At 48.3% G+C, this 255,000-nt stretch overlaps 7 protein-coding genes and 8 long non-coding RNA genes across 28 annotated transcripts; 5 read left to right on the forward strand and 10 right to left on the reverse strand.

Moving 5' to 3' along the window:
• Positions 1 to 3,319: 3,319 nt before the first annotated feature.
• Positions 3,320 to 3,752, forward strand: LOC135243862 (uncharacterized). The gene is made up of 3 exons (XR_010326819.1): positions 3,320 to 3,399; positions 3,430 to 3,600; positions 3,631 to 3,752. It is a non-coding gene; the product is annotated as an uncharacterized LOC135243862 (long non-coding RNA).
• A 21,663-nt stretch (positions 3,753 to 25,415) lies between these two features.
• Positions 25,416 to 30,529, forward strand: LOC135243674 (neuronal pentraxin-1-like). The gene is made up of 5 exons (XM_064315657.1): positions 25,416 to 25,956; positions 26,318 to 26,525; positions 27,472 to 27,716; positions 28,820 to 28,999; positions 29,156 to 30,529. Exons 1-5 carry the CDS (start codon positions 25,522 to 25,524, stop codon positions 29,375 to 29,377), a joined length of 1,290 nt encoding a protein of 429 aa, XP_064171727.1. The 5' UTR covers positions 25,416 to 25,521; the 3' UTR covers positions 29,378 to 30,529.
• A 3,175-nt stretch (positions 30,530 to 33,704) lies between these two features.
• On the reverse strand, positions 33,705 to 41,287 carry si:dkey-283b1.7 (von Willebrand factor C domain-containing protein 2-like). The gene is made up of 3 exons (XM_064315548.1): positions 40,064 to 41,287; positions 36,473 to 36,602; positions 33,705 to 34,496 (listed from the first exon to the last, which is right to left on the reverse strand). The coding sequence occupies exons 1-3, from the start codon at positions 40,622 to 40,624 to the stop codon at positions 34,282 to 34,284; spliced, it is 906 nt and encodes a 301-aa protein (XP_064171618.1). The 5' UTR covers positions 40,625 to 41,287; the 3' UTR covers positions 33,705 to 34,281.
• A 1,412-nt stretch (positions 41,288 to 42,699) lies between these two features.
• Positions 42,700 to 51,240, reverse strand: smarce1 (SWI/SNF related, matrix associated, actin dependent regulator of chromatin, subfamily e, member 1). Of its 3 annotated transcripts, none has more exons than XM_064315281.1 (11): positions 51,038 to 51,240; positions 50,024 to 50,075; positions 49,619 to 49,662; positions 49,059 to 49,157; positions 47,671 to 47,751; positions 47,298 to 47,429; positions 45,360 to 45,531; positions 44,767 to 44,939; positions 44,528 to 44,629; positions 43,685 to 43,943; positions 42,700 to 42,974 (listed from the first exon to the last, which is right to left on the reverse strand). In XM_064315281.1, exons 2-11 carry the CDS (start codon positions 50,028 to 50,030, stop codon positions 42,766 to 42,768), a joined length of 1,278 nt encoding a protein of 425 aa, XP_064171351.1. In that variant the 5' UTR covers positions 50,031 to 50,075; positions 51,038 to 51,240; the 3' UTR covers positions 42,700 to 42,765. The 3 variants fall into 3 exon arrangements, with proteins under 3 accessions (XP_064171351.1, XP_064171348.1, XP_064171350.1); XM_064315278.1 differs by having other exon boundaries at positions 42,701 to 42,974; positions 49,053 to 49,157; positions 51,038 to 51,236; XM_064315280.1 differs by lacking the exon at positions 51,038 to 51,240 and adding an exon at positions 50,915 to 50,933 and having other exon boundaries at positions 42,701 to 42,974; positions 49,053 to 49,157.
• A 1,928-nt stretch (positions 51,241 to 53,168) lies between these two features.
• LOC135243413 (oxysterol-binding protein-related protein 7-like) lies at positions 53,169 to 72,186 on the reverse strand. 2 transcript variants are annotated; one of them, XM_064315216.1, is made up of 23 exons: positions 72,028 to 72,186; positions 67,226 to 67,362; positions 66,683 to 66,897; positions 66,032 to 66,175; positions 65,732 to 65,785; positions 65,503 to 65,616; positions 63,673 to 63,849; positions 63,020 to 63,167; positions 62,403 to 62,521; positions 62,072 to 62,152; positions 61,392 to 61,542; positions 60,768 to 60,901; positions 59,456 to 59,548; positions 58,788 to 58,965; positions 58,245 to 58,534; positions 57,587 to 57,724; positions 57,223 to 57,286; positions 56,936 to 57,014; positions 56,681 to 56,825; positions 56,239 to 56,389; positions 55,199 to 55,325; positions 54,495 to 54,617; positions 53,169 to 54,290 (listed from the first exon to the last, which is right to left on the reverse strand). In XM_064315216.1, the coding sequence occupies exons 3-23, from the start codon at positions 66,794 to 66,796 to the stop codon at positions 54,179 to 54,181; spliced, it is 2,736 nt and encodes a 911-aa protein (XP_064171286.1). In that variant the 5' UTR covers positions 66,797 to 66,897; positions 67,226 to 67,362; positions 72,028 to 72,186; the 3' UTR covers positions 53,169 to 54,178. The 2 variants fall into 2 exon arrangements, with proteins under 2 accessions (XP_064171286.1, XP_064171285.1); XM_064315215.1 differs by having other exon boundaries at positions 56,239 to 56,392.
• Positions 72,187 to 77,510: 5,324 nt separating this feature from the next.
• LOC135243467 (uncharacterized) lies at positions 77,511 to 95,940 on the reverse strand. Its single transcript, XR_010326640.1, has 2 exons — positions 95,673 to 95,940; positions 77,511 to 77,974 (listed from the first exon to the last, which is right to left on the reverse strand). It is a non-coding gene; the product is annotated as an uncharacterized LOC135243467 (long non-coding RNA).
• On the reverse strand, positions 91,896 to 92,725 carry LOC135244087 (uncharacterized). The gene is made up of 2 exons (XR_010326887.1): positions 92,624 to 92,725; positions 91,896 to 92,330 (listed from the first exon to the last, which is right to left on the reverse strand). It is a non-coding gene; the product is annotated as an uncharacterized LOC135244087 (long non-coding RNA).
• On the reverse strand, positions 93,704 to 95,087 carry LOC135243466 (uncharacterized). The gene is made up of 2 exons (XR_010326639.1): positions 95,009 to 95,087; positions 93,704 to 94,359 (listed from the first exon to the last, which is right to left on the reverse strand). It is a non-coding gene; the product is annotated as an uncharacterized LOC135243466 (long non-coding RNA).
• Positions 95,941 to 96,416: 476 nt separating the features above from the next.
• Positions 96,417 to 99,034, reverse strand: LOC135244126 (uncharacterized). Of its 2 annotated transcripts, none has more exons than XR_010326893.1 (3): positions 98,756 to 99,034; positions 97,521 to 97,619; positions 96,417 to 96,452 (listed from the first exon to the last, which is right to left on the reverse strand). It is a non-coding gene; the product is annotated as an uncharacterized LOC135244126 (long non-coding RNA). The 2 variants fall into 2 exon arrangements; XR_010326894.1 differs by lacking the exon at positions 98,756 to 99,034 and adding an exon at positions 97,755 to 98,479.
• Positions 98,312 to 119,464, forward strand: LOC135244127 (uncharacterized). Its single transcript, XR_010326895.1, has 3 exons — positions 98,312 to 98,427; positions 104,343 to 104,454; positions 119,161 to 119,464. It is a non-coding gene; the product is annotated as an uncharacterized LOC135244127 (long non-coding RNA).
• On the reverse strand, positions 108,962 to 122,143 carry LOC135244125 (coatomer subunit zeta-1-like). 2 transcript variants are annotated; one of them, XR_010326892.1, is made up of 10 exons: positions 121,987 to 122,143; positions 119,783 to 119,851; positions 119,458 to 119,542; positions 118,379 to 118,470; positions 118,192 to 118,247; positions 115,640 to 115,717; positions 114,864 to 114,915; positions 112,948 to 113,093; positions 111,667 to 111,705; positions 108,962 to 110,561 (listed from the first exon to the last, which is right to left on the reverse strand). XR_010326892.1 is itself a non-coding variant. In XM_064316335.1 (9 exons), exons 1-9 carry the CDS (start codon positions 122,002 to 122,004, stop codon positions 110,514 to 110,516), a joined length of 537 nt encoding a protein of 178 aa, XP_064172405.1. In that variant the 5' UTR covers positions 122,005 to 122,143; the 3' UTR covers positions 108,962 to 110,513. The 2 variants fall into 2 exon arrangements, 1 of the variants encoding a protein (XP_064172405.1); XM_064316335.1 differs by lacking the exon at positions 112,948 to 113,093.
• A 1,453-nt stretch (positions 122,144 to 123,596) lies between these two features.
• On the forward strand, positions 123,597 to 136,992 carry LOC135244123 (endoplasmic reticulum membrane sensor NFE2L1-like). 5 transcript variants are annotated; one of them, XR_010326890.1, is made up of 7 exons: positions 123,873 to 124,141; positions 125,399 to 126,265; positions 130,038 to 130,280; positions 132,884 to 132,973; positions 133,310 to 133,465; positions 133,573 to 135,909; positions 135,945 to 136,992. XR_010326890.1 is itself a non-coding variant. In XM_064316333.1 (6 exons), the coding sequence occupies exons 2-6, from the start codon at positions 125,696 to 125,698 to the stop codon at positions 134,953 to 134,955; spliced, it is 2,442 nt and encodes an 813-aa protein (XP_064172403.1). In that variant the 5' UTR covers positions 123,597 to 123,866; positions 125,399 to 125,695; the 3' UTR covers positions 134,956 to 136,992. The 5 variants fall into 5 exon arrangements, 3 of the variants coding, with proteins under 3 accessions (XP_064172403.1, XP_064172402.1, XP_064172404.1); XR_010326891.1 differs by having other exon boundaries at positions 135,980 to 136,992; XM_064316333.1 differs by lacking the exon at positions 123,873 to 124,141 and adding an exon at positions 123,597 to 123,866 and having other exon boundaries at positions 133,573 to 136,992.
• A 5,180-nt stretch (positions 136,993 to 142,172) lies between these two features.
• LOC135243023 (chromobox protein homolog 1) lies at positions 142,173 to 152,952 on the reverse strand. 2 transcript variants are annotated; one of them, XR_010326533.1, is made up of 7 exons: positions 152,760 to 152,952; positions 149,170 to 149,271; positions 147,260 to 147,434; positions 146,091 to 146,274; positions 145,731 to 145,825; positions 143,299 to 145,051; positions 142,173 to 143,181 (listed from the first exon to the last, which is right to left on the reverse strand). XR_010326533.1 is itself a non-coding variant. In XM_064314447.1 (6 exons), exons 2-6 carry the CDS (start codon positions 149,210 to 149,212, stop codon positions 144,907 to 144,909), a joined length of 642 nt encoding a protein of 213 aa, XP_064170517.1. In that variant the 5' UTR covers positions 149,213 to 149,271; positions 152,760 to 152,952; the 3' UTR covers positions 142,173 to 144,906. The 2 variants fall into 2 exon arrangements, 1 of the variants encoding a protein (XP_064170517.1); XM_064314447.1 differs by having other exon boundaries at positions 142,173 to 145,051.
• Positions 152,953 to 156,274: 3,322 nt separating this feature from the next.
• On the reverse strand, positions 156,275 to 194,993 carry LOC135243811 (uncharacterized). The gene is made up of 2 exons (XR_010326801.1): positions 194,929 to 194,993; positions 156,275 to 156,485 (listed from the first exon to the last, which is right to left on the reverse strand). It is a non-coding gene; the product is annotated as an uncharacterized LOC135243811 (long non-coding RNA).
• Positions 156,338 to 208,193, forward strand: LOC135243810 (uncharacterized). Of its 4 annotated transcripts, none has more exons than XR_010326798.1 (4): positions 156,338 to 156,478; positions 194,919 to 194,993; positions 206,580 to 207,489; positions 207,987 to 208,193. It is a non-coding gene; the product is annotated as an uncharacterized LOC135243810 (long non-coding RNA). The 4 variants fall into 4 exon arrangements; XR_010326799.1 differs by lacking the exon at positions 207,987 to 208,193 and having other exon boundaries at positions 206,580 to 207,229; positions 207,265 to 207,581; XR_010326800.1 differs by lacking the exon at positions 207,987 to 208,193 and having other exon boundaries at positions 206,580 to 207,193; positions 207,265 to 207,581.
• The last annotated feature ends 46,807 nt before the right edge of the window (positions 208,194 to 255,000 follow it).

Raw genomic sequence — 255,000 nt, forward strand, 5'->3', positions numbered from 1 at the left:
GTATGTAGGGTACAGTGTGAGTGCAGGAATGCACACTATGTCTGTAGGGTACAGTATGAGTGCAGTAGTGCACACTATGCCTGTAGGGTACAGTGTGTGTGCAGAAGTGTCCATTCTGTCTTTAGAAGTGCATACTCTGGTGTACACAGTGAGGAATTGGTTAAATGTTGTGTCCGGGCTTTTCATTATGATTTAAGACCCAGAGCAGAAGCCACTGTGTGAAGTAGGCTAAGACACAGAATTCCATCACTTCGGAATTCACGATGTTAGATTGAGGACCCGTTGCATCCAGGCGCTGAAATGATAAACACATACGAACACGCCTACAATGCTACCCAATCACAGCCCAGTAAGACCACCCCTGACTGCGTGCTCTACACATCCCTGAACAGTTGGCCATGCGTCTGCAGTATTCGCCCCCGGCGTTACCTCAGTAACATCCCGCTCTGAAGGAGGGTGTTATCTGACCATTCTGCGATACTTGTAAACATTTGATGTCACTGAAAATAGGCTGTGTGACGCGCTGACGTGACGGGGCGAGCGGGCGAATGGGGCGAGCGTCGGTCACGCGCCCCGTGCGAGGAGAATCCACAGCGGTTGCGTAGCGCAGAAGCAACGAGAACACCTGACCGCACCGAGCCAGCTGGGTCCCCTGGCCGGGACAGTGTCGCGGGACGAGCGGCACGAAAGGCCCCCCTTCATACGCACTCACTGAGTGACGAGTCAGCAGCTCCTGCTGCTCCATACACGCCCCCTGCTGCTCCATACACACCCCCTGCTGCTCCTGCTGCTCTATACACACCCCCTGCTGCTCCATACACACCTCCTGCTGCTCCTGCTGCTTCATACACACCCCCTGCTGCTCCATACACACCCCCTGCTGCTCCTGCTGCTCTATACACACCCCCTGCTGCTCCATACACACCTCCTGCTGCTCCTGCTGCTCCATACACACCCCCTGCTGCTCCTGCTGCTCCATACACACCCCCTGCTGCTCCTGCTGCTCCATACACACCCCTGCTGCTCCTGCTGCTCCATACACAACCCTGCTGTCCAGACACCCCTGCTGCTCCTGCTGCTCCATACACACCCCTGCTCCATACACACGGGGTGTATGGAGCAGCAGGAGCAGCAGGGGGTGTCTATGGAGCAGCAGGGGTTGTGTATGGAGCAGCAGGAGCAGCAGGGGGTGTGTTTGGAGCAGCAGGGGCTGTGTATGGAACAGCAGGAGCAGCAGGGGGTGTGTATGGAGCAGCAGGAGCAGCAGGGGGTGTGTATAGAGCAGCAGGAGCAGCAGGGGGTGTGTATGGAGCAGCAGGGGGTGTCTATGGAGCAGCAGGGGTGTGTATGGAGCAGCAGGAGCAGCAGGGGGTGTGTATGGAGCAGCAGGGGCTGTGTATGGAACAGCAGGACAGCAGGGGGTGTGTATGGAGCAGCAGGAGCAGCAGGGGTGTGTAGGAGCAGCAGGAGCAGCAGGGGGTGTATGGAGCAGCAGGAGCAGCAGGGGTGTGTATGGAGCGCAGGCAGCAGGGGTTCAGGAGCAGCAGGGGTTGTGTATGGAGAATCAGGAGCAGCAGGGGTGTGTTTGGAGCAGCAGGGGTGTGTATGGAACAGCAGGAGCAGCAGGGGTGTGTTGGAGCAGCAGGAGCAGCAGGGTGTGTATGAGCAGCAGGAGCAGCAGGGGGTGTGTATGGAGCAGGGGGTGTGTATGGAGCAGCAGGAGCAGCAGGGGGTGTCTATGGAGCAGCAGGGGCTGTGTATGGAACAGCAGGAGCAGCAGGGGGTGTGTATGGAGCAGCAGGAGCAGCAGGGGGTGTGTATGGAGCAGCAGGAGCAGCAGGGGGTGTGTATGAAGCAGCAGGAGGTGTGTATGGAGCAGCAGGGGGTGTGTATAGAGAAGCAGGAGCAGCAGGGGGTGTGTATGGAGCAGCAGGAGCAGCAGGGGGCGTGTATGGAGCAGCAGGAGCTGCTGACTCGTCACTCAGTGAGTGCGTATGAAGGGGGGCCTTTCGTGCCGCTCGTCCCGCGACACTGTCCCGGCCAGGGGACCCAGCTGGCTCGGCGCGCAGTCAGGTGTTCTCGTTGCTTCTGCGCTACGCAACCGCTGTGGATTCTCCTCGCACGGGGCGCGTGACCGACGCTCGCCCCATTCGCCCGCTCGCCCCGTCACGTCAGCGCGTCACACAGCCTATTTTCAGTGACATCAAATGTTTACAAGTATCACAGGACGGTCAGATAACACCCTCCTTCAGAGCGGGATGTTACTGAGGTAACGCCGGGGGCGAATACTTAGATTCTATACACAGCCCCTGCTGCTCCTGCTGCTCTATACACACCCCCATACACAAATTAGCAGTTTTTTCCCTTCTGACAATTTAAAAAAATCTAAGCTGAAAAGACCGAATACACCTTCTCAGCAATGTATTGCAAGGGCTCTTAAGGGTTTTAAATGATTATCTCAAGTGCAATCTTATCTGGAAAACATGACCCCACACTTCTATATCTAAATCCACAATTATTATAATTACAGTCCACGTTATAGTTAAAATTATTTGTCACTATTATCTGTAATTGTACACCAATGGGACATGTGGACTCCCACAAATACTAGTCTGTGGATAATTACTCATGAGCGTGCAGTGGGTTGGCACATTCAGAAAAAAATGAAAAATAAGATTTGGGAACGGGACGCTCTGAACTTGTTTGCTCCGGTGAAGCAAGAAATTAAGGAAATCGGGACCGGCAGCGTAGCCTAGCGTAGCGAAAGGTCCAGGAAAAATGACCCCACCTTCATGACCTCACCACACATCACCACAGACCACACGGTACTGACCCCATAAGGCAGTGAGTCCGGGAATATTCCCAGAATGCATTTCACAGGGGTCAACATGCCAATTTTAGCAGCGCAGCCAATGGCAGAGCTGGAGCCCTGCTCCAGATTTAGGACCGGCTGATCAGGTTACAGAGCTGAAGGACGGGGGCAGCTCCTGCACACGAGAGAGGACAACCTGTTCCGTCTCAGTGGAATTCATGCAAAGCAGGAAACGCTCACCTCGTTCATCATGTGAGTGTTTCATCAGAGGTGGAAACGCAGGGTTCAGAAAGGTAAAAGTCCTGCTGTGTGTTTCTTCCACCCATGAACTCCGCCAGCTGAGTACCTGCTGGCTGATTAGCAAATCCAGGTGACTGGAACAAAATACAAAATACTGGGAAGGACTTTGTACTTTCTGAACCTGGATTTTCTATCTCTGCAATCTATGACCCAACCCAAGACACTTTACCTCAGTTTGAACTGGAGTTAAAAGCGATCACAAAAATGGCCTCACTCCTTCACTAGATGTTTACGTGCGTCACCCCTTATCCCTGCAAGTGTGACAGCTACAGGTATGACAGTTACAGGTAAAATAGCTGCAGGTGTGACAGCTACAGGTAAAACAGCTGCAGGTGTGACAGCTACAGGTAAAACAGTGCTGCAGGTGTGACAGTTACAGGTAAAACAGCTGCAGGTGTGAGAGCTACAGACAAAACAGTGCTGCAGGTGTGACAGTTACAGACAAAACAGCTGCAGGTGTGACAGCTACAGGTAAAACAGTGCTGCAGGTGTGACAGTTACAGGCAAATCAGCTGCAGGTGTGACAGCTACAGGTAAAACAGCTGCAGGTGTGACAGTTACAGGTAAAACAGTGCTGCAGGTGTGACAGTTACAGGCAAATCAGCTGCAGGTGTGACAGCTACAGGTAAAACAGCTGCAGGTGTGACACACACAGAGCTGCAGGTAAGAGTCCAGAGAGACTCACAGCCCTGGCAGGCCTTGACTGACCGGCCTCAACACATTCCAGACCCACTCACTGGAGGACTGACCCCCGCTGCCCGAACATGACCGTGACAATGAGAGAGCCGTGGTCCGACGACAGGCGGGATGTCAAACAAAGCATTCCCCCCCCCCCGCCCCCCGCCCCGTGAGAGCGTTTGTGGGGGGTTCTCACATAGCCTCTGAGAGTTCTGGGGGTCTCGCGCTCCTCTCTGGATCTGTAGAGGAATATGCAGCATGTGTGCTACAGAGCTGCTGGGGCCTACAGGCGCACCCCCTACTGCGTGAGCGCAAGCCTGCTTCAAACTGCACTCCGTTTCCTGTGCGATCCTGCGCGAGACAGAGCACCCAACGGTTTACTGCAGTACGTGGTTCCGAACAGTGATGCCATCATAAGCGCGTGTTTCCTTAAACTCGGAAATTTGTCAACGCTTATGTGTTGCTTGTAGAAATCTAGCACATCCGTTGCTGTGTCTGGCCTTTAGCTGATAGTTGTTCTACAGTTCAATAAAAGACTCATCAATATCTCGTGCCATGCCGCCGATACGATCAGACACAGTCCGGCGAGACAAGCTAAGGTTCTGAAACAATTTCAGTTTTTTCTGGAGCAAGTATCAGCGCAGTAGCAACCTTGCACTCCTTTACAAATACGGCCTCAGTCTTTTAGCGATCACTTCACTCACCGCGCAACTTGCCTGTGGCGCTTTCCGGCTCCTGTTTAGGCCGCGGGGAAGACGCTGGTGCAGCGAGATTATTACCCAACGCCTCCACTCGCACCGTTCCTTCAAGAGTAGCATAGCTTGCATGTCTGCCGCCGTAATGTCTCTCGAGATTACTGTTTCTGAGAACGACAAGAGCTTCTCCACAAATTATGTAAACGCGCTTGCCTTTCACTTCCACGGAAAAGTAATCCTCCGTCCATTAAAAACGCTACCTTCAGCATCAACTTTTCTTCGCTTCGCAATTTTCCCAATTAAACCCGTACAACGTGACATATGATTATTTAATGGCTTGCACGAGTGACGTTGCTAGATTTTAATTGGTTGATGAAACTGTTGCCGTTTTTTTTACTCATTCGTGTTAATCTTCAAATGCAAAGTTTCATTTTGCAAATTGCTGTTATGTTATAACCGACTTTTGTTTTCAAAACTACCTTTCTAAATAAATAGAACACACGTTGACTGCAGTACTGTGATCTGACCACAAGGCGGAACCCTGGGCACACAGGTGAGGGGAGCAAGTAAGTCGCCATGGCAACAGTGCCCTTGCTGAAATGTGGTTCAGATGAGCTGCGAGAACTTCTGCCTGTGGCCACACCCACTATCAGGACATCCAGGGAAACTCCAGCCAATCAGAGCACCAGGGAGAAAACGAACGTTCTGCAGTGCAAGGTATGGAGAGAGAGTTTTCCTCTTTGATATGTGACTATGCGACTGTGTTGGTACTGAAAGATATCTGCTTTAAATATGAATATTAAACTGATAAAAAGCAGTCCTTGGATCCTGCTGCTGGAAGTTTGCTTGGAGGGGTCCGCGAACAACACTCATGAATCAGCCTGCCTAAAGCCTTAGATCAACACTCATTACAGATTTATGTCTCTCCTGAACGCCCAGCTGCACCCTTTTCACTGGAGAAAGCTGGAAAATAAATGGTGTAGTGGAGAATGTTTGATAACCAAAGGCCCTGCATGTGCAGGATTTGTAAATATGCATGCATGTATAAACACAGACACACACACACACACACACACACAGTGCACGCACACAGTGCATGCACACATACACTCACACACACTCCCTCAAACACAATCACACACACACACACACACACACAAACACAACATTTTGAAGGAGAATAACTTCAAAAGGACTCACAAAATCAGATAAAACATAAAAACAGCTTTGCTGGAAGTAACCCTAAAACTCCATGATGTTTGTTTTTCTCTGTTTACTCTGACGGGGCATGAAAGAGATAAAGATGTTGTGTTGGCTGAGTTCATGCTGAATAGATTTTCTGTATGATTCAGTGTAGATATCGAGCGCAGTGAATCATCAGGACACAGCAATGAATGCTGAGAGGACAACACATAGCATGGAACAACACTTTGATGTCATCTGAGGTGGGTACAGAACGAGTGTGTGTGCGTGTGTGTGTGTGCGTTCGTGTGTGTGTGTGTGTGTGTACGTGTGTGCGTGTTGGTGTGTGTGTGTATGCATGTGTGTGTGTGTGCATGCGTTTGTGTTCCAGTGCTTTCCACCCTCACCGTGTGTTCCTCAGGAAACCGCATGCCGCTGGCTGTGGACCCCCCAGGTAACGGGGGGTGGGGGGGGTCTGCCATTGTGCGTGGGCCCTGATGGGGGCGCATAGCGTCCCTACCGTCGGCCTAAATTAGGCCTCAGCTCAACGTTCCTGTTGTAATGGGCGGGGCCTGACAGTCGCTAGGCCCCTCCTCTTGGCGTACCGGCGTTTGCCAGGGTCTTATACCGCAGGGAGAAATGACTGCCACAGTAGATTAATCCTCTTCATCCCACCCCTCCATTAAAAGCTGACTGTCTCAGGCAGCCGGCCTGGAGAGGACAGGATGAACAATGACTGTGACTGATCAAGGAGCAGCCGAATTAATGACTGTGACTGATCCGTGAGTTGCCACATTAATGACTGTGACTGATCCGAGAGCAGCCACATTAATGACTGTGACTGATCCGAGGACTGTTACACTGAGGAGTATGACTGATCTGAGAACAGCTGAACCGAAGACCGTGACTGATCTGAGAACAGCTGAACCGAAGACCGTGACTGATCTGAAAATGGTTACAGTAATGAGCGTGACTGATCTGAGGGGAGAGTCATGTTGGTGCGGGTGCCATGATGTCACACTGTGGATTATGATGTCACAGGCCGTGACTGGGCTCAGTCATTTCCGCAGCAGGCAGTCTGTGAGGTGCCTAACATCCTGTTCCTGTTCTTTATTATTTATTCATCAGATAAAATAAACCATTATAAATGCACTCAAACGGTTTTTTAAAGATGCGCTCCACAGGAGCAACAGACCTGCAAGTGTGTTTCTAAGAAAACAAAAAGCTCTAAAGCTCTAATACATTATTAAAAACAGTCCCTGAACAACGCCCCCATCCAGGTGCAAGCCAGTCCAACAAACCACACTCTGACTGGAGCAAAGGTCTGCCAAGACAAATCTGGGCTTTCTGATTGGAGGAGCACAGAGGCCGAGGGAGAAGCCAAAACTGCCCTCTTGACCGCCTTAAAACTCCCTTCGAATACTGGAGCACTTTAAACTCTTCCGTTCTTGTTCTTCGACAGACTGAAAGGTTTCACTGGGCAGAGTGAGCCAACAGTATTATGATCTTTATTTTATTAGGATGTCACATTAATATTTAAAGCCTATTTTGCAAGTGAGACATTGTAAAGGGAGGTAGGGCATTACAGGAAAGAGGAGGACTAAAAAAGAAAGAAAAAATATGAAGCAATATCAGAGGACATAATTCCATAAAAACAAACGCAATGCAGCAAAATGAAGCTTCCGTGGTATTTAGCTGCATACGCACAGCGATGAAATCCGTGTCTTTACCGTGTTTCGGGATTTGTGGAGTGAAGCATGACGGTGGTGTGGAAAACCGTTTCTCACTCTGGTGGGGTTCTGGAACGCCAGGCCGGTAGCTGCCTGACGAGATTTAGCGCGTGCTGCAGCCACGCCCGTCCTGCTGGAGGAACAGACCCGTCCTGCTGGAGGGACAGGCACGTCCTGCTGGAGGGACAGGCACGTCCTGCTGGAGGGACAGGCACGTCCTGCTGCAGGGACAGGCACGTCCTGCTGGAGGGACAGACACGTCCTGCTGGAGGGACACACACGTCCTGCTAGAGGGACAGGCACGTCCTGCTAGAGGGACAGGCACGTCCTGCTAGAGGGACATGTTCAGGGCCCCCCCCCCACTCCCCCCACTCCCCCCACTCCCCACCCCATGAAGGTTTCAGTCCGGGTTCAAGACATCAGTTTCAAGCTTGTTTACCTGTGGAGAGGAGTCACGGAGAGGGGAGGGGGGTTCTATGGGTTCTGTTGTGGAGGGGGGGCAGGCTGCTGACTCTGTGATGAAAGCCTTAGAGCAGCCCGGGTGTTTGGTGCCAGAGTGAAACCCTTACCTTCTTCAGAGGAAACTCATTCCACAGTGAATTCTTCCCTAATGAATAAAACATCACACACAGAGGGCTGCGCTCCCTTCCCTCTCATGAATACATTTACATCTCCGCTTTAAACAGGCGCTCTTATCCAGAGAGACTTTCATGTTTTTTTTGGTTTTTTGCATTTATACAGCCAGATATTTTCAGAAGAAGATATTTTCAAGCTGCAGACCTTGCTCAAGAGTTCAACTGCTGTGCCCCAGCAGGGATTCAATCCCGCAACCTCTGACTGACAAGCCCAGCTCCCCCAACCATTGCACTATTCTGCCACTCATACAGCACATAGACACCGTAACACAGAAGTGTACACAGGCTGCTCCAGGAGGATGAATACCTGTTGGAAGGGATACTGGGCATGAGAATCACTGAGTAACCTTAACCCTTTAAGGTGTGAGATCACAAATACAAGAACATTCTGATGAATGTTCTTAACTGAACATTCTGATGCTGATGCAGCGATCACTACTGGTGACTCTGAAAGCAACAGTGTTCTGGAACACTGACTTAGAATTTTGGAAAAACATTCCAAAAAAGGCCTGCTCTTCAAAGGGTTAAAGGTCCTTGAATGTTGGGTTGGCATGGAGACCGTGGAAGGTGGTGTGGCACAAACTCTGATTTATATCTATGAAGGGCATTCAGGTTACAGATTCCCAGTTTGTCTGCATGTTACCATGATGGAGATCCCTGTGCCTTTATTGGGAGGGTTATTTGGTTACCGTGGGGGGGGGGGGGGGTGCGCATCATGGCTGCTCCTGTAAAGTATTAAGACCCACAGCTTGTAACACATCTTTGGATTTGCTGAGCCTTGTTTTGACTGGTGTGCTTGCGCATTGTGATCATAATTTACTCTCTTCTATAAATCACACCTTCAGTAAATCACGCTGTAGGAAGATATACACCCGACTGCCCTGGTCCACCCACAAAACACAACACTGTCAGCAACACAGGATTGTGTTAGTCATCATTCAGTGGGACATAAACATGTGAGAGATTCAGATCATTATTTTTTTACATTGTAATAAATAGAATTGAATTACACTGGGAAATATCCATCTGAGCCAGGATCATCTTAATTGCCATGTGAGTCTCATTCCACGTTGCTTTCAGTTCAGCTTCATTAACCATTTCTAATTAAACATTGGAATTCACTGCCATGAACAGAATAACTCACCTGTTTTGCACCGTGTTGAAAAATAGCTCATAGATTTCCCAAGATACAGCGCTTGGGAGCCATCTTTTTTTCTCAAACTATATAAATCGTTTCGGTAAACCTGCGGGCTGCGTTCCCAGGTGAGCAAACATTTTCACCTTTGAGTGTCTCCCCTTCCACACCCCGCAGCAGAGCGCTCCACATCTGGGCCTGCTCCTGGGCCTGCTCCTGGGCCTGCTCCTGGGCCTGCTCCTGGGCCCAAAACAGGCTCAGGTCCAGGTGTTCTGCTGTCCTCCTGCTGGGGGACTCTCAAAATTATTCACGCCGTGGAGTGTATTCTCAGGTTAGAGATGTGAGCTGTGGATGTGAGCTGTGGATGTGAGCTGTGCGGTGTGAGCTGTGGATGTGAGCTGTGGATGTGAGCTGTGCGGTGTGTAGGAGGTTACATAAGCACCTCCTGGGAGGCACTGGGAGCAGAGAGGAGGAGCAGGAGGAAGAGAAAGTTAAAAAGGGAATAAAGGAGCAATGATGGCTGCATTATATATTTCTCTACTCCTCTTATACACTCTGTCTCTCTCCTATTTCACACACCACTGTCCTTTACTCACTCACTCTCTGCCTCTCCTGGCAGAAGAGTGAGACTGGGTTCAGTGTGTGCGTGCGTTTGTGCGTCTGTGTATGCATGTGTGTGTTGGTCTGTATGTGTGTGTGTGTGTGTGTGTGTGGGCAGGGGTGTGCAGGAATAGACAGATTGCCAGACCCAGAAGAGTGGAATTAAATGTGCTCTTTCACCAAAAATACAACACAGAAAACAGGTTAATCCTCATGCAGCTGTGTATAAAGAGACACTTCGAGACAGAGTGAGGCAGAGAAGCACAGAGACTCAGTCAGATAGAGAAGCACAGAGACTCAGTCAGATAGAGAAGCACAGAGACTCAGTCAGATAGAGAAGCACAGAGACTCAGTCAGATAGAGAAGCACAGAGACTCAGTCAGATAGAGAAGCACAGAGACCCAGTCAGATAGAGAAGCACAGAGACTCAGTCAGATAGAGAAGCACAGAGACCCAGTCAGATAGAGAAGCACAGACACATTGTGAGATTGTGCACTATTCATCGTGAGAGTGCACTCTTCATCATGAGACTATGCACTCTTCATTGTGAGAGTGCACTCTTCATCGTGAGAGTGCACTCTTCATTGTGAGACTGTGCACTCTTCATCGTGAGAGTGTGTACTCTTCAAAGAGTACTTTGCATATTGCAGTTTATTACAACAGGGCAACCCAGAACAACATGCAGATGGCGATTTATGCCTCTCTCCCAGCTACACGCCAGAAAGATTTATACTCAAAATCCATTGAATTCCAGTAAAATCTGCATTTAAAATGCACCTTGGGGTGTTCATGTTGCCGTCCCTTCACTGCCTTTTTGCTGAATATGTGTTTACATGCGTTTGGCTTGAACCCAGGCTGAGGGGGAGATAAGCCTCCACTTTTAATGCATCCCTCTTTAAGGTGTGAGATCCCAAATGTGTGAGTAGAATGTTCTTAACTGAACATTCTGATGCTGATGTCACAACCACTGCTGGTGATTGAAAGCAATGGAGTTCTAGAACACTGATGTAGAATTTTCAAAAAGCATTCTAAAAAAAACCTACTCTTCCAAAGGGTTAATTTACAACAAAATAACCTGATGTCAGTCTTTACATGCATTTTAAACCAAATCATCCTGCTTTGTATCATCTCTTTACACCCAAATGTGACCACAGTATAGAATTATAAAACAGTTTTGGTAGGGGTGAAAATAACAATAAAGACTGAGAACAATAGATCGGGCGATCCTCTGACAGTGGCTCTAATAAGACTCTCGGGTGCTCTCTGATTTATTTGCCCGTGGAGCCGAATGCGACGGCGTGGGCGTCTCCGCGGAGCGTGATCGAGAGAGCTGAACGCTGCCCTCCTCACGCTCCTCCAGGTCCTGCTCCTCCTGCCGGGGACACGCGCTCAAAGGATTTAGTGATGATGTCAGCACAGGAGCGATGGGGCCCTGGCGTGGGGAACCCCCAGGAGCGTGGGTGGAATGTGCCAGATGGAGCAGGTTCACAATAAAGAGCCATATTTTTAAGAAAAAGCTTCCCCCCCCCAAGCTGGTATGCCCAATTGTGTATACACTGTGTATCTCAAAAGCAGAGTGTACCCATTTCCATCCTTCCTGGTCTCCCCCCCAAAGAGATTGGTCGCTGGAACGGAGAGTACAATGGACAGAGTCCATGTTAGCCAGTCAGATGTGTGTCAAAAATGCTGGAGAAATCCTGCTGGCCAATGAGGTTTGTGTAAAAGGTGCTGGAGAAATCCTGCTGGCCAATGAGGTTTGTGTAAAAGGTGCTGGAGAGCCTGTGGCCAGGTGTGTAAGATGGCAGTCCCCCATGTTGGTCTGCTCAGAGGTGGCAATGAGTGTTGTAAACTGTGCAGAACGGATGAGGGAAAGGCACTGTCAGGACTGAGACTGTTGGGCAGGTAAAGAATTCAGCCTGTCAGACACCAAAACACAGTGAGCCTGTGGGCTTAAGCCCATCAGGCATGTACCAACACCACTGAGGGACCCTGTCCACCAATCAGGCATGTACCAACACCACCGAGGGACCCTGTCCACCAATCAGGCATGTACCAACACCACTGAGGGGCCCTGTCCACCGATCAGGCATGTACCAACACCACTGAGGGGCCCTGTCCACCGGTCTGGCATGTACCAACACCACTGAGGGGCCCTGTCCACCGGTCTGGCATGTACCAAAACCACTGAGGGGCCCTGTCCACCGATCAGGCATGTACCAACACCACTGAGGGACCCTGTCCACCGGTCAGGCATGTAAGGGCCCTCTGGCTTGTCTGAGACACAGAGAGTCTGAGTCCCAGCTCGTCTGCTGGACACGCACCAGAGACAGAGTTCCTCTGGGCCACGGCCGGGTTATGTAACTCCCCTTCCTCTGCAGGCAGCCCCAGCCCTGCCAGGAGAATGGGGGGGGGGGGGGGACGGGGGCGGGAACGCTTCCTCTGTAATCCACAGGCTTAATCCCACCCCTCCCTGCCTCCCCACGCCTGATTTAAGAACAGGCAGCGGGACGGGCGTGTGCCTGACAGAGCTGGGACAGTGGCACCTGTCTGACCTCTCCCGCTTGTTTACTTCCACCTTAAGACGTCTGCCTCAGTTTCAAAAGGCTTCCTCTTTCATTCCAGACTAATGAGCTGAGCTTATTTCCCCTGGCGCAGTGCACCTTCAGTTTCAGAGAGCTTCCCTCCTTCTTTCCTCAGGAAAAGAAGCAGTTATTCTCACGGAGCAGTATATCTTCAAGAGCAATGCAGCTGCAATAAAAAAACATAAGGGGGATATAACAGAAACATAAAAAGTTTTCACTGTTCTTTAATTGCTACCTGCAGTTCTGTTGGATGACTCTGAAAGATGCCGCTCATGCAAGTGTGTAATGTAAGATTCCAAAAATCCCCAAAAACAGAAAAAGGGATTGAGGCAAAAATAATCAATGTTCTTTATTCTACTGAAGGGGGTTCAGATCTCACAATAAAGACACGTGTCCTAGCCACACAGTCCCTCTAAGCACTGAACATTCATGTCATATCAGCACTCAGCACAAGCAAATCATCACTTGTGACATTCTACTGATGACCAAATAAGGTCAGCAAGTTCAAACTCATTTAAGATCTGGGACAGAACTCCTTCATCTCACTCAGGCAGTATTTAGTGACTGTTAGTGAAAAATATACATGCATCAAAAAATTATTTTAGTGACTCATCTTAGTGACATTTTAACTCCAACATTAGTCATCTTTCTCAACAGGCCTGGCTCCAGAGTGGTCCTTGAGAGGGAGTACCCCCCCCCCACGCTGTACCCCTCAAACGGGCTCACCGCTAAGCACACAGCCAGACCGGTTTTTCAAAGCCGCTCTGAAGAAGGCTGACTGCCAAAAACATGCTGGCTTTGTCACATTCTTTCTTTTCACAACGAAAACACATTTTACCTCAATTTCTCTCCAAAGGCGGCTGAAAATCTTACACCCAGAGCGTTGGCGTTTGAGTACCTTGGTAGAACTGCTGAGTAGCAGCAGAATATTATGGGATGCAGAGAGCAGCCTGTGACATATGGTGCTGAATGAGTAAGATGTGTAAACCTGCTCCTCCCGCGATGGGCTGCCAGCACGCAGGCTCCCCGTCTCCCTAAGAGCTGTCAGCACAGATACACCACAGGGATACAGCACAGAGATACAGCACAGCACAGATACAGCACACAGATATAGCACAGGGATACAGCACAGCACAGATACAGCACAGAGATACAGCACAGGGATACAGCACGGCACAGATACAGCACAGAGATACAGCACGGCACAGATACAGCACAGAGAGACAGCACGGCACAGATACAGCACAGAGATACAGCACGGCACAGATACAGCACACAGATATAGCACGGCACAGAGATACAGCACGGCACAGATACAGCACAGAGATACACCACAGGGATACAGCACGGCACAGATACAGCACAGAGATACCGCACGGCACAGATACAGCACGGCACAGATACAGCACACAGATATAGCACGGCACAGAGATACAGCACGGCACAGATACAGCACAGATACAGCACGGCACAGATACAGCACACAGATATAGCACGGCACACAGATACAGCACGGCACAGATACAGCACACAGATATAGCACGGCACAGAGATACAGCACGGCACAGATACAGCACAGAGATACACCACAGGGATACAGCACGGCACAGATACAGCACAGAGATACACCACAGGGATACAGCACGGCACAGATACAGCACAGAGATACAGCACGGCACAGATACAGCACAGAGATATAGCACAGCACAGATACAGCACAGAGATACAGCACGGCACAGATACAGTATAGAGATACAGCACCGCACAGATACAGCACAGATACAGATACTGCACAAAGATACAGCACAGCACAGATACAGCATGGCACAAAGACATCACAACACACAGTCAGCATAGGTGTTGAGCTTGGCACAAGGACAGAGACCCAGTATGGAACAGACATGCACACGCGCTACACACACACACACATTCACACACACACACACACTCACACACTCACACACTCACACACACACACTCACACTCTCACACGCTACACACTCACACATTCACACACACAAACATTCACTCACACACACACACACACTCACGCACACACACACACATCACCAGACCCGAGGCCGTAACGCAATGATGGGGTCAGCGCGGGTGAACGAGGCCAGGCTACCCAGGTGACACTGCAGTGCACGCAGAACTGCGCCACAGAAACGTCACAGCATGGATCCTCTGATCCTACCGAACCTGATCCTTTTATTTACAGATTTCATTTCTTTCAGCTTCAATGTTCAAAATGAAATCTGGATTACACGCGGTGACTGAGAGGTTTGAACTTTGCTCAACATGAAAATTAATCTGTAAAAATCTGCAGCTGGGAATTGATGGATAGTGTTTTTTTTATGATCCATATGTAAACGTGCTCCTGTGAGCTGCAGACGCACTCCGAACGCACCTGTCAGAGCCAAGCAGAGCGGCGGGATTATAACCTGAATTATATCAACAGCGACTGAAACGCAGATTTACCGGAGCACAGCAGCCCTGCAACTGGAGGACAGGGAGCAAAGCAGAAGAGAGAGGGACAGGAGATAAGAAAAAAAAGAAGAGAGGCAGAAAGAGCTAGACAGAAGAGACTAGGGAGAAAAAGAAAGGGGGTAGGGACAGAAGAGAAAGAGCAGAGAAAGGGTGAAAAAGAGATAAAGGGAAGAGAGTAGAAGTGTGTCTGTGTATCTGTTTGTGTGTCTGTGTGTGTGTGTCTGTGCGTGCATGTACGAGTGTGTATGTATGTGAATTTCCGTGTGTGAATGTGTGTGTGTGTGTGTTAACCATCCTCGTGTGGCCAGTTCCCTAGAGACTCTCTTTCTCTCACCCTCTCCCTCTCCCTCTCTTTCTCTCTCTCTCTCTCTCTCTCGCACTCTCTCACCCTCTCTCTCTCTCTCCCTCCCTCTCTCTCTTTCTCTCTCTCTCTCGCACTCTCTCACCCTCTCTCTCTCTCTCCCTCCCTCTCTCTCTTTCTCTCTCTCTCTCTCTCGCACTCTCTCTCTCTCTCTCTCTCTCTGGCGTCAGCAGGTGAGTGACAGGTGACCTGTGGTTGTCATGGCGTACAGGAAGAGCAGCGGCGGGCTCTGATGCTCTAAGCAGCTTTGAGAAGCAGCTGAGCTCTCTAAACCTCCTGAGCACACAGTTACTCTCCTGGACAACGCTCCTTAAGACTTTATATGAAAGCAAACAACATAAGCTGACTGAGTAGTCGATTAATAGAGAAAAATAAAAAAGAGGGTTTAGCAACCCATAACAGCTCTAAAAAATTAGCCAACGCTCTCCTGGGGACCAAAACAACTCACTCAACAGCCATAACAGTCTCATTAGATAGGGTAAATATCCCCAAGCCAAGGGAAATGCCTTGGGCTCCTCGTCTTTGGGGACCAAAAAAAGCCATTCTCCAGGGAATGGTCTTCCTCATGTCACAGAGTAAATTTGCCCTCCTGGGGCATTATGACTCACAGAGGGTAAATATGGTGCTCTCCTGGGGCATTATGACTCACAGAGGGTAAATATGGCCCTCTCCTGGGGCATTATGTCTCACAGAGGGTAAATATGGTGCTCTCCTGGGGCATTCTGTCTCACAGAGGGTAAATATGGTGCTCTCCTGGGGCATTATGTCTCACAGAGGGTAGATTCAGGGCTCCATGAGTGCTAAAGCCCCCAGCCTCACTTCCTGTCTTCACCAGAGCAGCAGGGGACAATAGGACAGATTGCCCACAGATTCCCATACATGTTTAAGCATATCAGACTAGCATTAGCCAGCTAATGTTGACAAGATTATGTTTTGATAACTTACTGAATAATATTACAATTACAGCATGGCGTGTGGTGAATCATGTCTCCATTTCACAGAATCCAGTATGTGTTCATTGATAAATCATGCATTTTCAACGTATATCTAAAAGTTCCTTAAAATGGATTATAATATTTGGCTAACGGGACTGTACTTTTTCCCTGATCAGTGCAGCCCTTTCATGTGCACGGAAACGGCATCGCACTACGGTAGAATATTGCCTTGTGTCCAGCTTTCCTTCCAGTAAGAATTCATCTAGTTTTAAATTCATCTGACTTTAACAAAGCGCGCCTTTTCAAATTCAGAAGCTATTAGACACACCAAATAGAAAACCAGTCCCATGATGAACTGCATTTAGTCCCAACCCGTCAGAGTGCGGTGGGTGATTGTGATGTCAGAGCCATCTTAACTCACTAATTGGAGAGCGGTGATCAATAAAGATCTGCAGTTCAAAAGGAATCTGAGGCCCGGGGGGCCGGAAGCACGGGGATGAAACAGCCGTCTCTCTCAGTGAAAGGCTTCACCTAACCAGGCCCAACCAGGCCCAACCAGGCCTAACCAGGCCTAACCAGGCTTAACCAGGCCTAACCAGGCCCAACCAGGCCCAACCAGGCCTAACCAGGCCTAACAGCTGATTGGACTTTCCCCAGTGATCTTTACACCTCATCACCATCAGCAGAGCCTCATTAGTCATTCTGTCAGAGCCTAGACTGAATCACACACACACACACACACACACACACACGCTCACATACGTACACACACACTCACACACACACACACACACACGCTCACATACGCATACACACACACACTCACATACACACACACACACACACACACGCTCACATACGCACACACACACTCACACACACACGCTCATATTACGCACACACACACATACACACACATGCAGCAACACATATTCAAACACGCAGACACATGCTCTCTCTCTCACACACACATTCACACGCTCACATACACACACATGTACGCACACATGCATGAACACTTATTTAAACACTCAAACACATGCTCTCTCTCACACACACAGTCACACATGCACACACAACGCTGTGAATACCATTCTATTTGTAACAAGCAGGTGACCAGCCCCACCCCCAGATTACAAAAATACCTCCCAGAGACCATCTTGGACTCGCCCCTCTCCTTGTGTTCCCCGCCCACGTTCTGGCCCTCTTTCCGGAATCTTCTTCGCCCACGGGACTAATCTCCCCGTCCCTGCCTTCCCCTCCTCCCTCCCTGCCCCCTCCCTTGCCCCTCCTGCCCCTCTGCCCTCTCCCCCTCCTGCCTCCTCCCTCCCTCTCCCTCTGCCTCTGCCCCCTCCTCTGTCCCCTCCTGCTCCTCTGTCCCCTCCTGCCCTCCTCTCCCCTGCCTTCGTCCCTCCGCCCCTGTCCCTGGCCTCCTTCCCTCCCTCTCCCCCCCCTCCCCTCTGCCCCTGCGCCTCGCTCTCCCCTCCTGCTCCTCTCCCCCTCCTGCCTCCCGCTCCTCCTGTCCCCCTGCTTCCTGCCTCCTCTCCCCTCCTGCTTCTACTGTCCCCTCCTGCCCCCTCCTGCCCCTCCTGCCCCTCCTGTCCATGTCTCCACCCTTAACTCCATCAGAGGCTGAAACTCCGTCTGAACGAGGCCACAAAGATGATAAAGCTGCTGAACACAGAGCAGCGTTTCCACACATACCCCCCACCCACCTACCCCCCCCCCAAGCAGGGCCCTAAATGAGGGCCGCATCCATAGTGGACAGGAAGTGAAATGAACGCTAACGCACGGACAGCCGAGTAAGCCTCACAGAAACATGCTCTGAACGTTCACATTCTCTCGCACTTAACTCTCTTCCCAGAACTGCTCGGCGTCAGGAGACTGCCAGGTACAATAAAACTCTGTTTTTGCCTCAAAGAACCTTTGAAGGAGCTCCTGTGGCGTGACTCATTCTGAAAGAACCAGGATTGATAAAAAATGTGAAAAAGAGAAGAAAATGAGCTCAATCTGTATAATGACCTTCCAGCTATGAAATTAATCTTATAAAAAAAAACACTCACAAACCCTTTGGGATCAGGTCCAATCAAAACGTGAGCACAGCTCAGAGGCACTTTCCAGCTTCCTTCTCCACAGCTGGACATGTGCTGGCAGAAGTGTCAATCAAAACCAGCCCAGAGTCTGTTCATACCATTGAGATACACAAGGACGAGGCTCATACAGAGCATTCTGCCACAGTGCACCATGGGTGAATTTCTATTCAGTAAAATACCGGAATAGCTTCATTGCTTTGAGAGTTCTATCTGACCACCAGTTCTTTACCTTACTTATCAAGAAAGGGCTTAGAAATAGCTGCTTTGTAATCCAGACTATTGTGTCTAGAATTTTTGTGACATTTTCGAAACTGCGGCACAAGAATGCTTTCTGTCTCTAAATAATAAATGAAGGATGACCAAGTGAAGACTGAAGATGCAATACTGAATACATTTCTGAACTGTGATTTTATATCTTGGATCGCAGCCTTAATACCTTTCTCAAGCACACTGCAGATCATTTCCTCCTTTGTTAAGCCAAATGAGAGCGGGAACATCCCACGTAGCCTCACTGACCCTCAAAGCAGGGATGGGGTCCCCCTTGCAGTCATGACCCCAGATTTATGCACCTGTGATCACCAAAAGAGCTTTTTAAACCACATGAACAGGCAGGTGCCGGTAACTAAGGAAGGGTGAATAGAAAGACCTTTTTTGTGAGCTCAGTGGTTGGCAAAGCCGACGGGTAATAATCCTGTGAGGCTCTGGTGGACTCGCGCCTGTGATTCTGCAGGTCCGTCTGCAATGCTCCCCGGCTGCTGGTGATCGGCCTCAGGAAAGGAGGATGTAAGCGGCGGCGTCTGTGCCGAGGTGAGGGGAGTCACAGGGGGACGAGCAAATCAGCTGCATTTCCAGCGAGCACACAGTGTTTTTCAAACAACTTGCCAGCAAGACTCTGGCGAAAAAGAACTCTGCGTCACATTTTTTACATTTACATTTTCTTCTGTTCCACTTCAAAATGACAACTTTCCAGCTACACTGTAAATAGGCACAGTTCAAATGTTCAAAAGATGTCTTTGCAACCTGACGAAATCAAAAAATCAGAAACCAAAGCTTGTATAACTCTCCACAACCCAAAAGTGAAGTTTTTTTCACAGAGTAAACAGACTGGAGATGAACAGAGGCCAGTGGTAGTCTCTGGGAAAGCTGTTCAGCTCTGCTGTGGGGGTGGGGTTGGTCAGCATCCTTACCCCTTTGAAGAGAAGGTTTTTTGGAATGTTTTTTATTTTTTATAAATTTTAAGTCAGTGTTCTAGAACTCCACTATTTACAATTACCAGTAGTGATTGTGACATCAGCATTAGAATGTTCTGTTAAGAACATTCTAATCACACATTTGTGATCTTACACCTTGAAGGATTCAAGGAATGTAAACACTTTAATCCCCGTGTTAAGAGGGTCACGTGGCGTAGGTAGAACCGAGGGAACAGACGGATCTTTTGCACAGAGTTACATCACAAGGGCGCTGCGTGCACAGCCTCGCTGAATCTCTGTGCGTAACAGGCGGAGTGCTTTACATACAATTTCATCACAGCCTCCAAAAGTCACCAAGGGGCTATTTTTAACAGGCCCTTTCCTCACAAACTGAAGTTAAAGAGCAATGCAAAAACAGACACAAATTAAAGTGGGTGTGTATTCATTGCTTAAAAATTTAGTTGGGAATAAAGTCCTTTACAAACAAGCAACAGAAAAATGATACTATGATACATAATATCAAGGCAGACAGATAGACAGCCTGGCAGCCAGACAGACAGACAGACAGAGAGACGGGTGCATTGAATCCATCCTTTCACTCTTACTGGCTGCGTGGGAAATGTAGTTTAAATAAAGAGGTGGCACGCCAGGACTTGTGTTAATTACAGAGAGTTAATCGGCTTGTGAGCAGTGGACAGGGCTTAGTGTGTGGGAAGACACACTTACAACTGCTCTCCCTGTCATACAGGCAGAGGTCAGAGAGCTCATAACAACAACAACCGCACTAACCCTAACCCAACACACACTAACCCTAACCCTAACCCAACAACCACAATAACCCTAACCCAACACACACTAACCTAACCTAACCAACACCTAACCCTAACCTAACCCAACAACCACAATAACCCTAACCCAACACACACTAACCCTAACCCTAACCCAACAACCACAATAACCCTAACCCAACAACCACACTCACCCTAACCCAACAACCGCACTCACCCTAACCCTAACCCAACAATCACACTCACCCTAACCCTAACCCAACAACCACACTCACCCTAACCCAACACACACTAACCCTAACCCTAACCCAACAACCACACTCACCCTAACTCTAACCCAACAAGCACACTAACTCTAACCCTAACCCAACAAGCACACTCACCCTAACCCTAACCCAACAACTGCACTCACCCTAACCCAACACACACTAACCCTAACCCTAGCCTTACAACCACACTAATCCTAACCCTAACCCAACAACGCACTCACCCTAACCCAACAACCACACTCACCCTAACCCTACAACCACACCAACTCTAACCCTAACCCAACAACCACACTAACTCTAACCCTAACCCAACAACCACACTCACTCTAACCCTAACCCAACAACCATGCTGAACACATTAGAGCCACAGCACTTAGACTGAACTCAAAATACAGTATTTACACTCACACACAAACTCACACACATTCATAGCACCTACACCTTAAAAATCCTTACACTATTTAGACACTTCAGTTACACTGAAAACGTCAAACTGCCAGGACAGTGAGTACATCACACACACAACACATACATTATGAACATCAGAATACAGTATGGGGCGTGGGGGAGGGGGGGGGGGGCATGGAGCAGAACTCCCCCCCGCTCTCTGTCTGTTTCCCCCAAATAAAAACCCTGTGCAGAAACCCACACGGCCGGCACTGTTTATGTAGCGTTCATTCTTACCCAGGCTAATGAGGGCTACGCAGTGCATTCCTCCAGAAGCAAGCAGAGTCAAAAACTGCAGGCTCAGCAATAAACGCCGAGGTCATATTATTGTTCTCTGATTTGATGCTAAATCAGAAAAAAAAACGGAGTTGATTTCAGCGCCCGAGCAGAAATGTGGAGCGTTATGGCAGCGAGTCGCCCTGTTTTTTATGGCAGGCATATCTCCTGCCCGACAGGGCTGGGGAAATTATCACATCACTCTGACAAGAGTGCTGACATTTTTAATAAAGGCGGAAGCGCTCCTTGTCAGCTTAAGAGAAAGCTCAGCAATCGATCCCACGGGCGCCAGGGAGCCAGGCTGCTGAACGCTGCTGAACGCTGCTCTGCTGCTGAATGCCACTCTGCTGAACACCGTACTGCTGAACGCTGCTGAACACTGGACTGCTGAACGCTGCTGAACACTGGACTGCTGAACACCGTACTGCTGAACACTGCACTGCTGAATGCTGCTGAACATCGTACTGCTGAACACCGCAGTGCTGAACACCGTACTGCTGAACGTTGCTGAACATCGTACTGCTGAACACCTCGCTGCTGAACGCTGCCGAACACCGTACTGCTGAACGCTGCTGAACACCGTACTGCTGAACGCTGCTGAACACCGTACTGCTGAACGCTGCTGAACACTGTACTGCTGAACGCAGCGCTGCTGAATGCTGCTGAACGCTGTGCTGCTGAACACTGCTGAACACCACACTGCTGAACACCGCTGAACGCTGCTGAACACCACGCTGCTGAACACCACACTGCTGAACACCGCGCTGCTGAACACCGCGCTGCTGAACACCGCGCTGCTGAACACCGCGCTGCTGAACACCGCAGTGCTGAACACCGCGCTGCTGAACACTGCGCTGCTGAACACCGCAGTGCTGAACACCGCGCTGCTGAGGCGACAGGAACGCTTCACAGTTTCCATTCCACCGGAAAGAATCAGAGAGGCGACGCGACACACAACATCCACACGAGACGACCGCCCCGGCGTGAAAACAAGGATAACATCTGCCCTGGACCGGGGTTCCCCCACTCGAGCCTGAGGCCCCCTGGGTGTGTGGGTTATTGTTCCAACCACAATCACAATCCCAGAATTTTTCTGTAGATTTTTCTTAATTAGGTGCTTTTCATGATTAGAAGGATTATTTACCCCCTTGAGCCACATTATGTGAGAAACAGCTATGTGTGCCATGAAGAATAAAATTCCCAAATTCATATTGTGCTTATTGCGCTATACTGCTAACTACCCTAGACCTTGCAGAGGGACTCCATGCAAAATATCTCAGTGAATTCACAGCTTGAAACAACTGAAAACATGCATGACAGAAAAAGAGCAAATTACAAAAAATTATTTTAAAATAGATTCTTAAAAACGTCATTGCTACTGCAGACACTGTGGCAATTCAGCCTTGTTCTCAACAAACACAGTTCGCAGAAAAACACTGCAGATGTCTTCCAAGCACACACTGATGCAGTGCAGCTGTCCAGTGGCTTGTGAAGCACATGCTACTGACACAGATACAGCACTGACTCCATCAATATTTTATACATAAACATAGAAAATGCACACCATATAAAGGTTCTGCAAAACGAAAGAAACAGAGGATGTTTAATATTTTAAAGAGGCTTTATATTAGTGACATTTAAGAGAATCCCCAGCTTCTGTAAATATGAAGGTGGACAGACGAGGAGGCGAATGAAATATTCAACAAGTAAACCCATCTATTTTCAGAGGGAAAGCTTTGTGTTGTATTATTTATGTTAGTGTGCAGTAAAGGCTGCGTTTTTGGTGGAAATGAGGTGTGCCGTTAGCCAGCTTGTGGTGGCTGGCGGGGGGGGGGGGGGGGGGCTGGGGGCTGGTGAGCGTCCAGCTGCGTGCTCAGCAAAGGCAAGCAGCAAAGCCACCACCCCCCACCCTCCTCTGTTACACCCCCCCATCCCCCCCACATCTCACACAGGCATAGAAAGACACAGGTTCATTGGGGTGTTAATAGTTAGGTACTAGTTAAAGTTATGTACCTTTTTCTGTCTTGTTTTACAAATTCCCAAAATAAACATCAGCCTGTCTCCCTGTCTTTCTGTTCTAAATACATAGCTTATTTATGATTTATTGTGTCATTGTGATATTAATAATAGTTGCTGTATGTTGGCTTTGCGCAGCATGTGTGTGATCATATTCAGGACCAGGCTATTCCAGCAAGCTCACAGGGGGATTCAGAGCGGAGTCTGCTGCGGTTATGACCCTCACCAGCCCCGATCAAACGAGCAGGAAACGCTCACCAGCCCCGATCAAACAAACAGGAAGTGCTCATCAGCCCCGATCAAACGAGCAGGAAGCGCTCACCAGCCCCGATCAAACAAACAGGAAACGCTCACCAGCCCCGATCAAACGAACAGGAAACGCTCACCTGCCCCGATCAAACAAACAGGAAGTGCTCATCAGCCCTGATCAAACGAGCAGGAAGCGCTCACCAGCCCCGATCAAACGAGCAGGAAACGCTCACCAGTCCTAATCAAATGACTCTGAGCCAAAGAGAACAGCTCACACACGAGTGCAGGCACGGACACACACACACACCTACAGCCATGTGCACACACACACACACACACACTCATACACACACACACAGGCACCCCTACACATACACACACACACTCAAACACACTCACAGGCATCCCTACACATACACACACACACTCATACACACCCACAGGCATTCCTACACACACACACACACACACTCACAAACACGGTGGGTTGGATTGATTTTGATTGATTATCTTAGTCAGTAGAAGTACTATTCCTGATAAAATGAGTATGATTTGCATGGACAATGAGCAGATGAAAAAGAAGGACGTTCATGTTTGAAGAATCCGGCAGTGCAGAATTTCATCCAGAGCACTTTGACTGTGGAGCACAGTGAAAAGATGCAGCAGGCACAGCTCATTAAGGAGCCAGAGGAGCTATTTGAGCAAAGAACACATGAATCCTCTCGAGGTCGAACCGAAGACGTGCTTCTCTGTCTTTGATGTGCTTGCTATTTCTCTGAATCCTTGCATTTTTAATACCCAACTTAGCATGCTTCTCTGCTGATCGATCCAGGCTGCTTAATCAACACTGAAGGCACTCTGGATAACCTCGTGGGTGCTGGTCCTGATCAACCCGTCAAGAGCACGCTGACTCCTCACTCACACTGGCGAAACGAGAACCCAAGGAAGACAGCAATGAAACCTTTTTTGTTTTTACAGAATTAGAGAGAGTGAAAAGTTCAAACTTCCTTAATGCGGAAGATACATCAGACAGTCTGTCTCCTGGTAGATATTGACGTCCCATGTGCAGGAACAAGGGTTTGAAAGCCAAATCAGAGCGATATGGACACTCTGAATAGTACCTGTTTGGCCCAATCCTATGATGCAATGGAAATATGAAATAGCCTATTTGGCAGACGTCCCACATATGCTTGGGACAGTGTCTCTGTGCTGTAAGGACGGGAGAATGAGGGGATGAGGTGCCACAAACCCAAAAAGAGCAGAGCAGCATGTGCTGGTCACTCACCAATTTCAACGAATCACTGCATTTGGGTGGGGAGAGAAAGAGGTTTTTAATTGGTTAAATAAATGACTGACATCGCACTGCAATTACACACATTTTATGGTTCTTGAAACTCTCATCTACCATACTGTACAGTATACTGCATGCATACTGACATCGACCCAAATGTAAAACTGCTCACATGATACGTGATTCACAATTTTCTCTAAAATTCATACAAAGAATTTAATATTTTCTTATAGACAGTTTCGGATAGATATATTGGCCAAAAATCTATCAAACTTATGTATGTAATCAAAATTCAGAATATTATTATTTAATCTGTTTGGACATTTAAATTATCGAACTAAGAATAAGAGCAAGTGAGGCCTCTTAGTGTTTATGTTTATATGTTGTTAACATACTCCTTATCTGTTTCCAATAAATTGTACCAGCCAAAATAAGATTTCTGCCGAGTGAACTAATGAAATCTATTGAGCGATAAACGACAAACCACATGGAATCAATCGATAATTTACTATCCTGTGGGCATGGCCAAAACTACCGCATCTTCCACTGTGACGTCTCCCCCCCCCCCCCCCCGAACGGAGGGAAGGCAGCGATCAGGTCGGAACCTGAGTCGCCCTTGCCCGCGTGATGCTGGCGCTCTATAAAAGGCGGGCGCGCTCTGCAAACCGCTCACAACATTAAGGGACAGCTCCGGCGTGCTGAAATCACACGCACATACCGCTCAGGAGACTACGCGGCATTGAAACAACTTGGCACACTTAAAAAAAATGCAAACTACCATGAAGGGAATATCATCGAAACTTTTCCTGCTCTCTTTTCTGTTTCTGAACGGGACGACCCAAGACGTGGAAAAGACGCAGTTCATTTGCACCTCCGTGCCGAAGGATGTAGACTTGTGTTCGGCCGTTGTGCAGAACAGTGGCCCGGTGGAGGATTTAAAGACTACCGTTATGCAGCTAAGGGAGACTGTCCTGCAGCAAAAGGAAACGATTATGAACCAAAAAGACACGATCAGGGAGCTGACCTCTAAATTAGGTCGCTGTGAGAGTCAGTCGGAGCCCGGAGACGGCAGAGCCGGGAGCAGGAGGAAAGAAACGGGGTCCAAAAACACCATGGGGGACGTGTCCAGAGGTCCGTCCAACACGCTCGCGCAGCTCGAGCAGACCCTACAGTCGCTCAGACAGAGGCTCGAGAATCTTGAGGTATGTGCTCGCGGTGATATGATGATGGGACGACATTGGACGTAAACAAACAAAGATGTTTCATTCAGTTCCGCAAATGTGTACCGAGAACTTTCCAGGAATGTTATTTATCTCAGCATTTGGCTAAGCTAGTATTGTCTGTATGATAAACAATAAACTTGTATTTTGCAATAAATTAAGCGGACGATCTATATAAATTATATTTAATACAATTATTATTATATTATGTATAATCAGATGCTTGTAACATTTATTAGCTGGAGTGTAGATGCAGCGTCCCGGATGAAATGTTTTAAGTGTATGACTGGCTCAAACCCCTTGAAACAGGTAGCGCTAACTCACTTTTATTTATGCCCCTTAGCAATTCAGCAGGACCAATAATTCAGCTCAAGCAAACAGTCTGAAGGACTTGCTTCAGAAAAAAATCGACGACCTCGAGAAGCAGGTCCTGTCCCGCGTGAACAGTTTGGAGGAAACCGAAGCAGGTCTGCGGAACGAGACGGAGCAGCGCGGCAAAGTAGAAACGACGCTCACCTCCCTACACCAGAGAATCACCGACCTGGAAAAAGGTGAGATTTGCGAGCCGAGAAAGTCAGGACAGCCCGCGGTGGACATACGTTCACAGAGCGCAAAAAATGCAAACGCGGTTCCTGTTTTTATTCCGCACAATGCGCCAGTTTAAACCGATTTAAAAGAGATCAAGACTCAACCCGCAGAGAGCAATATTATTTATAGCCTGCAGATAATCTGCAATTCACAGATGAACGCACGTTTTTTTAGTAATCCTGTGAAGGCATAATATTGGAATGGAATAATATTGTCATAGCGACGTGGTGTGTCGGGACGGGGGGGAGAGCCGCATTGCTTTGCATATCCCATTCCACATTAATGGCATAACGGACCGCTTCATTGGCAACCCTCCCTTAGTGATTTCGCTTTGGTAGCCTGTTACAAATCCGCAAGGAAAGGTAAATCTGTCGCCTTTGATATTTGGTGTGCCTATTACCGTTCCCCTGGTGCGCTTTGAGTCGCTAAACTTCATCCGGACCCCCTAACGACGCTCACTGATGTTCACGCGCACATCTTCACGCGCATCTGGGGTATTGATCATGGCTGACAGCTGCATCGCTGTACAGAAGGCATTAGACGGTGTGCTACGATAATCTGCGCGAGAGTTGTGGGCGGAGACAGAAGGAGAGAGAGAGAGAAGGGGGGGGGAGCAGGAGAAAAAGGAGTACTATTCCCTGCGCTCCCGCTCACGTGACCGCGATCATACCGCAGAAACTGGATTAGTTGTGTAACCATCAGCAGTCAGGACGGATGTCCTGTACCGCAGTGTCAGAAAAAGCAGTTTGTCAAAGCCTCACGCGAAGACAACCCCCCAAACGAGGTGCATTGTAAAACAAATGGTCCACTTGGTATAGATTATTTGCGGTAGGCAAGATGTAAAGAACAAATGATTTGTCTTGAAGTTATTTAATTGCATTTAATTTAGATTTTTTTCCTTTATTTTAGGTCAGAAAGACAACAGGCCGCTTGATAAATTCCAGCTGACATTTCCTATGCGAACGAACTACATGTATGCGAAAGTGAAGAAGAGCGTGCCGGAGATGTACGCGTTCACCGTGGCGATGTGGCTCAAGTCCAACGCCTCGCCCGGCGTGGGCACCGCCTTCTCCTACGCCGTGCCCGGCCAGGCCAACGAGCTGGTGCTCATCGAGTGGGGCAACAACCCCATGGAGATCCTCATAAACGACAAGGTAGATACGCACACGCAGGCCTGCCCACACGCACACACATGCACACACACACATGCGCACACACACACACACACACACGCAGGCCTGCCCACACACACACACACACATGCACACACACACACACACACACACGTGCACACACACACACATGCACACACGCACGCACACACACGCACACACAGACACACACACACACACATATGCACAAGCACACACACACACACAAACACACACATGCACACACGCACGCACACACACGCATTCACACGCACACGCACACACCTAAACACACACCCACACACACACACACACACACACACACACACTCACAGACACAAACACGCACACGCATATACAGCCACAAACAAACGCACAAACATTTGCACACAGACATTCACAGTTCACACAAAATTTAATTGGAACAACGGCCAATAAGTAAACATCCAAAGCAGTGCAGGAATTTAGCAAAATGCTTTGAAAGTATTGAAAAAAATGCAGCCATAGCTCAAAGCTAAAGATAAAGGGCATTGCAGTTAACTGCTCATTTTTTATTTAAAAGTGCATATATTACTGACTTTAGCATCGCTGTACAGTAAGGAAATCAAGAACACATGGCCATTACAGGGAATATCATTACTGTGATGTAACACTGCCTATAGACATTTCTGCTGCAAAGCTACCTGTGTAACAGGTGACTGCAGCAAAGCTACCTGTGTAACAGGTGACTGCAGCAATGCTACCTGTGTAACAGGTGACTGCAGCAATGCTACCTGTGTAACAGGTGACTATAGCAATGCTACCTGTGTAACAGGTGACTGCAGCAATGCTACCTGTGTAACAGGTGACTGTAGCAATGCTACCTGTGTAACAGGTGACTGCAGCAATGCTACCTGTGTAACAGGTGACTGTAGCAATGCTACCTGTGTAACAGGTGACTGCAGCAATGCTACCTGTGTAACAGGTGACTGCAGCAATGCTACCTGTGTAACAGGTGACTGTAGCAATGCTACCTGTGTAACAGGTGACTGCAGCAATGCTACCTGTGTAACAGGTGACTGCAGCAATGCTACCTGTGTAACAGGTGACTGTATCCCACGCTACAGGTGGCCAAGCTACCGTTCCTTATTAACGACGGGAAGTGGCACCACATCTGTGTCACCTGGACCACGCGGGACGGGGTGTGGGAGGCCTTCCAGGACGGGGTTCTGAGGGGCAACGGAGAAAATCTGGCTCCCTACCACCCAATCAAGCCCCAGGGGGTCCTGGTGCTGGGACAAGAGCAGGTAAGCTCCCCTAAGAGGGGTCTCTAAACCAGGAACACGGGATAGCTTCATGCTCTTATTCAGTTAATTGCTCAGAAGATTAGCATGACTGTGGCCATGTTGATTTCCAGAAACATCTGCATACAAGTTTCATTTTAACGACGTGTTTTTCTACAGGACACCCTCGGGGGGGGGTTTGACGCCACGCAGGCCTTTGTCGGCGAGATGGCGAACTTCAACATCTGGGACAAGAAGCTCTCGGCCGGGGAGGTGTACAGCCTGGCCACGTGCAGCAGCAAGGCGCAGACGGGAAACGTGCTCTCCTGGGCGGAGACCGCCATCGAGGTCTACGGCGGGGCCTCCAAGTGGACGTTTGAGCCGTGCCTTCAGCTCAACTGAGACGCCCTGCGCTGCGAAGACCAGCGCCCAGAAACGCACCGTCCGGAACTCTGCGTCAAAGGACGCGTGCAAATATGGACACGTTTGTGTGGGGAAAAGGGACTGCTCAATTTTAACTAGATATGAATAAAATCCATTTTTGTGGAGAGAAGATTTTCTTGGAATATAATAGGACAGTATTAACCTTTGGAAGAGTAGGTTTTTTGGAATGTTTTTTTTTTCAAAATCCTAAGTCAGTGTTCTAGAACGCTGTTGCTTTCAGTCACCAGTAGTGATTGTTACAGCATTAGAATGTTCAGTTAAGAACATTCTAATCGTATATTTGTGATCTTACTTGAAAGGGTTAAGAGCCAGGGTGTCTTACAGGAGACATGTTTTGAGAGCTCAATGCCTGACAGGCAGGCATTATTTTCTCTCGGCCTGTCTATTTTTTTTTTTACGGCAAAGGGAATTTTAACGAAGCACATAACACTGTCTGTCTCACTGATAAAGAGGACCGGACTAGTGGCCAATGGTGACGTTGTGGTAGTTGACAGGAAATAAATATTTCCCTCAGTGTCATCACTTCCTGTTCTTCTCCCTTCCTGGGACGTTTGCTACGGACAGCGCATAACCTGGGCAAGGAACCGTGCTTAAAATAACAAATGCAGAGACTTATTTTCTTCCTGTTCTTGCCGTATGTTATTTGCTTAATGTGTTGCTGTGTTGACATTTTAACATCTCATACATAAGATTGCCACTTTAAGAAAGCCTTTATCTTTGATTAAAAGGATGTGTTATGGAGTCACAAGTTAGGAAGGATATGTTTGGAATTCAACAAGTTTCTGTGATAAGAATGACATTTTAGTGTATCTATGTTCAGAAAGATATTGAAGTGCATCTCTACTTATGAGAAACATTTCAGTGAGTCTGTTTTGAGAAAGATTATTATAATCGCCAACTTATTACAGATTTGGGTGCCTTGGGCCAGTGCAAACATTCAGAACATTATCCATATTAGCTGGTTTTATTTTAAAGAGAAATTAATCATTAGTGTTAATAGCATAATGTAAATATACAAAAAGCAATTAAAAGCAAATAGTTAAGACCTGACGTTTGGTTAGGCTTTTTTGCACTCTATCAGGAATGCTATCTGTACATTAACAGCATGATTCTAGTATTGATCAAATCTCCTACAGTCATCCCTTTGGGTGGAGATTTTTTGTAACTTTTATTGTAATATGCTGCAAGCATGGCAATACTGAAGAAGATTTAGTTTTTGCAATAAAATTGTGACACAAAATCCTGTTGTTTGTATATTCACATAGCGAGGAGGAACTTTGTGTGTTTGTGTTTGTGTGTGTGTGTGTGTATGTGCGTGTGCACGTGTGTGTGCGCATGTGTGTGTGTGTATGTGCGTGTGCACGTGTGTGTGTATGTGCGTGTGCATGCGTGTGTGTGTATGTGCGTGTGCACGTGTGTGTGTGCGCATGTGTGTGTGTATGTGCGTGTGCACGTGTGTGTGTGTGTGTGTGCACGTGTGTGTGTGTGTGTGTGCCAGCATAAAGCCCTAACACGAAGCACTAACCACTGCACCAGTTTCCCCCCCCCCCACCCGACAATGAATAAACGGCACTGATTCCGTAATGCTCACCTGCTTTGTTAAGGGCCATGGGGCCTCCAGGCTGAGCCTCCCTTTCCCCGCCCTTCTCTCGCAGTGAGAGACAGATCTACACCTTACTGCTCTGTACCTGCACACATAAGGGCAACCACACACTAAAATCCCTCATTACTGGGGAGGGAATAGTGGCATGGGCGACTGATTGTCCCAATTTCGAGTTCACGGCGTGGGAAAGTGGTTTTAAGAGGAGGCTTTGGCCACAGGCATCATCTGCACCCCGATATAATCTGTGTGATATGCAACGGGCCCTCACAGCAGGTATTGGGGTGCCCCAGTATTCAGACAAACGGGGGGTGGGGGGAGTGTGATCTGTGCCTTTTCTCAGTGGCGCAAGATATTCCTAAACAACACACAATGTTTTAATGAAGCGACCGAATATGAACTGGAACAGGTGTGCCTGCTGCAGTTTTAAGCACTTCACACTCAACAGAAACTGAGAGGACACTCTTGCATTACTCGGTCCCCCAGAGATTTGGTTTGGGGAGAGCACTTTATCTACCTGCCACTTCAGCTGCAGTTAATTTACCCACCAGCTAGGACTGGCCTCAGTCCTGGGTTTGTGTTGGGGCACAATGTCGCCACCTGCTGGTGGGATTGATTATGGGACTTCAGAAGGGAGAGAAGTGGCCTATTTAGGCCCCACAGCGCAGGTCCTACAGACGACCCTACAGGCCCACAGGCAGGTACCACAGAGACCCTACAGGCCCCACAGTGCAGGCCCCACAGCGCAGGTCCTACAGACAGACCCTACAGAGCCCCACAGCGCAGGTCCTACAGACAGACCCTACAGAGCCCCACAGTGCAGGCCCCACAGCGCAGGTCCTACAGACAGACCCTACAGAGCCCCACTGCGCAGGTCCTACAGACAGACCCTACAGAGCCCCACTGCGCAGGTCCTACCTACAGACCCACACAGTTCCACTTCCAACTACAGCACAAAAAAGCTTTCACATTTTTAATGTTTCTTTTATGACAACAAAATACCACTCAGAGGTTCCTACGGCTGTCAGATTTGCCCTTGTCCTGTGTCTTTTCTCGGTTTTATCAGAAATGTATTCACTTTTTTCCCCTCTCTCCCTTCCATTGTGCCAGGCCTGTCAGGCAGATTTCAGAATGCCCAGCCAACCTCAGGCAAAATCGACAAAAAAACCCCAAAAAAACCCATGATGCAGCACAAAAAGGTCAAAACTTGTGCTGGGGGAAAGTGAAAAAAAAAAACAAAAAAAACCCCATTTAGAGTCCCAAAGCGAGCAAAACCTGCTCTCCTCTTTGCACTGTCGAAATGAGGCCATGGACTGCAGCATGTGTGGGGGGTGGGGGCTTCTGCAGAAGCCTACTGATATTTACCAGTATGAAAGGGCACAACACTAATCATTTCAGATCACGTGTTTTTGGAATATAAATCCTAATTATTATGTGCAAGTCAGGCTTTAAGGTGAATTGCTGTAGTTGAGATCAAGAAAAATGTAATTTGTCCATTACAATTATCTAAACGTTTATTCTATATATAATTATACTGTTATATTATTTAATACACGGTCATCTAAACATTTTTTTTTCATCCTTAGTGGTGCCAAATTCAGCAACAAAAAAGTACTTCATTTTGGTTGCCTATGGCGCCATCTAGTGGTCAAAAGAAAAATCCGCAACAAAATATTCCGATCACGTGGCTAGAAATGCTTAAGACAAAACGAACTGCAGACAACAAATATGTGCATATTAGCAGCTTTAAAAAGGCAGTGTGGATGCAGACAAAATGTCTATGTAACTATGCGGTAAGTTACCTCCAAAGGGGGCTGCGTCACCGTGGTAACCCAGTCCAGCCAATCACGTGATGTTTCGAGAGCTTCTGAACAGTGACAGTCAGTAGACTGGGTTCCAGACTGGGTTCTAAGGAGTCCAAATTCTACTTCGTCCTTCACAGCAGGACCTGTTTTGGGGAATTTTACTTAAGTCAGCCATCATGCTGAATTTCAGCATCTACACAAAATCTCTTCTTTCCAAAACCGCCAGTCAACTCACGCTTCTTCTGTTCAATCATCTGTTTGGCTAGAGGCATGACCACTGTGGGAGGCTGGAGCAGAATACACCCACAACATTTTCATTATTTTGGCAAAACTGGTCGGAAGGCAATTCTGTCAAAAACAAACACAAACTAATTTCTCTACAGATTTTTAATGAATAAAAGCAGCATTATGAGGTTCTTATCATCCAACCTTCTAAGGGATTCGTTTACATCCGACTCTTCATCACAGCCAACTCTTCATCACAGCTTATACTGGTGCTTTTTATTTAAATAATGAGCTACAGAACCAGATCAGAATTCTCCAGAACATCCGGTCCATATTACCTATACACGTTTGCTTCATCACAGCCCTCATGAATATTCAAAGAGCCAACAATATGGTTTTCATCCGCAAGGGGAGGGGGCATCATTTCCTATGAGCACAAAGAGCTGAGGATGCAGTCAGTCTGCAGAATAACCTGCGGCAGCTTCTTACGCCTTTCAGTCTCTTTAAATCATCTACACATTTGAGAAAAGAAGTTCAAGGATTAAATCAACCAGGAAGACAATTTCTGGTACAACTGCAAACCTTCATGGCTTCAACTTACAAGTGTTTTCAATGAGTATGTTATTGGCATTAAATAACTGCACTTATCTTGGAATAAAGTTAAATGTACGTTTATTAAAAGCAAAGCTACAGGCTTTGTACTTCAACAAAAAAAAAAAAAAAAATCACAGACAGGACTTGCAAGGAGAGACATTATACACGGTAAATGCAATAAGTTTCAACTGATCATGCCAACGTACTCTTGTCATTTCAGTTTTACTTTTCCTGCTTATATTCAGTGTTTGTATTCAGAAGACTCAGGATACCAAGAGAATCTGTGAATATCACAGGAGTTATGATTTTCATTAAAAAGGAATCACTAATGTTACTGTATAACACTACAGGTCAACATTAAACACTACTGTCCTGCAAATTACAAATAAATATATGACCAGTTTGCTCACCATTTTCTGAAAAAAAAAAAAAAATTTACAGGGGCACATTTTAATATTTAAAGTCCATATCATACAAGGAGAGTGCATGTGAACAGAGCGCCCCTATACTACAGGGGCAGTCTCTGCTAACTCTCTAAACACACAACGGGACAGGTATGTACAGGGAGGGGGATAGCAGACCCCCGTCCCATCAGCAGGGGGTACCGTGGGGAGCTGTGCCAGGCCCGTGCCCCTCCCTCACGGGATGAGGTCCGGCGGGGGTGTGAGCCGCTCCTCCACCATCTGCTCGGACGTCCCGCCGGAGGCATCGGGCGGCCTGTGCTCCTCGCAGGTGGCCTGGGGGTGCGTCTCCCATGTCCCGTCCTTGTAGGAGCAGAAGCAGACCGTGTGCTCGTCCACCTCCACCCGCACCCCTGCCGGGATCACCGTGTTCCCCGCGAAGCAGTTGGGCCCTGCGCCAGGGAGACGGAGTCAGAGACGCCGATGGAAAGACCCGGAACGACAGCACGCTCGCACCAGCGGTGACATCACTCACAGCGTGACATCACTCACAGCGTGACATCACTCAGCATGACAATCACAGCAGTGACATCACTCACAGTGTAACATCACTCACAGCATGACATCACTCAGTGTAACATCACTCACAGCATGACATCACTCACAGTGTACATCATCAGCTACAATCGCATGACATCACTCAGTGTAACATCACTCACAGCAGTGACATCACTCAGTGTGACATCACTCTCAGCGGAGCAGGCGTGTGCGCGGTGGCTGATTAAACTTACCCTGCGAGCGCTGCGTGTTCAGCGCCGAGAGGAAGAGCGGTACGCTCCTCTTCTTCTTCTGATCTTTTCTCACATCAGTGGGATTACTCACTAATATTCCCAGCAGTCCATTCAGTGCACTTATTGGAAATGATCACCTGTCAATTCACACTACGAACATTCCGTCTATTTTGGGGGATTTGGGGAGATTCTCCTTCCCAAAAGCAGGCAGTGTCCCATGCCTCCGTCAGCATGTTCCCGCCCACACCCAACGATGGCGCCCACACCCGTGCCACGCCCACACCCCGCAGCGACGCCCACGCCAGCTCTGCTGTCACACAGCGCCACATACAATATGTCCCAGCGGCCGTGGGATCAAACCGTTATTTTTGGGCTGCAGGGTCAGGGGTAGGCATCGAGCCCAGTGATCAGCACGCTATTCCTCTCCCAGGAGGAGATCTGTGCAGCATAAACATCTACACCTACACACCTTACATTTAAATGAGTGCCAGCACTTCCTGCTCACGCCTCCGGTCAGCTCCAGCCCCGGGGGGGGGGGGGAGAACTTCCGATTGCAGATAGGACACCTCCCCACCCACCCCCTCACACTGCACCACATATAATATCACACGCATGCAAATTTAAACACACACGCATGGAGGAAAATAAATGAGCATGAAATTGCAGGAACTGCCCGTTCTAAATTCTACCAAGGATCATTTGTATTCAATTATTCTTGCAGCATGTGTGCATGTATGTGACTACCAATATATTAATTACGTCTGATGAAGAGGGCAACTGTGTAAAATTCTGCATGTGTATGTGTGTGTGTGTGTGTGTGTGTGTGTGTGTGTGCGTGCGTGCACCTGTGTGTGTGTGTGTGCGTGCGTGCACCTGTGTGTGTGTGTGTGTGTGTGTAGTGTGTGTCGTGTGTGTGTGTCTATGACTTGTGGTGCATTTTCCAAGTCATTACTGAGGTCTTTCAGCTCATGCTGTACTGTGTGTGTGAGTGGTGGTGCTCCGCCTGGTGTCCCGCTCCTGCCCCGCAGCCCCCGTGCCCTATAAGAACGATTGTGGGCATGATCAAGTCATGACCCCAGCCATTGCCAGCTGTAGCTGAGTGGAATTACGCTGAGCCCACGTCGTGTGGCTCTATCAATCCATCATAAGCACGTGTGCCAATGTGGGGATAATGCGAGTGCAGTGTGTGGTGTTGAGTTACATTGGGTGTGGGGTGTGGTACTTCATTAGTGTGTACGCAGGTGGAGGGTGGTATTGCGGTGTGTGTGGGGGGTGTAGTATTGGGGTGTGGTGGGGGTATTTGGGGTGTGTTATGGTGGGGGTGGTATTTGGGCTGTGTGTATGGTGGGGGTGTATTTGGGTGTGTGTATGGTGGGGTGGTATTTGGGGTGTGTGTATGGTGGGGGTGGTATTTGGGGTGTGCGTATGGTGGGGGTGGTATTTGGGTGTGCGTATGGTGGGGGTGGTATTTGGGCTGTGTGTATGGTGGGGGTGGTATTTGGGGTGTGCGTATGGTGGGGGTGGTATTTGGGCTGTGTGTATGGTGGGGGTGGTATTTGGGGTGTGTGTATGGTGGAGGTGGTATTTGGGGTGTGTGTATGGTGGGGGTGGTATTTGGGGTGTGTGTGCGTACTCACCACTCTTGCAGACGGGGCAGCAGTGGTGGGGCTCGTATGTGGGGTTGACGCAGTGGAGGGCGGGGCACTCAGACACCGTGCAGTACACCTGCCTGTTGGCCGCACACCGGCACTTCTCACACCGAGACAGCTGGGCGGGACAGAGGATACTTAGTACATAGTACACCCAGACACTCAGTACATATATACACCCAGCCACTTAGTACATACTACACCCAGACGCTCAGTACATACTACACCCAGCCACTTAGTACATATATACACCCAGCCACTTAGTACATATATACACCCAGACGCTCAGTACATACTACACCAGCAGTACATAATACACCAGCCACTTAGTACATACTACACCAGACCTCATACATTACACCAGCCACTTAGTACATATATACACCCAGCCACTTAGTACATATATACACCCAGCCACTCAGTACATACATACACCCAGTCACTCAGTACATACTACACCCAGACACTCAGTACATACTACACCCAGCCACTCAGTACATACATACACCCAGCCACTCAGTACATACATACACCCAGACACTCAGTACATACTACACCCAGCCACTTAGTACATATATACACCCAGCCACTTAGTACATATATACACCCAGACACTCAGTACATACATACACCCAGACACTCAGTACATACATACACCCAGCCACTTAGTACATAGTACACACAGACACAGATCACTGCAATGTGGAGAGTACACATTGCAAGTTGCCTTTTATATGGTTTTACTAGCTTTCAAATTTCAACGCAGAGAAACAGATGTCTTCACTCAAAAATAAGATCACGCACAGGAAAGGACTGACTGTTTATATAGCAATGCCATATACTGAATTTCTTCCGTTTGAAGTAGAACTTCAGCATCTAGAAAAATATCCAGCTTTTCCCAAGGATACTTGTACACTGCACACCAAATGGCTGTTACCTCACAAGGAGGACCAATCAAGAGAGACTTGTGAGAGAGAGTGTGCATATGTGTAAAAAACAGAACCTGTTTCCCAGGATTGCAAGGCTATACATAAGTGGCACAGTAATGACATCATATTTTCCATCACCACGGACGATTCTGCCAGGATTCATACGGATGATTTTACCGTTTCAGTGTGTTTGGGAAGGGGGGGCTGGAGAGGGGGTGGGGGGGTTGAGTGAGCGCAGGGCCTGTTTATCTAGCGACTCACCGCGGGTCCGGCACTATTTTAACTCCGTGGGCACGCAGGGGAACCTGAGCTGCCTGGCACCACCAATGGAAAGCTGGCGCGGGCAGGTGCCAGGGCAGGCGGCCCAGCAGAGCGGCGGTACGCCCGCGAGTGACATCATCGCGTCCCGCCGCTGCACATCCTGACACCGCCGCGGGGCGTTGGAGATGACCCCCCCCCCCCAGGTTCCGGGGGATGACATCATGCCTTTCCCAGCCAGAGCACCCCCCCCCCCCTCCCCCCACCCAACTGACTGGCTGTTATTTCTGTTTACATGGCTGTAGACTCTACTGGTAGCTGTTAAGACCTGCTTCTACTGGGAGCAATAACCATGACTATATAAACTATAAATCCTTCAGCAGCACCCAGAGCAGAGAAGGCTTCACAGTTGAACATGGATGCCAGTCACCACACACTCGGAATGGGCGGTAATTACTGCTACACCTCATTTTCACACTTACTATGGCATAGAAGAGAGGAAGACTTGCACTTCCACTCATTTGAATCATTATTTTGTGACGGACAGTCATCCTTTCCTGCTGGAAACGGGCCTTAAGATGGCGGGTTAGTGATTCTGCTCCTGGCAGACAGGCTGGCAGGCTCCTGGTGGAGTTACAGGGCTGATATTCTGGGTCTGGGGGAAAGGAGCCCCTCATTCGCTGGCTTCCTGTACAGCTCCACCCCTCCCTGCCTTCCTCAATTCAGTTCAATACTTCATGCGTCACATCAGCCATAACAGCAGGCTTGTCTGCTGCCTCACGAGACGTGTTGAGAGCGCACGCCCCATAACCAAACTGTCGTTCCTCTGCACGTAAAGACAAGTAAAGCTTTCCCTGACTGCACGTGTAGATCGCATGAGTAACATCACAACATGGGAAAGAGAACGCGTTGGCCTGGTAAACAGGAAGTCCAGATACGCGGTGCTGTTACATATGCAGTCAACATGCATACGTCTTCCTCTCTCTGCACACCATGCATACGTCTTCCTCTCACTGCACACCATGCATACGTCTTCCTCTCACTGCACACCATGCATACGTCTTCCTCTCACTGCACACCATGCATACGTCTTCCTCTCACTGCACACCATGCATACGTCTTCCTCACTGCACTGAGGGGAGATCAGACTGGCCTGAAATCAATGCAGTTACGATGAATGACTTGAGCTGGTGTAAAAGAAGCCACTGCACTGGCATGCTGAGCTATACAGTAGCAGGCTAACTGACCCCAGGCTTACATAATGTGGGGGAAATCAATGGCCTTGGGACTCATCATATGCACAATAAACTACAGGCCCAATAGCTGCCCCCCACCCCGTTATATAAGACCTGATTCCCTTCAATGGCTTGCTGGCACTCCACCCAACTAACAGCAAAATATTCTTGTGATGTTTCTGAGATTCCAAAAGATCCCAGACTAGATGCTGAATACATTTTAACTGCAAAAACCAGAATGGACTGACGTGGCCTTCTGAAGTTACACCTTTTCTGTACTTTCAAGAAAGCTGTGTGGGAAAAAAGCAGTTCATTACATTTCAGTGGTCAAAAACTCAAATATTACAAAATATGCACATATGCAATATGCTCATTGCTTTTGTGGGAAATGTGCAAAAAAATGTCTATGATGATACCAATTACTTATTGTGGTATATTTGTGGTTTGTCACTCACCCGATCATATTCCATCTTTGGATGGTCCTCTAAGTTACTTATTTGAAACAGTCCGTCGTTCCAATCTAATACAATTCCAATGCTTACACACAAATCAAGAGGAGCTAAAATAGTAACGCTGAAATGTATTGCCTTGGGATTAAACTTGCGATACAGTAAAATTCAGTCGAAATAGCTATTGGGTGCTCACTGCCTCGCAGACAGTTCGGCCACAGTAACTACAAGCTTCTATGCTTGCTCACGCGTGCACGAGAAGGGTAAACACCTCGTGCCGACGTCCGCCAAGGTAGGCAGTTGCTGAACTTTAATGGAAACAAGACTTATGTAATGGTTTGTATTGGAAATCAATGGTGTAACGAGTACAATAAACTACTGGCCAACTGGCTGTGTATTATCCTCTACGCTGTTCGCATCAATAAAGTACTTACATAAGAGTCAGGAGTTTGTTGGCACTGTATCAACCTAACAAAATAATCTTTCAATATGGTTGTGCACTCGCCGTACGTGTCGTTGTGCTGCAGTCAAGCAAATACGGAGTTGCATGGTCTTGAAAAGTTCTTCTAAGATCATTTCTTTTTCTTTTTTTTGTTTTGGTAAGATACTACACAGCACCCCACACACCGTTATTGAGTTCAGTAAGCCCATGGCAGTTTCCACTATTTCTACTGAATTTTCCCTGAACTTCAAAAAATGAACTCTTACCTTGAATTCCTCTAGGACTTTATAGGTTTTGCCCGCGTGCACGCACGCTTTGCCCACAGCTTCGCAGACTGGACAGCAGGACTGGTAACGGATGCGCGTGCAGCGTGGGTGTATCCGCGGGCATTGGGGCTTCACGCAAAGAGGTCCATCGTTGGTGCAGGTGCAGGGGCAAGACGTGGGACTGGGGTAATAGATTTCCCCAATGTTGTATACAAACCCGTGCTCATCTAAACACCACTTGCCTCGGTAGTCGCCGAAATCGTAATCGGAGTCGGTCTTAGTGGAGTATTCAGACGCAGCGCCAGAAACGAGAGAGAGCAGGGCAAGAGAGAGTCGCAAACCGTGACTGCACATTGTAACTGATTGCGAAGATCTGACTGAATTGAGTACCCGAGCTTCCTCATCTGTCGGAGAGCTTCTGGACGGTCGCCTGGCCTCATGACCACATGCAGCGATAGCCAACTGTACTGCATTCGCCTTGCGGTCCAGCAAAAAAATAAAATTAAATAAGCGAGAATTATTTTTTGGATTATGATAATGACGAGCTTTTAGAATGTCCATCAAGCTCAATTATTAAACCACACTTTTACAACGGCAAAAATAATAAAACATGCTTAAATAAATAAGCTTTAAGGTCTATAGACTACATAACGTTATATTGTTTTGACGGCGTTTTTCAAAATAACAAATGAAACGGGTATTTGCCTTAATTTGTAAATAAAACAAGTGCTGATATGATCAAATACTGCCGCAAATTAAGTCACAGTGATTGCCAAATTGATATCTAGCCATGTTTTCTGCAAAACCAGCTGTACCTAATATAATTATGGAAAGCCAAAGAAGCACACGTCCGTGCTGTGAACTCGACACTGCAAGTGAACTGCTCACAGAAACCAGAGTTGGAGCTTTTTACTCAATATGTAATCCATCAGCGTTCTACATTTTACCGAGAACCCCAGGGCTACTTCGACAACTCTCTGTAGTCCAGAATATTTTAAGAGACTGTCTCAATAGTCTTTTTGCACAAACATAAAACTAAAATTTCTGTTGACCATCACCAGAATTTGCATTTTTAAATCCGACCGCCATTTCTTCCCACACAGCGACGAATAACTGTCCTAGTTTTACGTCACGTGAGACGCCAAAATTATAACCGTGAGCAAGATTGTTGACGGAGCCAAAAATGATCGTAAGCACTATCTAGAACCCTCTGTAATTGCGGTAAATTCCAACAATTTTGTTTTATAATTACGGTGCATTAATGACAAGCAGCCGTTGGCAATTTTTTTAATCAGTCGTTTGTTTGAAGCTGTGGGCAAAGAAGGTGGAGAATGGTGACTAATATCAAACAATCTCAACTAAGAGTTACCTTCAAGCAAATGCCTAACTTTTTGTCCGGAGATGAAATATTAGTTTAAATGGCCAATAACACCGGTGGATGCAAACAGGCTACACAGTCAAAGATTTTCGACATTTGATTGGACTTATTTTTGCAGGTATTTGAATCAGTAGCCTGGGGACCAGGGTAGAGCAAGCAAAATTACAACTGCAAATTTGTCCTGATATTGTGGAACTAAAAAATTGCGTCCATGGGTGCTATTCAGTAATCTTGTGCATGGATAAAACTATGATTAAAATTAAGAATAATGAAACATACTCCACTGAAAAAGAGAATCTGAAGCTCACCTGAACCATCTTTCCCAACTCATATAATCCTTGTTACAGACTATAAGAAACTGAAGTTTTGACAAATAAATAATGAATCAAAAGACGTGGGTTTAAATTTTATTTGGGGAATCAAATCCAGCGATACAAAAATGGAACTAGCAAAGATAAAAACCGGCGTACAGTTGAATCGTTTTCTCTGTTTCTAAGACAATTAAATACTAAAAGAAACAAGGGAGGCGGGGCTAAGAGGAACTACATAATCGTGACGAGGCTACACGGGAAACGGGGTAAATAAAAAAAGGAAAGACGGTAACGAAGCAAAATGAACCTGCTGAAACCGGTGAGCAGCAGCGGCGAGTGCGCGAGCTCGCCCCCGCTCCCGCGCAGGACGCGCTGAGCGTTAGACCAACTCTTACAGAGCGCAGGCGCCCCAGCGCGACTCGCACGTGCTCAGACAGAGCTGGATTAGCGCTGAGCGTTCTACTGCGCGCACACCCAGCCTGCAGCACTGGCCTCGCTGAAATTCATGAGCATGGGCGGGGCGGGGCGGGGCGACTGGGACAGATGGGGGGAAACGGTACCGCACAGTGAACCCTGCACCTCCCCTCAGCAGCGCGGGTAACACTGCGGAGTCGTGCACACGCTCAGTAGCGTTCCCGTGTGGAAAGTGCGCTGCTGCAGCAGGTTCCAGTCGAGGTTAAAAACGTGTGGCAATGACTGACGGACTATGACTGAGGGCTGCTGGGTGGGGGGGTGGGTGTGCGGGACAGGGAGTGGTCAGCACTGTTTTGGGGGGGGGGGCTCATTCGGGCTTGTTGCTGGGCCCCTCCTCGGGGCGGCTCAGGCGGGAGGGAGGGGGGACTCATTGGGCTGTTGCGGCCCTCTGGGGATCGGCTCAGGGGGGCGGGGGGGGGCTCATTCGGGCTGTGCTGGGCCTCCTCGGGGGCGGGCTCAGGCGGGAGGGAGGGGGGCTCATTCGGGCTTGTTGCTGGGCCCCTCCTCGGGGATCGGGCTCAGGCGGCGGGGGGGGGGACTCATTCGGGCTTGGTGCTGGGCCCCTCCTCGGGGGCGGGCTCGGGCGGGAGGGTGTCATCGGGGGGTGTTCCCGTGCTCTCGGAGCTGGTGTTGCTGTCGCTGGTCCCCTCCTCCATCACGCTGTCGCCGCCCTCCGGCACGCTCTCCTTGTCCTCGCCGCCGCCCGCCGCCTCCTCGCTCGCCCGCTGGCTCTCCGGCCGCGGCTCATCTGTGTGGGAGCCAATGAGAGCGCAGGGTTTAAACCGGGGCCCACCGACTCTGCCCACTAAACCAAACATCGTTTCTCTCCAACTTGCAGCTGCTGGTTAACCACAAGCAATCAGTCCTGGCAGCGGCTCCCAAACACTGCAGATCTACCATCCTGCAGGTTTTCACTCCAACCCTAACAAACCACACCTCACTCAACAGCTAGAGATCTCCTTCAGCTGCTAATTAACAGTATCAGGTGTGCCAAATTAAGGTTGAAGTGAAAACCTACAGAACCGTAGATCTCCAGAAACAGATCTCCCAAAACCAACATGAAAGAATTCTGGGGATTCTGGAGAGGCATTTAGGTAGGTATCAATAAAACTAAATAAACAACCACGTATCACAGTACTGAGATCTATTCCCTTAAAACCCTTAGAGATCTGTGCCGGGGGTTTTTTCACTCATTAAACTGTAGTCTGAACACCATGGTCTGCAAAGCCTTTTCTGGAAGGGAATCAAATGTGCAGTTTGCATGTCTGCAAGCGCTCTGTGCCACAGAAGCCAAAGAGGACAGAAATGGAGATGAGGGCGCTGGTGGGTAACCTACAGTGAGAGTAAAAGCATCCTTCATCACATGAGGAAGAGTATGAGAGCCCTGCGTACCCACTGCCTGGAGCAGCCAATCACAGGGGAGACTTTCACAAAGATAAATTTGTGTATGGAGCCTACCCATCTCCATGGCAGCGGGCTCCTCCTCTTCCTCCCCGTCCTTCCTCTTCTTCTTCTTGGGCCGGCCGTCGGCGGGCTCCTCGGCCGGCTTCTCGCTGGCGGCGGGCGGCTGCTCCTCCTCGGGGGCGGCGGCGGCCCTCTCCGCCTGCTCCGCCACCTCCCTCTCCCGCTCCTCGGCCCGCCGCCGGGCCGCCTCCTCCGCCGCCGCGATCTCCGCCGCGATCTTCTCCATGTCCACCTCCACCTTCAGCGCGCAGAGCTGGGGAAACGCGCGGGGTCAGGGGTCATCGCTCAGGGGTCAGGGGTCAGTCGCGCTAGTGCTCCTCTGCACTAACAACACGCCTCACACTGTGTGGGAAACACGCCTCCGAACCCCTCAGCCCTCAGCCCTCAGATCTCAGACTCAAACTGAACGCTTAACTGGCAGTTTTGACAGCAGGTTGTTATGCAGCTTGTCAAACCCACGGCCAAAGGGCTACAGCAGCTCAGGGAACATCCTCGTCACGCGTGAATGCACCTGTCAGCTCTGGGGTTGCGTAACTTCTGCACTCGATCACCAGCCGCCGGGATGTGTGAGAAAACGACTCTCGGGAGAAACAGAAATGGGTTTGGCCCGTCTTGTTTTTCTATAAACTGAAAAAAAGCCCAGCAAGCTTGGGATGCCCATTATTTAAACATTTAATCATAAACCTTTTCGCACTGCAATTCCCGAAACCTCTAAAGACTCGCAGCTTGTAGCTGCCGGTGGGCCGAGAGAGCCGGTTTGAGCCGGTTGGGGCCGCCCGGAGGAGAGAGCCGGTTGGGGCCGCCGGGAGGAGAGCCGGTTAGCCGCTGCACACCCACCCGTTTCAGCTCGTTGTTGAAGCATTCCGTGGCCTCCAGGAACTTCCTCTTCTTGTCCTGGTGGCGATCCTCAATCTGCAGGAGCTCCGCCTCCAGCTTCCTCTGCGGGTCAGAAAGAACCAATCACGTCTCACAGGGCTCTGCAGCGGAGACTGCCGGCCTCGTGCGGCGCGTGTGTGGGGTGGGGGGGTGCGTGGGGCAGATCGGGCCATGGTGTGGGGGTGGGCGGGGTACCGTACCTGGTGGACCATGAGGGACTGCACCTGGCGCTTGAGCACCTGCATGCGGGCGGTGGTGACCACGGAGCGCACGTCCGGCACCACGTTCTCGCTCAGGATGTCGCTGATCAGCCGGTGGTTGCGCTGGAAACGGGCGGCGGCCGTGTGCTTCAGGGAGAAGCCATCGTCGTAATCTGGGGGGGGGGCGGACAGAGAGACATGACACACGTGATGGGCGGGGCAGTGGGGTGGTGGGGGCGGGGCAGTGGGGGGGCGGGGGGGGGGAGTGGGGGGGCGGGGGGGGCAGGGCAGGGTGGGGGCAGGGGGGTGGTGGGGGTAGGGCAGAGCGGGCGGTGGGGGTGGGGCAGGGCGGGGCAGGGTGGCGGGGCAGTGGGGCGGGCGGGGCAGGGCGAGGCGGGACAGAGTGGGGTGGTGGGGCGGGGCAGGGCGGGGCGGAGCAGGGCAGGGCGGGGCGGTGGGGCAGTGGGAGCGGGGCAGGGTGGAGTGGGGCAGGGCAGAGGGGGGTGGAGGGCAGGGTGGAGCGGGGTGGTGGGCGGGGCGGTGGGGCAGTGGGGGGATGCAGGGCGGGGCGGGGCAGGGTGGCGCGGCCGTACCGTCGGGGTCCTCGGCGGGCTGGATGCTCATGTACGGCTCGCCCTTGTCGAGGCGAGACTGGCGCTGCCGGCTCTCCTCCTCCAGCGCGGCCTCCGCGCGGCTCTTGGCGTTGACGTAGGCCAGGTAGGCCGGCGAGTTGTGGTAGGCCTTCATGGACTCATTATACTCGATCTGCGGAGAAGGGCGAGGCGGGGCCGTCAGAAACCCCGCCCTTCACACGCTCACGGGGGCTGCAGCCCTCCCACGCGACACGCATTCCAGCTCAGCTCAAGCCCAAAAACGTTTATATACGCATCACGCATATAAACATTCATGCTTCACACCATTTCTATTATTAGCATATTTTATTGCTATGAAGCAATTCAAAGGCAAAAAAGCAGTTCAAATTTGAACAATTACAATCTTCCTGTTTTTTTACTCCCGATTCCCAGGCAACCCCAGGAGTTAACAGGCTGCCATAAGACAAGCCGGTAGTCTGTAGCAGTGATTAGCCTGCAGCTCCTCCACTGTCTCTCACTGGGCTGCAGGCAGCTGGAACAGGTGTTTTATAGAGGCCTGCACTGACGGCTCGAATGGCACCGTGGACCGCCTCTCTCACCCCACCCGTCAGCCGACTGCAGGACGCCTGCTTCACCTGCTTCACCTGCATAATGGAGCAATACTGCTCTTACCTCTAACTCTTTAGCCCCTTTTTTTGTAACCACAAAAATATATATATACAAATAATTATTTTTAATTTTTATTAATGGTCTCCCAATTTGGGGTGTCCAGTTGAATTCACAGGCCGGTCTCCACGCCGACGGCCCAGTGATTCGCCCACGGTGCCACCGGCCGTCTCTCCCTCGCCACTAGGGGGCCACTGGGCGGTCAAGCTCAGCTGGGAGGCATCCAATCACCCACGGGATGACCCAGCCCACTGAAAACCCTCCCCCAATTGCTGAGTGACACAACGGCCAATCACGCTTCCCGTTGGGGCTGCCAATCACAGTCACAGATTCGATAACAGAACGTGGGAGGAGTCACGACACTGAAAACCTGCTTTTGCCAAGACACGTCACTCAAAACTCCAGAAACTGTGTTCACAGACAGAACTGGAAGCCAACGTATGCGATGAATGGTGCTAACCATGCTGACAACTCATTTGACTGATTTACTTTTCATTTTTATTTTTAACTATAAAAATGTAACTCTGGTGTATCGACCGTGATAGTCAGTTAATTTCCTACATTTCAGACCAGCCTGAAACGGAGGTGTTGCTGGTCTCTCACTTGGACTGATTCTTCAGCGTCACAACAGACGAGAGAAGGACTAAACTTGTCGAGTATGAGCTCTGAGCTCTGAGGCTGCACTCGCCACCTGAATTAAGAGCTTCTCTGCCCGTCTTTAACTTGAATTGTGGACCGCAGTCGAGGCGCAGGCCAATTCCAGCATCACGTTTTACTGCTGCGCTGATCATAGTGCATTTCTCAGGCATTTAAGTTGTCAGTGGTCAGGGGCATCTGAACGATGACAAAATATGAACATGACAGAACATGAGAATAGCACAGGAGCAGGTAAACACACCCACAGGTACACAAGAACAGAGGACCACTAACAATACTGTGACCAGATCTGAAAGCCAGTATTGTGTACACAGTCTCAGGGATTGTAGGGAATTTAGTGCGTGGATCTCCAGAGTATTCCCAAAGATAGTTTTGCAGAGCCAGATGTGCCGCCTGCCCGTTCCTGAGCAGGCCTCGAGCCCGTGAAGCTCAAACGAAGCCAAAGCAAAGCCGAATTTCATCTGGGATCTCCCCCTTATGGCACCGTTGAGAGGGAGGGCGGGGGCGAGAAGTGGCGTTGGGACACTTCCGCCCCCCGCCCCCGAGGTCCCCTCACACACCCCGCCCACCCCACACACCAGGTCAAACCAAAACAGCCACGCCCTGTAGACCAACCTTCTCTGCTTCGTATTCATTCAAGTAGTCCTGTTTCTCCTCATCAGTGAGGTCTCTCCACATGCCACCGATTATCTTCCCAATTTCCCATAGCTTCAGATCTGGATTGGAGGCCTTTACTTGGTCCCAAACCTGATGATGAGAACCAGACATGGGGAGGGTTGGGGGCAAGGAGGGGGGGGGGGGGGGTCAATACTGTAAACCTGAGCAGAGAGGTCACAGACCAGAGGAGGCCATATGGTTTAACCTTGCTCTTTACAAACTCCACGGCCAAACACACAGAACCCGCGAGGTCAAAGGTCAGAAGGCTGGCGAGGGGGCGGTGGGAGGCGGGCGCTGGCTGGAGCGCGGGCGCAGCGGGGGGGGGGCTTACCTTCCTGCTGTAGCGCATGTACGGCATCAAAGGCTTGTCTGGGGGCTTCGGTGGTTTTGGAATTGTGATCCCTGATGAATTCTGGGTGGAAAATAAAACGTACAAAACACACACCAATAAGTGCAGGGCCCGTGCCAACGCCTGGCACACAGATGAAGAATGCCACCCTACAGCGCAACAGAAACACAAACCGACACACAGAACACGAGGTGATCATGGGATACGCAGCCGGGTGAAGAGAATCCGCATCTGCACTGGAAACTTCCACAAACGTTTCCGCGTTCAGCAGTCATTGCAGGAGAAGAAATAAAAAAAGCAATTTGGCTGAATACAAGGATGGATGTCTTTCAGAGCAGGAAGATGGCGCCTGCTTGAATCGGGGCAGTCAGTGAAACACACAGGACACGGAGCACCGTGATTGGGCGGCAGTTACGACAAGCAAACGCCACTGGAGCAAACGGGCAGCCTCCAGGCAGAAGCCATGCCAACGGGTGCCAGGCGCCATAGCAACACGACATCACAGTTCTCTGGGCTGTTGGCAGTTATGGGGCAGACGAATGAGGGCAGGCAGGTACACAGAGAGGGGCCAGCCGGGGGGGGGAGGGGAGACAGGGGTATAGGCAGGGGCAGAGGTATAGGTGGCGGGCATTTTGGATTTGCCATGAAGTGACCGGAAAAGAAGACATGTCCATGAAATGATCGACCGCCATTAAGCGAAAGGACATCAATTTCAAGCTGCTGACTTTTGTTTTTGTGTTTATCTAATATATATACACATATATAAATATATGTGTATATAATTATGTATACATCTGTGTGTGTATATATGTATGTATGCAAAGAACCTGAAGTGTATTGCAAGTGTGTAGACTTTAAATGGAATGGAGAACAAAAGGCCTAGTGTGAGCTGGAATCCAGATCAGAGAGAGAGAGCAAGAGATAGAGAGACAGAGAGAGAGATATATAGAGACAGAGAGTGAGAGAGAGAAAGAGGGTAGGCACAAAAGAGAGAAAGAGAGAGAGAGAGACAGAGAGAGAGAAGAGGGTAGGAACAAAAGGGAGAGAGAGAGAGAGGGAGGGGGAGAGGGGGGGAGAGAGAGAGAGACAGAGCGAGAGAAGAGGGTAGGAACAAAAGGGGGAGAGAGAGAGAGGGAGAGGGAGGGGGGAGAGGGAGAGAGAGAGAGAGACTGCTCATCCATTCACTACAGAAAACTTGTCACAGAGCTTCAGAGCAGAAGCTCCCGGCCCTTCCCTGTCTAGCCTGGCGTTCTGGTTTTTGGGGTCTTTGTTTGTTTTGTTTTTGCGATTCTGCTGCGGCCCATTGCGCCTCACCGCGGTCGGTTCTGAGACCCTGCTCCGCTCTGGATTGTAAATGTTCCTACCGTTACCCTGCTGTTGCTGCCTGGGTTTCCTCCGAGCCTGTAGTTGTTGTAGGCCAGATGGCTGTAAGGGTTGTATCCCACAAACCCTGGGGTGTTGGGCATTTGCTGATGGAAACAAATGAGACAAAAACACGAATGAGAAATGACACAAAGAAAGAGGGGAGGACAAAAAAAAGAAATAATGAATGGAAGGAGAAGACCCAAAGTCATGCAGAAGCAGTACCCCCAAACGCGGGAATGAGCTTTCATTGGCATTACTGACACTCCCTGTGTGTAATGGCTATCAAATGAGGGGGGGGGGGTTGTTCTATTATTATAACCATATTCATGGTCATTTTATGGGCCTTTTATAGGCCTTCCAACACCTTAACCCTTGGAGTCAGGTGAATACAGATAAATACATGCCTTTTCCAAATGAGCACAGCGGCATAATAATTAAAGGCCACTGTGTCCAACTCATTCTTTCATTCAGTGGCGCAAACATTCGTTGGGTATGGCAGAAACGGTACATACTCCATTATCTTTAGCAGATAATAGGCCCCTGTCTCGGTCTCTGGAATACTTACTGTAGTGGGGGCTGGGGTGGGGGGAGGGGCATAAGATGGCCTTTCTGCATGGGGGGAGAAAAGGGGAGAAATTCATGTCAGGTTTTCTTTTTTTTTGGTTTGTTTTCTTTTCTTTCTTTTTTTGTAATGAGAAACTTCACATTCAAATGATTTGGTGCCATATGGGTTAGGTTTTATTTCATGACCAGAGTCATGTTGTATGAATTAAATTAGTCATTACTGAGTGTTATAAGATTTAAAAAATTAAAATGGCTGGCTGAGATGGGCCAAGTTCCTACTAAGGATGCACAAGAGACATTTATATGGAGGGAGAGATGGAGTCATACTGCCATAAATTGCCATGAAGAACCACCTTACAGATTGGTTGTTGCTACCTTGATACCACATTAATTGAAATTTCCTTACTTGACATCTTGGCTGACGGATGGAAGATATCAAGCTATTCCGGTCATTGATTCTGTAATAAATACATCTTTTTTTAGAATGGGGGGGGGGAAAGCAGCGTGGTGTGTTTCACAGACTTGTAACACTTTATTTCATCTTCTCGATCTAGACAGATGCGCCAGTGATGCCAAATTATGATCCCTTATGCAGCATACTCATATATGTCAACACTTATCTTAACCAATCGAGTCTGCTTAACAGACAACACAAAAACGCATTTTTCACAGCCACAAAACACACAGACAGCCACGGTACAACTAGCAAGCGACGTCGGTCTCGTAATCCAAAAGTCACATTTGCTAGCCAACTTGCTAATGTTGCTCATCACAAAAACAACAGATCGACTAGCGCTAGCCAGATAGCCACACAACCAATCAGGCCCAACTTACAATGAAACACTTAGCTAAAATGTTTTCTGCTACACTCGGTCTGATGTAAAGTTATAGCCTATGTATTATTATGAACGGCAAGCCAAAGTTCGTTAGTTAGTTAACTATGCTTGCTTGGAAGCAAACAATTAGCGAACCTAGCAAGCTAACGTAGCTAACTTATCTTGCAGAGAAACGACAGCACGAACTATCGCCAGCTGGCTAAACATACGAGCACTATGGTTCTAGTCGTAATACTAAAATGATCAAAATAGAGGAAATACGTAGCCTGCTCTATGATTAAGTGTAGCCAACTATAGCAACATTAGCCAGGCAGCTAGCTAAATAATGACTGATGCACTGCAGCGAACATAGCAAGCTAGGTTAAAATAGCAAGCGAAACAAATGAATCAATGGCTGCAACATGTCGCTAGCTAATAAATGGCTAAGCTAGCAAGCTAGATAACGATGAAATTCAATTTACCGACACAAAATCGGTGTTTATGAGTAGCGTAATAACACAATTAAAGCACAAGTATTCTACCACTTATCTAAATTTATACATCGGTCATCAAACCGTTTAATCGAACAAAAAAGACCGACTCACCCCCGCACCACAAGCGTCTCCTTTGTTCACTCAAAGCCGCTTCCCTTCCTCCTGTTTTTGCACTCTGTCCATTTCACTGATCAGATTCGCCACGGCGGAGTATAGAGGAACGACGAACCGTGTAAACATTAAAATAAATAGAAAAGCATTAAGCACTACAGTGATTATGTACATATGATATATGTTCAGGTTATGATTGCTAATGCAGTTTTTTAATATTCCACAAGGAGATTGTTGGTCAGATGAATCTGCTGTTGTATAATAAGTCAATGGCACATCCGGATAGGGTCTAACCGCCAGAGTTGGTTTTATTTTATTTTTCAGTAGAAGACTACAGCCGTAGCCTACTCCATAGTCTTATTGTAGTGTGCGTGTATGTTTTTATGTAGATAATAGAAAATAGCGAGCAGCGTTGTAAAAATAGCCTTCTCATAGCGAATTAATTGTAATGTATCTCACGTTTGGCACCATAATCCACTACGATAGCGATGTAGGCTACGTAATGTTTTTATTTTAATGTAAAAAAAGTTCACTTTCATATGGTATAAGTAAAGTATATTGATCTTATGTTAATTAATACACATTCTGCCATTGGGTACTTCATTTTTATATTTATTTGGTAACTTGTATTTATTTTTGTTTTGTGTTTTTGTTCACTCCCACTGCTTTTTAATTAGACCTTGCAAACATCTCTGCAAAAGAAATTGTCCTATGTAAATGCATCAATGTATGATTGCGAAGTAGCATTAATACTGTGCTTAACAAGAGCAACTTAGCCCTTCTGAACAATAATGTACGCATAGACAGACATTAATCTGAAGTTACCAGAGAACACGTGAAGCCACAGATATCCATAACAGTGAATCAGATTTCCCTCATGATATGTGGTGATGATGTCATGGCATTAGCAGAAGGTATGTCCTGGGAAGTTTGGTGAATTCTGAACTCTGAAGTGAGGTTTGAATCAGTGATATGGCAGAGATTGAGCGAGGCATTTTAATGGGTTTTAGTTTATTTCATCCATCTTTGGACAGAATGAGGGAAAATAAGTTATGATAGCGATGAGATCACAGTATAGTGTGTTATGGCAGAGAGTCAAAACCCTGGCTGGGGGGTGGGAGTATTGGTATATAGGCAGAGACTATGGCAGTGTGGCACAGTGGGTAAGGAACTGCGCTTGTAACCGAAAGGTTGCAGGTTCGATTCCCGGGTAAGGACACTGCCGTTGTACCCTTGAGCAAGGTACTTAACCTGCATTGCTTCAGTATATATCCTGCTGTATAAATGGATACAATGTAAAGTGCTATGTAAAAAAAAAGTTGTGTAAGTCGCTCTGGATAAGAGCGTCTGCTAAATGCCTGTAATGTAATGTAATGTAATAATGACTCAGCTACCCTATGAATGGGGACTCTTCTTTGATTGGTCAATTTTAGATGCTGTGACCTCTCCCCTCCTTCTGTCAATGATGAGGCAGGTCAGCCATTCTCCCACACCTGAATCTTTCGCCAGGGCATCCTGTAGCATTTCTGTTTTCTTTCAGTGTTCTCTTTGGAGATTCTGCTCTCTTGAGCACCTCTTGGCTCCAAGTATACTGGCTGCCATCTCAATGAAAACAAGTCTGCAGTTGGTCTCAGAGGAAATTATTCACTCTGGTTCTCTCCATTCAGGGTACTGCTGAAGAGGTAATGAGTAGATGTGGTTTCATCTCTGCAGTCCCTTCCTGTGATGAAATATGGGTCCTGTCACCCAATATGCACACAAGGAAAATAAAATGGGAATATAATGAATGATGCATTACCCAGAAAAGACAAATGCAAATAGTGTTAGTTTAATTCTGGACCTCGGTATCAAGTTAGTTTGACTAAAATGTCTATCTATGGCTAGAATATGACCCAAACTTCAGTAAAGGTACAATAATTTGACCAGTGTTGAAAGGTAATGTCAACTGTGCAAAACAATGAAGCCACATAATTGACATTAAATTTGTGTCATTAGGAGTCTGATACTCCCCATTGGTACCAGTTTAAAATCTGATCACCTAAAACTCATAGGCTACCTGATAGTTAAGTTTGCAGTCCACAGTGACAACATACTAACGAACGAGAACCTTAAATGACTGCTCTTTCAATCATTGGATTCAATTTTATTTTAATATTTATTTGAACCTGATCAAAATAGGTTGCATATACATACATTTCGGAGTCTTAAAATAATTCCACTATATATTTAACAGGTTTTATAAAGATCATCTTCTCATACATCTGCTGTTGAGACGTCCATAAAAATATACTTCATAGTATCAACTGCAAGCAGGACTTCAGAAGACATGAGCACAGTGATAATAAAAATGTCAGAAGAACTCAGGTTTGCATATAGCATATAAAACTTAGAGCACATACACATTGACCATCCCCGAGGTAAACAGCAGGAAGACTTGTGCAAAGTTAAGACAACCTCTTTCCCAGGTAAAGAGGTGAAGATGGGAGGTTTCATATGTGCTCCAACACCAGTGTACCACGACAAAAACATCATTAAAGGCACCTATACGTCGCAAGTAAATACTAGAATTTATAGAAAGAACATAAAGCAGTCAACCTTCATTCGTCCGTTTTAAACCTCCTCCCCAAACAACTGCCTTAAAATACAAAGAGTCGATCTCATTAGAGCAACAACAAATAAACAAAAGTACATTAAACATGTTAAATAAATCACTATTCAGGTAACGGTTCCCTTCATAAAAATGTATAAATATACAAGCTTCTTTAAAATCTAGATTTGTATGCTACTGGGGATAGCAGCTGTGCTTTTTCCAGAGATGAACGAAGTGGCGTTAGCGTAAGCTCGCGGCTCTCGAGCCCGCGGGGTTCCGCCGCCGTCCGGATTGCCTGCTTTTCACGTGTTCATGGGTAGGGTTCCGTCCGGTGCTTAGGAGGACCGCAGAGGCCCCCAATGCGTCCCGTCAGCGCGATCCCTGCCCCTCCTCCAGGGGGAGCAGTTCCTCCACGCTCCCACCTCACACCCGTCTTGGAAAAGGAAAATGATGACACGTGTGATATAATAAAAAGCAATGTTTTTGGCTATGATACACAGGCATCCCAGTTCGAGTCCAGGTTCCGGGTTCCAGTCCCTGCCGGGGCCGCCTCAGCACCACAGGTCCAGATTTTCGGTGTTGGCGAATCCTGGCTGTTCCCGGATTTTCCAGTAGGTTCCGTTGGTGACCCAAACCTCTCTGCCACTCTCATCCAGCGTTTTCCTGACCGGGAGAAAAGGAGCGATGTATTATTATTAGTCACAGCAAGATCAAGCCTGGCCAGGAGACAGACTTATAAAGAATGCAGACGAGAGAGAAGTCTAAGTAACAATGAAAGTGTTGCAGAAAGGCCTTCCCTTGGCTTTCTGCACAGCACTGCTCAGAAGCCCGGCATTAGGGTTAGGACCATGTGACCCCCGCACTCACGTGAAGAAACGAGGGATGTGCTTCTCTCCTCTCTTCTCCATGGCCCTCCGTCGCTCCCTCTGCTTCTCCTCCAACTCGTCCTTCTTTTTGTCCGCCTCGTTCACTTTTCCCTCCTCCAGGAGCCTGAAGAGCAGAGGGATTTGCACACGCTCAGTTTGGCACTACACAGCCGCGAGGAGCAGCAGGAGCCAATCACAGGATGCAACACTGCAGTCTGAACCCAACCCATCTGAAGGTGCCTGCTGGATCTGTTCTTACCCAGTATGACTGCGAAGCTTAAACAAAGTGGAGATTTGCAGCGAAGGTGAGGTAACTGCATTTATGTTGGCATCACGTCTGTCTGGAAATCCACAACTTCAGCCCTGTGTACAGGTGAGGACCGCCACCCCAGCAGCGAGCTCCTCCCTGAGCCTCTCTCTCTAGCGGAGGGACCTGGGGCTCATCCCTGAGCCTCTCTCTCTCTCTCTCTCTCTCTCTCTCTCTCTAGCGGAGGGACCTGGGGCTCATCCCTGAGCCTCTCTCTCTCTCTAGCGGAGGGACCTGGGGCTCATCCCTGAGCCTCTCTCTCTCTCTCTCTCTAGCGGAGGGACCTGGGGCTCATCCCTGAGCCTCTCTCTCTCTCTAGCGGAGGGACCTGGGGCTCATCCCTGAGCCTCTCTCTCTCTCTAGCGGAGGGACCTGGGACGGAGGGACCCTGGGCTCACCTCTGGTCTGGACGCAGCCGCGTGTCGGTGGGGGGAAGCAGGGGCACCAGGTCGGGCAGCAGCTCGTTCATCTCCATAGCCATGCGCGAGAAGTTGAAGTAGAGGTAAGAGTTTTCTGGCTGAGGGTCTGCAGAAAGAAAAAATAAATAAATAAGCAAAACCCTTCAGTGAGGCGGAGAGCACTGTAGCACCTGCAGCACTCAATACCACATGCAGTGGGGATGGAAGGGCTGTCTGACTGTGGGACTACATTAAAGGCTTTGTGGTGTGAGGTCAATACATGGTTAGAATACTCTTAACTGAACATTGAAACATTGATGAGGTAACAATCAATGCTGGTAACTGGAGTTCTAGAACACAAACTGTGTGTTGAAAAAAACATTCCAAAAAAAAAAAAAGAAAACAAAAAACTGCCCTTCAAAGGGTTAAACTCAACCACCAAACACTGACCCAGGATCAGTTAAAGCCGTTCAGAGCTGCTGAATTAATGATAGCTGGTCCTGGATCAGTTGGGTACCTGACGTTTCTGTAACCTTGGGCTGCACTTGCAATAAAAGCAGGCCTGTGGTCATGTTCTTTTGGTTTTCAGGGGGCGATACACCACAGTGCTAATTATCTGATAACGATTAGCACCACCATGTGGTGTATTGCCTTAATTTTTCTCTTTAATCTTACCTGATGTGGTAGTATACATTCAAACTTGAGACCTTCCACATTTTCAAAACCACATCACTTGATCACATGCTGTATGACCTTGCTGCTGATTGGCTGTCTTATCAACATCAAGCAAGTCACAACGGTAACATTTTTCCCTGGAAGCATTTCATGCGGCGTCTGATCTTTCCCACCACATCAGGTAGAATTAAAGAGAAGACGATGAGCGTTACCGCCCAGCCCTAAAGTGGGGAATTAAGAGTCACTACCACCAAAGGACCAGTCCCGAGATTCAGAAGTTTGGGCCGTGTTTTCTGATTGGCTGGACCGTTGCGGGCCCGTCCCATGGACCCGTCCCGCTGTGACCTGGGGGGCGGGGTACTCACTGGGCTTCCAGATGCACTGAGGCACGGGCAGCGTTTCGCAGAAGATGCCCTCGCTCCAGGACCCGCCGAATCTGTGGACCACCTCACCGGCCTCGTTCAGGACCTGGCCCTGCACCTCGTTCCTCGTGCCGTCTGAGCCCCAGTAGCGCGACTGCGGGGGGGGGAGCAGACATACATCAGTTCACATGTAAGAGGCCTCTACAGTCCGCAAGCACAGGCCACAACCATCCAGTACAGTTGGCACTTGGCATCACGCAACTCAACGCCACTGTACCAGAAGAAAGAAGACAGACCACTGATGTATGACATACAATACTCACAATACGAATGGTTCTGGCTACTTAAATAAAAAATGTTTCTGGTACTACAAACACTGCAAGAACATGGTCCCTTACACCGTTACTTTCCTGCCCAGCCTTGAGCTGGTGATGGGCGGGCTCACCTTGATGAAGGTCATCTTGCAGGTGCAGACCGAGCTGTTGAGGTTGCGGATGACCACCTCGCCGTAGTGTTCCAGCCAGCGCTGCTGGCTCAGGACGTTGTGGATGCAGGTCACCACCTTGTTCCACTCGTAATGGTCCCCGTACCTGCAAGGGAGGAGGCGCAGGTCAGAGATGGCGCAGGTGAACGGACTGTTAATCAACCGTCCAATGAAAACTTCCGTTTCTGCATTTGGACCAGGAGAACCAGTGCTCACCGTGGAAGGGTCACGTTGACCATGCCAGTGGAGATCACCTCTAAAGACTTTCCCCAAAACTTGTTCTTCCATCGCTGGTCTGTTGGGGAGAGCATACATTGTTAGAGTTCGCATTTTTCTACCCTAAATGAGGCATTCAATGCATATCCAAACACAGGCTGTACAGAGAACAGAAAGCCATGTAACTACAATAGGAGACAGGACTGCTATTGGCTGCTATATTAAAGTGCATCAGTTAGATGAGAGTTTAGGGGTTTTCAGTGTAAAGCATGCACACGGAGCCCTACCTTGCCAGAAGGTGAAGTTCTCCGACTCAGCGTGGCAGGCAGAGATGGGCGGATGGTGGCACACCTGGAGACCGAAATGAGTGCAAATGTGATGCTAACGCTAACTGCAGCATGTGATGCTAACGCTAACTGCAGCATGTGATGCTAACGCTAACTGCAGCATGTGATGCTAACGCTAACTGCAGCATGTGATGCTAACGCTAACTACAGCATGTGATGCTAACGCTAACAGCAGCATTACACCTCACTCAGAGCATGAACCTGCAACTGACCCAAAGAACTCCGGCTGAAAAGCCAGCATGTCCCGGAGCCTTCAGGACAGCGTTTGCCTAGTGCAGCTCTGACCCGCGGACGGCGGTCTTGCCTGCTCGCTGACGTAGCGGAAGCCCCGGTCTTCGCGGATGCACTCAAAGGTCTCTCCCAGGACCGGGTTGAAGGGCTTGTAGCGGCTGCGGTACTGAGCCCAGGCGTAACCGGAGATGGAAAAGGCGGCGATGTACACCTGCACAACGGGAAGGCCAGGAACCCAGTCATCATCTCAGTCATTATTCAGCACTTTAACCCCCTGAAGGACATGCAGTCAGTGTTCTAGAACTCCACTGCTTTCAGTTACCGGTAGTGATTGTGACATCATCAGCATTAGAATGTTCTGTTAAGGACATTCCAATCACACTGTGATCCCACACATCAAAGGGTTGAAAGGAACTACAGGTTTGAGTGTGCCATGCAATGACCGTGCCATTTTACTGGATCACTGGTTTCATTATCAGTCAGATATTCCCACACATTGAGATTCCCTCTCCAATCCCGCCCCAGTTTAAACCGCACTAGACTGCTTTCAGTCCATTTTTGTGAATCCACACACATGCAGATACACGCACACACACACACAGACACACACAACCATGAGATGGTAGGGGTTGTTGGTGCGTGCACACACACGGTACCATGCGCTGGTAGGGGTCGTTGGTGCACACACACACACACACACACGCGCACACACACACACACACGCACAGTACCATGCGCTCGTAGGGGTCGTCGGTGTGGTTGGCGGTGTCCAGCAGCTCGGGGTACTCCAGCTCCTCACACACGCGCTGCAGCAGGCTCACGGGCTCGTTGATTGCCGCGGGCATGGACACACGCGACAGGTCCTTCCCGATGTTGTTGTACAGGATGGTCATGAGGCCGATGTGGCTGTTGTCGGGGCAGTGGGCGGGCAGGGTGGTGCGCCGCCCCGTGTCCTTGGGCGCGAGCCTGGGCACATCCGAGGAGCTGGAGACGCTGGCGCGGTAGTTATGCGTGGATGCCACTGGGGGGACACGGGCAGCGTTTAGCAGGGGGCATCAAATATAGGAAAATGGGCACAAACGACACCGTCGACTGGCCATGTCAGTATTTTAGGGAAATTCATGACTTTGGCCACTTAAGCTATACTGCTGCCCTAGAGGTGGAAATGGCTTTGAGAAGAAAAGAGTCTAGGATACAGAAAACAACCGTAAAGACCCTTGTATTCGCCCCCTACGGGGTCCTTGCGGCAAACCGAAAGTGGGGGCAGAGCTCACCTTGGCCTTCGTCGGGATCAGAGTTGCTGGTGGTGATGTCACTCATGCCAGACTCGTCCGAAACCTCCGTCTCTGTGGAGTTCTCCAAGCCGACGACATCGCTGGCATCAAAGTACTCCGCCATGGATTCGGCCACGGACGACCTGCGAGGATCGCGGCCATCCGTGGACAGCATAGACTGGAAGGAGGGATGAGGGCAGAGGAGCAGAATGGAGATGGAGAGAAAGAGGAGAGGGAAAGAGAAAACACAATTATGGACAGAACATTCTAATGCTGATGTCACAATCATTAATGGTAACTGAAAGAGTTCTAGAACACAGATTTAGAACTAAAAAAGAAAAAAAAGAAGCATTTCCAAAAAAAGCTGTACACTGTAAAAAGCTGGTCCAGACATTAAACTGTAGAAGAGAGGAGAAGGAGGAAAGTCAGGGGGAATCTGTATGCCACAGATTTATCCAAGGAGTTCACTGAGAGGGCTATGCTAATGTTTCCTTCAGACCAGCTACAGCTTGCTCATGTGTCTGTCCAATGCTATTCCTCTGTAAATTAAACTATACTGTATTTACCCCTGGAGTCTAAATAATCATATTCATACATAAATTAATTTCATAGGGAGGTACCTTACCCATCAGCCCTTGTAAAGAGGTACGGTACAGGTGATGACTCACCTGATCCTGGTTGACGGTGCAGAAGGAGTCGTCGGTGGAGTCGGAGGACAGGGAGAGCGAGTGGACCTTGGTGAGACGGGACTGCATTTCCAGCTGTGGAAACGCACACACTGTTAGAGCTCTGCGCTGCTAACTAACGCCCGAGAACGTGAATCCAGCCGCCATTTTAAACTGGGCCCTGAGGGAACAGCATGACCCCGTCTGTCAACCCACTGTTCTCCCCTCATTTCCACACTTTCCTCAAGGTCATCTGTACTTACGGGAGAATTATAAAAGAAAAACCTGCTCTTCGACTTTTACGGAACCCAGCAGTTTTTAAGGAGAATGACCACTAGAGGGAGCACACAAGTCAAAGCAAACAGCGTCCGGCTTATTGCAATTACATGGTTATGTTCAAATGTATCCGATTTACTAAATATTGCTCATTATAACTGATGCTTAAGCTGGTGTAGATTTGGTGTGATGAGCTGAATAAAAGTGATGGGAAGACTTTATTTAGGTGAGAAGTCATGTAGATTCCAACAACGTGCACCATTCTATAAAACTATAGCATTTTCTCTCATCTATGGCATCAATTAATTATTATTATTTAAAATCCTATAACTTGTCAAAAACCACAATTCAGCTTGCTCTCTGGAACGTGCTCTGTGGTGATCCAATTTGCCAAGGACACAAGATGAAATTTAAATATGACTTGTTCGAGTCGGACGTTCTGATGAATTCGTCCTTGGGCTGGGTCAGTGGTTCCGAACCTTTTCGGTTGGGCCAAACATTGCTTTCCTGTTACTTTGTTAAAAGCTGTGAACTCGGTCAATCCCCCCCAAACAGCCACCCCACCCCTCACGGGTTCCTGGGACCCCAGTTCAGCCGGCTTAACCTGTCCTACCTGAGTCTTCATGTCAAAGAACCAAAGGAAAACAAAATATCTGTACGTAAGAAATTCTTCCTCTCACGCTACCCAGTGACGAGTGACACGAGGTTCAGTTATTCATGGACATCGAATCTTTCAGACCAATTCCCCCATTTAAAAAAAAATAAGTAAAAGAAAACCGGTACTATTTTATGACAGATTTTCATACTGAATAAGTGATGCATTTCATATTCCAATAAATCCTAAGAAGTATAGAAGCAGTAGTTTACGGTAGTATCTGAGCATTTATGAAATGCTACAGCAAAGCCCAATCGAAACGCCTACGCTTGTGTAGGCCTCTGAGGGGTGGGGGAAGCGGAGGGTTTGACGGGCGGGGGGCGCTGAAGGGTCGGGGAGATTGATGGGGGGGTTGGTGTGAGGGGCGGGGTTCGCGGGTCTCACCTCAGACAGCTGTGTGCACAGGTTGGCCAGCTGGCGGGAGGTGCAGTTGCGGAGGTCAGGGGTCGCCCAGGCGTCTCGTAGCCGCTCCCGCTCCTGGGTCAGAGCCTCGTGCACGGACTTCAGAGACGCGTACACTGCGGAGAGAGCGAGCCGCCATCACAACCAGGCAGCGCGGTGAACACGCTCCAAACGCTCAGGCATCGCACGGTGAACACGCTCCAAACGCTCAGGCATCGCACGGTGAACACGCTCCAAACGCTCCGGCATCGCACGCTGAACACGCTCCAAACGCTCAGGCATCGCACGGTGAACACGCTCCAAACGCTCAGGCATCGCACGCTGAACACGCTCCAAACGCTCAGGCATCGCACGGTGAACACGCTCCAAACGCTCCGGCATCGCACGCTGAACACGCTCCAAACGCTCCGGCATCGCACGCTGAACACGCTCCAAACGCTCCAAACGCTCAGGCATCGCACGCTGAACACGCTCCAAACGCTCCGGCATCGCACAGTGAACACGCTCCAAACGCTCTGTACTGCTCTGGTTCCACCACCACAAAGAGCCCTGTACCAGGGCAGCTAACCCTAACCCTGTACCAGGGCAGCTAACCCGGACACTCACCCTTCTCAGACATGTAGCAGACGGCCTGCTGGACCTTCTTGCCCTCGGGGGACACGATGCCGGGCGTGGCCAGCTGGGAGTACACGTAGTCGGGGATGGACTGGACCGACGCCCCCAGGTGGGGCGAGGCACTCAGGTTGTTGCTATTCAACTGCAGACAGAGAGGGGGGGGTTAAAATGTCAAGGTTTCACAGAAGGGTTATTCACAGGTTTATTCTACACCTCAGAAAGGCGGCCAGCCAAACCGACTGGCATTCCTGTTCCAGTTCCAGCTCAGAGAACCTGCACCTGCTCCAGTAACCTCTGCCCCCCACCCTACCACTGGCCCCAGCAATATCAACAATGCAACGTGACCGACAGCCTCAAATTCAGCTGCTGCTCACATGCTCTACATGTCTATGGCTGACGGTCACACGGTCACCTCCACGGCAACTTGAATGGAAGACTTACTTACAAAATTACTTTTTTAATATGCAGTTCATAATATCCATTAACTGTAGACCGAGAAAACCTTTAAATAATATTTATCAGTGACTTTACCATGAATAATTTTTATAATAACATTATAAAGAAGAAACTAAATTAATCAAAGTCTCATTTGGACTGAAAGCGTATTTTCCAGGGTCTTCAGACGGGACTTTCTGATGGAAGTTTGGAGGTGTGTAAGAGGTGCCACTCACCATACCAAGAGCCTCCACTCGGGACAGGGTACGAGAATGGCCCCAGATCGACCTCCTCTTGGGCTTCTCGAGCGTGAGATTCTGAGAGAGAGAGAGAGAGAGAGAGAATAGGGCTTGCTAACTGTGCCACTCTGTAGTCGACAACTTAGCCTAAACGTGTGTGTTTACACACTATACACTTTGTTGTACGTCGCTCTGGATAAGAGCGTCTGCCAAATGCCTGTAATGTAATGTGTTGTGTTCCCAGCAGAGTACAAAAGAGGAGGACTGAGCATGTGCTCGGTAGTCTGTGAAGCGGCAGGCGGGTGTCCCAGGACAGCCCCCCCCCCACCTGCATGCTGATCCGGTGCTCCAGGTCCCCGTTGGTCATGGGCTGCCCGGTCTCCAGGAACTGCAGCCTCTGGATGAGCTGGTGCAGCTCAGCCAGCTCGCCCTGGCAACGAAGCAGCTCTGGGGGGGGGGTGGGGGGGGGGGTAGAGCCAGGCGAGGGGTGAGGGCCAGGCACAAAGCGCTTTTTTAGGGGAGACCCTCCATGAACTACAGAAACACGGGCTTGAATACAATCAACACATATCCTTACCCCCTCCCCCCCACCCTCCCGCTTAACAAACAGTGTGGAAAGTTACTTTGAGTCATTGCTGAAAAAGCTAAACACTTGCATTTAAGATTTAATTGCGAATCAGGTTTAGGATAGATCAGTGGTTCCCAAACCCCGCCTCAGGTACCCCAGCTGGTCCCAGGTATGCGATGTATCCCACCTCAAGCACCGGATGCAGCTAATCCAGCCCTAGCGCAGGTGAGCCTGAGGCTGGGGGACATCCCTCACCTGGGCCAGTCACCTGGGCGGGGCTGGGGTACCTGAGCAGGGCCTAATGAACCCGGGCCCCCGCCTCGGGCACGCGCGGGCGGCCCGTTCCCTCCCCCAGGAGGTCATGTGACCCGGCGCACCTTGGGAGCAGCCGTCGGAGTCCGGGGTCTGCTGCAGCCAGGCCGACACCTTGCTGTTCACGCCCGGGGCGGCGGCGGGAAGCTCGTCCTTCACATGCGCCGCCTCGCTCGGCCAGATGGAGGCGCTGCTCTGGTACTGCGGGTAGGACTGCAACAGAAACCCCAAAACTGCACTGTACCCCACCGTCTCAATATCTCAGTTTTACATGACATCATGCGTCGCACCCAGTTTAACGCAAGTGCACATATCCTACTGAAAGTCATGCTCACTGAACTGGAGAATAGTAGTGAGAAATAGGAGTGAGAATGAGAGGAGTGAGGGAAGTGAGGAGTGAGAGAGGAGAGAGAGGAGTCAGAGAGGAGTGAGAGAGGAGTGAGAGAGGAGTGAGAGAGGAGTGAGAGAGGAGTGAGAGAGGAGTGAGAGAGGAGTGAGAGAGGAGTGAGGGGAGAGAGGGAGTGAGAGGGGAGAGAGGAGAGTGAGGGGAGTGAGAGAGGAGTGAGGGGGGAGAGAGGAGAGTGAGGGGAGTGAGAGAGGAGTGAGGGGAGTGTGAGGGGAGGGAGGGGAGAGTCAGGGGAGGGAGGGGAGAGTGAGGGAAGTGAGAGAGGTGTGAGGGGAGAGAGGAGTGTGAGTTTTAGGAGAGAGAGGCGCTCACGCTGAAGGGCATTCCCTGGTTCCTCTGCGCCAGGCTGGCCATGGTGGGCAGGGTGCTGGCCCCGCCCGAGAGCGCCTGCAGGACGCCGTTGTGCACGTGCACCGCCTCGTTCTTCTTAAACACGCGGTGGGCCGACAGCTTGGTCACCCAGATGTAGAACAGCTCCTGGGTCTTCGCCTGCCAACGTGCAACACAAGCTCTCAACGCCTACCCAGGGTCCAGGGGGCAGAGTCCAGGGGGCAGAGTCCAGGGGGCAGAGTCCAGGGGGCAGAGTCCAGGGTGCAGAGTCCAGGGGGCAGAACGCCATGAACTCCGCCAGCTGATCTCACTAACGAGCTCTACCTCCTGGCCGATAATTGGGGTGGGGAGGACTTTTACTTTCTGAACCTGGATTTTCCACCTCTGTTCATAAACATACAAGTTTGGAACTCCTGCTTATTTTCTCCAGGCTAAGGATCAGGTCCCATTATGGGATTCTCACCTTTGTCGTGACACGTGGAATCTCAGGTATGACTAAGTAATCACAGGGGACGGGGTAAGCCACTTCAGTGACCCAGTCATTTAACTCACTGTACCGGCGCACACGCAAAAAGGCTGAACTTCTGCTTCCCTTACACACCAAACACCAAGACCCACGCTGTCCCCGCAGTGACCCACGCTGTCCCCACAGAGACCCACGCTGTCCCCGCAGAGACCCACGCTGTCCCCACAGAGAGACCCACGCTGTCCCCGCAGTGACCCACGCTGTCCCCGCAGAGTGACCCACGCAGAGTGACCCACGCTGTCCCCGCAGAGAGACCCACGCAGAGAGACCCACGCTGTCCTCACAGTGACCCACGCTGTCCCCGCAGAGTGACCCACGTGGTGACCGCAGAGAGACCCACGCTGTCCCCACAGAGAGACCCACGCTGTCCCCGCAGAGTGACCCACGCTGTCCCCGCAGTGACCGCAGTGTGACCCACGCAGAGAGACCCACGCTGTCCACGCAGTGACCCACGTTGTGACCGCAGAGAGACCCACGCAGTGTGACCCACGCTGTCCCCACAGAGACCCACGCTGTCCCCGCAGAGTGACCGCAGAGTGACCGCAGAGTGACCCTGCACTTAAGCCGTACCAGTTTCGGTCAGCAAAGTGGTTCATTCATCAACTTGGACTTTAAGCCCCAGGCAGGTTACTCAAGAGTCCCCTAATGGGCAATCTGTCAGTCAGTCTCCACTGGCTCTCAACCAATAACGTCACTGAAAGGTTAAAAAAATAAAAAGATCCCTAAACCGGTTCCTCCCGTCGCACGGGAATCCCGCCCATCAGGACTGCAGCTCTCGGTCCCTTTGTTTGCGTTATTTATACATCTTCAGATGAAACCTCGTCAGGCACAGACTGCATCTTCTCTTCAGATGAAACCTCGTCAGGCACAGACCACATCTTCTATTCAGATGAAACCTTGTCAGGCACAGACTGCATCTTCTCTTCAGATGAAACCTCGTCAAGCACAGACTGCATCTTCTCTTCAGATGAAACCTCATCAGGCACAGACTACATCTTCTATTCAGATGAAACCTCATCAGGCACAGACTACATCTTCTATTCAGATGAAACCTTGTCAGGCACAGACTACATCTTCAGATGAAACCTCGTCAGGCACACCTCTACGGTTTCTGGGACTAAACGCTGTGCCAGTATTCTCACATTTGTGGTAAAAAGGCAGCATTGGATATAAAGGGAAAATCTTTGAAGCAAACTCATACTGTACACAGGACTCCTTAACAGATGAAATGACACATTTTACATATGAAATAATTTGGGAATGAAAAGGGGGTGGGGTGAAGTTACCATAATGTGATAGAGATTGTCTCCAGCATCCAGATCAATGCGCTTGGACTTCCTGTTGATGGACATGACGGCCACACTGACGTCCAGATGGCCCAGCATCCTTCCCTTCTGGATCTGGGAGAGAATTTTGAGATGAGCCCTTTGCACGTCTCAGGTGTGCGTACAGGAGCGAGTGCATCCTAAACAGGAAACCAACAGGAGATGCAAGGCGAGAACAGGAAGTACTTACATCCTGCTTGCTCTTGGAGTACTTGAGAATCCCCTGATCCAACACAAAGTACCTCTGAATAGGAAATAATGAAAACAATATTAATATATTTGAATATTAAACCTCTGCGTTTCCTTTCTCGTAAATGTTTACTGATTGGATAGTGTCACTCATTCTCCATGGCGATTAAAGTCTGTCAGCACGTGATGTTATTTAACGCAAGTGTTCACAGAGATGGTTTCAACCAGAGCGGTTATTAAGCCTGAAAAGTTCACTACGGGTTGATGGACTCCATGGCATGTATCCCAGCATGCACCTTACCTTGTGCCAGCCCTGAAGGGGCCATTTCTTCTTCTTCATCAGGTAGCCTTCGCAGAGCCCAGGAATGGCCAGGTCCCGCCCAGCGTCCGCCCCCAGCGCCATCTCGCCCTGGAGGTCGTCCATCACCTCCCAGTGCCTGGAGTTCTATGGGGAAAGAGCAGGACAACAGTGTCCTGAGCGCCCCCTACAGGTACATCTCAAACGTGCTGAAACCCACCACCCCAGCTAACACAAAACATTCTCTGCTGCCATTTAGTGGCAATGTTATAAACATTGAAAAAACATTCCAGCAACATTGTGAAAACACTGAGTGTTAGCTGGGACTACTCTACGAATTACACGGACAACAGCAGCTAAATTTGTAAAATGAATAGATCCTTTCTTGTTCAGGGCCACCAAAATCTTTTCTTCAATTTAAGCCACAAATGTTTTTGGGTTCAAGTCCAGAGACTGACATGGACTGTTCTTTTGAGGTCAGGTGATCGTTTCTTGGGATCACTGCCCGTGGATAGGTGGGGGGGGGGGGGATGGATGAATGGATGGGTGGGATGGATGGATGGATGGGGGGGTGGGGGGGTGGGATGGATGGATGGGGGCAGGGGAGGTGGGGGGCGGATGAGGGGGGGCAGGGGGGGTGGGGGGCTCGCTCACCTGGCGGGAGTGCCGGGACGAGCCGGTGCTGCCGCTCCGGTTGTGGGTCAGTTTGCGGCCCACTTGTGGGGACCTGTCCAGGCCACTCATCACCGACTGGCTGGTGGTCATCATCGACCCGTGGAAATCCAGCTTGCAGGTTTATTTTCCCCTCTAAAGAAATATATCTCCTGCCTATAGCCACTGTATCATCACACAGCGGTGAGATTTCAGATCTGAAAGAAGGGGGAAGCAACAAAGAAAGCATTACAGGAAGTGCAATCGTGGAATCAGGAAGACGAAAGCGAATTAAATGACAGATTTCAGTGATAAAGCTCAATCAGTGGAGCAGGCCCCTGCTCACGTCACACGGACACAGCCATGACAACACACTGTGGTGATCATCGATAAGCAAAGACAACTATTACAAACATTGAAACACTGAAATTGTATTTAAAAAACCGATAACACGAACACTGACTGGCGTCATGGTAACAGTGCAATGCGCTGTGACCCCGTAGTGCTGGTGTGCAGCCCGGCAGGAATGCAGTGAATTAGCCGTACCTTCTCTCTGCCTGCACCCCGAGATCTGCACTGCACCCCGAGATCTGCACTGCACCCAGAGATCTGTGCCACGAGCACAGGGGTCTGCTTCAGGGGGCTGTGCTGTCGTAATCACAGGCAGTCAGGTCACACAGGTCCTAAAAAACAGAAGGAAACGACGCACAAGGTTATAATGTCCAGATGTCCAGAGTTGATGACATGGATTACTCACTACCAGAAATGAAAACGCAGATGCGTAAGTTGGAACTGAAGGGAACTGGCACACGCAGCTAGATTCTGAAGGGGAGATGTTCTCTTCCACCTTTGAACCGAGCAGCATGCATGCACCAGACACACATCCCAGAATGCATCAGACACACATCCCAGCATGCACAGCTGTCTCTGTTAGATGAGCCCTGTCATCAACCCGCAAGCGCCAAGTATCAGAACAACAAGCAAGGCCTTATTTATTTGGTAGTTTATTAATTTACTTACTAATCATTTGTCTTTGATGATCAGATTGGGTACAAGGCTTCCACTATCCATTTACATTGAACTAATGTTACCATATTGGGACTGTGCTGCAGGAGGATCTAGTGGGAGGGTAGGAAGAAATGAGGAAAGTGTTTACCAATATATCTAATTCAAAAAATAAAATAAAATAGATCACAAAAAAACCCTTCAGCTGCAGGAAGTGATGCATGGAACGGGTCCCTCAGTACTGGCCACATTCAAACCCAGCAGCAGCTCAGTTCTGTACAGGGAGAGATTTCCACACAACGCCGCTGATTTCAGAATCTTGAGACAGCCAGGGACATTCGAGTCTGACTCCACATTGCTCCACCAAACTCACGGGCTGAGCGTGGGAAGTTTTGACACGTCTAAAAAGTCAGGGATGGTTTAAAGTCTCCTGTAGGTAAAGCCTGCATCTGACAGCGTTCAAAAAAATGTATTTGCGCAAACCTGACGTCAGACCCAGCGGCTCACGCTCAGGGAAAGATCCACTAAACTCCACAGCGTTCCACTGAGAAAACTCAGTACATTACAAAGAGCAGTTATCCAAATATTAGCATTTTAAAAAGATACAACACAAATTTCTACAAAAACAGTCAAATGCTGAATAAGTGCAGAAATGGGAGAGCTCATTTCCAAATGAAATCAAAGGCAAATGCTGAGGCGTTAAACACTGATACATACTCACAGGCAAAGTGTCAAAGACATTTCCATATGCCGTTACCAGTAGCAACAACCAAGCAGTCTCTGATAACGAACATGCAATGTCAGGAAAAGGAAATCTGATGCTCTTGAAATAAGTAATATCAGAAGTATTCCAAAGTTAGGAGGCGTTCTCTGTAGTTCGACTTCACAAGGAAAAGAAGCAGCAAGAAGACAAAGCTGCTTTCAGGCACCTGTCCATATAACCGCCGCCTAGCGCATGACTTAACCGCAGGGCAGCAGGCTGCATATTTAAAGCTTTAAGTGCATGGGAGGAACCTCAGAAGTGGGTCACCCCTGGAGCCAGGACACGCCCTCCTGCCACTCAGGCGCGGTGTCGCAACACACGACCCGCTGGATAGCTTCTCCTTCCAGCTCCAAACGGGACCAGATAAAGGGGTGCCCCTGCTCACAGGCTGCGATGGAGACCCCTGCTCTCAGGCTGCGATGGAGACCCCTGCTCACAGGCTGCGATGGCGTACGTGTGTCTCAGCAGCAGTTACAGGTTTCTGCTGAAACCCCCCCTCCTCCATGTTTTTACCATTTTAATTGTCAATGGGTAACTTTTTGTTCTTTTCTATTTCTATGTGAAACACCTTGGGCGGATTTATTTAAATAACATGCTATACAAATAAAGACTATAATAATAATAATGCTTGTCTTTGAAGGCTGGCTTTAAAGGCTCCTGATGGATCACAAAGGGTGGTGTGAAAGACAGATCACAATGGAGGCATTTAGCGAGCAGCTGACCAGGCACGATATGTACCCAATGCCCTCACTCTCCTGGCATGTACAGCCTGTACCCCCCACACAGCCATGCCAGCCATTTCGGACACACAGCACCCCAGCCAGAGAGTGCCCGGCTCGGTCATTTCAAAGGTGACATCCCAAAATGGAGTGTGTGCTCCTGCACCAAGAGGACTGCACAGGTGAACAATGGGTCAAATGAAAAAAAGAAAAACAGCAGGAAACAACCTTTTTAGTGAAACAAAATGGTCTGACAGCCAAGCGGTTTCACATAATTCCACTTAGCAGCATGAATACTTCCCTCTATTAAGGCATTACCGAACGCTATATCATAAAAAAATATTTTCCTGTCCATCATTTTCCTCATTTGCACACCTAGCCACACCCAGATGAGTGTGTAAACACAGTTACTCAGTCCGAAGCAATCTGAGGTATGCAATCAAAATATTTCTTTCAAAAGCCACCCAGCACAGAAGCAGCAAAGTATATATTTACCACATTACATTACATTCATTTGGCAGACGCTTTTATCCAAAGCGACGTACAAAAAAAGTGTAACAAAAAAACATTACAAGATATACATGCAAAGATATGCAAGATAAAGAAGCTCAGAAAATTTTTTTGCCTTTCTAAACAGACTTTAAAAACCCCAGTCAACTGCAAGACTTGTGTTCAGTCTCTCAACAAAAAATCCCGGAGGGTGAGGAGCGGGCACAAGCTCGGGTAGAGCCCGTCAGCATCTGGGATTTCCACAACAGGAAGACTACACTGCTCCTCCAAAAGAAATCCAATCAACTGCAATTTAGTAGCAGGAAGTGGAATATGGGGCCCAGTGTGCCGCTCCACATAAGCCATAAATAAACTGGGCTCAGGTCTGCAGACTCAGAAGGCCGTGACACGGAGAATGTTATCATCACGCTCCCCAGACCACGAGCTGGCTGCTCACAGCGCTGACAGGAGCTATTTCATCCTGGAAAACACCCCCCACCCCCTCTCCAGGAAAAACTGCTTTAGGCCGTGGGGTGTCGATCGTCCGGTACCAATGAGTAATGGCTGCCATTGACCTTTTTAAGCATACAAGCGCACTCAAACCATGCTGGGATATTAAACACCACACCACTGAAACCACCAGAATCAGAATCACCTGAACATTAGGAGGACACAAGACTCTGACACGCATCTGAATTCAGTGTTAGTATTATTAGTTGAATTTTGTCATCATAAATATATAAAGATCAAACACAAGAAATGTGTGTATGTGCACCAATGCGCAACACCATTCCCATCCATTCATTGTTTATTAAATTGTACCTCTAGTACCATTTAAACCAAAATTATGTTAAGATTTACTCTAGTTCTTCTTTCCAACTCAGGACGAAGTTTGAGTGCACTGCAGTTACTGCTGATTCATACGCCCGCATTCTGAGGGCTGATTGGTTCAGAGACTGAACATCTGCACTCCACGGGCCCAGCACTGTAACCTATAGTCCTGGTGTGCTTAACGTACTAGTCTCTGTCGTCACATCTGTACATCTCCACCTGTACATCGTGAACAACAAACTCCGCGAACTCCGTCCAAGTACGAGATGAAGTGATAAAACTGGTTTTCGGCTCGCTCTCAGGAATGCGACGGAGTGACATACTGCCATTCGCGGAGAGGGCTCGCACTTTGTTCCTATTTCCTATAGACTTTCATTGATGCGGTATGATGGTATGGCTGTATCAGAATAAATAGAAACAAAAATGAATGCAAGTACTCCAGGGCGTGCATTTACCCTCAGGTTCTGATGCAAACAATTTCTCTAAGTTTCCTACAAAATTAACCTAAGATTTGGGTGACGTGTATAAGCACAGCTTTGGCTTACCACATAAAAATACATTTAAAAAGTATTCCATTGCAAAGCTGAAAACTTCGTGGCAGCCAGCAGCGAGAATCACTACAGATTGAGCTGTGGCTCGCAATAACAGAATTGGGCAACAGTAGCCAATTGTAATGACGAAGGAATCGCATATTTAGAAAGCTCATGTTAATACCAATCAATCGCAACTAAAACCGCAAAATCCTGAGCATTATGGGATTTCATTTTTAAAAAATGGCGTTGATTACGAATGAGGAAATGCGACTGACTTAAATTTAACGCTAATGGTTGCAATACAAATATTATTTTTGCATTGTGCTAAAATACACTTAGCCTAGTACTAAATAAACTGATTACTAGTTCACTAATAGTTTAGTAAAAGCGAAGATGACATTCTGTAAAGTACATGGTGACATCCGACAAGCAAATGTTTTTCTCCACTTTTCTCCAATTCTGAAACAATATAAGCAACCCAAATCCAAATGTGAAGATAAAGGGACGACTTTTTAAAATCAATTTTAGGCTTCGTGTCTGTCACGAGGGACGTTACAGTCAACTTCAAACATATCTAAGAAACAGGCCTAAGCAGTGACTCTACTTTTGGAGGTAGGTGATTAATTGGTTAGTATAGCCTATGCAACCAAAAGCAAATCCTTCCATTCCGATGCGAAATAGCCATTTAGAAAACACCACAGGTACTTTTGTTGAATTTAACAGGTACTTTTGTTTAATTTGATTTTCTCGAGTTTGATAAATTATAGCGCATCTACAATCTGTTTACTATTAACATCACTGTAATCGTTTCTGATAACGCAAATAAACACCACGCCAACAGGCAAACATCCTTGCACTATTCCGCACATAGATTTTACATAATTCAATTAGTTTTATTCTCATTTGGACATTGGTGTAAAATAAATAGCCTACATGTGGCCAAAAGTGAATTAAATGATACCAGAAAGATAATCCTGATGTTTTAATTGCAGTATCTGAAATGCTCACCTGAATCAAGCGAAGGACGAGCTCAGCGCGTGGGATGACTGTGCGACTGTGCGTGCAGGTGTACCGGCTGATTCGCCGCCCTGTATCGTCTCCCATTTGACCAATGTTATCGCAACGTCACAGAATCCTCGAGAATTGGCCGTCCCAGATGACGAGGGGTGTGCCCTCAACTTGCCAAACCTGCTGAAGCGCGCGTCCTTCTTTCTCTATCATCAAGTTTTGCTTCGGCTACTTCTGATTCCACACGTACGTTTGGAGCTTCACCCGTGCAGCACGCGCAGGACTGATCTTCATCCAAGCAAAGAGAGTGTCTACAGTACACCTGTCTTTTCCACTAATGTCTCCAGGCAAAGTGTGCGCTAACTCTTGGTAATTGTTCATTTTGAATTGCATTTAATTATGCAATTGCATACGCTGTTTATTGAATTTTGTGAAAATGACTATACGTACTGAACTGTAGGCTATTGTACGCAATAAAAAATCTGTTGAGTGCATTTTCTTGTTTTGTGCAAATTCTCAGGTTACCTTTATCTTCACTAGAGGTTTATTTTGCAAGCCCAGAACAGATCAAAGCTTAAAGCACTAATGTGGATCTGTGAAACTTTTAATCTAGAATAAGAATGATGTTCCGGTACACATATAACACCAAATTCAAGTAACATTTGAACACAACCCATGTTATTTCAATATCATGGTCACCCATCTTTGTGGACTCCCAGTTGTGATTGGCTAAATGACGGGCCAATACTGGGGCTTAAACCTATGACTGCAGATGGTAGCCTGTATTTACACACTGAGCTGCTCACGATATTTTTTTAAAAGTCAAATATGATTGAAAAAATAACTTCAGATGCTCTTAAAACTTAAAATGCCTTTGAAAAGATGGCCAATAAAAAGATGGTTGCGCCTGATTTTGTTACTCTTCAAAGAAACATCAGCCTTTACATATGAAGCTTTTTGTGATATTTTAACCACTTTCAGTTACGGCACCGCGACACGCGCATACGGCGAGAAATCCACAGACGGCGTTCGCTATCAGGCGGGAAATCAGATTCACTGTCAAGAATGAGCTCACCCCTCCGTCACCCCCGTCACCGAACCAGTACGGCCGACTCTTCCCGCATGCACTTGTAGTCATTGCCACTGGCAGCACCGTCGTGCCATGGCAAGGAATTATATCTCAGCTATTTGAAAAATGCCGGGTATTCTCTGTTTTGTCCGCTGATGACAACAGTAACTGGGTTTAATCCTCACAGTGTGCGCATACTAGCCTGGCAGGTTCTCCCGCTGAACGCGGTGAATGAAATTTAAACACGCCCCCACGAACACTGTAAGGCACCTGCCACAATAAAAAAACAATGGCATAACCCGTGTATCATCATATCACATTAGGATTGTTATGACTATGAATATGAACTTTGATTATTACTCCTACAGCTGCTGCTAATAATTATATCTGCATAACTAGCCTCATTGCCATCATAACATTGCCTGGACCTCTTTATTATTATTATTATTATTATTATTACTATTATTATTATTATTATAATTACTACTACTACTACTACTACTACTACTACTAATAATAATAATAATAATAATAAAGGGTGGCACAGTGGCGCAGTGGGTAACACTGTTCTCCCTGTGTCCGCATGGGTTTCCTCCAGGTACTCCAGTTTCCTCCCACAGTCCAAAGACATGCAGGTAGGCTAATTAGAGTCTAATTTGCCCCTAGGTATGAGTTTGGGAGTAAATGGTGTGTGCCCCCTGTGATGTACTGGCAAACTGTCCTGGGTATAATCCTGCCTCTCGCCAAATGCATGCTGGGATAGGCTCCAGCACCTCCTGCGACTCTGACCAGGGATAAGCGGGTATAGATAATGGATGGATAATAATAATAATAATAATAATAATAATAATAATAATAATAATAATAATAATAATAAATCATACTTAATACATTATACATAGTATGTTAAAGTTTGTAACTCGGATGTATTCACCAATATTGAGATTTTCATTTCCATTTCATTTCAGCATTGAAAATTTACTTGATTTTTTAAATAACATTCATCAGGATCTTCAGTAAATCATGACAGTAAACCATAGAGTGATTGTGGCCTCTCAGTCTGCCTCATAGTAAAGGAATCTGCCAGCTGATACTGTAGAGCAATTCAGAATGTTATAATAATAACGTAGGCTACAAATAGGCTTCCTGAAGCTAGCCACAGTAAGAAAATAATTTGGCAATATTAAAAGGTGCATGAATAAGAGTGCTGCTGCATCAGTCACAATTTAGCAAACGCTCTTATCCACAGGGACTAACAAAAATGCATACAAAGGGTCTAAGCAATGGTACACAGTTAGCTATAGGTGTCAGCGGTAGTAGCCCAATAGTTAGCCATTTACTGATCCAACCAACGGAACATGACCTGAGGTTATGTGGCACCTAACGCATGGCACTGACCCTTCAAACAGATCAGCCGCGATAACAGCTTCCCCAACAACTGAGCTGGAGGCATCAGCTGCCTCCATGCAGTGATTAAAATTAATAACTTAGTTACCAATATTACAGATATTACAGAGCACCATTACTATTCTGTACTTACCTGATTGATACCAACAGCTCGTTTCCTTAGATGTGTGGGACCCCAGGAGATGCTGTGCAGAGTTTCCTGCTGTGAGGTGCGGGCCTCTGTCTGACTGCAGGGAACCTCACCTCCTTTAATTACCAGTGGTGCTCTGGGACTGCGTGTGTCCGTGTGCTGCGCAGGCAGACTGCACCACTGATAGGATCGTTCAGGCTGCGCAGGCCGACTGCACCGCTGATAGGATCGTTCAGGCTGCGCAGGCGGACTGCACCGCTGATAGGATCATTCAGGCTTCTGGGACTGCGTGTGTCTGTGTGCTGCGCAGGCCGACTGCACCGCTGATAGGATCATTCAGGCTGCGCAGGCCGACTGCACCGCTGATAGGATCATTCAGGCTGCGCAGGCCGACTGCACCACTGATAGGATCATTCAGGCTGCGCAGGCCGACTGCACCGCTGATAGGATCGTTCAGGCTTCTGGGACTGCGTGTGTCTGAGTGCTGCGCAGGCCGACTGCACCACTGATAGGATCATTCAGGCTGCGCAGGCCGACTGCACCACTGATAGGATCATTCAGGCTGCGCAGGCCGACTGCACCGCTGATAGGATCGTTCAGGCTGCGCAGGCGGACTGCACCGCTGATAGGATCATTCAGGCTGCGCAGGCCGACTGCACCGCTAATAGGATCATTCAGGCTTCTGACGTTTCGCATTGCTGTCGGTCACGCATCGCTCCCAGCAATCCGCGGAATCCGAGAGTCACCTGACTCAGCTGGGAGGGGGCGAGATTCCAAAGGAGAAGAACGAAACAGGTGAGACCTTTCTGTCAGCAGAGGAAAGCGAGGGGTCTGAGTTTGCCTGGGGGGGTCAGAGTCTGTCTGGGGGGGGGGGGGGGTCTTTCTTTTGGGGCTCTGCCATCTGCTTCTGAATGAGCTGGTGACCCCCAGAAATTCCCTCTGACACCAGACACACAAACCCGGGCACAGAACAGCTGGAGGGGCACACAGAACAGCTGGAGGGGCACACAGAACAGCTGGAGGGGCACACAGAACAGCTGGAGCGGCAGCACACAGAACAGCTGGAGGGGCAGCACACAGAACAGCTGGAGGGGCAGCACACAGAACAGCACAGAACGAATGGGGGAATGAGAGAGTGTGTGTGCAGTATTTGCTGGAAAATGCGTTACATAAATGCAGTCCATTTACCATATATTAAAATATACTTTTCAATGTGTTACATTATATTTATTGCTATAGTGATGTCAATATATTTCTGTAATCTAGGACTGCTGGCAGGTGGGGTCTGGTCTTGGGCCTCAGACATTTGGGCAAGCAGCCCTATTTGACCAATGAACAGTGGCCATGCCCAGATGCTTGCTGGGTCATCTTCAGCTGTACAAAGCGATTAGAAGCGGATCTCAACAGGTAAAAAAAAAAAACAACCCAGATAAGAAGTTCAGGCCCTGATCTTCTGGTACTGCTTTCGCAACTTCAGGTGACGTTCCAGCCCAAACCCGCCCCTTCTGCAAGAGTAAAATGACGGTGCAAAAACAAAGACACCTCTGTACAGTTACGTGGGACATGATCTTACGCAACAGAAATGGCTGAACGATCGGGAAACCGATCAATCAGAGAGCCCTGAGAGGGGGCGGAGTCAGGACTGCTGCTTCGCTCTCGGTTCACATTCCGCACGCGCTGTCCTGCCTGCTTTGCGTTACAGAACATCCTCAGTTTCGGTGGCTGCTACGCGCGTGTTAGGAAAGCTAGATTTTGTGCTACAACGCTGACCCCTGCTGGTCAACACCGGGAACTGTAGTTACATTTAAAAAAGCATTTTAGTAAGGAAAACTGATTCAGACAGGAGATCATTTGTTTATCCGTCTTATTGTGAAAATGTGCCTGTGAACACTAACGGAGGTGAAAGTTGGCTGGGTCTGGCCGAACTGGAATTGTATTTGTTTAACAGTTTCTGTGAATCTGTGGTTTCAGAAGTACAGAGAACCTGAGGAATTGGCCTTGCCTCTCCCCAGGTAATGGAGCGTGAATAAAATAAACAAAGAGGTATTTTTTTAATTACCCAGTACAAGTGCTGCTAGAAATGCATATTAAATATTTAATAAAAATACATCTGAAATATTTTGTATTACTGTGTGATTGGCATGACCACTTTCGTCATTTAAAATACTTATTCGGTTACACAGAATAATAAACGTCAACATATATTGACACTGAATTTGGGACAGTTATATGGCCTTTTTTAGCTCAGCTTGTCTCTCAGCTTTGAGTGTAGAGGCCCGTGTCTCAGGCCCGTTTAATTTGAGCCGCATGTTGCATTTTAGGGTTCGGTCACACACCCATCACGCCTGAACACCGGGGGATAATTTTAATCAGAGCCATTCAAACGCATTAAACATCCACACCAAACATCCACATAGCTGTAGAAAATAAGTAATTGTACCTTACTGAACCAGTGTTCAGCAGTTGTCTACGATCATGAAATGCACTTTTTTTTGTACGTCGCTTTGGCGTCTGCCAAATGAATGTAATGTAATGTAATCCACACCATTCACATCAACTGCCTGAAACAGCCATACTGACAGTATGTGGACAGTCACACTATGCACAATGTTCCACATTCTGTTTGAAATGATCTTTTGGTCTTTAAGGCAGTGTGTGTGTGTGTGTGTGTGTGTGTGTCTGCCTGCATGTACAGACTGATCCACAGTATGGAGCCTGTAGGTAAGCTGACTTGCTTTGGATCTCAGTAGAAAAGTTGAATGTACAGGAATGATTACTGTAAGAATTTAAATGATAATAGTGCTTCACTATAATATAACTAGATTTGTTATCTCTCCCAGCTTCCATGACACCTGTCTATAACAATCCACAAGGTACAACTATCAACCAATCAAATTTATTTCCATGTACTATGCATCAAAGGTAAAATCCATAGTTAATGATCCGATTCTCTCAGTGGCCAGCAGAGGGCAGTGAGTTGCCAGTGCATACTGGTTCAGCTGGATTTGCATGCAGTTTCTGTTTTGGACTGCAACTGTCACACCTGCAACACTGCCAGCTGGAGCTTTCAGCCAATGAGGCCACCCTGCTCTCAGGCGCGGCTGTGAAGGTCTGTGCTGCTGACGGTCTGTGCTGCTGAATGTCTGTGCTGCTGACGGTCTGTAGTGCTGAAGGTCTGTGCTGCTGACGGTCTGTGGTGCTGAAGGTCTGTGCTGCTGACGGTCTGTGCTGCTGACGGTCTGTGGTGCTGACGGTCTGTGCTGCTGAAGGTCTGTAGTGCTGACGGTCTGTGCTGCTGAAGGTCTGTGCTGCTGTCCTGGGTCTTAACAGCAGCAGACACGCTTTGTGAGAGAAGCCAAAAGATGAAGGGGAATAGAAAAGGAAAATGTTGAAACGGTAACTTGGGGTTTTGAAGTTCAATACTGCACGTTTTTTTCCTTCTCTTTTTCTCCAAACAGATTCAAAATTTACCTTCTCCTTCTGCTCAGCTCCCGGGAGAAAGGGAATAATGAGGACAGAGAGAGAGAGAGGGAGGAGAGGAGAGTAGGAAAGGGAGGGAGCGGCAGCAACGAGGAGGGAGGAGCGGGCAGGGAGGGAGAGGAGAAGGAGGAGGGCAGGGAGAGGAGCAGGGCGGAGGAGGAGGGAGGTGAGGGAGGAGGGGAGGAGGGAGGAGGAGCGGAGGGGAGGAGGGAGGAGCAGGGGAGTGTGAGGTAGAGAGGGAGGAGTGTGAGGGAGAGGAGGGAGGAGAGGGAGCGGGGGAGGAGAGGAGGAGGGTGGGAGGGAGAGAGAGAGGCAGCGGGGAGAAGGAGGGAGGGACCGGGGGAGTGTGAGGTAGAGGGAGGGAGAGTGAGGAGAGAGAGAGGGGAGGGAGAGAGAGAGGCAGGGCGAGCAAGGGAGGGAGGGTGAGGGAGGGAGGGGGAGTGTGAGGTAGAGGGCGGGAGAAGAGAGGGAGGGGGGGGAGGTGAGGTGAGGAGGGAGAGTGAGGGAGGGAGGGAGGGAGAGGGAGGCAGCGGCCCGCTCTGATTTTAATTTCATAGCAGAGCGCTCCTGATTCATGGTGCTGTGGCCCCGCTGCTGACTCCTGTAATGACTCTCCATCAGGATGAAGAGCGGAGTGACACCTCTCATTATTCCCGCTGCTCGTTATCGGGCGGGGGGGGGGGCCGAGCTGCTTCTGAGAACATTAGGACATTGAGTGATAGCGGCTATTAATCACCCCCCCCACAAGCCCCCGTCTGGGTAAAGAGGGCAGTCCCACCTTTAAAACACATGAAGGTTTGTAAAGTAGTAACAGTTTCCAGGGCTTCTGTCAGTCAGCAGCGTGTCTGAGCTGAGCTGGGTTTCCCTCGGAAAGGGGTCGAGGGTCGGAGCTAGGGGGCAGATTCCCATCCCACAAAGCAGTGTGTTAGACGAGGACAGAGGAATCGAGGCAGTGTGTTAGATGAGGACAGAGGAATCGAGGCAGAGTGTTAGACGAGGACAGAGGAATCGAGGCAGAGTGTTAGATGAGGACAGAGGAATCGAGGCAGAGTGTTAGACGAGGACAGAGGAATCGAGGCAGAGTGTTAGATGAGGAAGGAGGAATCGAGGCAGTGTGTTAGATGAGGAAGGAGGAATCGAGGCAGAGTGTTAGACGAGGACAGAGGAATCGAGGCAGCGTGTTAGATGAGGACAGAGGAATCGGGGCAGAGTGTTAGACGAGGACAGAGGAATCGAGGCAGCGTGTTAGATGAGGACAGAGGAATCGGGCGTGTCACAGCATGACCCCAGGGTCCGCTCTCGCTCTCCCACCTCACCTCAACTACCTGGTCCTTCAGGGCCCAGTGCATCCCGCGCTTCCCGCTCATCCCACTAATCCCGCTCATCCCAGCCAGTTTCCTCAGAAATTCCCTTCTCCATCCCACCACTTAAGCTGGGTGCTCCCTCTGGCCTCCGCTCTCCTCCGGCACAGCTTTCCAGCGCTGCCCCAGCAGCCAGTGCTCCGCCTTCGGCACCACCCCCTCATGAATATTCATAAGCAGCCAGCAAATCAGAACGCTTCTGCTTTCAACAATGGTGGAGGCACAGAAAAAGGCAGAGGTAAAGGTGGAGGTGGAGACAGAGGTAGAGGTAGCGGTGGATGTGGAGGTGGGGTTTTCAGTGTTAGGCACACAGAGCTGAACACGTGCACTGTGTTATTCTCCCACCAACAGGCTCTCCCACAGAGGACTGAAGTAGGAGCAGAACACTGGGAGGAGGTGCTGCACTGCTGAGCTGTTTACCTGCTGCACTGAAGTTCCTCTTTTTAATGTCTGTGTGTGAGCCTGACTTGCAGAGACTCAGGGTGTCTGCAGTAAGGATGAAGAGTCCATGCAGGAAGCAGGGGTGTGAACACACCACAGAAACGCTACGTAGCTTCTGACCCTTGCCTCACTCGCCATCTCCATCTCCCACTCTCTCTCTCCCTCACACCCTCTCTCTCCCTCTCTCTCCCTCGCCCTCTCTCCCTCGCCCCCCCTCTCTCTCCCACCCTCTCTCTCTCTCTCCCACTCTCTCTCCCCATCATATTTCTCCATTATGACTGCAGTCAGATACCGCTGCTACTTCTGCTTTAGAAAGTTCTGCGCTATTTACCACGTCAGCTATCAATTACCGCCAGCGTCCTGAGAGCACTGCCGCAGAAATTAATTAGTCAAACGCGGCTGGGGGCCGCGCTCCACTGCTCCCGAAAAGGACAAACTGTCTCCATGGCGATGAGGATGAGTAAAGGTTCTATGCAAATTGGTGTCTAATTTGCAGCAAAACAAAGCAGGCCACGAAGCAGCATCCATCCCTCCTTTTAGGAGTGATTAACTGCAGGCTTTGGACCGGCATTATCTGCGTGCCAAGCGCTGCACGTGCGTGTGCCAGGTACAAGACACACAACCCCCCTCCCACCGCCAACCCCCCTTTCTGCTTATCATTACCCTTTAAGGCGTGAGATCACAAACATGTGCTTAGAATGTTCTTAACTGAACATTCCAGTGCTGATGTCACAATCACTGCTGGTAATTGAATGCAATGGAGTTCTAGAACACCAATGTAGAATTTTTTAAAACAAACATTCCTAGTCTTCAAAGGTTTAAAGGCCATGAAGCAGATAGATTAATAATAATAACTCAGCCACAGATTCTGCTCTTTTCTTCACACCTTAATATTCAGTAAAGCATTCGGTCTAATATTACAACAGTTGGTTTGGCAAAAAAAAAAAAGTATACAAGCCTCCAATAACAGTGAATTTGTGAACATGAGCGTCTCTTCAGATGTGATCTCAGTAGATGTGTGTTCACGCTAGCTGTACGCTTGTATAACATCAGTAAAAGTCTGGTTTCTAAACTCAATGTGTCCTTTCATAGGACAGAGGTGCATGCTGCTGAATCTCTGAGTCGGGTTCAGGAAAAGCCATGATCAAAACAGCTTCAGTTCCTCCCACAGAGTGCCCAGCGCTCAAGCTAACAGGACTACACACACACCAGTTTCATGATGGAAAGTAAGAGGTGCGATGAATAACCGTGATGATGCAGTGATAATGTGTTTCACAGTGTGTGATACAGTATACACACACAGGCCCTGGACAGACTCCACTGACCCTTAACAAATCAAACACGAGCAGAACTAATGAGACGGGTTCCCCTGAGCTCATGGTCATGTTTAATTCATCATTTCCTGAATTAAGCTTATTTCAGAATGTAGGCTACATATATTATTTATCACTGCACTGCTGGTACTACAGCAGCCTGGGGACTTGCTTCGGAAACAGGCCTTGCCGTTTTACTGCAGTTCATCAAGAAATTTCTCCACATTAAAACTGATTCATATCTGCAAAATACACAAATATATGTATTTTTTTATCATGCATTTTTCAGCATTTGTTTATCCAGAACGGTCTACTGATAACTCTTCTTTTTAGAAATAAGTTATTTTCTAAAATTGACAACTAGGGGGACGAAGGCGGGGAGGGAACGCGAGGGACTGCGCAGCCAGGCAACAGCACGGGGGATGATTAAGTCGCCAGATGCAGAGAGGCATTGTGGGAGTTGAAGCGGGGCGCGGGAGAGCCGTAACCAGCGGAGCGGCCCGCGCGGCTGCACCGGGGCCCCTCCGCGCTGATGAGGTCGGCCCCTCCGCCGCGCGCGTTTCTGAGGCCGCCCCGGTCGCTCGGCAACCCCTCGCCAATCAGCGCCCGCCTCCCTGCTGCGATAATTAAAGCGCGAAATGAGCTGAGCACAAACGACTCCGCCAGGAACAGAGGATCTCACTTCACACCTGAGCTCGCGATCGCACTTTATCACTTAAAGGGAAACGCCATCGAAAAATGCACCGTCCACACGATACCACAGGCTATACATCCCCGGCCAAAAGTGTTATAAATGTGTTTATACGTAAGGTTTGAATCACAATAGGCCATATTCTGTCAGAGGAATATGCTTTTGTGAGCCGTGATCAGAGTTGCATCATTCGAATAACCTCACCTAACTGAATAATTCTTTCTTAGCCCTTCAAGGTGTAAGATCACAAGTCTGTGATTGGAATGTTCTTAACCGCACATTCTGATGCTGATGTCACAATCACTACTGGTGACTGAGGGCAGTGGAGTTCTAGAACACTGGCTTGGAATTTTGAAAAAAAAATCCAAAAAACCTACTCTCAAAAATGTAAAATGTACAAAATGTTAAATTGTGACCCAACTGTGGATGACATTCAGATGAAGTATGATCAGTTACTCTATTCAGATGAAGTATGATCAGTTACTCTATTCAGATGAAGTATGATCAGTTACTCTATTCAGATGAAGTATGATCAGTTACTCTATGATCAGAGGAACAGAGGAAATTGGGCTCGATCAAACAAAGCCTCCCGCCCTTGTGCTCCAGGCAGGCTGGGAAAATGCACTGAAATGTCGGCGTGTGGCTAAACGAGCGCATCTCTCAAACCTCTGGGCGAGGCAGGGACACGGCGAACAACTCAGCAGCTTTCACTCTGCATTTCGATGGCATTTTATTGCTCCTGGCCACTCCACTATGGAGACTGGGGGGGGGGGGGGTGATGCAGCTGGAGGGGGGGTTTGGGGAGGGGCTCCACAATGGGTGGAGTGAACATGTTCAGTCACCAACCCAAGCGTAGTGTTTTTTTTGCAGGAAAGAAAAGATTTAATTGGTTCTTCAAGTCAGTGATCGACAGCATATGATTGCTCCTATCGTGACAGAGCTGATAAAGATTCACTCTCTCATCACAGGATGGGCGTATCCAGCACGGGGGACTAACATACTACCTCAGTAAAGCATTAGTATATTCTTATCATTCATTCTGAATGTTTGCTTAATTTCATGATCCCAGTATTTTATGGCACTTGTGTGTGATATTTTCCCCTGAAATGACCCTAAAAATCACTCTTTTATGCACTTGCACTTCATATTATATGGCAAATGTGTACTTTTATGAATGCAACACATTGCTACAAATCTTATGCTATGAGACTACCTTTGTACAATGACAATAAAGTTGAACTGAACTGAATTTGTCATCTCATTGCAAAAGATATGAAGCAATATGGTGGGGGAATTATTATTTTTTAAAGTATGTTTCTGTTGCTGTGTGGAGCACTACCCTGCTCTTGCAATCAGCTTGAGAAGGGAGCACAAAAAAAATTGTAGTTCAAAGCAGTTCAGCGGAAATATTTCTGCATTCATCTGTAAGCAATACAGCCTCAGGTCTTTGGAGTGCACTTCAGAGAATACTTCAGAGGAAAGGAGGACAAGGAGCAGAACAGCTGAGTGCTCACTGCCAGTGACGCAGTGGAGACCAAAGCATCTGAAGTGTGTTAAGTACTGCGCTCCATCGGATAGAGAACTGCTGCTGCTTCATTTCCAGCAAACAAACACACCAATGAACACAAACAAGTACACCAATGAACACAAACAAGTACACCAATGAACACAAACAAATACACCAATGAACACAAACAAGTACACCAATGAACACAAACAAACACACCAATGAACACAAACAAATACACCAATGAACACAAATACACCAATGAACACAAACAAATACACCAATGAACACAAACAAATACACCAATGAACACAAACAAGTATACCAATGAACACAAACACACCAATGAACACAAACAAATACACCAATGAACACAAACAAATACACCAATGAACACAAACAAACACACCAATGAACACAAACAAACACACCAATGAACACAAACAAACACACCAATGAACACAAACAAACATTTCACTAACGAACATTCATAACTGCCTCCACGTTCATAGTGATACACATCCATGCATAAGCTTATTAATAGGAACAACACAGATGACCTTATTCACTTATTAACAGTTAATCTCTGTAGAAAAAATATGCTAGGCATGCTATGCCCCGCCCCCCACCAGCACGCTATGCCCCGCCCCCACCAGCACAATATGCCCCGCCCCCCGCCAGCACGCTATGCCCCCACCCATCGTCCGATTCCAAATGTGACACCCCCCACTCACCACTGCCATCCCCTCAAACAACACTTAACCTCGCAATCAATCATTTTCACTCTGACCTTTGCAGAGGCGATATCGACAGCTTGCTGATCATTACCGAACGCATCGTTCTGGAGCGCTCAGTAAACATTCTCTGGTCATCCAAACTGTTCTTCTGTTTAGTGCTTTTCTTACTGCTTTTCTTCTGTCATTTTTAATGCAGTAACAGGTAGTGCTCTGTTACCTGGGTAAATTACCACAGGAATGGAGGGCCCAGGTATCTTAAACCCATGGCCTGAATTTCCATACTTCAGCGCTGGAGCACATACTTTTCATACTTCAGTGCTGGAGCACATACTTTCCATACTTCAGTGCTGGAGCACATACTTTCCATACTTCAGTGCTGGAGCACATACTTTCCATACTTCAGCGCTGGAGCACATACTTTCCATACTTCAGCGCTGGAGCACATACTTTCCATACTTCAGCGCTGGAGCACATACTTTCCATACTTCAGCGCTGGAGCACATACTTTCCATACTTCAGCGCTGGAGCACATACTTTCCAGGTCATCCCACCTGAGGGACGGCATCAATTAAAACGCTTCTGTCCCAAGCAGCCACAGCGCAGCTGTAAGAGATGCCCTCACTGCCCAAGCAGCCACATGGCAGCTGTAAGAGATGCCCTCACTGCCCAAGCAGCCACAGCGCAGCTTTAAGAGATGCCCTCACTGCCCAAGCAGCCACAGCGCAGCTTTAAGAGATGCCCTCACTGCCCAAGCAGCCACAGCGCAGCTGTAAGAGACGCCCTCACTGCCCAAGCAGCCACAGCGCAGCTGTAAGAGACGCCCTCACTGCCCAAGCAGCCACAGCGCAGCTGTAAGAGATGCCCTCACTGCCCAAGCAGCCACAACGCAGCTTTAAGAGACGCCCTCACTGCCCAAGCAGCCACAGCGCAGCTGTAAGAGATGCCCTCACTGCCCAAGCAGCCACAGCGCAGCTGTAAGAGACGCCCTCACTGCCCAAGCAGCCACACGGCAGCTTTAAGAGATGCCCTCACTGCCCAAGCAGCCACAGCGCAGCTGTAAGAGACGCCCTCACTGCCCAAGCAGCCACACGGCAGCTTTAAGAGATGCCCTCACTGCCCAAGCAGCCACAGCGCAGCTTTAAGAGATGCCCCCACTGCCCAAGCAGCCACACTGCAGCTTTTAGAGATGCCCTCACTGCCCAAGCAGCCACAGCGCAGCTTTAAGAGACGCCCTCACTGCTGGAGTATCTCATTCAGCTTACAGAGCAGAGATTGTTTTCCTGCATCGTTCCTTACTGAGATGACATTAATCTCTATGAAACAATGCGCAAGTATGTTGAATCAAATCCAACACACAGGGAGCATCTATATTATCAGTAGTTGAGGTAGTTCATTGGTCACTTCAGAAGGTGGCCAATCTGCACACTGTCAGCTGAAACTCACTTGTGAATCTTGCTTTACAAAAAATAAATAATTTAAAAAAAAATCTGAAGGTACACAGAACATAATATACATCTCTGCAGTTTTAAAAATTAAACCACTATGATGCCTTATTTTGTACATATCCAGATATATTTTATTGTGCTGCCCTCTTTTTCTGATCTTTTGAGATGTTACTGAGGTAGCTGGGCACTATAATATAACAGGAATGCTATGGCAAGGGACATAATCTTTTTTTTTTGGGTTAGGCTTTTAGGTCATATTTAAATGACTTAAATTTTGTATATCATGTGTATACCATAAAATGCCAGACATGCAGTGATATGGTTTGAACAATGATGGGTTCATACAGAAATGCTACTTAAAGCCACACACAGAAACATGCCTTATGAGAGGCCTCACTGGTCACTGATACACTGCTGTAAATCACTGCTCCAGCCAGGGAGTGAGCGCCAGGCCAGCCGCTGTATACAGGGCTCTGCATGGCCTTCCCAGCATGTCTCCCCATCCTGCTCTCTCTCTCTCTCTCTCTCTCTCTGCCTCTCTCTCTCTCCTTCAGTCACTTTCTCCGTTTGTTTCAGCTTGCAGGCGCTCAGCCTGGACATCGTCAGTTTGGACTTACAGGGCGAAAAAAGCAAGACCCTCTGTGTGAGAGAACGGCAAGAAAAGGAGGGAAGAAAGGGGGAGATAAAGGAGAGAGTGTTGCGGGGTGCAGCTGGAGACGTCCAGCTGTATTTGGGTCCCACAGGGTTGCCCTCAGGATGAAGGGGGGGTGCTGACCCCCATCAATCTCACTCAGGGCCCGCTTAATTACCCCACGGGGGGGCACCGACCATTCTGGGCCCCCCCGAGGACCCCCCCGAGGAGGGAAGAAAAGCGCCTTTGTGCCCGAGGAGGAGGGGGCTGGGGCAGGAGCACACTCCTCCGGCCTGCCGCACTGACCCCGTCCCGCCCCAGCAGGGGTATCGGGGGCAGGAGGGCAACTCGCCTGGGGCTACTGTTGGGCAATTATGAGAGAGAGAGAGAGAGAGGGAGGGGAAATGGGAGAGAGAGAGGAGGAAGAGATGGGGAGAGAGAGAGGAGGACGAGAGGGGAGAGAGCGAGGAGGGACAGAGAGTGGGAGAGAGAGAGGGAGAGAGAGGAGAGGGAGAAGAGGAGGGGAGAGAGAGGAGAGACGAGGAGGGACAGAGAGTGGGGAGAGAGAGAGAGAGGGAGGGACAGAGAGGGGGGAGAGGGAAGAGGGAGAGAGACGCGAGGACGAGAGTGGGGAGAGAGAGGAGAGGAGAGAGGGAGAGGGAGAGGAGAAAACAGGAGAGAGAGGGAGAGAGGGAAGCGAGGAGGGACGGAGTGGAGGAGAGGGAGAGAGAGGAGGAGGGACAGAGGGGGAGAGGGGGAGGAAGGGAGGGAGAGAGACAGAGAAAGGGGGGATGGAGGGACCAAGAGAGATTGAGGGTTAGTAGGAGAGATAGAAGGGTGGGAGGAAGAGAGAGAAGGGGGGAGAGGGACAGAGAAATACAGACACCATTCTTAGTATAAATGGTTATATGTTTAATATATTGCATACATTGTATGATATATTGTTTAATTGTGTAATATTGTATTGTGCTTTTGTTTTTCTGTACAGCATGTGGCAACACAAATGTATGTTTGCCATGCTAATAAAGCTCACTGAAACTGAACTGAAGAGGACAAAGAGTGAGTGAGTGAGAGAGAGAGCGAGCAATATATATATAGAGAGAATTTTTGCTTTGTCTTGATATGCTGGCCTGACTTTGTATAACGGAAAGCAGGAGAGCTAAAAATACAGAAAATTTATATGATGATCATGTTTATCCTTTACATGAGATGTCTATTTCACATATGCCATTTATTATTCAGACTACCTGTTATCCAGTTCTGCTGCGGCATTATTTGGCTCCACACTAGCCGTGGTCCTGCTTTGTCACGCTGTCGTGCATGTAGCTGCTAGCACATCGTGCTAATGAAACGCTGGTATTGTGAAATTGCGTTTGCATTTCTATTACGAGAATGGAGTGAGGTGGTGAAGAAGAAGAGAGAGGAAGGGGGAAGAGAAGAGAAAGCTAGATGATGTGGCCAAGAAATCATTTACAAATGAAACGCTGAGCCTTATAGCTGGAATAGCGGCTCCTCCTTGTAAATTTGATTTGCGGAGCATAACCGATTCAATTTGCTGATACATTTGCCCCGCTGAGCGAGGAAGCAGGGGGCGGGGGGGGGGGGGTGCAGTACCAAAATCAACAGCCCCCCCACTTCATCTGTGCTCTCACCCCAAACTGAGTAATGTAATAGAAGCCACTGTACTCCTTAACCTCCCCAGACTGCTCTCCTGTGCCTCTGTGTCGGTCCGTACAGTCACACTGCGTAACCCCGGTAACTGTGTCAGTCACACCGCGTAACCCCGGTAACTGTGTAAAAGGCGGCTCATGCAGCACCACACGTGTGCAGGGCTGGAATGGTTACACTCGTCCTTTAATACAAACCGATTTTTGCTGTACTTTGCCCGCTCCCCTTCTCTCTCTCTGCCCCCCCTTCTCTTCTCTCCCTCACTGTTGATCCCTCTCCTCTCCTCCCTCTCTCCTGTCCTCTTCTCTCGTCCTCCGCTCCTCTCTCTGTCCTCCTCCTCCGTCCCGTCTTGTCCTCTCCACTCCCTCTCTATGGTCTCTCGTCCTTCCATCCTCTTCTCTCTCTCTCTGTCCCTCTCTTTCTCTCTCTCTCTGTCCCTCTCTCTCTCTCTCTGTCCCTCCCTCTCGCTCTCTCTCTCTCTCTGTCTCTGTCCCTCCCTCTCTCTCTCTCTCTCTCCCTGTCTCTCATCATCTGTCAGATAATGTTTGCGATAGGCAGAGAATCTGTCCAATCACTGTCTGAGCTATCGATCAGAGCTGACAGGCGGGGGCTAAATGAAAAGCAGCCGGAGGATCTCCCATTGAAGGCCCCCGCGCTTTGTCTCCCTGTCCGACCACAAAAACAGACTGACAAGCTGGGGTTCTGAAACGAATCAGATCACCCCGTGGAACAGCCTCTTCCTCCTGATAATGAATAAATTCCCGTCCCCTCATTGGGCAGCTGGTCTAATATGCCCCCCCCCTCCTGTCCCTGCTCAATTTTAAAAGGCCCTCATCTGCTCGGCCTGGGCTCCCCACGGGGCCACGTTGGGCAGGTGTTTGGCTGCACGAGCCCAACGCAGCACAGGCTGCAGGGGCCTGGGCGTTGCCAAGGCAACCGGACCTGAGCCCCTGCTGTCAGAGCGCGGCTGTCAGTCATCTCCGTTAGCAACACCGCCAGCATACGGGCAGGGTTACCAGGGTTACATCACCCTCACCGGCTGCCTAGAGAGGGCTATATCCCCTACACTAACACACACACACACACACACACTCACACACTCAGAGACACACACACACACAAACACACACACACACTCAGAGACACACACACACTCACACATACACACACACACACACACTCACACGCTCAGAGACACACACACACACACTCACACAGACACACACACTCAGAGACACACACACACACACACACACTAACACACACAAACACACGCACACTCAGAGACACACACACAAACACACACACACTCAGAGACACACATAAACATACACACACACACACTCAGAGGCACACTCACTCAGAGACACAGACACACTCACACAGACACACACACACACACTCAGAGACACACACACAAACACACACACACTCAGAGACACACACAAACACACACACTCAGACACAGACACACTCACACATACACACACACACACACACACACACACACACACTCAGAGACACACACACACTCACACACACACTCAGAGACACACACACACTCACACAGACAGACACACACACACACTCAGAGACACATACACACTCACACAGACAGACACACACACACACACACTCACGGACTCACAGATACACATACACTCACTCTCTCACACACAGACACACACTAGGACACACACACACACACACTCAGAGACACACAAACACACACACACTCACACACATACACACACACACACACTCAGTCACAGACACACTCACACAGACACACACACACATAAATAAAAGCTTTGCCTCAGTGTTTGCTTTCCTCTCCTATTACAGGTCGACCTCTAATCAGGGCAGAAAAATGACTGCTGACCAAACATGGCCGCCGTGTTCCTGCCGGCCCTTTAAGCGCTCGCCTCGCTCTCGCGCGGAGTCTGACTGCGCCGCTGCACCCGAATGATGAACCGCCGTCATCCCCAGCAGCTGCTGCCCCACGCTGGGGGACAAACTGCTGCCGCTCACACAATACAACACACAGCAGGTCACCACGACAACAGCCCCCCCACTACTGCGGGTCTATTAATGAACTGAGAGCCTGTACCCTGCGCACTGAGAGCCTGTACCCTGCGCACTGAGAGCCTGTACCCTGAGCACTGAGAGCCTGCGCACTGAGAGCCTGTACCCTGCGCACTGAGAGCCTGTACCCTGCGCACTGAGAGCCTGTACCCTGCGCACTGAGAGCCTGTACCCTGCGCACTGAGAGCCTGTACCCTGCGCACTGAGAGCCTGTACCCTGCGCACTGAGAGCCTGTACCCTGCGCACTGAGAGCCTGTACCCTGCGCACTGAGAGCCTGTACCCTGTGCACTGAGAGTGTGTACCCTGCGCACTGAGAGCCTGTACCCTGCGCACTGAGAGCCTGTACCCTGAGCACTGAGAGCCTGTACCCTGCGCACTGAGAGCCTGTACCCTGAGCACTGAGAGCCTGCGTACTGAGAGCCTGTACCCTGCGCACTGAGAGCCTGTACCCTGCGCACTGACAGCCTGTACCCTGCGCACTGAGAGCCTGTACCCTGCGCACTGAGAGCCTGTACCCTGCGCACTGAGAGCCTGTACCCTGCGCACTGAGAGCCTGTACCCTGCGCACTGAGAGCCTGTACCCTGCGCACTGAGAGCCTGTACCCTGTGCACTGAGAGTGTGTACCCTGCGCACTGAGAGCCTGTACCCTGCGCACTGAGAGCCTGTACCCTGAGCACTGAGAGCCTGTACCCTGCGCACTGAGAGCCTGTACCCTGAGCACTGAGAGCCTGCGTACTGAGAGCCTGTACCCTGCGCACTGAGAGCCTGTACCCTGCGCACTGAGAGCCTGTACCCTGAGCACTGAGAGCCTGTACCCTGCGCACTGAGAGCCTGTACCCTGAGCACTGAGAGCCTGTACCCTGCGCACTGAGAGCCTGTACCCTGAGCACTGAGAGCCTGCGTACTGAGAGCCTGTACCCTGTGCACTGAGAGCCTGTACCCTGCGCACTGAGAGCCTGTACCCTGCGCACTGAGAGCCTGTACCCTGCGCACTGAGAGCCTGTACCCTGCGCACTGAGAGCGTGTACCCTGCGCACTGAGAGCCTGCGCACTGAGAGCCTGTACCCTGCGCACTGAGAGCGTGTACCCTGCGCACTGAGAGCCTGCGCACTGAGAGCCTGTACCCTGTGCACTAAGAGCCTGTACCCTGTGCACTGAGAGCCTGTACCCTGCGCACTGAGAGCCTGTACCCTGCGCACTGAGAGCCTGTACCCTGCGCACTGAGAGCCTGTACCCTGCGCACTGAGAGCGTGTACCCTGCGCACTGAGAGCCTGCGCACTGAGAGCCTGTACCCTGCGCACTGAGAGTGTGTACCCTGCGCACTGAGAGCCTGCGCACTGAGAGCCTGTACCCTGTGCACTGAGAGCCTGTACCCTGCGCACTGAGAGCCTGTACCCTGTGCACTGAGAGCCTGTACCCTGCGCACTGAGAGCCTGTACCCTGCGAACTGAGAGCCTGTACCCTGCACACTGAGAGCCTGTACCCTGCGCACTGAGAGCCTGTACCCTGCGCACCGAGAGCCTGTACCCTGCGCACTGAGAGCCTGTACCCTGAGCACTGAGAGTCAGTACCCTGCGCACTGAGAGCCTGAGCACTGAGAGCCTGTACCCTGAGCACTGAGAGTCTGTACCCTGCGCACTGAGAGCCTGTACCCTGCGCACTGAGAGTGTGTACCCTGTGCACTGAGAGCCTGTACCCTGTGCACTGAGAGTGTGTACCCTGCGCACTGAGGTACAGACGCTCAGCAGAGACAGAAGAGTAAAACAAGGTCCTGCACTCCAGAGTTACACGTATGAGTGCTACAGGGCCGATATCCCAGCATGCTCTCTGTCACATGGCCATGGCGAGGAGCTTATTGCGAAATGTCTACTTTTTATTAATAAATCTGCGGGTCGCTCGCTGTATTACCAAGTTATATCGCTTCTATCCAATAAGCCGATATTAAATCCGTAAGAAATTAAATTATATTTCACTACTGGGAAGAAATGGACAGGATTGCAGCGCATGATATGACCTTGCGAGAGCGGTCCCATCCCTGTCTCCAGGCCTCTCCTGGGTCTCTGTGTGTGGAGCACAGACACTGTTCTGGATGAAAGAATCTGGTGCAGGGGGGTCCAGTCTTATCCAAAAAGGGTCGGTGTGGGTTCAGGTTTCTGTTTTCGCCCAGCACTATGATGCCTGATTCAACTAATAAACCAATCACTGTCTCCAAACAAGACCTTGATCATTAGAACGGGGTGTCTTAGAGCTGGGGTAAAACAAAAACCAGATTTTACGAGTAAATCCCTCTTTCTGAAGAGCCCCAGTACATGGATTGGGTTTCAGCAGTAGTATCTGTTCAGTAGTGTATGTTTTTTGTAGTATATAATCAGTATATACTTTTGGAGGATGAGTGAGAGACCAGCCTGTGAGCTGCTGCTTGGCGGGGATTTCACTGACGCTTTTCTGGCCACTGATTGGCTTCAAACTGATTGGTTGGGCACTGATTGGCTGTGTACTGACTGGTTGTGCACTGATTGGTTGTGCACAGTCAGGTTGTGTTGAGATGGTGAGGTGCTCTTACAGTGAGGTCTGTGAGGGGCTGGTCCAGTGCACTAACTCCCTCTGCTTTCTTTCAGTGTGTGAACTTCAGTGTATTTCATGTGTATTGAAATTGCACAGCAAACCATTTCAGGCAGTTGATGAGAGCTTCTGAAGAATCATTATAAAGAAGCACGGACTCGCAGAACCTGCGCGTCGCACGTGACAGCCCACACCGTTTACAAACGACCGCCATTACTCCTTCACCAAAGCGAGGGACGGACGCTTCACGAGTCACAAACAACTGAAATAATGTAACGAAAAATGAAATGTAATTAGCTTCGTTCCGGGCGGCTGCCCTCCGGAGGCAGAGGGGAATTGTGGGAGCAATTAAGTTGAGATGTGAGAATTACCGCTGAAATTCCAGCAGGGTCAAAGGTCAGGGGGAGGGGGGGGCAAGGGGGCGGAGTCACTGTCCTCATGCTCAGTTTGAGCCGCGGCATGCGGAGGAAAGAGGGGTGTAAACAAAGGGCCGGGGGGGCTCCCTGAAACAGCCACCCCCGCCCCACACAGTCACAGGCTCCTAGTGAGCTCTGGGACAGGAGCACAGATCCACGGCGTCAGAGACGGTCTCAGCACACGCAGACCTCAGCCCAGACCGAACTCCGCCAAGCCCGCCGTCAGATCCACCCCAACACCCCCTCCAGACACGCCCGTCCTGCCACCCAAACAGCCACCCCCTCCAGACACGCCCGTCCTGCCACTCAAACCTGCCACCCCCTCCGGACACACCCGTCCTCCATTCAAACCTGCCACTCAAACAGCCAGCCCTGCGGCTGTGGGATCTGGGGGTTCTCTGGCACCAGAGTGCACCTCAGTCCACAGCGAGCGGAGGCAGGACACTCACTCTGTGAATGAGATGATGAGGCGTTTGCTGAAATATTCGGTGGAGTTGTAAAGGGGTGCAGGGACGCAGTGCGGGGGGGGGGGGAGTTCTGCTGACTCAGGTGTGAGAACGAGGCGGATTGCTGCAGGGGGAACCCCAAGGAGAAGTAAAACATAAAGAAGTCATCCCTCAAGAGCGAAGATCAGAGAAACTCTTTTTACTTTCAACGGCTGAGAGCAATCTCAGTGCCACGGAAGGATGAGAAAGAAAGGACGTGCTGGGCTGGGCAGCAGAAAACTGCACTTGTGAAAACCAAACCGCCATTTTAATTAGTAAGAACATGATTCAGTACAAAAAAGGAACGAAAGCTAGTTTAGTTCATGAGGACCACAAGGGCATAAGAACTAATGAGCTACACTGAAAACAGCTTAACCACCGGCCCCATCACTGCGCTACTAACACACATCATCTCTCACAAACACCCTTTCCTCTGATTTCACACGAAATAGACAAGTTCACTCCTCACTCAAAGACAACCCTTCAAATAATCAGGGCAGGGTTACGGGTTGGGGACGGGATGTTTTCGTCTACATTAGACTGAGCAGAAACTTGGCCCCGACAGAACTCCACCTGTCCGGTTTCTGAAACACGTCCGTTTCCCGCGGCGACGCACCTGGAATTCACGTTTGCACGGTTTCTCCAGGACAGTCCGCACAGCGTGGGCGTGGCGGGTCGCGGCTGCCGCCCTGCCGCTGCCAGAGGTCTGCGCCGGTTGTCGTGGCGATGCTCCGCCCCTGTGCGTGACTGCGTCCGCCCCCTCGGGCGCCGCGCCCTCCTCCGTCTTCACCAGGGGGTGTGGCCCCTTCCTCAGCCGCTTTGCCTCCTTCTGCAGCTTCTGCCGGATGTAGCCCTTAATCTTCGCGTCCGTCTTCCCGGGGAAGTAATGCTGCACTGCTCCTGCAGAGCCAATCAGAGGAGATAATGCTGCTGCACTGCTCCTGCAGAGCCAATCAGAGGAGATAATGCTGCTGCACTGCTCCTGCAGAGCCAATCAGAGGAGATAATGCTGCTGCACTGCTCCTGCAGAGCGAATCAGAGGAGATAATGCTGCTGCACTGCTCCTGTAGAGCCAATCAGAGGAGATAATGCTGCTGCGCTGCTGCTGTAGAGCCCATCAGAGGAGATAATGCTGCGCTACAGAGGAAAACTGCGCTAGTTTTATGGAAAGAGGCAGCTTTAGGGTTAAGAATAGGGGCATCATAACTGTGTAAGTGAGGAAGACTGCTAATGTTAGAATGGCACTGTTAGTGTTAAACAGGAAGTGTTAGTTTCATAGGGGCGATCAGTGCTTGTGTTCAGAGACAGAGCCAGTATTAACGTAAATAAGCGAGGCAGTGTCGGTACTGGACGGGGAGGGGATGTTCGAGTGAAATGGCGTTCACGACAGAGAGAGGGAAACCGTAAGTGATAGAGACTGAAACGGCTTCAGCGTCAGAGTTAGCGAGACAACAGGGACGCGTTGGCGGCTGCGGGTTCGGCTGCGTTGAGCAGAAACGCGTGCGTGCTCTTCAGCGCGGGCGGGAGCGGTGCATGAGGAGGCGCGTACTCAGGATGGCCTGCACCTCCTCGGTGGGCAGGGCGGGTTTGGGCCGCCCCCGCCTGCTGTACACGGCGCCGGAGATGGAAATAATAATAAAGAAATAAATAATAAATAAAAAAGAGGTTCAGAGGACTACGATTCGCCTTGTTTTTGAGAATGCGGCATAGGCCCAGAACAGCCATAACCATAACAGCCATAATAACCTAATAACCTAGTTTATTTTTACACAATACTGATAAGTTCATTTGTAGCAATTATTGGCCAATACCGTTATGACTGTGATAATGTGTAGCCCTACAGGTTTTATTACAGAGCTCAAAATTCATGCACACGCATCAGAAACACAAAGGCTCTTTGGGACTGCCTGCCTGATGTTTCTGCTCTCTGGTCTCTCTGAAACACGGGAATCGAACCCGGGCCTCTGAAAGGCCGCTGTCCAGATGGCTGTGTTCAATAAAAGCACTTAATCATCACATAACTCCAGGCTTTGTCTCCACTGAGCCTGTCAAACCTAATTACACTCACTGTGACAATTCAACTGCAAAAGTGGGTTACAGCAGATGAATTCTGATTGATTCATTGATTTACTGATCGCCATTAGAGCCCCTGCTCTCCGGCTGGACGCTGAGAGTCCCTATCAATGCTCTCCATGCCTACAGTCTGGCCTCACCTCCTGGAAGCCAGGATGCCCGTTCCTCTGGGGGGGTTTGTGGAGCTCTGGCGGGCTGTTTGGGGCGGGGCCATCCTGTTCCACCCACTGTCCATTCTGCACCACTGGTGCCAGATCGTGGCCTCCGACTGGCACGACGGGCATTCTGGGAGATGGAGTCCTGTCGGCTCCATCTGACCACAGCTGGGTCCTCTCTACCAGGGCCTCCAGGGTCTGGGCCAGTTTCCCACAAGCTGCGATCAAAGCGGGCACGTGAGCGTCCCCCGAAACGCGATAACTCCCTAACAGATTTTGGCTTATGTTAAGAAAACAAGAATGAGCTCTATTAGTTTTTTTTAACTGCTGGTAAATGAGCAGGCCCAAGACAAGCAGGCCCAAGACATTTATGAATACACCCATCTCACAGAATATGAGCCATGTGACCTGGAAGGGCCCTGGCTGGGAAGTGACTGTAGGACGAAACCCCCGCACAATGGCACCCCCAAACCCCGAACCTACCAACCGCCGCACCCCCAAACCAACCCCGCCTACACCACCTGTCCAAGCCCACCGATCTGCTCCCTCACGCAGTCGTCCCACTCACCTTCAACCGCATGCCACAAAGCACCCATGCCCAACCAAACCGCTCCGCCTCCTGCACAGGCCACACACGGAGCCCTCTGCCTGTCTACCCCGTGCAACCCAGGCAACCAGCCGCCCCCTCACCACACCCGCTCCCGCACCCAGGCGACCTTACCACCGCAGCGAGCGCTCCACGCCAGCGCTGTCAAACTCTAAGGCCTGTGGGGAACAGGAGAGAGGGGGTTATCCTTCTGGCAGTTGGTTTGCAGTGTGGGGAACAGGATAGAGGGGGTTATCCTTCTGGCAGTTGGTTTTCAGTGTGGGGAACTGGATAGAGGGAGTTATCCTTCTGGCAGTTGGTTTGCAGTATGGGCAACAGGATACACAACTTCTAAGTAATGTCATATTACCAGCATTGCTACACTGACATAAAGTTCAGTAACTCGCCACTCTGACATGTCCTCTGTAATTATTGGGTGTGCTTTTGTGTGAAGCTGATGGCAAAAAGTGCACGATTGATTGATTTGATATTGAATGCAAAAAGAAACGGACACTAAGCATGTATTACATTTGTGTGACGTGCAAAATTACTGAAACGGTAATTGCATTTAGTAGTGCACGTGCACCCCATTTCCTTTCTGCAGTGCAGTGTTGATTGAGGAACTATTTATGTAGCAATAACACGGAAATCACTACAGGTCAGGTACAGATAAAGAGTAATTAAATAAACAGTATGGTATAGTGCACACAGCAGCGCGCGACTGATTTGGGACAGTGCATTCCACAGGAGAGCAGGGGGAAACGGCTGAGCTGCCTCAAGTTGAACGCTGATGTAGTACAGAAACAGCAGAAGTAGTAAGGACCACGACTGGACAAGTGTATTTGCATCTCACTGAGACTCATGATATGTGTCGCTGGTTATTTCCTTCCTAGTACTGTAGCTAATAATTTTTTTAATTTTTGTAGATAGAGGCAGCGTTAGCGTGGTTTTCTGTGCTTTACCCCATTGTTCTCCGGACCTTTACTCTGCATGGCTCGTATAAATCATGGCTGCCCTGTCCTCCACGCCGTTTAATCCCGTCATCGCCATACAAATAAGCATCGCGTTTTCTTATCAACATTTCTGTCGCAACAATAATCCAGCTAGCAATGTATAATTAGTGGGAAATAACTGTTTTGTAGAAGGCTATTTAATAACGATGAACAGGCGAGCGAAATCAACCAGACACCCCAATGAAGGAACACAAACTTTGTTCCAAAAATAAAACTGTAATAATCAACTCAGACCCTCGTTTTCAACTTCAGGATGTCAGCAGCGTGGGGTGAATTTTCCTCGGCGCACTCTTTTGTGGGGTACACATGCTTTCTTCTCTTCTTCAGCTCGTGCTGAAAAGAAGAGTCAGTTGGTGTGATTTACTGCATGTGTGAGAAAAACGCCCGTCCACAATTACAGCTATTAGAATCGACACCTAGCATACAGCCATGTTATTGCATATAAGCCGACTAAATGATGCTACGTACACATGAGAGCTCGCTTTGCAATTTCCTATCGTCGATGTCATGTTTTTGGTCCTCCTCTCGTTCATCTTCGTGTTCGCAGTCGAGAACTCGCTTGGCAATTGTTTTCCTTCTCATTATTTTTAGAGCATACAAAAAACTAGCTGCCTCTTTAGCATATTGCTCTGTTACCAATGAGTCCCCAGACAAAGTCTAGTGACCTATCTGTGATATTCGATGGTAGTAAGAGGCTCGGGAATACTGTTCCTAGAAGTGCAGGAAACTATATTAGTCTCGCCTGTCCTACTTAGGGCACTTCTGATCTCGGTACAAGAACAGTTTTTGACTGGCTTCTATACCAGAAATGACTGTGAACTGATTTTGAAATAAATGCAAGGTAGCGTAACGTGGCACAAGATTCTACCGAACAGGCAACAGTTTGAACTCAAACGCGCTTCTGAAAAAGGGAAATTTCCCAACCAGTGATGTGTTCATAATTGGTTATCCATACGGATGACTTCCACTATTTTACACCTAATTTAAAAACTGATTCTTTAATTTCGTTGTTGTGCTTTCTTGGCTTTGTGTGTCGTTGGGACGTCAGATTCGTCACTCAGTTTTGGACCATACCTCCTCGCGCTGTCATAATGGGGATGCATCGGGTCGTGGCGGGTTGCACAATATGAAAGTGTAACAGGTAAAGACAAATGTGGATTTGCACTACGCTTATTTTCTTCATAAATTGCTATGCTAGCTTTTATATCATTGAAAATCATTGTACGCAATCCTGAATTATTTGTTAATGTTTTTGTTAACAATTAGATTAGGGAGGTGTCAGCATTTTGGATATATGCGGGTTCCAATTTGTGTATCAGTTTGCACTTAAATGGCGCCATGATGTTAATGCACCGTAGCAACATGTCCGACAGGCCAAAACTTCAGAGAGCTGTTATCTACACAATGAAAACATTTAGTAACATAGTTGCTACAGAAGGTACTGTGAAATTGTCGAAATGCAAGCTCACCCAAATAGGCCAATCGAGAAGGAATCTCAGTGTAGGCCTGAATGTTTTTGAAAATCATATCACGTGACGGTTTAAGGATTATGGAGTCCAAACGGCCTGTGCAATTTGAACCCCATTCAAAGACAGCCCGGTGCCATTTGATTAGGGTCTTTAAAGTCGTTGAAGTGGGGGTCGCGGGGAGTCGACCCGCACCCTCCACCGCCCCAGGGGCAGGGTAAGTAACGCAGGGCTTGAAGGTGGAAACAGCTAGGCTACTTAAACCCGCAAAAGCTGTTGTTCTTGCAGTGCAGCCAGAATGCATTGCGGTAAATTTGCTTCCCGGGTGCAGTAATTTGTTATGGGGTCGGAATGTAGTTTTATTCTGACACGAAATGGTGGGTCCCTGGCTTCCTTTTTGTTGTCTTGAACACATTTGTTGAGTTCGGTGGTGCATGTTGGCAAACCAGCTTAGCCCTGTTTTTGTGAATGGCTCTCGTGAGTCACTCCGTCATGGTAACAAGCGCAGAACAGCTCACTTTCAGCGACTCATTTAGCCGTTTCGGTCATCGTCTGAATGAATCGGGTAAAGTGATATCCTCATCATCACGTTATCCATTTCGGTGCTTTGAGGGTTAATATTTGCATCTGTGCGAGCCTTAAATCTGGCTGCGCTAGAATAATCGCACGTATAACTATGTTATATTCTTAACCGTGTAACTGTTGCTCTTGCATTACTAGATTCTGGACCCTGAAATCGATTTGCAAAGGTCAGGTCAGTGTGTGCTGTCCCCATTGGGAGCAACAGAAGCCGAACAGACAGATGTCCAACATATAAAGATGTAGGGGGTGGGGGGGTGGGGCGGTCAAAGTAAAAAGATATGTTATCAGTTATAGATAATGTTACATGTGCCCGTCATGCTACACCTTTGAAGTGAAATCGAAACCACGTCCTCCAGTCTGTAATGACTGGAAAACAATGATTTGTACAACTGAGGCAACCTCTTTTCATGTTGGACATCAACAGAAAACAGGTCCATAAAAAATTGGTCTAAGAACCTGAGTGAGTTTTAATTGACAGGCAGGGGCTGACAGGGTTGACCTTTGCCCCATGACCTCAGAGAAAGCTGTAACTGATTTCTGTAGTAATGAACCCATGAGGTCAGCAATGGGGTACACAGAATGCATGCTTACGGGAGCTGTAGCCAGTCTATTGCACTGCTGTGTGTGTGTCTGTGCATGCGTGTGTATGTGTGTGTCTGTGTGCATGCGTGCGTGCGTGTGTGCACGCATGTGTGTGTTTATAGGAAGATTGTTCTCTTGAAGCATCTAGTTGCCAAAAGAATATCATGCAGGTAGCATGTTTTAAATCAGGTTTTTTATTCTTTAAATTTTTTTTGTAATCATCAGCTTCAGTGTGTGTGTGTGTGTGCATGTGCGTGTGCGTGCGTGCGCGCGTGCGTGTGCGTGTATGCGTGCGTGTGTGCATGTGCGTGCGTGCGTGTGTGTGCGTGTGTGTGTGCATGTGCCTGTGTGTGTGCGTGCGTGCGTGTGCATGTGTGTGTGTGTGTGTGTGCTCCTATTGCGTTCAGGAGAAGAGTGTGTTGCCACACACGGTGAGACTCATGGGTACATCACACAACATTGACTGACAGACCGAAGGCTAATATTTCAGGAGAACTGCGGTCTGTCTCTGAAATCCACAGCCTACCCCTGTGATTTATTCTTTTTTTTTTGGTTTTGCTTGGCCTTATGAATTTACAATAGTACACGCAATGCATTGTGGGCTGCATATTTTCTTCATAACGAAGAACATAACTCATCCTGATGCGCGCTATTCCGTGTCCCAGGGTGACGGGTTGCTTCGTGCCAATCGATACTTCATATGGCTGTCCTCATTTTACATAGTTTTAATTGCTTTATCTTTGAAATTATATTTAGTCCTTTTCTCATTCTCCGAATGACAACGTATTACTGATTTACTGTTTAGCTAATAACTGTATAAGCTATTTGCTGTAATGCAGCCCATTGGAACTGTAGAAAGCCAAACAGCAGTGCAGCCATTGTGTGTCACTGGGAACAGCACAGGTAACCCACCTGCACATTGGCATGGTGAACTCTGCATTGGGAATTCTTTCAGTACAGTATATACCTCAGTTCCCTCTATTTATTCGGTTAAAACATTAGTTCTTTATGGTTTACTGTTATTGTTTTTTTAAGCTGATTGTGTTCATGTTCAATGATCATTTGTTTGCTTGGCTGATTATGACTATTTGGGGTAGTTAATTTGAGAATGGTATGTTTCTGTAAGAAGATAATCCTCTCCACCTATCAGCCTAATTACCTGCAGTATGTATAGCATCTGTTGGAGCCTCTTACCTGACACACCCTGCCGCCTTAGTGTGTTAGCCTTAGTGTGTCAGCAGGCATTTGTATTAGTCTTAGAGTGACATGCCATACTAACAAAGGCTTTTAACCCTTAAACAATCAGAAGAGTGCCTTGGATTTAGGTTTTTATTCTCCATTGGCATATTTGTGTCCAGATGATGCTGGTTCGTTTTACCGTTGCTTCGCTCAATGGCTTGCGCACAAGTCTTAGCTAACCTCTGTTAGCCTGGCATTTAGCCTGGAGTTTAGCCTGGTGTTTAGCCTAGCGTTTATCCTAGCATTTAGCCTAGCGTTTAGCCTGGCGTTTATCCTAGCATTTAGCCTGGCGTTTAGCCTAGCGTTTAGCCTAGCATTTAGCCTAGCGTTTAGCCTGGTGTTTAGCATAGCGTTTAGCCTGGCGTTTATCCTAGTGTTTAGCCTGGCTTTTATCCTAGCGTTTAGCCTGCTGTTTAGCCTGGCGTTTAGCCTAGCGTTTAGCCTAGCGTTTAGCCTAGCGTTTAGCCTGGCGTTTAGCCTAGCGTTTAGCCTGGCGTTTAGCCTAGCAGCAGCTTTCTTGTTTGGACACTAACCGAGTCATATACAGCCCGGCGGTGTGTAGCGTGTGTGTGTTTCTCCCTCTCCCCCGACCCTGCCGAAGGTCGTTCGGGGTGTAAGTGTGCAAGGCGGGACGGGTTCCTGCACGATGCAGTAATGATGTCAGCCATGATGGCCCAAGCAAGGCCCCCGACAGTGACGAATGGGGCAGCGGAAGTTGCCGGCGGCCATGACCCGCCGACCAATCAGAGAGAAGCCCACGGGAGGCCTTGAGCACGGGGTTGAGCGCAGGACAGGCCCGGACCGCTCCGGGGGCTCCCAGGCAGAGGAAATGACCCAGCGCAGCGCCCGACCGCCATCGCGGGCCGCGCACGCTGAGGGAGCGCTCCTGAGAACGTTTGCCCAAAAAAGAGTCCGCCATCGCAGCTGCCCTCGGCCTCAGTGCTGCGGTCTGTGAGCTGTGCCTCAGTGCAGCTGTGTTGCGTATCCCCCTTTCATAACGTTTGTTTTCTCTTTTTTATGGCTTCTAGCAGCCAAAGCCTCTTTATATGCACCTGTGATGCCCTTCTCTGCCCCTGACTGCAAGGAAAAAATCTAAAATATAAAAAAGGAAGGAGGGATTCTCTGGATTTCATGCCAACTCCTGTTCTTAATTGTGTAATTAGCACAGTCACTTAGCAGTGTTTTTTTGGCTGTATTTCTTGATAAGTTCCCGAATGACATCTGAAGACTGTTCCTGTGTTCCAACATGAAACATCTTATTTGGATCTCATCTGAGGTTTAGCCAGCGTAAGCGTGCTCAGCTAATAGGCTAATTTGGCCAGTGTAAGAACGTACATACACACCAGCCCGGCACGAATGGAACTGCCCACCCCTGCTTTAGAATAATATGAGCAAATCCAGATATTATATGTCTATGTCTTGTAAGGGAATAACAGCCTTTTTGGACTGCAGCTCGTACAACTGCAGTAATCTCTAGTTAATAATCTGTTGTCGGGGCAACTGCTTGAGCATTTGTAGGGAAATCGAATCTTAAATACAAGGTTCAGAAACCACGTGGAATAACCCCACTGTAACGCTGTCCGTGACCTCGCCACTTACCACTCAAGACTTACTTAAAAGCAGTCAATCGTGTCACGCGCTCAGTTTTTACACGATTGGAACGGCTTCATCCCTCAGGTATTTCGCGCATAAAACGTTTGAGTGAGGCGTCAGATTATAGATCTGCAGTGTCGTTACCGCAGCAAGTGGCGGATAGTCATCAGAAAGCGGCTTGTTCTCGCACTTCCCGCGCTTAATATTGATCCTGTACTGATAGCTTTTCTGTGTTAATCACCATTATAGTCCTGCCATTTATGAAAACTGCAATAAAGCACCACTTGTCAAATGTGAAAGGGGCTAAATTCATTGAATCTTTAAAATAAAGTTTGTGGGAACAAAAGGTGAACTGCCAATCTCATTATCTGGGGCTGCTGATAAGCCATAATTCACCAGCGAAGACCGACAGACTCCAGTGTAGCCAATTTTGAGTATAGCCTCAAAATTGATTTACTGTACTTGCCCCAACATATAGATTTCCTCCTCATTAAAGACTGTAGCACGAAATTGCCTCGGCTATTAACTCACAGCCTCTTTCCCTTCTAAATCAAACTGGACCGTGGATATCAGCAGTCTTCTGTTCTGTTTGTCCTGTGATGTCTGCGTTCGTCTGCTTCTGGCAAAGTATCTTCTTGTTGGCCAGTTTTAGTATCTCGACTTTCTCCTTTATCATTTCTGCGTCAGAATGAGCAGCCAGTGAGCGCTTCCTGCTCTCTTCAGTGCCGGGTAGTAGCGTGTTGATGAGCGAACATCATGATGAGCGTGTTTGTGGGCTGCAGGCAACTGCGCTCTGAACGGGTGGACACGAGCGGTTAAGTTTTTTTAATTTGCTAAGCGTTCGGTGAATAAAACCGAATCTCTGCGAGCGGAGAAGCAGCAGCAGTACTGTAGAGCGAGTCTCTTCATCGACTAACCCGCCTTTGTATTTTGTATTTTGCAGTTAAAAACAAACAAACAAACAAAAAAAAAAAACTGGTCAGTGCCCTGGCGTGCCTTTTTTTGTGAAGTGCACACACATAAAATCAAAAAATGTAACTGGCAGTGTCCCCGCTGTGTACTCGCAGGTTGCCCGATATGCACGCTGCGTTCCTTAAGTGATGCTTTCCGCCAAGTTGGAAAAGGTCAATTAAACGCAAACGATCTGACATAATGCTGAAGAGAACAAAGAGCCTTCTGAGTAAAACACAAACATCAATCTGCTCCAGGAATCTGACCTGAGAAAAATACAATCACACTTCAGTATCCTTGTTTGCCTACTTCCAGGAAGCGAAGGCAACACTATTGCATGAGACCATGTTATTAGAGAACCAGGAAAGGTCATGCGTGCATAATACAATTTCATCTTGTTTATGACCATCATGCCTGTATATTAATTAAGGGAATACATTCTTGTTTCTATTCCTACAGATATGTTTCAGAACTTTACTAGTTTATAAGGGCAGACAGATAAACTTGCGGAATGGTCCCTGTGGGTAATTTTGCGGTAAATGTGCCCTGAATTACGTTGCGGTCATATCAGGTCACCTTGTTCCAAGGAAAAAATGTTCTTTTTTTTAGATCCACCCGCCCCTAATGTGTTCTGGTGTCACAGGTATACCAGCCACACCTGCGTGAAGCCCCGCCCCCAGACTGCAGCTGAAACTCACGCTCTCCTCAGAGACGCTGACTGACAGGCCAGTGGGCACAGGGAACACAGAAGGGTGGTAAGTATCGAACTGCGGAGTATCGCAATGGAACTTTCCAGCATTTCTCCACGCGAACTCTACCTACTTGAATGATGCACTCTGGTACCATCTAGTGGCACACTTGAAGTAGTGCATCTACACTTGATCAAACCGACAGTATTTTTCTGTCGACAAAACAAAAAGATCCATTTTATGTGATTGTACAATTACCGTGTAGATGCTCCTGCTGTTTTCTTCCACTAAGGCTTTGCATACCTCTATAATTAGTTCAGCAGAACACATCATATCACATGACGTGCATTGTCAGGAAAATGTGGTGGGAAAATCAAATGTGCAAAAAATCTGCATTTCACTACATTCTGTTTGTTTGAGTTGACTGTATTTACATTTAGTCACGTATTTATCAGAGTGTTTATCTGGAAAAAGTGCAAATAGGAGTCAAATATGAGTGTGGTTCTCTCTCTCTCTCTCTCTCCGTCTCTCTCTCACGTACACACACATACAACAGAAAGGTTTGGGGCTGTTTGAGAGGCCACGGAAAGTCTCGTGAAATATGTGCCTGCACACACAGGAAGTCCCACAATCCTTCTTTTTTTCGAGCAAACCCTGGCAGCCCTCTGTGTTTATTTATTTATGTGCTCACATTTCTCTGTAGCTTCGCTTTTGCTTGATTGGCTTCCTCATTACCGCATCCGTCTTTCCGCTTTCTGGAGCCCTCGCCATTTCTTTGAAACCTTTCCATCTTAGTTTTCTGTCCTGGTGTGTTTATTCGTCTGAAACATCGTTTCAAATCAACGTAATTTTGTCCCCCCTGCGCCTCCCCCTTTTGAACGGGAACGGGTCTGTGTATTAGAGCGAGAAGCTCACGCCGGTGTTTATTTGATTAAGAACCGGCGCCATTTATTTGCGCGGGCATGTTTAGACAGGGAAAACGTCGGGCGATCCGAGTGGCATGCGTGTTTATTTGAATTAGCCGTGCGCTCGCCGCGCCGTGAAAGAGGCCCCTGAGGGTCACGTGTTCCTCCGGAGTGCCCGAGCGCCGCGAACAGCGGGAAACCCTGTGCAAGTCCGACGAAGTGAAGCAGCGTCTCTGTGCCCCAGACACACACGCGCTCACGGTTCAGCTTAGAGCCAGAGTGAGTTATTGAGCGTCCTGTGATTATTTTAGGCTAACTGGCCCCTCTCTGGAGTTTTGAGGGCTTAGATTAAGGATGTTGACAGGAAAAGAAAGGCTTCAATGTTCGAAGCTAACATTTTCGAGAATGGGGGAAAAACTATTCCGAGCCGGGTCACACTCAAAATTGCATTCCCATTTAAAGCATTTAAGATTTCACTTATAGGTTCAAAGTTATATGCCAGAATTTATTTTCAATTTTTGATGATATAAGTGTTTATTGATGTTTCTGTAATGGAAAGTACAAAATCAGAGTTACTGAAATTCAAAAGACATGCATATTTCTTCATTTTTATATTACATTTATTTAGCAGATGCTTTTATTCAAAGCGACGTACAAAAGCGCTTTTGTTCTTGTACATGTGCTGGGGAACACTTGAGAATATATCGTCAGTATGTTGTAAAATGCTGCCGTTGCCGACCAGTAAGCTTTAAAACAACCGTTTTTTGTCCCAGCTTTTGTGTGTGATTGACAGACCCCCCCAACCCCCCTCAAACACAGCAGGAACAATGTAGGGTCCACCCATTATGACATCGTTTTTGGATCAGCCAATCCTTAAAAAGACCATCCATCAATGTCGTACCATTGACCAATAATATGGGGTCAGGGGAAAGCGTTTGAGCCAATGGCAATCAGCTGCCATTTGCCAATGACATATAAACCAGGCCAGGGGAACCCCTGTCTGCCAGTAGTCCTTGTCAGAAAACACAGAGCAGTTTGACAGCCATCATGAGAGTTGATGCGTTATTTTGAGATCATATCAGCTGGAGACCCAAGCATGAACACAGTTTTTAAAAGCACATTTTTGAGCAGCAATTTTCATTTCTTTGCTTAAAAAACAAAACAAAAACATAACAGAAAGAACGAAGGTCCAGAAGCCCTGCACCCTTAGTCTGCAGAGCTGAATGGACTCAGACTGTGGACCTCCTGGGACATGGTGTTGGTGGGCCGGTGTGGAGAACCTTATCTCTGGATAAAATGTAAAAAATGTAAAAATGTAAAGGCCCTGTGTGACGAAGCAGGCCCTGTGCTGTGCAGGGGGCGTTGTGCTCCGGACGAGACGTCAGACCCAGGTCCCGAGTCTCTGCTCGTTAAGGATCCTTTGAGTCTCTGAGTCTCTGCTCGTTAAGGATGCTTTGAGTCTCTGAGTCTCTGCTCGTTAAGGATCCTTTGAGTCTCTGAGTCTCTGCTCGTTAAGGATGCTTTGAGTCTCTGAGTCTCTGCTCTTTAAGGATGCTTTGAGTCTCTGAGTCTCTGCTCTTTAAGGATGCTTTGAGTCTCTGAGTCTCTGCTCATTAAAGATGCTTTGAGTCTCTGAGTCTCTGCTCTTTAAGGATCCTTTGAGTCTCTGAGTCTCTGCTCATTAAAGATCCTTTGAGTCTCTGAGTCTCTGCTCATTAAAGATCCTTTGAGTCTCTGAGTCTCTGCTCATTAAGGATGCTTTGAGTCTCTGAGTCTCTGCTCATTAAAGATCCTTTGGCACTTTTCTAAAGAGCAGGGCTGCTCACCCCAGTGTTCTGGTCGAACTCCCATGAAAAAATAGTCTCTCTACATCTGGCCACTAAATCAGTGCCTAGCATTCCCTCCCACTTAGATTCCCCAGTAAATCACTGCAAATGACAGCTGAGCTGCTAGTTTACCTACCAGCTAGAGGAGAGATATGTAATAATATTGTGTATATTGTGTTTTTAATGATACCGTTTTATACTTTAAAACAAATACTCTTTAGCTTCAAAGTTTAGGCTTGTTCAGAAACGTATAATTATAACATTTTTTGAAAAAGGTACTGTGCTGAAATTCTTTAGCAGTTTGAAATAAAAATTCCCGCACATTCTGCATTACGTTTCTATTGCAGTTAGGCCAAAATCTCAATCAATAAGGATCAAAGCTAGTTTTTGTCACATGGACGGACAACCCTGTACCCCTGCATGGCCACCAGATGGCAGTAAAAGCTCACGATTGAAGCTAAAGCAGGACGGGTTAAGCAGTCACATTACACCCATAGACTGTATAAATATGGATTACACCCTGGCTTTGAATTGTTACGAGCCTCCCTCTGTTTAGCAACATTGATCTATTTAAGTACAAAACTCATCATCATGACCAGATATAACCCGAATAATAGCGTTGTGTAATGGTGATACATAATGTAAATGATGCCATTCAAGAAGACATTCCCAAAATAATTGATAATGCAGTTGCAGGATTTTGAACTCTAAAAAAACCCATTCAGAGGTTTCATGACATTTCAAACAAGCAAATGATTCACAGTGACGCCAGAAAGTCACCACCTCATAGTCACTAACTGTCTCTGAAAAACAAATGGACTTAAAGACCTGTGTAAGAAAAGCACACAAAAGGCGATAATGGCAGTGCAGTGTTATAGTTATGGATACATTGTGTGTGTGTGTGTGTGGGGGGGGGGGGTCTTCTAAATGCCTTATGACTTACTCAGTCCCACCCCCGACCGCCCCCCCCCTATCCTCCTGCATTATATAAATTCATGATGAAATGACAAAGTTCAAATTGACAGAAGGCCCCCTGAAGAAGACGGTCTGCATTGTTTGTTTTACATTGCAATGCGCACCACAGCCCCCAGGGGGCACACGGGTGCAGAATCAGGCCTGTTGACGGGGATGGAGGAGGAAAAAAAAAAGGTTGACCAGCGTCATCAACCCAACCCTAAGAAGTGAATGGGTGTGATTATAAAAAAGAACAATAATAAATATGAGAGCTTTATTCAGGCATCCAAGCACAGGCGGAGGAGATTTAGCATTGTTGCCGGTGTTTAAACACTTCAGACTAAAGGGGGGGGGGCTCGGTGGGCAACAAGAACCATGTCTGTTTCTGGTTTCCATGCCAACTCCTGGCCTTAATTACTTAATTAGCCCTAACATTTGCTCCACCTGACGTTTTCGTTACATTTCTTGATAAACGCATTAACGACTGTTATTGTGTACCTATCTACACAAAATGTCCTCCTGTGATCTAATATACAGATAGACCAGTGTGGGTCTATACAGCCAATTAGCTCATTTAGCCGGGTGATTGGTGGAAACAAAATCTTGCATAAAACACCAGCCCTCCAGGACTGGAATTGCCCTCCCCTGATATAGAACAAATTTGTATTATTTCATCTTCTGTACGTTCTGTAAGTTCTTTAACACTGCTTTGCAAACTTCACAGTTTGACAAGGCTTTTTGGGAACTGCAAAGGATGCCTAAAATGTAGTTTGCTTATTATCTTATGTAGTTTAAGTTGGATTATGTATACTAAATATCCTGAGGTTCCTGTTTAAATGTTTACAGATTACAGTTTGTAGTAGAAATAAGACCTTTTCAAAACAGACACAACTGTAAAGACATTATTTATTCTTTTTTCATTACAAAAGGAAGTGCAAAAAAAAACTACTGCAAAATATGAGCCAGGGTATTAAGACAGAGCTTTTGAGTTATTTCCATTTGGAGCAATAGACAAAAACACAAATGAACACACAACGATGAGTCTATTTCAAAAAGCATTGTTGTTCAGGAAAACATTTTCTCATGCTTGGCCAACAAGAGAAGGATAAAATGCAATATTCACACACCTTTAATCAGTACAATAAAATAGGATAAACATACAGTAAAATTTGCATCAGTTGCTTTTGTATTGCTTTGATATTGTAACAGCAAAAAAATGGTTATGCAAAAATGGAACAATATTATTACAATAATATTCCTGTTAAACAAATTCTCCTGTTGACAATTTTATCAATTCTACTTGGGGTTGGTATTTGTTCTTGTTGCTCATTTGATAAATTTTTAACATATTTCCCTATAATCCACATACAATACATATTTAACGTATATTCCATATTTTGCTCTGACAAATAAATAAACAATAATACATAATTTTAGAATCTTTCTTTTCAAATAAGCACATATAAAATGACATTGCTTCTCACAGGTGCGTTAGAGAGAGAAAATGTAGTGTTAGCCTTCTTTTGTGATCTTTGGTAACAGAGCCATTTGCGCAACGTATTTGTTAATTCCTGAATAATCATCACAGGCAACATTGTGAGTTTTACACTGGGGAAAAATGTAATGAAATTTAGTGTGTTCATTGAAAACAGCGTAAAATATTACTATTTACAGCCGTGCAATTTCGTGTCGCTCACAAATTAAAATTAATAATTTTGTGCCTGTGGCAGCAGCAGTTAACAATCACAGCTGCCTGAAACAGCGTCAGCTCGCAGCTTAAAGCCACTAGTCTGGTGGAAAAAGCCTCATTCAGTGCAACGTATCCAGTCCGGTTAGCTTAGCTTTCCACATAAAACTGTCACGCACATGGGTTGAGTTTCAGCTATATCCGCTCCCTCGTGCGATGACACAATTTTCATTTATTAAGGCTACTTGATGGTCTAAGGGCAGGGACTCAACCCATAACAAACAAAGAATACAATAAGTGTTTTTGACCAACAAAAATCTAAAATTCAGTACATTCTTAGAAATTTCTTTAAACAATGAGGGGAAATGTTTCAAATGTTTGCAAGTTCATAAAAACAACGTGTTCTAGTACGACTTATACGACTGCAATAGAAGAGGGGAAAAGAATGCATAAATATTACCTGCCATATTTGTTACCCTGTTATAGGAAATAAAATACACTGGTACTCCACAAAATCTTCCTCTGTAAAACGTTCTGGAGACTACTCTGATTATATTTCAATACATACAAATATAAACTATTGTACCTTCATAGCAGAAAGCTTACACACTTCTAACAGCTTTCTTACTAGCTTTTAAAGTTGAACTGTAACAAGACTTGTCCCTTACATGTACACACTGTTCCACATATTTAAATATTCACACTGCAATCCACTAGATCTGGGTTCGGCCGTTTCTCCTGTGCCAGACCTCATTATTTCATTATCGACCATTTGATCTGTTCCTTTGCAGACTGCAGAACCTGGAGGAAACACAAACAATATAATCAGCATCTTTGTAAAATATCTGACTGAACTACTTTGCCAAGTCAAAATTAAAGTCAATTATTATATATCATATATCATATTAGCCATCTTCTGGTCTTATTATTTGGTCAGATGATGATGTATAATATTGCTAGAGACTACAGCTGCTGCTGCTGCTACTACTACTACTGTTACTAATAATAATAATAATAATAAAAATAATAACAACAGCCATAGTAAATAAATAACTGTAATTATTGTCCAATAATTTATTTCCTTTCAACTGAATGGACAAACTCTACAGCAAACAGCCAACAGGTGTCACTGTATCAAAGCACTGTTCACCCCTATCGTGAAGGTAAGGCTGAAGGTAAGGACCAGGTGATAGAGATAATTAACGTTAATACCACTGACATTGCTGGTCTGGTCATGGTCTATGGAGGCTACTAACAAGATTAATGCTGGCTAAATTATGATTATTATAAGAAACAAAAGTGAAGAATGGGGATGGGGTGGTTACCGGAGCTGTCTTACACTAATTGACCACTAGATGGCACCTGGAACAAGACAACTGGAGAGAAAAGTCGTCCGTCCTAGAAGCAGTGTTTCTAATGCAGAACGAGCGCGATGTTAAAGATCCTATTGGCTCACATGCGACTCACTTTACATACAAATTATAGCGATGGTTTGTGATTAATAATTTCACCATTTCTTTTGACTGGATAATTACAATTATTAAATTAGTGATAATATGTGATGCACAATTTCACAATTTTTGATTGGGTGTAATTGTCTCCTGTTCTAAATACAATACCAACGATGATAAGGAAAGCAACAGATTATTCTCATACGGTTATAAAATGTTTCTGAACACCTTCTTATGCCCCATGGCATCAACATCACACCCTGGCCTTCAGGTTTAAGTTTAATTTAAGTCATTAAAGTCAAATTTGACTTTGGTAAATGAATTGGAAAAAGACCCTGAGATTTTTTAAACTCAAAGCTCAGGCCAGATCTTCAGGTGGCACTAGACATTACGCGGTCTCCCCACAGGAAGTGCATCCTGAGCAGATGTGTGATGTGAGGAGGGGAGCTCCTTACCTGAGCCACAGTCTGCTCAGAGAGCGGGCCTTCGTCCATCTGCAAGACAGGAGGAGAGATCAGAGGCCTTAGTCTGAGGGGACAGCAGACAGGCAGACAGACAGACAGACAGGCAGGCAGACAGACAGACAGGCAGGCAGACAGACAGGCGGGCGGACAGACAGACAGACAGACAGAGAGGTCCATGTGGGGTGGTGGACACGTGTGCACCCAGGATGTCATGCAGAACCCACAACACCGTGCACACGCCCATGACACGAAGGAAAGCATGTTCACTGGCCCTGATGAATTTCAGTTAGTGGGCAAAGTGTTTTCCTGTAGGTTGGTGACCTTAACCGCACACCACAAAGGGACGCTGCCTAATTCTATGAAAACAGAGGACATTTGCACTGGAAAAGCTCCCGTTAGTGCTGCAAATTCAAACTTGATTTATTTCCTTCCCGTCAGCCAATCACATTTTAGAATGATGAAATCGTGACAGATGTGCACGTCGATACAGTCCCAGCCAACCGCAGAGCCCTCGCTTCAGTCCCAGCGGTTGGATCTCACAGGGTGAGGAAGTTTGCTTCCTGTGTTGCATGTTCACAAACGGTGTACCGTCAGAGAGCGGAGACGCAGCACTGCTGCACGCACCAGCTCAGCAAGCCCAGGTCTGGGGCTGCTGCACGCACCAGCTCAACAAGCCCAGGTCTGGGGCTGCTGCACACACCAGCTCAGCAAGCCCAGGTCTGGGGCTGCTGTCTGCATACGAACTGTTAGGAGAAACTGCACGACTGTATGACTGCATGACTGCACGTCTGCATGACTGGTGCATGCAACCCAGCACACGTGTAGTGAACCAGCATGCGAGTTCATGCATGCACCATGCAACGGCCCATGCATCACTCACACACATGCACATACGCACACGCAGGCATACATATATACACACACACACACACACACCCTCACAATTTCACAAAGTCTCATTCCAAAACCCGCAGGCTAACACTCAGAACACTGCACACTTTGCACTGCATTCCAAACCGGTCTGATGACTCCTGCTGGTCTGAGATCACTGGTTATCAGGGGTGCTGAGCACCCATAAGGGCCCAGTACTGATCTGGGATCAGAGGGAATTCCGGTCATGGGGTCCAAATGGGGAAAACTGAAGGCAGCCCAGGAGCATTAAGCCGAGCTTCACCAACTGTAAGCGTTACAGAAGCAGCAGAAGCACAGGCTAACGTGCTAACGTGCACAGCGACACACACACACACACACACGTTCCCTCCATGCAGTTACCTGGCCCCGGCCTCTCTCTCTCCCTCACCCTCTCCCTCTCTCCCTCCGTTCTCCGGCTAAGAACCCTGGCTCCTGTCCCCCTGTCCCTCAACATTACCAGTGATGTAATCAAAGAGGACGAAGCCGTAAGCCTGCTCTGAAGCATTCTGGGAGGCAGGGGGGTGGGAATATGGGAATCGAAGAGGAGGGAGAAAAAACAGGCAAGAAAGAAGGGAGGACGGGGAGGGAGGGAGGAAGAAGGACATCATTCAGAAAACCCTCCTGAGCTCTACCAGCCTGCAGCACTGATACTCTCACTGATACTCTCACTGCACCACTGATACTCTCACTGCACCACTGATACTCACACCGCACTGTACCACCTGATACTCTCACTGCACATGTACTCACACTGCACTGATACTCTCACTGCATGCCACTGATCCCTCACTACTGCTCAACGGCACTGATACTCCACTGACATGATACCACTGCACATGATACTCACACTGCAGCACTGATACTCTCATTGCACCACTGATACTCTCACTGATACTCACACTGCAGCACTGATACTCTCACTGCAGCACTGACACTGAGTTCCCTCTCATTCTCAGCAGGTTAAATAAAGGAAACCCTCACAGTTTACAGCAGTAAGCAGCACTGGCACAAACCCGGCTGTGGCCCCTAATCACACTAATGAAACACACTCTACAGGAACTGCATGTTGGAGCCTCAGAGAAAGAGCCCAGGGTAGTCTTCATTGCGCCACATTAGGATGTGGAATAAAGCCTGGAAGCGTTCATTCTGCACCACTTCCCCCCCGTTCCCCCGCGCTGGTGTCTGATTGGTCGATCGCTAAACCATTACTCAGCGTGAACATGCAGCCACTCGCTGCACACAGATCGAGGTCGGGTGTGAGAGACTGTGATGACCACTGTGATGACTGCATCCTCAGACTGACGTGTCGGGTGAGAGAGACTGTGATGACTGCATCCTCAGACTGATGTGTCAGGTGAGAGAGACTGTGATGACTGCATCCTCAGACTGATGTGTCGGGGGTGAGAGACTGTGATGACTGCATCCTCAGACTGATGTGTCGGGTGAGAGAGACTGTGATGACTGCATCCTCAGACTGATGTGTCGGGTGAGAGAGACTGTGATGACTGCATCCTCAGACTGATGTGTCGGGTGAGAGACTGTGATGACTGCATCCTCAGACTGATGTGTCGGGTGAGAGACTGTGATGACTGCATCCTCAGACTGATGTGGGATGGAACTGCATCCTCAGACTAAAATGTGCGGAGAGAAGGACTTTGATGAGCTTGCACTCAACTAGAGGGTTCATTGTGAGGAGACTGTGACTAACTGCATGTCAGATATGTCGGAATATAAAAGAGAATTATTGGACTTATCTTTAATGGATTCGCTGTAAGAGACTGTATAGTGACCATAACCTCAACATTCAGTGATTCGGGGAGTAGGAGAGACGTGTGCTCCTTGAACTCATCCTCAGACTGATGTGTCGGGTGAGAGACTGTGATGACTGCATCCTCAGACTGATGTGTCGGGTGAGAGACTGTGATGACTGCATCCTCAGACTGATGTGGGATGAGACTGCACTCAGCCAGACACAGAAATGAAGCGAAGAGCAAGTGAGCTTCTTATTCAGCTTAGGCCTCAACTAGACGCTTCATTAATGCATGGAGACAAAATATTACTCAACCTGCTGTCAAATAGTCCAAATATGAAATTACTGAGAATTAATTTGGAACTTATTTTTAATGGATATTACGCTGTAAAGATTGAATTGTCAATAGTGAACCAAACCCTCCCCCAACATTCAGTGATTCAGAGGGAGAGTAGGGAGCATACGTGTGCTTCCTTTAGGAAGGCTCATCCCACAGCTGCTCAAACGCACATTCCAGCTCACTCACCCGATAGTTCACCTTTTGGATGACTTGTTGGGGGTCACTCTCCAAGATCACTCTGAAAGAACAGCACTGTGTATTAGAAAGGGTCTGAGGCAAAGACAAGATAAAGAGTATAACCACATTCACTCACGCTCCAGTGTTCTTCAATCAGTGCATTTATTTCCTGATCTGACAGTTAAAAAATATTTTTGAATTCTAACTCAAGAATACCGCTACATGAAAAAAAACAAAACAATGCTGGGTGTTTTAGTTTAAATACAGTGAGCTGAATTAAAAGGCGACTCAAACTGAATTAAGCATGAGTTACTAGTGGAGCTGTAAACCATTCAAAACTAGCTGTACAACACAGGGTGCGATCGGGCGTTAAAACACAGGACACCACGGCCATAAAAGATAAAGACCTGCACTCCCTCCCTCAGTCCCTCAGCGCCAGCCAACCTCAGAGAGCCACTCCTATTCACCCCCCCCCCCCAACACACACACACCCAACCCCCCCATTCAGACTGCTACAGGGCAGGATTCCCCCTCTGTCAGAAAAACACAAAGACAAGTGTGGAATTTGAGCAAGTGTGTGATTAAAAAAAACTAGAAATATTCCTGACTCCTAGGAGATGGTTTTGATACACAGAAGAAGAGCACATGAATCACAGAACACAAGCACACAGGAGAAAGAAAGGCCAGCACTTTTAGGAGTGATTGGCCAACCAGGGTTGTGTACGGACCGTACACTATCCAATCATTCTTCCCGCTCCCTCTTCCTGCCTGTGCGTCAACCTTACCCTCCGTCAATGATCTCGTCCACGACCAAGAAGACCCCGTCCATGTTGTCCAGCAGACACCTCTTCTCCACGTTCTTCCTGGGAGCACGGGGGAGGGGGGGGATCGGATCAGTGTTTCATACGGGGGAGGGGTCTGTACCATATAATATAGAGGCCATTACCACAGACAAAACAAGGAGGAAACCGCTCCAAGACCCACAAATCACAAACACACATCTCCAGGGCTGAAGAAGAGGAAAATTACACAAACAGCTTCGATTCTCAATGAATGCACAGAGTATGTGTGTCACTGCTGGCTACCGTATAAGCCATGTAGCGTAATTTGCATAAAAATGTAAGCATACTTTTTGAGAAAAAAAAATAGCACAATCGTACTAACAGAGATACAGAGCTGCAAAAATACAATACTACTTCCCTCCATCCACCCTTTCTCTGCATCACTGCTGCATTGGTTTCTATGGAAACAGCGAAAGCACCACGAGCCCAGCTTGTCCCTTGCAAGGAGCCCCGAGCCAGCGGACCTCCCTCCCCCCAACTCCTAACGAGCCCTAATGACCCCTAACGAGCTGCTGAGCATGTACCCATCTCCCACACTCTGGGCTTTAAACCCACACCCAGGGCTTTAATCCCACACCCAGGGCCTTAATCTCACATGCTGGGCTTTAATCTCACACCCAGGGCTTTAATCCCACTCCCAGGGCCTTAATCTCACACGCTGGGCTTTAATCCCACACTCTGGGCTTTAATCCCACTCCAGGGCCTTAATCTCACACGCTGGGCTTTAATCCTACACTCTGGGCTTTAATCCCACACTCTGGGCTTTAATCCCACTCCCAGGGCCTTAATCTCACACGCTGGGCTTTAATCCCACACTCTGGGCTTTAATCCCACACTCTGGGCTTTAATCCCACACCCAGGGCCTTAATCTCACATGCTGGGCTTTAATCCCACACCTAGGGCCTTAATCTCACACGCTGGGCTTTAATCCCACACTCTGGGCTTTAATCCCACACCTCAGCCTTTAATCCCACACCCAGGGCCTTAATCTCACATGCTGGGCTTTAATCCCACACCCAGGGCCTTAATCTCACACGTTGGGCTTTAATCCCACACCTCAGGGTTTAATCCCACACCCAGGGCTTTAATCCCACACCTCAGGGTTTAATCCCACACTCTGGGCTTTAATCCCACACACTGGGCTTTAATCCCACACCTCGGGGTGGCTTTCTGTGCTACTCAGAGCTGCATTCAATGCTCTGCCACACACGGCCTTTAATGATGTGGTAAATCACGAAGTGTCAGGTAGAATACACCCTCATTTATGTCACACTACGCATCCATTACAAATATTTATATCATAAATAGCAAATACAGCTGTGGTCATATGTAGTGTTTGATGACAAATACTGCATGCTTATTATTGTTTGTAGAGTGTATTGTGGTTTTACAAAAATCTAATTTAAACCACAGATTTGCCTGTAATTCATAGTCATTTTATCCTTAGAAATAAAAAGCCAGAAATCACCAGTCGACAAATCATCCTGTTAAAGTATTACAGAGGCTTCAGTAGAACTGCCTCTATTGTCTGTAAATACAGATACATGCCAACAGCACCACTCCATGAATTAACATGCAACTGTGTGTAATTAGCCCTCATTAAATTACTAATTGAGATGACTCAGGTACTGCAGTGCGGTGAATGTTAATGATTATGTTTGACAGGAGGTTTCATGAAGAGGCTAAAGATTCTTGCCTCTGAAGACGCAGGGCACTTGTACTGCCCAAACTGTTTCCTACCACAGCACCCCTACTTTAACGTCCTTGCATTGGCCTCCAGTCTATTTTAGAATCCATTTCTAGGTTTTACTTTTTGTTTTTGAAGCTCTTAGTGGGCTGCTATCTCTCATATCACCGACCTACTCCGCCCTTACGGCACGGTCACTGTGCTCGTCCGACCGGTAGACTCTGGCTGTTCTGCGGTCGCGGCTCAGACTGGAGCGACCGAGCCTTCTCTCAGCATCAGGTCCGGCCGTCCCTCTCTGCTGTTACACCTGGACTCACTGCTGCTTGCCTCGGCCTTCCCATGTTCTAATGTTTTTTTTTTCCTGAGATTTTTCCTTTTCGTCTTGTGGGTGTTCACTAATTCTATGTATGTGTATTTGTTTTGTACAGCACTTCATAAATAAAATGTACACACACTGGAGACCCCAAGCTTGAAATACATGCAGCTTGCCATAAAAACTCACTTCTTATATATTACTGTGACTAACTAGCACGCCAATGCAAATAATGATAATTCATCATCAGCAGTGGATTCTCTGTTGAGCAACTGAATCTAATCTATTGGTTTGGCTAACCTTAAATTTAAAAATTAAAGTAGTAACTACAACAAATCTGTTGCAGTTACAACAAGGTTTTAATTAAACTTGTATTTGTGTAAAGTTATTGATGCCTGATCTCGCACTCTGATTGGCTGACAATCATCAAACAGAGCCAATCGGCTTAATGACATTGAGGTTCACAGCAGCGCAAGGTTGTGAAGTAGCACTTACCTCAGAATCTGGCTGAGAGACTCGAACAGACAGTTCAGCACCGCCATCAGCATGAGCTGCCAGAGCACACAGGAAGAGGAAATCAGCCTTTTAAAAGCGAAGACTCCAGACGACCAGTCTGCATGGAATCCCTCGCTGTTTTTAACAAACGCTGTTTTTAATAAACTCCACGAATGTGCGGACGTACCTCGTTCTCCTGTGCGCTTCCCACCACATAGAAGAAGACATCGATGCTGCTCTTGTAAACAATAGTCAAGCCTTCCAAAAACGCAATTTCATCTAAACACAGAGATGGACAGAGGAGAGAAAAGTGAATGGTTGATTGTACTGCATTGTGCTGTAGTGTATTGTCAAAAAAAGTATTGAATAGCTGTAGCGCATTTTAAAGGCCCAAAAGGAGGCCGCAGTTTGCAGAACAGGCTTCCTCTCTTTCATCTGCTGTAATGCTAGCCCAAGCGCTAAAGAGCGGTGAGAACCTGAGCAGGGCTTGACTGGCGGGTCCACATTCTTACTGACACAGAGACAGGTGTGAAAAAGGGCCCACTGCGAGAGAACGGAGCACTACCCAGCATGCCTTTGGGCCTTCCAGCAGTCCGTGTCATTCATGTCCCCTTCTCTGTCTGTAAAATTTCCGGAATATTCTCTCCGTAACCAAAGCCACGAATACTCATGAATTCATCATTACTTCACTGTGAGCAGTGAGGAGGTCCTTTGGGTAGTGATGAAAAGTTGCCCAGATACGGGAGTTACTGAAGTGGACTGCCACAAGACACTCGAGAGGTGACCCAAAAAACACATCTGACACCTCTAATGCAAACACTCCGGCTCCAGATCTCTGGAGGTAAGATGTGCAGAGAAGCTGTTCTCTCGCACATGGAGGAAGGCTTCTGAAAAAAACTGCAGTTTTTTATTTTATATATATGCCTTTCTCTCCCTTATTCTCTCGATGTCACCATGACGATGTCTCAGGTCAGGCTCGCACAGACATGAGCTGAAGGAAGACACTTTATTTGCAACTTGACTGCCAAAAATGATCCTCTATACCAGAGACCGCCACCCAGGCTGAAAGGCATCCAGGGGACCCCCATCAAAAGTATTATGTAAATAAATAAATAAAACAGGTTTATGTTTTGTATAAATGTTCCCAAATCTATGTACTGTATGCTGAAAACCCAGGCTCTATACCATAGAGGTCTGACTGGCCTCATGGCAGGAACAGGGAGCCAGTGTGTACACAGGCCCATGCCAAAGGACAAAAATACTTACTGTCAGCTTTGTACGTTTTGTTGAACACCTTCTTTTCAAAATTCTTCTGTTCCTTCATGGAGGAATATAGCTCTGTGTCATAATACTGAAAGAACAGAAGAAAGATTTAATAAACTGTATGCAAGAAATATATATATGTGTTTGTGTGCGCACAGATGGCAAACACTGATACAGACTATGCGCTGCACTGTTATCAAGAGAAAATAAAATCTTGAAGCACTGGAAATAATTCAACACCAAATACAGCAGATTTACTTTGTGTTCATTGTTTTGGGGGTACAGCAGTGAAATTCACAAAGCAAACACTTGAAATGGTGTCCACTACCTTTGACACAAGCCTGTTTCCATCATTGTCCAGAATGAAAACGGCTTTCACTGTGTACAGCGATGGTTCCTGGGAGACAAGTCAAAGAAAATGGGATTAAAGATAAAAAATGATTAATGAAAATAAAAGCACAAACATTCTCAGAAAAAAACAGACAGATTACAAAGTAGGGACAGTGAAGATGATTACCCAAAGTGAATGAATAACCACGTTATTGACATTTATCAGATGCCCTTATACAGGGCAGCTTACACAAATTCACATGTATTTATTATTTTACACAGTATTCACTTATACATCTTAAGTGTCCAAAAAGGGCTGGTGTCTCTGCAGGTTTTTGGTTTAGCCCACCTTATTCACTAATTAGCTAATAATAGGCTTCAATAGGCTGGGGTAAAACAACCTGCACCCACACCGGCCCTTTTCGGATGAGATTGGACACCCCTGTAATAAGTGCCCCACTTGGCAGTCAAACCTGTAAGCTTTGATTACAAGCCCAGTTCTCTGCCCATTATACTACTCTACCAGCCCTCAGCCCAAAAACCAGGGTGACTCTTATTGTTATCAGAATCATTGTTGTTGCGGTTGCAGTTTTATACACAGTGTAAATTCAGTTATTCCAGTGTTAATTTAACTCCAACAGGGACCGCATGTACTACGTAGGATTTCATTTATAACTGGACATTTTACTGTGTAACGATGGCTAAAAAATAGATACGGTTGTTCAGACTGTTCCGGGTGAGCTCTGCTCCTCTCTCTCTCTCGGCGGCAGTTGTGTCGCCCCGAGCCAAAGTTCTGTTATGCACTGACTGCCACAGTCTGAGAGCCGGAGTGTATCACAGAACTTGGGCCCGGAACACGGGAAAGCACGGCCTGCGGCGGCACCAGCTGGTCCGGCCGGGACCGCATGCAGCCACTGCAGAAGGTTGGGAGGGTTACTGTGGAGGCTGAACCATCATCCATCTTTCGAATTGCTTTTTCGGTTCGGCCTATGTCCCTGCATCCCAGGAATATTCTCATCATTATAAAGAAAAATCATAATCTTATATCCCATAGAGCACTTTACGACAGAGGTGTTTCCTCAGACGACTGCAGGACACAGGCGTGTCTGAGCACAGTAAGGTAAGACAGCGCTTTTGGACTTGAATAGACAGTGTCAATCATTACTAGTCTCTCCCGACGAAACACGAGCATTTGTTAAAAATGTCACCGTGATTATTACTGTAATATATATTTTTAGTTAGTAGTGGAAGTTTAAAGGAGTTTTGATTTTTGGCTCCTGAATCTCACCAGGAGTTTTGACATTTAATGTCGCGACACAGCGATATGTGCAATATGCGATTTTGTAACACCTACACATTTTGACTGCAAACCAAGCCGCCACCAACTCATTTTAAGGCAGAGAAATAATTTCATTCTACCTTGTTTTACATAAACTGTGCCTTATAGGTAGCCTATAGTTTATCGATAAGGAATGTCATAAAAGAAATGACTGAGAACCAATATTAAACCTTTGGAAAATCATGTTAAAGTGACAGTGAGTCTTGTTGAATTAGCCAAGTATTCTGTGGCTAGCTACTATGGTGCATAAAACACATCTAAGGTTAGTTCAGACAAGACAGCGAAACGACGTGGCAGAGCAATTCACCACTCGGTCGTAATTACCTATCCACGTGATTTTGACACATTTAAAGTTGACACAGTTGTTGTCACAGTGATAACTCAGTAATCGATGATTTTCGTAATAAGAGGCATGATTGTTTCTACTTTTATTGAAGGTCCAACTATTCAAGGCTTATACCCCAAACCAGTTCAACGTATAAGCTGACAGACTTTGTTTGGCACCCAGCTGGATTGCAATAATGAGTGCTGAATATCGGGTTTACCGAGGCATTTTAATTAAAAAATGAAGGCAATAGTATATCTGCGAGTAAAGATTGTAGAAACAGCTGCGCCCTATTACTACAGTAACTGTACGGTCATTTGCACTGATGTTGCTAGCAAGCTAACTACTTAGCTAGCTGGTAACAGCTTCCTACCATATATTACATCTCTCAGTAATATAAACCCTGAAAATGATTCAATGAACGCGGTATTGCTATTTCACCGCAAAGGCGAGGCCCGTCGTTAAGTTTGCAACGAATCTGATTGAAAACAAAAAAACGAAAGAATAAAGCGTTAAATATCTTCAAAGGTTTTCCTACCAAAGCCACAGAGTCCATGGTGGTGTTCAGTGTTGACGTGGACAGTCTGAGCTGTCATTTTAATAGACTTCGCAGATCCCTTTGCCTCACAGGTAGGCGGGTCCTCTGAGCAGTGTGTCAGCTTTCACGAAACTACGAGTAGCGAATCTGCCATGTTGGCTCTGAATGGACAGCTTTAGCTCGCCTTCCTGTGTAAGAGCCAAAATGGTTTCAGATGCTTGTCAACCACTCTGGTTGTATGCGAAAGCATAAGATAGTTTTCTGTCCTAATGATGCCTCATAATATTGTGTCACAGTCTGTGACTTAAGTGGGGATGAGTAACACTGATATCTAAGCGCTTATGCTGACCGTATTTGTTTGCAAGAATTGTCTTTGATTCTGTGACATGGCCACTTCCCTCAGATAGTCTGGGATATCTTCAGCTTAAAATAGCTAAAAATACATCGATACTATTATCGATCGGAAGCACTTCATGGTACTGGAAGACAGTTTTATGCCGTATCCCAGGCGAAGGAAACTGCAGGCAATGGTTTACTAGGAACGTTGAGGCTGGTGGTGGTTGTGAATGCACATATTGGATATCCAGACCAGACGTGTTGAATTTGTGTAAAGTGAAAGCATTATCCTAACAAAATATTCACTTTCGTACATCCATGATGGAACAGATGAACAGGTGCACGACAAACGTATGTTTTGCGTGACTGAGCCTTAACAATCTTTGTGTTTCAATAAAAATTAATCTGCAGTCAGACCAGCATTGGTTGAGGCAAGTATTCCTACAATATATCCTTCAAACATATTTAATGTTAAAATTCCAACGGCTGAAAGGGGTAAGGCAACGTAAAAATGCACGTTATTATCTCGATGAAAATGCGGACATGCAATCTCTGCGCTGTGCCGTCTAAAAGCTTCGCAAAGGCTTTAACAGCAAGCGCATGTCATTCTGTTTTCTGAACAATTCAATTGAAAATTAGTACGCTCACTCTATGCAGTTATTCTTATATTAGTTGTTAGAAATGTTTTAGTGATATCTGCGAAAACAGGGATTTGTGTCAAACTACTAACAACAAAGTATGGATAGAGTTTTTTTTACACTGCCCCACAATTTAATTTGGGATCTGTTTAAATTTGTGATTGGTTTGACTCGATCTCACGTGACATATGTGTTGGAAAAATGTGCACATGCGCTGTGCTAAAATGTGTGCGGCTGTTCAAAGGAGTAGAGAGCATCTGACGTTTGGAAATTTTGCAAGTCATTGTCGGCCATTCATAATACGAAGAACAGTAATAGTTATTTACATAGCTTCACTGTCTGGATACAGTGGACGAGGACATAAAGCCAATTCATAACTGTTAATAAAATAGCTATTTTTCAGTCAATTGGCTCGTTAGTATAATATCTCGCTAGCAAGATAGCTTTGAGAATGGACCGCTACTTCTCCATCATTCTATGTTAAGCTTTCTAGCGGTACTTTTTTACTAACAGTCATCCGTAGTTTTTAAGTCTAAAGCTCGACAAACTAGTTATACGTGTTTCACAAAAACTTGTTCAAAAAGACTGAAGCACAGAGACCACGTGTAAATAAATTGTTTGTAATATCAAGTGAACTGCTAAACCTCAGTTAGCTGTTTTCCGCCCCTGCACCACATACTATAATAGCTGTAGGAATGAACTTCCCCTCTTGTTTTTAATAGGCTGAAACGTGTGAGAGGCCCCCAATCGCTCAGTATTCTCCAATCTTGATTTGCTGGCGTGTCTGTCCGTCACCGTGGTGCCACTTGTTGCTATCGCCTGGTTGCGGGGTATCAAACAATATCGGAAGTCTACCGGTCCAGCTCTTCCTGGTTTTGGCAAGTGGTGGATTGTGGACAGACAAAGGTAGAAACGTGTCTCGCTAACAAGTAAAATGTGTTTAAAATAGGAAGTAGGAAATGATGGGAGGGTCAGGACAATATTCGGATGTCTGGTTCCTCCGACGGATGTTGTGATGTGCGAGAGGCTGCAGGGGAACGTCATTAGCTACAGTTAGCCACAGAAATAGGATAACGTCACTTTGGGAGGGGATCCGCTAAAGCTACCGGGTTTATAAATACTCACTATTTGTAGTTCACCTTCATAACAACCTCAACATCAAAACATTTCCTGATAGCTGGGTAGGTAAATGCAACAACTGACCACTGCTATAGGTACAATTTGCAAAGTTAGTCTACTGTCAGTTAACCTACTTGATAAGTGGGTAGCTAGGGTTAGCTAGCTGAGAGTAGATTACTAGACGTTACACTGCGTTAGTACCTGTATCAGAGCAATACCGGTAGACGTTTCAATCGCTTTTTACTTTAGCTGACGTTAGTAATGCTGCTCATAGTTAGTCTAAGTATTGTTAGTTCCAGCTGTCGGCCAGAATGACAGGAGATGTATGAAATAACAACAACAAATAATTCCTTTCGTAAGAACGAAATAGAACTGGGAATCTACCGTAGACGGATGTTTTGTTTTCGCCATGTGATGTTTTTGTCCGAAAACGGGTATATCTAGTTGAGTGGGAAGCTCACAGCGAGCTCTCGATAGCTGTTTATCTGAAATGGACACTATTTAGTTCAGCGTAACGTTACATTTTGTGCCAGTTCCTCGTGTATGGGCTTTCGAATAATGAAAATGTATTAATTTCTGGCATATTTATGAAGTTGTATACGTACTCATTTGTAAAGACTCAAAGCAAAGCGAATTGGAGTGATTGTTGATTAAAGTACACATATATAAAGTAATGTTATTAAATATAGTTTGCGTTCATAGCTCAACGATTTAAGTAAAGAAAACAGCAACAAGATGTTATGAAAGTCTGGCTAGTTTCTCACTAATTTTACGCTAATAGGTTTGCTAAGTGTGAGCAGTTGCCGCACAGTTAAAGCGGACTGTTTCCTATCCGTTATGCAATGGCAGTAGCTTACTCGGTGGTAAAAGAACGGGATATGGTCATATTTCATCATCCAGACCAACCAAAGACAATATTGAAAAAGCCTTTAATGACGAGCTTATTAAAAGTTGGTCGAATGTATGTTTGATGGGAACCCCCATAGACACATGTATAGTTAGAGAGGTTAGTGTATATTAATGTAGAATACTGTGGCTCAAGTATTTTTATTCACGCAAGCATATGCCACAGTTGTATATCTGAGCCAGCATCTGTAGAAACCTGCCATTTCACTTAAATGCTTTTCTGATTTTTTGATTGATTTATTTGGATACCCACGCAATGTAATCCTTGCATTGCCCGCCAGAACAAAGTCAAGTTTCTCAAGTATGTCTGTAGCATTGTGTGAGCTATATATTTCAGTACAGTGACTGTTCTGCGTGAGGGGAAACTTTTGACCTTTGACATGTTATGCACGTTTGTCTTTCATTTGGAACAGGACTGGAATAAATGACCTGAGAGGAACACTGCCACTGGGACTGCAGGCAGTTTTTGTTTTCCTGTTAAAGAGGGAAGCCACTGCCTCTCATTGCGTAAGAGGAGAACAAAGAAGCCACCATGCATGCTCCTGTTCTGTGACAAATTTAAAATAAGCGGAGAGAAAAAGAACCTTTTTCTATATTTTTTAAAATACTTTTACTTTATGAGTAAAATAGTTTGTTTTTAGTTTTAGTTTAAACATTTATTTTATTTTTTCAGTTTCCCCCCCCCTTAATTTTGGTTCTTTTGTAAAGAAATGCTTTACCTGAAAAAGTACCTGACAGAGGGCCTGATTCAGTTCACCATCCTGCTGAGTCTGATCGGGGTGCAGGTGGATGTGGACAGCTACCTGAGCTCTGAGCTGGCGCCGCTGCGTGAGATCATCCTGGGCCCCAGCTCCGCGTACACGCAGACGCAGTTCCACCAGCTGCGCGGCACGCTGGACGGCTATGGCGTGCACCGCAAGAGCGCCGAGCTGGACGGCTTCTTCACCCGGCGCCGGCTGCTGAGCCGCGTGCGCTCGCTGGACCGTCTGAGTGTGCCCAGCACCCAGCTGGACGCCTGGCTGGTGCACCACGACGCCGACGCCGCGGTGTCCGCCGGGGGCCAGCCGGGCCCCGCCGTCGCCCTGGAGAATGGGGGGGGTGGGCCGGAGGACGCGGAGAACCCCGAGAGCTCGGCCATGAGGGGCGGGGGAGGCGGAGCCACGCTCGAACCCGACTACGCCGCCGCCAGCGAGGACAGCCTGGCCGCCGTGGCCCCCCAGGACGAGCAGGAGCAGGGCGGCAGCGCCGAGCACGACCGCGACCACGACCTCACCAAAGAGGTACAGAGCGACCGGGCAGTGGGCGGGGTGGCGGGGGGGGTGCAGGCTGCGAGTGTGCAGTGTAACCAGGCTGGGGCCCTGGCCCCGTGTGCTATAATCATAATAATAATTACAATAATAACTATAATACATTTCTGCTGACTATAAGTGCTCAATTCATTTACAAAGCTTGAAGCAGTGTTAGAGTTGTGAGAATATTTTAATTTAGTGTTTAAATTCTATGTAGGATGAAGCTGGTGTTTTATGTGGTTGCTTGGTATATGCCTTTCTCAAGTCAAATGAACGGACTGGGACTTTAAGTCTTAAGTAGACAATTCTGTTGCAGGCAGATGTAGCATCTTTTGTGTGGGGGTAACTGTACACGAGCTGTCAAAAATTGTGTCTGCAAAAAAGACCCCATAAGGGTTCTGTATTACTGGAGCGGTTATTCTCACCTATTCTCTCGGTTTACTGTGTGTCTGCGATGTGAGAATACCTGGAAGGAAAAAAGGTGTAGACACAAACACTGTTTTTATTAAAGGTAGCTGCTAGCTAATATATGGCTCACTCCTGGAAAAGTAAAGCAAGCAGAGGAAGTAGCCTACTTCTAGCACTGTACGAAAGCAAAGAAATTCTAATCCACAACAGTGCATGTAATTTAATCTTGGTAGCATTTAATAAAAGACGGATTTTCACTGTCACTTTTGTTTACTGATGAGCTTGTGTTTTGCTGAATGTCATGTAAATGGGAATGTACTCAGCAGTGCACCTCTGCTCACCATTCTGCCCGTAGTGTGGCGTTTTAAAGAGTTCAGGGCTGCATCATGGCTGGTGGACGGTGTCAGAATGTAAGCTCAGTGTGGGTGAGGCTGACCTAATAAATGGGGGGGGTTTACCTGAGCCAGGCTACAGGTGACCACAGACCGACTGAGCCAGGCTACAGGTGACCACAGACCGACTGAGCCAAGCTACAGGTGGCCACAGACTGACTGAGAGTGGAGTGCTTGAAGAGGATGCTGAACTACTGGCTGGAAAAGATGTGCGATTGTCTGTTGGGCTGTTGGGCTGTCGGGCTGTTGGACTGTTTAGTTTTGTGTCAGCAGCAGCTGGGTCATGAGGGTCATTTGGATGTGTGTTTTTGTTGTGACACCAGAAATAGTTCCCTCAGAACCTGCTGGGATTTGGCTAACATCAGGAAATCTGTACTCTGTCTTTGGGAGATGGTTCAGAAGTCTGCATCCAGGAGTGTGGTATTCAGTGGTTTGGGTTATTTCCTTGGAAAATATCAAAAAATATATGTTTCACCATTTGAGGAACTGTGTCAGTTAGAAGTTCAGGCAGGTTGCTAAGTTGTTGTCTCCAGGCAGACTCGGGTCCAATCCAGAAGGGCAGTCTTCAGGACCACACCCCGCCCCTCCCAGCATATGACACTAGTCAGTGTTTTTGCCTTAACTATGTCACATGGTTATTTTCTGGCTGTAAATATGACTCAAACACACAGCTCCTACTGGCTTCTCCTATTGGTCACATGCTGTATTGATCAGCAGGGGTATCGGGTGGCAGTGGCCCGGGCATGTCCGAGCATGCCCCCTCCGCTCGTTCCCCTGCTGATGGCCGGCAGCTGTTGACACGTCCCGCTGCTCGGACGGTCACTGGGGTGGGGTGCTGTCAGAGTGCCCCGATTCAGCACCAACGCTAACGTGCCTCCCGCTAGCCTGGTCTCTACTCACCACCCAGCCCACAGAGACAGAGGGAGTCCGTGAGCCCCAGAGCCCCCCAAAACAAACGAGGGGCAGAGCAACCCAGCTGCTGCTCTTGAGACGCATGCGAGCGGTCAGACTCGTGCGAGCGGTCAGACGCATGCGAGCGGTCAGACGTGTGCGAGCGGTTAGACTTGTGCGAGCGTCAGACTCGTGCGAGCGGTCAGACGCGTGTAGCGGTCAGAGCCGTTGAGCGGTTAGACGCATGCAGCGTTAGACTTGTGCGAGCGTCAGGCACGTGCGAGCGTAGACCTGCGAGCGGTTAGACTTGTGCGAGCGGTCAGGCACGTGCGAGCGGTTAGACGCATGCGAGCGGTCAGACTCGTGCGAGCAGTCAGACGCGTGCGAGCGGTCAGACGTGTGCGAGCGGTTAGACTTGTGCGAGCGGTCAGACTCGTGCGAGCGGTCAGACGCGTGTGAGCGGTCAGGCACGTGCGAGCGGTTAGACGCATGCGAGCGGTTAGACTTGTGCGAGCGGTCAGGCACGTGCGAGCGGTTAGACGCATGCGAGCGGTCAGACTCGTGCGAGCGGTCAGACTCGTGCGAGCGGTCAGACTCGTGCGAGCGGTTAGACTTGTGCGAGCGGTCAGGCACGTGCGAGCGGTCAGACGCATGCGAGCGGTCAGACTCGTGCGAGCGGTCAGACTCGTGCGAGCGGTCAGACTCGTGCGAGCGGTCAGACTCGTGCGAGCGGTTAGACGCGTGCGAGCGGTTAGACTCATGCGAGCGGTCAGACTCGTGTGAGCGGTTAGACTCGTGCGAGCGGTTAGACTCGTGCGAGCGGTCAGACTCGTGCGAGCGGTTAGACGCGTGCGAGCGGTTAGACTCATGCGAGCGGTCAGACTCGTGTGAGCGGTTAGACTCGTGCGAGCGGTCAGACTCGTGTGAGCGGTTAGACGCGTGCGAGCGGTTAGACTCATGCGAGCGGTCAGACTCGTGTGAGCGGTTAGACTCGTGTGAGCGGTTAGACTCGTGCGAGCGGTCAGACTCGTGTGAGCGGTTAGACTCGTGCGAGCGGTCAGACACGTGCGAGCGGTCAGACTCGTGCGAGCGGTTAGACTCGTGTGAGCGGGTGAACGCTCTGCTTTGTTGGATTTTGACACTCCAGAGACCAGCCCCTTCTCGTGCAGGACTGCAGAGTGAGTGAGACATAGGAACAGTTTCCTGGGTCGTGGTGCCTGTTGTGTGTCTCTGACCCTTTAGCCCCGCTGGAGGTGTACACCCACATAGGCCAGAGAGGACCCTCTACCAGCACAGCTGAACCTCATGCCCTCAGACCCTCTACCAGCACAGCTGAACCTCATGCCCTCAGACCCTCTACCAGCACAGCTGAACCTCATGCCCTCAGACCCTCTACCAGCACAGCTGAACCTCATGCCCTCAGACCCTCTACCAGCACAGCTGAACCTCATGCCCTCAGACCCTCTACCAGCACAGCTGAACCTCATGCCCTCTCCTCTAATCCGCAGGGGTATATAGAGGGGGGGAGAGGCTAATTTTGGCTCCGGTGTAGGCACACGACAGCCCTCTGTTTCACTGACCCTAGACTGGTGTAAAAGGTCACGTCTATTTTTTACTGTTGTGCGGTTCTATAAATATGACCAATCGGAACGGGACGGTAACAATGCAGGCTTTAATAACTGCTGATGCTGAGAATCGATATGCCCTTGTACCCCCCTGCATGCCTTTGAGTCTTCTCTTTTAACCTTCTCTTTTAACAGGCCCCTGTCAAATCTGAAACTGGACCCATTGGTGGTTTGTGTTTCAGAGCTGCAAACTAGACAGCTGCAAACTGGACAGCGATCATCCTCTGGGTGTTTACATCAATAAGAGGAGATGTGCTTTAGTGGTTGAGTGCACTAAAGCATATTAATCATATTAATATGTAACAGCTGATTGGTGTAATATCATATTAATATGTAATGGTTGATTGGTCTGATTGGAGTTTCTGTAGCAGTGGCTGATGGGTATTCGATCGTTTCCCCTCCCCTGATGACAGTAGTGACCCCGCCTCCGCTCATTTTGATTGGCAGGACATGGATCTGATTGACATCCTGTGGCGTCAGGACATGGACCTGGGCGCGGGGCGCGAGGTGTTCGATTACAGCGGCCGACCGAAAGAGAGCGAGACCGAGGAGCGCCCCCCCGCGGAAACGCAGCAGGAGGAGGAGGGGGGGGCAGAGAGGGAAGAGAGCTGGAGGAACGGCCTCAACCTGCGAGAGGGGCAGGCCTGCACCCAGGTGGACGGAGAGACTGGGGAGGACGTACCTGAGCAGGTGAGAGACTGGGGTTAGTGTACCTGAGCAGGTGAGAGACTGGGGTTAGTGTACCTGAGCAGGTGAGAGACTGGGGTTAGTGTACCTGAGCAGGTGAGAGACTGGGATTAGTGTACCTGAGCAGGTGAGAGACTGGGGTTAGTGTACCTGAGCAGGTGAGAGACTGGGATTAGTGTACCTGAGCAGGTGAGAGACTGGGGTTAGTGTACCTGAGAAGGTGAGAGACTGGGGTTAGTGTACCTGAGCAGGTAAGAGACTGGGGTTAGTGTACCTGAGCAGGTGAGAGAGCTATCACAGGCTAGCGATAGACAAGCCTGTTTAAATATATAAGCTATCACAGGCTAGCGATAGACAAGCCTGTTTAAACACATAAGCTATCACAGGCTAGCGATAGACAAGCCTGTTTAAACACATAAGCTATCACAGGCTAGCGATAGACAAGCCTGTTTAAACACATAAGCTATCACAGGCTAGCGATAGACAAGCCTGTTTAAACACGTAAGCTATCACAGGCTAGCGATAGACAAGCCTGTTTAAATATATAAGCTATCACAGGCTAGCGATAGACAAGCCTGTTTAAACACATAAGCTATCACAGGCTAGTGATAGACAAGCCTGTTTAAACACGTAAGCTATCACAGGCTAGCGATAGACAAGCCTGTTTAAAGGAGTACCATGGTGGTTGAATGTGACACTTCCCAGTTGTCTTCAAGCAACAACAAAACAAATGTGCAAATTTTTTTTATTCTTCAGTTATTTCAATGTACTTTAAAACATATTTTTCTAAGCCTAAATTTCCGACTATAAAAATTCACCCGAACGGTCTGGGCGTGGTAATGAGAACTGTCAGTTAGCTATGATTGACAGACCGTGCCCCGTTACCATAGCTACCCCCATGATATGCGCTCTCTTTGGGAGACTGAATTTTCACAAGCTAGCTAGCTTAGTAGTATATCAAGTGTCGATAGATAGCTAAGGTAACGACGTTGACTTGTATCCAATTTTTGCTATCTAGCTAGCCAAGTTAAGAAAAGCACAACTATAACGTCCTCATAAACGCAAACTAGCAAGCTAACGTTATCGATAACATTGCCTTATGAAAGCAAACCTCCTAGCTAGCTAACGTTAGCTAGCTAGCTAAATGAATATAACCAGAAATAATCTAAAGGCACTCTAATTTAAGTTAGTCAAATATTTGCATTGTCTGAACAGCAGGACGGTGTGTCCGGTCAGATTTCTTTACGGGGCGTGGAAATGGGAGTGGTTACTGTATTCGTGACGTAGAAAAATGACAACTTTCTCAACCGGTTGAAAATAAGTCCATGAATTTAAAACGCATATTTCTCCAAAAAAACAGAACGGACATATTTAATACTTTGCTCATTGTGTTTCTTCAATGCCTCTTGTGCAAATAGCACATAAAACCGAGAAAGTGTGAAAATCACCATGGTACTCCTTTAAACACATAAGCTATCACAGGCTAGCGATAGACAAGCCTGTTTAAACACATAGGCTATCACAGGTTAGCGATAACAATGTCCACCTCTTTGTCAGAAAAATAATCCTCAGTAATGCCGTAAAGAGTCCAATAATCCCGATTGGAAGTAGAAATCCCCATAATGCCCTGGGGCACTAAGGCGCCTGCAGTCCTGGAAGGTGGCTGATCATGTGGAGGAATGAGCTGCATTACTTGGGGGGCTGAGTTTGTTTAAGATGATGCTGCTGTGCTGGATGCTCCTGGACCAGGGGGATGCACATGACTCTGTGTGATGAGACGCTGCTGTAAAGTCTGGGGCTTTGGTTTTCTCCACGGGCAGCAGGGGGCGCTCTGCTCTCTGTTACAAATCGCACACCAAGGAACCGTTAAAACAGGAATTCTGTGTCAAGTGTTTCATCAGGGGATTTACCAGAAAAATACTAGTGGTATTAGTGGTTCTGTCAGTGGAGAGGCACCAATTAGCTGTTCAGTTTTTAGGTTTAGCATCTCAACTGAAGGATGCAGGCAACTTTACAGGCTTCCCAACGCGACATCTTCCAGGAACGCAGACGAAAAGCTGTCTGACGTGTCGCGTTGTGAAAGAATGTCACATTAGGGCTGTGTTAGCACAGTGTTAGCGCAGGATATACACCAGTAACTAGACCAGCTTTCCACCTTATTGGCATTTTTATTCTGTATAGAGCATTCCCATCAAGTCATGTGACCTTGCGTGGTTGGTGCCATGCAAAGTTTGAAGGTCACCAAGAGGAGGGTGTGGCCAGAATGTTCCTAACTTAAGACCAGTCCTAACATTTGTGCCAAATGTCATTCTTGCTTAATACTGAACTGCATGACACCAGACCCTCGGTGATAAAATGCACTGTTGATGACCTGACCTCCAAATTTATCATTATTTAGTCTGGAAAGAAATTGAAACTGTGCTCATTGTGTTCATAGACTGAGAGGATATTATGTGTTTATTCTCTGATGCATTATAAAGAGCAAACACAGTCCTACCATAATGCTTGGGTTCATTCCTCCTGCCACCAGGGGGCAGTAATCAGCAATGACATCCAGTACTGTGGAGGATGTTGGGTGAACTCTTGTGTGTTTTCCTCTCCCCCAGCTGGCCAGTCTGGAAGCCCAGACCTCAGTGTCGCTCCAGGAGTGCTTACGGCTTCTAGAGGCCACCTTCCCGTTCGGAGAGGAGCCCGAGGTAACGCCCCGGGCAGAGCCGGGAGGTTCAGTGGTTCAGGGCCTAGTGGGAATGGAGTTCATCCCTCACAGTTAAACTCGCTGCATCTCATTTTACCAGTTTAACCCATCGGAATGAGGTGACAATTCTGTGGTTTGCATCCCGTGTCTTTTGGCTGGTATTGGAAGTGGCAGAATGTGTAGAATGACAGCCTGGAGTAAGAGCCCAGTTCAGTGCTCGATTTCCCAAGTAAACAGAAGGGAATGTCCTCTAGAGGGCGGTGCTGAGCAGGGTACTCCAGCAGTACTCTCTGGGGTGTGGGGTAGGTGTTTAAGCGCCGTGTCGTTTCCTTGGCAGTTCTCCGGCACGGTGAGCCCGGAGTTGGGTGAATCTGGAGGAGAAGGCCCCTCCACCTCACGGGGGTTCATGCCGTCCCCCCTGCTGCCCCGGAGTGACCCCCCCCTGGACCTGGAGCAGCAGTGGCTGGACATCATGGCCATCATGGAGCTGCAGGTCTGTCCCAGACGCGCCCTGTTCGCTGTGCGTCTCGCTGGTCTCTCTGTGGCCGGTCGTCTCATGCAGCCTGTCTCCCGCTCTTTCTGTTTTGCGCTCGATTGAAGGACATGGAGGTGAACAGCGACGGCGACGGCTCCTTCCCGGAGGGTAACTCTGACGGCGACTCTGGCAGCAGCCGCAGTGGAGTGGAGGCGGAGCCTCTGGTGACCTTCGGCCTGTCCGGCTCCGCCACACCCATCAACCGGAACGTGAGCCTCCACCAGGCGTCCATGCCCAGCTGCAGCCAGGACCTCCCAGCCTTCTTCAGCCCCGGCTTGGAGAGCTGCGTTTCCATGGAGACGCCCGAGCCCCACCCGCCGACCCTGCTCGGCCTGTCCTCCAGCAACTCCTCCAACTTCAGCTCCACCTTCAGCTCCACCAACCTGACGGGGCTGTTCCTGCCGCCGCTGCTCAACGGCAGCGGGAACGGCACGGCGATGGCGGCGCTGGCCGACCCGCTCAGCGCCCTGCTGGAGGAGGCCATGCTGGACGAGATCAGCCTGCTGGACCTGGCCCTGCAGGAGGGCTTCAGCCACACCCAGGCCTCCCGCCTGGGGGAGCAGCTGGACTCCGACTCCGGCCTCTCCCTGGACTCCGGCCACAGCCCCGTCTCCCCCAGCAGCTCCGAGACCTCCTGCTCCTCCGGCTCCTCCTCCTGCTCCTCCTCCTCCGCCTCCTTCTCGGAGGAGGGCGCCATGGGCCACAGCACCGACTCGGAGGCGGTGGGGGAGGCGGAGGAGGGGGCCGTGGGGGGCTACCGGCCGGAGCACAGCAAGTTCTGCCGCCTGAGCTACCGCGACCCGTCCCGGTTCCACGGCCTCCCTCGGCTGGAGCACGTGGGGCACAACCACACCTACAACCTGCCCCTGTCCCCCTCGGGGGGCCCGGAGGAGGAGCCCCAGCCCCCCAGGGCCAGGAGGCAGGACCAGCTCCGGCCGCGGGACGTCCTGGACAAGCAGGCCAGCCGCGACGAGCGCCGCGCCCGCTCCATGAAGATCCCCTTCAGCACCGACAAGATAGTCAACCTGCCGGTGGAGGAGTTCAACCAGCTGCTGACCAAACACGGGCTGAGCGAGGCGCAGCTGGCGCTGGTGCGCGACATCCGCCGCCGCGGCAAGAACAAGATGGCGGCACAGAACTGCCGGCGGCGCAAGCTGGACACCATGGTGGGCCTGGAGCGGGGCGTGGAGGAGCTGCGGCGGGACAAGGCCCGGCTGCTGCGGGACCGGGCCGAGTTTGGGCGCTCGCTGCGCCAAATGAAGCACCGGCTGCAGGGCCTGTCCAGCCACGTCTTCGCCCGGCTGCGGGACCCGGCCGGCCGCCCCTACGCCCCCGCGGACTACGCGCTGCAGATCGGCAGCGACGGCAGCGTCCTGGTGGTCCCGCGCCGGCCCGCCGGCGGGCAGGGCCGCAAGCCGCAGAGCAAACAGAAGGACAAGAAGAAGTGAGAGAATGGTGGCTCTCTTTCCTTCTGTTTGCAGATAAAAAGAAAAAAGATGTTTTACCTGAAGAGAGCGGAGCGTGTTTATTTTGGTTGGGAAAAACAAAAGGGTGACTGAACTTCAACTTTTGCAGGTTTAGTTTCTTTTCTTCCTTTTCTCGGACGTTTTTCTTTACAGGAAACAACTGCGAAGCACAAATGCGTTGCTTTAGTAGAAACATTTTTTTTTTGTATTTTTGAAGAAAAAGGCTGAACTGAGAAACTGAAGGGGGGAAAAAATCAGTAAAAATAAAATGACGGAAATGAGTTTTCCCATCTCTGTGGGACGTGAGGAGGAGGAGGAGCACGGTCACCGTGTCACAGGGTCCAGAGGAGGGACCCCTGCCCCAGCAGCATGATCCAAACGCACAACAAAAAAGTCAACAATGTTTGGATCAGAAGGGCTGGCCTTGAGCAGGGTGGGCGGAGCCTAATTCAGTATTATGGGATGGTTGAGGTATTACTTGTGTTCTGCAGGGCCCTGGACTGCACTTTGAGCAAGGACATCCCCTCCCCCTCTGCTGGTGTGTACAGTTGAGAACGTGGTGTGAGAACTTGGCGTCCGAGGCCGAACTCTCAGGTGGCCCTGGCTGTGGGGCGCTCTGGCTGTGGGGCGCTCTGGCTGTGGGCTGCTCTGGCTGTGGGGCGCTCTAGCTGTGGAGCGCTCTGGCTGTGGGCCGCTCTGGCTGTGGGCCGCTCTGGCTGTGGGGCGCTCTGGCTGTGGGGCGCTCTGGCTGTGGGGCGCTCTGGCTGTGGGCCGCTCTGGCTGTGGGCCGCTCTGGCTGTGGGGCGCTCTGGCTGTGGGGCGCCCTGGTGTCTCAGAAGGTGAACCAGTGATGTGGAGAATATCGAAGAAGCGCCTTTCTGCTGCAGCTGTGCCGGCCCTCGCTGAGAGCTTCTTTGACCCAGGAGAACCCGGGAGGTTTTGAGCTTCTTTGACCCAGGAGAACCCGGGAGGTTTTGAGCTTCTTTGACCCAGGAGAACCCGGGAGGTTTTGAGCTCTGGGCTCTGTGTTGGTGTTGGGAGAGCGGGTCTGGAGCAGGTGTGTGGGCGGGGCTGGGCGTTCCCAACATTCCCAGCGTTCCGATGAGGACAGGTGCTCCAAGTAGCCGGAATGGCGGAGGGGCTCGACTGAGCGCGTGCGGAAGCTGCCGGAGGTCTGGAAGACCTGGCCTGGCCTGCAGGAACGGGGGACCCATGCTGGGTGTGGGAGGAGAGAACGCACTCCACGTGACCAACGACCACTCGATATCTGTACATACCGTAATAGCTACAGCTGTCTGAGTAGGCCTTGGCTGTAAAGTATCAGTCTCTCCCTGTCTTTCTCTCTCTCTCTATTTCTCTCCATCTCTCACCTCTTTTCATCTCTATCCTGTGTTTGTCTTGTCTGTCTGTATGTCGTGTCTGTCTGTCTGTCTGTCATGTCTGTATGTCTGTAGAGGAACAGTAGTTTGTTGTCCTGTCCCTTTAGCTTATTGTAGTAACAGCTGTGTCCTGTTCACCTCACGTCAGCTTCATGAGCTTAATGATGTCATCGCACCCCCAGCCGGCGTGTAGAGCTGGGCTCACATCTCTGACTGACTCTATGTTCCGGCTGTTAGCACCCGATGCCTGTAGCTTTTCTGAATGCTGGTCGGTTTAGAGTGCTGAACAAACATGACTTCATGTTCACTTTTTCATGGCAATGTTGCTAAACTAGCTAATGTAAATCTTTTAGAGGATGCATCTCCCAAAAAAGGCAGTGAGATCTGAGATTTCAAAAGTGCTTTGTAAAAATGAGAAAATAACACATCTTAAACACAACTTACTGCCTCCACATCACTATGCAGCTAAATGTGTTTGGCCGTTACTGAAATATTGTGGCTAATTTTAAGCAGACAGAAATATCAGAACTGAGGTAAATTACTGTAGGCTCTTGGCTGTGTAGCTAGAAGGCAATATCCACAAACATAAAAGAGGAAACTTTCATTTATTTTCCAATAAATCAAAACCGTTTCAAAGCTGGCTTTGCTTCTTCATTTTCTCTAGGCACCAAACATGTGATTTCACAGCTAAAATTATTAGTCATAAATCTGGTCATCTGATGCTAGTCAAACAAGCGAAAACCAAGGCCCTAAAATCAGTTGCCATTAAAAAAATAGTGCCAAATGCAATTGAGGCATATAAACATTTTGATTAGAATAGAATAAAGCATTTTAGAATAAAACGTTTAGAATAAAAAGCATTTTAGAGGTTGATATCAGCTAGCGTCCCTCGTAGTGCGTCTCCCACGCTGGATCCCTGTGCCTTATTCCAGCCCTGCTCCACACCCCTTATTCCAGCTCTGCTCCCCACCCCTTATTCCAGCCCTGCTCCCTACCCCTTATTCCAGCCCTGCTCCCCACCCCTTATTCCAGCCCTGCTCCCCACCCCTTATTCCAGCCCTGCTCCCCACCCCTTATTCCAGCCCTGCTCCCCACCCCTTATTCCAGCCCTGCTCCCCACCCCTTATTCCAGCCCTGCTCCCCACCCCTTATTCCAGCCACTGCTTCACACACCATTATTTCAACGTCTGTGCTGTGCGCCCCACCCATTATTCCAATCATTGCATCACATCTTATGTACAGCTTGATGCTTCCCAACCATTTTCAGAGTGTCCACCCTTATTCCAGCCTGCTCCCCGACCCCTTATTCCAGCCCTGCTCCACACCCTTATTCCAGCCCTGCTCCCACACCCTTATTCCAGCTCTGCTCCCCACCCCTTATTCCAGCCCTGCTCCCCACCCTTATTCCAGCTCTGCTCCCACACCCCTTATTCCAGCCCTGCTCCCCACCCCTTATTCCAGCCCTGCTCCCCACCCCTTATTCCAGCCCTGCTCCCCACCCCTTATTCCAGCCCTGCTCCCCACCCCTTATTCCAGCCCTGCTCCCCACCTCTTTTCCAGCCCTGCTCCCCACCCTTATTCCAGCCTGCTCCCACCCCTTATTCCAGCCCTGCTCCCCACCCCTTATTCCAGCCTGCTCCCACCCCTTATTCCAGCCTGCTCCCCACCCCTTATTCCAGCCTGCTCCCCACCCCTTATTCCAGCCCTGCTCCCCACCCCTTATTCCAGCTCTGCTCCCACCCTTATTCCAGCCTGCTCCCACCCCTTATTCCAGCTCTGCTCCCCACCCCTTATTCCAGCTCTGCTCCCACACCCTTATTCCAGCTCTGCTCCCACCCCTTATTCCAGCTCTGCTCCCCACCCCTTATTCCAGCCCTGCTCCCACCCCTTATTCCAGCCCTGCTCCCACCCCTTATTCCAGCCTGCTCCCACCCCTTTAGTTCCAGCCCTGCTCCCCACCCTTATTCCAGCCTTGCTCCCACCCTTATCGCCCTCTCCCAGCCCTGCTCCCTACCCCTTATTCCAGCTCTGCTCCCCACCCCTTATTCCAGCTCTGCTCCCCACCCCTTATTCCAGCCCTGCTCCCCACCTCTTATTCCAGCTCTGAGCTTTGCTCACCTGGGTCCTGATTGGCTGGGGAAAATAAGGGGTGCAGGGATTGCAAGCAACATTAATCCTGCCCTATTAGGACTGGCCTGTGCATTTGAATCTCAGCGTGGCTATCTCCAGACATACCGAGCTAGCTGAACAGATTACATGTTCTGGAGTGTGGTCTTTATTTCAGCATAATGCCATTACTGGTATGAACTTAAATATTGACTTGAAGACAGATTTAAGCTTGGGAGGAGACTCAATCTATCCGGATGTAATAAAGCAAAATGGCAATCTGAGTTCCTCTTTACCGCATTCTTATCTGCAGTTTTATATCGTGACAAAATCACACAACAGATTTATAAAACATTAAACAGAATTGAAGGCTTAAAATGCCCACAGTGAAGTCCGAAGTCATTCATAGTATGACCACATTATGTTCACCTTTTAAATGAATCGTGGCAGAATGCAAGATCCACCCCTCTCCTGTGAACCAGTCAGGAAGATGTACAGTCCTAAACTTTAGTCTCTTCATGCAGAAATAAATTTAACCAGTGAGTAGACATCTTGCAGCATATGTACCCTAAACTGAGATGGGGTTTTGTTTTGGTTTATTTTAAGATTTACATCTTGCCGATCGTGTTTTGATCCTGTCTGCCGTTTTCTTAAAAAGTTTAATTTATATGGCTCATTGAGCTGGCACATTTTTTTTTTATTTGCATGACCCTGTGATAATTTTTGGGAATAGTATATGTGGATGCCCGTGTGCTACATGGTGCCTGAGAATTCCAGATGCTTCCCAGCCAGACGCAGTCTGTTCGGTCTCTGCGCTGCTCTGATAGAAGCTGAATTAGGCGCACAGGTAAGATAAGGGGCCTTGTGCTACGGTTGACTGGGGAGGGGGGGAATAGAGTAGGCCTCTGTTCCCTTTCACATCCCATAGGGGGACACGGGGTCCTTTTGAGCTTTTCCCTCCAATTTTCTGTGCGTAAGACTGGCCAGGACTAGCCATAGCAGCCCAGTGAGTTTATGATCAGCTCCAGAAAAAAAAAAAACACTTCATTGGCTGCATTAATTCTTATCGTATAGAATGGCCTGATTTGATTTGTCCAGCTCATGGTCATTAGCATTATTGTTCTCCCTGTTACCTTGGACTAGTCGAATGACTGGTTTAAGGGCACCAATCTGATGCGAATGTACATGCTGTGCAAGCAATCAAATTGCATATGATGTCAGTTATCATGATCAATGTTTGAGGAAGTAAAAATATATAAATAAATCAAATTTAAAAATCACCTAATATAAGTGCAACTTGGTGTGTGTGCAAAAAATAAAGAGGTCCAGAAAAAATTCTAGCCTTTATTTTTGACTTCTAAAAAATACTGTAATTACAAGTTAACACTTCTACTATTGCTTCTTGGGTAATTTTATTAATCCTGTGTTCTGTACATATTTGTATGTCCTGATGAGAATTTTTCTCATCTGTGTATTTGATTTTCTTTCAAATATTTGCTGGCAATCTGGAATTGTTCTTTTAATTAATAAAACACTTTTATTTTAGTTTCGCACTTAAAATTTCTTTTTAAAAAGATGCACGAACAGACTTTATCCTTTCAAAGTGGAGTTTGCTCCGTTTCTTTGTGCTGGAACCCGATGTTGTAGTATGCTAGTTAAGTCGAGTCCGACTCTAGTCACAATTTTTAAGACTCGTGACTTGGATTGATGATTTTGACTCAGACTTGTTGGACTTGTACTTATCAGACTCCATTATACATGCGTCTAAAACTGCTCATTGTACAAACTCACATATGATTAAAATGAGTTAAAATCTAAATTATATCATCGCACTGAATCATTTTCAGTCGCATCTTGCCTGATCAATCTTCTGCGCATCAGCGTAAGTGACGTATGACGTCTGCTCAGTGCCACTGGTCGCGAGAAATGTTTGTGTTAAGAGAGACGCCACAATTAGCATTTTCAAATTAATAACTGCCGTCCACGATGGAGACTAAACTCGGCGCTATCTACCATCTGCAAGCGGAAAATTGGGGGGTAACATGAAACGACTTTCAATTCTGTGAGGTAAGTCAGGTTATATTTAACTAATGTGATTAAACCAGGCAAGTTTACCAAACCAGCTAACGTTACTGCAGCAACCTGCAAATTTGTTTTAACGGTCAGTTTTGGTTTATTCGTTTTCGCAGGTTGCTACGCTTTGACCCGCTCGTTAACAATCGTTTCAACTGTAATATACTCGGCATTCTAACGTTTCCTTTCTGCCAGTCAATACCGATGCTGTGATTTAAATAGTAGCTAACCTACTGTGAACGTATTGTGGTCTACAATTGTCCTGAAGTGGAGGTTTAAAACGAACATCCTTTACTTAGTGTCCAATTATGTAGGCCTAGTCTTAATTGATTTCTGAAAAGTTAACTGGCTCTTCTTGTACGAGTTTTTGGCTGTTGCAGGAGATTTATACATTGATATACAGTGGTCCTAACCGCATGCTGTGGTCTGGCCTGTTGACCTTTTTCTATATCATTTTTTTGTTGTTGTAAATTTCCACAATGGTGAGGTATTATTAAAGTTCCCGCTGGCCATTCATTATATGTAGTTATAATTAATGTTTCTTACAGACCTTTGAAAACTAAAACCACTTGTGATTTGTTGTGTACACATACACTGCAGTCCAGAAGTACTTGGACATTGACTATTTTTGTTTAGGGTCTGCACATTGGATAAGAAATGAAAGGGTGAAGGTAAGGGCTGTCAGCTTTAATCTCAGGGTAGGGTATCTGCATCCATACTGGGTGAGCCTTGTAGTAATTGGGCTGCTGAGCTTTTTTTTTTTTTTTTTTTCCATTCAGTTTCTTAATTTAAACATGAAAGCACCTCAAAGTCGACCTGGACTCTGGGTCATGTGACCAGGATTCACTAAAATGTACCATTGTGGCAGTTTCCTTTCATGGGGAAACTCACTGAACCTTGTCATTGGTGAAAGTTTGCCCACCATCACATTACGTTAATGGTCATTACGTTTAAGTATTTGTGCCCCTTCTGCAGGTCATTATTAGTTACCCTGTGGTATCTACCAATGCAAAGTCATTTCTGTACAACTCGTCACTATAAACTAGTGCTAAATTCTTAAATGTAATGCAACGACAGGTAAGAAACGCATCTTAACATTTTAACTCGTCCAACTGATTCAGTGTAGCATCGTTTTTCCGTTTCTGTTGAATGGGCTTTCCAGAACCTTCTGGAGAGGTTAAACGACTCTGCTACTTGCAGCACCACCTTCAGGACATGGCTGGTCTCATTCTGAGGCTGCAAGCCAAACATTACCCAGGAGAGCAGAGAGAAGCCCTGCTCTTATCGAAAGGAGTCATAATCCAGCTAGCACAATGCGCGCTCTGTGTTTGTGCTCATTCTTTTCACTATACTTATTTTCCCATCACCATTTATACCGCTGGCTGACACTGGGTGGGAAGGATCTTATTTTATTATCCGAAACTGAGGATCTCAAATTCATTCTCACTCATGTCTCTTCCCAGTGTATGAACAGAACACAACATAAAACTTCACTCTGTACTAAAATAATATTCAGTGAACATACCACATATAGAATTACAGTAAAAGAAACATCCAACAGCAGCAAGGGCTCTCCTGCTGAATTAATAGTGCACTAAATGGATTCTTTCCAGTGCAAAACAAAATAAATGAAGTGAGACATGACAAAAAAGTGTTTATTCTCCAAAAACACAGACAAGTTACCCCAGACACACGTAAAGCAACAAACTAACATGCAACAAAATGAATATTGTTCTATCGTATAATTTGTTTCTACTGTAAAAGAGAATAACAAAAATAAAATGTAACGGAGCCACTTATCAACTGACCCTGTGAGCAGGCACCAGAGCGTCCAGGTGTGCGCTGCAGGGGGCTGTGGACCTGTGAGCAGGCACCAGAGCGTCCAGGTGTGCGCTGCAGGGGGCTGTGGACCTGTGAGCAGGCACCAGAGCGTCCAGGTGTGCGCTGCAGGGGGCTGTGGACCTGTGAGCAGGCACCAGAGCGTCCAGGTGTGCGCTGCAGGGGGCTGTGGACCTGTGAGCAGGCACCAGAGCGTCCAGGTGTGCGCTGCAGGGGGCTGTGGACCTGTGAGCAGGCACCAGAGCGTCCAGGTGTGCGCTGCAGGGGGCTGTGGACCTGTGAGCAGGCACCAGAGCGTCCAGGTGTGCACTTCAGGAAGAAGCCTAATCTGCCGTTGTGTGTGCATGTGGCTCAGTAAGACTCAGGAGACTGAACCTTACATTTCAGTCTGCATTGCAAATTATTTTTCTTTCACAGATATCGTTTCTCAGGGAGGGGGAGGGGTCTGGCTGCTCATTTTAAAGATCATGTGAGCGTGTATTAAATACCGCGATGGCCATTTTGCTCCCGCTAAAATCCAGCGGAAATTTTCCCGTAGACGGCCCCGCCCATTTCATCTTTAACGGTACAGAAGCGTCGGTTGTGGACCGGCTGACGATGTCCAGCTGAGGCCGTTGCTGTTTTTGCAGTCCTGGAAGTTAAACGGAACAGATTTACATTTGCGACACACCGTATAACGCCCCCCACATTATGAAATATTGTACTTTGTGTTTTTTTTTTTTAGCTGCTGATTTGGAACAGGGCGTTTCCCCTCCTCCCACCTCCTCCTTGATCGTAAACTCCTGCAAACCGAGTGCAGAGCCCCCCACGCCTGAGTACTGCCCTCAGGCTCCACCCCACGCCTGAGTACTGCCCTCAGGCTCCACCCCACGCCTGAGTACTGCCCTCAGGCTCCACCCCACGCCTGAGTACTGCCCTCAGGCTCCACCCCACGCCTGAGTATTGCCCTCAGGGTCCACACTGCAGATAAAGAAGGAACTGAGGTATGAGTACAGGAAATGAAATGGAGTCGACAACACAGTTTCACATCTCTGCTATCTGCCAGATACTCTGATCTCTCTCCAGCACTGGTTACAGAGTACCTTTGGGGAGGGGGGGGGGCTCCTGGACTGATCAGCCAATGGCGTAACAGATTCTAGAACAGGGGCGGGTAATTCCAGTCCTAGAGGGCGGGCGTGTGTGCAGGCAGTTCGTTTCCACCGGTCACCCTGGGCATATGCGCTGATTGGCTGAACACGCCAGCACTGGTTCACTCACACATTAGATCACAGTAGGTTTCATGCTGGGACACAAGGAGCAGCATTCAGCTGCAGCCAGAACGTCCTCTGCTGAGAGTGCCAGGGCCAGAAGCCTGAAAACCAGAGAGACACGGCCCTCATTGTCCACCTCCGTTTCAAACGGATCGACGTGCCAGAGCCAGAAGGACACCAAAAACTCGCTCTTCGATTGCATCACGGCTGCAAAATCAAGCGCCTCAGTCTCAGCACTGTCCTCTTACTGATCTAGGGAGGGACTGCCATAGATGACCAAACATTAAATCAGCAAGAAAATGAAGGTGAATCTGGTCGCACCTAGCCCTGCGGCAGGTACCGCCAGACCTCAGTCACACAACCACTGATAAGAAACGGCCGCACTACACCCACAGTTCTCTCATAGAACACTGCTCTGCAAGTTCTACAGCTCTGCAACGCACATCTTGGCTTGCACCTAATTGAACAGTTCATTTCCAATCTGCTCACCCCCCACCAGGGTGGGGACTGACAGGCCGTTAAATGCACCTGCGTTTGGGCCCTTCTTCATCAACTGCAGCAGAAGTCAAAAAGCCGAAGTGAGAAGTTCTAGAAGAATCTTTGTCCAAAAGAATTTGACCTCCACTGAGCCATTCCTTGGCCTTCTCCCTCTTTTTAAAAACCTATTTTCCTTAAGAAATAAAAGAAATAATATTTACACATTATATGATAATGGCATGATAAGAAAGGCCAACAGCTGACATATGTTCCAATAAAAACAGCCTGAGGGACAGAAATAGCTCAGCGGGGGGTGGGGGGTGGCAGTGGCAGAGGATGCAGACAGGAGAGGAGAAACTGAGCTGGAGAAATGGTACTTAAAGCCCGAAAACCCTGCGGATGTCTGAGGGCTTGGGTCCAGCTGTCCTGGGATGGCGGTGGTTACCCTGTCCCTGTCCCCCCCCGTCCCCCCGTCCCCCCCCCCACCGCAGGACTATGTCACCTCAGCCAAACAAGCAGCCGGTCCGACTACCATATGCACAGATGCACAGCCCACCAGAGGTCATCGGTGAATAGACTGAATGGCATAGAAAAGGGGAACTACATTTCCCACGATGCCCCTCCCCCTGCCCACCCAAAAGTACTGTCTGTGTGTGGAATGAAAGGCCACTTAAACAGTCCGGGTTGGTAAAAAGCAAGGTGGTTAAGAAAATACTGCACCCCTCCCCCCCTCCCCAAAAACCCCCACCCTCACCCTGGTCAGCTTTTTAACCCCCTTCCCCTCTCCCTCCCCCACGTCTCTTTCTTGGCTAGTTCTTGTCGTCCTTCTTCTCCTCCTCCTCGGTGGGGTAGGAGTGCCACGTCAGCCGCTCCTCGTAAAAGGAGATCACCACCTGGGGGCACTTCACGTTGGCCTCTTTGGCTGGAACCAGGTCTGCCTCGTCCGAGTTCTTCCTGCGGGAGAGAGGAACAGCCCAGAGGCATGGGCAGGTCACTCCAGCACCGCCCAGTGCACCGTCCAATCATTACAGCCCAATTATCACTACAGCAGAGTGCACCGTCCAATCGTTACAGCCCAATTATCACTACAGCCCAGTGCACCGTCCAATCATTACTGCCCAATTATCACTACAGCAGAGTGCACCGTCCAATCATTACAGCCCAATTATCACTACAGCCCAGTGCACCATCCAATCATTACTGCCCAATTATCACTACAGCAGAGTGCACCGTCCAATCACTACAGCCCAATTATCACTACAGCCCAGTGCACCGTCCAATCACTACAGCCCAATTATCACTACAGCCCAGTGCACCGTCCAATCACTACAGCCCAGTGCACCGTCCAGTCATTACAGCCCAATTATCACTACAGCCCAGTGCACCGTCCAGTCATTACAGCCCAATTATCACTACAGCCCAGTGCACCGTCCAGTCATTACAGCCCAATTATCACTACAGCCCAGTGCACCGTCCAATCATTACTGCCCAATTATCACTACAGCAGAATCCAAAGTCCAATCATTACTGCAGAGTTATTATTGCTTGTGTTTCTCTCCTGGGTGCTGCACATTTTGAAAGGGATAGTTCACTTTCTGGAGTTTTTAAAAAGTGGGGGCAGGGGCACACGCACCATTTCATGAGGAACATGAGCTCTCCGCTGGAGTCTGTGGCTCCAATGATGCGCTCTGGGTCCAGCCCTCGAGCGAAACCCCGGGGCTTCTCCGGCTGGGGGGGGAGAATTGAGAGAGGGAAGGGGGGAGAAAGAGGGAGGGAGAGATGCACTCCACATTAGAGGGCACTGAAAGGCAAATTTCTCATTGATTCAGAAATAAACACAAATTTATTTGCTCTAGTCTCTGTGGTTCTGTCCCAGTCTCGGAGCAGAACTCTAGTCTGTGGTTCTGTCCCAGTCTCGGAGCAGAACTCTAGTCTGCGGTTCTGTCCCAGTCTCGGAGCAGAACTCTAGTCTGTGGTTCTGTCCCAGTCTCACCTCGTCTTTCCTCTTCTTGGGCCGGCTCTCCTCCCCGGCGGGCTCCGTGTCGGACTCCGTGGGCTTGCGTTTGGCTCCCGCCTCCTTCTTCTCCACCTCGTGGGCGGTCTTCTGCGACTGCAGGAACTCGGCGATCAGGTCCGGGCAGTCCAGGTTATCCTCCGGCTCCCAGGTGTTGTCTTCACTGAGGTGCGCACACGCACACACACACACGCGCGCACACACACAGGCACGCACAAGAGAAACACTACAGTCAGTCAGCCAGAACACACCAGCAGCATCATCAGCAGCACAGTCCTAGTGCTTAGATACTAAACTGCATGCTTAGTCTCCATACTTAAACCTGCACACTGTCCTTGCACCCGCAAATACAGCCAGGGCTACACTGGGCTCCCTTTCAGGAGCACTTGCTCCTGAAAACTGATGTGCTCCTAAATAAAATTTCCAGTTGGCACACATCTACCTGGGCTGCAAGATGTTAGATGCGAGTGTGGAGGCCTGAAAGCTTATTCCAGCAGGAGTTACTCTGCCCAGAGGTAACCGCAAAGCAGAAAAAGCACACAGCGTAACTCCCACACAGCAAACACCCCACCGCATTCATCTCACTAGCGGGAGAGAAAACCCGTAATGACACAGGAGTCCGCTAAACCCCCCGCCCCCCCCCCACTCCCGAGAGCCCCCCACTCACTCAGAGAAGCCCCCCCCTCCCCCCACTCACTCAGAGAAGCCCCCCCCCCTCCCCACTCACTCAGAGAAGCCCCCCCCCCTCACTCACTCAGAGAAGCCCCCCCCCCACTCACTCTCAGAGAAGCCCCCCCCCCTCACTCAGAGAAGCCCCCCCTCCACTCACTAGAAGACCCCCCTCCTACCCCCCACTCACTCAGAGAAGCACCCCCCCTCCCCACTCACTCACTCAGAGAAGCCCCCCCCACTCCCTCCCACTCTCTCAGAGAAGCCCCCCCTCCCCACTCACTCAGAGAAGCCCCCCCACTCACTCCCCCCACTCACTCAGAGAAGCCCCCCTCCCCACTCACTCACCACTCCTCAGAGAAGCCCCCCCCTCACCCCCCCACTCACTCAGAGAAGCCCCCCCCTCCCCTCCCACTCACTCAGAGAAGCCCCCCCACTCACTCCCCTCCCCACTCACTCAGAGAAGCCCCCCCACTCACTCAGAGAAGCCCTTCCATTTCAGCAGGTACTCCACCCGGCCCTTCACCACCCGCCGATCCAGCACTTTCTCCACCACATACTCCTCCTCCTCTTCCTCCACCACCTCCTCCACCTTCTTCTTGGTCTGCTTCTTCCCTGTAGTGGGCGCCAGCTTGACCTCTGCCGGGGGGGCTTCTGTAGAAGGGGGGGCACAGGGGTGCAGGACAGTCTGTTACCAGTCCTGGCAGGCAGCCTCACCTCCTGAAGGGTACCTCACCGCCGGGGGCAGAAATGTGACAAATGGGACGGGGGGGGGGGGGGTCTAACGTGTTTAGCTGTGATGGCAGCGTTTATCTTCTGTGGCGAGCGAGGGCAGCTGGTGATCACCGCTCCGTCCGAGTCGCTGTCTACAGAGAGCCAGGCAACCCCCCTGCCCCCGCCACCGCCCCCACCCTACCCCACCAAAATCTTCCCCCGACACATCCGGCCCCTGACAGTGACTCTTAAGACAGAAGAGAAACTAATATAAACGCGCCCCGCTGCGCCTGCCATAGGGCCGAAATGTAAAACTATAGAGCAGCACGGTCTTTGCTGTAAAAACTAAGCATTATGGGCACTCAAGCAAAACTAATGTTGTCACTTTCTAAAAAGGGGGAGGTGGGATGACCAGGGGCATCATGTACATTATCATCACATTATTCCCACTGCCTGCAGGTCCACCAATCAGAAGAGAATGCAGATCGTAGATCCTGCAAGACCTCAACTGTGATTTCATTGGAGTACAAGCAAGGCTACACGCGCACACAAGCTTGCGCTACGCGTTACACGCGGTACACAAGTGGCAGGTGGAATTATGGGAGACGGACAGGGGCACGCTTCAGGACAGAAGCAGCATAAGGGGGCGTATCGCTGCATTCTCCAGCTGACCTCCGTCACAGTAACAGTGGCGCTCCAGCTGTGGCCCAATCCAAATCCAGTTTGTGTGCCTTCAGAAGCTGTCCTGTTGCTATGCTGGTAATGCTAACCCACACACTCAACCACCCTTAGGGTGATTTAAAAGAAAAAGATTTAAAAGTCCTTGTTAAGAACTTCAAATATGTGCATTCTGCATAAATTTAAATGCTTGGACAGTCCACCAAGATCTTCACAATGACTGCATTGATTTCCAAATCAGTTTAACCCAGGTCCGTGAACTATGGGTTTCCTGTACTGGACGTACTTTTAGGTTGTCATATGTCTGTTTGGTTACACTTGTGTAGTCGCTCTGGATAGAGCGTCTGCAAGCCTAGTAATGTAATGTAAAACGCACCGGCCTATTGGACGAGGTTACAGGCCAGCTTTAACCTGAAGCACTGTTCACACGAACCTCAACAGGGCTGCTTCTGCTTCCCACAATCCCACTCAATTCATCATCTTTCTGGTTCCTTGTGTCGTTACATCATATTGATAAGAAACGGTGACATGACACGCCGGGGGGGGGGGGTCTGGCAGGCAGGAGGCCACAGTTGACCCACCCTTCCAGTCCTGCCACAGTTCTGAGCCCCGAGCAGCCAGAATGTCACACAGGCGCAAAGTGATCACAGCCCTCCTTCCAGCGCCTTCCACACACGCTGCAGTCAAACGCTTTGCATTGAACAGCCAGTACCCCTCTGACCAACGCTGCTGATGCTTCCCCACAGCCCTGCCCCCCAGCCCCCCTCCCACAACATTAACCCTTTAAGGTGTGAGGTCACAAATGCGTCATTACAATGTTCTAAATTGCTGATGTCACAATCACTGCCGGCGACTGATAGCAGTGGAGTTCTAGAACACTGACTTAAGAATTTTGATGGGGAAACCAAAAAAACTAAATTTGAAAAAGCCCTGCGCTTCTAAAGGGAGGTTCATAAGACAGGAAAGAGTGTTTGCAGTAGAAGAAAGTGTCGGAGACCTGTGGGAGGAGCACCGTTAGGGGGTTCTGTTGGCTCGCTCATACTTGCTGGGAAGGGGGGGGTCAGTGGAACCAGCTGGTTCCTTGTCAACTTCAACAGAGCTAAACAGGGTGAAAAAGTGGAGGGGGGGGGGGAAGGGAGGGGGGGTCACATCAGTCAAGGTAACAGCGGGGGGGGGGCACATAGGGAATGGAGAGAATGGCATTGATAAGAACATTGTGATACAGTCTGTGTGTACTCCTAGTGCTTAACCACCCCAACATCACAGTCAACCAATGTGCACTTAAAGCAGAATTAACACATTCACTGTAATACTCATGGTTAATTACAATATTACAGAGTTACTGTTTATTACAAGCATGGTACAGTTACACAGACCAACACACAAAAAGCACACTTCGTCTCTAAAGGCCTTGGGGACGGCACCTGTTGGGTAGACGTGAAATCTCTGAAAAGTACAGACCGCGCTCATTTTTTACCATTTCAATTATCTTTTATTTATTTAGAATACATAGAAAAAAAATACCCCATTTATTTAACCAGCTAAGGCCTCACAAGTTACCCCAGGGCAATGACAGGTCGTACTGCAGCTAAACCCATGCACACAAACTCGCTGGTGGCCACTCAGCCTGCAGAGTGGCCACCAGCGAGTTTGTGTGCATGGGTTTAGCTGCAGTACGACCTGTCATTGCCCTGTACCATGCTTGTAAACAGTCCCGTGGGCGCAAGGTGCACATGCTCAGTTCACCGCTTGGGGGGGGGGGGGGGGGGGGGTCGAGGGCGTCTTGGACCGGCGTCAGTTCTCCTGTAGTATCCCGTGGGCTACTACAGGAGAACTGACGCCGGTCCAAGACGCCCTCGACCCCCCCCCCCCCCCCCCAAGCGGTGAACTGAGCATGTGCACCTTGCGCCCACGGGACGAGGCTGACATCGCTCCACCATTCACTACACACTACCATTCACTACACACTCCCGTGCGCTACACACTCCCGGTCGCTACACACTCCTGGTCGCTACACACTCCCGGTCGCTACACACTCCCGGTCGCTACACACTCCCGTACGCTACACACTCCCGGTCGCTACACACTCCCGGTCGCTACACACTCCCGGTCGCTACACACTCCCGGTCGCTACACACTCCCGGTCGCAGGCCACTAACGACAAACCAAGACTGCGGGGACCAGCTTCTGCCAGCGGAGCCACTCAGGAGCTCCAGAGCGAGTTTTAAGATCCCTAAAGCTCATCTGCTGAGAAAAACACACATTTCTGTAGTACTGTATCCTTTCCCCTCCACATTAGCATGCAGTACTTAAATTCCCCAGACAAAAAAAAAATAAATAAATAAATAAATGAAAGACCAGGGCAGGCCGCAGCATCAGTCGCTGGATTAACACAGATCGTGGCATTCTGAGTGTGTGAAATCCCCCGATGGTGATGGTGCTATCCCCAGCACAGACTGACTTTGCCTCCGCCTCACATATGCAAAACCCTGAGCTTTGAATACAGTCCCTACGCCCCCAGCTCCAGCATCAGTACAGGGAGTCTGTGCATCTGAACACTGTGTACAGTGAGCACAACAAAAATGCATTATGAAGCAAATCAGCATTTTAAGTCCAAAAACAAGTACGTTCACGTGAAGAGAATTTGGTCAGGGGAAATATCAACTCGTGAAATCTGCTGGAGCGTCTCATCTCCTCACTCTGTCCACTGCAGAGAAAGTCCCTCACTCCCTTCTGCATATGGGCGTGAGTACAGGGATTATGTTACAGCATATTATATGGAAACATTCCAGCTCATATTTACAGATACTAGAAGGAAGCAATCATATCATGATGAAGCCAGAAACAAAAACACAATGACTGTATAAACTTTGAAAATAAGCATGAAGTCAGGAGACTGATGTCTGATGTATTGCTTCATTGTAGCATAAATAGGGAGCTAAGATAAGTTTGCAAGAGTTTTGTGACCTGTTGGTTGGATATGTTTTGCTACAGGCTGTGCAAATTTGCTTCACGGTAATTGACAGTGCGGTACTTAAAATGCAAGATCTAAAACACAAAACCATTCGCAAATAAACAACGTATCGACTATGTTCACGGCGGTCGAAATGGTTCCACTGTAACTGATGTCCAAACGATCATATTTACACATTGAACGAAATAATTCAAGTGCATCAACTTCCTGGTCTAATTAAAGAGACCATTGGGCAGCAAAGACTTGCACGGCTTTTCGCATTTAAAAATGTGATGCTGAACGCAAGGTATTGAGGCATCAGGAAGCGCTGTGCTGCCTTTACAGCGCGAGGATTATATCGAGGACAAGCAGCTGCACCGCACTTGCATCCGTTTACCAGTTACAATTAGTTCCGCATTTCATAATCTTAATAATTCCAAACAGTTCCAATCTCCCCTCCAGGTCGCATACAAACTTGCTGCAAGTTTATCGGACAAACAACCAATTCTGGGTCAGGCAAACTCTCTCACACGATAAAGCTGTTCGCACTAACATTCGGCAGTTCACTGAATAGTTAGCACGAGAAGGTCCACCAAACGAACGGATATAGCTACAGTTAAATGTCAGTAGAACCCAAAGTATAACTTTCGGGCGTGACGAACCGGTTAGCTAGCAGTCTGATTGTGGGGTTCTTGAAACGGATTCGTGTGCTGCTCGTGCAATGTTACCTAGTTAGCTAACCGTAGCATAAATTGGTATGCACGGAACAACTGTCAGATTTGTTCTTCAATGCAATGGCCGCTAACTTGACTAATCTAGAGATCAATGTGCAGCGGGGGACTGAGATGCTCCACCACGAAGGTCTGCAGGGTGCTGAACACGAGCACAGGGCGAGTGACATGGCTAGGTGGCTACGGTTAGAAAATTATTCCAGCCGATATGCATCAAGCTAACTTTGTACCTCTCCTGAATATGCCCAATTCCGAATTTTATGTCAACAGGTCATCGGCAATCACGGTAAATAAAAAAGAAAATGTTCTGTTGTGATAGCGCTATGAAAACATTACATTTCAGGCAGCCCATCCCCCTCTTGACCAAGTGATGGCAACTGCATACTATCCGTTTGGGCTAGTTAGCCAATGCTAATGATATGCACGGCGATCCAGAGAAAACACCTCGTAAATCCAACGTGTTGAAAGCCGCACATGTTAATCTGATCACCTCTGATTTGTTCTGTTTGCGGACTGATTGGGCTAACGAGATGATTACGGCGAGCCACGCGCATTTCTGCCATTTCTCGTGCTCTCGCAGCCTACCCGCCTCCTTACCGTCTCCTCCATGTTGACCTGGATCAGACACAGCGCTACTCAAACGATAACACTCAACATAAGGTTGCGTGGAAAAATGAAAACAAACTCCATGCGGTTCATAGCAACGCAGCAGCTCCTAAACAATACTAATAGCTGAATATTACACGTATCTTAAATCATGCACATCGCATGGCTTTACGGATGCGACATAATTTTCTCGGGACACACCACCACAATAGCGAGGGCTAGCTGGCTTGCTATCTCGAAAGCAGCGCTAACTAGCTCTCAAGCTACAGTAGTAGTCAGTAGTCCAACACAACTTACCTTTAGGAAAAAATAGGTTCGAACGAAACCGAGAATATACTGTACGTTCTGAGTTTTAAATGTACGGCGATTTACAGTTAGGTCAGGAGGAAAAGCTCTTTATTTTTACGTCCGCCTCTTTCTATCTCTCGTTTTCGGCTCTCGAGACAAAAGGCATCCAATGCCTCAGCGACCCGCCAACTCTTAGTGCGCAAGCGCCATGACGATTCTGAAATAATCTTGGGAAATGAAGTTCACCGTGCATGTGAGCATATAATAATTCTCTCTCTCTCTCTCTCTCTGTCTCTCTTGCTCACGTAAACAAGGTTTCTTTTACCACACCTATACTCGCACACATACTCACTGTGTATCTTTCATACACAAAGGTTTACTAATATACTTCATAAGATCAGTCATTTAAAAAATATATATTTTTATTATAGATTTTCTAAAAATACATTTTGGCACACAACACAAGGCTGCAAGGTAGGCTCATTCAATTCGCTTATTTTAACTCTTTGCTTCCTTTCCTAGCTTCACCCATTCTTTGAATCGAGGAAACGTATAAGGCAAAACGTCCTTGCTTTTAAGTGTCATTTTGAATGACATATGTAGCAGATGGGGAGAGGCTGATCCACAGGTTCCACAGGATCATTATATGACACATGTTCCGAAAAAATATTTCCACAAAGGATGCGCATAAATTCTTCAAGAGCCTCCTAGCTTCTTGTAGGTGCATTTAATGGGTTGGAATGTCCTCAAAGATGGCGCACCTTGATTGATTTCCAGGTCAGTCAAGGACCTCAGATACAAAGGACAAATAAAATAAACAGTTTGGAATGCACCCACATTGACAGCATGTGATTCAAGATGTCAATTTCACATATTTTTGACCCGGTTGGCCCCCCGTACCAGGAAACGAGGCATGGGGGTGAAAAAATTAGCAGTTGGAACGCACCCCAGGGCTGCGTCCGAATAGTCTTTATTGCTTAGGAAGGTTCCTAACTGAGTGAAATGACCCGGAAGTATCTAAGTGGCAGCCATGATAAGAGCTGGTCGAATACTCTAAATGCTAAGGAAAGGTGCTTCAATGCTTCCTATCTTATCTCCTTTAGCATAGGGCACACTGGACCGTCCTTTACGAAATGAAAAGAGATAATGCTGTCCCACAATTCCTTACTGCAGCAACATTTAAAACGAAGCACCATTCGGCCGTTCACGAAAACAAACGATCAACATGACTGAGTTGTGTCGTGGTTCTTAAGCTATTATATGCATAGGCTTATATTCAGATCATAATCAGCACATTAACCATAACACAGAAGTCTGTCTTTCAAGAAAATGGGATATGACACATTTTTAGCCAGATTATGTTTTTAATTCAACATGTTTGAAACTTATGAATGATGATATGTATAGTAGTAAATTCGTAGGCCTAACCTATGCCTATCTTGCATTAAATTTAATGAATTATTTTCATACAATCATACTAATTGGGATTCACATTGATAAAAATGAGTGGACAGGAGGGTGAGCGTGAGCAACCATTCTCAATGTGACAACCATTTTGTTTCAATTTGTGACTGGTAGCCTATATTCCTTTTTTATTTCAATTCCAACCTTGGTAATGAAGTAATATTTTTTACCGCGTTGTCCACGTTTATATAGCCCGCATGAAACAACACGGTAGGAACGCACGAGGTGAAGCATCTAAGATGTGCTTTTAGTAGTCCATCTTCGGAACATTGTAGTTTTACCACGGCAGACCTACGTCAATAACATCCGCCGTCGCATAATTACGTAGCCTAGTGTAAGTGCAGTCGGATTCTCTTAGCACCGCGGTTGTCTTTTCCTAAGTCCTTTTGAATTCTCCTTCACATCTTTCCTTAACCTCATGACGTTTTCCATCGAGGTCAAGGAAAAGTGGTTAGGAAAAGACATAGAACATCATTTTTTTTACTATTTGGACACAGCCCAGGTCCTGCAGGTGTTTACCTCTCTGGTCCTCATTAGTGAAATCTGGTGGTGTACTGCATGTCTGGAGCAAACACCTGCATACACCTGCAGACTCCAGGCCTGGAGGTGAGTGGCGCTGGTGTAGAGTACGGGATGACACAGAGACAAACAATCTTCTGTTCTTCCGGCTCTGGAGAGATCTTCACCGACTTTCAGCTCAAAAACAATAACTAAATTGAATTGACTGAGGACATTGCACATCAAATAGGGTGAAACATAAAAAATAAAACACCATTTTAAGTTGATCTAAACAAATCTGCTGTTTGCTGAATAATCAATAGGTTCCTACGTTTAAATGACTTAATTCTTTTTGGTTGTATCAATAAGTTACAATTGATTTATCAATACATGGAATGTTAATTGTTTTACTAAGACCTTTAGCATATGCAAAACCTTTTAGCACTTGCAAAATTAATAACACAACCAATGATTGGTGCAAAACAAATGCCATGTCCAATCACTGGTCACGTTATTGGTTTTATGTGAGCTTAAAGGTTTTGCTTGTGCTAAAGGTCTCAGGAAACCAGGTCCTTTTGAGTATTAAGCATAGTGTAGGAGCAGGATGTGTCATTTTCAAAATAAATACTTCAGACAAAAGACTCAAGGAACTCACATTGAAGGGAGGTCACAAAACCAGTGAGCATTGTTTTTTATTTGTATCCCAGAGAGCGACCTTGCAGTGCCCCTCTTGCAGTTAACCTTTCTCCCTGTTTGAGTTAACCCTTTTCCCTGTGTGATCAGAAATCAGTTACAGTATTGATATATTGTAACATATGATCAGCTTACACACACGCACACACACAAGTTTATTCCTTGCACTCCAGTGGGCCTTTGAACCATTTTTGTGAGGTCATCGTTCAGGGTTGGGTTGTCTGCAGGGTGTGAAATTGTCTGTGTCACACACACACGCATGCACACACACACACACACACACACGCATGCACACACACACTCACTGGTACAGTCAGTCCCCCTCAGATCATTATTTACAGAGAAGCAGAGTAGTGTTTCACAGTACAGTTCAGGGAGACCCTGCTTCTTTCATCTGATCTACAGAAATGAGATATGCCCTGCAGTACCACCAGCGCACACACACTCTTCTGTCGTGGTCATTAAAGGGCGACTGAAATCACGTGCTCTGCTCAGCGGCGTGATCTGTGGAGCATGGAACCCAGTAATACCCTGTAGGCTACAAACCCCTGCATTGTTCCGAAACGGGTTCCATTCTTTCATTTCTTTGATTTGACACCGTCTTTGGTGTTTATTACCCCCCCCCCCTTATTTCCAGTGGTTTTTCCCTTGATCCACCTGACATACCAGGTCAGAGGTTAAGAAATGCAGTGGCGCTAAATTTTTAAAAGAAAAAGACAAACTCGAGAGAAGCGCGTTCGGGAGCTGAAGTTATTGCCAGCAATTACCAAATGGCTTTGATTTCTGTCTGGTTACGGGAAGGCCGGTGACAATGGTTCGCTGTTTTATTTTTACCGTCTTTTTTCGGAATCTCACTCGCCATTCATCCCGTTTGTTTGTTTGTTCGTCCACAGCATATTATCCTTTATATATCAAAACACAAAACACGTTATAAACATTAAAATAAAATCCAAATAAACAAACAAATGTCTGAACAAAAAAGAAGCTCATCGAAACGGCACGCCAGCCGAGGCCGCAGCTTTTCCCACCAGGAACGTCATCTTGCTGCAGCTGAGTCGAGTCGCCATCCACCGGTGAGTTCTTTTTTCCCTCGGGGGTTCTGGGGAGTGAAACGAGCCCCGGGATGGAGGAAGCTTGTATTAATTGGATGCTGGGGCCCGGGATTGAATTCGTTTCCCTGACGTTACGTTTCTAGTTGTTGCAAGATTGAGTACCTATTATTTCCCGTGCTCGTTGTAGCGGAAAATGATATTGTGGGCTGTGATTTTGTCTCATTGACCATGTAGTTGCACGATTGTCTGGTGTGGAGGTGTCTGTTTGTTCTTGGTGTGTTAGAGCTGGGTTGGTTGTCTGTGACGCACTGCGCCTATATCGGCCAGTATAGGCTATCTGCTGGCACGCGCAACTGCTCTTGCCGTTTTTACAATATGCACGTCATGAGTTAAAGCCTGAAATGTTCTTGGGAAGGGTACCGCAGGTTAGGGATTGGGCGGAGGAAGATCAAATTTGGACGATCTCAAAATCGACGCTTTGAATCGGGGGTGCGCGTCTCCGGTCCTGATGGAATGGGCGGTGTGGTGCTTTTGTTCCGACAACTTATTGTACCCTAGATTTACTTTTCTGTCAGCTCTAGAAACTTTGCGGGTTCACTCCTGTACTTGAGCTCAGTAAAATCTTTAGGACACTAATAATTAAGAGCAGACGTTGGCACAAATTCTTGAAACGGATCATTACATTACAGGCATTTAGCAGACGCTCTTTTTTATCCAGAGCGACTTACACAACTTTTTATATTGCATTTACACTGTATCCAAATATACAGCTGGATATGTACTGAAGCAATGCACATTAAATACCTTGCTTAAGGGTGCAATGGCTTTGTCCTACCGGAGAATCGATCCTGCAACCTTTAGGTTACAAGACCTAGACAAGGCGATACCTCTGGAGCAGAATGCTAAATCTAGGCATCTTGGTAAACTGTTCCTTTCCTGGTCCGACCTGGGCTGAGTGTAAGAAATCGCAGTGTAAAATCAGTGAGCCTCGTAACTGGTGGCCTGGTGCCCATTTGAATGTGGATTGTGACAAAATCCTTGCGTTCTATTGCAGTTTTATTTTGGGGAATGTTGTGTGAGTGTTCGTAATGGTTTGACACCAGTGGTGTAGAGAGACCTGTTGTTATTTAGTGGGGCACTGGAGCTGTAGGGTCAATTGCAGTGTGTTTTGTGAGTTTAAACCTCTAGACCACAGAGCTGCAGAACAACTGGAACATCTCTCTGAATCTGTGAAATAAAGGCTTTTTGTTCCTGTTGTAATGCAGTTCTGTGGTCTAGGGCTTTGAATCAGCGGTTTAAACCCCAACTAAGCACACTGGGATCGACCCATACAGTTTCAGTGCTGCATCTCCTGCTGAGCTCGGTGAAGACCTCCATTTTGGCTCTGGGGATTGGGAGTAGTGTTGTCTGCTGCTCCACCCGTTCCACCCGTTCCACCTGCGGTGCGGTGCGCTGAACGCACAGGTAACTGGCTCAGCAGCGCCTCTCCCGGGAGCTGCATGTGTTTCCAGTGATGTCCTGGCAGGATTCTCCATTCTGTAGTCTGTCTCACTCGGTTGGTCAAATTGTGGGGAAAAATGGTGCAATCCTGACACCTAGTGGTCGGTAAGCACATACTCAAGAATACTTGGTTGTACATCACAGAAAGTGTAACAAAACATATCTTTAAAAAAACGAGAAGAGTATACACTCATTAGGTAATAAAATCAGAATAGGTCTACGTTATGTTAAATACACAGGAAAATTGGGATTATTTATCATTGCTGTCGCAGTTTTCATAAAAATGCTGTTTTTGTCCAATACTTCTGTGTAATTTTATCATACATTTTATGTCAATGTGAAATATTGAAAATGTGGATCCCATTCCAATGGAAATAATGATTGCACATGTCATGGCCATGTAGACAAAGACTTATTCTCATTCTTTCATTTTTTTTCCTTCCCCTTTTCTCCTTTGTCTCTTCAGTTTTAAACTGAACTCTTTTCTCTGAGGCTATTAAACCAGTATAAACCTGTATGAACGCAGCATTTCATTACATTATTATTCATTACTGGCATTTAGCTGATGCTCTTACCCAGAGCGGCTTTTTATGCAGCATTTACACTGCATCCATTTATACAGCTGGATATATGCTGAAGCAATGCAGGTTAAGTACCTCGATCAAGGGTACAAGCGCAGTGTCCTGTGACCTTTAGGTTACAAGACCAGCTCCTTACCCATTATACTACACTGCTGCCCCACCTTGATGTAATGCTATATGGTAAATATGTGGTAAGAATAAAAAATGGGTAAAAAAAAAAAAAAAGGTAAATACTAAGAAACTGAAATGATTAGAAACACCTCCTCTATTACCTGTCAGTGACTATCTTGTGGTTAACAAAGGTTTAGGTTGTTTATAGTCTGAATGTAATTGTGTACTTCCTAGGAAATTCTACAATAACTAGCCTACTTCCTAACAGAAGTGTTTCCAAGAAAGTATTATCTAAATTCTTCGGAACTATGAAGTTACATTCAGGCTATAACCAACCTAAACCTTCGATAACTACAAGGCAGTCACTAATTGATCGGTAATAGAAGTCCTGTTTGTATGCATTACAGTTTTAGTTTCTTAGTATTTACTTTTGTATTCTTTTTTTGCCAGTGGTAATTACCCACTATATTTCTCGAATTGACCTGATAAATACCTGGTACTTGGGGGGCTGTAACTGGAAGCATTAACTGCTTTTGTCATTACACAGCAACATGCTGGTTCAGGGTCAGAATCTGAGACTCAAATGCAGCATCTGGATTGGACTACAGTGCCATGCTGTCCTGCCCTGTGATTGGCTGCTTTGCCACACTGCCACCACAGGTAAAGTGTGGGAGAGAATACTGAAGCTTCTGAAGTGCACAGTGACCTTCAGGTAGAGGTGGAAAATCCAGGTTCAGAAAGTAAATGTCCTCCCTGGTATTTTGTTCCGATCACCTGGATTTGATAATTAGCACTACTCTTCAGCCAGGTTGTCAGGATGTAGAACTCATTAGTGAAATCAACTGGCTGAGTTCATGGGTGGAAGAAACACACGGCAGGACTTTTACTTTCTGACCCCTGGACTTTGCACCCCTGCCTCTCGCGCATTGTGGCGTTCTAAAAGCGTTTGCGCGGTTGCGCGTATCGAGTGCCGGGACAGCACTGCGGCCGTGTCCTTGAGCACGCCTGACTTTGTTTCTCACGACTGTAATTTTGAGCGTAGCTGCTGAGTGATTGCATTCGGGACCCTTCGCTATGGAGCCGGCGAAAATCGATACGCCTCTGCTGTAGACCGAGCACCAGCGCTGTTGCTATCTGTGACAGAGTAGTTTCCTGTGATCAGAATTAATGTGCATTTGAGAGCTGAGACTTCCTGTGCCGTTTTTATTGGCTGTCGCAGTTTTCTGCGGCGTGCATGGTTTGAGTGCAGTTCTTATTTCTGCCACCAGATGGCAAACGTGCCTGCCAGAGGTGGCAAAACCCCCAAATTCTTGACTTATCCTCAGAAAGGGTCTTTTACTATATTTTACTATATATAGATATTTACTATTTTATTATTCCAATTAAGTGAATATAAAGCAAGCATTCTGGCATACGCTTTGCAAGTGCTAATTTAGTTTGTTCAAAATATCAAATGAGTTTATCAATCTGTGGTTGTTTTTCTGATTAGCGGAAGATGTATTTTGAAATATATTGATTATGATATTTGATGTCTTCATTTTTATTTTGGAATGAAAATGACTTCCATTAAAAATGTCACTTTAAAACTGAATGCCTGTATGCAGGCAAACTATTAACTAACTGGCCTCTCTGTCTCTGAAGCACAAATGCATCATTTATGTCACTTAAGTCAAACCCTGCTACTGACTTGGCTGGTATTCCAGTAAATTGTAATTCTGCATTGCATGATTTTATTATACATTTGTATACCGGAAGATATTTATGATTAGTTTGTAAGTCATATACTTTAAAAATTTTATTTATAACTCAAAACTGGCACTTTTTAAAAAACTAACACATTTATATGGGGCGACATAGCTCAGGAGGTAAGACCGATTGTCTGGCAGTCGGAGGGTTGCCGGTTCAAACCCCACCCTGGGCGTGTCGAAGTGTCCTTGAGCAAGACACCTAACCCCTAACTGCTCTGGCGAATGAGAGGCATCAATTGTAAAGCGCTTTGGATAAAAGCGCTATATAAATGCAGTCCATTTACCATTTACCATTTATACTTTACAAAAAATGTTGTAGTCATTTGTAAGCATTGAGACATACTCCTGAAGCAAGACGACACGAGGTGGCAATAAATAGGCAAACGCTGAACTCGTACTGTGCGCAGATGTGTGCAGATGTGTGCAGATCGTACTGTGTGCAGATGTGTGCAGATCTTACTGTGTGCAGATGTGCGCAGATCTTACTGTGTGCAGATTGTACTGTGTGCAGATGTGTGCAGATGGTACTGTGTGCAGATGTGTGCAGATGGTACTGTGTGCAGATGTGTGCGGATCGTACTGTGTGCAGATGTGCGCAGATCTTACTGTGTGCAGATGTGCGCAGATCTTACTGTGCAGATGTGTGCAGATCATACTGTGTGCAGATGTGTGCAGATCGTACTCTGCGCAGATGTGCGCAGATCTTACTGTGTGCAGATGTGTGCAGGTGTGTTACGGGCGCCGGTTACACCGAGAAGCGTTTCCCAACCAGTGTGCCATCGGGTGAGGTCAGGTGTGCCATCGGGTGAGGTCAGGTGTGCCGTGTGAAAAATCTGTTTTAAAAAAAAGAAAAAAAAAAGTCATCTGACACCAGCCAGATGTACACAGCGTCTGATCTGCTTCATGGAAATTTTTCCCTTCTCTCTTCTAATCCCTTTAAGGTATGAGATGACAAATATGGTTAGAATGTTCTTAACTGAACATTCTAATGCCGATGTCACAGTCACTGCTAGTAACTGACAGCAACTAAGTTCTAGAACACTGGCTTAGAATTTTAAACATTCCAAAAACCTGTTCTTCAAAGGGTTAAAGGCCTTGAAGAGATTTCTAGGCCTGTGCTTGTGTAGAGGACTCTTATTTGTCAGAAGAGATTGGGCTTGCATCCAGTTCATTTGTTCTGCGGTGGACGCAACCACAAGCTTTTACGTTTTACTGAGCAGACTCCATTATCCCAAGAAAGCTGTGCCTTTTGGGTTCTGAAATGAATATGCTCTGTCTCTTCTGGTCTTCCACACAGTCACTGTTGTTTGTACAGCTTGGGAAAATGCCGTTTTCTGTTTACAAAATAAAATAAAAACTTGCCTTAACTGAACATTCTAATGGTGATGTAACAATTACTACTGGTAATTGGAAGTAGTTGAGTTCTAGAATATTGACTCTTGAATTTTTAAAATACATTCCAAATAACCTGCTCTTCACAGGGTTAATGTAATGATAGAGGGGGACCCCGATCCGTGGCCCTCGTAAAAATGTCACTCTCCCCTCGCTCCGGTAAGCTGTGTAAGACCACAGGAAGCCCCATAATGCAGTATTTATCTCTCTGTCCTGGGGAGCCCCAGGAGGGTGCAGGTGTGGGTAATAGCGCTGGGAAGTGGAAAGGGCCGATTATGTGCTCTGCCCTGATTGGTCAGGAATCAGGTGGTGGCCGTGCTCGCCCAAACTCGCTAAATGACAAACCCCCCCCCCCCCGGGCCGCGTTTGCGACCGCTGCTCTGCAGGGCCCCAGCTGAGCCACTAGGGGGCAGGGTATCCAGCCCTGGACTCAACCCTTGCTCTCCACAACGTGCTGCTGTCCAGGGGCCTGGATCACAGAGCAGGATTACTGAGTTAGCTGGGTAACTGCACTGAGTAAAACCCTGTATCACAGAGCAGGATTACTGAGTTAGCTGGGTAACTGCACTGAGTAAAACCCTGTATCACAGAGCAGGATTACTGAGTTAGCTGGATAACTGCGCTGAGTAAAACCCTGTATCACAGAGCAGGATTACTGAGTTAGCTGGGTAACTGCACTGAGTAAAACCCTGTATCACAGAGCAGGATTACTGAGTTAGCTGGATAACTGCACTGAGTAAAACCCTGTATCACAGAGCAGGATTACTGAGTTAGCCGGATAACTGCACTGAGTAAAACCCGGAGCAGCTCTTTTCACTTCGGTCCATGTTCCAGATTTGGGAGGGTTCTGGGTTTTACTCAGTGCAGTTATCCAGTTAACTCTGTATATTGAAACGGGGCCCTGGACTATGTGACCCCATGTGTTGTCAAAGTTATGAGTTGAATGGTTGATTGAAATGCATGCACACAGACACACACAGACACACACACACAAGCTAATGCGCGCACGCCCACAAACAGAAACACAGATGATTAAACAGAATCAATACGGAATGATGGCATTAAAGGGCAATGATGGGGCTGGAACTGGAGCCCGATGGCTGTGCTAGGGGGGCATTACAGCGTTTTTCCGGTAAACGGGCAGAGGAGCCAGTCTGGGCGATGTGAATGTGGCACCAGGCTGGGGAAATGCATTCTGGGAGGAGACCTGCCCATTCAGCGCCACCGATCGATTGATGAGCGCAGGCCACATCGGGACTGCTGCGAGCCCTTCCACAAGTCATACCGCCAAAACGCAGAGGACTGTTAGCGGGAAAGGAGAGAAATGGCTTTGTTTACCCCTTTTCCCTCTCTATCTCTCACCTCTCTGTTCTCTCTCCTGCTCTCTCTCTCTCTATATTTAATGTGTTTATGTTTATTTGTGTATTTATTTAATATAGCGTGTGTGTGTGTGTGCGCTTGTGTGTGTGTTTTTCCCCCCTACACAATCGGGAAGACTGATTTTAATCTCCTTCGCCCGTCTGGGGAGAGCGGGTTCTTAAATTCTCCCAGATGAAAGGCTTTTTGATGATCAGGTAGCGCCGTCTAAATCACCGCGGCAACAAACGCTGAGTGTGACTCCGCAGCGGGCGGAGCTCCCAGATGCTCCTTTTTTCACGGGAAAATGACAGAGTTCAACCAGAGTACACACGCAAAAGAAAATGGCCGCCTTCGCAACTGATGAACTCCAGCGACGACTGTGCCCTCCCCTCCCTCTCTCCCTCTCACTCTCTCTTCTCCTTTAGATTTTTTTCTGTCTTTTTTTTTTTTTTGTCTCCCTGGGCGAGGCGTGATGCTTGGCTTCAGTCATATGTCGGCCTGGCCTTATTACCCATCTTTTCTGGGCAATTGAACAAGCAGCTCAATCAATAATTTTGATTGGAAAGCTCCCACGCGCAGGGCCGTCAACACGGCCATAATGGCCTTTAATGGGCCATAATTTTGCCCGGGAAACGGAAAATTATTTAGGAAATGGCCGCTCGTGAAGCGCGAGCGAAAGCAAGCGTGAGCCGTGAGCGGAGCGAGCCTCACACAGGAAGTGCGCGTCTGTGAAACGCCACCGCGCGCGTCTTTAAACCAACACAGGGGGACGGACGTAATGATTGGGCCACAGGGTGCTGTGATAACCGGGACGTCCTGGTCGTATATCAGAAGTGTGCTGGTGAAGGGGGGGGGCGGGGGATGGGGGGGCGCTGACATCGCGGCTGTATTGTTATTGAACCGCAGGGGGTTGGGAGGGGAGGAAAGTGATGTAACATTAGCCTTGGAGGGATGAGATGCTCCTCTCTCTCTCTCTCTCAGAGAACTGAACTTTGACCCCGTAACCCCGCCGAGGCTCTTTCCCTCTGGTGCGCGTCGGAAGTGTCCCCACGGTGACCGGAGTCCGGCAGCCGGTGGTTTAGGTTTGCGTCTCTTTACAACGGTTACCCAGACACTTCAGAACCTGGGGCCTGGTTCTGACCCGCCTGGTCCTGACCCGCCTGGTCCATTAGAACATTCCGGGCTGGCGGGCTTGCGTGCGCGACAGGCTGGTCCGCTCAGCGCACGGCGGTAAGCAGCCTGCTCTGAATGGCGGCTGTAAATCTGCAGCGCTGCTCCTCGGGCGTTCCGCCATGCGCTGGATTTGGGGAGGGCGAGGGTTTGTGAAAGGCAAACAGGGCGAGGAGGAGAGATGGAGAACAAATGAAGCGATGGAGGAAGGGTAGAGCGGGAGCGGGTGGGGGGGACGGGGTTTGGGGGGGGGGGGGGAGGCACGCTCGGCAGCATGTGGGGAGTGTGGCAGAGCTTCATTTTTCCTCCTGACCTCCCCGTGACTCCACAGCTGATGGGGTGAAAAGCAGGTGGATCGAGCTGGAAGAGAGAGCGAGTGAGAGAGAGAGAGAGAGAGAGAGAGAACGAACGAGCGAGCGAGCGAGCGAGAGAGGGGAGGGAGAGACCCCCAAGGGGTATCCAGGAAATTGAAAGGCGGGCATGCTCACCATGGCAACACCTGCAGTGTGCCAGTGATGTCATTTGTTTACCGCTCTGGCTGGTGCCGGAAGGTTCCGCGCCCCCTGCTGCTGACGGGGTGGGGGGTCGGGGGTCAGGGGCACAGCTGGGTGCACTGGAGGCCAGTGACCATGGGGAGCTTTACCCCCCATCCTAATCTCTACTGTTCCCTAATTTTGTCAGCATCCTCTGCACACACTCAACCCCTCTCTCTGTGTCACTCTTCCTCTCTCTCTTTCATTCTCTCTCTTTGTCCCTTTTTTCTCTCTTTCTCTTTGTCTGGCTTTCTTTCTCTTTCTCACCGCTTTCCTGTTTTTATGTTTCCTCTGTCTCTGCTTTCATCTTTATCACCCCCCGCCCCCCCGGTGCTGGTCTCCCTGCAAACAGACGGACAGCAGCAGGGTTCCCATGGCGACACGCTAGCCCCGCCCCCCAAGCTGACTGGGGCAGGCCTGTGCTGTGATGTCGCAGAGTTAGGAAAGTCAGCCAGTGCCTCTCCACCCCTCCACCCTCCTCCCCGCCACCCGGGCACCCTGCCACCCCTCACCCCGCCAGGTATGTGCTCAGGTAGAGGTGCGGTTGGTGGATAGTGAGCTGGTATGTGCTCAGGTAGAGGTGCGGTTGGTGGATAGTGAGCTGGTATGTGCTCAGGTAGAGGTGCGGTTGGTAGGTAGTGAGCTGATATGTACTCAGGTAGAGGTGCGGTTGGTGGATAGTGAGCTGGTATGTGCTCAGGTAGAGGTGCGGTTGGTGGATAGTGAGCTGGTATGTGCTCAGGTAGAGGTGCGGTTGGTGGATAGTGAGCTGGTATGTGCTCAGGTAGAGGTGTGCGGTTGGTGGAGTGAGCTGTATGTGCTCAGGTAGAGGTGCGGTTGGTATAGTGAGCTGTATGTGCTCAGGTAGAGGTGCGGTTGGTAGGTAGTGAGCTGATATGTGCTCAGGTAGAGGTGCGGTTGGTGGATAGTGAGCTGATATGTGCTCAGGTAGAGGTGCGGTACAGAGTCTGCTTCAGGGAAAGTGTCCCGTCTTAACTAGGTAAGGGGGTCCTCCTGACTTTGTGGGATTAAATAAATCCAGACTGTCCCACAAGTTCTAATTTGAAACTATGAGCCCCAAGCAGATTTGTGGTGGGGTGGGGTGGGGTGGGGTGGGGTGTGGGGTGGGGGGTGGGGTGGGGGGAGGAGAGCAGGCATGATGAGATCCTCGAGCCGTGTGTTCGCTTTGACAGCAGGACACAGCAGCGATGCACGCCCTGGTGTAAACATGGAAACTGACAGCGAGAAGATGACAACGAGGTGGGGGAGTGGGGGGGGGGGGGGCAGACCCCCTTTTCTCTGCGAAGCATGGGGCCGGGGTTATTGATGGCTCCTTAGCGTAACAGCCAGTTAAAGTGGATTTGTGTCCCGGGCTGAGGGTCTGTAATGCTGCTGTTTGCGTGCATTCTCGTTTGTAATGATTAGGGAGGATGGATGGGACTGCCGACACTCTGTTCGGGGTTATTGACCAATCGGGAGGGAGGGAGGGAGGCAGGGGGGGTGGGATGGAGGGGGGTGGGGGCCGCTGGGGCTGAATAATGGCCTACTGTAGTTGACCAGAGGATGACCGCTGCCTTCGGTTTGACCCCCGACCTCAGACTCACCCCTCCGGCCCCCGCCCGGACACCGTCCCTGACCTCCGAAAGAATGCCTGAGGAGTCTGAGAGCACAAAGCAGAGGGGGGGCAGGGTGCTAAAGGTCACACTCTATGTGTCTATGTCCACTTCTCCTTTTCCTCCGGGGGGGGGGGGGGGGGCTTCAGGGTCTCATTCGGCTGGGTCACCGGTGGTTCCCCAGGCCAGAGGCAGACGGGGAGGGGGGTCAGGAGGGGCTCTACAGGCCCTGCGTGACTCAGACGAGCCCTGCCTGAGCCAGCAGCACAGAGAGCCCTCCCCAATGACTGCACGCTGCTGGCGCTGATTACAGAATTTTAAAAATATGAAAAAAGTTTAAAAAACAAAATGGTTTTTGCGTTGCATTGAACCGTGCCTGAAGGTAGGAATGCAGGGACCTGAGACCTTTTCATTGGACTGACGAATTGTTGCCAGAACGACCACTAGGTGTCAGCAGTGTCTGCTGGCTAAGTGGAGGGTGCTGTTTGCGCCTTGCTCTCCCTACCCAGCAACTCCCCGGCTGACACACGCGCGCGCGCGTGTGCGTGTGTGTGTGGCAGGCGCCTTCCCAGTTTCCCACCTGTGAACTTCTCAGCCAATGCATTAAAATGAAATGATGAAACTAATTAACTCAACAAAATATGTACTCATTATGAACTTAAATGGCTCTGTACTACATATGCCCTTGAATTTAACAAATGCTTTCATATACTAGGTTGGGGGGGGGGGGTCCAAAATACACACCTATATCAAGATCAGACACTTATTGGCTTAGTTCTTGTAACATAAGCAAGAAATCATTACGGTTATGACAGGAAATGCCAATACAACACAGATTAAAGAGGCTTGAGCACGTTGCATGGCGTACTAGTGAAACAGTTTTTTCACTGGCCGGTTGGATGGAGTGCTTTGTAACGGAAATAACCGCAGGTGCGGTATAACCCCAGGTGTGGTGTGACCCCAGGTGTGGTGTGACCCCGGGTGCGGTGTGACCCCAGGTGCGGTGTGACCCCGGGTGCGATGTGACCCCAGGTGCGGTGTGACCCCAGGTGCGGTGTGACCCCAGGTGCGGTGTGACCCCGGATGCGGTATGACCCCGGGTGCGGTATGACCCCGGGTGCGGTGTGACCCCGGGTGCGGTGTGACCCCGGGTGTGGTGTGACCCCGGGTGCGGTGTGACCCCAGGTGCGGTGTGACCCCAGGTGCGGTGTGACCCCAGGTGCGGTGTGACCCCAGGTGCGGTATGACCCCAGGTGTGGCTGTATTGCTGTTGGCTAAGTATTGGCTGCGTAGTTACCGCACAGATTGTAGCCTGCCTGATCTTGTCTGACACTTCACTGCTATTAAATGAAATGAGATTAAATTATACATTTGCTTGGAATACGGCCATACCCAGGGCAACCTGCCCGTCTTAAACCCACTTCTGTCACAGATCCAGTTACGCAGCTGGGTGTTTTGCTGAAGAGATTGGGGTCCAGTTATGCAGCTGGGTGTTTTTGGGGGAAAGCTTGTTTGAGGGGGGAACGGCGACAGCGTCCGGGCGATCTCTGAGGTATACACGCGCCCCCCTTTACTCGCACCCCAAAAGCCCCCTCACCCCAAGAGCCCCCCCCCCACCTCGATGGCTGGCTACTGATGTCCCGCAGCGGGGGCTCCCTGTAATCTCCTCTTTATTAAAAATGTAGAGGCTGTTAAAGTGGCTTCTGTGGACAGATTTCCTGGCACAGGCTGGTGAAGGAGCTGCTCTAATGAGCTCGTGTGTGTGTGTCGGGGGTGGGGGGGGGGGTCAGAATCAGCGACGTTGCTGAAGGAGGGCACGGAGTGGGGGGGGGGGTCGGCCTCCACACAGATGGGGGGGCGGGGTTAACCGCCTGTGCCAGGATTTATAGCCGAGAGCGTGAGGAGAAATGAACCTTGCATCTCTAAGCTCCGCCCTCCCGTGTCCCCCCCCCGGCCCCGCCCATCACCAGGGCCGTCCAATGGCAGCGCTGTTCCCGAGCGCATGCCTCCCAGTCTCCCTCGGTCGCTAACGTCAGTGTTCACCCCACACCCCTCACACGGCGTATCCCTCTCTCTGTGTGTTTCCCTAAATACTTCTGCTGTGAATAGTGAGACTCATCCGCGTTGCTGCCAGTGAGATTCCAAACAGGGGCAGAGAGCGCAGTGCGGTGATGATGCAGCCGCCCCCTGATATTTTGAACTGGCTCTCTGTGTTCCCTCACTGTGAAAACTTTCAGCTGAGTGTAACGGGCCCTTCGGCCTCCTGTACGCAGTATGGCCAGCTTGTGCAGCATAGTTAGCGTGCTAGTTAGCGTGCTAGTTAGCGTGCTAGTTAGCGCCTGTTTGTAGTTACAGCAGGAAATAACCCCCAATAACCTGCTCTGTGAACGTGAGGGGGGAGATAGAGGGGGGGGGGGGCGTGAGCATGTGTAGAGGTAACACCCACTTGCATAACACACATGCTTACACAGGTGCATACACATACACACACACGTAACACACACACATGCACGTACGCACACACGCTTCCACACATACCCCCACCTACTCTCACACACACTCGACACAGACATGCCATAAACTGCATCTCCTGCTATAACACTGCTACTGCAGCCTTAATACTCATACAGTACAACAGGGCATCCTTCAATATTTCAACTATATGAATCAGATGCAAACTCAAGTTGTTAAAAATTAATATTTTAATGTCACTGTTGCACCGTATTGCACTCCACATTATCATAGCTGTGCATATCCCACTCTACTGTAAACTGAGCAGCAACACGACCATGTCGTAAGTCGTAACTATAGCGACGTATTTCAAACATTGCAGAAGGGTGCAAAAGCCCTCAAACCAGGGCGGAGTTTTATTTATGACTCGGGGCTGCCAGTCGAGTGTGTGAGCTCGTAAAGCACCGAAGACCTTCGGCTCAGAGTTTAGTGGAAGGATTGAAATGCCCTAAATGTCACCACAAAAAACTGCGATTCGTGTAAATATGGACTCGGGATGGTGAGGTATTTGCAGGTTATCCAAAAGGCAGTAATGCTTGATTGATTGATTGAAGCTTCGCGTGGGTTTCCTGTTCTGTACGGCGCCCCAGCTCCCTCCCGGCCTCTGAGCTGCTGCTGCTGTCTCTGAGCTGCTGCTGCTGCTCTCTCTCTGAGCTGCTGCTGCTGTCTCTCTGAGCTGCTGTCTGCTCTCTCTCTGAGCTGCTGCTGCTCTCTCTCTGAGCCGCTGCTGCTGTCTCTGAGCTGCTGCTGCTCTCTCTCTGAGCTGCTGCTGCTCTCTCTCTGAGCTGCTGCTGCTGTCTCTGAGCTGCTGCTGCTGTCTCTGAGCTGCTGCTGCTCTCTCTCTGAGCTGCTGCTGCTCTCTCTCTGAGCTGCTGCTGCTGTTGTCTCTCTCAGCTGCTGCTGCTGTTGTCTCTCTGAGCTGCTGCTGCTGTTGTCTCTCTGAGCTGCTGCTGTCTCTCTCAGCTGCTGCTGCTGTTGTCTCTCTGAGCTGCTGCTGTCTCTCTCAGCTGCTGCTGCTGTTGTCTCTCTGAGCTGCTGCTGTCTCTCTCAGCTGCTGCTGCTGTTGTCTCTCTGAGCTGCTGCTGTCTCTCTCAGCTGCTGCTGCTGCTCTCTGAGCTGCTGCTGCCTCTCTCTGAGCTGCTGCTTTGCTCTCTGAGTGCTGCTGCTGTCTCTGAGCTGCTCTGCCAGCTGCTGCTCTGCTCCTGAGCTGCCTGCCTCTCTGTGCTGCTGCTCTCTCTGAGCTGCCTGCTCTCTCTCTGAGCTGCTGCTGCTCTCTCTGACTGCTGCTGCTCTCTACCTGCTGCCTCTGGCTGCTGCTGTTTCTGGCTGCCATGCTGCTGCTGCTGTCTGCTGCTCTCTCTCTTGAGGCTGCTAGCTCTCTCTCTGATGCTGCTCTCTCTGAGGCTGCTGTCTGCTGCTGCTGTCTCTCTGAGCTGCTGTTGCTGCTCTCTCTCTGACTGTTGCTCTCTGCTGCTGTCTCTCTCGAGCTGCTGCTGAGCGTTGTTCGGCTGCTGTTGGGCAGGGTGGGCGCGGGGCCAGTGTGGCTGTTGTCTGTTTGCGTTAGCTGAGGGGCGGTGGCTGTAGCTGTTGTTATTGACGCGGTTGAGAAGACTTGAGCCTGGGCGGTTTGAGTGATGCTGGTTTGGTCAGACAGGCCTTGTTTTCGGAGCAGAGGCGATGGGGGAGGAATGGTGGGGGGGGGGGGTGTGGGGGTGTTTCTTGAGAGATCCTGGTGAGAGACTGACACCTAACAAAACAGAAGGGAAGCAGAAGTTCCTCCCCCCCCACTTTAGGGCTCTCATCCTGAAAAGGCCGTCTGACGGTGAGCCCTACAGGGCTGTCGAACGTTTCTGGGTCGTTGCGCCCCGCTGAAACCCAGACCAGCACTGGGCACACATGCATCAGTGCTAATTATGTTCCTTAAGCTGATCTGAATACATTTGGGCGCGATTTGTACTATATTAGATGTAATATGTTAGGACCTGATTTGGAAACGAGTTGTAATGTCAGTAATAACATGCTGACCGTAGCTCTGTGTGATTAGGAGGGATCTGACGGTGGGCGTTTCCTCTGTAACCTGCCTGCTGGCTTCCTGTTTAACCGAAGGGGAGCTGGGCGGCTGCGTAAAAGCGCCAAATTTACCGCCCCTCTGCATTCCTCACTGCTGCACAGACACCATTTGAAGAGCCAGAGATTTATGGAGCGCCTTTTGTCCCTTATTCAGGCTGCTTCATGAGCTCCCCCCCCCCCCCCCGCCACACACACACGGACGGGCACGCACACGAACACATACACACAAACACACACACAATGTTTGGTTGACTCCATGGAAGGATGTGTGCTGATGTTCTCTCCAGTTAGAGGGTTAGTGTTTGAGGGTCAGTGTTACTGGGTCAGTGTTAGACGGAGCTGGGCTGTGTAGTGATGAAGTCTCCTTAGTGGGATAGAGAGAGAACCACAGTATTATAAACCTCTCTGGAATTCCCTGGCAAAGCACTCAGCAGGACTTCCCCTGGTTTCCCATGATCCTCTCTGGCAGCTGAGGGCTGCAGGATGGTGCTGGGGTGTTGATGTCGTTGGCTCCCGCTGCTTGTCCCGGCCCTCTCTGTCACTCTGACTCCCCCGCCCCCCCCCACATTTCCTCCCTGGAAGACGGAAGTGTCTGTTTCCCCCCTGATTGGAGAGCAGTGTTTCCTCTCTCCACCCACCCCACCCCCCCCCATGCTGAAAGCCCCCACTGCTCAGTGTGCTTGGTCCTCCTGATTTTGTGAAGTCTGAGTGACTGGGTCGGCAGTGTAGTTTAATGGGTAAGGAGTTGGCTTTGTAATCTAAAGTCACAGGTTCAATTCCCCGGTAAGACACTGCCATTGTACCCTTGAGCAAGGTTCTTATATACCTTCAGTATATATCCAGCTGTATAATTGGATACAAAAAAAAAGTTGTGTAAGTCTGCTGAATGCCTGTAATGTAATGGCTTGCGATCGCAACGCATTAAAAAAAAAAAGAAGCTGTGCTGGTGGTCTAGAGTCACAGCAGGACTCTCAGCAGATGGGGAAGGGGGCGCTGAGGGGGCGCTGAGGGGGCTCTGAGGAGGTGCTGAGGGGGCGCTGAGGGGGCGCTGAGGGGGTACTGAGGAGGCGCTGAGGGGGCGCTGAGGGGGCGCTGAGGAGGCGCTGAGGAGGCGCCGAGGGGGCGCCGAGGGGGCGCCGAGGAGGCGCCGAGGGGGCGCTGAGGGGGCGCCGAGGAGGCGCCGAGGGGGCGCTGAGGAGGCGCCGAGGGGGCGCCGAGGAGGCGCTGAGGGGGCGCTGAGGGGGCGCTGAGGGGGGGCGCTGAGGAGGCGCTGAGGGGGCGGAGTTGACCGTGATTGACGGTTTAATTTACAGGGAAGCGTTCTCTGGGAGCAAGCGCTCGCTGGAAGGAGCCGCTCCGTATCTCCCTGGTTGAGCGTCGGCTGGTCTGCGGACTCTTCATCACGCGTAAAGCGATCAGCCCTGTTACTCAGGAAACGGCCTGTAAACACGCATAATCCCTCTCAAAACTCCACAGCTCCTACAGATTTTCTTATATTCACAAAATCTTATATTCATAAAGTGCCTCAGAGTACCTGCGTATTATTCATCGTGCTAACTACAGGACTACTTCTGCGTGTAGATGCTTCTCTCTCTTCAGATGCTGTGTACAGAGTTTTGATTTGATTCATAGCCACCCAGTGTTTAGCAATCAATTCAAACTGCTGCTTTGCCCCAGTGGTAATGCTGAGGTACTCAGTAAAATGTCTAGTGTTAAAATGACTCTGATAGGGTACATTCGATCTCTCCTGGGCTCATATCAACTCTGTTAGACTTAAATTCACACTAAAAAATCTAAAATGGTCACTCAACTGATGAGGAATCAACTGTAGGTTCTTATAAAGCATTATTAACTGTAGCTGCTTATGAAGCATTATTGCCTATAGGTGCTTATGAAACATTTATTGGTTGGTTGAGAACTGGCCTCCATGAGAACATATACTGTTGGTTCTCATGAGGCATTATTACCCATAGGTGCTTATGAAGCGTTTTTACTTGTAGGTGTTTATGAAGCGTTAGTACCTGTAGGTGCTTATGTAGCATTATTACCTGTAGGTGCTTATGTAGCATTATTACCTGTAGGTGCTTATGTGGCATTATTACCTGTAGGTGCTTATTTAGTGTTATTACCTGTAGCTGCTTATGTAGCATTATTACCTGTTGGTGCTTATGTAGCATTATTACCTGTAGGTGCTTATGTGGCATTATTACCTGTAGGTGCTTATGTAGCATTATTACCTGTGGGTGCTTATGTAGCATTATTACCTGTAGGTGCTTATGTAGCATTATTACCTGTAGGTGCTTATGGGCTTATTACTGTAGGTGCTTTATTAGTGTTATTACCTGTAGCTGCTTATGTAGCATTATTACCTGTTGGTGCTTATGTAGCATTATTACCTGTGGGTGCTTATGTAGCATTATTACCTGTAGGTGCTTATGTAGCATTATTACCTGTAGGTGCTTATGTGGCATTATTACCTGTAGGTGCTTATTTAGTGTTATTACCTGTAGCTGCTTATGTAGCATTATTACCTGTTGGTGCTTATGTGGCATTATTACCTGTAGGTGCTTATGTAGCATTATTACCTGTAGGTGCTTATGTAGCATTATTACCTGTAGGTGCTTATGTGGCATTATTACCTGTAGGTGGTTATGTAGCATTATTACCTGTAGGTGCTTATGTGGCATTATTACCTGTAGGTGCTTATGTAGCATTATTACCTGTAGGTGCTTATGTAGCTTATTACCTGTAGGTGCTTATGCAGCATTATTACCTGTAGGTGCTTATGTAGCATTATTACCTGTAGGTGCTTATGTGGCATTATTACCTGTAGGTGCTTATGTAGCATTATTACCTGTAGGTGCTTATGTGGCATTATTACCTGTAGGTGCTTATGTAGCATTATTACCTGTAGGTGCTTATGTGGCATTATTACCTGTAGATGCGTATGTAGCTTATTATCTGTATGTAGCGTTAGTACCAGCAGGCTTTATTTTGGGAGGACCTGCTGCAGCTCAGGTAGGAGGGATGCTGTCCGTGGTGCTGAAATGCCTCCCGCTGCTTCTGTAGCAGAAGCCCATAAAAGCGCCTGCTCTGGTGTTGCCTTACTCCGCCTCTCAGGTTATTCCTAATGAAGCAGGATTTGTGTGACACTGACCCAGCTGAGAGCTGAGGTCCAGGGTGCAAACTGCCTGCCAAGGCCCCTGCAAGATGAGAATTAGTGTTTACAATAAAACCATGACCATGTTTGAGTTTATACCTCTAAAGGATTGACAATATTTCAACGCATGAAATCGAACATAGGAGCCCTAATAAACAGGATATGAAGCAAACGTCAACGATGATGTCATCTTTTGTAAATAGGCCAAGCCTGAGAGAGAGTCTGGAATGAGTGATCAAATGATATATGGAAAATGAGGCTATTAATTAATTACAAAGTATTCTTTGTCACTTAATCATTTATAGAAGTTTGATACTGACACATGGTCGCTGAGTACAAGACCAGATCCCGGTGTGTCTGCTTGTAACCGATCGTCAGATGGGATGGGGTGAGAGCGCAGCTCATTCTGCTGATGTAACGTCAGGTCAGCTTTTGGAGCCTTTTTGTGTCTGCTGCATTGTGGGATGCAGGAATTGGCCTTGGGGCTTCTGTGACATACCTGGTGATATCAGCGTACTGTTGCTTAGAGACGCATGGAATATTCCAGAACGATGACTAAAACTGACAATAGGAGAGGACTACACAACGGAAGCGGCTAAGCTTAGCGTTACGACCTCCGAGCAAATTCTTAGGTGAATGCATGACTTCGCCGTTTCATTTTCCCAAACATGCCAGTGATCTTAAACTTTTTGACGGTTGTAAGAATCCTTGTGTGATTGTGATTTCCTCAAAGTAAGGGGGAAAAAAAGCCGTTGTTGACGTGAACAAAAGAGAAGTTAATCATGAAAGAAAGGTTGTGTAAGAAATGGAGGGGGGGGACTTTGTTGTTAGGTTGAGTAAGGCGCTTAATTTCTCCAGCAGAGCTGGGCATTAATTGGAGTGGACGCTGATTCAAACAAAGTTGACAGACCAGACTGAAATGAGGACGGATCTGAGGGGAGGAGAGGAATGGCCTTCAGAGGCCGCCATCTTCACCCTGAACTGGAATTCGTCTTTCTTATTCAATTTCCCTGATACATTTCTTCTACATATTAACTTAAGAGCAATTTCACAAGCTGTTAGGTTTATTACCTCGCCCATCACTGCAGGGAAGCAGGATGGATTATAGGTGAGCAGGTCAGGGAGGAAACGGATGGAGGGAGAGAGAGGGAGAGAGAAAGAGGGAGAATGAGAGGAAGCGATTGAGAGAAGAAAGAAAGTGTTCAACTGAATACCTCCTGGTACGTACAGATGGCACTCATTGTTATTTGAAGGGTCTTCCATGAAGTGCTTTTGATTTAATTTGCTCCAGCAGAATTCTTACACACGCAGACAACCCAATAAGGCAGACTCATAAAGCCTTCTGCTCATTTAAGATTCAGTCTCTCCTATGACTTTTCAAACTATGCAGGAAACGAGTGGACATTCAGCTATTTTACATTGAAGAAATAAATGTGTTTCTGTAAATATGATAATGCGGTTCAGAAGGGTCACTCGGGGTTCGTTAGAGCTGGCTGTTGGGTTCAGGGGAGGGTTCACACACACACACACACACACACGCACACACACACACACACGCACACACACACACACGCACACACACACATTCACGCGCTCACACACATACATGCGCATACACACACACACACGCACACACACACACACGCACACACAACATGCACACGCACACACACACACACACAACACGCACATGCACACATTCACACACGACACACACACATTCACACACACACACACACATGCACACACACACACACGCACACACACACACATGCACACACACACACACGCACACACACACATGCACACACGCACACATTCACACACACATACACGCACACACACACACACACACACACACACACACACACACGCACATACACACATGCACCCATTGGATTTCAGACCTTATTGTCATGTGCAGTGACCTCCCGAATTATTGGCACTCTTGATGAAAATAAGCAACATGGGTAATGAGCTATATTGTATGACCCAACATGGGCTTCTTCTGTTCACTTGCACTGATACAGTAGCTGGAAAAAAGTTCTCTGGGCAAGTAATTTTATTTCACAAGAATATGGCTGTAAAAATGATTGACACCCTGGTTTTCAGTACGTTGCGAACCTTCCTTTTCAAAGATAAAATGTCTAAGTCATCATCTAGTGTTTTATGAGATGGGGAGGGGGAATTATTTGGGAGGGGGGAATCTTTGACCATTCCGCCACTCGGAATCGTTCAGGATATATCAAGGCCAGGACGTACATCACATGTTTTGATGGCGGGCATCAGTCAGCACTTAGCCACCGCGAGACCAAATGACTTTTCCACGGCTCGTTTCTCACACAGGTGATGCGTCTGGCCCGAGCCGGGCAGTTACATCCCTGCCAGCCAGCCGGGTCTGTGTGCAGGCTGGCAGGAAGCGGGCAAAGCTGGGTCTGTACAGGCTGGCAGGAAGCGGGCAGGTATTGGGGCGTTAGCGCTGTGCTGAATGGCTCTGTAACGGCACTCCCTGCTGTGAGGCTGGGGGGGGGTGCTCTGGGGGGGGGCGGCTCTCGGGTCAAATAAGGGCGACAAGCGAAGGTTTCCTGTTCTCTTCGCAGTTATTCTAATCATTCAGCACTCAGAGTGCAGGAGAGCGCCATCCGAACAGCCCAGCGTCCGCCAGTCAGTGATTATAAAGGCCGTTAAAGTGCACAGATGCATTCTGGGAACCCTAATCTGCACACAGAAGCCACTTCTGAGCGCCGTGCCAGTCGGCTTTAGGGCTGCTGCATGTGTGATCGCCATGGAGACATTATTGATATCAATGAAGACTGTGGCTCTTTAATGTTGCCTGAATTGTTTAAAAGGTGATGTCCCCTAGCCCACCCCACCACCCTCCCCACCACCCCCCCTCCCCCCCTCACATGCCCCTGTAGTCACAACAGCTCAATAGTCCAGAAGCACAAACACAGCCCCACATACTACAGGAAACACAACAACGCTCTCTCACACAGCTCTCTTGTCAGCACACACACGCTTTTTCACACACAGATCTCTCACACACACAGATCTCTCACACACACGCAGGTCTCTCACTCTTCTTTCCCTCAGTATCCCTGTCTTCTGTTTCTTCTTTTCCTCGCACGCTCCCGACGCAAAGTTTCAAAGTCATTTTAAACGCGGGCGGCTTTAATGGAGATTTATCGCCCTGCCACCTCTGCTCTCTCCCCGACGTCCCCGCGTAACGAGAAGAGCGCGCGAGCCGCTCGGACCGCCGCGTGCGCCGGCGGCATCTCATTTAGCACAGCGCCGAGCGAAAACGATCACCTCAGAGGACGAACCCGAGAAAGAGAGAGACTGTCTGAAAACAAGCGCAGAAAAAGCTGCCTGACCTCACCGTGACTTTCCCCCGCGGCCGCACATAAAGTAAAACTCCCCACGAAGAGAAAAAGATACTTATTACCCGAATAATAATAGCGGTTGTGGCGCGCGACATTTTAAAGTTGTAGGTTACAGTATTACCGCTAGTGGCTGCAGAAGCATTAACACCGCTGTCTGCTAGATTCCACCCCAGAAACTGGTGTTCCGCAGATCACGATTTTGAAACCAACTCCAAAGATATTATTCAAGGTGTGATTCTTTTTATTATTTTCATTAGTTGGAACACCCAAAAATTGTAAATTAAGTCATTGCATGTTGTCAATGGATTTCAGGTTGAAATGTACGTGCATACATTCAGACACATACATTGTGATGTCAGATAGGATATCCTGAGACCCAGCAATTCATTTGTGTTCCTTTAGGGGACTTCAGTCTCTGGTCTTAAGCTCTAGAGCAATTTATTATACTATGCCGAAACTTACACTACAAGGGACTTTACAAAAAAACATTTCATATTTTTGAAAATATTTTTCACTGCAACATGTCTTTGCTGTCCAAGATGCTTGTATTACGTCATTAGAATAATTAAAAATTAGAATAATTATAACCTTCTTCGTGCTGGATCTCAGGAGGTTATTCCCACTGCCATGTTAAGGGGCTTGGTGAGGTAAACTCAGAAATGTGTGCATGCTGTCACCCCCAAAGCGGTGTGTTTGAAGAGCGACGGCAAGATTTTCCCCAGCCAAAAAAGGCGGGAAAGCGATGGAGTCGCTGAAATGAGTGAAGCTTTAATCGCGAAGCTTCGTCAAACTGCCAGTGGGAAACAGCTTCAGAGCGAAGCTTCGTCACACTGCCAGCAGGAAACAGCTTCAGTGCGAAGCTTTGTCACACTGCCAGCGGGAAACAGCCTCAGCGCGAAGCTTCGTCACACTGCCAGCGGGAAACAGCTTCAGTGCGAAGCTTTGTCACACTGCCAGCGGGAAACAGCCTCAGCGCGAAGCTTCGTCACACTGCCAGCGGGAAACAGCTTCAGCGCGAAGCTTCGTCACACTGGGCGGAGCCTCAGTGCAGCGGGGCGGAGCCTCGGTGCAGCGAGGCGGAGCCTTGGTGCAGCGGGGCGGAGCCTCGGTGCAACTGGGCGGAGCCTCAGTGCAGCGGGGTGGAGCCTCCGTGTAAATCCTGGCGGCACGCTGGCTGCTTCCAGGTGGCACAGGCGGCGGGCGAATGTATCCGGCGAACGGGGACTCTGCCTGGGGGGCCAAATCCAAGTGCTGGGGAGGGCAGGGAGAGGGGGGAGCACAGCTGAATTGTTTCAATAAAGCAATTTGATTCAATTTTCCACTCAATAAAATAGCCCATCAGGACTGGTGGCGCTTGACATGCAGTCTCCCTCATATCCAGATTCCACTCTTAATTGAACAAGTTTATGTACTTGTCTTGCAGAAATTGGAAAAATTTATCACCTGGAAAATGTTATTTTTTCCCCAGGCTGTGTGGGGTTTTTAAAACTTCATCAATCTGCTGAGCAACTATGAGATGAATTTGTCCACATTTGCATCGAAGAAAAGGCATCCGTTCGGCGAGGGAGATGAGTTATGGCCGACGCTCTCATTCGAGCGCTTCTCAGGGAAAAGGGTTTTCATTTTTTTACTCCTTTTATTTTTCTTTTCAACTTCCTGTTCCAACATGTTAATGTGAATTTGGATCAGACTAAACTTTTTCCTGTACCACTGAATAAACTACGGTCTGTTTATAAAAGAATGAAAAATGCCTTTTTGATTTACAGGATAGGCCAGCATTTCCCAGCCCACCCATTCTTCTTAATGGTAAATTACTCTAATGAGTATTAAGAGGATTAAATGTACTCTGTGTGTGCTAACATTTTATCATGTTGTCATTAATACTCTATTAAGCTTTTATAATCTGCCTAGACTGTAACGTTACTACTTTTTCTTAGTTCTCTGTATTTTACTTTCCCACAGATGTTAAAATCAAACGTTGTCTCCGGAGAGTAGGGAGTCCATGGAATGTTCATTCCTAAATAACGAGCATGCGTACCATCTGGAGCAAACAATGCTATGTGGCACTCAGCTTGCTGCATAACCTTGTTTCCTCCTGCCTAACAGTTATTGCACTGAACGCACAGTGAACGCACACAGTAAACGCACACAGTAAACGCACACAGTGAACGCACACAGTGAACGCACACTAAGCGCACAGTGAACGCACAGTAAGCGCACAGTGAATGCACAATAAGCGCACAGTAAGCGCACAGTGAACGCACACTAAGCGCACAGTGAACGCACACTAAGCGCACAGTGAACGCACAGTAAGCGCACAGTGAACGCACAGTAAGCGCACAGTAAACGCACACTAAGCGCACAGTGAACGCACAGTAAGCGCACAGTGAACGCACAGTAAGCGCACAGTGAACGCACACTAAGCACACAGTAAACGCACAGTAAGCGCACAGTGAACGCACAGTGAACGCACACTAAACGCACACAGTGAACGCACACAGTGAACGCACACTAAGCGCACACTAAGCGCACAGTGAACGCACAGTAAGCGCACAGTAAGCGCACCGTGAACGCACAGTAAGCGCACAGTGAACGCACACTAAGCACACAGTAAACGCACAGTGAACGCACAGTGAACGCACACTAAACGCACACAGTGAACGCACAGTGAACGCACAGTAAGCGCACAGTGAACGCACAGTAAGCGCACCGTGAACGCACAGTAAGCGCACAGTGAACGCACAGTAAGCGCAGAGTAAACGCACACTTAGCGCACAGTGAAAGCACAGTGAACGCACACTAAGCGCACAGTGAAAGCACAGTGAACGCACACTAAGCGCACAGTGAACGCACAGTGAACACACAGTGAACGCACAGTAAGCGCACAGTGAACGCACAGTAAGCGCACAGTGAACGCACAGTGAGCGCACAGTGAACGCACAGTGAGCGCACACTAAGCGCACAGTGAACGCACACTAAGCGCACAGTGAACGCCCAGTAAGCGCACAGTAAGCGCACAGTGAACGCACACTAAGCGCACAGTGAGCGCAGAGTGAACGCAGAGTGAGCGCACAGTAAGCGCAGGCTAAGTGCACAGTGAACGCACACTAAGCGCACAGTGAACGCACACTAAGCACACAGTGCTGTTAAGTCTGTGTTCAGTCTTCCGGCACGCGTTTGTTTGCTCGCGTCAGGGAGCATCTTTAACGCCTCTGCAACAGATGGAATATTTATGCTACGCTAACTGGAGTGTCTACTGTGGGTCTTCAGAAGATGCATGCTTGTTGTAGTGCTTTACAAGGAGAAGTTATATGCTTGTTTGTGATATGAGGAACTGACAGAGGCTGTTTCTCAAAAAGAACAGACTGTTCAGGTCTGACCAGCACGGTTGCATGAAAGAGTTTAGTAATGCTGGAATAATGTCAGTTTTAATAGGCCACCACCAGGAAAGCGATGAGGTCATCGATCTTCTGCCTTCTTGACAGACTACGTTTATCCTCGAGGCTTTCCCGCCAAAAACAGAGGCTCAGAAATGGCTTGTGGAAGCGAAGGACGGGGCCGGGGGACGTTAGCACGTTAGCACACATGCCTCTGAACTCTAGAAGATTCTTTCTGTTGACTGTTGGGATCTGACCTTGGCCTCCGGGCGCTGCTTCTGGACGGGGCGTTTGGCCGAAGCCCCTGCGCGTAGCGTATTTTCGCCTATTGGTGAAAACAAAAAAATTGACACTGCCCCAGAAGGTTTGTCCTGTCCTGTCCTGCTCTGTTCTGTTTTGTACTCTACTGCACCTCTCCCATTTAAATTCCTTGACTCTGAGTTTTGGAATTCTCTTTTGATTGGTTAACATTTTTTGGCAACTTTTCTCTAAGACTACTTTCTATTAGAAAAGATAAGTCTCTTGTGAATTGAACACCTCCTAATTTTCTAACAAGTACTCACTGCTGGCCTGTCACAGAGAGGGTGTTTTGACCTAACTGAGTGGAACGCAGTGTAAGCAAAGCGGCTAAATCTGAGGGCTCAGTAAGCTTGAACCAATTAACTTTGAAAAGAAAGCAGTTTGAAAAACAGGCCTTGGCACCCGGACCGAACACTTTGAATTTCTCTTGATTTATCGACCGGCTCGTTTGTCACACGAGAAGACGTTGCTAACTCAGAGTGGCGGCTCACAAAGCAAAAGCGCTCTTAATCCAATCAGCAGGGTGTGCTATTTAACTAAGAGGCAGTCTTACCTAATGTTTGTTAAACTGGATTCCTGCCTACATCTAAGGCCAGTCACAGACTGAACTGAACGAACAGCCTTATCTCCTTTGGCGAAAGGAATATCAACAAAAAAGTTCGAGAGAGGGTACGTGTTTAAACGGCTTTAATTATTGAGCAGTGTTGTGCTAAGAATTAGCGGCACTGGAGAACTCTTATTTGCCTTTAAATATTTGAACACTGAATTCCAGCAATAGCAGCCAGAGCGGGGGTCACAGAAAAAACCTTTGCCTTATCAGTGAAGAAGCAAGTGTTCACATCCAACCTCGATCATCTGGGACAAACACTTTCAACCGTAGTTTAGCGCCTATGCGGCTTTGCTTACGGTAGAGATAACGTGGTGTTGTGAAATTCCCTCAGTGTTCTCGGCCCTCATTCGTAGTTGGGAATTAGCTTTGCTACACTATGAAAAACGTGTGAAACATGTTATGAAGTTTATGAAGCCGAGTGTCACTTTTTTTCTGGAATGCGATATAGGGGACAGACTCAGTCTAAAACAACCCAGACCATGACACTGTACCAGCCCTTTCAGAAAGGGGACATGTTCGTGCTAAGAAATGGCCCAGAATAGGCTACGTATGTTTATCTACTTGATTAGCTTTCCATTTTTCTTGATATGCAATAGATTTTCACCCGGATGTTGTATTAGGTTTCTTATTGTTCATTTCAGTGCCCCAGCGTCAAACGCTTATTCAAGCCTTTTAAAACAAACATAGAACTCGCTCGCAAATCGCCTGCAGTGTAGCAGGAATTCGTCATATGCATATTGTTCGCTCTTCTTGGTATGAAATTATTGGGCTGGTAAATTGTGCACCAGGGGTCTCTGGGCTAGGTAATAAAAACATGAGCAAAAAAACAAACAAGCAAAAAAAAAAAAAAAAAAAAATTCAAATTAGTATTTACAAACAAAGCATAACTTTGGGAAAGCGTTATTAATGAGCCCGCTTTAGGTGCCCATGTGAAATACCTGAGCGGTCGGTAGCGCTTCTCCGCACTTTTCCGACCCGCACTGTACTCCCCGCTTTCTGCTTCCCTCTAATCGCAAGTCGCGGAACGGGAGTCGCGAATGTGGGCGTCTTTAACGCGAACCCCTTCCCTCCGTCTCTCCCCGCATGAATATTGCATTAGCAGCCTGCTGTTGGGAAGGGGAGAGGCGTTCCGCATGGCGTTTTATTGAGACCCTGCGCTGCTGAAACTCGCCGGGGCGCCTGAGGAGCAGAGCGCGGGCCTATCAGCATGCGCGCGGCAGCGAAGTTTAGAGTTTACAGCATTCGCCAGCTGACTGGCTCTGTTCCAGTCATTTCAGAAAAAAACATTTGCTTGGGGGGATGGAGAGAGGGGGAGAGAAAGATAGAGGGAGAGGAAGAGGGAGACTGGCAGATGAAGAGAGAGAGACAGAGGAAGAGATGGAGAGAGTATGAGACAGGGAGAGGGACTGACTATTATAAGTAGACGTTCCTAACTGGAGGAGAAAGGAGAATGAGGGACATTTTGCTTCAAGTTCAATTATATATAAAGCTGTAGACACGATGCGAATGGGAGCAAAGCTCCCAGCATGCATCAGGCGGTGTTTAGACTGAAGGGAAGACGGGATAAAGCGAGCAGCAGCAGGCGCGTATGTCACTGTCATCCCGCCCGCCTTCGTTTCCATGGCGGCAGCATCCTGGAGGGAAGAGATAAGTCGGGCCTCCTCTTTACAATGTTAAATGATGCCCTAATAATCGCGTCTCGAGCAGGAAGTTCTTAATGAGTGGTGCAGGAGGAGGAGACGTTTTAAGAGATTCAGGATTTAATTAATATTTAATTTTTCCTCCCCTTCCTCCTCAGGTTTGCACTGAGCCTCCCCTTGTTACTGTATACTAATGTGGAAAGAGTGAAAAAGCTCTTATCTGTGCTGGGGCTTCTGGTCTGTGAAACGGTGTCTTTTCAGGAGCATCTGTTGCTTCTCTTGCCGCAATTTCATGCCTGTTACACAGAACCCTGGAGTGTTTTGTGCCAACATGTTACTTCTACGTGTATGACTGGGAGCGAAATTGAAACTAACGATTTGATGGAGACAGAGGGGAACAAAGTTATGAAGCTGCTACTTTTGGGTGGGAGGATTTTGCTCTTATCAGGCTGATCAGGAGTGACTCCAGTCGGATCAGCTGACAGAGTGATCCATCGGGTCAGGCTGATCTGACTCCATGGTCGTGCACAGAGTGCTCCAGTCCATCAGGACGATCACCCAGTCGTACTGATCACTGTACTCCTGCTCTGTGCCACAGAGTCGCTCTCCTTGTCAGACGCCCTCACAGTGCACAAGCTCACACCAGCTCACTACATGAATTCCCAGGCCACTCGGAATGAATGGGTTATCAGGGTGACGCGCATGCGCGCACACACACACACACACACACACACACACCAGCGGTGACTGTCAGGCTGTGGAATACTCAAGCTGGCAACCCCTCTGTCCGATGCTGCGCTGTAATTGGCTCCTCCCAGGCCATATTTCTGCGGTGGCTGAGTCATTTCACTTTTTTTTTTTTTTTTTTGGGGAATTTCGATTTCGCAGACGCCTGTAAAAAGATGAATCAGCGTAATGCCCCCATGATTCAGAGTAATGTGCCGCCATCTTCAGTGTCACCCTACTTACACTGTGTGCTCCATACTGCGCGGGGGGGGGCGGGGCGGGGGGGGGCAGGGCGGGGCGGGGGCCACGCGGGTCTGTTTCTGTCTCTCCAGCGCCACCCCGCTAAGCGCCGCTCGCCGGTGGGATCTGTACAGCCGAATCGAGGGGCTCAGTGTCTCCCCTGTTATGGAATATGGATGGGCCTGATGCCCTGCTCCAACACTAACATGGTCTGGGGCCATAAAAGCTCTGATTAAAGGCTTGCTGGGCTCTGCTTGGGTGGAGGGTGCTTTTAAATAAACTGGCTGCTAGCTTGTACGCAGCCTCGCTCATTAATTGGCTGAAATCAGTCTCAGGCTCCTGCGGTACTGTGCCTACTGGCTGAGGCTCTCACAGTCCTCCAACAAATAAACCTCAGTACCGTATTATTTTATTATATACAAATGATCTACAAACCTGTTATTAGCTATTTATTAACAAAGAAATATCAGGCTTAAACTGCAAGACTGATGCCATCAGTAACAGACATGAACGCATTTGTATGCGCGCGCACACACACAGGCACAGACACATGGTTTCAAAGAAAGTTTCAGTGTGAGCGAGTGTGAGCGTGAGCGTGAACGTGAGGAGGGCAAGCGGGGGGCTGTGGGCGGCTGGGGACGTGCGGGGGGGCTGGGGGTTGCTGGGGACGTGCTGGGGGCAGCTGGGGACGTGCGGAGGGTGCGGGGGGGCTGGGGGCAGCTGGAGGGGCCACCTCTGGTCAGGCTGCATATCATACGCAGCGAACGCAGAAGTGCTCAATCTCAATTCACATCCATCTCTGCAGCGGCGCACAGAACACTGCTGATACTGGAGATTAATGTAGGCCTGTGTGTGTGTGTGTATGTGTGTGTGAGAGAGTGGGTGTGTGTGTGTCTGTGTGTGTGTGAGAGAGAGAATGTGTGTGTGTGTGTGTGGCTCACGGTCTTGCCTCCTAGTTTGACTTAACATTTCTCTCTGGCCTAGCCTATGCTTACTGTGTGAACTGGACTTATTATGGACTGGTTATGGATAACTGTTACATAATAATGATTGTACCTTATCGGACCTGTGTTTGTAGTTGTTCCAATGACCTTTGGTATGCACTTATTTTACGTTGCTTTGGATAAAAAAACATCTGTGAAATTAATGTATGTACAGTATAGTGTCAAATTTGACCAAAGTTTCCTAGAATGGAGAACAGAATTGGATAGAAATGTATGTGTATATTTGCTGTGTTTGTGTTGGTGGTGTGGTGTGGAGAGTAAGGGGATGTGTGTGTTTGTGTTGGTGGTGTGTTGTGGAGAATAAGGGGATGTGCGTACGAGAGGTGCAGGAAGCTGTCAGACTGCTGGAGGGCTGTGTGATTGATGTTCTGGACGCTGTCAGATTTGAGCAGAATCCCCGCCTCCTGACCATATGGTGCCAATCACTCACGGAGCCAGAGCCTGTCTGAAGTGGGGTGGGGGGGGGGGGCGTTCTGATGAATGTTTTAATGCCGCTTTAATGCGGCGCGTGCACAGGGAAATAAATAAAAAGCCTGCGCTATAAAAATGTTAAACTGTGGTTGAAGGGTTGATGGAGTCTGACTAGCCAAGATGGCGGGTTTTTTTCCCTACTTAACTTTTTTCCTTTTTTTTCTCGCTGAAGAAAATGAGAAAATAAATGCTGCTTTTTCGGGAAGATGCCGGGGTGTGTAGACGGTGATCTGATGCTGATACGTGTTCCTTCCTGGAGCTCGATGGTTTGCTACCACATCTCCACAATCTGCGCCGAAGGCAGGAGCGGCCTTACAGCCGATCAGAGATCACCCCCTTACAGCCGATCAGAGATCACCCCCTTACAGCCGATCAGAGATCACCCCCTTACAGCCGATCAGAGATCACCCCCTTCTGCTTTACGGTTTTGGGGTCTCAGGCAGTGTTTCTCTAATGGTGCTGCACTAACGCATTTAACCCCAAACCCTGATGGGCACTTCTGCATTAGGGATTTGTCTTGTGTAAATTTTCACCTGTAAGACACTACCTAGGCCTCCGGTACTAGGGGCGGCCATCTTGCTTATCCACAGTGACGGAGGGGGGGGGGGCATGTTAAGCCAGCAGGTGCCCTTAGTGTGGACATACAATGCAGCACATACCTGTACACTCGCTTACTATTGAGTATACTCAATATGCTCGTCCCCAGCCAGACCCCCTGTCACTGTGGGTAAGCATGAGCATACTCAATAGTACGCGAGTTTGCTGATTCGGGCGTGGCTGTAGACAGGCTTCATGGTTATTTTGGGTTTTTGTTTGTTAGTGTGCTGGTTGGTACTTCAGAATAAGATGCAGTTACTGCTTAATAAAACGGTAATAACTGCCTGATATACAGTGCATCATTGATTTTTAGTTGATTGATGCTGTTGCTGTACTACATACATTATGCTCTTATGATCTTAACCATGTATGCTGGAACCTGGAAGGGGGTTTCAGTCTGGACGTTTTCCTGTATGAACATTAATGCTGACTAATCATCATAATGACCTCTGACCCCTGCTGGGCCATTCCCTGCCACAGTGACTCAATGGGATGGGTCTGGGAAGGGATTATGGGATTGGAGGAGGAAACACCTCTGCTCACTGAAGATTCTCGCTTCTTTGCGTTTTTGTTCTGGGTGATTTACTGTTGGTCTGGGGGCAGGTGCGTAAGTGGGTTTTGGGGGGGGTCCAGCGTGAAGCCCGGGGCCCTCCAGTCGGGCGCCATCGCGGGGGCGTGTGACGAAAGAAGAGATGGTGCAGGTGAGTCCTGCCTGGAGATGAAAAGCCCAGGGAAGCAGGTGTGTCTGCTGGTGTGGGTTTGGGGGGGTCAGTCTGAGATTGGGAGTGGAGGTCAGCTGACCCCGGTGATGTAATAGTCACCCCTCCAGTGTGGGTCTGAAAAGGGGCCTCAAGCCCTATACAAAGCACCCCTCCCCCCGCACACGCACACGCGCACGCACGCACACACGCGCACGCACGCACACACACACACATTGTTAATGTTATATTCATTAAAATATTTGTGAGCAACTGTGTCAGAGGACATTTTTGTGCACAGTGCATTCTGATATAGCAAAAAACTCCTGACAGAAACCTGCCATTAAAACCTAAGGAACATGTAGTTGGTTTATAGAATGTGTGGTACACCTTCCCTCTCTTTCATGTGCAGTCTGGTCCCCGCTCTGGCTTCTGGCTCGCAAGGTAATACCGCCGTGCCTGTAGGCCTATCACACGGCGTCGCCACCGCAGACACCAGCCTACCGCCAAACCCGCCGTGGGAGGAGACGCAAATGGCGGTATAACTAACCGCAGGCAGGGTGGCTTTGATCCGCAGTGTTAGCACTGCCCTCGCGGGGCTGTAAGGGTGATCTCATCGGTCCTTCGATCTGGCGAATGGGAGCGTGGCTGTTTGACCTGGTAAATGGGAAACGGATCCGTTCCAGCAGCACGAACTGCGAGCAGAATAATCGCTGAGCTGCGTCTGCCCTGGGCTGCGTCTGCGCTGAGCGTGTCGCCCCAGCACACTCTGTCCGCTGGGCTGCGTCTGCGCTGGGCTGCGTCTGCGCTGGGCTGCGTCTGCGCTGAGCGTGTCGCCCCAGCACACTCTGTCCGCTGGGCTGCGTCTGCGCTGGGCTGCGTCTGCGCTGGGCTGCGTCTGCGCTGGGCTGCGTCTGCGCTGAGCGTGTCGCCCCAGCACACTCTGTCCGCTGGGCTGCGTCTGCGCTGGGCTGCGTCTGCGCGGGAGTTCGTACCGACCGCGCGGGGTGGGGGGGGGGGCGAGATCGCTTACTCCTGACGGCTCTCACTGTAGCAGGAGGTTTCAGAATGGGGGGCGGGGGGGAGACAGCAGCAGTGTGGAGCTGCATGGAGCTTCATATTCCGGTGGGGGGGGTGGGTAGTGGAGCCGTGGGTCTCACTGAGTGGACGAAAGGGGCAGGAGCTCCTGATGGAGAGCGCGTCCCATGACAACCAGCGTCCGCAACGGCGAACGTGCGAGTGAGTGAGAGAGAGAGAGAGAGGGTTCCCTTTCCCCTGACCTCGTTTTTGCTTGAGGCAGGGAAGGATAGAGAGAGGGGGAGAGAGGGATGAAGGGAGGGAGGGATGGAGAGGGGGATTTCAGCCGGGGACGTCAGACGAATGAGTCCCCGTAGAGAGAGGCTATCAACCTCTGTACAGGGAGGAGGGGCGGGTGGAGGGGACGGGAGGGGAGGGGGGGCACACAGAAACACGCCTCTGTCTCATCTCCCCTTCCTCAGGCTGACGTGCCTGAGAGGCGATTCAGAACCGGCAGATATCATTTCTGCCGTCTCTGCGGCATCTTCATCATCATCATCATCATCCACAGCGTCTCTGTGGCTGTGTTTCCCAGCTAATCTTCCTCCTGGCGCCAGCCAATCAAAAGACACCCGCTGAGAGAGCCATTTCCACATCGCGCTTTGGGGGGGGAGAGGGAGGGGCATCACGCGATGGAGAGCCCCGCCCCTGGAGCTCAGACTGGGGGACCCAGTGATGCAGCCCATGTACAGAACAGAATTAGTGAGCTGCAGTTTCCTTTGCTCTTCATGCATATTTATGAGGGGTGTTTACAGTTTTCCCTTAACTGTTGACTTTATTAGAAAAAAAAATTAAAAAAAAGGTTTTCTTTGTTCTTTTTTAATAAATGGCAGACTGGATCAGACTGGGCGTGAATGAGAGCTGGAGGAAGTGGACTTGCTGTGTGGTGAACTCTGCGGTGGGGAAGCTGGGCTGAACTGTGTGGTGAACTCTGCGGTGGGGAAGCTGGGCTGAACCGATAGGCAGCAGCGGTGTGCGAGTCGCTTCCCCGCGCAGTGCAGCTCCTGCTCATGGCAGCCGAGGGCCTTGGCGTTGGACGTGGGGGGATCGGACTGTGGAGGGGGGAGCTGAAATTCGGCTGTTCTTGTTTACGTCCCTCCGAGCAGCAGAAACATGTGAAGCATGCGCCCTGTTATTTTTACAGCTGGTGCTCACTGGCGCGTTTCGGAGGGGGGGGGGCTGAGGGGGGGACACGTCAGTCACGACTGCGGCGTTCAGCCTTGGATTCCAGTCCAAGTGAGAGTGTGGGGTGTGACCGCTAACCCTGCGCGCTGTTTCCCCCCCCCCCACCCCCTCGGGGAGAGCCGCCCGCCACCCAGCGTTCCACACCGGCCCGCTCGCGTGCGAGCCGCCGTGACATCACCGCTGAGCGCTGCGGCCGCCCGCCGGGCCGCCTGAGGGCCGAGCGGCGGTCTGCGCTGCTCCTGGCGGCGGGTGATTTGTGTTGCCGTGGAAACCTTGTCCGCCGGGCGCCATCGCAGCCGGCTCTGGGGCGGCACACCCTCGGCACGGTGGCCATCAATCCGGCGAGACGCCCGTCTGTCCGCCCGATTCGCTCCGGCGCCCCTCCCGGCCTTACGATGCCCGGACCGCGAACCTCGCTGTCCGTCTGCACCCTTCCTCCATCCATCCTCCACCTGCCTGCCCAGGTGTGGCTGGTGTAAATAAAGCACGTCTCACCCCGGGGGGACCTGCCCTTTCCCCACGGGTCTGCCGGTTCTGTTTTCACCTTCTGACCGTCTGCCTGCTGGGAGCCGAGACACCGGGCGCAGTGAGTTAAGCGTGTGACCAGCCGCTCTCATTGGTCAGTTGCGTGAGTTAACCACGTGACCAGCCGCTCTCATTGGTCAGTTGCGTGAGTTAAGCGTGTGACCAGCCGCTCTCATTGGTCAGTTGCGTGAGTTAACCGCGTGACCAGCCGCTCTCATTGGTCAGTTGCGTGAGTTAAGCGCGTGACCAGCCGCTCTCATTGGTCAGTTGCGTGAGTTAAGCGCGTGACCAGCCGCTCTCATTGGTCAGTTGCGTGAGTTAACCGCGTGACCAGCCGCTCTCATTGGTCAGTTGCGTGAGTTAACCGCGTGACCAGCCGCTCTCATTGGTCAGTTGCGCTTTGGGAAACGATGAAAAGCAGCAGACCTGGTGACTCTCCAAGACTGGGGTTAGAGACTGTATTTCTGTGCCCACCATGAACAGGAGGGGCGCTCTGTTTGAGGGGCGCTCTGTTTGAGGTAGCGAGTGAGTGAGCATCTGTGGCTCCGCCCCCAGGTTGCTGTGGAGACACCGTGGGTCTGAACTGCCGGTCCTCCCAGCCTCCACAGCCCTGCCACCGGGGTTTATATTTTGTGTGTCCCGGTTCTCCTTTAAGTCCCGTGTCATAACAAGGCTGGGAGATTTATAAAGTGCCCTGACCAGGAGCCCCCCAGCTGTGGCCTGCGGAAGCTGGATTTCCAGCCCGGAGCTGGGGGGGGAGGGGGGGGGTGTAGGGAGGAGCCGAACCTTCGCACGCACCATCGTTAGCCACGGAGAGAGAGAGAGAGAGAGAGAGAGAGAGAGAGAGAGAGAGAGTGAGAGAGAGACATCTGGAATGGAAGGGTGGGGCCAGTGGCTGGGCCTGGGGGGGCCAGAGGAGGTGTCTCTGAGGAATCTCACACGCATGTCGAATGCCGGGGGGGGGGGAGGGTTTATTAATGAGAGCGTAGCTGGGGGGGCCTCCGCAGCTCGGCTCAGGGCTCACTTGAACTCCTGCTGGGGTCAGGAGCAGGTGAGAGTTCAGGGTGTAATGTGGCAGAACACATACGCTCGGGGGGCGGGGGTGGGGGACCGGGGGGCTGGGGGGGGGGCAGAGTAAAAAAAAAAATAAAAAAAAATAAATAAAAAAAAAGCAGTAAGAAGAGACCGTAAAGAGAGGGAGAATTTTACAGGTCTTCAGTTTTCTTTGACTGGACTTCGTTAGTGCTGCAGTCGGGAAAAACGATGCTTCTTTTTCTCATTGGCAATTTTAGAAATGACCCTCAATGCGTTTTGACTGTCCACTCAAACCGCGCTTCCAATAAGTCATTGGCCTTACTGCTTCAGTATCTGGCAACGAAGGGCTTGTTTCTGCTTGTTTGTTTTTGCTGGCTGAGCCACACTAAAATCCTTCCCCACGGATAACATTTCCCATTTCTTATCTCTATTAGTTCCAGCTTCTTGAAAGCAGTGAGATAGCACGGGACAGCCGAGCTAATCGGTGTGTTCCAGAAGACCTTCGCTGCAATCACTCTTCCACACAGACTGCGTTATTTGTTTGAAATTACTCTGTCTTTAAAATGTGTTTTATCATTTGGTATTTTCTCTGTGAATTCACAAAGTTCATGGAACATCACCCGTCCCCGCCTTTATTTTTAGTATAGTTTTATTTAATCAAATGCTGCCCCCTCCCCTTTCATCGTAGATCTCTGTCTGTGGAACCCAGGGCCTTAAATTCAGCAGGCTGATTTTGTGAGCGCCACCTTGTGGCTGCTGGTGATATGCATTAGATTTGCCAGATTAAGTTGACAGATTAAGTGCACCCAATTCCGTTTGACTGGGTTCCTGAGTATGCAGCATGCACCCGATCTCCCTCCTGACACCCGCTATCGATCTTTTTCTCCCGTTTTCTCATTATTGGAGAACGCTCGTGACCTTTCCATGAGGTTGAGTACTGGGAGGCAGGTCAGTAAGACAGCGTACTTTATACAGGACATATTACCCCGTATGTAAAGTCTATGAACAATGTGCACTTACTTATTCAATGTGAAATGAAACGTTTAAATGTGCATCTCCCCTTAGGGGGAGCAATCACTGCAGGGGCTGCAAGGAGGGGCGCGAGCAGAGCCGATGTTTGGGGGGGGGGGAGTGAGGTGAGACAGGACACCGCCGCTGTCCTGTGACCTGCTGCTGACCCCGCCCAGATCCCAGACCCCCACGAAGGACGTCCGCTTTCTGTCACTTTCGCTTCCCCCCAATGTCCCCCCACCCTCCTCCTAGGCTCCTTCTTAGCTCCCCAAACCCCCTTGCCCAAAATCCATTAGTTAATCCAAAACAAACTGCGTCGTCGTTGATAACCCCCCCCCCCCCACCCTCCGGCTCGTTCTGGCACCTGCAAGAGAAGGAAAATCTCGGAGTGGTTCCCTCGTTCCCTCTGACTCCCGCCTGACACAAAATGGAGGACCTGCTCTTAGTCGCTCTGATAAGAATGCTTAGAGCGGCGATGATGAATTGGGGCTGTTTGCGTTCATTATAAACAAGCGGGGTCAAAGGTCGCCCGGTGGAGGGGCGGAACCTGCGTTTGAAGCGCTGACAGAGTTATCGGCCTGTAAATATTATCATCTGGACTGGTAAATATTTCCACGCCAATGAGGGTGGTTGGGGTGGGGTGGAGGGGGCTGAGGAGCTACTGGGAGGGTGTGGGGGTGTTGGGGGGGGGAAGTGGATTTGGGAAGGAGAATTCCCGGAAATTTATAGAGCAGGAGCCTGGAGAACGGAACTCCTGCTGCCCCTCTACCGTCCAGCTGGGCTCCTCCTGGGCTGAGGCTCTGCCCCCCTTCTCTCACGCCCAGAACACCCCCCCCCCCTAGAATCACCCCCACCCCCCACCGCCCTGGGCACCCATGGGTTCCCCTTTGATTTGAGCTGGCAGGAAGTGCCCCTCTCATCCCACATTTGGTCCAGGTGTCCATGACCATCAGTGACCCTATCAATACCTTGCTGTGCCCCCATGGCATGATGGTACATCATTCCTGGCCAATCTAACACTCAACTATTTATTTATTTATTTAATTATTTAATTTTTGTAAATATCCTCCCTGAAAAGAAATTGTCACCAAAGGAGGAGGAAGTGAGTTTTTCTTCAGCTCGGGGGTGAATGATGTGGAGTCAAACTTCACGCCCCTGACTCACAGGCTTTTCCACTTCCATTCCTCAGAGGAAAATGGCCTCTTCTGACAGATGCACTAATCTTACGGCCTCCTCTTCCTGTCCCGCTGCCTCTTAGGTAGAATTGGGGGGGGGGGGGGTTTACTTGGACTGAACATTCTCACATGCCCTGGCTCTCTGTAGCTGTGTGTGTCCGGCCAGGTGGATGTGTTGTGTGTGTGTGTGTGTGTGTGTGTGTGTGTGTGTGTGTGTGTGTGTGTGTGTGTGTAAGATCACAGGAACACCCCTGACCTTGTGTTACGTGTGAGTGTGTGAGTTCCTCAGGCATCGATGCCACAACACTTTCCATCCACAGCAGTTTAAAATAAATAAATAAATAACGTTATCCTCGCTGTGCTTGGGGCAGTCGGCTCCTCACTGGGGCTGCTCCGTCAGTTTGAAGGCCCCCGGGGGTGGTATGAGCTCTGGTGAACACGTTCCAAAAAATCAAACCCGTCCCCCCTGGACAGCAGTATCATACACACACACACATACACAGCCACACACACACACACACACTCCCACTCACGCACACGTTCTGTGTGTAGCTGATGGAGACTGATGATCTGTGACTGATGACGAAGTGCACTTCATCACAGATATGCTAGATGTCAAAGGCCTGATTTACTGTTCAAAAATATATTATAAATTCTATATAATACATTTAGCCTATTGTAGCAAACAAGCCTGCCACAGGCCACCGAAGTGGCTTTCCAAGGGGCCCTCCAGCATAGAGACACAGGGAGATGATGTTCCAACAGTCCAGATTTATTTACAAGGGTGGCAAGATGGTACAGCCAAATGAGCAGATGTAAAACAGTCATGACAGAAGCTCCTTTGTGTGGGTGGGGATGGCAGATTTAACCTGTGCGCACTGATTGCCTCACTACGCACGGATTGCCTCACTACGCACAGGTACAGCCACCCCTGTTCCTGGGTCCAATCAGCCTGGCCAATTATCCAATTCCTAACCAATTAGATAACTAGCCCGGTATAATTAGCTTGACCCAGGCCCGGTGTGGCTGTTTAACCAGCCATCCCCACACCACACCTATGTTTTCAGGTAGTTTTCTGCAATAGATCTTACTCAATACTGATTTCATTTCATTTAATTGATCTTTTCTGTTCCCTTAAATATTATTGTTTTGTAATGTATTAATTTGTTAATTTGTTGGTTAATTAGTTACTTAGTTCTGTCAGTGCAATTATCACTGATAAATGTGAATAAAACATCAGATTAAATTTGTCACAGCACCCCCTGCAGTCCACATTATGCAGGTGATCCGGTCTGAAGTTTGGCCGCTTGTATATTGATCATCATGCAGATGGTTCAGATAGTTTGAGGCAGTCATTGGGTCCAGATCTAATTTGACCCTTTCCTGTCAGCCTTCAATAAAAAATAATCTTCAAATTGAGCAGAATCACACGGAAATTGCAAATTTGTCGCTGCATTTTGTTCGCCTTTATCACAATGTACAAGACTGTTTTATTTAATCAACAATTTAATTACTCTGCTAATTAGCTTGACTTTAAGGAAGAATACCTGTATTAGACTTGGCATTGGTTAATATTTTCCCCTAAACTTTAAACTCATGAGGTGCTGTTTTAATGCAGAATGTGATTAATTCTTTTATTTATTTCATTTAATCCCACAGAACTGGAAACCAGGAGAAGAAGATCAGTCTTTCCTGATCAACACCAGCATCTCAGCCCAGTGTGCCCAGAATAAGGTAAGCCCGACAGTGGGAATCTGTCAGCGGGAGCTCAGTTCAGAAAGGCTTTCAGGTTCAGATGTAAGCGGTTGATCCTCTTCAGTGCAGCAGGCTGTATTCTTGATTCCATCCACAGGGTAGCAGCACAGCCTCATATTTCACACGCTGCGTCTCTGTATTCCCACAGTGCTGCAGCCCATAATCCCCCCCTCGCTCTCTCATCCTGTCCCCCCCCCCCCCCTACCCCAAACTCCCCCCACCCCGCTCAGTCGGGACATCCATTTGCTTAGGCCCTGTCCTTAGCTCGGATTCCACATATCCATCCCAGGAGGCAGTGGGGCATTTACAGAAGCAATTCAGGGCAGATATGTGGCTCCAGGGTGCGATGGCGCTCGGAAACGGGCGATGCTCGCTCCTGTAACCCGGGAAACGGGCGATGCTCGCTCCTGTAACCCTCACATCACCCTGTGAGGTCTGCCTAGGGGGGTGGGGGGGATTTACAATGCATTTTAAAAGTTTGGAGATTCAAAAGGTAATGATTAATGATAATTTAAGCATCTCCTTTATGGCGTTTTAAGGGTGAAACGTGCCTTCTGTTAGCATCATTCTGAGTACTTTTAGCCCCTGAGCTTTTAGAAGAACTCTGAAAGCATTGAATGCCACCTGTCAGGGAAATTCACTCGTTCATTTTGATGTTTCTGTAATTAATTAATTTGGCATTTTATGAAAATGAATGCATTGGTTAGTGGGCTTCCTTCACCACACGACACCGTTTCTCGTTTTTTTGCGTGGCTGAGATTACAAACATGTAGCTTTAATGTAAAATAACAATAACAATTATAACTTGTTAAGAATGATGTTTTGCTCATCTGTAGCAGCAATGTCATGGATGACCCACATCTGAAACATAAATTATCTGGAAACTCCAGCCAAAAATCCTGGTTTTTGCCTTAAGAATAATTTATCTGTCTCATTTGTAATGAGTCACATATAACACTCTGCCCCACAACAAAGAACATTTACAGAGCTCCGCCCCTACGATGATGTCACTTGGGTCTAACGCCCCGCCCCTTTCACTATTACCGATAAGGGATTCAGGAAATTTTGTGGTGCTTGCAGGCCAAAAGAGAGATTCCAAAACTCTAATTATGATATTGTGGTTGTATAACTTGTGATATAGAGAAAATTACAGTTTTTCACCGTTACATATTTCAATAAAGTTTATTAACGGATAGCCCCTTGAGATGAACCATATTGTTTTCAAGGGGGTCCAACACAAACCATAAAATACAATAGAACAGACACAATCACATACAACATACATAGAGGCTCTCATTTACCGACCCGCCCACACGTCATTCCCATAAACCCAAAACAATTCAAGATGCTTCCATTCACTTAAATAACAAGAGGAGGTGAAGTTGTGTCCTGATGACATCGGTACATTAATATAATATTATATAATATAATAATTATGACGGGTGGAGTTCACACATTAGCCTGGGTTCAATTGGCATTTTAGGGAGTTGAGAAGTTGTTGTCGCCCAGCTTGGCTTGTGAATAAGAAAATCAGATCTGCTGTTTATTTGAAGGTCAAAGTCAAGGACAGATCTTTGGTTTGTATCCGTGGCACAGGGTGGGTGACTGACTGGCAACAAACAACCAATCAGCGGTCAGCTACTAGCATTCTGTCTGCCACTCATTGATTGCTCATTGGGGGGGCATGGTGTCCTCCATACGCGCTCCAGGCTGGAGGTCTGGTGATAAGAGCAGGCCTCTGCAGCTTCAGTGCTGTAGTAATGGGTAAAGCAGCATGCGATCCATCACCGTTTCTACAATAACAAAAAAAACCTGTCTCATCCCCAATAATTCGGCTTCTTTCAGACACATCTGTGCACAGGTTTACCTGGCTACTTTCAGACACATCTGTGCACAGGTTCACCTCGCTACTTTCAGACACATCTGTGCACAGGTTCACCTCGCTACTTTCAGACACATCTGTACACAGGTTTACCTGGCTACTTTCAGACACATCTGTGCACAGGTTTACCTGGCTACTTTCAGACACATCTGTACACAGGTTTACCTGGCTACTTTCAGACACATCTGTGCACAGGTTCGCCTGGCTACTTTCAGACACATCTGTGCACAGGTTCGCCTGGCTACTTTCAGACACATCTGTGCACAGGTTTACCTGGCTAAGGCCAGCACAGTCAGGCAGCTCTGTGGGGCTTTGACTCCAGCGCCTCCCTGCTGGAGGAGGCGCAGGCGCCTCACAGGGGAGGCGCCAGGCGATTAAAACCACAGGATACCTTCTAATTACAGAATTAGACGCAATGAAGAACACACAAAAAAATAAACCTTTATGCTTAATGTTTTTGTTTTGCTGAAAGTAATCACAAACGCCAAAAGAGAAGTATGGGGAGGAAAAGTATGTCCCAATGGCTGACAGCTTATAATTTACAGTTTTAATATGAATGCACGCGCAAACTTTATTATTCCAAGCGTGCTGCGGAGGAAAAGGGGAGAATGCGAATGATGCAGTAGTTTCATCATATCCTCCTCCCATTTAAACTGTAAAAGCTTGTTTATTAATTATTCATAATTTTGCTGTCCATAATTTCCATCTGTTTTTTTATTTTTATTGCCGCGGTGCAGAAGCAGATTGGTAAACGGATGCTTCAGCGCGCGCGCAGCAATCACGCGGCTTTTGGGCGGAAAGCGGCGCTCTGCTGGAGTCGTGCTGTCGTGCCCTCCCCCCGTCTGCCCGCCATCCTGATCGCTCTCGGATTTATCCAGGGCTTGATATTGTGCAATGATGGGCAGATTGGATTCCCATTAGCTCATCAGCAGACCCCTAACCCGATTTGGGGGTGATCTGCGCTCATGTGCATTTCTCAGCCATTGATTGAGATGTCATAAGGGAAAACGATACGTTTGCTTAAAGAGATGCTTTGATCATCATCGCTTTCTCTGGCCTCGGGCAGACACACATACGGGAGGTTCCCCCTTTAACCCTTTAAAGTGTGAGGTCACAAATATGTGATTAGAATGCTCTTAACTGAACATTCTAATGCTGATGTCACAATCACTGCTGGTGACTGAAAGTAACGGAGTTCTAGAACACTGACTTTTCAAAGGGTTAAAACGAGGCTTACGCCAAAGACTCGTAAGCTTAAAAAACAAAGATGTGCTGCTCATGGCAGACTGGGCCTGAGCAACATAGACTGGCCTGCAGTGTTATAGCTGCCATGGGCAGCTGAGTAGTGCCATGCAGAGCCTGCAACCTGTTATAGCTGCTCATGGCAGACTGGGCCTGCAGAGCCCCTGTTATAGCTGCTCATGGCAGACTGGGCCTGCAGAGCCCCTGTTATAGCTGCTCATGGCAGACTGGGCCTGCAGAGCCCCTGTTATAGCTGCTCATGGCAGACTGGGCCTGCAGAGCCCCTGTTATAGCTGCTCATGGCAGACTGGGCCTGCAGAGCCCCTATTATAGCTGCTCATTGCAGACTGGGCCTGCAAAGCCCCTGTTATAGCTGCTCATGGCAGACTGGGCCTGCTATACGCACTGGCTGAATGCGAAATCTAAGGGTTTGAACCCCTCATCAAAATTCAGAATCAAAAGCCTATTACCAACCACTACATTTACCATGTTTGCTAGAAGAAATCTCAGTGGTTTAAGTTATTTGTATTATGTGGATGGGGGCTCCCATGATGCATATTCCATGTTATTGTAAAGCAGAGCATAATATTCCCCTGTGTTTGTTCCATATTTCAGCAAAATTAAATGAAACGGCTCATTGCATGCATGACAGATTAAATGAAATATAAACTTTAGAAAAACAATGTCACATTAAATGATGACATTTATTAGATACTTTACCTTATATAAAATGTTGCTGTGATGCCTTGTTATGTCTCTAAGATATGTTACATGTATCAGGTTTCTGTGTAGAGCATGTAGAAGCATGCTTATTCATAGTGTGATGTGCTATTACATGTTTTATATGGAGTGTAAAATGCGTGAAATGAACAGGATTATGAAAGAGAGGGATTGCTTACAGGTGCAGAGTCTGTAATGGGAAACTAATGGGAATGCCCACTACAGCAATGACTCTGATATCACCCACTCTGAGCTTCACAGCTGCACAGGCCACACCTGACAATCAATCATTTCATTTCATTTAAAATGGATCTGTTTTTCACTTATCAAAACCCAAAGCAGCATTCATGCAATTGTTTAATTGCAATTAAGAATTCCAAAACACATTTAATGGGTGCCTGTTTATATTTCTGTGCCCTAATACATGTACTACCCTCTTACCATAGAAAGCTATCAAAAGACAATATTTATGTTTATTAAATCTTCAATATTTTTTGATTAATTAAGTGTAAATTTGTCAGATTTTATTCCGCCCTGTGGTTGCGATCTGATGGTACAGTTTTACACCCCAAAAACACACCCCCTTTGTTCTTTATCATGATGTGCAGTATACTGTAGCTTGCAGTGATGCCTGTTAGAGTTGTTGAGTCACAGGTTAAATATGTGCACAGTGAGGAGGAATGGGCGCAGGAAGAGGTTTTGGGGTTTTGGGTTTTGGGGTGCTGCGCTGTGATGGGTCGTTCAACCCCCCCCCCCCCCGTGGAGGGGAGAGAGATGGTGTCTGTGTCTGTCGAGCGCACGCTTCTTATCTTCCTTCTGCAGTCACAGATGAGAGAGAGAGGGAGAGGGAGAGGGACTGAACAAAAGAGGAGAAGAGAGCATTTGTTTCTTCCCCGCACAGGGAGCAGATGCATCGCAGAGCTGCGCTGGCATAGGCAGGTTTTATTGGTGGTGCTGCACTGTGAACAGCTGCCAGTGATTTTAAACTCAGGACATGGATGCAGCCCTAGCAGGAGATGTGATACCCAGAGCACTTTCACAGAGCTGTGATGTCACAGCAGTGTCTGCAGTGACACTTAACACTGTTAGAGTCACTCTCCTAACAGTGACACTTAACACTATCAGAGCCAGTCTCCTAACAGCGCTGTAGTGACACTTAACACTGTCAGAGCCGCTCTCCTAACAGTGACACTTAACACTGTCAGAGTCAGTCTCCTAACAGTGACACTTAACACTGTCAGAGTCACTCTCCTCGCAACGCTGCAGTGACTCGTGGGGAATGCTGTGCATGTGCTGGGTGGGTGTGCTGGGAGTGACCTGCCGGTGAACTCTGACCTCCCTCTGGTCTGGGTCCCTATGGCTCTCTGACATCTCCTCCTGAGGGGGGGGCTGTTGCAGGGGAAACCAGGATTAATGATGAGTTGTGCGTGCGTGTGTGTGCACGCGTGAGTGCGTGCGTGCTCGTGTGTGCGTGTGTGTGCGCACATGAGTGTGTGCGTGCGCGTGTGTGCGCGTGTGTGCGAGTGCGTGCGTGCGCGTGTGTGCGTGTGTGAGTGCGTGTGCTCTCTAAAGATCCCGCGGCTAGCAGCTAGCGCTGCTGCTCCTCACTCTGCACCAGCTGGAACCCCTCTGCTGCCCCAAACACTGCAGCAGTTAGCAGGACAGCGCGGATCGAGCTGCGTCCGCCTGCGCAGAAACGCGTCCCACTGCTCGAGCTGCGTCCGCCTGCGCAGAAACGCGTCCCGCTGCTCGAGCTGCGTCCGCCTGCGCAGAAACGCGTCCCGCTGCTCGAGCTGCGTCCGCCTGCGCAGAAACGCGTCCCGCTGCTCGAGCTGCGTCCGCCTGCGCAGAAACGCGGACGCAGCTCGAGGAACGAGGAATGAGGGCTAATTAACTCAGATTAATCCCAGCACCTCTTATTTTAAGGACGACCCATCCCAAGGACAAGCGTGATGGTCGTAAATAGTCGTAATGATATACACTTCAAGGGTGTTGAAATGTGGTCGCATTTATTTTGACAGCTTCCTTCCTCTCGCGACTCGCCCCCCCCCAGTCCGTCCGTGCGGTCGGATCTGACAGGCCTGCTTCCTGCCTCCTGCCACAGAACTGTCTGCTTTTCCCTCCGACAGAAACAAATAATAATAATAACCATTACAATGATAATGTACAGAATGGAATTTATCTGCTGCTTTTGATTTTCGTCCTTGTTTGGGGGGAATTTGGGCAGAACCGTTGTGAGGGAAACAGGAACATGGGGCGGTGTGCGAGGGGTGCGAGGGGAGAGCGTGTTTGTGTCGTACGGAGACGCCATTTTGTTTGAGGAGCGCCGCGGGAGGGGAGGGGGACCCCGTGTGCGTGGAGATTCAGCGCCCCCCCGAGACCGATACCCCCTCAAACACGGGCGAATGCAGAAGGGATTAAATCAGACAGAGAGAAAAGAGCGAGGGAGGCGGAGGCGGAGGAGGGGAGGATAAAAAGAGAGAGGGAAGAGGAGGCGGAGGAGGGGAGGATGAAAAGGCGGAAGACGTTAATCAGGGCACGCGCGGACGGGGAAGAGTGTTTGATGTGGGGGGGCGGGGGGGCGGGCGGTACGGCACTATAGGTCTTAACTGCAATAACAGGGCTCACCTAATCCACCCAGACAGTTGTAAATTTGCCTCTTCTGTTTGGCCCAGTTATTATTACAGTCTCAGCATGGCCTCATGCGCCCGCCACCTCCGCCACGCCGCCCGCCATAAAACCAGAGATTTATGGGGGGGGGCCTGAGGGAGGTAATATACTCCCCTATTAAATTCCTCTTTAATTGGGCTGTGAGTCAATCATGGGCTGGGTTTGGAGTGAATTAAATTTGGGGGTGCCATGCTAGGAGCTTGCGGGGTTACAGTGCCCCCCCCCCCTTGGTCCCTCCGTGCCCCCTCCCTCACAGATCTCTCTGGAATCTCCAGCAGTCAGGAAATTGTTTTTTTTCTGGTCCTCATGAAGAGACGTTATTTTATCACTCGAGGAATGATGTGGAGGCATAAGCCAATCAATTCCTCTAAATGCATTATGTTGCTACAGCCCTGTTTTGTATGTGAAAGTAAATCCTTCCAATGTACTCTGGGTAATATTCTGGAAAGTGCTTTACTGAACATATTCGGGGGGGAGGGGTGGTAGCGGTGTTTCCTGTGGCAGTTTCCTCCCCTGTGGTGCCCCCCCCTCGCCCGAGTCATCATGTGGGGTCAGGTCCAGGTCACGGGCGCTCCGGTCTCCGCTTTATGAAGCGGAATCTTCTGCAGCTCTTTAGCGCTCGCACCTGCGCTCCGGACACAGGAACACGGCGTATTCCCCAAATAGTGCTGCAACTGTACCAGTCCTGCAGATTTTAATCACCCTAAAATAAGAGGGTTAGGACAACACATCGAGTTCATAAACACCACCTTCAGCAGCTCATAAATGCTAATACCTGTTCTATGGAAACAGAAATGTGCATTTCTTTGTACCTCCAAATTATTGCAGTAAAAATGCAACTCCTTGATGTTTAAGAACTTAACATAGTGAAGTTATGATCAGACATCCTGTGCAAAAAAAAGAAAAGAAAAATAAAACAATCATTCAAATATTTCAGAAATAGACAACTAATATTTTATTCACATCTAAAGATGTATGATATTTGGTAATTTATCAAAACCAAAATAATTTACAAATTCCAATAAAATGTAATTTATTGTGTAATTGTTTGGGGTTGTGTGTAATGAGTGTGGCCCCCACACAGCCTGGTGGATGTTGAGCAGTGAGTTATAAACTGCTCGCGAGCTCTGGGAGCCGCTGGTGAAGCTGCAGCCTGCATGTCTCTCGAACCTTTGCAAGAAAAGGCAGAAACCGTTGGCTGATCGCTCCACTTGGCTGATCGCTCCACTTGGCTGATCGCTCCACTTGGCTGATCGCTCCACTTGGCTGACCGCGCTCGATACATACACGATGGAGTCCAGTAGCTCGAACACGGCTGGCGTCACACGCCCAGCTGGGGGGGGGGCTGTGATTAGGAGGTCTGGGAGCATCACATCAGGAGCCCCCATAAAAATGTCACAGATCCTCTTTGTGCAGCACAATTGATTTAAGGAAGACCTCGAGGTACGCTGCGCACTTTCATCAAAATTGAAAAATCAATGCTAAGCGCATTTATATTTTTCTCCGATCCATAATTCAAAGCTCTCCGCTAATAATTAGCCTCGTCGGTCGCTACCTGTGCTGTGCGTCCGCGCTGTCGGCGCGGCTGGTACGGATTTCAGCGTTCTGTTTGCGCTGCGTCGCTCGCGGTGCGCGGGGAGGAAAGGGAACGTCTGACTGAGGGAGGAAATATTGGAGCATTTTCAGACTGGCCGCTCTGTTTATCACTGGCCGCTCTGCTTATCCTGTATCCGAAAGGTCAAAGGGCATTAGTGATGGCCTGTGACAGGGGCTTGCAGCAGGTTTTTATTCTAGGCCAGTGCTAAGAGACCCGATTCTACTTACCAAGGTCTTGACTGAAAGCCCTGAGTAGTTAATTAGTTGAATCGAGTGTCGCTGTGCTGGGCTGGAATAGAAACCTGCCCTTTCTGGGTAAGATTGGACACCGCTGCTGTGTGGATGGACGAGTATAATAGCACAGCCAGTCACTGATTGGCTGGCAGATTCCGGTGGCTTCTGCTCAGCTGTTAGAGAGCGGCAGTGAGGAAGAGGCAGTGAGGAAGAGGCTGCTATTAGGGCTGGATAATTAGCTCATTCAGATGAGGTGGCAAAGGCAGCCCTTGGCTAGACAAGCAGGAGGCTAGTGTCACCAGGAGCACACACACACACACACACACCATCTTGCAGGCCATCAAGGTGCCACATGCAAGCGCCACCTGCTGGTCTGTTCTGCACATGCAGCCACAAACCATGTAGTTGTGCATCCTGTACAAAAAAAATAAAAATGTGCAAGCGCCTCCCCAACACCAGGGGCTGTGCTATGGCAGGATCCCCGCACCCCCCCCAGCACCCCCCCCCCCCCCAGCCACACGCTGTGCGCTGGAGGCCCAGACTCCCTCACACGGAGCAGGAATCCGCTCAGAGTGCAGGGTGTGGAGCGCGGGGCCCGGGGCCTGCCCGGGGGGGTCAGGGGGGTCGGAGGTCATAATTTAGGGCTCTGCCTCAGACCAGGGAGAGGGGGCAGCCCTCCCCCCCCCTCCCCACTGGGGCATTCTCTCTGTTTTTCGGGGTAGAAGGGAGTGGGGGTTTTGTGAGCAGGAAGTGCAGGCTGGCCCTGGCCTCTGGGTGAACCCGTGTGGTGAGGTGAAACAGAAGGCAGCGGAGGCCCTGGGGGGCCCTGGGGGGCCATGCGGAGGGGCGGGGGGGGCGTGCGGAGGGGCGGGGGGGGCGTGCGGGAGACAGAGACTGAGTGCAGCAGCTACGGCTGCCGCCACTGCAGATCATTAGGAACATAAGATCCGCTTGATGGGCCCCTGGTCTGCGCAGAGCTCCTGCCAAATGGACACATTTTTCCTAATTAGGGGGAGGAGGGAGAGAGGGGTGGAGGGTGGGGGGCTGGGCGCTGCGGGGGGGCGGGGGGGTGGTGCTGTCCCCTGCTTGGAGCCACCATCAGGAGGCAGCACTGGGGTTCTTAAGGAACTGAGTTCCGATCGATTCCACAAAAAAACGCGTCTCCATCTATTTTATTATATATATATATATATATATATATATATATAGTGGCAGCAATGTCCTCCAAACAGAGTCAGCCGCTCAGAATAACACAGCGCTGACTGGATTCGCTTGCCAGAGGGGTCTTTGGGAATGCATGCATGTTAATGTTACGTATACATACGCCTGCAAATAGTGATGTACTGTACCCTATATATTTAAATATATAAAATAGAAAGGCAAGCCATTATGCAGTTTTATGTATATAAAGTTGCATGTTTTTATAACACAAGCTAAAGAGACCTGCTTTTTCATTTTCATAAATTAATCAAAGTAGTAGCACCTGGTTGCATGTAGTCCAGATTAAAACTTTATAACTGATGAGGGGAACATATACAAACATACATTTTCACAATTGTGTGTGTGTGTGTGTGTGTGTGTGTGTGTGTGTGTGTGTGTGGTGTGGTGTGTGTGTGTGTGTGTGTGTGTGGTGTGTGTGTGTGTGAGTGTGTGTGTGCGCGTCTGTAGGCCGCTGGAGCCCCAGAGTGGTAGTGGTTAGCGGGAGAGCTCTGGGGCTCCTGAGGCCTACACACACACCGCTCCCCACCACACACTACACACACCACTCCAGCCAACACCACCACACACACTCACTCTCACACACACCACCACACCACACACTCACACACCACACCACACACTCCACACAACCACGCACACACACACCACACATCCACACTCACACATCGCACACACACCCACACACTCACACATCACACACACTGCACACACACACGCACACGTACTCACACACACACACACTCACACACCACACACACTCACACACACACACTCACACACACACACACTCACACACACCACACACCACACCACACCACACACACACACCACACACACGCACACACCACACACACACACACACACACCACACGCACACACTCACACTCACACACACACACACACACACACACACACACACACACTCTCACACACACACACACACACACTCGTGCGGGGCAGACCCGTGGCTTTGATCAGCAGGCTGAGCTGAATTTACGCTGCGCCATTGAGCCGGAGAGAAAGGACTCCCCTCGGACAGAGCTCAGCAGTGAGTACAGCTCCCTAAATCTGCCCGCCCAGATTTACTGCCCCCATTCACATGTTTAACTGCAAATACAATCATCCTCTAATAGTATAACAGATATAAAAGATGGCCGCCGCGCAGATATCACACAAAACCTTTATCAGCTGAATAAACTATTCAGGACAAATAACAAAAAAAACCGACTGCGGGCCAGGGCCCCAGGGCCGGTTGCCCGTGGATAATAAAGAGAATGCCGTGCGTGCGTGCGTGCGTGCGTGCGTGCGTGGAAAACAACAGCGGAGAAAGAAACAACTTTCACCGGAAGGTTTACTGCCGACATGCATCGTCTTCTCTGGCTGTGTGAGCGTTGGTCACTAGTGTGATGTTGTTCACTAGCGTGTGATGTTGTTTGCTAGTGTGTGATGTTGTTCACTAGCGTGTGATGTTGTTCACTAGTGTGATGTTGTTCACTAGCATGTGATGTTGTTCACTAGTGTGATGTTGTTCACTAGTGTGATGTTGTTCACTAGCGTGTGATGTTTGCTAGTGTGTGATGTTGTTTGCTAGTGTGTGATGTTGTTCACTAGCGTGTGATGTTGTTCACTAGTGTGATGTTGTCATAGCGTGTGATGTTCATAGTGTGATTTGTCAGTAGCTGTGATGTGTCATAGTGTGATGTTGTTCATTACTGTGTGATTTTGGTCAGTAGTGTGTGATGTTGTTCATTACTGTGTGATTTTGGTCAGTAGCGTGTGATGTTGTTCATTACTGTGATTTTGGTCAGTAGCGTGTGATGTTGTTCATTACTGTGATCTTGGTCAGTAGCGTGTGATGTTCATTAGTGTGTGATGTTGTTCACTACTGTGTGAGATATCGTTCACTCTAGACTTGGCCGGCGTCTCCCCCTTCCCAGCACATTTTCTGCCCCACTCCACTCAAAAAAAAACTCCCATCAGCCCCTCTACTTTCCCCACAGAACATTCCCCCTCCAGCTGGAGTGGAGTAAGCAGCGTGACAGCGATGGCGTGCGGTCGCCGTGCGACTGGGCCCCCCCCCCCCGTGCGTCTCCGGCGTCGCTCGTAAATTCCTCCCGGTCGGGGCCCCTTCCCTGTTTCCCCGCCGGCCTCCTGTGAAAGGAAAAGGAATCCTGGCATCAGCGTTCCCGCGGAAACGGGCGCCGGCTCCTCTGTGCTCCCGCGCTGGCGGTAAATAAGAGCTGTTGCCCGGCGACCGCGCGGCAGCTCGGGGTCGGATGAAAGCGCCCGAACCGGCGTGACGGACGGGACGTGGGCGGGGCCGGCCGGCGTAAACCTGTCCGCACCCCTCTGATGGCGGGACCCCTGGATGCCACCCGGGGGTGAGCTCTGTGGTTTCCACTTAAAACTACAACCCCCCCCCCCCCTTAAAAAACACACCAAACTAAGGGGCAGCATAAAATGGTATAGTAGGAAAAAAGCATGAAAGCTTGTGGTTGGGCGTTGGGGGGGGGGACTTAAATGAACACAGCGAGTTAAGAAAGTGTGCAGTGTGAGTCGGTTGGTGATGGTGGTTAAAGTGTGCAGTGTGAGTCGGTTGGTGATGGTGGGTAAAGTGTGCAGTGTGAGTCGGTTGGTGATGGTGGTTAAAGTGTGCAGTGTGAGTCGGTTGGTGATGGTGGGTAGAAAGTGTGCAGTGTGAGTCGGTTGGTGATGGTGGTTAAAGTGTGCAGTGTGAGTCGGTTGGTGATGGTGGTTAAAGTGTGCAGTGTGAGTCGGTTGGTGATGGTGGGTAAGAAAGTGTGCAGTGTGAGTCGGTTGGTGATGGTGGTTAAAGTGTGCAGTGTGAGTCGGTTGGTGATGGTGGTTAAAGTGTGCAGTGTGAGTCGGTTGGTGATGGTGGGTAAGAAAGTGTGCAGTGTGAGTCCATTGGTGATGGTGGATTTGGAGGGTATTTTGGCACAACCTACAGCCCTCTCTCCCTGGGCCTGGGGGCCTCTGTGGTTCATTGAAACAGCCCCCCACCCCCAAACACACAAACTGCCAGCATACAAATGAGTATAGTAGGAGAGCGGGATGAAAGCTGTGGTTGTGGCGTTGGGGAGGGGACTTAATGGACACGCGGTTAAGGAAAGTGTGCAGTGTGAGTAGGTTGGTATGGTGGTAAAGTGTGCAGTGGATAGTTGGTGATTGGGTAAAGTGTGCGGTTGAGTACGGTTGGGATGGTGGTTAGTGTGCAGTATGGTGGTTGGTGTGGGGTAAGGTGCATGTGTGGTCATGGTGATGGTGGTTAAGGGCAAGTGTGAGTCGGGGGTATGGTGGGTAAGAAAGTGTGCAGTGTGAGTCGGTTGGTGATGGTGGGTAAGAAAGTGTGCAGTGTGAGTCAGTTGGTGATGGTGGATTTGGAGGGTACAGGTAAGGGTATGAGTATGGGTATGCTGGTACGGGTACGGGTAAGGGTAAGGGTATGAGTATGGGTATGCGGGTTTGAGTACGGGTATGGGTACGGGTACGGGTACGGGTATGAGTACGGGTATGCGGGTATGGGTACGGGTACAGGTAAAGGTAAGGGTGTGAGTACGGGTATGGGTATGCGGGTGCGGGTACGGGTACAGGTAAGGGTATGGGTATGGTATGGGTATGGTACAGGTAGGTACGGTAGGTTGAGTATGGTATCGCTGGTAACCCAGCCCGGCCGGCAGATTTCTTTGCCTTTCCTTCTGAAAAGCTGTACAAGTTTTAGGACTAAAAATGCCACATCCCTGCCACAAGGACAGACTGCCTCTGTCATAAAATAAGCATGTGTTATGTTGTGTAGTCCTGCCTGAGGTGAAACTACATTTCCCATCTGTAGCCTTTCTTGGCAGCTCAGAACTATGGGAAGAGCTTTCCTAACTCTGCCCTGCTCATCAGAAAGCCATCTGTGATTAGCAGGAAGAAGGATTTTGGCTTCCTGGTATAGAGTTAATGAATGCTCTCATCAGGGAGAGGCTATTTTCGACAATATCTATTACTTCAATATTTCAGCAAATCACAACATTTTTCATACAAGGAAAATGTAGTTCTCATGCGAACGTATAGCAAATGTGTGCCGTATAGATCATCCCAGAGAGGTCTGGCTGATGGGGATCATCATTACCCTACTTCCTGCAGTGCTTTAGCTCCCTAGAGCTGGAGTCTGAACGGGCTCCTGCAATCGAAGGGTTACTTCTGCACGAGCGTCAGCTCACGCTGTCCTTATCAATGGCGGGTTCCCCCTCTCGACTTGGCAGAGAAAATTTAAAGAGGTGCCATTTTCATTGCATGACATTAATTTTCCGTTTGACATGTAGTGTACTGTAAGTAACTGGAAAGTGTAATTAATGTTTCTTCGATCTGTTATCCAAAGTAAAGGTCAGCGCTTAATGTGTGGAGTGCAGTGGCACAAGGGTGTATAAAACTGAATGATTGGCCATTCCGAAGTAGAATAAATATCAACTTCAAATTAAACTGTTCTTTTACCACAAGTGATTCTGGAGAGTCTCACTGTGAACTGCAACTTTGCCATTATGCAACTGGACAAGTCGGCAAGTTCCAAAGAAAAAGGATCTAATTAGCTGGCAAAATGTAGCTAGCACATCTCTCTCTCTCGCTCTCAATCTCTCTCTCACGTGCGCGCGCACACACACACTCACTTTCTCTCTCTATCTCTCTCTGCCGCGCTCACACGCACACACACACACACACACACACTGTCTCTCTCTCTCCCTCTCTCAATCTCTCTCTGACAAGCACACACACAAGCTCTCTCTCAATCTCTCACGCACACACACATACACACACACTCTCACTCTCTCTCTCTCTATCTCAGTCTTTCTCTCTCTCTAACGTGCTCACACACACACACACACACACACTCTCACTCTGACGCGCACACACTCACACACACACTCTCACTCTGACGCGCACACACTCACACACACACACTCTCTCTCTCAATCTCTCTCTCGCACACACTCTCTCTCTGACAAGCACGCGCACGCACACACACACACGGCCTAAAGCCCATGGTTGGTCTCTGCCATTATTGTTGAGCCCTTTGTATTCCTGTCAGCAGTAAATGAATTGCAGCCATGCTGTTATGTGCATGGAGCACTGCAGAGCTTCCAGATGTGTAGCTATGGCACACACAGAATGGTTATCCAGCTGAATTATAACCCCGGGGGACCTGACAGGAGGGAGCAGACCACCTACGACATACCTGTTCGCTTGGTTTGGAGGGTGGGGGGCGGGGGAGGGGGCAGGTGCGAATTATCCTTTACATCTATCTCCTGGCCAGGAGGGGGTGGTGGCCATTAGACTGTCGCTCATTTACGAGGGAATCTGGAGGGCATGGAGAGGACGGGTTCTCCACGGTGCCCCAAGTTTTTTTTTTTTTTTTCTTTCTCCTTTTTTTTTGGAAGTGGGTGGGTGAGTAAGTGTTTGCTTACGGCTTGCTTAACTTTCGCGGAGGCGCGAGCGAACGCGCGGCATCACTTGGGAAGGCGGGAGACGAAGCACAATATAGCAGCTCTTAATTTGAACAGATGTTGTGCTGCCGAGGTACACTGTAGTTCTCAATAGAAAACGATATTGCCAGCAGTAACTCCTGGTGTTTATTAAACCCCGGTTTCCCAGACGTTCTTATTGAGGGAACATAACTGTGACATGTTTCTTTGGTGCAGGGAGATATGGGGGTCGAGGTAGCATACCGAAACTAACAAAAATAAAAAAAATACAAACATCTAATAGGACTTATTTGATCATGTTTTATAAATTCAAATGCATAAATGACAGCATTAATTGAAAGGATGCGGAACGAGTAAAACTCAATTCATTCTTGCCATGAACAAGGCAATAAATACCGAAGGCTCGTAAAAGTCTGTGTGCGCAAGCGCCGCAGAGCTGCGAGAGGCTTCAGTTCCACAGATCGTAACTCATTTTATACTGGGCCGAAAATCACAGATGTTGACCTTTCAAACATTTAAAGCTAAATAAAACAAAATCGGTTTCTCAGGTGGGAATACGGGGCAGAATCGCAGATTATCACCGTTTAATTTTTTTCACGCTTTTTTATTTTTATTTTTATTTTTTTAATTTGGTCACAAGTGTTGCTTTTTGTTTTCTACTGCGAGTCATAAAAAATGAATAGACACGAACGCTAACAGCTGTCTGGCAGAGACCGAGCGTATGTTTGTGTGTGTGTGTTTGCAGATTTATTAAAACACCGTACATTTTCACCGCAGCTGTGAAGAATGTTTAGAAGTCGTGCACAGTAAGTACAGTGTGAAGTTTCTGTAATATGAAAGAATGAAAATGCCCGCGCATATTCCGCAGGTCTATTTTATGCTACTTAAATATTCACAGACAAATGTTAAAAATGTATGAACACGAAATTACCTGCAATGAGCAAGATCGCTGTTTCTGGAATACAAATGCCTGATTTCCTTCTGAAATGTGGAGAGGTTATTAGAATTTCAAAATGTTTCCAATAACAGTGTTTCTTAACTAACAATACCAAATATAGTGCACATTGAACTTCGAAAATTCTCTCTCTCACTCTCTCTCTCCTCCCATTTATAAAATAAATTACAAACCACTTGTCCAATAACAATTTTTTTTCCAGCATGTCGTGTTATGGTGAGACACAACAAACGAATCGTGAAAGCAGGCCTAAAATATTCTAAGCCATCTGCAGTATACCCAGTCCCGGCTCTACGTACCTTGCACTTTTAGCAGTATGCATTTTTTCTGGTTTGAATGCATTTAGAACGTCATTGAGCATTAAACTCGCGTCGTTCCTCGTGAACATGTCATTTTATGGTGACCATGTCCAATGGCTATCAGATTGTTATCATCAAAACAAGGGAGAACACATATTTATGATACCAAACATTCTAATACCACGAACAGGCCTATTAAAGACCGGCAAATTTCCTGATTTCTTCAAATTATACTTTTGCACGTGTGCATAACGAATCACTTCTTTAGTATCTTTTTTTCAGAATTAATCCTTAAACTATAATTACCACTGAACACTGAAACTATTTAAAGTAGGAATTTATAATAATACTTGATTTCATTTAGACATATGTATGTTTTAAAATGCATGACTCACGACCCAACACTTAAACCGACTACGGTTGTTAATGGACCAGCGAATACACATACACGACTAAGTATGTTATGTAATAGGATATGTTATGTTAGGATATGTTATGATATGTTATTAATGTTTTTAGAAGTAGCCTACTTTAAATTTTGTCATACTATTCTTCAGAAAGTGCGGACAAACAGCTCTCAAGATCTTCAGTTATATAAAAACGGGGAAAATTAGGTAATATTTCGCAAAAAATAATTAGTTCCCACTAAAACGTGTGCATACAATTTTAATGGATAAATATAACTAATGGAGATGAAATAAGGGGTGATGGGCGTCATGTTTATAATTTTGAAAATTTACTGAAGTAAGATTACACATACTTGGAATGTTAACAGAGAGATGAACAAAAGAAAATTATATCAGACAAAAGAAGAAAGGCCTTGACTGTGGAAATTCAGCGGCACGAGTAGTCCTTGAGAGTCCGAGAAGGGCGGAAAAGGTGTCCTTTTCCTCAGGAAGAGGAAAAGCGCGTGCCCTATTTCAAACTGACGGCTCTGTCCGTCTGTACCCCATCCAGGGGCACCAGCCGCTACCTGTCCAGTCACTTGACCCCTTCGACATCATGCACTGTCGTCGATACAATGATATGTTTAGAGTAGGCCAAATTACTTTTAATTTGGACAAATTGCACGGTGTTTTAGATCGATTAAGACCATCGCGAGACGTTTAATGCTGTGCTTTAAATGACAGTTATACCGGTGGCCCACAGTTGCACCTGCACTCACAGACTGCAGGATTTCCGGCCCAGGTTGGGTACAGGGCTTCGGTTTAAAGGTCTGTTTAAATAGATGACGCTTGTTATTCGCCTAGTATTATTATACCTACGACTAAGGTCACTAAAGCCATGATTGGTCAGTTGTGCATATGGCCATGTGCTCGAACAGGATTTAAAAACGCATTATAAATCCAGGGATGGATGCTACTTGTCGTTCATTATTCGTATTTTAATGGAATCGTTTTATGGGTAAAATATAACCTACAGGTTAGTACGCGTGAGCGTGGCCTACATGCATAAGATTCCTAAAACCACATGCCTCCTTTTCGCAAAAATATGACATCATTCCTGTATATGCAAAAGTGGGTAGTTCATAATTCCTTAAATAAATCCTCAAATGAAGCCTTTAAAAATTTTGGAATCTCTATAAGAGGAATTAATTTACACTGTTACCGAATTTAAACTGATTGTAAAACATGCACCTAACTTCAGACAATGCGCATGATATAACAAAAGAGAATAAGTCCTGAAAAAGTTTGAAGACGAGTGTGTAGTTTTCTTGGATATTTATTTACTGAAAATGATTTAACTTGAAGCAAAAATATGACGAAGTTATATGTGTTAAATTCGATAGAGATGTATAAAAGTTGATCGCTTGAGCAGAGAACAACGCCATCTGTTGAAATTTAACTGATGATGATTGCCAACGCATTTAAAATCAGCTCAGTAGCCGGCATTATCCAACTTTCCGAAAATGCGACGCTAATTATCGTGAACGTACTACTGCTGCGTCAGTTCCATTCATTTGACTTTCAAACACCTTCAGACAAACAATAATGCAGTTTATTTTGAAAAAGCTATTTTCTAATGATAATTTAGGACGATTTATTTGGCCACGAAGTTATAATTCCTCTCATCACCCGGGCCTTCTTTCTCCCCAAACGCTTTTAATTGCTGTTTTACAAGGCAGTCGTTAAATTATGTTTTCCTAATTAATATGTATTGCAACGTTTTACTTATACAATATATCATAGGTGTATAGCCTATAATATATGTAGGCTAGCTGCCACAAAGGCTCATTTCATGCAATGTGCAGGTCATTTAATTTCTACATGTAAATAATAGGTGACATAATTTAGAAATTTGCGTCAGTTAAAAGTTTGTTGATAATTTTGAGGATGCATGTATTTTCACAATTAATTAATTTGTATGTTCCGTTAGCAGTACAATACAATTACGAATTATGAGTTATTCAAAAGAAAACATTAGTTCAAGCAGTAAATGTAACCTTTTTGTGGGTTAGGCATTGCACAACTGGTCGGCCCAGTAAAGTATACGCGCATGCGGTCAACGGTTTCGCGGCTAGGTGGCGCTGAAGCTTTTTTGTGCATGTATACCATGGATTCCGTTTCAGAAGGTATTCCCAATAAATTCCAAACATTCTTAAAATAATTGACGTTGTGCACAATAATCTTTTAGTTACGGATACGGATTTTAGTTATTAATACAGAATATATTGTATATGTGTGTGCGCGCGCGCGTGTGTGAGAGCGATAAAGACTATAATTTAAGACGTTTTTGCAAAGACAGACAGGCAAGCAGAAAAAAAGAATTTAGTAAAACCATCCTATCCAAATATTTTATATTCCATGTTCGTCTCAAAGAGTTTCTGTAAATTACCCTACACAATGTCCTTGAAAAGACAAATAGAAACATAATTTTTCAGGAAAAAATTGAGGCTAACTAAAAAGCGTGAATCAAAACTATTTACTTGTTTTGCAAATGATTGCAGGTAGTACTCCAGAGTAACAGAAAACGGTTTGTTTTTAAATATAAAGCTGCAGCATTACGGCTCGGAGATTCGCGCCTAAACCGACAAGATCACAAAAAAGTGCAGTAATAATCTGGCTATAAATATGAGCACAATTATTTCCAAGATTAACATGTAAAGTAAAATGAGTTCACGAGAAAAGAAAAATGCGAATAAATGTATATTCGGTGTATAAAACATTTCTGCTACGTGCATTAAAGAAAAAGGTCTCGTGCAATTGTTTTAACAAATACATAGCAGACTACTGTATTTCCAAACTCCCAAATGTATGGTTTACTCAGTCAACGAATAAGAATTTAAGACACGTGTCGTGTTATCGCAAACCGTAAATTACGACTTCAGTGATAATTGCAGAATATCAAAAGGAAGGATACAAATACGTTGCAGTTCTTGCTATAGGGCCTACTTACATACCAGACTTCTAAGTGCCCAACAACTTTGAAATATTTATGACTATTTAATAAACACGGAGTAAAATATGTCCCGAGCATGTAGTGTGTTTTACAGCAGCTCCATGGCGTAGTAAAGATGTGATTGTTGTACACGAAGTAAAATCTTTGCATTAAAAAATGTGAAGTGGGCTTTATTGACGGGTTACACAGACACTGACATGTTGCGGTTTATCACTGTTGTTGAAACTACAACATGAGCAAAAGTTCAGCTCAAACTCAGCAGGTGGCGCTATATCGAGGTGTACATAACCCTATGTTAAACAAACATACAAAATCATATATGTATAGTGATGCATTGTTTATTATTATTATTATTATTCATAATTGTTAAATTATGGAGTAGATTAATTGAATTAACTGAGTCAAAATTATATCCCGGAAATACAGACCTTTCTCTGTTCATATTGTATTTGCGACAGGATCATTTTTAGTTTGGTACACAACAATATCTACAAAAGGCCCATTGCCATGGCCCTCAAATCGAAATGAACATATGTTATGTACATTTGCTTGTTGTGATGACCAGTCGTATATTGTTGCACATTATTAAACGCATCCTTTATTAAAGACGACTGTACGCGAGAGGGCTGTTAGATCGGCGCGTGTAATGAACACAGAACAAATAGAATGTAGGCTACATCCGGTAGCAAGTGCCTTTCACCGGGTTTCCGAATTTTCTGAATTATTTTAGAAAGTGTTGGCATTCGATTGCGGTTTCACTTTGATTATTGCACAGCTGCAATTAATTCATGCAATATAATTCAGTCAATAGAAAAATTATATTCAGTTCTCCTTTAAAAAGGTTTGAGCATTACTATACTGGCGCACATGTGTTACTTAGTCTTCCCTGGTATTCTTACTGCGTTTAAATATAGGGTAAACATGTTCTCGGTGAAAAGCTGACTTCTTAATACCTGAACACAAATCAAATAATTTTTGTAGAGTCTGTCCTCATTGTCATTAGAGTCGTCGAGGACAGCAGCACATTTCTGGCTGCAAACCCTTATTTCGGTCGATTGGACATCAAAAGGCCCGCTTTTGATGTCTAACGACTTTTTAAGGAACTTTTTTCTGCCGAATGATACTCATTCCTTCTCAGGAACAGGTAACAAAACCACTGTAAAACAGTGACTAGACCAGGACGAGTGCATTTCAAATAATAACAGCAACAACAATAATAATAATGTGCTGTGGAGTGCGCGGCAGAGGAAAGTTGTTCTTAAAGATTCTTATCTTCGCAATAATAAAGAAACACTATTGGAAAATTATTATAATTAGATGACTATAATAATTTTGCAATTTATGGTGACTGTTACTGAGGATGATGAAGATGATGCTGACTCTTATTAATGGCTGACTATTATTATTATTATTATTATTGTATCTTGTTGTTTAATTAGAGTTGTGATGTATAGCTCACCTGTATGTGTGTGAATCTTAAATGTTATCACATTGAAATAAAAGTAGGCAAGTTTTATGCCCAATTTAACGACTGTAGGAAGCCTGATGATATAAATATGCAAAGGTGCGCATTCACAAATGATGACTTTTATATTACATAATTCAGTTGATTAAAAAAATATAATTAATAATAACCTAATAACAACAGAAACTATCATTTTCCCTCTCTCGATTAAGAATTCAGGCACCATCTATCCATCAAAAATATGGTAAATTAACATTCTGTCTGGCAATGTGGCTGAATTAGATTCTCTAGAGGCAAGACTTGGAGTCCATCAGAAGGGGTAAAGGCTTTTGGATATAATTGTCTCTTCAGGGTTGGTCGGATTCCTCATAATGTTTTCTTTTGCAGACTAGATTCATATGATCACTCATTGCAATGAAATCAAAGGTAAAGTTATTTTAAAGTTTCTGCATCAGGAAATGGTCACACAGTAATTTATTTTTAAGGATACTGCAGTGGATGCTGAAAACTGAATTTGTTCTTTGCCGTTTGTGGAAGGGCTTGAAGCGGGAAATTTCCTCCAAGGCTAAACACGGATAAACGGATTTTCCGGAAGGACCTGAGAGTATTTTTTATCCTGCCGAGTTTGGCTCCCACCGCTCTGAACTTGAGTGCCGATCCAAGATGGCGCCTGTAGCTTCTTTTCAACAGTTTCCAGAATGAGTGACCTGTGTTCGGTGAAACACGTTTGTCATGTTTACATAGATGCAAAGCTAGCCATGAATAAGAATAGTGCCATGCCAGATGACCTGAGTGATTGACATGCAGCCCTTGCTGGGGGAAGCGGTATCAAATCAAATCAAATCAAACCAAGTTTATTTATAAAGCACATTTAAACAACCGAGGTTGACCAATGTGCTGTACAATAAAATAACACCATTTTATAAAGCCACAGTCGCCTCCGCCATTTTGAAGGCACGCACAGCGGGTCTGTGAGTGCGTGGCTCACGCTGGCGCGTAGGGAGGGTGACTGGCGGGTGGAATGCACCGTGGGGTTTCGGGGTTTGATTGGTTTGCATGCTTGTATGCGCCGGAGGGAGGGAGGGAGAGAGAGAGGGAAGGAGGGAGGGAGAGAGAGAGGGAGGGAGGAAGGGAGAGGGAGGGAGAGAGAGAGGGATGTCCCAGCGAGGTCAAACTGGTGCTCAGTTTGTGTCTGTTTGAGAGCTGGTTGGGTTGTGGGCGTGTTGGGGAGCGTGTGGAGCCCGCGAGCTCTCCGGCGCATGCTGGCGGGTCAGATGGCCGTTGGCGGGCGGGTCAGATGGCCGTTGGCGGGCGGGTCAGATGTCGGGCGGGTCAGATGGCCGTTGGCGGGCGGGTCAGATGGCCGTTGGCGGGCGGGTCAGGCGGCCGTTGGCGGGCGGGTCAGGCGGCCGTTGGCGGGTCAGATGGCCGTTGGCGGGCGGGTCAGATGGCCGTTGGCGGGCGGGTCAGGCGGCCGTTGGCGGGTCAGATGGCCGTTGGCAGGCGGGTCAGATGGACGTTGGCGGGCGGGTCAGGCGGCCGTTGGCGGGCGGGTCAGGCGGCCGTTGGCGGGCGGGTCAGATGGTCGTTGGCGGGCGGGTCAGATGTCGGGCGGGTCAGGCGGCCGTTGGCGGGTCAGACAGCCGTTGGCGGGCGGGTCAGATGGCCGTTGGCGCGCGGGTCTTTGTCCATTCATTGGACGAGAGAGCAGCGTTATGTGCGTTTCTGCGGCCCACGTCCTGCCAGGCGCCGTTGCTAAGGAGCGCAGGAACGCGCCCCCCCCCCCCCAGCTGAAAATAGAGGACGGGGGGGTCATGGTGGGCAGAGGAAGCAGCCGCGTAATGAGCAGAAGAATGAGAGGAGGCCTGGCTGACTGCGGCTGGACTTAACCGCTGGGTGACCCCGCCAACCCCCCCCCCCCACCATGTCCTTCCCTTCCTCCTCCAGCTGGAACACAGGGGGCAGTGGGGGGGGGATGCGGAGGAAGAATCAGCACCTCTCTTCTAAACATGCGAACACAAATACACACACACACACACACACACGCACACAGACGCATGCATTCACACACACACACACACACACAAACGCACGCAGGTTTGGGTGGATTGTGGGGACCAGGTTTGGGTGGATTGTGGGGACCAGGTTTGTTCTGGTTGCTGCTGCATTGGCTCTGTCCCTAAGCCTACAGGTTAGCAGTTAGCATTATTGAGCGCAATGCCTCTCCTGCAGTACTGTATAGCCCCAGGTTGGGCAGATTCTCTCCTGCCAGGCTGGTATGTATGCCAGGACATCAATGTCACTAATTACACTGGCTAAATAAGCTAATCAGCAGAATGCGCTTCAGATACTTTCGCCGTAAATTAGAGCGTCGGGACACAGGAACGGTTCTCAGCTGCCGTTCCAGAAATGGAGCTGAAATATCAGCTGTTGAATGATTGGGCTTATTTTATAATAAGTTGGTGTGAACTCCCGAAACTGATCGATACGGCCGTCCTGGGCTACGTTGGCGTAGCCCGTCGCCTGGGAAACGGTTACCGCGTGACCGGGAGCAGACGGGAGCGGGGCGTCCGGTCCCTGGGACAGCGCGGTTTACTCAGATGCGAGGAGATGAGGAAAATCTGAGTAATATTACTGCGAGCGCTGGGGGGAGATCTTCCCCATCTCCTATTAAAACTGACCGGAATATTGCGTGATATTGTTTCTGGGAATTAAGTGGAATTTTATTGGAGTTAAATTGTTATGGCTGTTATTTGCTAAACGTTATTGTAGTTAAACTGCCGTCGGCGCCTGCCGGTATCGCCTGCCTATGACCGCTCTGGACATTGACCAAAGTAATTGGCCAAATAATTAAATAATAAGAAGGATGGATGCAGGGAAATGTGCAGAGATCCTGGGCTGTGTGCTGGGCTGTAATGAGAATGAGGAGCCCGTGCAGGCAGGGGAGGCGCGGGTGCCACGCGGAAATAAATCTTACTTTCTTTTTTCATAAACTTTTTTATCGAGTTTTTTTTATCATCACATATTGGAAAATGAATTACAACCATCAGGGAAAGAGACAAGGACGTAAAAAAAATAATTCTTGCAAAATAAAGACGGCTAATCTACAATTAAATGAGAAAACATCTGCCTTCCAGCCGCACAGCCCAGACTGTAACACGCTGAAGGCCTTCGTTTCTGCGGCTGGTTTTAACGTCTGCAGTCTGCTCTGCTCCAGCACCGCGGTGATTACGCTGTTGCTTTGAGCCTGAAAAATATACTTCCTCATTTCGGTCTGGCCACCCACTGAGACGCGAGGGGTGTGGCGACAGGCCTGCCAGCTCCAGTCCTAAAGAGGCTGAAACGGGGCGTGTGAATAAACACACGGTGTGTACAGCAGGGCGCACGTTGTGTTTGTACAGTTGGTACAGTGGGGTGCACGTTGTGTTTGTACAGTAGGGTGCACGTTTGTGCCTGTACAAGTCTTGTCTGGACTCTCATTCATGGTAGACGGTAAACAGGCGGGAGGTTAACGTTTGGCCGCGGGGTGCGGGATCCCTCCCCGTGCCGGTCGGGAGCTTTGGGGGGTACAGCGCCTGGCCTAAAGCTCATGCGCCCCTCTTTTGAGCTCACTCTCCCGCGGAGCCGCGCCTCGACCCCGCACTGGAATCGGGGTTCTGTTCCCGGGTTCAGTGAGCTCTGTGTCTGTGCTCACGGGCAGACAAAGCGATTCTCCTCAAATGGCTTTTGGTAATGAAGACAGACTGCCCTGTCTGTCAAAGTGTTCCCCATGGCTCCTTTTCCAAGTCCCTTGCTAAAAATGATATATGTTTTATGATAATTAAACGATACACCTCCTGCCACCGTGCTTACTGAGCGCCTGGACTCATCGGAGGGATCCTGCGCCTCTTCTGTAGTGTATGAGGCTTCGTTAGGGAGTCGTGTATGAGGCTTCGTTAGGGAGTTGGTATGAGGCTTCGTTAGGGAGTCGCGTATGAGGCTTCGTTAGGGAGTCGCGTATGAGGCTTCGTTAGGGAGTTGGTATGAGGCTTCGTTAGGGAGTCGCGTATGAGGCTTCGTTAGGGAGTCGCGTATGAGGCTTTGTTAGGGAGTCGCGTATGAGGCTTCTTTAGGGAGCCGCGTATTAGGCTTCGTTAGGGAGTCGGTATGAGGCTTCGTTAGGGAGTCGTTATGAGGCTTCTGTTAGGGGAGTCGTTGTAGAGGCCGGTTGAGGAGTTGGTATGAGGCTTCGTTAGTTGGAGTGTGTATGAGGCTTCTTTAGGGAGCGCGCGTATTAGGCTTCGTTGGAGTCGGTATGAGGCTTCGTTAGGGAGGTTATGAGGCTTCTTTAGGGGATCGCGTATGAGAGCTTTGTTAGGGAGTCGGTAGAGGCTTCGTTAGGGAGTCGGTATGAGGCTTCGTTAGGGAGTCGCGTATGAGCTCGTTAGGGAGTCGGTTGAGGCTTCGTTAGGAGTTGCGTATGAGGCTTCGTTCAGGGAGTCGCGTATGAGCTTCGTTAGGGAGTTGCGTATGAGGCTTCGTTAGGACGTGTATGAGGCTTCGTTGAGGGAGTCGCGTATGAGGCTTCGTTAGGGAGTCGGTATGAGGCTTCGTTAGGGAGTCGGTATGAGGCTTCGTTAGGGAGTCGCGTATGAGGCTTCGTTAGGGAGTCGGTATGAGGCTTCGTTAGGGAGTCGGTATGAGGCTTCGTTAGGGAGTCGCGTATGAGGCTTCGTTAGGGAGTCGGTATGAGGCTTCGTTAGGGAGTCGCGTATCTGAGGTATTCGCTGTGAAATTCCACGAGTGACTGGCTCCTTACTGGCTCCTCCCACAGACTGGTTTGTTTTAAATGTGGTTCTGATCCGGATATCATCTGTAATCTGGCAGGTAATGGACTCCCTTGTTTGGAGGAAAAAATAGCATCGTCCTTGTGTCTGTGTAGCATGCCGGGATATGAGTGCCCCGCCCCAATGGCCCCGCCCTTTCCGAAGGTCACGTGACTAACCGCCGTGGCGGGAGGCGTGGCTCGGTACCGCTGTAAGTGCTGGATGACCCAGCATACGGCACAGTGACTGACAGACGTCACAATGCCATAAGCATAAAGCCAGGCTAATCCCCACATTTATGGCTTTGGTTTGATCCACTGCCCCTGTGTTTATGAGGAGGTGGCCTGCCCTGCCCTCGCTGAAGCTGACCGCAGTCCGTGACCTTTGACCTGGGAAACGCAAATGGACCGCTAGTGAAGCTACAGCTGCCATGTACATGCACACGTATGATCATGTGATCAAAACCCAAAACCAGTGAAAAGAGATCCTCCCATTTTACCTCTTTAATGGATTTATTTCTACCTCAGAAACCTGGATGGATTGACTAATACATCAATTAAATCTATATTCATCTTTTCTGCAGCATAATATAAAGGAAAATTGATGAAAAAGTATTAAATGCCAGGTAATGTCTCAGTGAGGCGACACAGCCATTTTCCCTCCAGGAAAGCCAGTGAGAATGTTCCCAACGTTCCCGACGTTTCTGACGTTCCTGAATGCTGTTCTGTTTTGTTGTTGTCAGCTAGGAAAAGCCTGGGAGGAAGTGACATGTAAAACAGTTTCCTGTGACCCTGACAGAGCTTTGCTGAAAAAAAGAGAAGTTCTAGAGCTATTTGGGCCACGTTCTCATCAGAACGTCATCTCACAACCAGCGGGGAGTTCAGCCGAAATGTTCCCCGATGGAACGTTTTTTGCTAACGCATGATGTCATTAATATCAGAAGTATATCAGGGGGAAGAATGAAAGGGAAGAACAGGAATTATGGCAAACCACGGTCGTTTTAAAATGTATTTTCCGAGCGGAGAGCTGGAATTTCCGCACTGAGCCCCAAACACAGAGGCGCTGTTCGCTGAGCCAGCGGGGACCTGGGGGGGGTCACGCAGGGGTCACTCAGGGGGCTGCGTCCCGCGCGCGTGTTTCCAGAGATAATGATTCGCCTGCCTGTGTGACGAGTGTGTGCCCTCACAGAAGGGGGGGGGAGACAACACACACACTGTTACACTCACACAGCGTTACACCTACACACACTGTTACACACACACGGCGTTACACACACACACAGCGTTACACTCACACAGCGTTACACATACACACACTGTTACACACACAGCGTTACACACACACACTGTTACACACACGGCGTTACACACACACACGCACTGTTACACACACACGCTTAAACACACGTACACCCGCTACACCACGGCTGTTACACACACACAGCGTTCTACACACACGGCTTTAAACACGCACGGTGTTAGTCAAAGTGTCACCATTCCAGTTCAAACGTTTGAGACAGTGAGACCACCGGGAGCATTAATCAGCAGTCTGTGTCTGTGCCCGCGCTCGGGGCGCCGGCCTGTCTGTCTGTCTGTCTCTCATAGCGTGGGATTTTCGTCATGGAAGTTAATTCTCCGTTAGGTGTCTTAATCCAGACTGTGATAATATTAATAATTAAAAGTTATTTCGCTGGGGGGGGGGTGTTTGTTTGTTTGTTTTATGTACCCACAATATCACATTTCCCTATCACCTTGTTCTCTGCACTTTAAAAAGTAAGCAGTCTGTCCGATGGACACCTGGCCTACCTCCTAATCTCTCTCTCTTTCTCTCTCTCTCTTTCTCTTTCTCTCCCCCTCTCGCTCTCTATTCCCTCCTTTTCTCGTGGCTGGCGGGATTTAAATGGCGGGAGCAGCGGATGGAAGCAGGTGCTGAAGGCTGGGAACACTGACATAATCTCTCATGTGAGGGGTTGGGGGCGGGCTCAACTCTCTCCCTTCATTTCAAAGCTTTAGGATGACAATATAGGCACTGTGTTGCAAAGCAGTGGTTATAACATACATATACAGTTAATCCTTATATAAAAAAAATAAATATAATAAAAAAAAAATAAAAAAAATAATAAATAAAATAAAATAAAATATCTCTTCTCCTTTCTCTCCTTCCTCTCTCTCTCCTCCTCTCTCTCGTCTCTCTCTCTGTTCCGTCTCCATCGCCATCCCCATGATTTACCGCGTCTGGCTGTCTGCCCCCCCCCCCACGGAGAGGAGTGCTGTGCGTCCAATCAGATCAGACCGCTGCATCACACCGCCAAACCGAGAGAGGGAACGGAGAGAGAGAGGGAACGGAGAGAGAGAGGGAATGGAGAGAGAGAGAGGGAAAGGAGAGGAGAGAGAGGGAAGGAGAGGAGAGAGAGGGAAAGGAGAGAGAGAGGGAATGGAGAGGAGAGAGGGAACGGAGAGAGAGGAGGGAAAGGAGAGAGAGAGAGGAGAGAGAGAGAGGGAAGAGAGAGAGAGAGAGAGGGAACGGAGAGAGAGAGGGAATGGAGAGGAGAGAAAGGGAATGCAGAGGAGAGAGGGAACGGAGAGAGAGAGAGGAAATGGAGAGGGGGGGTGAATGGAGAGAGAGAGAGGGAACGAGAGAGAGAGAGGGAATGGAGATGAGAGAGAGAGGAAAGAAGAGAGAGAGAAGAGGGAAAGAGAGAGAGAGAGAGAGAGAGAGAGGGAACGAAGAGAGAGAGGGAACGGAGAGAGAGAGGGAATGGAGAGGAGAGAAAGGGAATGAGGAGGAGAGGGAACGGAGAGGAGAGAGGAAATGGAGAGGGGGGGGAATGGAGGAGAGAGAGAGGGAAGGAGAGAGAGAGAGGGAGGGAAAGGAGAGAGAGAGGGAATGGAGAGGAGAGAGAGGGAAAGGAGAGAGAGGAAGGAGAAGAGAGAGAGACGGAGAGAGAGAGGGAATGGAGAGGAGAGAGAGGGAACGGAGAGAGAGAGAGGGAATGGAGAGAGAGAGAGAGAGAGAGAGAGGGAACGGAGAGAGAGAGGGAATGGAGAGGAGAGAAAGGGAATGCAGAGGAGAGAGGGAACGGAGAGGAGAGAGGAAATGGAGAGGGGGGGTGAATGGAGAGAGAGAGAGGGAATGGAGAGAGAGAGAGAGAGAGGGAATGGAGAGGAGAGAAAGGGAATGCAGAGGAGAGAGAGGGAACGGAGAGAGAGAGAGGGAATGCAGAGGAGAGAGGGGAAATGGAGAGGGGGGGTGAATGGAGAGAGAGAGGAAACGCAGAAAGATAGAGGGAGGAGAGAGATTTTTTTAATGTCCCATTTATCTAAACATTGCAGAAAATGCTATTTCAGAGAGAGCAAGACAGAGGGAACAGAGAGGAGAGAGAGAGAGGGGAAGTGAGAGAGAGAGAGGGGGAGTGAGAGAGAGACAGAGGGAGGGAGGGAGAGAGACAGAGCAAGAAGAGAAAGAGAGAGGGAGGGAGGGAGAGAGAGACAGACATACAGAGCGACAGAAAGAGGGGGAGTGAGAGAGAGAGAGACAGAGAGAGAAGAGAAAGAGAGAGGGGGGGAGAGAGAGACAGACATACAGAGAGACAGAAAGAGGGGGAGAGAGAGTGAGAGAGAGAGAGACAGACATACAGAGAGACAGAAAGAGGGGGAGTGAGAGAGAGAGAGAGAGAAGAGAAAGAGAGAGCCTATACGTGCAGCTCGGAGGCCCGCCGCTGAACGGCCTGTTTTGATTTTAAACCCGTCTGGGCCCCTGAGTGATTTAGGGTGGCGTAGGACAGGGTTTTCCACCAGGAATCCAGAATTCAGACGATAAAACACTCATAATTCTAATTTACATTTCTCAGCTGGTACAACCTGGAGAGCTGCCAGAAAAACAACCACAGCTGTGAGATGTGAACACTTCCCAGAAGGCATCACTTTATTAATGACTATAATCATAGTAATATTTATCATAATTACTACTAATACTACGTAGAGGTTGTGGAACTTGCAGTAAATAGAGGCGGTGTTATCACTGAGCTCAGTTTCAGGAATAAACAGCCACGGTTGAGTTTGTGTAATGAAGGTATTGTTTTATATTTTGATTGGCACTCGGATTGATTGACACTCAAGCGTGGTGATTGTCCTGTCCAATGTGGGCGGCTGTGATTGGCTGTTATCTCGGCCTCCTGCTGTGCCGGGGCAGAGCCTGTCCTGTGATAGGGTGGAGTCGGCTGGGTGTAGAAGCGCTCGCGCACGCGGGGTTTTCCTGCGCTGTCAAGGTCGCATGCGTGCATTCCCAGAGCGGGCGATGCGTTGAACAGAGGCCTCTGGGTGTGGGCGTGGCCTGTGGGTGTGGTGTGGGTGTGGCCTGTGGGTGTGGGCGAGGCCTGTGGGTGTGGGCGTGGCCTGTGGGTGTGCGAGAGGCCTGTGGGTGTGGGAGTGGCCTGTGGGTGTGGGAGAGGCCTGTGGGTGTGGCCTGTGAGAATGGGCGTGGCCATGCTGTGGGTGTGGCCTGTGAGCATGGTGTGGGCGTGGCCTGTTGGCGTGGCAGTGTCAGTGATCTATGCACTAAACACAAACACAAGCAGGGCGAGGCATCCCACTGAAGCTTAATGAGATTTTACACGTGTAATGGGAGATACATCATCGGGCTGTTTCTCTCTCTCTCTTCAATCTTTCTCTCTCTCTTTAATCTTTCTCTTTCACGTGCACACACACACACACACACACACTCACACACACAAGCACACTTTATCTGTCAGAGCCTGTTTGCTCCTGCGCAAAACACACACACGTTTCCTGGGAGGCTTGGAGGTGTGTTCCAGCAGAAAGCCCATCATTCTCTCACCCCATTGCCCCCCCCAGATTAAAGCGCTCTTAATCGCAGGGGCCATGAGAGCAGCTCATTATAAACCTGTGCGCCTCCCACACCTTCTGGGGCCAAATGAAATGCCTTCAATATGAATTAATGAAGATCTAAGACACTCAACTTCACGCTTGGCGCGGGGGCATGGGGTGGGGGTGGGGTGGGGTGGGGGGCAGTCGGGAGTAATTGAATTTAACTTGAAACAGGAAAAGAAAAACAGATGATGGAACAGGTAGACAATAATGGAAATTTTCTTAATGTCCCAAATTACATTCTTTAAACCAATCCTGATATTAAACTGGGGAGAGGGAAGGTTAGGAAAGACAGACACCCACAGACAGACGCACACCCACACACACAGACAGACACACACACACACATACACACACACAGACAGACAGACACACACACACACACATACACACAGACAGACAGACACACACACACACACTCACACAGACACACACACACTCACGTACATGCACACACAGATACACTCACACAGATGCACACACACACTTGCTGGCCTACTGTGTCCCTATTGTGGCCTTAATTCTCCATTTTCACTTTGCTGTACAGCCCCACCAGAGGTCAGTTTGAACCGCAGGCACTACATGCAAGCTTTGCAAAACGTGGATGACTAAAATACAAATGTGGAATGGAAGTATAAAATGCAGACATTAAGTGTGAATAAGAAGTTTAATACAAAATGTGAATATAAATATAAATACAAAATATGAATTCAAAATATAAATATGTATGTCAAATTTAAAGGTATAGTCAAATCATCTATATTTCCTGTTTTTTTTTTTTAGAGTTTAATGGAATTATGAGATGACGCATAAAAAAAAAACATTCTCAGCCAAAATTTAAAGGGTATTGAAAAGGCATACTTTAGAAAATTTAGCTTTGGAAAAATGAAATTACATGCAATACATTATTCTATCAACATTTGGGAAATCATGTTTTTGTAAAATTAACTCCAAATTAGACTGTTTTAAAATAAATATAATTGTGAACATAATATTTCTTGATGATTTTTACATAAGCAATTTACCAGGGAATGTATTATCTTTAAAATTACGTCACTTATTTTGAAGTTATAATTCAAAAGGCATTTTATGGGAGCACTTGCATTACACCAAAAGCACCGATTATTTGGTATAATGTAATACAGCAACTGACAAAGAGATGTTGGTACCAAATAGTAAATTTAATTCCAATTATGAATATTATATAATAGTAAAATATTAAATAAATAAAAAACGAATAATATTTTTGAAAGTATTTTCACTGCAATGTTTTTTTCATCCAATACACTTGTATTATATCAAAAAAATAAAGAACCTTCTGGGTCACAGGAGAATATTTAAATAATATTTCATTGCGTCAGTTTTATCATTTCTGAATGATAAAAGTGGAACATGAACAACAAGGAATACTACAGCACCTGTACAAGAGATAATACCACAGCACCTGTACAATAGATAATATTGAATTGTAAAAAAGCAAATAGCTCTGTAACTCTAAATAAATAAAATAATAATGATTGAAATTATTTCTCAGAGAGAAACTAGCTTTCAAAACAAGAGACTCCCTTTTTGTGCACAGACTCACGATAGGACCTCATCACCTGCTTACGGGGATATAGATTTTACCTTCTATACTTTATTAAATCGAGGTGCGATGAGTGTTGTGGAGGGATATGATGGTGACCATTTAAGTGGTTAATATCGCAGCATTCTCTGTCCAAAACCATTTTCTAAAATCCAGTACAGTGGGACACGTTTCCCTGAGATATAACAACATATAAAAGCAGTTATGGTCCCAGTTCTTTTTTTATCCAGAAAAGCACAAAGCAATACACAAACACACAATAAAAAACATAATTTTTGCAAAAGAAAGAAATGATTTCTTATGGTGCTTTTGTTCTTAAGTAAATGCTAAACATTAAGCTTTGCATGCCTGCAGTGTACATGTTCTCTGCCTGCACGCTGTGTGTGTGTGTGTGCGCATTTGACTGTGTGTTTGAGGTCATTGAGTGTCTACACACACGTTTACGTGTGTTCTTGTGCGCTTGCATGTTTGTGTTCGTGCACCTGCATGTGTGTACCCGTGTGTACCGTTGCACACGCATGAATCTGCTCTGGTAACGCCAACTAGCCGGACGGCTGTTTGGCAGGCTGAGAGTCGGCCTGTGCTCTAGCCCCCCCGCCCTGCGTCTCACCCCCCCACGCTCCTGTGACCAGCGCCTCACCCCCCCACGCTCCTGTGACCAGCGCCTCACCCCCCCACGCTCCTGTGACCAGCGCCTCACCCCCCCCACGCTCCTGTGACCAGCGCCTCACCCCCCACGCTCCTGTGACCAGCGCTCACCCCCCACGCTCCTGTGACCAGCGCTCACCCCCCACGCTCCTGTGACCAGCGCCTCACCCCCCACGCTCCTGTGACCAGCGCTCACCCCCACGCTCCTGTGACCAGCCTCACCCCCACGCTCCTGTGACCAGCGCCTCACCCCACGCCTGTGACAGCGCCCTCACCCCCCCACGCTCCTGTGACCAGCCCCCCTCCTCTTTAACTTCCCCGTCCCCAGCGCTGGCCTTTGTCTCGCCGTCACGGTGCTGATCATCCGGCTCGGTGCCTGTCTGTGGCGGCCATGTTTGACCATGCAGGGCCCTGGCAGTGCGCAGCCGGGTCAGCTGAACGCCCCGTTCGCCAGCGTGGAGCGTGTCCGCACCGCACAACCGACCTCAATATACGTGCTCGAAAAAAATTTCTGTTTCTTTCCAATCGAAGGTTGGAATGAGAGGGTTAAAGCAATAGTTCTTGTTTTTGGGGGGATTTGCTTTTTGGCTATCTTACCCATTGTTACACGATGAGATTGATGCCAATTTCATCCCTGTACGTCCTGTGCGAAAAACAGACAATATTTACGGGCTGTATGCTAACTGTGCTAGCTCTATGCATGCTAACTGTGCTAGCACTGGTTGGGAGACGACATTGACTCAAATGGAGGTCAGGGAGTTCTGTGCCGTTCTGTGCTGATGCATTATGGGAGACTGGAGAGCAAGGCGTCGGTCTCTGTGAGTTTCCGACTCTAGCCCTTCCGCTTCCTGTTCAGGAATGATCCCTGACTGGGCAGACGGGCTGGACCCCCTGCCCCCCCGCAGTGCTATTGTTACTGTCCCGCTCCTGCCCCCCCCAGTCTAAACTCAGATGCAGCGCCCTTCCGTGTGGCGGAAGCTTCTGGAAACGGATGCCCCGGGCCTGGGCATGGCTGACCAGTGCTCCTTGTCTGAGGAGCATGCTAATGATGCTTTTTTATTTTTATTATTTAACAAAGTAGTTCCAACCACATTTTTTGAGTAATAGTTTCACGAGCTACATTTGTCTCTAGTTCAACTGCTCTGTGTGAGGTAACTGGTAGTTTACACAGCTAGTACATTTTCAGTGTAGGTTCCCCAGAACTTCCTGGGGGGGGGGGGGGTAAGGACCTCTCCCGAGCCAAAGTGTTGCTGTCTGGCCCCAGCGCTCCCAGACGCGACCCTCTCGCCAGCCCCAGCCCAGACCACAGCTGTGGAAAGCTGGCTGTGTGCCCTTCCATCCAGAGTTCACAGGGTCATAGGGACACGGGGTCAAGGGTCACAGGGTCAATCACAACCCTGGGCTGGACGACCTGAACATCTTCCTAAAAAATACAAATGGTACTATGCTAAATTTCTCTGAATATTGTGACACAACTTTCATAAATGATACAAATTTTACGATGTAAAATGCGAGTGCTTATCCAAGATCAGTGTTGTACCACTTTGCCAGTTGATGGATAATTTCTATATGAGAGAACAACAACAGATAGTGTTTTTTTAAGACTATTTTTATCTGCGTGTTGACGTGTATTGTATTCACTGTATGCTAATTTCCATGTTTATTGAACTTTATTATTTTCATTATATCTGCTGTAATGCAGAGCAGTGAAAGTGTTGTGTATGGGTCCCTGGATGCTTCCTGGACAAAGCTTTGAATTAAAATAGTGAATATAGAAATAGTAAAAATAGTGTAAAATAGTGCGTTTCTACTGTACATTTTCAATGTTTGTTGCTGCACCACAAAAACGTGTTGAATATAACATTTTTCTTCATTCATAGACACTAGACATTTCTACATAATAGTTATAGTAGTTATAATAATCTCTCTCTCTCTCTCACCCTCCCTCTCTCTTTCTCTCTCCCCCTCCCTCTCTCTCTCTCTTTCACGCACACACGTTTTTGTCTGCACAGAAAATACTGCAGTGTTGGTATTGGTGTAGTCTAAGACTGGCCTTTTAAAACTCATTGCTGACTGGTGTCTTTGCTTATTATCTTCAGGTACTGAGGTTCTACTGTGGATCGCGCGCTCACACACAAGCAGTATATGTATATGCAGTAGGGTGTGGCTACACAGTTGGACATAGTTAAATACTTTTGTAGAATGGATTAAAGCAAAGTTTAATTGAAGGTTGCAAAATGGCATGATATGCTAAATGAATCTGCTGTGGGTTGCAGGCATTTCAGAGGATGGACTTATATATATTATGCCTCTATAATTATGCCTCAGTCTTACAAATTTGGAAATACTGAAAAAAAGGCAAGAAAAAACAGCTAAAAATGAGCGTGTAAAAGATAACGCTGTCCTGTTGACATGCCATTGCTAGTTCTGAATGCTTTATTTACCTTTGTGCAGAGTACAGTGTATCTGTGGACAGGAACAAGACCTGGTGCTAATTATAACTCAAGACTAAGGATGACAGGATGAGAACAGGGGTGTAGGAACAGGGGTCGAGACGCTGTGAAAACTAGGGGCCAGTCTCCTGTTTGGTTTGTGTGGTAATGGCTCAGGAGGAATAGACTATATGAATTAAGCACCGGTTACTGCACCAGAGCTCATATGTGCTCTGTAATGAGCTGGTTTAACACTGGCACTCTGATTTAACACTGGACATTTTACTGTGTTAGGGATGCATAAAATAAATCAGTACAGTCTCTGAGCAAATCAAAAAGATAAAACAGGCTTGCAAAATGAAAACTGCTTCAGTACTGCGAGCTTCCCCCCCAGGAGCAGCAGTGAGACGAGTAAAACAAGCCTCGAGGAGCAAGATGTCTGCCACGGACAGAATACAGGAAGAGGAGCAAGATGTCTGCCACGGACAGAATACAGGAAGAGGAGCAAGATGTCTGCCACGGACAGAATACAGGAAGAGTAGCAAGATGTCTGCCACAGGGACAGAATACAGGGAGAGGAGCAAGATGTCTGCCACAGGGACAGAATACAGGGAGAGGAGCAAGATGTCTGCCACAGGGACAGAATACAGGAAGAGGAGCAAGATGTCTGCCACAGGGACAGAATACAGGAAAAGCAGGAATCGCAGATGTACGTGCACAGGGACAGAATACAGGAAGAGGACGGCCAAGATGCTCGCCCAGGGACGCATCAGGGAGAGGGCAGATGTCTGCCACGGACAGAATACAGGAAGAGTAGCAAGATGTCTGCCACAGGGACAGAATACAGGGAGAGGAGCAAGATGTCTGCCACAGGGACAGAATACAGGAAGAGGAGCAAGATGTCTGCCACAGGGACAGAATACAGGGAGAGGAGCAAGATGTCTGCCACAGGGACAGAATACAGGGAGAGGAGCAAGATGTCTGCCACAGGGACAGAATACAGGGAGAGGAGCAAGATGTCTGCCACAGGGACAGAATACAGGGAGAGGAGCAAGATGTCTGCCACAGGGACAGAATACAGGGAGAGGAGCAAGATGTCTGCCACAGGGACAGAATACAGGGAAAACCTGCACTGGAAATCTGCTGTAGATTACTGTAATGTAATGCACAGTGTTTTTCTGGATCTCTGGTAAACCAGGATCTATCTCTGTCAGCGACGGCCCCCTCCCAACAGCCACTGGAACCCCGTACCGCCCCCGCGCCCGCCATCGCGGGAGAAGGCCGTGGGGTCTGCCCCGTCCTGGCCGCCTCTTCTGGGGCCTTGTGCGGGGGAGCGATCGGACCGTAAACTCTTACCTCCCTGGACGTAGTGTAGTGTGCCCCGGACATCATTCCCCCCTGTAATGGCTCCATAAAAGACTAATTAGAGCAATTATGACCAGTCCCCACAGTCTAGCAAACCGCTTGGAAGCTGGCATTGTTTATGGCCTGTTTGAGTGTGTGCAGTCTGAGCGTGTCGGCACTTAAAAGTGACAGTAGCGCAAATGTGCGTATGCGTGTGCACGTGCCGGCCATAGTAACACCTCAGTACTTCAGAAGATGATGTAACATGTATAAATTATGATGCAACATGTATAAATACAGATCATAGATAAATGCTGCAGTTTTCATTGACAGATCATTCAGCCCCATCGCATTTACATGTAGGTAATTGGCCGGAGAGCCATTGAGCAAACAGCACAGTTAGCACTGAGTTTAAAAAGGCCAGTCTTAGACCACACCAACACAGCAGTATTTACTGTGCAGGCAAAAATGTAGTCAACAAACCCCTTCAGTCACTCAACGATTTAAAAAAAAAAATCTTCCTGTAACCTCCAGTAGCAAAAATATCACGGGCTGGTCGGGTTTTTCAGACCCACGAATGGAATTTTCCAGTGTAATGGAAAAATGTGCCTCACATGGAGGGGGAATTAAAAAATAAAACAAATAAGGACATTTAAAAAAATAATTGTAAGACACAGAATGCGAGCTCTTGGTCTGTAGGCTTATACGTAAATGGCGTACGAATCACTTTGATAAATTTATTTGTATTTTTAATTGTAAATCTTATATTCCCCACAACATACCAGCCGTCAATCGAGAGGCTAGGCTACGTGCTGACGTATGCGTTAAACTACGTCGCCTAGTTGTTCACGTTGAAAATGGGGAACCAAAGAAAGTTGGGCGCTTTAAATTTTAAAAAGAGGAAATAGCTCTTAATGCGCGTTCCTTCAAAAACGTCCGTTAAAAGAATTGGGAAGTGAGGATAAAGCCAGAGCTGCAGACACGAGCGCTACGTCACCTTGATTAATACAAACCGGCATTCTACAATGCGCGAGACGCGTCTCTCCGATTCGTCATTGCGTTTATCGAGAGAGAAGTAGTGAGAGGATTGACTCTTACGTCACTGAGACATTTGCCAGTGATGAAGAAAACGGTTGGAACTAAAGCTACTTCTGATGAGAACTGCGTATTGGTAAGTAAGACGTTTTTTCCCTCAGAATAAGTAAATGTATGTGCTAGCTATATTTTATGGTACTAAAGGTAATTCTTTTAATACTGAAATATTATTGTAATATTAAGTAATTGACAGGTTAATTGGGGGCCCCCTTGACATAAAAAAAAAAGTCAGGAAAAAAATTGGGCCTCTGCCAACCTCTTAACTGATCTAGTGGAGTTGATTTAAATACTGAATGCAGTTAATGGATTCAATTTTGAGAGTAAAATCTTCAGTCCTCCAAGCTGTACGTGTCCATTAAGCTCAGGCCTGACTGCAGCTCGTATAAAAACACTCCCCTCACACGGTCCGCTGTGGGACGGCGTGCAGTGATCACAGAGCCTCTGTGTGTCGCGGTTTAACTGCCTGTGTAGCATTAATAACAAGCGGAGGAATAATGGGCCCCAGTCTCGTGCCAGACTGCAGACCTCAGACCCTGGAACTGAAACTAGGAGCTGTTTTTCCTGTGAGGCCGGGCTTCCAAAAACCTTTCCGCAGCAATTAATTACCGTCCCCCTTCAACCGCTGAGGCTAAACCTCCTCCTCAAATGTTTGTTAAACATTTACATATTAGGAAATGATTTGTGTGAGCTCTCTCTCCCTCCCTCTGTCTCTCTCTCTCTCTCTTTCCCTGCCTTTCAAATTCAAGCCAACTTTATTGAAGTGAGAAACACAAAGCATCACAGAAGAAGGATCAAAGATTTAAAAAGTATAGCTATGTAAATATGTTTTATATATTGAATGCACTTATGCTTGGATTAGCAGAGGTCAGGTCACATGGTAACCTCGATCACAGGATCATAAAACACTTCCAGTGTCAATTAACCCTACAAATGCTGGAAAATTCATTCGCCCTACAATTCAGCATAAAACTCTATGGTGCATTGTGATGCCTGGCAGCTTGCTGGAACCCATGCGGGCTGTGCTGAGCTCTGCGTGGGGGGACTGCAGCGGGGGTGTGAGTGGGGGGGGGGGCGGGAGGGGGTGGGGGGGATCTGTGGCTGCGAGGCGTGGTCGGGATGCTTCGCTCGGGTACAGACTGGTGCCGCTCGCTCACTCTCATTTACACCAAAGCAAGTTCGCTCAGAATAGACCAGCTCCCTGCTGGAGCCACACCGCTGCTCTAACTGAACAGCAGAACCAGCTGAGCCAATGGTAAGGGTGTGTGTGTGTGTGTGTGTGTGTCTGTGTGTGCGTGCATGTGTGTCTGTCTGTGTGTGTGTGTGTCTGTGTCTGTGTGTGTGCGTGAGTGCATGTGTGTGTACATTCTACATGGGGGAGGGGGTGGTGGGAGCTGCATTTGCAGAGATCAGTCATTTACAATTAAAGAAATCCAATTGCCTCAGCCGCCCCCCCCCCCCCCGCCCCCCGGCCCCCCCGCCCTGCGACATGCCGACTTAAATAAAGGGAGAAAATCGATGCCGTTACAGCCCCTTTTTTACAGCTGCGGAGATGTGCACACACACCTCCACGTGCGCGCGCACACACACACACACACACTCACTCGCCTTCTCCACTCACACACCACCACACACACAACTCTGCCTTCCACTCCACAGCCACACCACACACACACACCCACTACCGCTTCTCCACGCGCACACACACACCACACGCCTCCCCGCTCACCCACCACACACACACACACACGCGCGCGCGCGCGCGGCGAGCAGGCGGTCGTGCCGATACGATCCTCATTCATTTCCTTAACAAAGCTGCAGGGACACCTGAGCCTGGCATCGACAGTCCATTCATCTCCCGCCACGCAGTCCAATTGAGAGAAAAATCAGATTCTCATTTACCAGGCAGGGGAGGGGGGGCTGGGGAGGGGGGAGAACAGGAGGTACCTGGGAATGCTAACCTCTCTGTGAACTCCCAGCCAAAGATTGTTTCCCTATTAATCTGAGAAGCAGACAGCAGACAGCTCCAACCCAGATTAGAGCCGGCAGGCTGTTCCTTTTTTCCTGGTGCTCTGCTCTGTTACATTTGTGCCTGGGCTCCTTTTAAAAAACCAAAATAATCATTTTAAATTTATTTCTCAATTGTTCTTTTTTTAAACTTTCCCCTTTGCCTCTGTCTGGACCCTGGAGGTTGCCAGGTTTACTCCGGTCACGCGCACTACCGGAACCCTTGCGTCTTTGGGGCTGGGACCCCGTTCGGTGGCTTTGCCTCCCTTGTGTAAAATGAGAAGCAGGACGAAGGGCCCCCCTGGTCCAGTTTGTACTTTAGCGGCTCAGCTGGAGTTCACAGATTTTCTGGGCGGGTTTCCTGGCGGGTTTTCCTGTAGCGGGAGACTGCAGACGGTCACTCTTTCGCTCCGGTGTTCAGCGGGACCACTCCACTGAAGCGGTGCACACAGTATCATCATATTCTAATTCATATCCCTGATATTAGTTTACCAGCCTGTCGCATTTACATTATGATCTAAACTCTGAGATGGCCAAATACTGGTCCACTTGGTGCATCGGCAAATGATATGTAAATTTTTAAATAGGAAAAATAGACTTTAAAAAAAATTACACATTTAAATATATCTTGGTTTGCATTGTTTTTTATGTGATTGTAATTTTCCTAATGAAATGTATTCATATATTAAAGTTATTCTTGTATTAAAATAGAAAATATCAAATTGAAAGCTATCTGTTCTTGGAAGAAGATTCCGTGAAACAAGTGAAAATGTATAAAACATGCATGATTCTTTCAAGAGAACATTTAAATCAAAACGTTGTCTGAATGAATCATGGACCATGTTCAGGATGACATGCAAATAAAGGCACTAAAACTTAAAATGCCATTTAAAACCATAAAACCCTGCAGTAAAGCTGACTAAAAACAGCAGCACCTTTCAGTTTGTGGAATATTTGGCAGGGGTAATGCTGTACTCTGGATGCCACACATCACCCATATTTCAGGAGCTGGCTTTTCAGCTGAAATATACGCTGGGCTATTTCTTTGATTGCTTGTGTTTACAGTTTACTCTGTTCTTACAGCTCTTTGTGAACCACTCCATTAGAGCCATGAGAAGGCTCTGAACGGCACTCTTATTTTTCACATTTTCACCCTGTAACAACGGCCCGCTTCTCTCAGAACTCTCTTCCATAAAAACACAACTTCATACAGGATGTAGGAGTAATAAGTTGATCCAAAACACACACACACAGACACGCCCTCACAAACGCCCAAAGACACACCCAGACACACATGCACACACAAACACACAAAGACTCACGCACACACACACAAAGGCAAATGTTTTTGTGCAGTGAGTGTGAGTGTGATAGCTTAGTTTTGGGCACGGAGTACTGTAGATGTGGAAATACAAACACTTTTGGATAAACAATATAGGAACAGCCTGTGGGCAAAAATGCCTTTCTTTTCCTCCTCCTTCCTTCCTCCCTCTTTCGCTGACCCTTTCTTTTCTTTGATCTCCCTGCGGTGTGCTCGATCTGTTTGTGAAAACGAGCAGAACTCCGTGATTCCGCCTGGAGGCGTTCCTGCGGCTTGTTTAACACCAGCTGCGTGTAAACAACGAAGCGCTTACCACCCCGTAACACTCCCGTAACGCTCCCGTAACACACCTGTAATGCTCCCGTAACGCTCCCGTAACACACCTGTAACGCTCCCGTAACGCTCCCTTAACACACCTGTAACGCTCCCGTAACGCATCTGTAACGATCCCGTAGCACATCTGTAACGCTCCCGTAACACATCTGTAACGCTCCCGTAACGCTCCCGTAACACATCTGTAACGCTCCCGTAACACATCTGTAACGCTCCCGTAACGCTCCCGTAACACATCTGTAACGCTCCCTTAATGCTCCCGTAACGCTCCCTTAATGCTCCGTAACGCTCCCTTAATGCTCCCGTAACGCTCCTTAACGCTCCCGTAACGCATCTGTAACGCTCCCGTAACGCATCTGTAACAATCCCGTAGCACATCTGTAATGCTCCTGTAACACATCTGTAACGCTCCCGTAATGCTCCCGTAACACATCTGTAACGCTCCCGTAACGCTCCCGTAATGCATCTGTAACGCTCCCGTAACGCATCTGTAACGATCCTGTAGCACATCTGTAACGCTCCCGTAACGCTCCCGTAACAGATCTGTAACGCTCCCGTAACAGATCTGTAACGCTCCCGTAACGCTCCCGTAACACATCTGTAACTCTCCCGTAACGCTCCCGTAACACATCTGTAACGCTCCCGTAACGCATCTGTAACGCTCCCGTAACACATCTGTAACGCTCCCGTAGCACATCTGTAACGCTCCCGTAACGCATCTGTAACGCTCCCGTAACGCCTCTGTAACGCTCCCGTAACGCATCTGTAACGCTCCCGTAACGCATCTGTAACGCTCCCGTAGCGCATCTGTAACGCTCCCGTAACACATCTGTAACGCTCCCGTAACGCATCTGTAACGCTCCCGTAACGCTCCCGTAACGCTCCCGTAACGCATCCGTAACGCATCCGTAACGCTCCCGTAACACATCTGTAACGCTGCCGTAGCGCATCTGTAACGCTCCCGTAACGTATCTGTAACGCTCCCGTAACGCTCCCGTAACGCTGCCGCCTCCCAGGCGCAAAGCAAACGGCCGAGCCTCCGGCAGAGGAGCAGGGAGCACGGCCCGTACAGGCCCGCGGCGTCGCGGGGGGGAATAGCCGCGATACGGCGCCATCGCGGGGCAAATGAACTCTGGGATACTTTCTGCCGCAGCTTAGCGGCGCAGTAATTACGCTCTTCAGAGAGGAGCGGGGGCTGAGGAGCGGGGGAGCGGGGGCTGACTGGGCCGAGGAGCGGGGGCTGAGATGCGGGGGCTAGAAGCGGAGGAGCGGGGGCTGACTGGGCCGAGGATGGAGGAGCGGGGGCTGAGAAGCGGGCGAGTGGAGGAGCGGGGGCTGAGGAGCGGGGGCTGAGAAGCGGGCGAGTGGAGGAGCAGGGGCTGAGGAGCGGGGGCTGAGGAGCGGGCGAGTGGAGGAGCGGGGCTGAGGAGCGGGGGCTGGATGGGCTGAGGAGCGGAGGAGCGGGGGCTGGATGGGCGAGGAGCGGGGGCTGATGGGCTGAGGAGCGGGGGCTGGATGGGCTGAGGAGCGGGGGAGCGAGGGCGGAGGAGCGGGGCTGAGGAGCGGGCGAGCGGAGGAGCGGGGGCTGAGGAGCGGGCGAGCGGAGGAGCGGGGGCTGAGGAGCGGGGGCTGACTGGGCTGAGGAGCGGGGGCTGAGGAGCGGGGGCTGGATGGGCTGAGGAGCGGGGCTGGATGGGCTGAGGAGCGGGGGCTGACTGGGCTGAGGAGCGGAGGAGCGGGGGCTGACTGGGCTGAGGAGCGGGGAGCGGGGGCTGGATGGGCGGAGGAGCGGGGGCTGGATGGGCTGAGGAGCGGGGGCTGGATGGGCGGAGGAGCGGGGGCTGGATGGGCGGAGGAGCGGGGGCTGACTGGGCCGTTTAGGGCGGAGTCGCAGGGAGAAGCCCTCCGAGCCGAGCGCCGCTCTTTAAATTAATTTATTCCCACTGACTTCTGCGTGGGGCCTCTAAACAAGGTGGACTGCTGTTCTGTTCTGTTTGCACACAGATAAATCGGTTCGAAGGGCTGTGAAATTATGTCTTAGAATAACGCATGTTTCCATTTGTTACTTATCAGCCCCATCATTTGTGAACGACAGACTTCATACAAACTGCCAATCTGGCAACCTACTGCTTTAGTTCATCATAACTGCTGTGATAATCCTGCGTGGAATGGGGAGTCACACACTGGAGAGAATGAAGCTCATCCATCTATCCATCCATAAATTATTTATTCTCGCTTGTCCAATTTAGGGTCGTGGGGGGGAGGAGCCTATTCCAGCATGCATTTTGGCACAAGGCAGGAACAACTCCTGAACAGGGTAACAGTCCATCGCAGGGTACACACACTCTCTCTCACACACACACACACACACACACACGCCTAGGACCTATCTCTAATTCGCTTATTCTAATTCAGGTTATCTTTAAACCTGAATGTACAACACCTCTCAAATGGTCTCAAATGGTGATTTTTTAAATATCATCGCAACAGAAGAGCACATGCAGATGCGTTTGCTTTTTCCTTTTTTCCCCAGCTTCAGTAGTGTGACATTATGCTTTGAAACTGTGGGGAAAAAATAAGAGGAAACGGCTTTAAAGAGGTGAGGTGTAAGTGTTAAACGTGGTGGGGGCTGTAAATAAAGCAAAGCAGAAAGGGATGGTGTAGGAGGAGTAAGTAGTGTGGGAGTTATTAACAGCATCATCAGCCTGGTGGTAACCATAGAAACTCAGAGAACACAGAAACAGCGGCCTGGCATCAGCGAACGTCTGCCCCCTTAACTTTTACTTTAAACCCCAGCCTCATTTGTCTTAGCAAACATGTTTATCACTTCATATAATTTAATGTATTGCTGACAGTTTGGAAGTATGATCACAAACCTTCCCATACCTGTTTGCAACAGTTCTAACTGATTTCTGCTTTTTAAGTTTTTTTAAAACCTGTTTTGTTTTGCTTTTCCTCTATGGTGTAATCTCTGTTTCATTGCAAATGAGGGCTCAATCTCTTCCTTCTGAGGATTTAATAACTGTTGATGGTGACGCTTGTGTTTTATTGTGAGATAAAGGTTAAGTGCAGGTTTGATTGATAAACGTAAAGCGCAGGTGTGATTGATAAAGGTGAAGTGCAGGTGTGATTGATAAACGTAAAGCGCAGGTGTGATTGATAAAGGTGAAGTGCAGGTGTGATTGATAAACGTAAAGCGCAGGTGTGATTGATAAAGGTAAAGCACAGGTGTGAATCCAGCTGCAGTCTGCATGCGTCGGCCTGAGTGACAGCGTTCTGCATGCGTCGGCCTGAGTGACAGCGTTCGGCGTCGCCACGGCGATGTGGCCGTTATTGATATTGCCGCCGTTCCTGTTGTGTAAACCTCCAGCTCAGAGAGGTTATATTTGATAGAGATGATATTTAATCGATCTGTTTGGAAGGGCGCGCTTATCTGTGTGAATAAGGAGGGGAAGGGAGATCCTGCCCGCACACAGCCACTCTGAACGGAGCTCTCCCTCGGCCAGCCTGACGTGACAGATTCCCAAACCGCAGGCGGAGCGCGGAGAGAGTGAGACACCATCAGGCCCCGGGGCTCTACAGAGAAACACGCTCAGCGCCCGCTACACCCAGCCCTCACACGCTGGAGGAAATGACACTAACTCTTCTGCAAGAGCAATTAGACCCAGCCTTGCACCCAGCACTAATCACTCCACACCCACTGAGAAATGTGCCGTCGTGTCATATCGATTGTATTGATAGATGCTGTACTCTTAAGCATGCAGGTAATTTATTCAGTATCTACGCAGCTGAGGTTATGGCTGCAGGTAACTTCTCCCGCCTGGACAGTCTGTTTACTGGACAATAAAGAGGTCGCTGGGATTCATAGGTGGTATGTGCTCACATGCACGTGTGTGTGAACATGCACGTGTGTGTGAACATGCATGGTTTATTTAGTATGCAAGTGGGTGTGTGAGTTTTGTGTGTGCCTGTACGGGTTTCCTTATTTATGTGTGTGCCAGTGTGTCTGTGGGGGGCATGTCCATGTGTGTGCGTGTGTGTTGCGTGTGTGTGTGTGTGTACATGCACATGCCTGCCTGTGTACGTGGGGGCTGGGTGTGTGTGTGTGTGTGTGTGTGTGTCTGTGTGTGGGTGTGTGTGTACATGGGGGCTGGGTGTGTGTGTGTGTGTGTGGTACACGTGGGGGCTGGGTGTGTGTGTGTGTGTGTGTACGTGAAGGCTGGGTGTGTGTGTGTGTGTGTGTGTGTATGTGGGGGCTGGGTGTGTGTGTGCGTGTGTGTGTGTGTACGTGGGGGCTGGGTGTGTGTGTGTGTGTGTGTGTGACGGATGCTTGGCAGTTAAAGGCACCCAGTCCACCCTTCCGGCTGTCTGTGTCTCGCCAAGCAAGGGAAGATGGAGTGAAAGAGAGAGAAAGAGTAGGAGAGCAGAGAGAGGACAAGAAAGGAACAAGGGAGGGGATCGGGGAGGAGGGGGAGAGAGAAGAGATCCAGCGGCAGCCGACATGTTGCCTTCGGGGAGCGGCGTGAACTTTTGAACCCCCCCCCCTCCCCCCCCGTGGCAGAGGCAGCGCTGCACCCAGCCTGTTCCCAGTCTAATAAGGGCTCTTTTTCAATTCATTAAGGCGAGGCTGGGCGCGGGGGGGAGGGGCCCTCATCACCGCACAGTCGTTTAGCATGCTTTGTGCTCTCCGCAGATGGATCATACCGTCCGCCGCTTATTAACTCCACGCACGAACGCGCCCCGCGAAATTAATCTCACCGCCGAGATCCTCGGAGGGTCAGCGCGCGGAGCGCCGCGTAGATAAATAAAGCGCGAAATGAACAAATATAATGTATCAATTACACATGCTTATAAGAATGATATTCAAAAAAGAAGAGGAAGGAAATGATGCTGTTTCTCACGCGCGTCTGCCGTCTCGCCACTGGTGTGCGTCCGATGCTCATAAGATGGATTTTTAGGGTCCCTTTCACCAAAACAAGATGCGCTAGACAACTTTTGATAATAAAAAAAAATGCTTTTGCTGATTTCCACCTGGGAATACTGAGGACGTGAGCAGCACTAAGTGCTCGGATAACTTCGCGCTCTTATTATGAAGGAGACGTGTGATAAAGTACGTTTGGTTATTGAAAGATATTCTTTCCCATCAATAAAACAGCTGGCTGTTCTGAAATTACACAACGCTATTAGCAACAGGAAAGCAATGAGCTGCCCAGTTGACATTTTCTGATACATTCCATGAATAATGTTATAAACTTCGATCAATTTAATTTTAAGAAGCTATGAGCTGCACATTAATTATAGCATTTATAATCATACAAAATGAGCTTCAGTGTTTTTGACGCTGTGAATTTCTTATTAACGACTTGCTCCTGTAATAGAAATGGAATTACCACCTCATTGTTTTATTAAATCTGTAAATACATTCCTTCATTGCTTGGGTTGAGCAGGGGTGGGTCCCCCATGAGAGATTTAGAATCACACCTGGCCAGAATTCATCATGTTTTCATGTCATGGATTCTTTTGAACAGTTTGGCCTGTTTGATGACCTGTTGGAACACTTCCTCTAAAATCGCCCCACAGGCACACACCCCTGCGCAGTACAGACGTGTGTACCCAGTGCACACAGGCACACACCCCTGCGCAGTACAGACGTGTGTACCCAGCGCACACAGGCACACACGCCTGAGCAGTACAGACGTGTGTACCCAGTGCACTCAGGCACACACCCCTGCGCAGTACAGACGTGTGTACCCAGTGCACACAGGCACATACCACGGAGCAGTACAGACGTGTGTACCCAGCGCACACTGGCACACACCCCTGCGCAGTACAGACGTGTGTACCCATGCACACACACCCCCTGCGCAGTACAGACGTGTGTACCCAGTGCACACAGGCACACACCACGAGCGTACAGCGGTACCATCCCAAGGCACACACCAGGTAGCAGTGAAATCACCAGGCACACCACGAGCGTACAGAATGGTACCCAGTCCTCAGGCACACCCCTGCGCAGTACAGACGTGTGTACCCAGTGCACACAGGCACACACCCCTGCGCAGTACAGACGTGTGTACCCAGCCCACACAGGCACACACCCCTGCGCAGTACAGACGTGTGGACATTCTGCTAAGACATCCTGCGTCAGGCCGGGCTAAATGACGCATGCCTTTGATTTCATTAAGTGATTAGTTGGGCCGTGCCTAATGAAGATACTGCAGTAATATCTTTTATAGTGGCCATTATTACAGAAATTGCCCCAATTATTATTATTATTCTATTATTGTCACCGTTCATCATTAATATCGTCTATCAGCCCCCATGTGGGAAAACTAATAAATTAACACACATATTTCAGACCTTCTGTGGAATTCCAAAGCTATTTAAAGGCACGACTAGTACAGTGTCCACCAGTTATAGTGGTACGAGTTACACCAAAAGTTTTCCTTCATACGGTCCAATGATTTGTAGCTATATTTTCAAGGTCACTTTGGGCAAAATGTGATGAACTTATAGGTAACTGAAACAGAAATCTGTTTTTGTAGTGTCTATTGAGTAGGTTATTAGAAACTGTTCTATCAACTCACATGAGTGTCCTGCAAATTCACTATAAAATGCTAAAACGTACAACCCTAATTAAATCACAAAATATCAGTCCAGTAATACCATTATTTAGGTACAGGTCACCACTCTGAGATGCCTAAAAACATATTTTTGCTGTGTAATGCTACTGGCCATTTTATACTATGAAAAATATGTTTAAAATGATGCAAATTGAAATATGTTTTCAAAATCAAGTGTTCATTTTTGTTTGGTATACCAAGGTCAGATCAATTTGCAACAAAAAAAAATTGATAGTCATGGGAAAATTATGTTTACTTACAATGAACAACTGGCAGTAGGCTATCGATTACAATATGAATACGTTCAGTCTGATTGCCCATACGTTTATTGACTCTCCATAGGTCAGTGAAAGGGATCTGGCAGCTAGTTTTCTTTAGCGTCGTGCTCCCGAGTATGAAATGGAAAAGCCGTTTCTGGGCAGCCTCCGATTACATCAACAGAAGTGACGAATTGGGTCGGGAGAACGGCTGCGTGTTGTTTTTGTTGGAGGTGAGCGCGTCTCCTGGAACGCGAAGTGCCCGCTAGAACACCGGCCTCTTTCAGCCGCGCGCGGTTCGTAAGGCGCGACTCGCCTCAACCGCCGTTCTGCCGGTCCGGACCGCGTCCAACCGCGCGACGGGGAAAAATTACACGAGTGCGACTATTCTGCCCGAAGTGAATGAGATATACAACTGCACGGATTTCCTACAGCCAAGCCCCGCGCTTTCATTGCAGTGGGAATCGTCCGTTGGGGTTTACACTCCCCCCTCCAGTAAATTATGAAAAAGACCATTCCATCATGAATGTGGCGAAAATTAATTTCCCCTGGAGTAAAATTACACAGGGAACCTGCCAATATTTAAACTGGATTTCTGTGTTTACGACGGGCTAGAAATACATCATGCTGAAATAAACCGTGTTGTTGCAGCAACAGTAAAACAGGAAAGCTGAATTTAAAGAGCTAGGCCTGTACAAAAGCAATGATGAATGGGGCCATTTTAAAGGTCTTAAAGCGTGATAATAATTGTAATAATACTAATAATAATAAGATGGAGAATAAAAAAGGAGAAGAAAAAGAAAAAATGTAATCCAGTGTAATAATTTACAGTGACATGATGCAGTCTGCTAACTTCCATTCTGTTCCTACTGATCAGCTGAGAAAACAAGACCCATGTGAGAATCTGTTTAAAACCCACAACCGCACACAGTTTAAAACCCACAACCTCATACTGTTTAAAACCCACAACCTCACACTGTTTAAAACTCACAACCTCACACTGTTTAAAACCCACAACCACACACTGTTTAAAACTCACAACCTCACACTGTTTAAAACTCACAACTGCACACTGTTTAAAACCCACAACCGCACACTGTTTAAAACTCACAACCTCACACTGAACTCACAACCTCACACTGAACTCACAACCTCACACTGTTTAAAACTCCCAACCTCACACTGAACTCACAACCTCACACTGTTTAAAACCCACAACCTCACACTGTTTAAAACTCACAACCTTACACTGTTTAAAACCCACAACCTCACACTGAACTCACAACCTCACACTGTTTAAAACTCCCAACCTCACACTGTTTAAAACTCACAACCTCACACTGTTTAAAACCCACAACCTCACACTGAACTCACAACCTCACACTGTTTAAAACTCATAACCGCACACTGTTTAAAATCCACAACCTCACACTGAACTCACAACCTCACACTGTTTAAAACCCACAACCTCACACTGTTTAAAACCCACAACCTCACACTGTTTAAAACTTTTTAGAATTCTAATTCTAACAGACACACGCACGCACATGCACACACACAAACGCACACACACAGACACACGCACGCTCATACACGCACACACACACTTCTATATTTGTTTTTTGGTATTTTAAGTCTGTTCAGCACTTTGGTAAACTGTGGTTGTTGTAAATGTGCTATACAAATAAACTTTGACTTGACTTAACTAGACACACACACGCACACATGCACACACGCACACACACACTCACGCATGCACACACACGCACACACACGTACACACACACACACGTGCACGCACACGTACATGCACGCACACGCACACACGTACACGCGCTCACACACACACGTACACGCACGCACATGCACACGCACACACACGCACATGCACACGCACGCACACATACGTGCATGCGCACACACACGTACGCATTCTTAAAGCTGCACAACAGTGACTTTTCTGTCCACGGACGCTCCCTGGGTGACCCCTGTGGTCGCCGTGGCAGCGAGGTCAGTAATGCAGACGGGTTCAGGCAGTTCAGCGCACGGTCGAACCCGAGGCCTCGGGTCAAAAGTTCAGCAGCCAGAGCTGGAAAAAAAATGCAATATGTCCACTCAGAGGGGCCCTGTCCTGCCCATATGTTTCAATCCACAGGATACACCCTACACCCTGCACCCTACACCCTACCACACCCTGCACCCTACACCCTACACCCTACACCCTACCACACCCTGCAAACCAGCCTCCTGCACCGCTAGGGTCATACAGGATACACCCTACACCCTGCACCCTACACCCTACACCCTGCAAACCAGCCTCCTGCACCGCCAGGGTCATACAGGATACACCCTACACCCTGCACCCTACACCCTACCACACCCTGCACCCTACACCCTACCACACCCTACACCCTACACCCTACCACACCCTGCACCCTACACCCTACACCCTACCACACCCTGCAAACCAGCCTCCTGCACTGCCAGGGTCATACAGGATACACCCTACACCCTACTACACCCTGCACCCTACACCCTACCACACCCTACACCCTACACCCTACCACACCCTGCACCCTACACCCTACCACACCCTACACCCTACACCCTACCACACCCTGCAAACCAGCCTCCTGCACCGCCAGGGTCATACAGGATACACCCTACACCCTACCACACCCTGCAAACCAGCCTCCTGCACCGCCAGGGTCATACAGGGTACACCCTACATGCTCCATAAGGTCCCCGTTCACCCCACCAAGGACAGTGCCCACCGCCCTCCCCCTTTTTTAAACTGAATTTTTAATCTTAAATTTGTGCTCTTTAAGATCTAACCACTCTGTTAGCTGCCCTGTTTAAACGTCTCTTCTGAATAAACCACCAAAAAAACCCAAAAAAAACGACACAACACAAGCCTGGTGTGATTTACACTGAGTCGGCTCCTGAACTGGACGCAGGGAGATTTGGTTGCGTTGGGTACGGCCGTTTAAAGCAGCCTTCTTAGCACGGAGGATTTACCGCGTGCCATAAAGACCAAGTACCCCCCCCCCACCTGTCATCTGGCCGACACCTTGCCCCCCGGTCCGCGGGTGTTAGTGCTTTACGGTGTGTTTATTGGCCCTGTGAACAGAGACGGGCGGCCATATTAAGTCCCACCGCACCATTTGGCACAGCAGCAGTGAGTTAGGGGCAGGCGGCGTGCTGTAACACAAGACGTACTCATCCGCTTCTGCCCCCTGAATTACAGCTCGTAACCTGCGCAGAACACAATGGCGGCGCGCTGTGGCTCCGTCCCCAACAATGAGCCGTCATCACTCTGCCTTCCGCGCGGGCCATGGAGCCCGAGTGGCCCGGCTGAGCGGGAGGGCTCGCGTCGGGTCTCTCTTTGTTCTGCAGTTCAGATAACGACACAAGCTTTAACACGAGCGCAATTTCAGGGCCCTAGAAAATGGAAAACCAAGTGGAGCTTATTAACACCCTTCTTAGTAAAATGTAATTTTTTCTCCCTTAATAATAAAAACCAGTAACAAAAACTTGGGGGAATTATTAGAATGTTACCACCGTCCGATACGTCCTAATCATATCACACGCTGTGTAATAAAATTACACCAGTGATATTTTATTTGCATGGAACCATCTGAATTCCAACAGACTGCTGAAACACGCTCTCCTGTTTAGAACAGGACTAAACATGCTGTAAAATATTCTAGCCTCTTAGTTGTTTTGGGAATCGCCCTGCGTCTGAATGATGAGGGTCAGTGGCCAGGCTAAGAGCACCTGAAGACCCCATACGTGCTCAGGCCCAAATACTCACCCTCCAGCACACACCTGTGCACTGTGTGTAAATATTCTGCTTCTGGACAGTCTCTTAATTAAATCAACAATACGTGCATAAGCAAATATTCTTAAAATCATGACACTGGATTATGTTAAAGGGTCAGTGTTTATTTAGAATGTGTGCTCAAAATTGAGGAAGTCTTATGTAATTCATAGATAATTCATAGTTATTTTTTTACCATTTTAATTATTGTATGTATTCTATTTAAATTGTGTTTCTTTGTGATGGAATGATGAATGAAAAAATAGAACTGGGGGTATTTCCATAAGTGGAATGGCAAATTTATAATTTTATATAATGCCCTTTCAGTTTTAGTTTAAGACAATTTGTGATTTCTGCTGTCTTGTTTAAACTCACTAAGTTCTGTTCTGTGCTTACCGTGTACTTAATAATGCCTCTTTTTCTCTAGAATATGACATTTTTTCTCAAAATACCACTGGATAAAGAAAATATTAACTGTAAAAAAATTCTCCATGTATTTTTCTGTGCAACCATTTTGAAGTGCATTATTGTGCAATATTAAAATGCTTTTGTCATTCAGTTTTATATCATAAAAGGCCAATTCAAGCAAATTACAAAGTTGTCTGACTTTAACCTATAATAATTTTTTAAAAGTACATTTTTTGTGTGCACTCCATTGCACACATACGTGAACACTTCTGAAAGGTAGTCTGTAAAACAGGCAGCGCTGCATCAGTGGCCAAACGACTCTTCTGTCAAGCCTGTGATTTCTGTCTTATTACTTATTACTTATTACAATAATTAATATTTCTGCCCATGCGACCTTTTCCAAAACTTAAAACTTTAAAAAATCCTTTTTTTTTTGTAAAATTCAGTTAATTTTTGAAAGTTAGAGGCATACCCCTCAACTCTGAATGTCCTCATGAGCATAGAAGCCATATAGGATACATTTTTTATGATTGGTTTAAAAAATTTAAAAAAACTGAAAAATTATTTAAATGTTTCATTTGTTTTTACTGGTTGTGATGTGGATGATGGTTTCCCAGCTGGAACACAAACAGCCCACGGCATCTCTGTGTATTTAAATCATCATACTGACCGCTGTAACAGAAAATACCGCCTAACCGCTCGTGCTTTTCTATGGCAGGGACAGGAATTTGACTTGTGCTACGTTTCTCCCTCACGACAGGCTGGATTGACCGTGAACACTGACCTGTCCGAAGGCCCGGTTTATTAACTGTGGAGAGTTTGTGCCTCACTTTGAACTATTACGAATTTATTCTGAGAAACTGAAACCACTGTAATCTTAAGATTTCTTAATAAATAATTTACGGTGTAATTTTCACATATCAAGATTAAATTAATTAACGAGTTTGTGGTTTCAGTTGCCATGACATGTAAAATATAAAATATGAAATTGATCATTTAATCATCCTCTGTGTCCTTATTAGAACTTTTTGTTTATCTAGAATAAACCTTAATATTAAGATAATTGTTTTGTTTTACTGATTCAAGGAAGGCAGAAGTTTTGGATTGGCCTGTTTACGTGGTTGTTTTTTTAAATTCAAAATAATAGACAAAAATAGACACCTCATCAAAATCTCAGTGAATGGAAATAAATCGAAAATAAATCTAAAAATACACCAAATTCCTGAATGTTATTTGAAAATAAAATAAAATGATGAAATATGTTATTTCACAAATTAAATCACCAAATATAGCCGGGAAAAGTGCTTATTTCGGACCGTTCCACCGCTGGCAGACGTTGGCACGGGGCTCGGTCTCGGCGCTGATTTCCAGTAGCGGCTCGGCCCGTGCAGCGGGGACAGTGCGCGCGGCTCCGAGGGGCTCGTTGATGTAAGACGGCGTTAGAATGAAGTACGCTTCGGCGCCTTTGTGGCCGCACACTTGTCACGGTCGCGCGAAACAATGAGTGGCGGGCATGAGCCGGCCTGGCCGTGCCTCATCGGAGCGCACGCCGGAGAAAGGGCTCGATAAAGCATCGCAAATTCAATTCAACCTGACATTTCTCTTCAAGTGTCTGAAAATGCGCTTTCCGGCAAATAACAATAGAGCACGTCGGATTTAAAGTGGCGAAAGCCCGAAGCGGTTTTACACGGATTCCTTCGCAGCTTTGTGATGTGTCATATTCATAATTTCTGCCTCTTTGACCATGCGTGACCTTCCGGCCACATAAGTACATTAAATAACATTTTATTTGGCAGAGGCTTTTATCCAAAGCGATGTACAATAACTGCAAAACAAAGGTCATTGGAACAACTGAAGGTCCCAGGTCAGATAAGGTAGAATTCTCATAAAGTATCAGCTACCCACAGCCATGAACATCAAGTCTTATTCACACAGTAAGCATAGGTTAAGTCAGTAAAGTTATGGAAAGTCATGAACTACAATTGAGACATGATTACAAGAGATATGATAACGAGCTGCAACATCAAGATAAAGAAACACCTGCAACACTTGCATAGGCACCTGCATGTTCATATTTACACACGTGCATGTGTAACTACAGTCAACTGCATGTTTAAAACGTAATGTTAAAAATGGAAAACAAAGCCATTTCCATCTTAATATTAGAGAGTTAACCTCAGAAACCCCATTCCGTTAGAATCAGTGTTGGTTATGTGATGCTGTTTATTATTTTCCAAAAACCGGCACAAGCGAAAGAGAGAAGAAAGGCCACCCAGTGAAAGCCGCTGAGAGTTTTCTGAGAGTTTTCCATTTCATTAGAAAGGGCTAATACTTGCTATAAAAGCACCATCTATTTCAATTGAACTTTGTCACGTCAGTGCTACTCCCAAACTATTAAAGTTTCTCAATTCTCTTTTCTTACTTTTTTCTTACTCTCTTTAATACAGTCCCGTTTGAACCCATAATTATAATCAAATTCTAATTTCCTTCTGATTTCTCTTAATGCCACTTGGGAAAATTGTACAGTGATGCCAGTTGACATTTCGCATGACACTGGAGGGGACAGTAAGAAAAGGGCGGTGACATCTTTCAGTTAAACATGTCCCTACATGTTATTGCAATGGTCACAAGTGCAGACAGAATTTATTATGCACGTTTGCCTGTGAAAAAGTTACTAAACCACAAATCAGGCTGAAATTTCAGGCTTCAGACCCAAATGTTCTGAATGTTTAGAATTTTATGGAACTTTGGCATTTATGACATTCTTATTGTAATGTCAAAAACAACATTGGCCAAAGTATTAGAGAGTTGAAATGCGCCTTGAAAGAAATAAAGGGAAATACTTGATGTAGAATTTCCTCATTTCAGTTGCAATGCGTTTCTAAAAATTCTTTCAATTTTCTTCCTGTGATCTTCTCCTTTTCCTGTGTCTTCCTCTCTACTTCCTCTCCCACACACACACACATTTGTGGAAAGTTTTTATGTTTCAATTAAGGAACATCAAAAGTCTGTCTCTCTCTCTGTTATGCAGTACCACTATTCGCCACTGGAGGGAGCAGGAAACAGTGCCATCTCCTCACAGCTTCCACAGACTACAGAATAAAGCACAGGGCCAAACACAGCGGATCCCACGGGTCTCTATGGAAACGACACACCTGACTCTTAATTCCCACCCTTCAGCTTCACATCCCCACTCCTCCCCCCTCCTCCAGCACTCCCTGCTCAGAAAACCAACCGCCAAATTTTATTTATTTTTGTTTTTTACTTTTAGATGAAATTGAAATTTGACTTACCTCCGGAACCCTGGATGAGTTGTTGAACTTTAAACCCCCCCCATAAAAATGCCCTCCCTGGCCATCCTGCCCAATTTTCCCTTCTTCTCCTCCTCCCAGAAGCCCCTCCCCCTTCCCGATATTCACCCAAAATGCTTCGGTTTTTTTCCCCTCTTTTCTTCTGGCGATTGCCCCCAGGAGAAGGGTAGGGGTTGGCGGCAGGGTGGCGGGCGGGGGAGTGGTGGTCCAGACGGGGTGGGGGGGGCGTCGTGCATGGTCGGCATGGGCGCCAGGGTGATCCAGTCATAGACGAAGGAGCCACAGCGATGCCTGCTGGCCTTCAGCTAACAACTGGTGTCACCCACCTCACTGGAGACAACATGCTGCAGCATCAAGCAAAGAAAAAAAACACACACACACACGCACATGCACAGGCACACTCTCACACACACACACCCACCTCACTGGAGACGCTGCAGCATCAAGCAAAGAAAAAAAAAACACACACACACACTCACACACACAATGCCACACACACATACACACCACACACAACTCACACACACATATAACACAACACACACACCACTCTCTCACACCACATACACACACAACACACGCCCACACTCACCACCCGACACACACATACACACACACACACACACCAGCCCACGCGCCTACTTCTCCTGCAGGAACCCAGGTTATGGTACGCAGAGATGGTTGATTTCTAAGTGAAATACCTGATTAGAGTTGGGGGCTGTCGCTAGGTGAACAGGCATTGAACCCTTGAACTGTCTTTGCCCTCCTCCTGAAAGTCATTATCTTTTAAAACATCAGCAGCATCCATTTGTTACACAGAACCACTCAGCCATTCTTCTGCTGCTTTTCTTTTGTTTTCAAAGGTGGAAAAAATGCCAAAAATGAGACAGCGTTTTTTTCGCAGCTTAAAGCCATGAAACACTAAAAAGTCAGAATTATTTGTTGAGGCGTATGCGGTATTGCATATGAAGGTATTTTTAAAAACGCAGCTTTAGCGTTTTGACAGGTCAGTGTGATGCTCATTTCAAAAGAACACATGCAGCATTAGGATTTAAAAACTGGACAGAGGATTTAAAAATGGAGTTGCTTGCTCAAGATCATTTCGGACTCCTGCTGATCTGATAATGAGATATGGTGTTTTGAATGAAGGAAAATGTTCCTTTAATGATAACTGAAGTGGTCTGAACTTTAAAAAGGCGTTCATAAATACAGTCGTGTGGAAAGCTCACATCAACAATAGCGATGATAATTATAGGAGTCTGAATATCCGAAACATGAAGCTGTTTATTGTCCCCTTTCCATTTGAATTGCACACACACACACACACACACACACACACACTGGCCTTCCAGTGGCTCAGTCTCTCACATCAGTGTAATTATGTGCAGTATATCTGATTGGATTCTGCTCCAGATATGCTGCGGTTTTTGCTGATATTTGAGGCGTAGTTGTGGGTGGCGGTGTGGCGGTGTTTTGACGCCCTGGTTGGTGTGAGTGTGTAAATCTGCGGAGGCAGCGCAGCTCGACGCTGCAGCGGCGCTTTCACAGCGCGCTGTCTGCATGATCAAATCAGACTGTGTTTGCACAGCGCTGTCTGCATGATCAAATCAGACTGTGTTTGCACAGCGCTGTCTGTCACCAAGATGCTTTACAGAGTAGCAGAAAAAGAGCAAACACCAGGCCTGAACCCCTAAACAGCAAGCGCATGCGGTAAAAAGACCCTCAAATGGTGACGAGAAAAAACTCCCCAATGGGAAGAAATCTCAGGAGGTACCTGGCTGTAGAGGGGGAGCCCATCCTGCGCTGGCTGGCCAGGTGTAAAGTCGTATTGAGCGGCGATGTGGGTTTGGCTATGAGGAGATGCAATATGGGGGTTTGGGGATCAGGGCGTGGTGGGTTTGGCTACATTATGAGAGGTTAGCATGTTGCTACATTATAGCGGTATGAGGGGATAGCATGTTGCTACATTATAGCGGTATGAGGGGATAGCATGTTGCTACATTATAGCGGTATGAGAGGTTAGCATGTTGCTACATTATAGCGGTATGAGAGGTTAGCATGTTGCTACATTATAGTGGTATGAGAGGTTAGCATGTTGCTACATTATAGCAGTATGAGAGGATAGCATGTTGCTACATTATAGTAGTATGAGAGGTTAGCATGTTGCTACATTATAGAGGTATGAGAGGTTAGCATGTTGCTACATTATAGCGGTATGAGAGGTTAGCATGTTGCTACATTATAGTGGTATGAGAGGTTAGCATGTTGCTACATTATAGCAGTATGAGAGCAGCAGTATGGTTTATGGTGTGTTTTAACTGGAAGCTATTTGGAAGTGGCAGTTCAGTTTGTGGACGGGCTCAGGTGTGGCTGGAGAACAGTGAAAGGCTTGTGTTCAAAGAGTGGGCAGAACCCCGGGGGTGTCATGGCGAAGGCACGCCCAGAGGCGAATGTCAGAACGCGGCGTCTGAAATGGCGTCAGAATGAATGATGTCAGAGACCGGGGGCGGGGTGGGGCGGGGTGGGACGGGTCATGGCCCTGGACCCCCCCCCCCATGCATCAGTCCAGCGTGAGAAACACCTGGACTTACAGGTGCGCCTGGACCCGCCCCTGACCCCTCCTCTGCAACCACAATACAGAAACACATCAGGGCAAAGGGCGTAACTTTAGTTTGAATATGGGGGGGGGGGGGTTGAAATGCATACACCCTGAGAACTACAACCCTCTGGGGGGGGGGTCTGGGGGCATGCCCCACCTGCAGCTGTGAGATGATCATTCTGCTGAATTCAGAGGTGAAAGTAGAATAGACTACTAACCAGTATATCCCAATCACAGCATGAAATCCCCATCCTTATTTTATGAAATTATTTAGTAATCATCATGCTGTATTATTGGGGAGGTTATTTGGCCTGTTTTGTGTAATATTGGGGGGATAGAGTTTGGTAACTCCATCTTTGAATGGTAACGCATGGAGAGGAGTAGGTTTTGTGTTTGTGGTGCAGTGTTATTACCGTCCGGTGGACTCCCCCCCCACCCCCCACCCAAATCTTCCAATCTGGACACTTGGCTCCTAGGTGAGTGAGGACTCCATGGGGTTAAAGGTCACTGGAGGGGAATCGAGCAGGTCACAGCGGCCATATTGCCAGAGGCCCTGATATCTCATTTCAGAGGTAAACACACCCAGGCCTTATACCTGCCTGGGCCCTGCAGGTGTTACGGAAATGTCGTGAGAACGTTGTGAGAACGTTGTGAGAATGTTGTGAGAATGTTGCGCGGTGGTTATAAGCAACCAGCCACTGATGAAACCGGTCTAGCTGCATATATTTACACAGTGACCTCAGGATTGCAGGTGCACCTGCCACATTCAGGGTGAATTTAAGAGGTGTCATTCCCCATGGTGCCAGAGGGGGCAGTCTACCACTGCACCTGCTCTACCTCCAGCCAGAACCAGCAGCAGCACACACCGTGCGATTCTTTGAGATTCACACGTCTCCCCTGCACAGGTGTCTCACTCACTGCCACTGCACAGGTCTTTTCTTTGTCTGCTCATGTTGGTGCATTATGAGCAGGGATGAAAGGCCTGTTTGTGTGTGCAGAGAGAGATGGAGAGCTGGCTGCTATACTGGTCTTCCCAGTCTGTGTGATTGAACAGGGTCTGCGGTGTGAAGTCTCTGAGTCCCTCTGCAGTGTCAGTCTCTCAGTCTCTGAAATAAACAATCAGACAAGTCATAGGGACTCAAACGCAAATTCAATTCAATCAAAGTCTTAATAATAATAATAATAATAATAATAATAATAATGAATAATAATGTTGTGGTAACTGAGTGGACCAACCACATGCTTTTTTAAATTCAGTCAAACGGGGAAAAATATTGATTGAATCCATGTATATTTTATTATCAGTGAAAATCATTTTAATTGAAATCCCTTTCTCGGGTTTGATT

Source organism: Anguilla rostrata, chromosome 17 (genome assembly GCF_018555375.3).
Source record: "Anguilla rostrata isolate EN2019 chromosome 17, ASM1855537v3, whole genome shotgun sequence".
NCBI classification, from domain to species: domain Eukaryota; kingdom Metazoa; phylum Chordata; class Actinopteri; order Anguilliformes; family Anguillidae; genus Anguilla; species Anguilla rostrata.

Excerpts from the sequence above, each read along its gene's own strand:
- smarce1 (XM_064315278.1), bottom strand. Across the intron at positions 47,752-49,052 it reads GCAGCAACAGCAGGGTAACG|AATTCATCAGGGATCACAAT; the intron begins GTAGGAACATTT and ends TTTTCCACCCAG. Across the intron at positions 47,430-47,670 it reads ACATGCGCTACAGCAGGAAG|GTTTGGGACCAAGTAAAGGC; the intron begins GTAAGCCCCCCC and ends TCTCATCATCAG.
- LOC135243023 (XM_064314447.1), bottom strand. The coding sequence starts at position 149,212 with ATGAGCGAGCCAACAGAACCCCCTAACGGTGCTCCTCCCACAG. Across the intron at positions 147,435-149,169 it reads TAACGGTGCTCCTCCCACAG|AAGCCCCCCCGGCAGAGGTC; the intron begins GTCTCCGACACT and ends CCCCTTCTACAG. Across the intron at positions 146,275-147,259 it reads AAATGGAAGGGCTTCTCTGA|TGAAGACAACACCTGGGAGC; the intron begins GTGAGTGGGGGG and ends TGCGCACCTCAG.
- si:dkey-283b1.7 (XM_064315548.1), bottom strand. The coding sequence starts at position 40,624 with ATGGACATTCTAAAAGCTCGTCATTATCATAATCCAAAAAATAATTCT. Across the intron at positions 36,603-40,063 it reads AAGTCCTAGAGGAATTCAAG|CTGTCTCGGTGTGAGAAGTG; the intron begins GTAAGAGTTCAT and ends TGTCCCGCCCAG. Across the intron at positions 34,497-36,472 it reads CTGCCCCGTCTGCAAGAGTG|GGCCCAACTGCTTCGCGGGG; the intron begins GTGAGTACGCAC and ends TCCCTGGCGCAG.
- LOC135243674 (XM_064315657.1), top strand. The coding sequence starts at position 25,522 with ATGCAAACTACCATGAAGGGAATATCATCGAAACTTTTCCTGCTCTCT. Across the intron at positions 25,957-26,317 it reads AGAGGCTCGAGAATCTTGAG|CAATTCAGCAGGACCAATAA; the intron begins GTATGTGCTCGC and ends TATGCCCCTTAG. Across the intron at positions 26,526-27,471 it reads AATCACCGACCTGGAAAAAG|GTCAGAAAGACAACAGGCCG; the intron begins GTGAGATTTGCG and ends CCTTTATTTTAG.
- LOC135244123 (XM_064316333.1), top strand. The coding sequence starts at position 125,696 with ATGCTTTACCTGAAAAAGTACCTGACAGAGGGCCTGATTCAGTTCACC. Across the intron at positions 132,974-133,309 it reads CGTTCGGAGAGGAGCCCGAG|TTCTCCGGCACGGTGAGCCC; the intron begins GTAACGCCCCGG and ends TTTCCTTGGCAG. Across the intron at positions 133,466-133,572 it reads TGGCCATCATGGAGCTGCAG|GACATGGAGGTGAACAGCGA; the intron begins GTCTGTCCCAGA and ends GCTCGATTGAAG.
- LOC135243413 (XM_064315215.1), bottom strand. The coding sequence starts at position 66,796 with ATGATGACCACCAGCCAGTCGGTGATGAGTGGCCTGGACAGGTCCCCA. Across the intron at positions 65,617-65,731 it reads ACTCCAAGAGCAAGCAGGAT|ATCCAGAAGGGAAGGATGCT; the intron begins GTAAGTACTTCC and ends ATTCTCTCCCAG. Across the intron at positions 63,850-65,502 it reads ACAATCTCTATCACATTATG|GCGAAGACCCAGGAGCTGTT; the intron begins GTAACTTCACCC and ends GCACGTTGGCAG.
- LOC135244125 (XM_064316335.1), bottom strand. Across the intron at positions 119,543-119,782 it reads GAAACAGGCTTGTGTCAAAG|TATTATGACACAGAGCTATA; the intron begins GTAGTGGACACC and ends CTGTTCTTTCAG. Across the intron at positions 115,718-118,191 it reads TCTCTCAGCCAGATTCTGAG|GAAGAACGTGGAGAAGAGGT; the intron begins GTAAGTGCTACT and ends CCGTGCTCCCAG.